The sequence below is a fragment of the Argopecten irradians genome, chromosome 3, assembly GCF_041381155.1.
Source record: "Argopecten irradians isolate NY chromosome 3, Ai_NY, whole genome shotgun sequence".
Classification (NCBI taxonomy): Eukaryota; Metazoa; Mollusca; class Bivalvia; order Pectinida; family Pectinidae; genus Argopecten; species Argopecten irradians.
In genome coordinates, this window is record NC_091136.1 from 733,462 (window position 1) to 983,787 (window position 250,326).

The 250,326-nt window shown below is 37.2% G+C and overlaps 3 protein-coding genes across 3 annotated transcripts; all 3 read right to left on the bottom strand.

Annotated features, from left to right (window-relative positions):
* Positions 1–19,268: 19,268 nt before the first annotated feature.
* LOC138317235 (uncharacterized) lies at positions 19,269–65,168 on the bottom strand. Its single transcript, XM_069258787.1, has 2 exons — positions 64,974–65,168; positions 19,269–20,892 (listed from the first exon to the last, which is right to left on the bottom strand). The coding sequence occupies exon 2, from the start codon at positions 20,802–20,804 to the stop codon at positions 19,857–19,859; it is 948 nt and encodes a 315-aa protein (XP_069114888.1). The 5' UTR covers positions 20,805–20,892; positions 64,974–65,168; the 3' UTR covers positions 19,269–19,856.
* A 55,185-nt stretch (positions 65,169–120,353) lies between these two features.
* LOC138317236 (uncharacterized) lies at positions 120,354–122,773 on the bottom strand. Its single transcript, XM_069258789.1, has 3 exons — positions 122,280–122,773; positions 121,361–121,853; positions 120,354–120,807 (listed from the first exon to the last, which is right to left on the bottom strand). Exons 1-3 carry the CDS (start codon positions 122,648–122,650, stop codon positions 120,607–120,609), a joined length of 1,065 nt encoding a protein of 354 aa, XP_069114890.1. The 5' UTR covers positions 122,651–122,773; the 3' UTR covers positions 120,354–120,606.
* An 8,592-nt stretch (positions 122,774–131,365) lies between these two features.
* On the bottom strand, positions 131,366–235,181 carry LOC138320189 (cell adhesion molecule DSCAML1-like). Its single transcript, XM_069263233.1, has 19 exons — positions 234,746–235,181; positions 208,321–208,684; positions 206,153–206,443; positions 205,052–205,372; positions 204,129–204,323; positions 191,177–191,452; positions 190,445–190,531; positions 189,990–190,166; positions 189,460–189,684; positions 188,772–188,894; positions 188,086–188,379; positions 185,045–185,329; positions 180,738–181,016; positions 142,068–142,193; positions 140,750–140,780; positions 139,882–140,024; positions 137,704–137,850; positions 136,576–136,608; positions 131,366–135,498 (listed from the first exon to the last, which is right to left on the bottom strand). The coding sequence occupies exons 2-19, from the start codon at positions 208,373–208,375 to the stop codon at positions 135,335–135,337; spliced, it is 3,252 nt and encodes a 1,083-aa protein (XP_069119334.1). The 5' UTR covers positions 208,376–208,684; positions 234,746–235,181; the 3' UTR covers positions 131,366–135,334.
* Positions 235,182–250,326: the final 15,145 nt, after the last annotated feature.

Genomic DNA, 250,326 nt, shown 5'->3' on the forward strand with positions numbered 1-250,326 from the left:
ATATATAAAACCAATTATCTTTTTTCCTTTATTAGACTCTGTATTATTAACTGTGAAGAAAGTGAGTTTTTATGTAAGGAAATGTTTGTGATTAAGATGAAAAACATAGTACTCGGCTTTGGAAACAAACGCTAATTTTTATGATGGGAAAAGGATAGAAAGGAAGTATAAGTCTGCTGTCGAAGGATGGTGGGAAAAGAACACTATTTTCTCATGGGTCGGAGGTATAACAATTAAAAACCCGTCTTAAAATTATGATTTTGATAGAAGAATCAAATGTCCTGATGTAAACAAAATAGATTATTACATATTTACATTTAAGTAAACAAGTGCTGTCTTGAAAAAGAAGTAATAGATAATAAATTATATATTACCAGTATGTGATCGAGATCGGGTTATCTCAGTCGAGGGCGTTAAGATTTTAGTAACATGATCCTAACCGAGGCTGGCACAGGACAACAAACGGAGTTCTCAAGTTCAAACATTTGTTTAGCAGGACATGTGACTGATGGACAAGCCATCATAATCAGTATTTATTTGAATGCCACCTATCCCATCCTTAGTCTAGGTGGTGAAATCCGCAAATGTTAGTCATAGCTAGATGTTCACTTGGGGCAGCAGATGGATCTTTCCATGAAAAAATTACACCCAGTATCAATCAATAAATTCATTCATATTTTGATTATTTATTTATAGCTATATGTTATGTAAAACAATTTACTTTTAACAAAACCAATGTTTTATATTTTCTTGATTATTTTTTTTTTTCAAAAAGAACAATTGACATCAACTGATTTTACATTGTAATATGACCGTATAGCGCCTATGGGCATCTTGTTAATGCTACCCTGTGTTACTTTAGTTCACATTGTCTGTATTTCAAAATCCATTAATTTTCAGTGTTAATATGATATTTTAATATGAAAACTATTAACAAAATGACCTATAATTATTTATTTTACGGAACAAAAGGACTCTATACTTGTATATGTTAGTTCCATTGTGCTGAATTATTTGTATCTATCATACTTGTATGATTTATTATTGTCTGATTAACAACGCGAATGTATGGTCGGTTGTGGGCACATCGGAAATGAGATACAGAGAATAATTCGATTGATCGATATTATCTTCTTTTTGATTGAAAAGATCGCTGTATTTCTTTTTCATTTACAATAAAATGGATGTCAATCCCTATCAATCAATCAATCAAAAAGTTTAACGGACTATTCCTCCGTAACCGGCGGTTCCATAAGCCCGTGTTGAGAAAGGAAAATAAAAGGGTCATAGTCTCGGATTGTAACCTGAAAACCTAATAAACAAACCAATAATCAAATAAGCTTATATTACATACGTATTCTGGTTTAACCAGCCATGGCAACTTAGTTCCCTGGACACGGGTGTATGAGCACTGACAACGTATACTAAGGCTCATTTACGTTGTAACTGTCAGTTGTTATCTATTGTATCGATTCTTGATTTAAGCTTATGTTTTATGCATTGTAAAATAGACGAAGGCCACGACTAACGAACAGACCACACGGCAGTATTTTGAAATATCCAGGACCATGCCTAATTTTTCACATCATAAAAAAATATACATCTTTACTAGACTAGTGTAATAAGTTTCGTCACAAGATTTCATAGTTCCTGATTTGGAATATAAGCACTGACTTCTTCCAAATTCATCATGAAGCCTAACCTCTCTAACTGGAACTTCCAGAGTGTGGAGTTTTACTCAACATGCTTGTATAATAAATGAAAACCTATACTAGTGATATGCCGATGTTAACGTATTTAATGGACGTGGCATGTGCCTTTCTTGACTATGCTCATGCCAATTCCACGTTTTTCACGTACATTTACACCATGATTTATTTCAAAAAAACCCCAGACAACACGCCTTATGCAATATACAAACAAGGATTTAGGACCACTGCGATGATAATATAACAAGGTTATTTATTACTAATGGAATTAAAAACTTTTCGTTCATTTTATCGAGTACAGTGTAATTATATTTGACCACAACCGCATGAAATAACGCGACAAAAGTTCCTATTACCCTGTCGTATTCACTGTCAAGAACAAAACATCAATAGTATGTAATGGTTGGCCAGCTACGTGTACACATACAGGCGAGTTCGATAATGCTCTGTTCTTATCATTTTGTAAATACAGTGACGACCCTAGCGACCCTGAAGCTTTGTGCGTGTATGTATATTGTCTCACTTTATCCGGGATAAACCAATACAATGATGTATACAGAGTACCTTTAATAGTTTCTGATTTTTATCATGAAAACATATTTTCAATAACGGACTCACTGAAAAGTTATTTATGTATGCTTTTAAACATAAATCTTCATATCTATTTCTGGACACACAAACTTAGTAACAATTGATTTCCATAACTGGTAACCTTAATCCTAACTACCATAATATCACATATCCAGAGACAGTTGTAAGTTAACATGTTTTTAAAACTATACACCAATACACTTTGTAAGGAAGTATGTTAATGAGAGTTACTCACCATGGTTCAGACATTTAAATACCTGATCCACGTATACCCGTCTGTGATTTCCAGCCAGCTATATACGTCCACTGTAAATATTTTAAATGGTAGAACACCTTATAGACAGTAGCGAGGATGCCATGAACCGTCACCAAAAACCACAACTCAAAATTACAAATCGGCATTGATAAGAGTACCCATGGCGTACATATGTAAACCAGAGATCGTTGTCCTGCTGTTTCTCATTTGGGCCCCTTAACATCAATGTGACAGTCAAAATGTAAAGTGCAAACGAATATATAAATTTATTTATAAAAGACGGCACAGCGTTAATGGCGGTGGACACTTTTTATTGTGTGCACACGTTTTTATATCTTTCCGCACCATGTATCTGATCAGTAATGGATTTAACAATACGGACCAATTCGTGGCAGGCATACACAAGTATTGGCGATTAGTGTCAACACACAATGTGAATATTCTAAATCCGTCACTGAGAAATGTAAATCGATCAATATACATTCTTTTGACTCTATAGAAATGTGTTTAATATATACATATAAAAATAGTCTTATAGTTTTGATAGTGGGGAATTTAAAACACAACAAGGTTAGGTATTATAAGTTATAATGGCTTTATAGAAAAGCATTATTTCATAATGTTATTTCTGTTTATTGTATGAAAGAGAAAGTAAAACATGGAATTTTTACACCAAATCATTTACACATTTTGCATTTGGATAAAAAAAAAATTAAAAAAAAAAAAAACAAAAAAAAAAATGCAAACTATAAAAAAGCTTCGGGGACAACAAAATGTGTGTTGTAGCCATAGTTGTTTGTTTGTTTGTTTGATTAATTAACGTCCTATTAACAGCTATGGTCATGTATGGATGGCCTCCCATGTATGCGATGTATTGCGTATATGTTGTGCGAGGTGCGTGTTTCGAGAGACTGCGGAATATTCACGTTGTCTTCTTGTATAATGGAACTGTTGCCCTTTTTATAGCGCTATATCACTGAAGCATACCGCCGAAGACACCACGCAAAACACAACCCACCCGGTCACACTATACGAACACAACTGGCGAACAAGTCGTCCCACTCCCTGTATGCTGAGCGCTAGGTAGGAGCAGTAGAAACTACCACTTTTATAGACTTTGGTGTGTCTCAGCCAGGGGACAGAACCCAGAGTCCTCCTCACAGGGGCGAACGCTCAAACCAAGTCCCCAAAAGTCAGATAGATAGGACTTTAAGATAGAAGGCTAAATCCCCGGAACGCCTACTTTTTAAAAACATATACCAACTGGTTATGATGTTATAACGATAAAGGTAGCTTAGCTGGTGTGAAATCTACCTGGATTTTTCACTTGGATATATACCATATTTTGCACGATGGGCAAAACGGTCGTCAAATGGATTTTAGTAATATTATCTAGAGGTATACAGATATTTATTTTATTTTCCAGAGACGAAAAAAATCACAAATGAAAACGAAACATTTCTATCACTGATAGGTTTGGTCACACATGTACAGCAGTGTATGTTTTTACTCCTCTCTATCAGTTTCAAATTAATTACTTATATTACGGTATCAAATAAATCTTAAATAACATGCAATGTATCAAACCTTTAAAGACAAACATTATACTGTTAGTACAGATAACCTATATCTACATTCTGTACCAAGTTTAATAAAAAGAATATATAGATTTTCAGGCATTTGTACAAATTTAGAGATGGTGTTCGTGTCCCCTGTCCTCTGATGCACAGAACAGTAGTTGTAACAAATCTCGAACATTAACGGACGGATTTTCCTCACAAATGCTTTCATTTTCATTTTTCCGCGAACATATCTCATACTTTGTCTTTTACCTAGGCTATGAGCTTGAGTTGATACCAAATCTATGAAGACAACCCGAACTTATATCATTATTATTTAAGGATGAAAGTCTCCCTTCTGGTGGTTCTAATCAAAGGATAAAGTTGAGTAGGGTATCGATATTTTTGGAATGGACAGTGAAATATCGATACCCCACTCAACATTTTATCCTTCGATAGAACTACCAGAAAGATACTTTAATCCTTACATTTACAGTCTGAACTATTAATTCTGTAGCTCAAAAAATGTACCTTTTTTTGTGTTTATGGCATTTATAAAAAGTAAATATGAATTATTCCGTTTGGCTCCGACAGGCATTTGAAACAGCCACTCGAAGTGGCGAAAATTACCCGCCAATTTATTAATGAACATACAAATAAAAAGAGTTCCCATCTGATGAAGCAATGTATCTGGGGTTTTCCCGCTGTGAAACTATAAATAGTTATATTTATCTGATGTTAAAAACTCCATAGTGCAAAACAGTTTGATTTTAATCTTTTGCTTCGTATGATTACACTCGCTTACACAATTCATGACGTGGCAGGACATCTAACGTAGTTGTGACGCGGCGTCCGATTCAAACCACCTGCGTCAAGGAGGTGTGACGAAAAGAGGGTTTCTTCATATTTGTGATGACACATTTGAGATCTACTTTGAACAGTTCACGTTTGAAATTACTTGAATGCACGGATGTTTAAATGGTTACATGTCATTATTTCCGGATTTGGAGGTTTTCAAATTCAAATGAATCGGACGTCGTTTCGAGGAACATGTATAAACACAGGTAGGCCCACTATAGTAGACGTTTACCGCTCTCAAAATGTTGGGTTTTTTCGTTTTTTTTTTTCAATTTTTGATGTCAACATTCATATGTCTTATATAGTTTAAATTACAATAAATAGTAAGTGTTTTCTATATAATATATCATATATAGGGCTTATTTTTACAAAATTTGTCTACATCATTTTATTAGATGATATTGTAAAATTTACTTGATTTTTGTTTTTGAACAAGTACACTCAAAAACAACAACATGGTTAAAGGAAAACACATATTATGTTATTCAATGTTTGCTATGTAAACTTGAAAAAAAAAACACTCGGGAGTTTGCGTGATAACATTCATAGGAACTTTAAGCAGGCAACAAAAAACAAAAAATTATGAAGACCCAAAGTTAGAATGCTATTTCATCCATACATAACCAGATATAATATACGTTAGTTAAAAGTTAATTAGAAAAAACATGAAGAGAACAACTTAATGACGATGCCTTATTAAATATGACAGAGTATTTTAATAGAAATTTCATTACTTTAATAATTATTCTATGACCTTCAATGAAATTCCATTTTTGATTTATAATAATTTGTTTCCTGTTTGAATAAGTTTGTAACCCATACATTTCTACATTTCTATAATAAAACAATGTGTGATTTCCAGTCGCTAATTGTAGGGATTTTTCTTCTTCAATTTACATAAGTATACATAATATTTTATCATAAGGAATAAAAAATTGATAACATCTTTGTATTTATTATCCCAAAATTCCTAGAAACATGATAATTGGGGTCCTTGAAAGTTTCTTAGTGATATTTCGTTCTTAAAAGGTATAGAAAAGATGACAAAAAATGATTGTACATGGCAACATTCCCAAAACAAATGTATTAACGTTTCTCTCTCCACTTCGCAAAATGTGCACCGTTCCGTTTCGCTTAATTTAACTTGCATTAATTTAGTATTTGTTATATACTATTCTGTGAAGAAGTTTTGAATTGGAAATTTTGCAAAATTGTGTCATCTGTAATATATCTTGGAATTAAGTAAAACTCTGACCTAGATTCTTTATGTTTCCAAGACCTAGGAATTGCATTCAAAATTCCATAAAATTCAATAAAATTAATATTCAAAGTATATTTCACACAAAAGTTATCGTATGATAAAAATTCATTATTCCCAACGAGGTCACCAATAAAGTATACACCATTTTCACACCATTGTTTATATAATATTATATTATTATCAATTTTTAGGTAATTTATGTAATCTCAAAATGTTAGCATAAATTTGCATTATTGCATTAAACACTTCAATAAATGTTAGAGATAGCTATTGCCAGTATCGTAAAGCTGTTGTACAACTGTAGGATTCTGCTTCATTGGTTTTTTGAAACACCCAAAGTTGAAACGTACATGAATTTTAGGCCTAATATCACCGATTCACAGTAGATAACGGAAGAGGACTTGTCAGTCCCCTGAATAAAATGCATTGACGTGCTTCTTATCCAACTCAAAGACTGGTGTCTGCAACGAAAATGTTACAGTGTTCACACTGTTTTCCAGCCGTTGTAAGTCGTGGACTTGTAAGGCCGATCTATATTTGGTTTCATTCTTGATCCTCTTCTTGTTGCGCAACGAGGTGATATTTTACATTATGTATATTTTAAAATTACTATTCACAATTAAAAGTTTTAAAAGGTTTAAAAGAAACAATTTCTGGTAAACAGCGAAACAATTTCACTAGCTTACATCTTTTAGAGTCCTGTTTGCTTCACTCAATAAGTTTTGCCACTGCAATTTATCAAGTATCAACCTAGACTGGATCGTTGCTTATTTAGGTAATTTATTTATAGCAATAGTAGTGATTGTGCAATATATCTTTATCTCTTCTTATCGTGAGTTATTGGGATGAAATCTGAGTTTCTTATTTAGTGACACAGTGACAATAAAATAGATCACTCATTATTTCAAACATGGTTTGTACAATAACTTAGTTAATAGCATTCAGGTGTGAATTTGATATGCAGATTTGTCCAATGGTCATTGAGTCTTGATTTGAAGGAGTTTAGACTTAAAGCTGACACGACTGTCTCAGGGAGACCGTTCCAATCATTTACCACTCTGCTTGAGAAACAGTTCCTCCTGCAGTTTATCCTGCTTCTGTATTTTTTCAGTTTACTTTGATGTCCTCTAGTACAGGTATTGTTCGTTACGAAGAATTTTGACTTATCTACGTGATATATTTCCTGTGGGATTCTGTAGACTTGAACCATATCGCTTATCTTTCGTAGGTACTGTAGTGATGGTAGGCCTAGTAGTTCTAAAAGTCGTTCGTGGTATGATTTATTTTGGATTGATTTCACTAATTTAGTAGCCCTTCGCAGTACATTTTCTAGTGAAATAATGACCTTTCTGTAAATAGGGTTCCAAATTGAACTTGCGTATTCTACATGCGGTCTGATTAGGACTTTATATATGTGTAAAAATGTGTCCTTATCCAGATGTTCAAATGTTCTTTTGACTAATCCGGTCATTTGATTTCATTTTAGTACTCTTTTTGCGATATGTTTGTTGAATTTTAAGTCCTTGTCGAAGGTTACTCTCCAGTCTTTTTCCTCAGTCACCTGTTGAATGTTGATTCCATTGCCTTCTAATGGCATTGTGTATCCATGTCCTCCATTGTTATGTCCAAGATGTAGAGATTAACATTTGTTGATGTTGAAAGACATTTGCCATTTTATAGACTACTCAATTACATTGTCCAGATCTTATGAATAATCTGAATTAATGATATATGTTCCTCAGTATTTGGGCATCCTATGATCTTAGCGTCATCTGCAAATAGTTTGGTTACAGCGTGGATATTTTGTGCAGGTCGTTAATGAATATGAGAAATAGAATAGGGCCAAACACACTGTCCTGCGGGATTCCAGATTTTACTTCTTTTCCATTCAGATTTTTTCTCCAAAAACCACTACTCTTTGTTCTCTTCCAATAGGAAAATCTTCTATCCGTTGTAATTTTTTGCCCTTAATCCCATAGTTTCTCAGTTTTAATAGGAGCCGCTTGTGTTGAACTGTGTCGATGGCCTTTATGAAATCTAAGGAGATAATATCCACTGGTTCTTTTTGTCCAGAGTGTAGGTTATATGTTCAATCACTTCTAAAAGTTGTAAAGTGGTCGATCTCCTTTTTCTGAATCCGAATTGCCGGTTTGATAGCAGTTTGTGTTTTTCTTAGTGTTCCATTACTTTATCTGGGATAATTTTTCCATACATTTCCCAATGATAGATGTTAGACTTACTGGCCTATAGTTTTCTGGGGATTTTCGATTGCCTTTCTTGTGTATTGCTGTAATGTTTGCTTTTTTCCATTGTGACGGTAATTTTCCTTCTTCCATAGATTTCCTAAAGAGTATTCCTAGAGGCATCAATATCTCATTTTTTATTTCTGATTACTTTGGGGTGTAATCCATCCAGCGATTTTGTGGTTTTGAATTCGTCTAGTTTCTTCATTATTGTAGGGTTTTTAAGTTGACATCTTGAATCTCGTCATCTGTAACTCTGTTTGTAAATAATGGTAAATTGCCAGCTTTCTCTTCAGTAAACACGCTACAGAAGAATCTGTTTAGTAGATTTGCTTTCTCTTTGTTGTAAACAATGGCGATTCCACTCTCGTTCACTAGATCTCCTAGGCCCGTTTTCACCTTAGTCTTTTCCTGAACATATTTTCAAAAACTTTTACTGTCTGTCTTTATATTTTCCGACACTTTTTTTTCAAACGTTCTTTTTGCTTCTCCACATATATTGGTTGCTAAATTCCTTCACTCTTGATATTTTACAAATTGTCGTCTGTTCTTGCAGGCTTATATTAAATTTTATTCCACAGTCTCTTTTTCTTTTTGATGGCATCCATTGATTCATTTGTAACCCAATAGATTTTTTCTTTCTTTTCCGAAAATACAAATACAAATAGGATAGTACATGTTGTAACGAACAACACAGCGTCGTCGACACACAACATGTAAACATTGGAATGTGCAAAACTGTACAACAATGCATATTCGAAGAGATACGGTAGTAAAAATAAACAATGTAACTGTTCTACATTTGTTTTTACACACGTACATGTGTTCAAACCTATTTTTGATACATAATCCTCGAACGTATGATCGGTACTGAAAACAATTAACAGTTACAGATGCGGACCATCATAAATTCATCCGTGCGGCTCCAAATGGCGTGTGACATACTCAATCTATCGAGAAATGAAGTTGAGTAGCCTTTGGTTAAAATCAACAGTGTTAATACTATACTATTCAATTCACCACTGACTGTAAATATTATACAATGTATATTTTTTAACTAGCAAATGCTCATAAACTACTATAATTCTATAGGTACACTTAGGTTAACTTCAGGTAAGTACATGTACTAAGAAACTTGGTTTTATTGCATGGGTAGCAATGCAATACAGCCTCAGGCGACATGAGTGTATTGCCCTAAACCAGTATTACACACGTAGGAATGAAAGAATATTTTATATCCACTCGGCATATCATCATATTGACGTGTTTCCCCACATACACAGTAGTTTGGTTTTTCCTTGTTTTTTTGCGAAGAAAAGGTTTTTTTTGTTCTGTTTGTCAACTGCCCCTAAGGCCACACCAGTTGATCAGTTGTTTGTCGGGAATCCCGCTCCTAAAATGCTTAAGTTGAAAAAAGGTTAAAAAAAATTGCAGCGCATCTTAAAAAAATCGGCAAATCCTAGATTAAACTATATCTGAATATACTTTTAACCTAATAGGAATAGCAGAAGTTGACCAAAGCTTCAACATGAGAATTAAAAACAGCTTATATTAAAATGGAAACTGGGAACAGGAAATTCCACAAAATAGAAGCTGTTGTATATACTAGACTTACAAATTCTACACCAGCATTTTCTGTTGCTCCAAGTGAAACACCGCCAAATGGAATTTACACAGAAATAATTAATTCCATGAAAAAGTTCAGATAATCATTGCTACCGGAATATGTCACAAACAATCGCTGATGCCCTGGAATAACTATCACTGCACTCTGGGAATTCATGCTGAAGCCATGACGAAAAATCTAACACAGGAAGTGATGAGCTGAAAAATACAAATTAAAAACCGACAGCAGAAACTCAGGATAACAATCAGCACTAGATAAACGGGTGGGAACGGTGGGTTTTTTGGCAAACGCATCTATGGGAGCAAATATTGTGCGGCTTCCCTGTACGTGAAATAGATTAAAAAGGATGTTATGCTTTAGAAGGACAGGGGGCGTAACTCGCATGTCTTCATCTGATAAATTGAACTAATTGAGAGACCATTAGTTCTTATTATCAAATAGAAGACAAACACAAAATTGATATTTACCAAGACTAAATTTTAATTGAAAATGTCCAATGAATAACAACCTACATGATAATACTTAGCCTTGAATGGGAATATTAAACTATATCTGAATATACTTTTAACCTAATAGGAATGGCAGAAGTTGGCCAAAGCTTCAACATGAGAATTAAAAACAGCTAATATTAAAATGGAAACTGGGAACAGGAATATAATAGACTTACAAATTCTATACCAGCATTTTCTGTTGCTCCAAGTGAAACACCGCAAATTGACAACATTAAATGTTGTCACCGCCAACAGAAATGCGTTACAGTCAGGACAATTCCAAGTAAAAATTGCCAAAATAAAAATAAATTTGCTGTGTAAAGCAATATAAAAAATTGCATATAAAATACTAAAATAACAAGATGCACCATACAAATAAGTGCCAAGCTATATCAAAAATGGCATATAAAATGCTAAAATAACAAGATGCACCATACAAATAAGTGCCAAAATAACAAATATGAGAAAGAGCAGATGTCAAGATGAGCCAATTGCTCTGCTGGAAGGGTAATCACATAATAGAATCACATTAAAGAGGACACCGCCCCAACCAAAATTTGGGCGTATTACGGCGACCACAAATAAAACCAGCAATATCAAACTCTTCCTCCAAAATATACAAATCAATGCAGCATAGCAAAACAAAATTAATCAATAAATTTTGTTATGAATTTTTTTTATTGTCCTGACTGCATGCACCAACTGAACGAAACATGCACCAAACAATTACCCACTATATTTGCTTAAAACTAAAGCAACCAAGCCCAAGTGCCTAATTCGCCAAAAGGATAAGAAACTCTTTCTGTGCTAGTTACAAATGCCGCTACTTGCTACAAAAACAGAACACTATCTAGCTGACTCAAGTGAACACTATCCGAAAACATAGCTAGGTTCTTATTAGATATTTCTGGATATCTTATGTAACAACCACCTCTCGCCTAACAATGCCAAACCCTATCTGGCTAATGATTCTCAATGGAATCAGTTTAACTATGGAATAACTTCACTCCGCCAATTAATGTGAGGTGAAATGGCTGACCACACCAGTCTAGTGGTAGGGAACATATCCTAAATATTCGTCAATAATCCTTATCATCCTATGACTTAACTCGCATGAATTAACTTGTGCTGCATCACTCCTCCACAAGGTATCACTGTAAAAAGCGAGTTGAAAAATAATACCGACTACAAACCACTAATAATATCTGTATTAACTTAACTAACAACTCGGGTGAGATTGGAAGACAGCGTTCAACTCTATCATTTAGTCTTGACATGAATTACCGACATCTGTTTGTTTTTGACCAGACTTATTACCTACTTCTCCAGAATTTCCATACACATAAGGGAGCCACAACTCCTGGTCCCCTGCTTCCATGGCAACGAATTGTGACGAGCCTTTTTAAGATGAAACTGTTCGTCATAAGATTTCCATGTCAGTCCCCCAGTTCTCCTGGCCCCTCACCTAACTGTATGCATATACTTTAACAACCCAGAAATATCCCCAGGATAGGCAGATGTATAGACAGAAATGAAAATAGTAAAATCATCCGTCCACATATCAATGTCATTTATCTTCACACTCTTTTTTTTTCTTTTATTACCAACTGCTCGTTAACAACAGAAAAATGTTTATCTTCAACAATTGAGGCAGGTTTTGACAAAAGCTGCCCAAGGCCAACAAATTCCTTATTCCCTCTCAAATTAATTACATTTTGATTATTACTGTACCAGGTCTGATATTTTCTAAAATTAGCACTTATGTTGAAATGAAAATTAAGCATATTGCTTTATTATATCTAATTGTGAAAAATGTTAAACTGTTGAATGTTAATTCAATGTAAGCTTAGTATTGTTTTTATAATTTTTTTCAATAACAGATATATCAAAAACGAATAAGGGTATAATATGATTGAAATACAGGCATTTTCATCAATGAAATTCGATCTTTCCTGCGAATCATGGATCGTCATGATTTAAGACTAGTATTCCTAAAGTAATTTCACATTCAATCGTAAGAAGATTTTATGTACTGACTAAGAAAAATCTTTGCAACCTATATAAATTATCTAAAATATTTTCCGTGCCATATTTATCAATAAATCGATAGACTTGTCGTTTTCATAACGCCATTTTACTACTTCTACTTCTACCATAAGTTCCAATATGGCGAATCAAAGTTTTGACCTAGAGCTAGTCTGGGTTGTTTTAATTATTATTATTTTGATTGAAATTTGATATGAAAAGGGGCTCAGTTGTATCATTAAACTTTGTTTTTTTTTTTATCATATTTTTGAATAATATTGCTTTTCATTTAGTTTGGTGCAAAATTGATATAACTATAATTCGTTCAATGTAAATATTTTAAAATGTATAAAAAAAGAAGGCCAAAAAATTAGCGTGGCAATTAGATCCCTTCGCTTCTGAAAACTTGAAAATGGATTTTTCATCAAAAACAGAAAAATTTCGCTCGCTTGCTCCCAATTTTTTTCCTCAGTTCACAAAGAACAACTGATTTATTTGGTGTGGTCTTACTGTTTTACTAAAGTAAATTGCTTGTTTTTCTTGTTATAAACTCAATGCCTAATCAACATCGATTAGACTGATGGGTCAGGGGAGATTACTCTTTCGACGTTGAAAATCCTTTATTTAGAAACTTTCAGAAATATTAAATTCCAGACATTGTGCGTTACATTTGCATTGTTCTTTCTCACTACGCGGATTCACACAGTTTGAAAACAAAATTTCTTTCATAACCCGATGAAGTTAAAAAATAGTGACATCAATGCTTAATTAAAAGTAGATCAATATAGAACATGATTAACTGTCTTTTATAGAAAAGCAACATTTGCTTCCATCCTCGCGCACAACAGCCTGTCCGCCATTTTGACGTCTTGGTCGAAGCGCAGCGTTATAATGGCGTCATGTAATGGTGACGTCACAATACATGCACGGTCAATTTCACGCCACTTCAATAGTGCCGCTTGCCCGAGCACTATTGCAAATAGTACCTATGTGTGTAGCCAATCAGAATCCGGTATTCTGTCACTTATTGTACTAATGCCTCATAATATTGTCGAGGGATGGAATAGTGCCCGAGCCGAAGGCGAGTGCACTTTCTTATCACGAGTCACTTGAACGCTTGCAAATAAAGAGCAATAGCACTGAGCTTCTGCCTGATGAAGATTATGTTCGTCGGATCATGAAAGCGTTTGAACCGCTAAATTATATAATGAGCTGACTTCAAAGCATCACATTCACGCTGATGGGATTTGTTTAGAACGAATATACGTACCCGGCCTACTATATCTTTCGGCCGGGTACGAACTGGTCCCTATGTGTCGTAGTGGAGCACTGTCTCCGAAAATCACTCGGGCATAGCTTTATATACTTTGTTTGTAGGTTTTCCAATTATTTTATTTGTAAACATGTATTTACATATCATTTTTGTCCAAAACAAACATAATTACCATTCTTAATATCTACCGTACAGCTCACAAGACGTCAAATTCACAATTTGTGGACTTGCCGTATAAATACCCTTCAGAAAGACCTTCATATGTATTATGTAAAAAAATAATGCCTCGATGAGAATTTGATATTTTATGTGGTTCAGTTTTATTGCCTAGTAGGTAAGCGATATCAAACAAGTACGATAAAAATGCAAACAAATGTTTTATAATGGTTTGCATAATTATTACTTTGCTCCATTAGCAGTAATAGGCACCAATTGTAGCTCTAAAGACGACACCATTTTCTGTCAAAAGTCTTTTGAGCTACAATATTGCATCTAGGATTTGTTATGTATGACACTAAATACAACTCCTATAGCTATATTATCAATACATTCTAAGTCATATCATTAATTTAGGTTATAGAACGTTCTAGAATAATACTATGTATAAACATACATGTTTGTAAACATTTTGATTATAAGTAGGGATCTAGAATGATCTATTGATCTATTTCCAGAAAGTTCTGTGTGTTTATTTGTTTACTGTTTTTAGTTAGATATTTCTAGAAGTAGAAGGTTCTTCAATATTCTTGAATTAGGGTTTAGCTATATATACTCCAGCTGTCCAAGGCTAATCAGAACTGTAATGAGACCTGTAATTAGACATATCAAGAATTGGACAGGCCATAATATGAATTTAAGGCAAAGCCTCATAAGTGCGCAACTACGTGTAAAAATGTGAATATAGTTAGGATAATAACCTCAGAACGACATTAAACTTGTAGTCCGATCATTGATTTTTATTAAATGCTATTTTCAACACTATTGATGGATGTTTTGTGTCAAACAATATATATTGATAGTCGTCATATACATTGTACACTACAAGTCAGAAAGAAATATTCCACTGGAATCTCTCGAAGGCGGAAAACTTAGCAACATGCCATGTATCAAAAATACGCGGGAATATGTGCCGTCATCTTTGGCACCAAGCTTCCTGACGTCACGGCTGACAGTGCGCTTGACAACACACAGATAGCTTATCATTTTGACAAGTGCATTTATTGTGTCGCTCGTTTCTTTGTATAGTTATCTAAAACTACTTACAGTAATTTCAAAGTGTATCCTGATGGCACGTTTTGTCTATAGAGAAAATTTCAAATCTCGTCGTGCTGATAACGAGAATTAAAACATGTCTGTCTGCATGGAGGCGCGTGACTTTTCCCACGGGACACGATTTCAAAGTCCAAGGGGTACTGGAATGCATTGGAATCTATATGCTCACACACGTGTTATGTATAGTATAGCTTCGCTCTACGCGGCCTTCGGCCGCGCAGAGAGCTGCGCTATTGTGACTTTATCTGAGGAGTGTTACAACGCATTGTATGGATTTATTCATATTGCCTGGAACTTTACAAATTATCGGTGAACATTCATTTTCCTCGTGGAGTTGTGAACATTGTTAATTAGGAACCTGGAAGGATTAAGGATTATACCATGACATTTACATACAGATACGTAACATTTTAAATTCTCGTATTACTCTTGTACCACCACCAATTATTTTAAATATTGTTAACCATCTCTGTATAATATTGTATATATGATTAAATTGTGAGAAAATAGCAGAAAATTCAAGCTGAAACAGAACTTAGAATTAAATAATTAGAACTTGCTTCTCAAGACGGTTCAAGCAATAAAACTTTTAGGGGTTTAAAAGGAAACAGAGGTTTTGATGTTAGTAGAATCATTAGGTTAGTTCCTCCTTTTCAAGAGAAAGAAGTTGACAAGTATTTTCTGCATTTTGAGAAAATAACTGACAGAATGAAATGGCCTGAAGATAAGCTTACAATGCTTCTTCAGAGTGTCTTGATTGGTAAAGCATTTCTTCTTTGTCTGTAGATGAGATTTCAAATTATCAAGTAGTCAAGAAAGCTGTTTTGAAAGCTTATGAGTTAGTTCCTGAGGCTTACCGCCAGAAATTTCGAAACTCGAAAAAGAGAGATGAACAAACTCATGTAGAATTTGCCAGCGAAAAAGAACAATTATTTAATAGATGGTGTGATTCTAAAGAAATTGATGAGGATTTCGGTAAATTGAGGCAATTGTTGTTGATAGAGGAGTTTAAACGTTGTGTTCACACAAACCTAAAAACTCACTTAGATGAGAGAAAAGTTGAAACACTTAGTGAAGCAGCTACAATGGCTGATGATTACGCTTTCACCCACAAAAGCTCATTTGTTAGAAACAGTTCTCAAGACAAAAACAGTACCACAGGTACTAGTAAATTTGGTCAGCCAAGGAACCCAACCTTTAGTAGCCCTTTTAACGACAAACCTAATTCAGGTGATAAGACAAAGTCTGATTCTAAAACAGATGATAGGGCAGGTGTGGGGTCTCCTTCTGGTCATGTTTGTAATTACTGCAAGAAATTAGGACATGTTATGTCTGAATGTTATTCTCTCCAGCGTAAGGAGCAAAGGCGTAAACAGTAAGTTCCTTCTGTGTTAGTTATGTCAAAGCCTAGTCAGAAACTTAGTGATGTTGTGGAAGATTCTAAAGTGTCTGTTGAGATTAAGAGCTCAGAGTTTGATAGTGTTTTGGAGAAGTACTCTCCCTTTATTTTTGAAGGTTTTGTTTCATTTACTAGTGATATCACCAACTTGAAACCTGTGAAGATTTTGAGAGATACTGGGGCATCTCATTTTTTTATATTAGATGGCGTACTGCCTTTGTCTGAGGAGACCTCTTGTGGTAGTAGTGTTTTGCTTCAAGGTGTAGAGTTCGGTTTTGTTAATGTGCCTCTCTATTGTGTTTATTTAAAGTCAGACTTGGTAACTGGGCCTGTCACCATTGGTGTTAGACCGGAACTTCCCATAAAGGGCGTGTCGCTCATTTTAGGCAATGACTTGGTTGGCTGGAGAAAAAGTTAGGGTGGATCCCTTAGTGTCCTGTATCCCTGATAAAACAGGTAGTGCTGAGACTATTCAACAGGAATTTCCTGGTATTTTCCCTTCTTGTGCTGTAACTCGTTCAATGAGTAAGAAGGTTTCAGATGTTGCAGTAGTTGAGGATCATTATAGGTGACACTTTCTTGGCTCATGATATAGAGGATGTCGGGGGCAAGTGTGATCTTTTGAGCAATCCTGTAGACTTTGATAGTGATAGAGTTGTTTCTAACAAGGGTACTTCTTTGGCTGACATGATGAGTAAATCATCTTTGTCTAGAGAGGAGCTTATAGCAGAACAAGAAAAAAAACCTTACTGTGTAATCGGGCTTTGAGTGAGGAAGAGGCTGAGAAAGTCCCAGTTTGTTACTTTCGTACGTCAGGTGTGTTGATGCGCAAGTGGCGCCCCCTGCTGTGTCTCTCGAAGAAGACTGGAAGGTTGTCATTCAAATAGTTGCCCCACCGAGGTATAGGCAAGATATACTGAGTTTGTCTCATGATGTACCTATGGCAGGGCATTTAGGTGTGACCAAGACTTATAACAGGATCTCAGATAACTTCTTTTGGCCTAAGCTGAAACGGGATGTGGCTGATTTTTGTAGGTCTTGTCATGCTTGTCAGGTGGTAGGGAAACCTAATCAGAAAATCCCTGTGGCACCTTAGCACCCCATTCCAGCATTTGAGGAACCATTTAGTAGAATCATTATAGACTGTGTAGGTCCTCTACCCAGAACAAAGTCTGGGAATGGGTATCTTTTAACTATTATGTGTGCTTCCACACGCTTTCTTGAAGCCATTCCACTCAGGAATATTAAGGCCCCTAACATAGTCAAGGCTTTGGTTAAATTCTTTACACTGGTTGGTCTTCCCAAAGCTGTTCATGTCTGGTCTTTTTCAACCAGTCATGTACCAGCTCCAGATCAAGCAGTATAAGTCTATTGCTTATCATCCAGAGTCTCGGGGTGCTTTAGAACGTTTTCATCAGACATTGAAGTATATGATGAGATCTTATTGTTTTGAAAACAAAAGATATTGGAACGAAGGTATACACGTTTGCTAGATATTTCAAGAAAGTTTCCTTTTCAAGAAAAAAATTCTTTCCTTCAAGGAAGGGAGTGTTATGTATGACACTAAATGCATGTAGTTATTAGATAAGGTAGATAACTCCTATAGCTGTATTATCAATACATCATAGGTTATATCATTAACTCAGGTTATAGAACTTTCTTAATATTATGTATAAACATATATGTTTGTAAACATGTTGATTATATGTAGAGATCTAGAATTATCTATTTTCAGAAAGTTCTGTGTGTTTATTTGTTTACTGTTTTTAGTTAGATATTTCTAGAAGTAGAAGGTTCTCCAATATTCTTGAATTAGGGTTTAGCTATATATACTCCAGCTGACCAAGGCTTTGGTTGGCTCAAAGATCCTTCTGAGGTCTCTTGTTTGACCTCGTTGACAAACAAAAAACAGAAATTTTACCCTCACCGGAAGTACAAATATCTCTGTCCGACGTGGTAGAATATGGTGTGTCTCAGCCAGGGGACAGAACCCAAAACCTACCTCACAGGGATGAACATCAAAATTGAGGTGGTGTCAAGGAAGAGGTTAAGAACAACAAGCAAATTCGATGAATTTATATCTCCCGCTTTCGTTATTCAAAGGGTCATAACTCCAACAAATAGGGTCCAATCAAAGTCCCGATCGTACTTGGTCAAGGCCCCGAGATATTTAACCATGTTACAAAGTTTAGAGAAAATCCGGTAACATTTGCGAGAGTTATTGAACAGAAACAGACGAAAATGCTGTTTTTCGATAAACAAATTTATTGGGCCATGACCCGCCAAATAGGGTTCGATGAAAGTGCCGAGCGAACTCGTCCAAGCCCTTGGCAATTATTGCACGGTAAACAAGCGTTACAGACCGACGGACAGAAATTTAGTCCTCTTTACGATCATGCAATAGGGGTACAAATGTAGCAGGTACAATTCTTACGCGCTAACTGCATGGTAAATTATTGTAAAACACACACGGAACACATTACATACGTTGGAGTCGACACGTTCGTCCCTAAATCCCACTTTAACAGGACATTAATCTAATCATACAAACAACTACTGTTCATTAGAACTCAAAAGGGTCAGGGAGTCAGGACAACAACATTAATGTCTAAACAATTTAACTTTATTCATTAATTTAGAAAACATAACTGATTTTTTATTGTATATGATTTAACAACATAAATAACAAATAATTCATATGAGTATTACAAGGGTGTAACAAAATATATTACCTATCGGACGGATAACATCTGCTGAAAAGATCGTTAAAATGTCATTATCTAAATGTAAAAATAGACTTATATTTGAAAAAAAAACATGTCATCGAAACATGTTTTCGATAAAAAGACCTCTGTAGATTTTCCCATCTGCTATCATAAAAATGCTACTGATAAGGGTTTCCATGTTATTCCGTCTTTGCATATTACAGAGTTAGATCCCTTGCGGGTAGGTAGGTATCGATTGTTACGTCATTATTTTGTGAGTGCAATTTACGTCGTTTTCTCCGAAATGTATGACGTTACGCTCGCAAACACGTGACGTCACAATCGATACCCACCCGCAAGGGTAGATAACTCTGTACTATGCAAATACAGAATATAGTATCCAGTGATAATATAGTTGGTCAGTGTTCATTTCACCTTTCATTTCTTTGTCTTTAACAGTTTTTTCTCTCTTTTCTTCTCGTATCTAATGAACAAAATCAAACCAAAGGAAGATAAGAGAGGTGAATTGACTGTTAGAATTCAGGCACGTGCCGAATGGGTTGTTAGAATAGACACGTGACGGTGTTCTATATGAGGTCCGTCGTGTTGTAATACACATACCGAGAAATTTGTCCAAAAGTTGTGTTCATTGACTTAATGTCTGTAGGTGAATGTGTGAGGGCGTGCAGTTCATGCCAGAGATGTATAGCGTAATTACTTCGCCAGTCGTAAATCTCATCATAAATAAGTCGGCGATCCGGGCCGCTGGGATAATTCAGGCTGCTTTCCTCCACGTGTATTAAATGCGGGAATTGATACTGTAAGTTGTATGGTATAATTGAGCTATGCTGGTCCCATTCACGCTCTGTAAAATTACGATATGTTTCCTGCCAAATGTTTAAAAATGCTGCGTTTTTCTTGGCTATAATAATTCCGTTATTAAGACGTCCAGGTGTCCCATGGTACTCCAAACCCATGCTAAACTCATATCTCCTTAATGGCGCGAAAGACTTTAACACAATGACGTCACTTTCCAGGAATATCCCGCCGTGTTCTTTCAAAACTTCAAGCCGTATAAGGTCTGATTTGTGTTCAGGGCGTTTTACTCTGTGGCCAAATATGGAAGTTGGCGGGTTTGATTTAATGACATGTATCTTGACGAGGTTTCTTAGTGACTTCCACCAAAGACCGACGGGTTCATAGTCACAATGAAGGTAGATTTTATCCGGACGAATAAAAATGGATGCTGACTTTATGCTCAAAAAGTGATGAAATTGTAGATATACACGTTCACCTATCCATATGAAGTGAACAATGTTGGGTACTACGTAATCGTCAGATTTTTCGAGCAATGACGTTTTACGCCCGGACGGTGACGTCACAAATTTGAACACGGGTACGGTTTTCTGTGCAGGAAGGTGATAATCATGATTCAGCACCTCAGCATCGTTTTTCCACGTCACCATATACGTCACTAAAAGGAATGTTAACAAAGCAACCACAATGAGGAGTTTTTTGATGGTTTTTCGTAACATGCCGGACAATATTTTCTCTTAATCCGTCAATAACTGTTGATTTCCTTTAGGCATATCATCTGTGTTAATGGTAATTGACAGACAAACTCTGAAAAATACATATAAAAAGTACTTCAATGGCATAACAAAACAATTAATTAAATGAGTCTTTAACTTTAAAATAGTATTGTTTCTAAACCACTCAACGTTTACAATGTCAAATTAGATTAAGCATTGATGTCACTATTTTTTAATTTCATCGGAGTATAATTAATTTTTCTTTGTTTTCATACCAAATCTGGCTTTCTGATTGGCCAATATTTTTTTTTGCATACCACTATGAAAAAAAATTCCGAGAATGGCGCGAAACCCCGACGTTAACGTGACGTCACAATAGAGACATTGACGTTGCGTATTGATTCGGAAAAAAGAATCCCTTGAAAAACCACTATAATGTTACATTAAAACATTTTATCAAATAGAGTATAAAATTAATTATAAGTATTGATGTCACTATTTTTTTAATTTTATCGGGTTATGAAAAATAAAATTGTAAATAATTATGTTTATTTGTTTTCATACTAAATCCGACTTTCTGATTGCCAGATTCTTTTACTTCATTTACTAATAATTAATTTTTCTTTGTTTTCATACCAAATATGGCTTTCTGATTGGCCAATATTTTTTTTTGCATACCACTATGAAAAAAAAATCCGAGAATGGCGCGAAACCCCGACGTTAACGTGACGTCACAATAGAGACATTGACGTTGCGTATTGATTCGGAAAAAAGAATCCCTTGAAAAACCACTATAATGTTACATTTAAACATACTTCATTTGAATCAAATAGAGTATAAAAAAGTTGTTTGCAAACTTTTGTGAGAATCCGCTACGCGGATTCACACAGTTTGCAAACAATTTTTTTTTTCATACCCCGATAAAATTAAAAAATAGTGACATCAATGCTTAATGAAGAAAAAATCCGAGAATGGCGCGAATACCCGACGTTATCATGACGTCACAATAGAGACGTCGACATTGTGTATTGATTTAGAAAAAAAAAATCCTTTGGAAAATCAATGGAGTCGTACGTTGAAGCGTATTTTACATTACAAGTAGTCTGAAAAATTAATTATAAGCATTGATGTAATTAGTTTTTAACTTCATCGGGTTATAAAATAAATTTTGTGAGAATCCGCTACGTGGATTCACACAATTCATTCATACCCTGATGAATTTAAGAAATAGTGACATCAATATACTTTTAAACGTGAAATATAAATTCAGGAAAAAACAACTACCATTTGACAATCGAGAAGCGTCCCTCCGTTATAGTTATGGCGTTATATTTACAGTCAGTGATGAATTGATAGTTTAAACCCTGTTGATTTCAACCAAAGGCTACTCAACTTTATTTCTCGATAAATGGAGTTTGTCACGTGCAGTTTGGAGTCACGTGGATAAATAAATATGATGGTCCGCATCAGAATCCAGGCGCGTAGCTGCCAGGTAAGCATATAAGCCTCTGAGAATTAGTTACAGATTATATAATCATGGACCCACCAGAGTGCCCTAAGACCATGTTTAGACGTTTTAGAGGTCTAAATTAAAAAACGATAAAAAGCATACTCTACATGGTACTATATACGAGAAGGGTGGAAAGCCTTAGACCTTTAGCGGCTATAAAAACACATTTCTAGTACATACTCGTAAAAACGGTTACTACCGTTGGATAGAGCGATAATTTTCCTTTCAAAATCATCCTATATATTTATACAAAGTGTCGTCATTAGTAAGTCTAACAAGTATTAGCTTCCCAAAAACGCTAAGTGGGCTACGCGAAAGCTTAAAGTTTTCTATCACTTTCGCTCTTTTTGTCATAGTGAAAACTGTTTAAGTGTTATACATATTTTTCTCCGTTTGTCTGAGCTTTAAACTTTCTAATTTTACCACTTTTTATAAAGTTGCAGTACTGGAAGTATTTTAAATTATAAAAGTAAAAAATCTTTTTAACGTGTACACGTGAAAAATAGGCTCGAAAGAGGCCGAATCATTCCGAACTCTTCCGAACATCGTCGCGACAATCTCGAAGTAACACGAGGGTTGTGAAACCAAGAGAAATGTCAACAATTTTTCGTAAACAAAACATGTGGTCGACCTCTGTAGCAGACTGGATCTACAAAGAAAATAATGCTCGCACATAACAATATTTGATAAACACAATATTGAATTACGGCAATGTGTGAATTAGATGTTTCAAATGCTCGCTCTGTGGACATATACCAGCACGATTTGTTCATATTACCCAGAAGGAAAACGTAAACAAACACATGTGCGCTTATGCTAGTTACTTGGATAACCACGTGCAGGACGTGTGGACGTCAGTCAGACGATTCGGAATTCCGACAAAACCCGAAGGTACTGAACATAGTGGTGATTGGAGGCGTTTTATTCAAAACCAGGAATATATGATCCCTAGATTTCGGCTCTCTTACAGGCTGACATATGGTTTTGGGGAGCTAAATCATCAAGATACATGTCCATGTTCCAAATATGAAACGACATATCGTTTCAGTGAAAATTACAAGAAATACAACTTTAACATTTAGACTGCCACAGGGCCGATTAGGGCCGATCTGACTTTTACGTTGACTGCCACAGGGCCGATCTGGGCTGGTCTGCTTTTTAACGAATTTTGACGTCACGTTTTGCATTGTTAACGACGTCATCAATGTATGTGTGCTGTCCCTGTACCGACAGGAGGCAAGCTGGAAATTGCATATGTAATGACACAGATTTAAAGTTACCTTACTCCGAAACCATTCAACTTATTTTCACGAAACTTTGTGTATATGTTAGGTTATTTTAGTGTCATATATAGTTGTACCTTTCACTTTCCGGAACCTTCTATTTTTGGTATTTTATCTGTTACTATGAAAACAAAATAGCAAATTACAGTTTATTGTAACTCCAAAACGGTTCAACGTTTATGCAAGAACATATTTATATACTGTGTATAGTCAGATTTCGCGGATACATGTAAAGTTTCACGATTTACTGTTTGGAACATATTTGTGGGGACTTATCTTTGCGAATCATCTATGTAACAACATCTGAAAGCGTCATTCATAAGACAGACTACAATATACATGTGAAACCATGATTTTGTTTAAAAAAAAATTCGAACTAAAATAAAGGTGGGGTTGCAAAATCTGCCCACGTGCCGATTTTTTTCAAATTTTGCAGTGTTCTGACATCATTTAAATTTCAGCCAATCAGGGGCCTCCGTTTTGTTACCATGGCAACCAATATTTTAAAAGTTGTTACCATTATGTTTAGCATCAAAAATTATGACTGTACACTGATTTTCACTTATATCGGACTCTGGAATCATAAACTGGAAATGTATAACTAGGTATACTAACAAAGAAGTGGTCCGTCGCTACATGCACTCACTATTTTGAAATCACTCAAAAACAGTTTTCCCGGATTTTAATTTTGAACCTAATTTACACATAGACAGAAAATGTCATTGGAGTATTTTTAAATGGGGGTAAAATTGTGGACAAAACCAGTAACAGGGTGAAATGAGATGACAAAGAGCAATGTTTCGTTTTCATTTTTTCCAAAAAGTGTTTTTTTTTTCGTACAAAATATTTTTTCAAACAAAATAATAAAAAATGAAGAATATTTAACAAAGGCTAACCTTTTTTGGCATGTTTGTGCAGTTAGTTTTAATGAAAATGACTACAAAGAATTCAGGCCCTTTGGGCCTTTTTAAAATCACAAAAGGAAAAAGAACTGTCATTTTAAAGGGACAACTAGTAATACTTTCAATATGCAAAGCTTCAAAATTGGGCTGTGGGCAGTTTCTATGGGATTTTTAACATTAGCTTGAACACCACCTTTTGCGAATTTGGATAGGTCCGCGAATTTAGCGAAATTAAAAACTCCGTGAATTATAAGCAACTACATGTATACATGATATTACACTAGTACTAAAGTTTTGCGTTTCGCCATTAAATATCTCCATAGATAATATTTATGTAACATCGGAAACTTATTCAAAACGATAAATTACAGATTACTTTCTTTTCTGATCTTTAGTTAAAGCTCCCTAATTGTTCGACTGATCTCCATGTTATAGCAATGACATCTTATATCGACATATATCTAATAGCATTACTAATTTGGCAACATCCATTTTGTTGGAAAGAAATACCTAGCGGAGTTATTTTAAGTAAAAACCCGTGTACATACCTAGCGGAGTTATTTTAAGTAAAAATACTGTAACCCATATTTCGATTTTAATGATTGAAGATGTGTTGCTACAGCACATTAAGAGTGTAATGAAAATGTTGATTACAAAACCTATTTAAAAAATGCATATATATATTGAAGCAATTAAGGAATATGCTTGATGATTGAGGTAGGGGGAGGGAGGGGGGTTACATGTGTAGGAGGAGTGACCTCGTCTACCCAGGTTCTATTTGGGGTTCCGTGAAGCAATTACAACGAACAACAGAAATACATTCGAATGATATTTATTATATACAAACATGTAGAAAGACGAATAATATATATACATGACACAAAGCCCCGCTCATACAGCGTATGGCAAACTACAACATTGCACGTGCACAATACACCACTCACAGGTCAGCTAATACATAGCTACTCCCGACAACGAACACACACTCTACACATATAGACAACAACGAGAGAGAGAGAGAGAGAGAAGAGTGAGTCTGCTCAGGCAGGAAAGCTTCTACAGACTGACGAAAGAGAAGGAGACACGCTCTTTTATAGTTTCCCGGTCCAATGAAAGGATAGTTTAGAAACAACCAATAGAAACAAAGGATAGAACTGAAAGTGAAAGTAGAATATATATAGATATGTGGCCCTTCCGGTAGCCACGTGCACATACACGACAATTCATTACAAAACAATAAGCATTCACAGATAATTAAAGTATTTAACATTCTATAATATCACTCGCTCATATATACACTCATACTTCACCATGGCCATGGTCAACATACAAAAATATCGAAACTTCCACACACTTCCCTTTCTTTTTAAGAAAAATCATAATTTTAATTAGTATTTTTCTTACAACAAATTATTCATTATCTACAACGAGGAATAATTCATAATACATATACACACCTTTCAATTCAAAACAGAAATCTTTGTTCTTAACATAATTCAAATGACACAGAATAAAAAATCTTCATCCAAAAATTACACAAGCAATAGAGCTTCAAAGAAAATAACAAAAACATTTATACACAACATTTCCCATATTCAGGCTATAGCCTTCACCACGGAACATACATTAACGACAGCATTAAAGCTTCCTTCGTTCTAAAACTATATATACATGTATATAAGGATTACATTATATCCTCTTCTCCTTCTTTAAATAAGGTTGAAACACTCCAATTTCATGAAAGCTGTAAAGTAAAACCTGAATTATCACAATACATCGATAAGGGACAACACACGACAAAGACATACACTATCACATTGACAATGTATTTGTGTGCTCAAAATATCACTTTTTCTGCACCAGTCTCATATCAGATAAGTCAGGCTGCTTTCGTATAAATTAACGCCTTCTATCTGAGGATTATAATTACTTTCAACTTCGACATAGTGACCCATACATCACTCAGTAATAACTTAATTACCCCCAAAATAGTTTAAATAAAAGCACAATGTCCTGGAAACATTTAATCAAAAATGCAGTTCCTATTTCCTTCGCTTTTGCCTTATGTATACATATCTTAACTGATCACCCGTTTGTTACACCATCTCTAACAACATCCCTTATCAACAATATTCTGGGTAGTAACACTCTGAATCAGTTTCCGGTATAGAAACAGTACCCTAAACTCCACGTGAGCACATTAACTAGCAGGTTCCGTATAAAGTAATACCCAGTGGTCACCAAACTTCAGACTCTTCACTAAATCACCAAACTTCATTTCTCTCACGCCATTAGAGAAAATCGATACACAAGGTATCGAGTTTGAGCCCCTGAAGTATCACCACAATAGTTTCACACACGAAACTACGGTCACCAAACTTTAAAAAGAAATCTGCTTTGTCAAACACCACTAACTTACTACCAGACGCTGTTGTTAGCTTAACTCACCAGTTCTTTTAACTCAGGCATATACCTTCTCTCCATATATAAAATTGACTGCATAAGTCAACTAACAGAACAAACAATCCTGAGTCCACTAAAAAAAACTAGCAACCAACCCATAAACACCATGACCAGCAAACAAACGACCTTTCACTCTATCAAGAGGAACTAAATTCAAACCCTGACAACACTTGATATAATGTCTCTGACTATTTTTACAAAGTTTTAGCTCCCTGTTTAAATGAACACTCATAAGACACATGACCAAACTCACCACATATATAACACTGTCGTTGAGAAAGTCTTTTACTATTCCTAGCCTTATGATTTCTATTCATAGAGTTCAATTTCCTGTTTAACTTCTGAAACTCTCCTAATATTAAAGAAGCTAAATCTGACCCTGATTCACCTTTTACTACGGTTCTGATAGTGTCATTAGAAATAGCCTGGACAAAACTTGAAACTTTCGGTTTTGAATTTAGCGGCTTTTTTACTGTTGGAATCTGCCCTATACGTCTCGAACTAAAAGATTCGAATTCCAAAGCAGCAGTAACCGACTCCTCTAACGTTTTAGCATGACAAAACTGTACATGCCTACCAAGTTCGTAACTGTTTAAACCATCTATAAATCTATCAACCATATCACCTTCTAGAACGTTCACAGGTTTGTTTGGGTAGGCCTTACGGGCAGCTGATCTTAAAGCTTCTCCATAGGCAACCAAACTCTCGCCTTCCTCCCTATGACGATTTCTGAAATCTGTCTTATATACAACTTCTCTACCTGGTGGATCAAATCTATTCGTTAATTTCACTTTTATTGTTTCAAAACAAGTCATTTCTAAGGGTTTTAACTCTGATAAAAGCTGTTGTGCTGATCCCCGTAAACACATAATTAATTGTTGGGCTTTTCTCTAAATCTGTCCACTTATTCCAATTAGATGTATGCTCAAAATGTACCAAGAAATCCTGAAAACTAGTCGTGCCATCGAAATTTTGAGGATCCTTTTCTTCCCTTTTTACAGCACTGAGACCTTTACTAGATTGAGGCCTAATCACAGAACTGGACAAACTACTACAACATGATGATATTGTTGACACTGAATTTGTAACATTCGTACTAGACATTCCCATAGAAGTCGAATACATGGGTGTAAACCCTGTAGTACTGACAGATAGTGACTGTGTTGGACAATGTGGCACACTGCATTGATAATCAAAATTCTGTTCCTCTCCTACCCGTAAAACATCCGTATTTTTTATTCCACAATACTGAGAACTAAGGCCACTAGTACAGGAAACAGGAACACTATTGGCCACTGAAGGTCTGACAATAGCTTGATATAAAACCTCACGCTCGGGAGAAACAACAGCTGAAAACACGTGGTCACTATTTCCATCGATATCGCTAACACTACGCTTAATCGGGACCTCGTATGACCTTTGACCTTTACTACCGACAGTGGACGAAATTGGAAAGTTAAACAAATGTCTACCTCGTCCTACACCATTACAAGCTGACATACGTTCTGTAGTCAAAACAATAAGCATTCACAGATAATTAAAGTATTTAACATTCTATAATATCACTCGCTCATATATACACTCATACTTCACCATGGCCATGGTCAACATACAAAAATATCGAAACTTCCACACATGTATTCGTTCATTTTTATTGTCGATCCATTCCGAATTCGAATTTTGAAACATTTTCGCGTTTTACGTGTTTAATTTCTGAATATAGGTTTTGTATTTTTTCCCTCGTTATTGAAGATAGATTCTTTGCATTTTTCTCTAGCCAAGTCAATATAGACCTATATTCATAACGTAACATGTACTCATATTGGGAAGTGCGTCATCCGTCGAACGTTGTTTAGTTCGCAAACTTTAACAATTCTAACCCATATTTATCACCAAATCTCACATTTCACATCAGCTTAACAAAATCTGTTTTAAATAATCTAAAGTTGGTTCCAACCAAGTGATGTTATTTGTAGGATCAGCCATGTCCGCTATGCAGAGCGACAACGCGACACACTCAGGCAACAAAATGGGACATATTACACAGGAAAAAGTGCATACACGTTTTACGTACGTTGTAAAACGCATGTAAAACGCATGTTGAGGACCGCGCATGTAAAACGGACGTACGAAACGTATGTTATACGTGTGTTAAACATGCGTAATACGCATGGTAAACGGACGTAACACGTAAACGTATGTAAAACGGACGTTTCAAAACATGTGTTATACATACGTTTCATCCTATTACAAAATCCAACTTTTTTTTATTTCTTTGTACATTTAAATGGTCTTTGAAGTTGCACCATATATTTGTCATTTTGAAAATTAAAGTTTAAATCCATTTTATTTGTATTTTCGGTTCCTGTCCAATGACTGATATTTTTTCATACATAGTATGTTGTATTTACAAACGAGTGACTACATATTGATAACTTTCATACTCTTGGGATGATTCTGTTTTTCCTACATCAATTTGTCCTTAACGTCACTTCATCACTTACATTTTTAATAAAGGCTAAAATCAAAAGTTGTGCCCAATGTTCAATTGTTTTCAAATTCTGGCTCAGTGATAATAATGTTATAATTTTTTTTCAAACATATCCAACGATTGGGAAAAAGGAAAGATCTATCAAGCGGAGCGGTCAGCAAAACCACAGGGATCTGAGAATTAGTTAACTGTTAACGTTATAATCTGACATCTGCTTCACACAGGCGTCTGCTTCTGGTTTTGAAAAAAAAATACAATAACCTACCCCTACTATATAGTAGGGAAGGCTATTATTTTTTTTAACCAGAAGCAGACGCCTATGTACTCCCGTAACATGAGAGTCGACTGGTCAGCCCTGGTCAGCCGTTTTTTTTTTATCGGACATTATTTCGCTACCCGACGTAATGTTCAAAAAGTGCCTCGTCGTGCTATACCTCTAATATTGTTGGAGTAACGCCTATGGTTAGAGCGATGTCATCGATGTAGCCTTGCACAAGTCCCCAAATACCTCAAATGACTTGAAGTAGAAGGTCAGTAATCTATTTTCTAGTTTACAAACTAAATACATCTATATGCATTATGTCCTTTGCATATGCATAATGTAGCTACACGTATAATCCTTAGCTATATGTATAATGACAATTTTAGGACATATACTCATGATCTTGTAGATAAAACAGCATCCTCGATACTCCAGGGTTTCCGATCACATACTATCTCTACACGTGTAGAGATCGTAAGAGATCGGAACCTCTGGAGTATCGAGGATGATCAAACAGCAGTTGTAGACCTACTACATTGTACATCATGAAGCGCTGGTCAGCTGATATTGATCATATGTATTCAGAGCATTAGTCTTCAAAACTGTTAAAAATAAAATCTAAAAAGACGGAATCCACATTAGCGGTTTTGCTCCTGTTCACAATCAGTAGATGTATATATAATTGTAGAATATGAGGTTCACTTTAAGTTGGTAGAAGACATATATAGATAACACAAAACCAAAACATAGAGGCTATTAAACATGTATTTGCATATGGGAATAACATTTTTGAGAAAAAAAATGCTACAGGTCTTCAATAACATTGATAAAACTAATGTTTTATATGTAATAAGTAGGGTTTTTTTAACAGACGTTCGCTTCTACATGTGATGGAAAACAAACGTGCGTAAAACATATGTTAAACATACGTTTAACGCATGTTTTGTTCAAAAGTACGTAAGTAAACTTTGATTTTCACCCGGTATCAAGCTTTCGGCAAACCGAACTAAGTTGTTATGGTTATGGTATGGCTAGACGGATGATTATGTAATAAGGTCGTACGAGTTATCTCCCTTCAGTGTTATATTATGTAATCCGGAATTTGGATGAACCGGAAGTGTTGTTTTTGTAAGTTAGTTGGACCGAGACCACAATTAACTCTGCTATATGTTTCATTGTAACGTTAAAATTCTTAATAAATTCCCAAAATTTCGTTGACAAGTTTCCATCTAACCTGGTCAAGGTCAATATCCGAGGAACAAATTCTGAAAGTTTCAACCTAGCATGACCGGCATTTTCTCAAGATATCTGTCATCAAGTGTCACCATGTGCCAATTATATACATCCGGGTCATGGGTTGGGGTCAAAACAGGACTTTTTACACAGGATCCTGGAGCAATAAAAACATAAGAAAATTCAGTATTTTACACTATAACAGTTAATTTGACATATACACTACACATCTACATTAAATTTGTTGGCAAATACCAAGTTCACAGGGCATGCTGCATGTTTTCATAAAATACATACATGTACATTTCTGAAGGGACTTCATTCTGAAACCGGAAGTATGTAATTGTGGTCTCAGTCCAGTTAAGTTAAGAGAGAGAATAAAAAGATGGAAGCTGGCGGCAACGTGTTTTGTGATCCTCTCAGCCAAGCGAGTAAAACCGAACAGTACACTAATTCCCTTCCCGCCGTTGCCCGCTACATGGTGGAGAATCCTAATTCCGAAGGAACATCAAGACGGTAAATACATATGGATTGTGGGTATGACTTTGAAGTGATTTTCCAATTTCGTTATATGCGATTTGTGTGGACCACGTGGTCGTGAGATCTATGACCGACCACGAACATTTCGAGGTTGACATTTATTTTTGCCAATTTTGTGTTAGGAACTACATTGAATTTAGACAGAATGGCATCACCATCTGACAATCTTCAAAACAATCACGATGAAATTTTTTCAGAAGATTATTTATTACGAAATGACAGCACAGACCAAATGGACATACCACGTGGTTTTTCGACCAGGTCTAATATATTAACACCGTCAGAAATTCTGCAGTGCTCCAAATTTCATGGTGATTCGGACGATTCTAGCAGGTTTTTAGATGAATTCCTTGCATACTGTGACCTACTTGAGATCAATGATGATAAACGTGTTTCAGCCTTCAGCCTTCTATTGAGGGGGTCTGCTAAAGGTTGGTTTGAAAACCTCCCCAGAACACAACAACATCCATGGTCAAGCCTTCTCGTGAAATTTAAACAGAGATTCGTTGATATGAGTGCGGAAAGCCCAAGGCTATTATTAGAGCCAGAGACTTTCAGTAAAATGTCCCTTCAACCCCAACAAACATTGGAGGACTTCTACTCCACACTTCTTCATAAAGGCAAGCTTTTAAAAAGAAGAGATGAAGAAATTTTACTGAGGCATTTGGATACAGGTCATCGAGTACACCTCAAAATGTTGTACCCAAGTATACATCATCGATGGTTCAGAGTACTGTCACAGCTAGTCACCCCTCACATCACTATGATTTCGCAGCACTCACAGATAAAGTGTGTCAACTCACATTGAGTGTCGAGAAGTTATGTTCACAATTTGGCCACGGTGCCACAGATTGTGTGTGTCATCAGTTACGGAGTGGACCACCCCAACATCATGAACATTTCAACCCACGGGATCGCGCACCTGGACCACCCCAACACCACCCGCAGGATCGCGCACCAGTAACCCAGGGTCCAGCTCAGCATCCGGGAAACTCGAGGGCCCCGAGGCCAGCAGTGTGACACCCTCAGGGCAAATGGTAAATCACGCATCGCGTTCTCGGACTAACAGTGTATCGTTGCAAAAGGAAAAACGTTCGCGAAGTCCATCCCATTTACCATGGAGAGAAAAACTGTATTTGTCAGGAAGTGATACAGATACTGACACAGAGACAGATGAGAGCCTCAGTGACTTTCCTACACATTGGAAGTGTACCACGAACACTAAATTTATGTATTACCCCATTGATTTTAAATCTATTAAGGTTGCTGCATTGTTAGATTCAGGGTCTAGTATTTCTGTAATGGGTATTGAATTTTTTGACTTGTTACCAGAAAAATGTAAGTTTGTTTTTCACTGTTCAGAGAAGTCTATTTTAGTAGCTGATGATAAATATGTCAAGGTCATTGGTACAGCCAAGGTGAAAAGTTACACACCAACAGGTAGACATACATTTTTTGTTCATTTATTATAACATACCTCTCACCCATTTATTGTCGGTACTGATTACATGATGTCTAAAGGTTTGGTACTAGATTTTAAGACAGGTGTATATAAGATGAAAGGTATGACAGGGAAGGTCAAGGTCAAATGTTTGTCCTCCTTCACCTTGCCTCCAAATGCAGAGATCAATATTGAGGGTAAAGTACCCTAACATGTGTTTACTGGAATACAGGGCATTTGTACAATTCATCGCAGGTTATTAAATGAAGGTTTACTGGTCGCTAAGTCAGTCATAACTGTTCCTCCCTCTCGTATAATACCTATCAAATTGTGTAACCCTACTAATGGTCCTATCCATGTATACAAGGGTACAGTTTTGGCTGATTTTGCGATGTTTGATGGTTCATGTGAAGTACTACCAATACCAAAAGCGTAGAATATGTGTGACCATGTTTACATAAGTACAGCCTGCGCTGATACATCTGATTTTTCAATGCAGCACGGCTCTACTAGCAGTGTTACCTCATGTCAAAGTACTAGAAGTACTGAAAGTTGTGTTAATATTTGTGCCAATGTAACAGAGGTATGTAATAATGCAGAATGTACTAGTAAACCAGATTGTACCACTCAGTGGAACACACTCAGAAGTAGTCAGTCAGAACAAAGGCATGAAAATCCTGCAGCCTCTGAAATTTTTTGTGAAAATTTTTATATAGGATCTTTTTTGTCAGTTGATCAGAAATGACAAGTTCAACAGTGTTTATATGAAAACAAAGAAGTTTTTGTTACACCAATTAATCCATCCTTAGGGTATACCACTTTAGTTGAACATGAAATTCACCTTAAGAAAGACTTTGTTGGTAAACAACAGAGGCCATACAGGCTTCCTCCAGATAAGAAAGAAGTACTGCGTATTCAATTACAAGAGTTGTTAAAACAAGGTGTTATATCGGCTGTATCTGAGAGTGAAAGTTTACCTATTTCTAGCCCTATTGTTCTTGTTGCCAAGAGAAAGTATCCAGGTGCGGAAGGAAAGAAAGGATCTAGAGAGAGTCATTTGCGTAGCTATAGGTTTTGTTGTGATTTCAGATATTTGAATTCACAAACTGAAAATCTTAAGTACAACATACCAGATTTACAAGAGCTTACAGAGTCGTTTAGTCAAAACAACCCTAACTTTATAACATCTATAGATATGAGCTCAGGGTTTTTCCAAATGGGTATATGAAAGAAATCATCTAAGTACACTGCCTTCAATACTTGTTTTGGGACCTATAAGTTCTTACATTTACCCATGGGTTTGAAGACTTCCCCTAATAGTTTTCAGCTTTTGATGGACAAAGTGTTACAGGGGTTGATTTTTAAATCAGTTTTGTGCTACCTTGATGATGTTCTTATTGTATCATCTACATTTGACCGACATCTAAGTGATATCCAGGAAGTACTTCAAAGGTTTCGTACCGCTGGGCTAAAGCTCGGCCCAAACAAGTGTAAATTTGCTGTGGAAAAGTGCGTGTTCTTAGATCATGAGATATCGAACGCGGGAATTCGACCTCCAGAGGATAGAATTGAGTGTATTTGCAACTACCTTCATCCTACTACAACGAAGGAAGTCAAACGTGCTATGGGCTGGTTGAACTGGTTCAAGAAGTTCATTCCTAACTATAGTTCTATTGCAGCACCTATCTATGTTCTTTTGAAGAAAAATGTGAAGTTTCAATGGACAAGTGAACATTATGAGGCATTTGAAACTCTGAAGAACTTGTTGATTAATTATCAGGCCCTCGCATTTCCACGCTTTGATATGCCTTTCCGTATCGCGGTGGCCACTTCTAGCAAAGGTATCGGCTTTATGCTTTATCAACTTTATGATGACGGAATTCCACATACCATTCGGTTAGGATCAAAGGGGCTGAACAAATATCAACAGTTCTATGGACCACCTAAGCTTGAACTTCTTGGTGTAGTGACAGCAGTCACAGAATGTGCTTCTTGAGTTCGTGGCACCCATTTTATAGTCGAATGTGATCACAAGGCACTTCACCCGATCTCTGTTAATCGTTTAAAGGGTGCTATTAGCAATGTGATTTTGAAATCCAATACAAACCAGCTAGTAGGATGGTCGTCCCCGACGCTCTGTCTCGCTGCCACCCTGCTCCTGGGATACCGACGCTAGAGGCTAGCCCTGATGAGGAAGATCCCCACTTCCCTTCCATTGAGGAACCAGTCCCTCCAATCACCTTACCATCTGGAGAGAACTTGAGTGACATATTTCACACACCTGTGACAGAGTTAAACAATATCTGTTTGGTTCAACCAACGCTCGACCCAGCTTTGGAATACGATGCAGATACAGAAGAGGAGAATGTTGTCGCAAAGCTACGGAAACCACGACGCACAAAACGTCCTATACCACCTGGTTCACCACTGCCATCTCTTCATACGAATCTTCGAAGTGTTAATGATGGTGTAGAACCCTCAGCTGAGAAGTCCTGTGTTACAAAATCTTTGGACATTTTACCTGAAACTGTGGATAGTGAACATTATTCAACTTGTCAGTCTGAAGCTAGTGATAGTGCTCTAGTTGATAAACAATACAAATCTACACCATTAAATTCAGAGTCCAAAAACATTTTTCAGTGTTTCACTGAGATTGACTCTGATATCAGTGATCCATTCCAAGAGACTACTGATATCGACTCTAGTGGCCAAGCTACTCGTATGGAAATGTTAACCGAAATAGATCATCCCAATGTTCAGGACACTGTCTCGGATAATGATGGTACAGTGGATTTCAATCTTCCTGATTTGAGTACTGATGAGCAGAGTGCTGATTTCATGTTGATGGATAGGATGCTGTTTCATTCACGTGTTGCGAAAAGCTAAACGGACTAAGAACATGAATATATATATCAATTAGCTTTGCCGCGTGAACTTATCCAGGATGTTCTTCAGCTGTATCATGATAGTGCTCTTGGAAGTCATGGAGGAATCCACGACACTCTTGATAAAGTCAAAGAACACTACTACTTCAATAAGCTGGCTGATATTGTCGCAGATTATGTACGCTCCTGTGTTCCATGTCAACAACGGAAATTGACTAAACTCAAAACAAAGTCTGGCATAACTGCCTACCCTACACCTAATGCCCTATTCTGTGTATGGCAAGTAGACAGTTTTGGACCATTACCTCTAACGCCTTCTGGGAAGACTTATGTATTAACAGCCATAGACATGTTCAGCAAGTTTGTGTATGTGGAGTCGATGCCTGGTGATGATGCTTACACCGTATCGAATGCACTATTTCATATGCTTTCTACATATGGCAGTTGTGCAACCCTCATTTCGGAAAGAGGAACTGAATTCTCATCAACGGTTACACAAGAACTATGTCGATTGTTTGATGTCAAACAAGAATTTACACCTAGCTTTGTGCATCACTGCTTAGGTGCATGTGAAAGAACTCATTTAACACTGTCTGCGAAGCTTACCCCGTATATGAACAATACACTGACTAATTGGTAGGATAAGATACATTGTGTAGCAGCAGCGATAAACATGTCGGTGAACAGTTCCACCGGCTACTCTCCATATGAAATCTTGTTTGGTATGAGGCCAAGTTTTCCATTGACTATCCACATCCCTCCCGCTGATTTGCATACCATCCAAAAGGACATGCATTCATATATGAAAAACCTTCAGCAACACCTTCAATCTTTCAGGACAGAGATGTTGGACAATGTTAAAAATGCTCAAGACCGTATGCTTCACTCTGCCAATTCGAGACCACTCCAACTAATTCTTGGTGACTACGTATTTCTTCAGAAGCATCCAACTGGCACAGGTCAAATGCTTCAAAATCTGTATACAGATGTCCGTGTCGTGCACGAGATAGTTTCACCACACCTTGTTCGACTTAAAGATCCGACTACATCCAAAGTCTTACCTGTTCCAATTCATGTTGATCGGCTGAAAATGGCTTACATTCGTCAACCGTCCCCATACTCTTTTTTCGCGTTGTAAGATCTACTAGAGCAGCCATGTCAGAGGCTGTTGGAGTACAAGTGGATCTCCGTATTCCAAACCAGGATAGTACTGATGATAGTCATCAGACTTCAGAAGAGTCTCCCTCTTCCGTAACAGACAACACACCTGAAATGCCAACTCCGACTCGTCCCGTGGGACGCAGACAAAAGCCTCTTCGTTTTCGTGACCAAGATCATGTCAATCCATTCAAAGACTCTCATCTTTCCATCTCCTCAGATTCAGAAGGATTGCATAAGATAAAGCGTGTGAATGCTCAGAGAAACTCTCTATTCGGTCCCGAATACCTCATTCAGATTGTGGGCGAGCCAGCTCAAAACGCTATATGGGTGAAAGAAACTGCCTTAAATATGAAAGCGCGTAAAGCTATCGAGCGGAGACCACCTCCAGTTGTCTAACTACAGAGGCATACCAATAGGAACATTTAAACTGTAAATAAGTTTGGTTACTGTATCTACTAGGTTAATTGATATGCCTGAAGACTTATTAATGTGTTCCTATACCCTGCTCAGTTTAATGTACCTTTTTTCGTATTGTTTATATTGTCCCAATTTTTTTTCTTGGTCTTACTTATCCACTCTGTACATGAATGTCCACTGGGACAAGATTGTGGTAGACAATCTTATTATTGATTATGATAATGATGTATCATGCTGATCATGATTACCTAAGTACCAGTATATCTCAATTTTCAATGGTGATTGTGATTTGTATCATTTTATACTTTAAAATGATTATGATATGTATCTGTCAATATCATATTATTATTTAGCAATATAATATCAAATTCTAATTCTGATTGTATGGATGGAACAATGATGTTTGCTACTTTAACATAGAGTATTCAGTATCATTCAATAATTATTAAATAGCTGATTTTCTAGCTCAGTTCCATTGAGAAGTTCATTTGTGTTGATATTTCCTATGATTTACTATCAACAGCTTGCATACACTGTATTTAGAATGGCATTTTTTATGAACTATTTGGTTCCATGTAATTTGCATTTGTGAAAACATTGATATTGGTGTTGTTCAGTATTTTGCCCGTAAATTTCTGTTCACGGTTCCTCTAAGTAGAGGTATATTTTTTTAACAAGTTTGTAAGTTTCACACTTTATGCAGGAGGATGGGAATGTATACCCAATGGTTTATACAATGTCAAAATTGAGGGCTATTGCAGGAATGCTATATGTATTAAACTGTAAAATTAATTCCCAATTTACTGAAACGATGCCATCAAAGATGTCGGTTTGAATTGTACAATTTTAACATTTTAAGTTGTGTCCAGAAATTACCATATTGTTGGGTGGGTGTGATAGATACGTAATGCTTGGTATGTTAGTAAGGGGAAGAAACTGTGTGTGATTCAGTGGTAATGAGAGTGGTTGTGACTTGCTTGTATACCTTTCTGGTATTTTATCATCTACTCTGTTGTTATCTAGAGTAAATGGTCTCTACTCGACGCATTCCTAATCTTAGCAAATTGTTAGTACATATTAAAATTCATATTGCTGACTATTATAATATAGTAAGTTTTATTTCATGAGATACTGATGTAGACTTACAGCTAATCGTGTGTGTCCTAGGTCTAAACTTATATATACTGTCAGTTGTCAGTGTCATGCGATAGCTGGCCAGGTCTGTACATAATAGTCTGGGTTATAGGTATAAGTTTCTCGTTGTTGTGTAATGTTATGTGGTGCCTGAACATGCTATATGTAATGCTAATTGTAAAACTGGTCAGTATTAATTGGTTCAGCGTGTTACTTATGTTATGCAGTAGCTATCCATGTATCAGATGTTTCAGGTGTTGGATATCATGGCCAAATACTGAACCCCATGTTCCCGTTGTTATGTATAAATAGAGCTGACCAGTTATTGTAGAAGAGAGGGAGAAACATAGAGCAGCACACACCTTGTGTGTGACCCCATTTTTGGCTCCTGATATAATGTACAATGTATATTGCATGTATGTTGTAAAATGCACCAAGAAAATAAAACGTCGACACAATATTGGTCTCCATCATCATTAAACCACAACAAAGACACCATGCTGGCCAATTACAGTAACAACGCCAGTATCACCAGAAACAACTCGGACATTTGTATACCAACAAGCATTTAAAATCATTTTATTATACTATGTATCTTAGGTAATGAAGGGAATTCAACATGTAATAGCATATTCCCTTTTGTATTTGCCTGTACATTAACATTTGGTAACCATAGGTTGTACACGTACTGTTTATTTCATCTTCACCCGTCTAGCAGTAACAGGTCTTGGTAGCCTGTTATTTAGGGGGGCCGGATTTTATGGTATGGCCAGGCGGATGATTATGTAATAAGGTCGTACGAGTTATCTCCCTTCAGTGTTATATTATGTAATCCGGAATTTGGATGAACCGGAAGATTTGTTTTTGTAAGTTAGTTAAGAGAGAGAATAAACGATGGAAGCTGGCGGCAACGTTTTTTGTGATCCTCTCAGCCAAGCGAGAAAAACCGAACAGTACACTAATTCCCTTCCCCCCGTTGCCCGCTACAAAGTACAATATCGACAAATACTTCGTTTATCGACTATACTATCCTGATTTTAACGTTAAAAGGTAAGATATCGTTAGACGGATAGTATATAGATCGCTATTCTTCATAATCTTAGTCACAAAAGAGTTTTCATGTGCAGTTCCGAATGCACACATTGACCCGAGGAGGTCCGAACGAATGGCGCATTCGATCACTGTTCGGAACGTCCTTAAAATAGCTCGGAAATTTCCGAACTGCTCCGATCTATTCCGATCTGTACTGGTATTGCCGATATTGAGCACGTGATACGGCTCGGGAGGTTCCGATCTATACGGGTATCGCCAATGTCGGTCACGTGATGCAACTCGGTTTTCCGATATTACCCGAAAGTTTGAAACATGGCGTTGACTGTGGCAGTTCTTTCAAAACGTGTGATATTTCATGTGACATTTACCGCTATGTCAATAGTATATTGGTGTTTTCATGGATCTGAACCATCATATATAAGCATTCATATTCACACATTGTATGTTTTATGGGAGTTTGTGATGGTGAAAATTACAAGAAGTGAAAATTTATGAATTAAATTGTATTTTGGTCGAACGCAACCTTTACTAGCTGCTCCTAAGGCGGTTAGAGTTATCTGCCCTTGGCACCGGTTTCTATCTAACATGGCTGGCTAGCAAGTTCTCGGCGAGGACTTTTTTAAATGTTAAAAAATCGGCAAACATCGGCGAATCATGGCTACATCAGGCGATTACAATTTGAGAGAACGATCCAACAAACTCTTAACGTTTATGCAAACGTGTGATAGAGACGATTCAGAAGGCGAAAAGGATGATGAAGTGACTTTGAATCGATTGACACCAAGCAATGAAACAGTGCGTGAAGAGCAGTGTTCGGGGAATTCTCAAGACGACAATTCTGAAGCAGAATTAGAAAATGAATTATCTACACTTCAGTCACAAGTTCGTAAAATGTCATTGCGACGAAAAATCGAGTCGTGTAGAAAAGAAAAACACAAAGAACAATTACGTAATGAAACGGAAATGGGGACAGCGTCAGTCAGACCACGTGGTGATGGCGTGTTCGGGAATGGAGTCGGGGGACCACCGCGTGGTGGTAGCATGGTCATGAATGGTGTCGGGGATCTACATGATGTCATTAGTCAACAACGACAGGAACCCCGTGCAGGTACGGATCTTAATAACTTTTTACTACAAACGCTCAATCCCCCCAAAACGAGCAAACTTCGCCTCGTACATCAATATCTTTGGCAAGACCCCTTACTGTTAGCAAACGAGGAGGACATTGTCACTTTCACAAGTACAGGTGTCAAAGTCAGTAAGAGATCAGAGAAAGACTACTATAAGATTAGCGTTGAACAGTGGGGCTATGGCAACAAGCAAGATACTACAGGAAATGATTGAACATAGAGAAATAGACACACAAGGTATTAATGACTTCATTCTCGAGTACACAAAAACTGTAAACCGTCTTTTCTGGTGTTGTTCAGTATTTTGCCCGTAAATTTCTGTTCACGGTTCCTCTAAGTAGAGGTATATTTTTTTAACAAGTTTGTAAGCTTCACACTTTATGCAGGAGGATGGGAATGTATACCCAATGGTTTATACAATGTCAAAATTGAGGGCTATTGCAAGGAATGCTATATGTATTAAACTGTAAAATTAATTCCCAATTTACTGAAACGATGCCATCAAAGATGTCGGTTTGAATTGTACAATTTTAACATTTTAAGTTGTGTCCAGAAATTACCATATTGTTGGGTGGTGTGATAGATACGTAATGCTTGGTATGTTAGTAAGGGGAAGAAACTGTGTGTGATTCAGTGGTAATGAGAGTGGTTGTGACTTGCTTGTATACCTTTCTGGTATTTATCATCTACTCTGTTGTTATCTAGAGTAAATGGTCTCTACTCTGACGCATTCTAATCTTAGCAAATTGTTAGTACATATTAAAATTCATATTGCTGACTATTATAATATAGTAAGTTTTATTTCATGAGATACTGATGTAGACTTACAGCTAATCGTGTGTGTCCTAGGTCTAAACTTATATATACTGTCAGTTGTCAGTGTCATGCGATAGCTGGCCAGGTCTGTACATAATAGTCTGGGTTATAGGTATAAGTTTCTCGTTGTTGTGTAATGTTATGTGGTGCCTGAACATGTTATATGTAATGCTAATTGTAAAACTCGGTCAGTATTAATTGGTTCAGCGTGTTACTTATGTTATGCAGTAGCTATCCATGTATCAGATGTTTCAGGTGTTGGATATCATGGCCAAATACTGAAACCCATGTTCCCGTTGTTATGTATAAATAAGAGCATGACTCAGTTTATTGTAAGAAGAGAGGGAGAAACAATAAGTCAGCACACACCTTGTGTGTGTACAACGCCATTTTTGGGCTCCTGATATATACTGTACAATGTATAGTTTGCATTTAATGTTGTAAAAGTGCACCAAGAAAATAAAACGTCGACAACAATACTTCGGTCCTCCATCATCATTGAACCACAATCAAAAGACACCATGCTGGGCCAATTACAGTAACAACGCCAGTATCACCAGAAACAACTCGGTCTCATTTGTATACCATCAAGCATTTAAAATCATTTTTATTATACTATGTATCTTAGGTAATGAAGGGAATTCAACATGTAATAGCCAATTCCCTTTTGTATTTGCCTGTACATTAACATTTGGTAACCATAGGTTGTACACGTACTGTTTATTTCATCTTCACCCGTCTAGCAGTAACAGGTCTTGGTAGCCTGTTATTTAGGGGGGCCGGATTTTATGGTATGGCCAGGCGGATGATTATGTAATAAGGTCGTACGAGTTATCTCCCTTCAGTGTTATATTATGTAATCCGGAATTTGGATGAACCGGAAGATTTGTTTTTGTAAGTTAGTTAAGAGAGAGAATAAACGATGGAAGCTGGCGGCAACGTTTTTTGTGATCCTCTCAGCCAAGCGAGAAAAAACCGAACAGTACACTAATTCCCTTCCCCCGTTGCCCGCTACAAAGTACAATATCGACAAATACTTCGTTTATCGACTATACTATCCTGATTTTAACGTTAAAAGGTAAGATATCGTTAGACGGATAGTATATAGATCGCTATTCTTCATAATCTTAGTCACACAAAGAGTTTTCATGTGCAGTTCCGAATGCACACATTGACCCGAGGAGGTCCGAACGAATGGCGCATTCGATCACTGTTCGGAACGTCCTTAAAATAGCTCGGAAATTTCCGAACTGCTCCGATCTATTCCGATCTGTACTGGTATTGCCGATATTGAGCACGTGATACGGCTCGGGAGGTTCCGATCTATACGGGTATCGCCAATGTCGGTCACGTGATGCAACTCGGTTTTCCGATAATACCCGAAAGTTTGAAACATGGCGTTGACTGTGGCAGTTCTTTCAAAACGTGTGATATTTCATGTAACATTTACCGCTATGTCAATAGTATATTGGTGTTTTCATGGATCTGAACCATCATATATAAGCATTCATATTCACACATTGTATGTTTTATGGGAGTTTGTGATGGTGAAAATTACAAGAAGTGAAAATTTATGAATTAAATTGTATTTTGGTCGAACGCAACCTTTACTAGCTGCTCCTAAGGCGGTTAGAGTTATCTGCCCTTGGCACCGGTTTCTATCTAACATGGCTGGCTAGCAAGTTCTCGGCGAGGACTTTTTTAAATGTTAAAAATCGGCAAACATCGGCGAATCATGGCTACATCAGGCGATTACAATTTGAGAGAACGATCCAACAAACTCTTAACGTTTATGCAAACGTGTGATAGAGACGATTCAGAAGGCGAAAAGGATGATGAAGTGACTTTGAATCGATTGACACCAAGCAATGAAACAGTGCGTGAAGAGCAGTGTTCGGGGAATTCTCAAGACGACAATTCTGAAGCAGAATTAGAAAATGAATTATCTACACTTCAGTCACAAGTTCGTAAAATGTCATTGCGACGAAAAATCGAGTCGTGTAGAAAAGAAAAACACAAAGAACAATTACGTAATGAAACGGAAATGGGGACAGCGTCAGTCAGACCACGTGGTGATGGCGTGTTCGGGAATGGAGTCGGGGGACCACCGCGTGGTGGTAGCATGGTCATGAATGGTGTCGGGGATCTACATGATGTCATTAGTCAACAACGACAGGAACCCCGTGCAGGTACGGATCTTAATAACTTTTTACTACAAACGCTCAATCCCCCCAAAACGAGCAAACTTCGGCCTCGTACATCAATATCTTTGGCAAGACCCCTTACTGTTAGCAAACGAGGAGGACATTGTTTATATTGTCCCAATTTTTTTTCTTGGTCTTACTTATCCACTCTGTACATGAATGTCCACTGGGACAAGATTGTGGTAGACAATCTTATTATTGATTATGATAATGATGTATCATGCTGATCATGATTACCTAAGTACCAGTATATCTCAATTTTCAATGGTGATTGTGATTTGTATCATTTTATACTTTAAAATGATTATGATATGTATCTGTCAATATCATATTATTATTTAGCAATATAATATCAAATTCTAATTCTGATTGTATGGATGGAACAATGATGTTTGCTACTTTAACATAGAGTATTCAGTATCATTCAATAATTATTAAATAGCTGATTTTCTAGCTCAGTTCCATTGAGAAGTTCATTTGTGTTGATATTTCCTATGATTTACTATCAACAGCTTGCATACACTGTATTTAGAATGGCATTTTTTATGAACTATTTGGTTCCATGTAATTTGCATTTGTGAAAACATTGATATTGGTGTTGTTCAGTATTTTGCCCGTAAATTTCTGTTCACGGTTCCTCTAAGTAGAGGTATATTTTTTTAACAAGTTTGTAAGCTTCACACTTTATGCAGGAGGATGGGAATGTATACCCAATGGTTTATACAATGTCAAAATTGAGGGCTATTGCAGGAATGCTATATGTATTAAACTGTAAAATTAATTCCCAATTTACTGAAACGATGCCATCAAAGATGTCGGTTTGAATTGTAAAATTTTAACATTTTAAGTTGTGTCCAGAAATTACCATATTGTTGGGTGGTGTGATAGATACGTAATGCTTGGTATGTTAGTAAGGGGAAGAAACTGTGTGTGATTCAGTGGTAATGAGAGTGGTTGTGACTTGCTTGTATACCTTTCTGGTATTTATCATCTACTCTGTTGTTATCTAGAGTAAATGGTCTCTACTCGACGCATTCCTAATCTTAGCAAATTGTTAGTACATATTAAAATTCATATTGCTGACTATTATAATATAGTAAGTTTTATTTCATGAGATACTGATGTAGACTTACAGCTAATCGTGTGTGTCCTAGGTCTAAACTTATATATACTGTCAGTTGTCAGTGTCATGCGATAGCTGGCCAGGTCTGTACATAATAGTCTGGGTTATAGGTATAAGTTTCTCGTTGTTGTGTAATGTTATGTGGTGCCTGAACATGCTATATGTAATGCTAATTGTAAAACTGGTCAGTATTAATTGGTTCAGCGTGTTACTTATGTTATGCAGTAGCTATCCATGTATCAGATGTTTCAGGTGTTGGATATCATGGCCAAATACTGAACCCCATGTTCCCGTTGTTATGTATAAATAGAGCTGACCAGTTATTGTAGAAGAGAGGGAGAAACATAGAGCAGCACACACCTTGTGTGTGACCCCATTTTTGGCTCCTGATATAATGTACAATGTATATTGCATGTATGTTGTAAAATGCACCAAGAAAATAAAACGTCGACACAATATTGGTCTCCATCATCATTAAACCACAACAAAGACACCATGCTGGCCAATTACAGTAACAACGCCAGTATCACCAGAAACAACTCGGACATTTGTATACCAACAAGCATTTAAAATCATTTTATTATACTATGTATCTTAGGTAATGAAGGGAATTCAACATGTAATAGCATATTCCCTTTTGTATTTGCCTGTACATTAACATTTGGTAACCATAGGTTGTACACGTACTGTTTATTTCATCTTCACCCGTCTAGCAGTAACAGGTCTTGGTAGCCTGTTATTTAGGGGGGCCGGATTTTATGGTATGGCCAGGCGGATGATTATGTAATAAGGTCGTACGAGTTATCTCCCTTCAGTGTTATATTATGTAATCCGGAATTTGGATGAACCGGAAGATTTGTTTTTGTAAGTTAGTTAAGAGAGAGAATAAACGATGGAAGCTGGCGGCAACGTTTTTTGTGATCCTCTCAGCCAAGCGAGAAAAACCGAACAGTACACTAATTCCCTTCCCCCCGTTGCCCCGCTACAAAGTACAATATCGACAAATACTTCGTTTATCGACTATACTATCCTGATTTTAACGTTAAAAGGTAAGATATCGTTAGACGGATAGTATATAGATCGCTATTCTTCATAATCTTAGTCACAAAAGAGTTTTCATGTGCAGTTCCGAATGCACACATTGACCCGAGGAGGTCCGAACGAATGGCGCATTCGATCACTGTTCGGAACGTCCTTAAAATAGCTCGGAAATTTCCGAACTGCTCCGATCTATTCCGATCTGTACTGGTATTGCCGATATTGAGCACGTGATACGGCTCGGGAGGTTCCGATCTATACGGGTATCGCCAATGTCGGTCACGTGATGCAACTCGGTTTTCCGATAATACCCGAAAGTTTGAAACATGGCGTTGACTGTGGCAGTTCTTTCAAAACGTGTGATATTTCATGTGACATTTACCGCTATGTCAATAGTATATTGGTGTTTTCATGGATCTGAACCATCATATATAAGCATTCATATTCACACATTGTATGTTTTATGGGAGTTTGTGATGGTGAAAATTACAAGAAGTGAAAATTTATGAATTAAATTGTATTTTGGTCGAACGCAACCTTTACTAGCTGCTCCTAAGGCGGTTAGAGTTATCTGCCCTTGGCACCGGTTTCTATCTAACATGGCTGGCTAGCAAGTTCTCGGCGAGGACTTTTTTAAATGTTAAAAAATCGGCAAACATCGGCGAATCATGGCTACATCAGGCGATTACAATTTGAGAGAACGATCCAACAAACTCTTAACGTTTATGCAAACTTGTGATAGAGACGATTCAGAAGGCGAAAAGGATGATGAAGTGACTTTGAATCGATTGACACCAAGCAATGAAACAGTGCGTGAAGAGCAGTGTTCGGGGAATTCTCAAGACGACAATTCTGAAGCAGAATTAGAAAATGAATTATCTACACTTCAGTCACAAGTTCGTAAAATGTCATTGCGACGAAAAATCGAGTCGTGTAGAAAAGAAAAACACAAAGAACAATTACGTAATGAAACGGAAATGGGGACAGCGTCAGTCAGACCACGTGGTGATGGCGTGTTCGGGAATGGAGTCGGGGGACCACCGCGTGGTGGTAGCATGGTCATGAATGGTGTCGGGGATCTACATGATGTCATTAGTCAACAACGACAGGAACCCCGTGCAGGTACGGATCTTAATAACTTTTTACTACAAACGCTCAATCCCCCCAAAACGAGCAAACTTCGCCTCGTACATCAATATCTTTGGCAAGACCCCTTACTGTTAGCAAACGAGGAGGACATTGTCACTTTCACAAGTACAGGTGTCAAAGTCAGTAAGAGATCAGAGAAAGACTACTATAAGATTAGCGTTGAACAGTGGGGCTATGGCAACAGCAAGATACTACAGGAAATGATTGAACATAGAGAAATAGACACACAAGGTATTAATGACTTCCTCGAGTACACAAAAACTGTAAACCGTCTTTTCTCCAAATATGTGCGAGGGAGTGTACTGCTTTTTGATCGTGAGTATCGAGAGGCCCAACATAAGGAGCAGTTTCATATGCGATATTTGTGATCCGCCATTTATAGCAGCCATTTGCATTTACTACAATAGGCTCCTGCGCTATTTGCTGGTCCGATTTTGCCAAACAAAATGTTGGAGTACCTTGCATATTCACAACTGAACACGATGGCATGATTATTTGGTTCCATCAATGCAATTCACACGAGTTTTCATGAATTCACATGAATTTTACGAACAGCTTCACAAATTACATATCAACAGTAAGACTGACAGTTAGCCAGGGTATATACCAACAATTAATGAAGTTAGTTTTGTTCAATTGTAGCACAGTAATGAGTTATAGGCTTGCAAAATATCACTGGTTAAAGCCTTTACATGAACCTTAAGATTTCATCATCGATGATTGGATAAAATCGGTTGGTGTCAACAGATCGATTTTCGATTATTAGCTCACCTGGTCCGAAGGACCGAGGTGAGCTTATGTGATACCGCAGCGTCCGGCGTCCGTCGTCCGTCAACAATCGACTTCTTCTCCATAATCGCTCGTCGGATTTCAACAAAATTTGACTGGTAGCATCCTTATGGGCTACTAACTGAAAACTGTACAAATAATGGGGCTGATCCCCCGGGGGCCTTAGGGGCGGGGCCAAAAGGGGTCAATTTGACTATTTCCATATAAACGACTTCTTCTCTGAAACCAAGAATGGGATAGCACCCACAATGCAATGGTAGCATCCTTACAGGGTGGGAATTCAAAATTGTACAAATGATGGGGCTGACCCCCCGGGGGCCTGAGGGGCGGGGTCAAATGGGGTCAATTTGGCTATTTCCATAAAAACGACTTCTTCTCTGAAACTAAGCAAGAGATAGCACTCATAATGCAATGGTAGTATCGTTATAGGGTGGGGATTCAAAATTGTACAAATGAAGGGGCTGACCCCCCGGGGGCCTGAGGAGCAGGGTCAAAAGGGGTCAATTTGGCTATTTCCATATAAACGACTTCTTCTCTGAAACCAAGCATGGGATAGCACCCATAATGCAATGGTAGAATCCTTATAGGGTGGGGATTCAAAATTGTACAAATGATGGGGCTGACCTCCCGGGGGCCTGAGGGGCGGGGTCAAAAGGGGCCAATTTGGCTATTTCCATATAAACGACTTCTTCTCTGAAACTAAGCATGGTATAGCACCCATAATGCAATGGTAGCATCCTTATAGGGTGGGGATTTAAAATTGTGCAAATGATAGGGCTGACCCACCCCCCACCCCCCCCGGGGGGGGGGCTGAGGGGCGGGGTCAAAAGGGGTCAATTTGGCTTTTTCCATATAAATGACTTCTTCTCTGCAACTAAGCGTGGTATAGCACCAATAATGCAATGGTAGCATCCTTATAGGGTGGGGATTCCAAATTGTGCAAATGATGGAACTGACCCCCCGGGGGCCTGAGGAGCGGGGTCAAAAGGGGCCAATTTGGCTATTTCCATATAAACAACTTCTTCTCTGAAACTAAGCATGGTATAGCACCCATAATACAATGGTAGCATCCTTTTAGTGTGGGGATTCAAAATTGTGCAAATGATAGGACTGACCCCCGGGGGCCTGAGGGGCGGGGTCAAAAGGGGTCAATTTGGCTATTTTCATATAAATGACTTTTTCTCTGCAACTTAACATGGGATTACGCTCATAATGCAATGGTTACATCGTTATAGGGTTTGGATTCAAATTTTTGCAAATAAAGGGGCTGACCCCCCGGGGGCCTGAAGGGTGGGGTCAAAAGGGGTTAATTTAGCTATTTCCATATAAACGACTTCTTCTCTGCAACTAAGAATGGAAGAGCACTTATAATGCAATGGTAGCATCCTTATAGGGTTGGGATTTGAAATTGTACAAATGATAGGGCTGACCAGCGGGGCCTTAGACGGCAATAGATGCGAGGTCAAAAAGGTCAATTAGGCTCCTACTTTCATATAAATTACTTTGTCTCTGAACCTATGTATTGGATAGCATATTTGTATGGTATCAATAGCATCATTGTATGGTTGTGATTCAAAATTAAACTTTGGGAGTCAATTTTGCTTATTTTTCTAATTGTCAGAGTCTTGTGATAATTACTAACAAAAAACCAGGTGAGCGATACAGGCTCTCTGGGCCTCTTGTTAATCGGTTACTCTTTTGTTACGTAATTTTCTTAGAAATGTTAGTTATTTTCAATGAAGTCATGAATTTTATTGATATCACTTATCAAAATTTCATACTTGAACATACCCTTAAAGTTACTAAATCATTAGATTTACATAGATTTATTAGGGTTTTTGACTTCCTACAAACGTTGTTATACCTGAAATTAGGAAGTTTTCAAAATTACAACATTCAATTTGAACTATTGGCAATGTTTATCAACGTTAAAATATCGCCAAACACAACAAGAAATTGTATCTGTCGGCATTGACTGTTTACAACGGAAAGCACCGAGTGCATATTTGAGTTCGAAATCGAGGTCGCTGAAAATCTCATCCGCCTATAGTGGATATAGATGTAATAACAACACTAAGAGGCAACTTATATATTTTATCGGTTACATTGGCCTGATTTAGCGTAATAGCCGATACATTTAGCACAGGTGTATACTTATACTTATATTAGAAACGAACACCTGTGCATTTACAGCGTATCTCAGTGGCGTGGAAGATGAAACGTAATTGAGGGTAGGGGGGAGGGCAATGTCCTCAATATTTGGACCCCCCTCCTCGCCCCTACCCACATGAGGAGATTAATTCACAACCATATATACTTTATAAACTTTTTTCATATAACGTTGTTGCTATCATCCCAGGATGGTAGCTATTAGAATCGGTCGCTTTGCCTGCCATGTTGTTGGGATTTCACATGGTTATGAATGATATGTTTACTTTGATTGGCAGGTCAAAACGATTTACGTGTGTTGATTGGTTACTTGTTGTTGTAGATTTAATGTGTGTAAGGTGTACTAGTGGGGAAATTATTGCAAACAAATTATCATTATATAAACCCAGAGAAGTCCGAGTGTTTTTTTTTTTTTTTTTTTTTTTTTTTTGTGTCGGGCATTATTCTCAGAAAATACACAAGGCGGCGCTACACGTACTGAATAGAATCTTTTCAGAAGCGCGTGGAGGATCTTATATAATCTAAGTAGTACTGTTACGTAGCTAGATGATCATGACCTACTTGTAAAAACTGTCAGTTAAAACAAAGTTAAGCTTTACTTAGTGGGATATATGTGGAACTGTGTGCGCTAAAGTAAAGTACAGTTTAAACGAAATGTTATGCATGTTTCAATGCGTATTTAAGTATTTCATTGTATATGTATATCATTGCAGTGTATATTAGACGGAAAACGTACTTGGTAGCATTAGGAAAAGGCCCACTACACCTTCTGAACAACTTTATTAAAATAGACAAGACGTTAAGTTTCATAACGCAGGTCGTATTATGTTTCCCGACGTCGTGTGAGTTGAATATTTCTGCGCCAGGCGGTTAAACTTCAACTTCGTAAGTGTTGTAATCTCATCTTTGGCCATCATTATCAATTTTACTATGTTATAATTGTTTTAAAGATACTTTTATTTTTTGTTTCGGGAAGGTAGCCTAGTGGCCCTTTCACGATTATCATGAAGTTGATTATCTTTTACATTGAATGTGAAAGCATTTAAAGTGAATAGTCAGGCAAAGAAAACCAGTCTCAATGCGTTCATTGGCCTTCCAAAAGTTCTCACATATTAATACGACGGTCAAGTTCTGCCTACGGTTCCCAGTTCTGACCATTGAAATAAAGAAAAGTTGAAAGTATTGAAAGAGAGGCTGCGTGGATATTAATACGACGGTCAAGTTCTGCCTACGGTTCCCAGTTCTGACCATTGAAATAAAGAAAAGTTGAAAGTATTGAAAGAGAGGCTGCGTGGAAATGTAACCAGGGACATAGTCAGCCAGGAGGACGTTTTAGGATTCCTGTACTTTAAATTAATTTCTACGTACGCAGACAGATTTTGACGAGAAAGTTTATTTTTCTATTCCATAAGAAATTATACTTGATACATTCACACCATTTTTACCGACTTTAGCCATCCTTGCCCGACTGTTCACTTTAATTATCATTCTTCAAAAATGAATTGTCATAAGAACTATGACAGCTAACTGTGAACAGAACAATTCGTCAAGCTTTCCTATTATTGCTTCCTAGTAAATAATGCTGTATGGTAGCCTTCTTAGCTTTTTGGGAAGCTAATACGTGTATATATTTATAGACAGTGGCGTCGATAAAAGGAAATTAATGAATACGCAAATTGCAATGCGAGCGCCAAAGGTGCGATATTTTGGTGTTTGGGGGCCGAGAGTCTCCTACGAGAAGAAATATTACGATTTAGAATGGCTAAGATGAGTTTAAAGATGCATTTTGATGAATTTTCGAGCGATGAATACGCGAGAATTTGGTGTTTGAGGGGGTCCGAGGGTCTCCCTCGGGTAAAAATATTACGATTTAGAATGGCTTTGATGAGTTTTACGATGTATATTAATGATTTTAAAGCGTTCTTAACATGACACTTTTTTTATTTAAAGTTACCTGCATTTAGAAATGATAATTGTAAATGCCATCATATCATTATGCAACTCTGCTCGATCTGAACATACCGGCATCACACCATCGGCACATTGTTGTTTAACTCAAAATAATAATGAATTAAGTGTCTTGCTGTGTCATATAAACAAATGAATCTTTTAAGATACATTTTTCAAAATAGTACGTAGAATCCCTTGATTGACATTTTTAGTCTAGTTCATGTGTATTGAATTTTTACTGTTAAACGTTTCAACATTATATGCATACATGAACGTTTAAGGAAATGCGCCACGCAGCGGAAAATTGCCTAAACTAAAGTACGAAAATGTCAAAAAGACATGTTTGTCCCCGTCCTGGGAAACGGGGAGGCAATTGCCACCCCCCTGACCTCCTGCAACCTCGACCCCCACCTTCCACACACACACCCCTGCTTCCTACGCCCCTGTATCTACATTGCCAAGTAAAACAGCATAGTTCTGTGAAGCTTTAGAGTATTTGATGGAAATATGACAAGAAGTGAGAGGTATTTTCACCCGTTAATTATGTATATATTATACATGAATACAGGTGTAAATGTACATTATTAAGCAAACATATACATAGGTCTACAATGTAAGGTATATTTTTGCTTTGAATACATAAAAGTACACATAAAATTTAGATATATAGTTAGGCTGATTGTTTTAAGTAAATCAGATGGAAAAAAAGTTATATAACTAGTGACATGTAGGGGAATGTCCATTAGACGGATAGAGACTATAACTAGGTATATATAGGAAATGTCCATTTGACGGATAGACACTATAACTAAGGATATATAGAGACTTTCCATTAGACGGATATATATTATAGCTAGGGCTATATAAGGAATGTCAATTAGACGGATAAAGACTATAACTAGAGATATATAGGGAATGCCCATTAGACGGATAGACATTATAACTAAGGATATACAATGTATACGGAATGTCAAATATTGATATAATGATAAAAGAAATACACGTACTTACTTAGTCCGCTAAACATGCCTATATTATTAGTTTTCCCCATTTTTTCCTTATTATAAAGTCTATATATTAGGCCATTTTTTAAAAGCCTAATACTATTGGTAGGTTTAGCGGAAAAGTACATAATACCATGACAAATGAAAATAAAATAATGATAGAAGCAAGTATAAAACCATATAATATAATGAAAACCCTTCTTTATGGCTACAAAAACCTGTACAGTATAGAATTATTTACACTTAGAAACTCTTCACAAAACTTTTGCATACGTTTCAACGTTTATTAGATTAACACAGTAATCAGGAACCTGTAGTCGATAAATTTGTGTTTTCAGTCGATAGCAGATATGTCCATTAGACAGATGAGATTTCCTTCGATCGGATGTTTGGAATGTTCACGCGTTGCGCATGCACATAGGGATTGTTTACACTCGCCGAAAGACAATAATATGAAATAGTGACTAGGTCGTTCCTATTTATTTTCAGTTTTTCTCGATTTTGAACAAAATTGTTATACAAACTTTGAAATATTGTTATTATCACAAAGTACACAACTTTTACAATTAATTTTAGTCCTATAATTCTTTTTATCTTTTATTACATGACTTTTTAGCGATTTAGTCCCTTTAACAGTCTTTCTATTTTATTTTTTTTTAAACCTTTTCATGTTTTCAGTTGCTTATGATGTTACCCAATAAAGAAATTATTGACAAAAAGAAAAAATATGATAATCTTCAAAGTCAATTTACAACGTTGACTTTTAAAATTCAATATGAGTGAAACAATATAAATGTAAGCCTATATGAAATAAAAAGCTTCACGATATTGATGGCCACCAGAATACGACTATTCTGCATAGACTAAGTATTCTGCATAAGTTGGTATCCTAATTTATTATCAAATTGACTCAAGTCAAGGTAACACTCTTGATTGATGAACCAATTAGGCCTATAATGTTTATTTTGTTATCATATTTGTTTTAACAACAGGTTTGGTAAGACGTCATTGCTAAAGAGAAAATGGCATAAACTCTGTACTCTCTAAGGGAAAATGAAAGTAGAATTCCCACTTCCTGTTTTGATACCGATTGTTGTAAACACGACTCATATATCAGATCCGGTCCAACTAAAGTCATTTATTCCAGGTCTCCTAGGCGCTTGTACATGGTATAACAACATGGGTATATCAATAAACCGTTTCACTGATCTTGATCATGAGGTCATACTAAATAACCAATAGGCTTAGGATAGCTATAATTAGCAAATACATAACACCCTTTCTCTTTTATAAAAGTTGAAATGTCTAGTAAAAATATTAACTATTATCAATTATTAATTACTTATTTTTAAACTTATGATAAGCACATTATCAAAGCACTCATTACTGTCCATGGAATAAAGTCTTTCATATTCATATTTTGTAATATACTTATAGTGCTGATATATTAAATTGCATATTAATTAATGCACACTTGTTGTTAGTTCTCGTGTAAGCACAGTTCATCACAATAATGTCCTGAGATAACTAAGTGAAGTTATCATATTGCTTGTTTTGTCTAGCTCAAACTATTTGTTCATTTTGAAACAAAATTAAACTTTAAACTTCACACCGGTTCATTATAGTAATAATTGTAACAAATTAACTCGCGAATAATATTTACAAAGTCAAGACTAGTCTTCGAAGCGACTGGGAATACGGACCACTCTTCCACTTCGGGTTACCAGGGGTACAGGTGGTGATGTAACGGATGGACTAGGTGGTGCCGGTGTCTCCTCAGGTGGTTCCATCGGACCCACATGTGGTTCCCCTTCCGGTTTCGCCTTAGAATCACTGTGATGTTCATCTGACACTGTGTCAGGCCCTTCTGGTAAGACCTCGGATTAGAATGTCTGTATTCGATTTTTCCAGCGATCCACTTCTTCTCATTTTGGATGAGAACTTTATCTCCTTCGTGGAGAGGTTTCAACTCGCGTCCCGCGTTTTTGTCATAATTGCTTTTTGCTTTTACTTGCCTCGTTTTCATTCGAAGCTTGAGTTCCTCCTTGTTCGTTGATGTTTGCTCTAACAACTTTGTTGTAGTCGGTATGTCTGTTTTTAATCTCCGACACAGGAACATTTGTGCCGGTGACACACCCAATCCATCAATGGGAGTGTTTCGGTAGTCAAGCAATGCACGAAATGGATCCTCTGCCTTACGAATCAAGTTTTTAACAGTTTGGACGGTCCTTTCGGCTTGACCGTTGGACTGTGGATATCGCGGACTCGAAGTAACATGTTCAAATCCGTACTCACTGCTAAACCGTTTGAACTCCTCCGATGCAAACTAAGGTCCATTGTCCGTTTTCACAATATCTGGTACTCCTTAACGAGACATTTGACCTTTTAGGTAGGAAATGGTGTTTCTACTACTCAGATTGTCTAGCTTGGAGAGTTCTGGCCACTTTGAGTAATTGTCGACGGAAACAAGATAGTGGTTACCCTTGTATTCGAATAGATCAGCTGATATCGCAGACCATGTTCTGTGTGGTAGCTCGGTCTCTACCAACGGCTCTTTCGGATTTTCTTGAGGGGTTTCCACACACACAGAACACCTCTGGACAGTGTTCTCAATACCCGTCGCCATACCTGGCCAGTACAGAATGTCTCTCGCTAAGGATTTGGACTTGACTATTCCTAGATCAGATTTGTGAATAATTTTCAGCATTTCTGGACGCATGGATTTTGGAATGATGAGTTTGTGGTTCTTGTACAACAAACCATCCACACACGATATTTCATCTCTGAAATTCCAGTAGGGTAGAATCTCCGTTACTACCTCAACTTTGGTTTCTGGCCAACCTTCTAACACAACATCCTGAAGTGTCTGTAACTCTCTGTCCTTTGCTGTCTCCTCTTGTAGTTTACGGTACATTACTGGAGATACAGGTAGATACGAGGTTAGCAAAGAGTTTATCGTCAAATCTGGAACGATGTCGTCTGAGCTTTCAGGTAAGAACGCTCTGCTAAGAGTGTCCGCAATGAACATCTCCTTACCGGGTTTGTATACAACGTTCAAGTCATACTTCTGCAATGTTAGCAATATTCGTTGCAGTCTAGGTGGCGCTGTCATCAACGGTTTACGGAATATCGACTGAAGCGGTTTATGGTCACTCTCTACGGTAACCTGGCGTCCGTATATGAATTGATGAAATCTCTGACATCCAAAGGCTATGGCTAAGGCCTCCTTCTCAATTTGAGCGTAATTCTGTTGTGCAGGGGTTAAGGCCCTTGATGAATAAGCAACAGGTTTTCCTTCCTGTATAATTGCTGCTCCTAAGCCCTTTGCGCTTGCGTCGACTGTTAACGTAGTTCCTTTTCAGGGTTGTAATAGCACAGAATTTGTGCTTGCGTTACTAGCTGTTTGAGTCGCTTGAAGCTATTTTCTTGAGCATCGTCCCAATACCACTCTGTGGTTTTCTGCAAAAGTTCTCTCAGTGGTGCACTAACCTCTGATAAGTTGGGCACAAACTTACCCAGGTATTGTACGAATCCTAGAAAAGTTTGTAGTTCTTTCTTGCATGTTGGTGCTGTCATTTCAATCACTGCGCGGACTTTAGACTCGTCAGGCTTAGCACCTTGGTCACTGAGCACATGACCTACATATGTCAGTTTACTTTTCCTAAACTCACACTTGTCAGGACTCAATCGGAGGTTATATTCCTTCACACGGTCCAGGACTCTCTGTAGTCTAGCGTCATGTTCCTCGAGGTTGGTTCCCCAAATAAGGATATCATCAACTATTGCCTCACATCCCTCGAGACCTGCGATCATTTCTGTGATAGCACGTTGGTACACTTCCGGTGCACTCTTAATACCGAAGGGAAGTCTCGTGAAGCTGTATCGGCCAAATGATGAGTTAAATGTACACAGTTTTGTACTTTCACTGTCTAGGCGTAATTGCCAAAACCCTGACGTCGCGTCAAGTTTTGTAAAGACTTTGTCGTTGGGTATCTCTGCGAGTACGTCTTCGATCGTTTTCATGGGGTAATGTTCCCGCTGAATCGCAACATTCAAGTCCCTAGGATCAATACATAAGCGTACTTTCCCGTTTGACTTAGCTACGGAAACTATAGAGTTCACCCATGGAGTCGGTTCATTTTGCTTTACCACTGTGCCTTCAGCCTCCATTCTGTCTAGTTCCGCTTTCACCTTTGCCTTTAGGGCTAACGGTATCTTCCTTGGAGGGTGTATAACTGGTTTTACACCAGGGTCCGTCTTGATAGTATGTACTCCTGGCATACATCCGATACCTTTGAAAAGAGATCCATAGTCCTTGACTATGTCGTCCGGAATGTTCTTGTAGGTTTGTTCTATGCGATACATTCTAGCCACCAAACCCATGTCCTCACAGGCCTTTGCTCCAAGAATTGGCTTTATGTTTGTACTGTCCACAACCTGGAAAACTGTGTTGTACTGGGTACCTTTGTACTTACAATCAAGAGTTACTACCCCTTTTGGTATCATCTTGTGTCCTGAGTAGGAACGTAACGGAACACTGGTAGACTTGAGGTCGGACAACTTGTTCAAATCTTTCACGCTCTGATAACTTAGGACATTGCAGGCTGCCCCAATATCTAATTGAAAGTTTATTTCACAATCCTCCACGTTTATCGTCTGAGTCCATTCTGTGACTTCTGTGTGGTCACGCTTGATCGAGCCTACATATAATTCATCTTCTGAACTATCTTCTGACTTCTGAACATTAATCATGTTGATTTTTTTCTTCTTTGATCTACATTTTTTCGCGAAGTGATCCTTTAATTAGCATTTTTTGCAGGTTTGGCCAATGGCTGGACAGACTTTGTGTTTCTTGCTATATCCACATCTACCACATTCATCATCATTGTCAGTGATAGTTTTTCTCGGCTTCACACTCACAGCAGATTTCTTCTTAAATTTAGATTTCGCAACCATGTTTACTTCTTCCAAATCAATCTTGGACATATCTCTGGCTTGAGCATGACTGAGTTCATAATTTCTAGCTGTGTCAAATGCCTTGGCTAGGGTCAAATCTGATCCAATATTTATCAGTTTTTCACGAACCTTGGGATTTTTAACTCCAAAGACAATGCGGTCCCTAACCATCTCGTCGCTGTTGTCATAGTTACAATCTTTCACGAGTACCTGAAGTTCAGTAACAAATTGTTCAAATGTTTCGCCTTCACTCTGTTGTTTACTATGAAATCGATAGCGATTGTAGATTACGTTGGATCTTGGTTTCACATAGGACTCGAAACGATCGTAGTAAGTTTTCAGAAGCTTACCTTCATCTGCGGTCAACGTCCATGTTGAGTAAATGTTTCTGCCCTTTTCACCGATCCAAAGCATGAAATAAGAACATTTCTCTACTTCATCTTTCTTTTTGAGCGGTCCTGAGAACATAAACTCCACGTGTTGTTTAAAACTTTTCCACGCGGTCACTAGATCGGTTTTACCCCAATACATCTGAGGTGTATGTCCGGCTAAAATATCCATCGTGACTTCTCGTCGTGTTTAAGGACTATTCACATAGGATTTATAGCTCGACGGCTGCCGATTGCTGCAGAGTTCGTCAAAATTCTGACACCATGTTGTAAACACGACTCATATATCAGATCCGGTCCAACTAAAGTCATTTATTCCAGGTCTCCTAGGCGCTTGTACATGGTATAACAACATGGGTATATCAATAAACCGTTTCACTGATCTTGATCATGAGGTCATACTAAATAACCACTAGGCTTAGGATAGCTATAATTAGCAAATACATAACACCGATCACCGATGTTAATATATCATAATCGATTAATCGAAATCGTTTGTCTTTTCGATTAGACATCGATTATAATCGATCATTGGGACAACACTTATATATTCTGTAACTAATTCTCAGATCCCTGTGATTGGGTTCAGCATTTTGAAATATTCAAATCTGATAACACAGAAAAACAATTTTAAACTCAGATCTCATACACGGACCAACCAACCAATCAATAAGTTAGGGCAGAAATTCAATAGAAGTTCAACCGAAAGTAAGTTAATTATCCAATTGAACTCTATCCAAAGGCTGTATGGTATCGAGAACTTTTTAATGTGTTCAACATTTTTTTCCTGTATAGTTTCTGTGACCTTAAACAAATCTCGGTGACAGGGGTCTAGGACATTTGTATATATACTGTGTTTACTTTGTTTATGTTTGTATGTGTTATCAACGTAATCTTTACAACCCCTCCATAAATTGGGGATTTTTTAGGGACTTCAATATAACATGGATATATAAGTTAGAACAATTTACACCTGTTTGAGATGGCTCTTTATCGGCGACTGGTTTCTTACACCACTATCAGAGGATCGCGAGCTTCGTACGGGTATTTGTTCTGGTACCAACAAATTGTGTAAACATTTCAATATAGAAACAAATATAAAATTCAGTTCTACTTGTAACAAGCATACCCAATGGCTCAACAAATTATCTTATCATCTAAGATCGTAAACAAAGACAGCAACGTTTGTGACGTCTCCTCTATGGTAAAACAACGAAAGGATTTTATAGGGGGGGGAAGTGAGTCCCTCCAGAAATTTGGAATTTCGCAGGATTGGATTATACAGATTGTCTAGGATAGATGTTATATAACAAATGTCTTGGATGGATGTTACATTACAAATGTCTTGGATGGATGTTATATAACAAATGTCTTGAATATATGTTATATTACAAATGTCTTGGATAGATGTTATATAACAAATGTCTTGGATAGATGTTATATAACAAATGTCTAGGATAGATGTTATATAACAAATGTCTTGGATAGATGTTATATAACAAATGTCTTGGATAGACGTTATATAACAAATGTCTTGGATAGATTACAACAATCAGAGTGTGAACTCATCATAGCCGCTTCGCTGTTTATTTACATTATACTTTGATTTTGTGTAACATCAAATGTCTTAAGAATTTAATTTTTGAATACATTTTTAACGAAGACTGAATTGATTGATATATTATTACTGAGGGTGTATAGTAGTGACATTTAGCTTGAAGCCGCGGCCCATCAAATGGATTTTAAACGTCTGTAAACTTTGGTAAGTGTTTAAAACATCGGTAATCAGTGTTTAAAACAGCTGAGTGATTTGGACGTGGTTATTAACTTGGCGATCGATCCATGACGCCATACAGATCATTTCAATTTCACGGTGAAATGACGATCGATCCATGACGATATCCATATACCGATCATGTCAATTTCACGGTGAACGATACACTGAGAATGGTAGTAGACATACATGTACCGAACCAAACTATGGGAATACAAACTATTTTTAATGTTGATTACCTACCACTGATAGCAGACGTGATCCCTCTACCAACAAAAATGGTAAATGTCAATAATTTATGAGAAAGAAACACTTTAAAATTAAAAGAAATAAACCAGAGACATAGCTAATTTAATTATCTATGTCTTTGTTTAAACGAAATCATAGTTTACACTGTTGCATGATTCTGTGACCATTCTGGTAGACTATTCATATCCTTCGTACTAACATCAGAGAAAATTTTCGATACATCCATTTTTCTGTCATACCTTTATTATGGAGAATTTTATGATATAAGTGCTACATTATGTATCTTTTGAACATTAGTTAACATTCTAATTCAGTATTATTTAATTTGATTTCCACAAACTTTCTTAACTTTATTTTCTTCTTGTGACATGATATTTTAAAGCTATATTTTGTACATGTAACTATTCACGTCTGTTTCAGTTAATTATTCTATATATAACATATGGTTAATTGTAATTTATTCATTGTGTTTTTATAGCTCATCTACCCTTTGAAGTTAATTATCCAAACTTGTCTTACTAGTACTATGACACTTACGACTCAGACAATAGATAAGCTAATTATCTCACCTGTCCGAGTACCGACCAGCCTTAATAGAGTCATATACATGCCAGGTGTCACCCATTGTATCAATTGTACTTTTAATTCCATGTCTCATATTTTGTCATCAGTTAGGATCTAGAGCTCGGTCTCTACGGGTCGATTTTCGGACACTCCGGAAATCGCCTTCCGACTCATAGAAAAGTGATTTAATAAATTCGTATTTGAACAACTAATCAACGTCTTTGGATTTTATACCAGGACAAGGAAAATATTACAACTACCGGAAATTCCGTTGTGATAAATTGGTGTGAGATATCCGGAGTAACTTGCCACATTTATTTGTGTAAGACGAGTTACGCACAAGATTCCTATAACCTCTACTGCCAAGTGACATTTCCCAAAGGATCATCAGAATCACACAGACTGGAAAGCAAACCAAGGCTGTGTTCGCCAAATTTTGGAACCCGCCAGAATTACGTTTTTCATGACAGTAACAATCAGGATGGCGAATGTCGCATGTTACAGATGCGGTGATAAATTCGTTCCCAATCATGTGTTGTGGTGTCCTGCGAATGGCTGTTACTGTTTCCGGTGTGGAAATATTGGCCATTTATCTCGAATGTGCTTAAGTCGGACTAGACATCGTACTGAAAACTTCAGTAATACAGGATCGTCTCCCTGGACCAGACAGCGTCCCAAACCTACTTTACTTCCTGTTCCTGCTCCGAACAAATCTTCGGACAGAGAGTCTAAGAGTATGACAGCGCCGATGAAAAAGACCAAATCCACTTCAAAACGGAGGCGAGATTCTGCACGACTCAGGACTTTCCGAGACAATAAGAAGGTACTATCTACATTGCCATTTACAAATGTGCCAAACGAAGAACTTAAAAATGTGATTAACTCAGACAACAACAAAATAATTCAGAATTCCTCTAGGGCTAAAATTCGAAAACTGAAATTGGATGTGAACTTTATTACTAGTGAATATGACCAGCAGATATACGAGAAACTTGTATCGCAACGTGAATTAACAAACATCAAACAAACATCTGAAACCAAAACTTTAAAACTCAAAACCCTGGAATATGAGCTAAATCAGGCAAGAGACACCATCGAAATCCTGAAATTGCAAAATGACAATCAATCGACTCAAATTCATAAGTTGAAAAACGAAATGACACGACTGAGAGACGGTGCATGGTCATGTACGTGTTCAGTTCCAACCTCGATACATATGCATAGCGTCCCAACAAATTCAGCCAACAGGAGATCTACGAATCGGAATTCCCACATGAACAATAACGGCCAAGAAACAAGGCATTGTACTAGAGCTCGTCAAAACGGACATCGAGGACGTCGGGGTGGCTATCCGCAGAATAGCGTACATGTACCTTCCCAATAAACACTTTGAGACGGGGACGTCTCATTTTCCTAAGCCGGAGGGATTTATTATGGAGAATTTTATGATATAAGTGCTACATTATGTATCTTTTGAACATTGGTTAACATTCTAATTCAGTATTATTTAATTTGATTTCCACAAACTTTCTTAACTTTATTTTCTTCTTGTGACATGATATTTTAAAGCTATATTTTGTACATGTAACTATTCACGTCTGTTTCAGTTAATTACTCTATATATAACATATGGTTAATTGTAATTTATTCATTGTGTTTTTATAGCTCATCTACCCTTTGAAGTTAATTATCCAAACTGGTCTTACTATAGCTAGTACTATGACACTTACGACTCAGACAACAGATAAGCTAATTATCTCACCTGTCCGAGTACCGACCAGCCTTAATAGAGTCATACATGCCAGGTGTCACCCATTGTATCAATTGTACTTTTAATTCCATGTCTCATATTTTGTCATCAGTTAGGATCTAGAGCTCGGTCTCTACGGGTCGATTTTCGGACACTCCGGAAATCGCCTTCCGACTCATAGAAAAGTGATTTAATAAATTCGTATTTGAACAACTAATCAACGTCTTTGGATTTTATACCGCGACAAGGAAAATATTACAACTACCGGAAATTCCGTTGTGATACCTACACAAAATACTGGCTGGTCTAGGGCAATACACTCATGTCGCCTGATGCTGTTTTGCATGGCTACCCATGCAATAAAACCTCGTGACGTCACAGCGTCAACAAAATTACTATTTTTGAGGTACAATTTCATCATTTTTTTGGAAACTAGGATGAATTAACTTTAAAAGATACAAACAACGGAATTTGGGTTGAAAATATCACGCAATTTTCATGTATGGAAAATTGACTTTGCAGTTGCGGGTTTTTTTTCGAATTGATTTCAAAACGGCAAAAATAGAAGTAAAATTGCAATAAAATGTCGAGGTATGAAAGAAAAATACTCTTTCATACATAGATACGAAGGATAGGGATAATTTTCCCTCGGGATCACAAAATGTTGTAAAACCCTCGGCAAGCCTCGGGTAGAATATCCCATCCTTCATATCCACATATGAAAGAGTAATCTCATAGTCTTTACCAGAAGAAGGTGTACTGCCTACACGTGCCATATGGTTATTAAGGTAAATGATACAATGGTAAGTAGATTTTTTCACCAAACTGTCGCCACTCTTTTACCTTTATACAATAACATGGACATAGGTTATATTAATACACGGAGCTGTCTTGATTCGCCACGTACATATACTGTCAAACGATGCTATGCATTATTTATATATTCTCTCAGTTTCACTACCGTACGTACAACTAGACTTTTATTAGATCGCATGCATTATTAAATCCCTTCCTGGTGCCAATCTACCTGGTGTGACATCATATGTAATGGTGATTGTTTTGATGATGGAAGGATCGGGGGTGGAGGCGAAATGGGGTGGTTAATACATGTAGGCGAAGAAGTTTAGACGAAGAAAATTCGGTAATGGGGGATTTGAAATCCCTTTTAGCAAGCCAAATTTTCATTTGACAGGCAGCTGTGTGATAATTACTTGACAAACATAAATGTGTAAATTGTACACGTGTAAGGGAACATTTGACACACTACACGTATATATAACACAACATGTGACACACTACACGTATATAACACAACATGTGACACACTACACGTATATATAACACAACATGTGACACACTACACGTATATATAACACAACAAGTGACACACTACACGTATATATAACACAACATGTGACACACTACACGTATATATAACACAACAAGTGACACACTACACGTATATAACACAACATGTGACACACTACACGTATATATAACACAACATGTGACACACTACACGTATATAACACAACATTTGACACACTACACGTATATATAACACAACATGTGACACACTACACGTATATAACACAACATGTGACACACTACACGTATATATAACACAACATGTGACACATTACACGTATATATAACACAACATGTGACACACTACACATATATATAACACAACTTGTGACACACTACACGTATATAACACAACATGTGACACACTACACGTATATATAACACAACATGTGACACACTACACGCATAAAACACAACATGTGACACTCTACACGTATATATAACACAACATGTGACACTCTACACGTATATATAACACAACATGTGACACTCTACACATATATATAACACAACATGATATCTCGCTACTTAATTAGATGATAGTTAATTAAATGATATGTCTTGAGTGGAGGTATGGAATGTCATTTTATTTGTATCTTATTACATACATGTAATTGACACTCGACCAAACTACATGTACATGTATATGGTGGGGTATAGTGCGAGAGCTTGATGATATCATCTGAATATGTACATTTCCGACTGTAAATATACATATATATATGGTATTCCTGACAGGAATTGAGTCTCAGTGTAAAGCTTCAAATTTATATACAAAATGAGATTTTTATATCTTGCATATACATATATATGTAGTTTGAAATTATATTGAAATAAAGTATATGATGCACATATAACTGTTTGTAATACCTACAGACCACGAGGTTATCAAACGTGATTTACCATATACATACACATGATTATACAAAGTTTATATATACTGTACTTTTAAAAATGCAAATAAATGTTACCTACCTCCATTTTCATCTCCCGTTATTACTAGAACTAACTTGCTCTTCTCAGCGAACGAAACATCTCCCTGACAACACAAACGTGTAGCTACACAATATAGTTACAAAATGTAATATTGTTTGCTATTTAAAGACCCGGGTAATAAATACCCGGACACCGGGCCTGTCGATAATTACTTCACACTTGTTAGCCTGCCATTGTGTAGGTGACGCTGTTGTAACGGCACACTTTAATTTTAAGCTTCGAATCCCAAACCTTGATCCACAAGTACCGTACATTCATATAGGTATGTAATATAAGTGTTAGCGTATATAGAATCTAATAAGGATTAAACTTTTATTTTTAAAAATGTTTTCAAAAAGAATGTAAGGTCACCAGTAAATTGTATAGCACTGAGAAAGTTTTCATTTATATTAATGAAACCTAACAGGGATAAGATTTCATTGTCCAGTCCGTGTAGGCTTTAGCTGCCGAGGTTTAAATACGGCCTGCTATTTGTTTACATTCGGCCTCATGCGGTGAGACTATTCAAAGAAAACCTTTAAGGCAGGCTTATAAACAAGCTTTGTGGAACAATTAACTTGGCGTTTTTATATTCACACGTTTCTTAACACAGACATTATCGTCCATAAATATTTTCTCATTTACGGAAGTTACCGAATTTTCACAAAGAAAACTATTAAAGTTATACTTCTATTGATACATTAATCTAAACTCCATAAAAAGATACACTAATTTGATCGTCAGCTCACAATGAAATGTCTTAATTGTTTCTTTTCTCTCTTTAAGAACATTGTATTTGTGTTTACAATTTATATCGTCTGCTTTGAAATGACCTTTCGTGGTTAACTTTGACAAGCGATTTATGATAACATAGCAGGAGAAATGTACCCACAGAAAAATCATCGATATTTGATCAATATGTAATTTTTAATTTTGATGTAAAACGAAAAAGATTACTCCTAACTAAACACCATAATAATGTCTATTTACAGATGTATATGTTCACGTGAGGTGCACACTTTTTACATTTGTATCGATAAGGAAGCCTATGTGCCCGTTCCTTTTATCTTTAGTTAAGATCAATATTTGTCTTATCTTTACTCGACAACTTATATAATTAAATCGACACTGTTGAAATGTAGGTTGAAGGAAAATCGATACAAACTTGTCTATTCAAGTCAGAACATTTGATAATTGCGACAATACAATTTATTTATAGACAATCCATTGTAAATAGCTCTATTGGTTATTATAAGTTATTTAGAGAGACACTTTTTAAAAGACAAGGTCAAACTTCGTGCGATAGTTTGAGTTTTAAATTACCTGAAATTTGTGTCCACGTTTCTGCTCTATGTATGTAATACAACACGACTTTACAGAGGTTATTACTTATCTATAATCAAAATACACTTCATTTTCAATCAAAATTGTAAAAATTGACTGCAATCAATTACCTACTATTTGTATATATCATAATCACTTATGAATTTCTATAGTAGCTGTTTAAATGCGTTCTAGCACGAGAGAAAACAGAGAGGAACTGACGGAATCTAACATTACATTCCTGTTCATTAAATTATGTTTTAAATTCAACAATTGATAGTCATCGCCTGTCAAATGTACCTATAGTTTCTGTGAAGAAATAAAGCACCGACTCAAGATCGAAGGGAGCTAACCTCCACTATCAACTTTTAACTGATCCACCGAGAGTGGTTACTATAGTTAAAATGTCAGATACCTTAAATGTTACGCCACATGGGCTCAGAAGTAACGGACTAGAGCCAGAATGTCAAATTCAACCACTCAGTCACAGTAACACACGTAACGAAATAAAGCCAGATTGTTAGACTTCAACCACTCAGTCACTGAAACACACGTAACGAACTAAAGCAAGAATTTTCAAGACACATCAACCACTCAGTCACTGTAACATACTAGTAACGAACTAAAGCCAGAAAGTTAGACACATCAACCACTCAGTCACTGTAACACACGTAACGGACAAAAACCAGAATGTCAGACACATCAACCACTAAATCACTGTGACACAAGTACTAGTAACGGACAAAAGCCAGAATGTCAAACGTAAAGAAATAAAGCCAGAATGTTAGACTTCAACCACTCAGTCACTGAAACACACGTAACGAACTAAAGCAAGAATTTTCAAGACACATCAACCACTCAGTCACTGTAACACACGTAACGGACAAAAACCAGAATGTCAGACACATCAACCACTAAGTCACTGTGACACAACACTAGTAACGAACTAAAGCCAGAATGTCAAACTTCAACCACTCAGTCACAGTAACATACAAGTAACGAAATAAAGCCAGAATGTTCGACTTCAACCACTCAGTCACTGTGACATACAAGTAACGGACTAAAGCCAGAATGTTAGACACATCAACCACTCAGTCACTGTAACACACACGTAACGGACTAAAGCCAGAATGTTAAACACATCAACCACTCAGTCACTGTAACACACGTAACGGACAAAAACCAGAATGTCAGACACATCAACCACTAAGTCACTGTGAAACACAAGCACTAGTAACGGACTAAAGCCAGAATGTCAAACTTCAACCACTCAGTCACAGTAACATACGTAACGAAATAAAGCCAGAATGTTAGACTTCAACCACTCAGTCACTGAAACACACGTAACGGACAAAAACCAGAATGTCAGACACATCAACCACTAAGTCACTGTGAAACACAAGCACTAGTAACGGACAAAAGCCAGAATGTCAAACGTAAAGAAATAAAGCCAGAATGTTAGACTTCAACCACTCAGTCACTGAAACACAAGTAACGGACTAAAGCCAGAATGTTAAGACACATCAACCACTCAGTCACTGTAACACACGTAACGGACAAAAACCAGAATGTCAGACACATCAACCACTAAGTCACTGTGACACACAAGTACTAGTAACGAACTAAAGCCAGAATGTCAAACTTCAACCACTCAGTCACAGTAACATACAAGTAACGAAATAAAGCCAGAATGTTCGACTTCAACCACTCAGTCACTGTGACATACAAGTAACGGACTAAAGCCAGAATGTCAGACACATCAACCACTCAGTCACTGTAACACACAAGTAACGGACTAAAGCCAGAATGTCAGACACATCAACCACTCAGTCACTGTAACACACAAGTAACGGACTAAAGCCAGAATGTCAGACACATCAACCACTCAGTCACTGTAACACACAAGTAACGGACTAAAGCCAGAATGTCAGACACATCAACCACTCAGTCACTGTAACACACAAGTAACGGACTAAAGCCAGAATGTTAGACACATCAACCACTCAGTCACTGTAACACACAAGTAACGGACTAAAGCCAGAATGTCAGACACATCAACCACTCAGTCACTGTAACACACAAGTAACGGACTAAAGCCAGAATGTTAGACACATCAACCACTCAGTCACTGTAACACACAAGTAACGGACTAAAGCCAGAATGTCAGACACATCAACCACTCAGTCACTGTAACACACAAGTAACGGACTAAAGCCAGAATGTTAGACACATCAAAGATCCTGTAAAAGTAAGGATAAAGCCAGAATGTTAGACTTCAACCACTCAGTCACTGAAACAACACGTAACGAACTAAAGCAAGAATTTTCAAGACACATCAACCACTCAGTCACTGTAACACACGTAAACGGACTAAAGCCAGAATGTCAGACACATCAACCACTGAGTCACTGTGACACACAAGTAACGGACTAAAGCCAGAATGTCAGACACATCAACCACTCAGTCACTGTAACACACAAGTAACGGACTAAAGCCAGAATGTCAGACACATCAACCACTCAGTCACTGTAACACACAAGTAACGGACTAAAGCCAGAATGTTAGACACATCAACCACTCAGTCACTGTAACACACAAGTAACGGACTAAAGCCAGAATGTCAGACACATCAACCACTCAGTCACTGTAACACACAAGTAACGGTCTAAACCCAGAATGTTAGACACATCAACCACTAAGTCACTGACTGAAAAAACACATCAACCACTCAGTCAGTAACACACAAGTAACGGACTAAAGCCAGAAGTAACGGACTAAAGCCAGAATGTCAAACTTCACATCAACCACTCAGTCACTGTGAACACACACGGACTAACAGTAACGGATACGTAACGAAATAAAGCCAAAATGTTAGACATCACCAAATGTTAGACTTCAACAAGTAACGGATACTAAAGCCAGAATGTCAGACACATCAACCACTGAGTCACTGTAACACACAAGTAACGGACTAAAGCCAGAATGTGAGACACATCAACCATTGAGTCCACTGTAACACACAAGTAACGGACTAAAGCCAGAATGTCAGACACATCAACCACTGAGTCACTGTGACACACAAGTAACGGACTAAAGCCAGAATGTCAGACACATCAACCACTGAGTCACTGTAACACACAAGTATAACGGACTAAAGCCAGAATGTCAGACACATCAACCACTCAGTCACTGTGACACACAAGTAACGGACTAAAGCCAGAATGTCAGACACATCAACCACTCAGTCACTGTGACACACAAGTAACGGACTAAAGCCAGAATGTCAGACACATCAACCACTCAGTCACTGTAACACACAAGTAACGGACTAAAGCCAGAATGTCAGACACATCAACCACTGAGTCACTGTAACACACAAGTAACGGACTAAAGCCAGAATGTCAGACACATCAACCATTGAGTCACTGTGACACACAAGTAACGGACTAAAGCCAGAATGTCAGACACATCAACCACTGAGTCACTGTACACACAAGTAACGGACTAAAGCCAGAATGTAGACACATCAACCACTGAGTCACTGTAACACACAAGTAACGGACTAAAGCCAGAATGTCAGACACATCAACCACTGAGTCACTGTAACACACAAGTAACGGACTAAAGCCAGAATGTCAGACACATCAACCACTGAGTCACTGTGACACACAAGTAACGGACTAAAGCCAGAATGTCAGACACATCAACCACTAAGTCACTGTAACACACAAGTAACGGACTAAAGCCAGAATGTCAGACACATCAACCACTGAGTCACTGAAACACAAGTAACGGACTAAAGCCAGAATGTTAGACACATCAACCACTAAGTCACTGTAACACACAAGTAACGGACTAAAGCCAGAATGTCAGACACATCAACCACTGAGTCACTGTAACACACAAGTAACGGACTAAAGCCAGAATGTTAGACACATCAACCACTTAGTCACTGTGTAACACACAAGTAACGGACTAAAGCCAGAATGTCAGACACATCAACCATTAGTCACTGTGACACACAAGTAACGGACTAAAGCCAGAATGTTAGACACATCAACCACTAAGTCACTGTAACACACAAGTAACGGACTAAAGCCAGAATGTCAGACACATCAACCACTCAGTCACTGTAATACACAAGTAACGGACTAAAGCCAGAATGTCAGACACATCAACCACTCAGTCACTGTAACACACAAGTAACGGACTAATGCCAGAATGTCAGACACATCAACCACTCAGTCACTGTAACACACAAGTAACGGACTAAAGCCAGAATGTCAGACACATCAACCACTCAGTCACTGTAACACACAAGTAACGGACTAAAGCCAGAATGTTAGACACATCAACCACTGAGTCACTGTAACACACAAGTAACGGACTAAAGCCAGAATGTCAGACACATCAACCACTCAGTCACTGTAACACACAAGTAACGGACTAAAGCCAGAATGTCAGACACATCAACCATTGAGTCACTGTAACACACAAGTAACGGACTAAAGCCAGAATGTCAGACACATCAACCACTGAGTCACTGTGACACACAAGTAACGGACTAAAGCCAGAATGTCAGACACATCAACCACTGAGTCACTGTGACACACAAGTAACGGACTAAAGCCAGAATGTCAGACACATCAACCACTGAGTCACTGTAACACACAAGTAACGGACTAAAGCCAGAATGTCAGACACATCAACCATTGAGTCACTGTGACACAGAAGTAACGGACTAAAGCCAGAATGTCAGACACATCAACCACTGAGTCACTGTAACACACAAGTAACGGACTAAAGCCAGAATGTCAGACACATCAACCACTGAGTCACTGTGACACACAAGTAACGGACTAAAGCCAGAATGTCAGACACATCAACCACTGAGTCACTGTGACACACAAGTAACGGACTAAAGCCAGAATGTCAGACACATCAACCACTGAGTCACTGTAACACACAAGTAACGGACTAAAGCCAGAATGTCAGACACATCAACCACTCAGTCACTGTAACACACAAGTAACGGACTAAAGCCAGAATGTTAGACACATCAACCACTAAGTCACTGTAACACACAAGTAACGGACTAAAGCCAGAATGTCAGACACATCAACCACTGAGTCACTGTGACACACAAGTAACGGACTAAAGCCAGAATGTCAGACACATCAACCACTGAGTCACTGTGACACACAAGTAACGGACTAAAGCCAGAATGTTAGACACATCAACCACTAAGTCACTGTAACACACAAGTAACGGACTAAAGCCAGAATGTCAGACACATCAACCACTGAGTCACTGTAACACACAAGTAACGGACTAAAGCCAGAATGTCAGACACATCAACCACTCAGTCACTGTGACACACAAGTAACGGACTAAAGCCAGAATGTCAGACACATCAACCACTGAGTCACTGTGACACACAAGTAACGGACTAAAGCCAGAATGTCAGACACATCAACCACTGAGTCACTGTGACACACAAGTAACGGACTAAAGCCAGAATGTTAGACACATCAACCACTAACTCACTGTAATACACAAGTAACGGACTAAAGCCAGAATGTCAGACACATCAACCACTGAGTCACTGTAACACAAGTAACGAACTAAAGCCAGAATGTCAGACACATCAACCACTAAGTCACTGTGACACACAAGTAACGGACTAAAGCCAGAATGTTAGACACATCAACCACTCAGTCACTGTAACACACAAGTAACGGACTAAAGCCAGAATGTCAGACACATCAACCACTGAGTCACTGTGACACAGAAGTAACGGACTAAAGCCAGAATGTCAGACACATCAACCACTGAGTCACTGTGACACACAAGTAACGGACTAAAGCCAGAATGTCAGACACATCAACCACTCAGTCACTGTGACACACAAGTAACGGACTAAAGCCAGAATGTCAGACACATCAACCACTCAGTCACTGTAACACACAAGTAACGGACTAAAGCCAGAATGTCAGACACATCAACCACTCAGTCACTGTGACACACAAGTAACGGACTAAAGCCAGAATGTCAGACACATCAACCACTCAGTCACTGTGACACACAAGTAACGGACTAAAGCCAGAATGTCAGACACATCAACCACTGAGTCACTGTGACACACAAGTAACGGACTAAAGCCAGAATGTCAGACACATCAACCACTCAGTCACTGTAACACACAAGTAACGGACTAAAGCCAGAATGTCAGACACATCAACCACTGAGTCACTGTGACACACAAGTAACGGACTAAAGCCAGAATGTCAGACACATCAACCACTGAGTCACTGTGACACACAAGTAACGGACTAAAGCCAGAATGTCAGACACATCAACCACTGAGTCACTGTAACACACAAGTAACGGACTAAAGCCAGAATGTCAGACACATCAACCACTGAGTCACTGTGACACACAAGTAACGGACTAAAGCCAGAATGTCAGACACATCAACCACTGAGTCACTGTAACACACAAGTAACGGACTAAAGCCAGAATGTCAGACACATCAACCACTCAGTCACTGTGACACACAAGTAACGGACTAAAGCCAGAATGTCAGACACATCAACCACTGAGTCACTGTAACACACAAGTAACGGACTAAAGCCAGAATGTCAGACACATCAACCACTGAGTCACTGTGACACACAAGTAACGGACTAGAGCCAGAATGTCAGACACATCAACCACTCAGTCACTGTGACACACAAGTAACGGACTTAAGCCAGAATGTCAGACACATCAACCACTGAGTCACTGTAACACACAAGTAACGGACTAAAGCCAGAATGTCAGACACATCAACCACTCAGTCACTGTGACACACAAGTAACGGACTAAAGCCAGAATGTTAGACACATCAACCACTAACTCACTGTAATACACAAGTAACGGACTAAAGCCAGAATGTCAGACACATCAACCACTGAGTCACTGTAACACACAAGTAACGGACTAAAGCCAGAATGTTAGACACATCAACCACTGAGTCACTGTGACACACAAGTAACGGACTAAAGCCAGAATGTCAGACACATCAACCACTGAGTCACTGTGACACACAAGTAACGGACTAAAGCCAGAATGTTAGACACATCAACCACTCAGTCACTGTAACACACAAGTAACGGACTAAAGCCAGAATGTCAGACACATCAACCACTCAGTCACTGTAACACACAAGTAACGGACTAAAGCCAGAATGTCAGACACATCAACCACTGAGTCACTGTAACACACAAGTAACGGACTAAAGCCAGAATGTCAGACACATCAACCACTGAGTCACTGTAACACACAAGTAACGGACTAAAGCCAGAATGTCAGACACATCAACCATTGAGTCACTGTGACACACAAGTAACGGACTAAAGCCAGAATGTCAGACACATCAACCACTAAGTCACTGTAACACAGAAGTAACGGACTAAAGCCAGAATGTCAGACACATCAACCACTCAGTCACTGTGACACACAAGTAACGGACTAAAGCCAGAATGTCAGACACATCAACCACTCAGTCACTGTGACACACAAGTAACGGACTAAAGCCAGAATGTCAGACACATCAACCACTCAGTCACTGTAACACAATGTAATAACACAAGTAACGGACTAAAGCCAGAATGTCAGACACATCAACCACTGAGTCACTGTAACACACAAGTAACGGACTAAAGCCAGAATGTCAGACACATCAACCACTCAGTCACTGTGACACACAAGTAACGGACTAAAGCCAGAATGTTAGACACATCAACCACTAAGTCACTGTAACACACAAGTAACGGACTAAAGCCAGAATGTCAGACACATCAACCACTGAGTCACTGTAACACAAGTAACGGACTAAAGCCAGAATGTTAGACAGATCAACCACTTAGTAACTGTGACACACAAGTAACGGACTAAAGCCAGAATGTTAGACAGATCAACCACTAAGTAACTGTGACACACAAGTAACGGACTAAAGCCAGAATGTCAGACACATCAACCACTGAGTCACTGTAACACACAAGTAACGGACTAAAGCCAGAATGTCAGACACATCAACCACTGAGTCACTGTAACACACAAGTAACGGACTAAAGCCAGAATGTCAGACACATCAACCACTGAGTCACTGTGACACACAAGTAACGGACTAAAGCCAGAATGTCAGACACATCAACCACTCAGTCACTGTAACACACAAGTAACGGACTAAAGCCAGAATGTGAGACACATCAACCATTGAGTCACTGTGACACACAAGTAACGGACTAGAGCCAGAATGTCAGACACATCAACCACTCAGTCACTGTGACACACAAGTAACGGACTAAAGCCAGAATGTCAGACACATCAACCACTCAGTCACTGTGACACACAAGTAACGGACTAAAGCCAGAATGTCAGACACATCAACCACTGAGTCACTGTAACACACAAGTAACGGACTAAAGCCAGAATGTCAGACACATCAACCACTGAGTCACTGTAACACACAAGTAACGGACTAAAGCCAGAATGTGAGACACGTCAACCATTGAGTCACTGTGACACAGAAGTAACGGACTAAAGCCAGAATGTCAGACACATCAACCACTTAGTCACTGTAACACACAAGTAACGGACTAGAGCCAGAATGTCAGACACATCAACCACTGAGTCACTGTAACACACAAGTAACGGACTAAAGCCAGAATGTCAGACACATCAACCACTGAGTCACTGTAACACACAAGTAACGGACTAAAGCCAGAATGTCAGACACATCAACCACTGAGTCACTGTAACACACAAGTAACGGACTAAAGCCAGAATGTCAGACACATCAACCACTGAGTCACTGTGACACACAAGTAACGGACTAAAGCCAGAATGTTAGACACATCAACCACTAAGTCACTGTAACACACAAGTAACGGACTAAAGCCAGAATGTCAGACACATCAACCACTGAGTCACTGTGACACACAAGTAACGGACTAAAGCCAGAATGTTAGACACATCAACCACTGAGTCACTGTGACACACAAGTAACGGACTAAAGCCAGAATGTCAGACACATCAACCACTGAGTCACTGTAACACACAAGTAACGGACTAAAGCCAGAATGTTAGACACATCAACCACTAAGTCACTGTAACACACAAGTAACGGACTAAAGCCAGAATGTGAGACACATCAACCATTGAGTCACTGTGACACAGAAGTAACGGACTAAAGCCAGAATGTCAGACACATCAACCACTGAGTCACTGTAACACACAAGTAACGGACTAAAGCCAGAATGTCAGACACATCAACCACTGAGTCACTGTAACACACAAGTAACGGACTAAAGCCAGAATGTCAGACACATCAACCATTGAGTCACTGTGACACACAAGTAACGGGCTAAAGCCAGAATGTCAGACACATCAACCATTCAGTCACTGTGACACAGAAGTAACGGACTAAAGCCAGAATGTCAGACACATCAACCACTGAGTCACTGTAACACACAAGTAACGGACTAAAGCCAGAATGTCAGACACATCAACCACTGAGTCACTGTAACACACAAGTAACGGACTAAAGCCAGAATGTCAGACACATCAACCACTGAGTCACTGTGACACACAAGTAACGGACTAAAGCCAGAATGTCAGACACATCAACCACTCAGTCACTGTAACACACAAGTAACGGACTAAAGCCAGAATGTCAGACACATCAACCACTGAGTCACTGTAACACACACGTAACGGACTAAAGCCAGAATGTCAGACACATCAACCACTCAGTCACTGTAACACACAAGTAACGGACTAAAGCCAGAATGTCAGACACATCAACCACTGAGTCACTGTAACACACAAGTAACGGACTAAAGCCAGAATGTCAGACACATCAACCACTGAGTCACTGTGACACACAAGTAACGGACTAAAGCCAGAATGTCAGACACATCAACCACTGAGTCACTGTAACACACAAGTAACGGACTAAAGCCAGAATGTCAGACACATCAACCACTGAGTCACTGTGACACACAAGTAACGGACTAAAGCCAGAATGTCAGACACATCAACCACTGAGTCACTGTAACACACAAGTAACGGACTAAAGCCAGAATGTCAGACACATCAACCACTGAGTCACTGTGACACACAAGTAACGGACTAAAGCCAGAATGTCAGACACATCAACCACTAAGTCACTGTGACACACAAGTAACGGACTAAAGCCAGAATGTCAGACACATCAACCACTGAGTCACTGTAACACACAAGTAACGGACTAAAGCCAGAATGTCAGACACATCAACCACTGAGTCACTGTAACACACAAGTAACGGACTAAAGCCAGAATGTTAGACACATCAACCACTAAGTCACTGTAACACACAAGTAACGGACTAAAGCCAGAATGTCAGACACATCAACCACTGAGTCACTGTGACACACAAGTAACGGACTAAAGCCAGAATGTCAGACACATCAACCACTGAGTCACTGTAACACACAAGTAACGGACTAAAGCCAGAATGTGAGACACATCAACCATTGAGTCACTGTGACACAGAAGTAACGGACTAAAGCCAGAATGTCAGACACATCAACCACTGAGTCACTGTAACACACAAGTAACGGACTAAAGCCAGAATGTCAGACACATCAACCATTGAGTCACTGTGACACAGAAGTAACGGACTAAAGCCAGAATGTCAGACACATCAACCACTGAGTCACTGTAACACACAAGTAACGGACTAAAGCCAGAATGTAGACACATCAACCACAGTCACTGTAACACACAAGTAACGGACTAAAGCCAGAATGTCAGACACATCAACCACTAGTCACTGTGACACACAAGTAACGGACTAAAGCCAGAATGTCAGACACATCAACCACTGAGTCACTGTAACACACAAGTAACGGACTAAAGCCAGAATGTCAGACACATCAACCACTGAGTCACTGTAACACACAAGTAACGGACTAAAGCCAGAATGTCAGACACATCAACCACTGAGTCACTGTGACACACAAGTAACGGACTAAAGCCAGAATGTCAGACACATCAACCACTCAGTCACTGTGACACACAAGTAACGGACTTAAGCCAGAATGTCAGACACATCAACCACTGAGTCACTGTAACACACAAGTAACGGACTAAAGCCAGAATGTCAGACACATCAACCACTCAGTCACTGTAACACACAAGTAACGGACTAAAGCCAGAATGTCAGACACATCAACCACTGAGTCACTGTAACACACAAGTAACGGACTAAAGCCAGAATGTCAGACACATCAACCACTGAGTCACTGTGACACACAAGTAACGGACTAAAGCCAGAATGTCAGACACATCAACCACTGAGTCACTGTAACACACAAGTAACGGACTAAAGCCAGAATGTGAGACACATCAACCATTGAGTCACTGTGACACACAAGTAACGGACTTGAGCCAGAATGTCACACACATCAACCACTGAGTCACTGTAACACACAAGTAACGGACTAAAGCCAGAATGTCAGACACATCAACCACTGAGTCACTGTGACACACAAGTAACGGACTAAAGCCAGAATGTTAGACACATCAACCACTAAGTCACTGTAACACACAAGTAACGGACTAAAGCCAGAATGTCAGACACATCAACCACTGAGTCACTGTGACACACAAGTAACGGACTAAAGCCAGAATGTCAGACACATCAACCACTAAGTCACTGTTACACACAAGTAACGGACTAAAGCCAGAATGTCAGACACATCAACCACTAAGTCACTGTGACACACAAGTAACGGACTTATGCCAGAATGTCAGACACATCAACCACTCAGTCACTGTAACACACAAGTAACGGACTAAAGCCAGAATGTCAGACACATCAACCACTGAGTCACTGTAACACACAAGTAACGGACTAAAGCCAGAATGTCAGACACATCAACCACTGAGTCACTGTGACACACAAGTAACGGACTAAAGCCAGAATGTCAGACACATCAACCACTGAGTCACTGTAACACACAAGTAACGGACTAAAGCCAGAATGTGAGACACATCAACCATTGAGTCACTGTGACACACAAGTAACGGACTAAAGCCAGAATGTCAGACACATCAACCACTTAGTCACTGTAACACACAAGTAACGGACTAAAGCCAGAATGTCAGACACATCAACCACTCAGTCACTGTGACACACAAGTAACGGACTAAAGCCAGAATGTCAGACACATCAACCACTCAGTCACTGTAACACACAAGTAACGGACTAAAGCCAGAATGTCAGACACATCAACCACTGAGTCACTGTAACACACAAGTAACGGACTAAAGCCAGAATGTCAGACACATCAACCACTGAGTCACTGTGACACACAAGTAACGGACTAAAGCCAGAATGTCAGACACATCAACCACTGAGTCACTGTAACACACAAGTAACGGACTAAAGCCAGAATGTCAGACACATCAACCACTGAGTCACTGTGACACACAAGTAACGGACTAAAGCCAGAATGTCAGACACATCAACCACTCAGTCACTGTAACACACAAGTAACGGACTAAAGCCAGAATGTAGACACATCAACCATTAGTCACTGTGACACAGAAGTAACGGACTAAAGCCAGAATGTCAGACACATCAACCACTCAGTCACTGTGACACACAAGTAACGGACTAAAGCCAGAATGTCAGACACATCAACCACTGAGTCACTGTAACACACAAGTAACGGACTAAAGCCAGAATGTCAGACACATCAACCACTGAGTCACTGTAACACACAAGTAACGGACTAAAGCCAGAATGTCAGACACATCAACCACTGAGTCACTGTAACACACAAGTAACGGACTAAAGCCAGAATGTCAGACACATCAACCACTCAGTCACTGTGACACACAAGTAACGGACTAAAGCCAGAATGTCAGACACATCAACCACTGAGTCACTGTAACACACAAGTAACGGACTAAAGCCAGAATGTCAGACACATCAACCACTCAGTCACTGTAACACACAAGTAACGGACTAAAGCCAGAATGTCAGACACATCAACCACTGAGTCACTGTGACACACAAGTAACGGACTAAAGCCAGAATGTCAGACACATCAACCACTGAGTCACTGTAACACACAAGTAACGGACTAAAGCCAGAATGTCAGACACATCAACCACTGAGTCACTGTGACACACAAGTAACGGACTAAAGCCAGAATGTCAGACACATCAACCACTCAGTCACTGTAACACACAAGTAACGGACTAAAGCCAGAATGTTAGACACATCAACCACTGAGTCACTGTAACACACAAGTAACGGACTAAAGCCAGAATGTCAGACACATCAACCACTGAGTCACTGTGACACACAAGTAACGGACTAAAGCCAGAATGTCAGACACATCAACCACTGAGTCACTGTAACACACAAGTAACGGACTAAAGCCAGAATGTCAGACACATCAACCACTGAGTCACTGTAACACACAAGTAACGGACTAAAGCCAGAATGTCAGACACATCAACCACTGAGTCACTGTAACACACAAGTAACGGACTAAAGCCAGAATGTGAGACACATCAACCATTGAGTCACTGTGACACAGAAGTAACGGACTAAAGCCAGAATGTCAGACACATCAACCACTGAGTCACTGTAACACACAAGTAACGGACTAAAGCCAGAATGTCAGACACATCAACCACTCAGTCACTGTGACACACAAGTACTACTAACGGACTAAAGCCAGAATGTTAGACACATCAACCACTAACTCACTGTAATACACAAGTAACGGACTAAAGCCAGAATGTCAGACACATCAACCACTCAGTCACTGTAACACACAAGTAACGGACTAAAGCCAGAATGTCAGACACATCAACCACTGAGTCACTGTAACACACAAGTAACGGACTAAAGCCAGAATGTTAGACACATCAACCACTGAGTCACTGTAACACACAAGTAACGGACTAAAGCCAGAATGTGAGACACATCAACCACTGAGTCACTGTAACACACAAGTAACGGACTAAAGCCAGAATGTCAGACACATCAACCACTTAGTCACTGTGACACACAAGTAACGGACTAAAGCCAGAATGTCAGACACATCAACCACTCAGTCACTGTAACACACAAGTAACGGACTAAAGCCAGAATGTCAGACACATCAACCATTGAGTCACTGTGACACACAAGTAACGGACTAAAGCCAGAATGTCAGACACATCAACCACTCAGTCACTGTGACACACAAGTAACGGACTAAAGCCAGAATGTCAGACACATCAACCACTGAGTCACTGTAACACAAAAGTAACGGACGGACTAAAGCCAGAATGTCAGACTCATCAACCACTGAATCACTGTAACACACAAGTAACGTCTAAACCCAGAATGTCAGACACATCAACCATTGAGTCACTGTAACACACAAGTAACGGACTAAAGCCAGAATGTCAGACACATCAACCACTGAGTCACTGTAACACACAAGTAACGGACTAAAGCCAGAATGTCAGACACATCAACCATTAGTCACTGTAACACACAAGTAACGGACTAAAGCCAGAATGTTAGACACATCAACCACTAAGTCACTGTAACACACAAGTAACGGACTAAAGCCAGAATGTCAGACACATCAACCACTGAGTCACTGTAACACACAAGTAACGGACTAAAGCCAGAATGTCAGACACATCAACCACTGAGTCACTGTAACACACAAGTAACGGACTAAAGCCAGAATGTCAGACACATCAACCACTCAGTCACTGTGACACACAAGTAACGGACTAAAGCCAGAATGTCAGACACATCAACCACTCAGTCACTGTAACACACAAGTAACGGACTAAAGCCAGAATGTCAGACACATCAACCACTGAGTCACTGTAACACACAAGTAACGGACTAAAGCCAGAATGTGAGACACATCAACCATTGAGTCACTGTGACACAGAAGTAACGGACTAAAGCCAGAATGTCAGACACATCAACCACTGAGTCACTGTAACACACAAGTAACGGACTAAAGCCAGAATGTCAGACACGTCAACCATTGAGTCACTGTGACACAGAAGTAACGGACTAAAGCCAGAATGTCAGACACATCAACCACTGAGTCACTGTAACACACAAGTAACGGACTAGAGCCAGAATGTCAGACACATCAACCATTCAGTCACTGTGACACACAAGTAACGGACTAAAGCCAGAATGTTAGACACATCAACCACTAAGTCACTGTAACACACAAGTAACGGACTAAAGCCAGAATGTCAGACACATCAACCACTCAGTCACTGTAACACACAAGTAACGGACTAAAGCCAGAATGTCAGACACATCAACCACTAGTCACTGTAACACACAAGTAACGGACTAAAGCCAGAATGTCAGACACATCAACCACTGAGTCACTGTAACACACAAGTAACGGACTAAAGCCAGAATGTCAGACACATCAACCACTGAGTCACTGTAACACACAAGTAACGGACTAAAGCCAGAATGTCAGACACATCAACCACTGAGTCACTGTAACACACAAGTAACGGACTAAAGCCAGAATGTCAGACACATCAACCACTGAGTCACTGTAACACACAAGTAACGGACTAAAGCCAGAATGTCAGACACATCAACCACTCAGTCACTGTGACACACAAGTAACGGACTAAAGCCAGAATGTCAGACACATCAACCACTGAGTCACTGTAACACACAAGTAACGGACTAAAGCCAGAATGTCAGACACATCAACCACTGAGTCACTGTGACACACAAGTAACGGACTAAAGCCAGAATGTTAGACACATCAACCACTAAGTCACTGTAACACACAAGTAACGGACTAAAGCCAGAATGTCAGACACATCAACCACTGAGTCACTGTAACACAAGTAACGGACTAAAGCCAGAATGTCAGACACACTAACTGAGTCACTGTAACACACAAGTAACGGACTAAAGCCAGAATGTCAGACACATCAACCACTCAGTCACTGTAACACACAAGTAACGGACTAAAGCCAGAATGTCAGACACATCAACCACTGAGTCACTGTGACACACAAGTAACGGACTAAAGCCAGAATGTCAGACACATCAACCACTCAGTCACTGTAACACACAAGTAACGGACTAAAGCCAGAATGTCAGACACATCAACCACTGAGTCACTGTGACAACACAAGTACTACTAACGGACTAAAGCCAGAATGTCAGACACATCAACCACTGAGTCACTGTAACACACAAGTAACGGACTAAAGCCAGAATGTCAGACACATCAACCACTAAGTCACTGTGACACACAAGTAACGGACTTAGCCAGAATGTCAGACACATCAACCACTCAGTCACTGTGACACACAAGTAACGGACTAAAGCCAGAATGTCAGACACATCAACCACTCAGTCACTGTGACACACAAGTAACGGACTTATGCCAGAATGTCAGACACATCAACCACTCAGTCACTGTAACACACAAGTAACGGACTAAAGCCAGAATGTCAGACACATCAACCACTGAGTCACTGTAACACACAAGTAACGGACTAAAGCCAGAATGTCAGACACATCAACCATTCAGTCACTGTGACACAGAAGTAACGGACTAAAGCCAGAATGTGAGACACGTCAACCATTGAGTCACTGTAACACACAAGTAACGGACTAAAGCCAGAATGTGAGACACGTCAACCATTGAGTCACTGTGACACAGAAGTAACGGACTAAAGCCAGAATGTCAGACACATCAACCACTGAGTCACTGTAACACACAAGTAACGGACTAGAGCCAGAATGTCAGACACATCAACCATTCAGTCACTGTGACACACAAGTACTACTAACGGACTAAAGCCAGAATGTTAGACACATCAACCACTAACTCACTGTAATACACAAGTAACGGACTAAAGCCAGAATGTCAGACACATCAACCACTCAGTCACTGTAACACACAAGTAACGGACTAAAGCCAGAATGTTAGACACATCAACCACTAAGTAACTGTGACACACAAGTAACGGACTAAAGCCAGAATGTTAGACACATCAACCACTAAGTCACTGTAACACACAAGTAACGGACTAAAGCCAGAATGTCAGACACATCAACCACTGAGTCACTGAACACACAAGTAACGGACTAAAGCCAGAATGTCAGACACATCAACCACTGAGTCACTGTGACACACAAGTAACGGACTAAAGCCAGAATGTCAGACACATCAACCACTGAGTCACTGTAACACACAAGTAACGGACTAAAGCCAGAATGTCAGACACATCAACCACTGAGTCACTGTAACACACAAGTAACGGACTAAAGCCAGAATGTGAGACACATCAACCATTGAGTCACTGTGACACAGAAGTAACGGACTAAAGCCAGAATGTCAGACACATCAACCACTGAGTCACTGTGACACACAAGTAACGGACTAAAGCCAGAATGTGAGACACATCAACCACTGAGTCACTGTGACACACAAGTAACGGACTAAAGCCAGAATGTCAGACACATCAACCACTCAGTCACTGTAACACACAAGTAACGGACTAAAGCCAGAATGTCAGACACATCAACCACTGAGTCACTGTGACACACAAGTAACGGACTAAAGCCAGAATGTCAGACACATCAACCACTCAGTCACTGTGACACACAAGTAACGGACTAAAGCCAGAATGTCAGACACATCAACCACTCAGTCACTGTGACACACAAGTAACGGACTAAAGCCAGAATGTCAGACACATCAACCACTGAGTCACTGTGACACACAAGTAACGGACTAAAGCCAGAATGTCAGACACATCAACCATTGAGTCACTGTAACACACAAGTAACGGACTAAAGCCAGAATGTCAGACACATCAACCACTGAGTCACTGTGACACACAAGTAACGGACTAAAGCCAGAATGTCAGACACATCAACCATTGAGTCACTGTGAACACACAAGTAACGGACTAAAGCCAGAATGTTAGACACATCAACCACTAACTCACTGTAATACACAAGTAACGGACTAAAGCCAGAATGTCAGACACATCAACCACTCAGTCACTGTAACACACAAGTAACGGACTAAAGCCAGAATGTCAGACACATCAACCACTCAGTCACTGTAACACACAAGTAACGGACTAAAGCCAGAATGTCAGACACATCAACCACTGAGTCACTGTGACACACAAGTAACGGACTAAAGCCAGAATGTCAGACACATCAACCACTGAGTCACTGTAACACACAAGTAACGGACTAAAGCCAGAATGTCAGACACATCAACCACTCAGTCACTGTAACACACAAGTAACGGACTAAAGCCAGAATGTTAGACACATCAACCACTGAGTCACTGTAACACACAAGTAACGGACTAAAGCCAGAATGTCAGACACATCAACCACTGAGTCACTGTAACACACAAGTAACGGACTAAAGCCAGAATGTCAGACACATCAACCACTGAGTCACTGTAACACACAAGTAACGGACTAAAGCCAGAATGTCAGACACATCAACCACTAAGTCACTGTGACACACAAGTAACGGACTTATGCCAGAATGTCAGACACATCAACCACTCAGTCACTGTAACACACAAGTAACGGACTAAAGCCAGAATGTGAGACACATCAACCATTGAGTCACTGTGACACAGAAGTAACGGACTAAAGCCAGAATGTCAGACACATCAACCACTGAGTCACTGTGACACACAAGTAACGGACTAAAGCCAGAATGTTAGACACATCAACCACTAACTCACTGTGACACACAAGTAACGGACTAAAGCCAGAATGTCAGACACATCAACCACTGAGTCACTGTAACACACAAGTAACGGACTAAAGCCAGAATGTCAGACACATCAACCACTGAGTCACTGTAACACACAAGTAACGGACTAAAGCCAGAATGTCAGACACATCAACCACTGAGTCACTGTAACACACAAGTAACGGACTAAAGCCAGAATGTCAGACACATCAACCACTGAGTCACTGTAACACACAAGTAACGGACTAAAGCCAGAATGTCAGACACATCAACCACTCAGTCACTGTAACACACAAGTAACGGACTAAAGCCAGAATGTCAGACACATCAACCACTGAGTCACTGTGACACACAAGTAACGGACTAAAGCCAGAATGTCAGACACATCAACCACTCAGTCACTGTAACACACAAGTAACGGACTAAAGCCAGAATGTCAGACACATCAACCATTGAGTCACTGTAACACACAAGTAACGGACTAAAGCCAGAATGTCAGACACATCAACCACTGAGTCACTGTGACACACAAGTAACGGACTAAAGCCAGAATGTCAGACACATCAACCACTGAGTCACTGTAACACACAAGTAACGGACTAAAGCCAGAATGTCAGACACATCAACCACTGAGTCACTGTAACACACAAGTAACGGACTAAAGCCAGAATGTCAGACACATCAACCACTGAGTCACTGTAACACACAAGTAACGGACTAAAGCCAGAATGTTAGACACATCAACCACTGAGTCACTGTAACACACAAGTAACGGACTAAAGCCAGAATGTCAGACACATCAACCACTGAGTCACTGTGACACACAAGTAACGGACTAAAGCCAGAATGTCAGACACATCAACCACTTAGTCACTGTGACACACAAGTAACGGACTAAAGCCAGAATGTCAGACACATCAACCACTGAGTCACTGTAACACACAAGTAACGGACTAAAGCCAGAATGTCAGACACATCAACCACTGAGTCACTGTGACACACAAGTAACGGACTAAAGCCAGAATGTCAGACACATCAACCACTAAGTCACTGTAACACACAAGTAACGGACTAAAGCCAGAATGTTAGACACATCAACCACTCAGTCACTGTAACACACAAGTAACGGACTAAAGCCAGAATGTTAGACACATCAACCACTGAGTCACTGTAACACACAAGTAACGGACTAAAGCCAGAATGTCAGACACATCAACCACTGAGTCACTGTGACACACAAGTAACGGACTAAAGCCAGAATGTCAGACACATCAACCACTTAGTCACTGTGACACACAAGTAACGGACTAAAGCCAGAATGTCAGACACATCAACCACTGAGTCACTGTGACACACAAAGTAACGTCTAAAGCCGAAATGTCAGACACATCAACCACTGAGTCACTGTAACACACAAGTAACGGACTAAAGCCAGAATGTCAGACACATCAACCACTGAGTCACTGTAACACACAAGTAACGGACTAGAGCCAGAATGTCAGACACATCAACCATTCAGTCACTGTGACACACAAGTACTACTAACGGACTAAAGCCAGAATGTTAGACACATCAACCACTAAGTCACTGTAATACACAAGTAACGGACTAAAGCCAGAATGTCAGACACATCAACCACTGAGTCACTGTAACACACAAGTAACGGACTAAAGCCAGAATGTCAGACACATCAACCACTGAGTCACTGTGACACACAAGTAACGGACTAAAGCCAGAATGTTAGACACATCAACTACTGAGTCACTGTAACACACACAAGTAACGGACTAAAGCCAGAATGTCAGACACATCAACCACTGAGTCACTGTAACACACAAGTAACGGACTAAAGCCAGAATGTCAGACACATCAACCACTGAGTCACTGTAACACACAAGTAACGGACTAAAGCCAGAATGTCAGACACATCAACCACTGAGTCACTGTAACACACAAGTAACGGACTAAAGCCAGAATGTCAGACACATCAACCACTGAGTCACTGTAACACACAAGTAACGGACTAAAGCCAGAATGTCAGACACATCAACCACTGAGTCACTGTAACACACAAGTAACGGACTAAAGCCAGAATGTTAGACACATCAACCACTGAGTCACTGTAACACACAAGTAACGGACTAAAGCCAGAATGTCAGACACATCAACCACTGAGTCACTGTAACACACAAGTAACGGACTAAAGCCAGAATGTCAGACACATCAACCACTCAGTCACTGTAACACACAAGTAACGGACTAAAGCCAGAATGTTAGACACATCAACCACTAGTCACTGTAACACACAAGTAACGGACTAAAGCCAGAATGTCAGACACATCAACCACTAACTCACTGTAATACACAAGTAACGGACTAAAGCCAGAATGTCAGACACATCAACCACTCAGTCACTGTAACACACAAGTAACGGACTAAAGCCAGAATGTCAGACACATCAACCATTGAGTCACTGTGACACAGAAGTAACGGACTAAAGCCAGAATGTCAGACACATCAACCACTGAGTCACTGTGACACACAAGTAACGGACTAAAGCCAGAATGTCAGACACATCAACCACTCAGTCACTGTAACACACAAGTAACGGACTAAAGCCAGAATGTCAGACACATCAACCACTGAGTCACTGTAACACACAAGTAACGGACTAAAGCCAGAATGTCAGACACATCAACCACTAAGTCACTGTGACACACAAGTAACGGACTAAAGCCAGAATGTTAGACACATCAACCACTAACTCACTGTAATACACAAGTAACGGACTAAAGCCAGAATGTCAGACACATCAACCACTGAGTCACTGTAACACACAAGTAACGGACTAAAGCCAGAATGTCAGACACATCAACCACTGAGTCACTGTAACACACAAGTAACGGACTAAAGCCAGAATGTCAGACACATCAACCACTGAGTCACTGTAACACACAAGTAACGGACTAAAGCCAGAATGTCAGACACATCAACCACTGAGTCACTGTAACACACAAGTAACGGACACTGTAGACACATCAACATTGAGATATCAACACAGAAGTAACGGACTAATGCCAGAATGTTAGACACATCAACCACTCAGTCACTGTAACACACAAGTAACGGACTAAAGCCAGAATGTTAGACACATCAACCACTGAGTCACTGTAACACACAAGTAACGGACTAAAGCCAGAATGTCAGACACATCAACCACTGAGTCACTGTGACACACAAGTAACGGACTAAAGCCAGAATGTCAGACACATCAACCACTGAGTCACTGTAAACACACAAGTAACGGACTAAAAGCCAGAATGTCAGACACATCAACCACTGAGTCACTGTAACACACAAGTAACGGACTAAAGCCAGAATGTTAGACACATCAACCACTGAGTCACTGTGACACACAAGTAACGGACTAAAGCCAGAATGTTAGACACATCAACCACTGAGTCACTGTAACACACAAGTAACGGACTAAAGCCAGAATGTCAGACACATCAACCACTGAGTCACTGTAACACACAAGTAACGGACTAAAGCCAGAATGTCAGACACATCAAACCACTCAGTCACTGTAACACACAAGTAATGTCTAAACCCGAAATGTCAGACACATCAACCACTGAGTCACTGTGACACACAAGTAACGGACTAAAGCCAGAATGTCAGACACATCAACCACTGAGTCACTGTAACACACAAGTAACGGACTAAAGCCAGAATGTCAGACACATCAACCACTGAGTCACTGTGACACACAAGTAACGGACTAAAGCCAGAATGTCAGACACATCAACCACTATCATCACTGTAACAATGTACACACAAGTACACAAAGTACGGACTAAAGCCAGAATGTCAGACACATCAACCACTTGAGTCACTGTAACACACAAGTAACGGACTAAAGCCAGAATGTCAGACACATCAACCACTGAGTCACTGTAACACACAAGTAACGGACTAAAGCCAGAATGTCAGACACATCAACCACTGAGTCACTGTAACACACAAGTAACGGACTAAAGCCAGAATGTCAGACACATCAACCACTGAGTCACTGTAACACACAAGTAACGGACTAAAGCCAGAATGTCAGACACATCAACCACTGAGTCACTGTAACACACAAGTAACGGACTAAAGCCAGAATGTAGACACATCAACCACTGAGTCACTGTAACACACAAGTAACGGACTAAAGCCAGAATGTCAGACACATCAACCACTGAGTCACTGTAACACACAAGTAACGGACTAAAGCCAGAATGTCAGACACATCAACCACTAAGTCACTGTAACACACAAGTAACGGACTAAAGCCAGAATGTTAGACACATCAACCACTGAGTCACTGTAACACACAAGTAACGGACTAAAGCCAGAATGTCAGACACATCAACCACTGAGTCACTGTAACACACAAGTAACGGACTAAAGCCAGAATGTCAGACACATCAACCACTGAGTCACTGTAACACACAAGTAACGGACTAAAGCCAGAATGTAGACACATCAACCACTGAGTCACTGTAACACACAAGTAACGGACTAAAGCCAGAATGTCAGACACATCAACCATTGAGTCACTGTGACACACAAGTAACGGACTAAAGCCAGAATGTCAGACACATCAACCACTAAGTCACTGTGACACACAAGTAACGGACTAAAGCCAGAATGTCAGACACATCAACCACTCAGTCACTGTGACACACAAGTACTACTAACGGACTAAAGCCAGAATGTTAGACACATCAACCACTAAGTCACTGTAACACACAAGTAACGGACTAAAGCCAGAATGTCAGACACATCAACCACTAAGTCACTGTAACACACAAGTAACGGACTAATGCCAGAATGTTAGACACATCAACTACTCAGTCACTGTAACACACACGTAACGGACTAAAGCCAGAATGTCAGACACATCAACCACTGAGTCACTGTAACACACAAGTAACGGACTAAAGCCAGAATGTCAGACACATCAACCACTGAGTCACTGTAACACACAAGTAACGGACTAAAGCCAGAATGTCAGACACATCAACCACTGAGTCACTGTAACACACAAGTAACGGACTAAAGCCAGAATGTCAGACACATCAACCACTCAGTCACTGTGACACACAAGTAACGGACTAAAGCCAGAATGTCAGACACATCAACCACTCAGTCACTGTAACACACAAGTAACGGACTAAAGCCAGAATGTCAGACACATCAACCACTGAGTCACTGTGACACACAAGTAACGGACTAAAGCCAGAATGTCAGACACATCAACCACTCAGTCACTGTGACACACAAGTAACGGACTAGAGCCAGAATGTCAGACACATCAACCACTCAGTCACTGTAACACACAAGTAACGGACTAAAGCCAGAATGTCAGACACATCAACCACTGAGTCACTGTAACACACACAAGTAAACGGACTTAAGCCAGAATGTCAGACACATCAACCACTGAGTCACTGTAACACACAAGTAACGGACTAAAGCCAGAATGTCAGACACATCAACCACTGAGTCACTGTAACACACAAGTAACGGACTAAAGCCAGAATGTCAGACACATCAACCACTGAGTCACTGTAACACACAAGTAACGGACTAAAGCCAGAATGTCAGACACATCAACCATTGAGTCACTGTGACACAGAAGTAACGGACTAAAGCCAGAATGTCAGACACATCAACCACTGAGTCACTGTAACACACAAGTAACGGACTAAAGCCAGAATGTCAGACACATCAACCACTGAGTCACTGTGACACACAAGTAACGGACTAAAGCCAGAATGTCAGACACATCAACCACTGAGTCACTGTGACACACAAGTAACGGACTAAAGCCAGAATGTCAGACACATCAACCACTGAGTCACTGTAACACACAAGTAACGGACTAAAGCCAGAATGTTAGACAGATCAACCATTGAGTCACTGTAACACACACGTACCGGACTAAAGCCAGAATGTCAGACACATCAACCACTGAGTCACTGTAACACACAAGTAACGGACTAAAGCCAGAATGTCAGACACATCAACCACTGAGTCACTGTAACACACAAGTAACGGACTAAAGCCAGAATGTCAGACACATCAACCACTGAGTCACTGTGACACACAAGTAACGGACTAAAGCCAGAATGTCAGACACATCAACCACTGAGTCACTGTAACACACAAGTAACGGACTAAAGCCAGAATGTCAGACACATCAACCACTGAGTCACTGTGACACACAAGTAACGGACTAAAGCCAGAATGTCAGACACATCAACCACTGAGTCACTGTAACACACAAGTAACGGACTAAAGCCAGAATGTGAGACACATCAACCATTGAGTCACTGTGACACACAAGTAACGGACTAAAGCCAGAATGTCAGACACATCAACCACTCAGTCACTGTGACACACAAGTAACGGACTAAAGCCAGAATGTCAGACACATCAACCACTCAGTCACTGTGACACACAAGTAACGGACTAAAGCCAGAATGTCAGACACATCAACCACTCAGTCACTGTGACACACAAGTAACGGACTAAAGCCAGAATGTCAGACACATCAACCACTGAGTCACTGTAACACACAAGTAACGGACTAAAGCCAGAATGTCAGACACATCAACCATTGAGTCACTGTAACACACAAGTAACGGACTAAAGCCAGAATGTCAGACACATCAACCACTGAGTCACTGTAACACACAAGTAACGGACTAAAGCCAGAATGTGAGACACATCAACCATTGAGTCACTGTGACACAGAAGTAACGGACTAAAGCCAGAATGTCAGACACATCAACCACTGAGTCACTGTAACACACAAGTAACGGACTAGAGCCAGAATGTCAGACACATCAACCATTCAGTCACTGTGACACACAAGTACTACTAACGGACTAAAGCCAGAATGTTAGACACATCAACCACTAACTCACTGTAATACACAAGTAACGGACTAAAGCCAGAATGTCAGACACATCAACCACTCAGTCACTGTAACACACAAGTAACGGACTAAAGCCAGAATGTTAGACACATCAACCACTGAGTCACTGTGACACACAAGTAACGGACTAAAGCCAGAATGTCAGACACATCAACCACTGAGTCACTGTAACACACAAGTAACGGACTAAAGCCAGAATGTCAGACACATCAACCACTGAGTCACTGTAACACACAAGTAACGGACTAAAGCCAGAATGTCAGACACATCAACCACTGAGTCACTGTAACACACAAGTAACGGACTAAAGCCAGAATGTCAGACACATCAACCACTCAGTCACTGTGACACACAAGTAACGGACTAAAGCCAGAATGTCAGACACATCAACCACTGAGTCACTGTAACACACAAGTAACGGACTAAAGCCAGAATGTCAGACACATCAACCACTGAGTCACTGTAACACACAAGTAACGGACTAAAGCCAGAATGTCAGACACATCAACCACTGAGTCACTGTGACACACAAGTAACGGACTAAAGCCAGAATGTCAGACACATCAACCACTGAGTCACTGTAACACACAAGTAACGGACTAAAGCCAGAATGTCAGACACATCAACCACTGAGTCACTGTGACACACAAGTAACGGACTAAAGCCAGAATGTGAGACACATCAACCACTGAGTCACTGTGACACACAAGTAACGGACTAAAGCCAGAATGTCAGACACATCAACCACTGAGTCACTGTAACACACAAGTAACGGACTAAAGCCAGAATGTCAGACACATCAACCACTGAGTCACTGTGACACACAAGTAACGGACTAAAGCCAGAATGTCAGACACATCAACCACTGAGTCACTGTGACACACAAGTAACGGACTAAAGCCAGAATGTCAGACACGTCAACCATTGAGTCACTGTGACACAGAAGTAACGGACTAAAGCCAGAATGTCAGACACATCAACCACTGAGTCACTGTAACACACAAGTAACGGACTAGAGCCAGAATGTCAGACACATCAACCATTCAGTCACTGTGACACACAAGTACTACTAACGGACTAAAGCCAGAATGTTAGACACATCAACCACTAACTCACTGTAATACACAAGTAACGGACTAAAGCCAGAATGTCAGACACATCAACCACTCAGTCACTGTAACACACAAGTAACGGACTAATGCCAGAATGTTAGACACATCAACTACTCAGTCACTGTAACACACACGTAACGGACTAAAGCCAGAATGTTAGACACATCAACCACTGAGTCACTGTAACACACAAGTAACGGACTAAAGCCAGAATGTCAGACACATCAACCACTGAGTCACTGTGACACACAAGTAACGGACTAAAGCCAGAATGTTAGACACATCAACCACTAAGTCACTGTAACACACAAGTAACGGACTAAAGCCAGAATGTCAGACACATCAACCACTGAGTCACTGTAACACACAAGTAACGGACTAAAGCCAGAATGTCAGACACATCAACCACTGAGTCACTGTTAACACACAAGTAACGGACTAAAGCCAGAATGTCAGACACATCAACCACTGAGTCACTGTAACACACAAGTAACGGACTAAAGCCAGAATGTGAGACACATCAACCACTGAGTCACTGTAACACACAAGTAACGGACTAAAGCCAGAATGTCAGACACATCAACCACTGAGTCACTGTAACACACAAGTAACGGACTAAAGCCAGAATGTCAGACACATCAACCACTGAGTCACTGTGACACACAAGTAACGGACTAAAGCCAGAATGTCAGACACATCAACCACTGAGTCACTGTGACACACAAGTAACGGACTAAAGCCAGAATGTCAGACACATCAACCACTGAGTCACTGTAACACACAAGTAACGGACTAAAGCCAGAATGTCAGACACATCAACCACTCAGTCACTGTAACACACAAGTAACGGACTAAAGCCAGAATGTTAGACACATCAACCACTGAGTCACTGTAACACACAAGTAACGGACTAAAGCCAGAATGTCAGACACATCAACCACTGAATCACTGTAACACACAAGTAACGTCTAAAGCCAGAATGTCAGACACATCAACCATTGAGTCACTGTAACACACAAGTAACGGACTAAAGCCAGAATGTGAGACACATCAACCACTCAGTCACTGTAACACACAAGTAACGGACTAAAGCCAGAATGTCAGACACATCAACCACTGAGTCACTGTGACACACAAGTAACGGACTAAAGCCAGAATGTCAGACACATCAACCACTCAGTCACTGTAACACACAAGTAACGGACTAAAGCCAGAATGTCAGACACATCAACCACTGAGTCACTGTAACACACAAGTAACGGACTAAAGCCAGAATGTCAGACACATCAACCACTGAGTCACTGTAACACACAAGTAACGGACTAAAGCCAGAATGTTAGACACATCAACCACTGAGTCACTGTGACACACAAGTAACGGACTAAAGCCAGAATGTCAGACACATCAACCACTGAGTCACTGTAACACACAAGTAACGGACTAAAGCCAGAATGTCAGACACATCAACCACTGAGTCACTGTAACACACAAGTAACGGACTAAAGCCAGAATGTCAGACACATCAACCACTGAGTCACTGTGACACACAAGTAACGGACTAAAGCCAGAATGTCAGACACATCAACCACTGAGTCACTGTAACACACAAGTAACGGACTAAAGCCAGAATGTCAGACACATCAACCACTGAGTCACTGTAACACACAAGTAACGGACTAAAGCCAGAATGTCAGACACATCAACCACTAAGTCACTGTAACACACAAGTAACGGACTAAAGCCAGAATGTCAGACACATCAACCACTCAGTCACTGTAACACACAAGTAACGGACTAAAGCCAGAATGTTAGACACATCAACCACTGAGTCACTGTAACACACAAGTAACGGACTAAAGCCAGAATGTCAGACACATCAACCACTGAGTCACTGTAACACACAAGTAACGGACTAAAGCCAGAATGTTAGACACATCAACCACTGAGTCACTGTAACACACAAGTAACGGACTAAAGCCAGAATGTCAGACACATCAACCACTGAGTCACTGTAACACACAAGTAACGGACTAAAGCCAGAATGTCAGACACATCAACCACTGAGTCACTGTAACACACAAGTAACGGACTAAAGCCAGAATGTTAGACACATCAACCACTGAGTCACTGTAACACACAAGTAACGGACTAAAGCCAGAATGTCAGACACATCAACCACTGAGTCACTGTAACACACAAGTAACGGACTAAAGCCAGAATGTCAGACACATCAACCATTGAGTCACTGTGACACACAAGTAACGGACTAAAGCCAGAATGTCAGACACATCAACCACTGAGTCACTGTAACACACAAGTAACGGACTAAAGCCAGAATGTCAGACACATCAACCACTGAGTCACTGTAACACACAAGTAACGGACTAAAGCCAGAATGTTAGACACATCAACCACTGAGTCACTGTAACACACAAGTAACGGACTAAAGCCAGAATGTTAGACACATCAACCACTGAGTCACTGTAACACACAAGTAACGGACTAAAGCCAGAATGTCAGACACATCAACCACTGAGTCACTGTAACACACAAGTAACGGACTAAAGCCAGAATGTCAGACACATCAACCACTGAGTCACTGTAACACACAAGTAACGGACTAAAGCCAGAATGTTAGACACATCAACCACTGAGTCACTGTAACACACAAGTAACGGACTAAAGCCAGAATGTCAGACACATCAACCACTGAGTCACTGTGACACACAAGTAACGGACTAAAGCCAGAATGTCAGACACATCAACCACTGAGTCACTGTAACACACAAGTAACGGACTAAAGCCAGAATGTCAGACACATCAACCACTGAGTCACTGTAACACACAAGTAACGGACTAAAGCCAGAATGTCAGACACATCAACCACTCAGTCACTGTGACACACAAGTAACGGACTAAAGCCAGAATGTCAGACACATCAACCACTGAGTCACTGTAACACAAAAGTAACGGACGGACTAAAGCCAGAATGTCAGACACATCAACCACTGAATCACTGTAACACACAAGTAACGGACTAAAGCCAGAATGTCAGACACATCAACCACTCAGTCACTGTAACACACAAGTAACGGACTAAAGCCAGAATGTCAGACACATCAACCACTAAGTCACTGTAACACACAAGTAACGGACTAAAGCCAGAATGTCAGACACATCAACCACTGAGTCACTGTAACACACAAGTAACGGACTAAAGCCAGAATGTCAGACACATCAACCACTCAGTCACTGTAACACACAAGTAACGGACTAATGCCAGAATGTCAGACACATCAACCACTCAGTCACTGTAACACACAAGTAACGGACTAAAGCCAGAATGTCAGACACATCAACCACTGAGTCACTGTGACACACAAGTAACGGACTAAAGCCAGAATGTCAGACACATCAACCACTGAGTCACTGTAACACACAAGTAACGGACTAAAGCCAGAATGTCAGACACATCAACCACTGAGTCACTGTGACACACAAGTAACGGACTAAAGCCAGAATGTCAGACACATCAACCACTGAGTCACTGTAACACACAAGTAACGGACTAAGCCAGAATGTCAGACACATCAACCATTGAGTCACTCTAACACACAAGTAACGGACTAAAGCCAGAATGTCAGACACATCAACCACTGAGTCACTGTAACACACAAGTAACGGACTAAAGCCAGAATGTCAGACACATCAACCACTGAGTCACTGTAACACACAAGTAACGGACTAAAGCCAGAATGTTAGACACATCAACCACTGAGTCACTGTAACACACAAGTAACGGACTAAAGCCAGAATGTCAGACACATCAACCACTGAGTCACTGTAACACACAAGTAACGGACTAAAGCCAGAATGTCAGACACATCAACCACTGAGTCACTGTAACACACAAGTAACGGACTAAAGCCAGAATGTTAGACACATCAACCACTGAGTCACTGTAACACACAAGTAACGGACTAAAGCCAGAATGTCAGACACATCAACCACTGAGTCACTGTAACACACAAGTAACGGACTAAAGCCAGAATGTCAGACACATCAACCACTGAGTCACTGTAACACACAAGTAACGGACTAAAGCCAGAATGTCAGACACATCAACCACTGAGTCACTGTAACACACAAGTAACGGACTAAAGCCAGAATGTCAGACACATCAACCACTGAATCACTGTAACACACAAGTAACGTCTAAACCCAGAATGTCAGACACATCAACCACTCAGTCACTGTGACACACAAGTAACGGACTAAAGCCAGAATGTCAGACACATCAACCACTGAGTCACTGTGACACACAAGTAACGGACTAAAGCCAGAATGTCAGACACATCAACCACTGAGTCACTGTAACACACAAGTAACGGACTAAAGCCAGAATGTAGACACATCAACCACTAGTCACTGTACACACAAGTAACGGACTAAAGCCAGAATGTCAGACACATCAACCACTCAGTCACTGTGACACACAAGTAACGGACTAAAGCCAGAATGTCAGACACATCAACCACTGAGTCACTGTAACACACAAGTAACGGACTAAAGCCAGAATGTCAGACACATCAACCACTGAGTCACTGTAACACACAAGTAACGGACTAAAGCCAGAATGTCAGACACATCAACCAATGAGTCACTGTGACACAGAAGTAACGGACTAAAGCCAGAATGTCAGACACATCAACCACTGAGTCACTGTAACACACAAGTAACGGACTAAAGCCAGAATGTGAGACACGTCAACCACTGAGTCACTGTAACTCACAAGTAACGGACTAAAGCCAGAATGTCAGACACATCAACCACTGAGTCACTGTGACACACATGTAACGGACTAAAGCCAGAATGTCAGACACATCAACCACTGAGTCACTGTAACACACAAGTAACGGACTAAAGCCAGAATGTCAGACACATCAACCACTGAGTCACTGTGACACACAAGTAACGGACTAAAGCCAGAATGTTAGACACATCAACCACTGAGTCACTGTAACACACAAGTAACGGACTAAAGCCAGAATGTCAGACACATCAACCACTGAGTCACTGTAACACACAAGTAACGGACTAAAGCCAGAATGTCAGACACATCAACCACTGAGTCACTGTGACACACAAGTAACGGACTAAAGCCAGAATGTCAGACACATCAACCACTAAGTCACTGTAACACACAAGTAACGGACTAAAGCCAGAATGTCAGACACGTCAACCATTGAGTCACTGTAACACACAAGTAACGGACTAAAGCCAGAATGTCAGACACATCAACCACTGAGTCACTGTAACACACAAGTAACGGACTAAAGCCAGAATGTCAGACACATCAACCACTCAGTCACTGTAACACACAAGTAACGGACTAAAGCCAGAATGTCAGACACATCAACCACTGAGTCACTGTAACACACAAGTAACGGACTTAAGCCAGAATGTCAGACACATCAACCATTGAGTCACTGTAACACACAAGTAACGGACTAAAGCCAGAATGTCAGACACATCAACCACTCAGTCACTGTGACACACAAGTAACGGACTAAAGCCAGAATGTCAGACACATCAACCACTGAGTCACTGTAACACACAAGTAACGGACTAAAGCCAGAATGTCAGACACATCAACCATTGAGTCACTGTAACACACAAGTAACGGACTAAAGCCAGAATGTCAGACACATCAACCACTCAGTCACTGTAACACACAAGTAACGGACTAAAGCCAGAATGTCAGACACATCAACCACTGAGTCACTGTAACACACAAGTAACGGACTAAAGCCAGAATGTCAGACACATCAACCACTGAGTCACTGTAACACACAAGTAACGGACTAAAGCCAGAATGTCAGACACATCAACCACTGAGTCACTGTAACACACAAGTAACGGACTAAAGCCAGAATGTTAGACACACATCAACCACTGAGTCACTGTAACACACAAGTAACGGACTAAAGCCAGAATGTCAGACACATCAACCACTCAGTCACTGTAACACACAAGTAACGGACTAAAGCCAGAATGTTAGACACATCAACCACTGAGTCACTGTAACACACAAGTAACGGACTAAAGCCAGAATGTCAGACACATCAACCACTGAGTCACTGTAACACACAAGTAACGGACTAAAGCCAGAATGTTAGACACATCAACCACTGAGTCACTGTGACACACAAGTAACGGACTAAAGCCAGAATGTTAGACACATCAACCACTGAGTCACTGTAACACACAAGTAACGGACTAAAGCCAGAATGTCAGACACATCAACCACTGAGTCACTGTAACACACAAGTAACGGACTAAAGCCAGAATGTCAGACACATCAACCACTGAGTCACTGTAACACACAAGTAACGGACTAAAGCCAGAATGTCAGACACATCAACCATTGAGTCACTCTAACACACAAGTAACGGACTAAAGCCAGAATGTCAGACACATCAACCACTTAGTCACTGTGACACACAAGTAACGGACTAAAGCCAGAATGTCAGACACATCAACCACTGAGTCACTGTAACACACAAGTAACGGACTAAAGCCAGAATGTCAGACACATCAACCACTGAGTCACTGTGACACACAAGTAACGGACTAAAGCCAGAATGTCAGACACATCAACCACTGAGTCACTGTAACACACAAGTAACGGACTAAAGCCAGAATGTCAGACACATCAACCACTAACTCACTGTAACACACAAGTAACGGACTAAAGCCAGAATGTCAGACACATCAACCACTGAGTCACTGTGACACACGAAGTAACGGACTAAAGCCAGAATGTCAGACACATCAACCACTGAGTCACTGTAACACACAAGTAACGGACTAAAGCCAGAATGTGAGACACATCAACCATTGAGTCACTGTGACACAGAAGTAACGGACTAAAGCCAGAATGTTAGACACATCAACCACTGAGTCACTGTAACACACAAGTAACGGACTAAAGCCAGAATGTCAGACACATCAACCACTCAGTCACTGTAACACACAAGTAACGGACTAAAGCCAGAATGTCAGACACATCAACCACTGAGTCACTGTAACACACAAGTAACGGACTAGAGCCAGAATGTCAGACACATCAACCATTCAGTCACTGTGATACACAAGTACTACTAACGGACTAAAGCCAGAATGTCAGACACATCAACCACTGAGTCACTGTAACACACAAGTAACGTCTTAAGCCAGAATGTCAGACACATCAACCATTGAGTCACTGTGACACACAAGTAACGGACTAAAGCCAGAATGTCAGACACATCAACCACTCAGTCACTGTAACACACAAGTAACGGACTAAAGCCAGAATGTCAGACACATCAACCACTGAGTCACTGTAACACACAAGTAACGGACTAAAGCCAGAATGTCAGACACATCAACCACTGAGTCACTGTAACACACAAGTAACGGACTAGAGCCAGAATGTCAGACACATCAACCATTCAGTCACTGTGACACACAAGTAACGGACTAAAGCCAGAATGTCAGACACATCAACCACTAAGTCACTGTGACACACAAGTAACGGATAAAGCCAGAATGTCAGACACATCAACCACTGAGTCACTGTAACACACAAGTAACGGACTAAAGCCAGAATGTCAGACACATCAACCACTGAGTCACTGTAACACACAAGTAACGGACTAAAGCCAGAATGTCAGACACATCAACCACTCAGTCACTGTAACACACAAGTAACGGACTAAAGCCAGAATGTCAGACACATCAACCACTCAGTCACTGTAACACACAAGTAACGGACTAAAGCCAGAATGTCAGACACATCAACCACTCAGTCACTGTAACACACAAGTAACGGACTAAAGCCAGAATGTTAGACACATCAACCACTGAGTCACTGTAACACACAAGTAACGGACTAAAGCCAGAATGTCAGACACATCAACCACTGAGTCACTGTAACACACAAGTAACGGACTAAAGCCAGAATGTCAGACACATCAACCATTGAGTCACTGTGACACACAAGTAACGGACTAAAGCCAGAATGTCAGACACATCAACCACTGAGTCACTGTAACACACAAGTAACGGACTAAAGCCAGAATGTCAGACACATCAACCACTCAGTCACTGTGACACACAAGTAACGGACTAAAGCCAGAATGTCAGACACATCAACCACTGAGTCACTGTAACACACAAGTAACGGACTAAAGCCAGAATGTCAGACACATCAACCACTGAGTCACTGTGACACACAAGTAACGGACTAAAGCCAGAATGTCAGACACATCAACCACTGAGTCACTGTGACACACAAGTAACGGACTAAAGCCAGAATGTCAGACACATCAACCATTGAGTCACTGTGACACACAAGTACTACTAACGGACTAAAGCCAGAATGTCAGACACATCAACCACTTAGTCACTGTGACACACAAGTAACGGACTAAAGCCAGAATGTTAGACACATCAACCACTAAGTCACTGTAACACACAAGTAACGGACTAAAGCCAGAATGTCAGACACATCAACCACTGAGTCACTGTGACACACAAGTAACGGACTAAAGCCAGAATGTCAGACACATCAACCACTCAGTCACTGTAACACACAAGTAACGGACTAAAGCCAGAATGTCAGACACATCAACCACTGAGTCACTGTAACACACAAGTAACGGACTAAAGCCAGAATGTTAGACACATCAACCACTGAGTCACTGTGACACACAAGTAACGGACTAAAGCCAGAATGTTAGACACATCAACTACTCAGTCACTGTAACACACACGTAACGGACTAAAGCCAGAATGTCAGACACATCAACCACTCAGTCACTGTGACACACAAGTAACGGACTAAAGCCAGAATGTCAGACACATCAACCACTGAGTCACTGTAACACACAAGTAACGGACTAAAGCCAGAATGTCAGACACATCAACCACTGAGTCACTGTGACACACAAGTAACGGACTAAAGCCAGAATGTCAGACACATCAACCACTGAGTCACTGTAACACACAAGTAACGGACTAAAGCCAGAATGTCAGACACATCAACCACTGAGTCACTGTAACACACAAGTAACGGACTAAAGCCAGAATGTCAGACACATCAACCACTGAGTCACTGTAACACACAAGTAACGGACTAAAGCCAGAATGTCAGACACATCAACCACTGAGTCACTGTAACACACAAGTAACGGACTAAAGCCAGAATGTCAGACACATCAACCATTGAGTCACTGTGACACAGAAGTAACGGACTAAAGCCAGAATGTCAGACACATCAACCACTGAGTCACTGTAACACACAAGTAACGGACTAAAGCCAGAATGTCAGACACATCAACCACTGAGTCACTGTAACACACAAGTAACGGACTAAAGCCAGAATGTCAGACACATCAACCACTGAGTCACTGTAACACACAAGTAACGGACTAAAGCCAGAATGTCAGACACATCAACCACTGAGTCACTGTAACACACAAGTAACGGACTAAAGCCAGAATGTTAGACACATCAACCACTGAGTCACTGTAACACACAAGTAACGGACTAAAGCCAGAATGTCAGACACATCAACCACTGAGTCACTGTAACACACAAGTAACGGACTAAAGCCAGAATGTCAGACACATCAACCACTGAGTCACTGTAACACACAAGTAACGGACTAAAGCCAGAATGTTAGACACATCAACCATTGAGTCACTGTGACACAGAAGTAACGGACTAAAGCCAGAATGTCAGACACATCAACCACTGAGTCACTGTAACACACAAAGTAACGGACTAGAGCCAGAATGTCAGACACATCAACCACTGAATCACTGTAACACACAAGTAACGGACTAAAGCCAGAATGTCAGACACATCAACCACTGAGTCACTGTGACACACAAGTAACGGACTAAAGCCAGAATGTCAGACACATCAACCACTGAGTCACTGTAACACACAAGTAACGGACTAAAGCCAGAATGTCAGACACATCAACCACTCAGTCACTGTAACACACAAGTAACGGACTAAAGCCAGAATGTCAGACACATCAACCACTGAGTCACTGTAACACACAAGTAACGGACTAAAGCCAGAATGTCAGACACATCAACCACTGAGTCACTGTAACACACAAGTAACGGACTAAAGCCAGAATGTTAGACACATCAACCACTAAGTCACTGTAACACACAAGTAACGGACTAAAGCCAGAATGTCAGACACATCAACCACTGAGTCACTGTAACACACAAGTAACGGACTAAAGCCAGAATGTCAGACACATCAACCACTGAGTCACTGTAACACACAAGTAACGGACTAAAGCCAGAATGTGAGACACGTCAACCATTGAGTCACTGTGACACAGAAGTAACGGACTAAAGCCAGAATGTCAGACACATCAACCACTGAGTCACTGTAACACACAAGTAACGGACTAGAGCCAGAATGTCAGACACTTCTACCATTGAGTCACTGTGACACAGAAGTAACGGACCAACCACTGAGTCACTGTAACACACAAGTAACGTACTAGAGCCAGAATGTCAGACACATCAACCATTCAGTCACTGTGACACACAAGTAATACAAACAATTACGGGCCTTTAGGTATCGCTTTTCACAACAACACGACTGCAACAAAGATAAGCAAGCTGCAGCTTTCATCCTACATAATCCAGATACAAAGAAGGTCCAGTCTGTTTCAAATTCAAATCAAAGCAGACCATTTTTTTTCTTTTCTGTCTTTGAAACAATTTCATGACTTGAACCAATTGATTGATATGTTGTTGGATACCATTGTTATGCTGCATTGGTATTGTTGCCGAGGACCCATTATTACACCTGTACTTACCGACGGACTGGAAATAATGGACATGTCGATTTTTGCCATATTTATACAGTAGTTTTGGTTAACGCAACACTTTGTTATACATTAGCAAATTATTCTCAAATCAAATGCAAAACAGATGCATTCGCTACAAATTATTTTAATTCGTGATGTCAACGTGATAGGTACGCTATATATTCGTTTTACACACTGTCCCAGTTCGCTATAAAGCCGCAAAACCCTGTCAGTTGCGGATATAAACGAATAACAGCGGATGTACAGCGCATATAATAAGCATGTATTGTGTATAATTTGCGTTCGAATAGCGTATCTTATGCGAATAATTTCCGCAATCAAAATTTTATGCAGTTCAAAAATCCTGGGAACGGAAAAACACGCCATTGCGGATAATTGCGGACGTGTGCGGATGTTGGGCGACAGATACAAGTACGATTTACGAATATTGCGTATGTTCAGCTAATATCAGCCAATTTTGTGCGCAATGCGTTCGCAAATTTTCCCCAACGCCAGTGGGACCGGGCCTTAGTTTTGCCGCTGGCGCAGTGATAATCAACCGACGCGCGGTAATTAGGACGACGGCGGGAAACATAAAACGACCCGCGTTATGAAAATTAGCATTAAATTTATTTAAATCAAATTGTTAAGAAGGTGATAGTAAGTGTAGTATTAATGGTAATAACTTTTGTGACTATAAAAGAGCAAATTTTGTTTAACATTCCCATTTCAAAAATTAAAAGCCGTTTCGGAAAGGTAGTGGGCCTTTAAATGCCTTATGCCACAGCCGAACACACGGATTTGAGAATTAGTTACAGTTTAAATCATTATTACTATATTCAGACGTTTTAGGGGTCTAGATAAAATAAAATCGGTAAAAATCAATTTCTACTCTAGTACACGTCAAATTTCTAGCACGTCTTCACAAAATCGGGTACTACCGTTGAAAAGAGCAATACTTTTCCTGTTACAATGATCTTACACAACTATACAAAGTGCCGTCACTAAACCGCTAGCAGCCCATTTCAACAAAAAAAGGTCTTCTATCGAGCAATCGGTACCACTTTCTCAGACTATGGGTACTCTGGTCGGTCCATATTGATATAAATTGTGATTAATTCTCAGAAGGCCGAAGATGACAAGTACATGTACAATGTACGTATAAGATATATCAAAAGTGCTTTATTAGACGGCGTGACGTTACGGGAAGTTTAGAACTGGGGCTATTGTAAGCAAACCTGACATTTATTAAAAACTTTAATTAATCCTTTATAAGATATCTTATATCGTATATAAGATATCTCATTTAAGTTATCTATGTAAGATATCTTATATATTATATAAGATATCTTATATAAAAACGAGATTTCAACAAAGGCCCAGAAATGAAGTCTCCCTACCTTGAAGTCTACATATAGATAGAGAATGCATGGCTAGTATCTTACAATACAAGGTTTGTTTTGGTGCGAGACTTACGATCTTTACTCTCCTGAACAATCTCATAGTAAAACTGGAGGCAACAGAACAGAACAGATAATTTAGACCTTTGATGTACATCAAAAGAGCCGTATAACGGTACACTGTGGTTGGCTTAATTTGTGGCTTTGAAGTTAGGCGTCGCTCTCTCAGTAGTATTCAAAGGAAATTTTTGCTGGCCTGTGATTGGTTCAATTTTTTTCTCTCTGAGCTGCCTTCAGTTATACTTTGATATAGTTCAGGGGTGTGGAGATCGTAAGTATTGGGTATCGCAGTTTACCCAATAGGATTCACATCCCACCGAATAATGTTTTATGACAACCTGATGGCAAACCTTTCATCTTGTCTATCGATGAATTTTATTATATTATTCAGTTAAAGTATAGGGTTAACAACAATACAGTGAATGTTAAATGATATCTCCGAGAGTTTTTTCTGTCGTAATTTGTAAACAGAAATAATAACTTTCGTTGTCGCAGAAAACGGTAAAAGGGTACTCGTCAGGACCGATTTTCCGGAATTAAAAAAATCGCATACGGATTTCTTTAAAACCCAAATTATGGAAAAAGTTATAAAATAGAAACATAGACCAGATGCAATATCAAAGCATATAAACTGATATGATTTGGTGTTTTTTGCGGTTGGTTTTTAAAAAATAGTCAAAAATGATGCATCTTAGCACTAAAGATGAAATAGGAATACAAACTTCAAGATGGCCATATTGTGAACATTTGATAGAGGACACCATGTTGTTATATGATATTTGAACACTATATTGGCGTGGATTTATCATATGCAAATATTGCCAAGGGTTTTCATTTCTTTTATGCTTATTAGGTCACCTGACCATAGATCATGGTGACCTATTGCGGATAGTCTTTTGTCCGTCGTCGTACGTCGTGCGTCGTGCGACGTCCGTTAACATTTCCTTGTAAACGCGATAACTTGAGTAAATATAGACCGAGCTTAATGACACTTTGCATGTAAGACTAACATTAGAAAGATCTCGAATGAGTTCGAAAATCAGCGTTATTCGACAGTAATTTACGGAGCTATTGCCCTTTGCACTAATAATTATTATTGGACCTTGTGAACACGATGATGCACTCAGCTTCATGAAACGATAAGATTTCGGACGAGTTCGGAAATCGGCGTTATTGCCCTTTTCACTAATAATCACTGGACCTTGTGAAAATGATAACTTTTGAAAATATGCACCGAGCTTAATGACACTTTGCATATACTTTATATGTAGACTAACAATGGAAATATCTAAAAACAAGTTTGAAAACCAATTTGACTCGACTGTAATTAACGGAGTTATTGCCCTTTGCCCTAATAATTATGATTGGACCTTGTGAAAATGATATCTTTTGTAAGTATGCACCCAGCAGAAATATTTAAACTTTGTATGTACACTGTGAACTTTTAAGTGTTAAGTTACACCAAAAAGGTGGCACCACAGCTGCCTCCTTTTTTGGTGCAACGTTGCACCAAATTTTTAGGTTACACCATTGGTGTAAAGCTACACCACTGGTGTTAAGTTACACCAAAAAAGGAGGCAGCTGTGGTGCCACCTTTTTTGGTGTAACCTTAATCCTAAAAATTTGGTGTTACGTTACACCAAAAAAGGAGGCAGCTGTGATGCCACCTTTTTTGGTGTAAACTTAATCCAGGATAAGTGTAACCTTCATCCAAACTTGGTGTAACCTTTTTCCTAAATCGGTGTAACCTTCATCCAAAAAAGGTGTAACCTCATCTAGGAACGGTGTAACCTCATCCCAAATTGGTGTAACATCATCCCAAATTGGTGTAAACTTCATCCAAAATTGGTGTAACCTTCATGCAGGATAGGTGTAACTTTCATCCCAAATTGGTGTAACCTTCATCCAGTATCGGTGTAACATTCATCCAGGATCGGTGTAAACTTCATCCAATATCGGTGTAACCTCCTTCCCAAATTGGTGTAACCTTCATCCAAGATCGATGTAACGTTCATCCTAAATCGGCCTAACCTTCCTCCAAGATCGGTGTAACATTCTTCCCCAATTGGTGTAACCTTCATCCAAGATCGGTGTAACGTTCATCCCAAATCGGCCTAACCTTCCTCCAAGATCGGTGTAACATTCTTCCCCAATTGGTGTAACCTTCATCCAAGATCGGTGTAACCGTCTTCACAAATTGGTGGTTCCTGTACACGTTTGTTTCTAGCACCATCTACATCCTGAAAAAAATACAAAACAAACCACAAAGCAACTTGTTGTTTTTAAAATTTACCACTTAGTATTTTAATGTAACAAATTTAAGGGACTTACTTTATATAATTATATATTTTAAAATTAAAGAGTCTATAAATTTCTATTCAGTGTATACGTATAACTATGAAACAATAATGAGTTTGTATAGTATACAGTTAACGGTTTTCATATTTGTACATTTAATTGCTGTATATGTATTAAACATCAAAACCTAAATCACTGTCTTTGTCAGTGACCATAATACACTACGCAAGCGATTCTACTTACTATATTTTATTAGTAATTTTACGTTTTTTAAAACTCCTCTCCAAAAATCTATTGCAACCATAAAAACTTCAAAGTTGACAACATAAAAACTACTTATCTAACGCTTATTTTGAAATAATGTACATGTTCTTCCGTTGCAATATTTGTGAGTTGTGAACGATTACATCAAAACAACGTTTGATGACGCCGCCATTTCCTTCTTTGTCAATATAGTAAAATGGCGTCATAAAAATTACATGTCTACACTTAAGATCGATTTATCGATAAATATGGCACGGAATATATTTTAGATAATATATATAGGATGCAAAAAATGTCCTTAGTCTGTAAATAAAATCTTGTTACGATTGAATGTAAAATAACAATTAAAAATACATGTATGTAAAATTACTAATAATATATAGAAAAAAAATCACTTGCGTACTTTATTAAATTATTATGGCCGCTGACTGTACGTTGTACGTAACATGTACATTAATATTGTACGTGAAGAGATAAATTGTACATGTAGATACCTTTAAAAAAGGGTTCTAATTACTTACACAACACAAGTACAGCCACCAGACTTGATAAAGCCTTTAGTTCCCATAAGTGTCTGTCGTGTCTCAGGTATACACTTGGCTTAATATGACCGTGCTGCTGGTGATACTGATGTGGTTGTGTTGGAAAAGTTTATATGCGTTGTCATCTTTATAATGTCTGATCCGGTCTTGACCCCAACCACAATCACTACTGAGATCTGAGATAGATCAAAGATCAAAGATATATCCAAACCCGATATCGGGTAGCTGCGACTTGCAACTTGATATTGTAAAAAAAATCCGGCATCACCAACCATCGCCTTCCTATTTCGAGATGTTTCTTCGTAATTGTCTGTCTCGAGAGAGGATAAATTTATTTGGTCGGCAACTTCGGCTAATTTCAAAAGTGCCCCTTTAGTTTTGTTAGATGTTGTTATTCCCCTCTCTGTCAAATGATGTAATGTAACACTTCAAGCGATGATTTGGTGTGAAGTAACACCATTGTGAGGTAATGTAACACTTCAAACGAAGATCTGATGTAAAGTAACACCGCTGAGGTGTAAGGTTACACTTTTAAGTGAGAATTTGGTGTAAAGTGACACCACTGTGGTGTAAGGTAACACTTCAAACAAAGATCTGGTGTAAAGTAACACCGCTGTGGTGTAAGGTTGCCTTTCAAGTTAGGATTTGGTGTAAAGTAACACCACTGTGGTGTAAGGTAACACTTCAAACAAAGATCTGGTGTAAAGAAACACCGCTGTGGTGTAAGGTTACCCTTTCAAACGAAGATCTGGTGTAAAGTAACACCGCTGTGGTGTAAGGTTACCCTTTCAAATTAGGTTTTGGTGTAAAGTAATACCACTGTGGTGTAAGGTTACACTTTCAAGTTAGGATCTGGTGTAAAGTTACACCACTATGGTGTAAGGTAACACTTCAAACGGAGATCTGGTGTAAAGTAACACCGCTGTGGTGTAAGGTTACCCTTTCAAGTGAAAAGTTTGTGTAAAGTAACACCTACGGGGTGTAACGTTACACTTTCAAGTTAGAATTTCGTGTAAAGTTACACCATTTTGGTGTAACGTTGCACACTTACACCAACTTTGGATTGAAGTTACACCTAATTTGGGTAAACAATACACTTTTCATTGTTTGGATTAACTTTACACCAGGAACGGTGTTATCGGTTTTTTACACCGATATTGGTGTTAAGTTACACGTTAAAAACACCATAAATGGATTAAGTTAACACTAAAAGTTTACAGTGTAGACTAATATTTTGGAAAGATCTCGGACGACTTCAAAAATCAGCTTGATTCGACTCGTACTTAATTACGGAGTTATTGCACTTTCCAATAATAATCTTTGAACCTTGAGAACATGATAATGTGAGTTGATATGCATCAAGCTTAATGAAACTTTTTATGTAGACCTATTAAATATAGTAGCAGTGTAAAGTAAGACCGAATGGTCATGGGTGAGATTTTTATTAAGCAGAAAGCCCCTGTTTTATTATATGCATAAAAAAATTAAAAATTGTATATGTCCTAAAATCGGTGAATTCAATCTAGAGAATTATATGCAGGCTTCACATTTGCTTAAAGAAATTCCAAAAAATGGGTTCGAGATTAATGGTTTAGAGGGTATCCGAATGTGCGTCTAAGATGGAAAAACTCAATACTGTAGCAGCAGAAATTGATAGCCGGGGTACGAGGTAAGATTGCTCAAAAGTTAAATGATATACCTATGTCGAAATAGGCTCAGTTCCGCTATCATGGCAGTGATGCTTGGTTTTAAACTGTGTTCAAGAAAAAAAATTCTCCTAGAGGGGGTGTAATTTTGGGTTGAAAATCCCAATTTTTTGCATTTAAAAAAACCCCACAAATTTGGTTACCATGGTTTTTACAGGCTCACAAAACCACAAAAAGCAGATCTGTCCAAAAATGAACTCTGCATGACAATTGCAAATGTTGTGTAGATTAAAAATATATATACTTTTATATAGATGTTATTTAAGGTTAAAAAGCTGTGTGTACATAATTAAAGCCTGCACTTTATTTTGCTGAATGTTTCAAATCTACTGTACACTGCCACCTATATGTTTCTAGTTCGTGACCATTTAGGGTCTTGTTCATAAATTTTTTAGGGGCAATAACATGATTTTTACATACAGAAACAATGTCGTCTATAGTTAAATGAAAGTAAAGATGTTTTACAATATATGCACATAAGAAAGGCAGAAAACTTTTAAGTTTTATGTTTCAACAATTGTGTAAAAGTCGTTTTTGGTGCTTATATTTTTATCAAATTCCCCTGTAAGTACAAAATGTAAGTGGTACTGTGTCAAACATCGACACTATATTTGAGTTGTCAGTATTTTGACAAAAATATCAAACGGCCTAGTCATGATTTATGTCAACGATGAAATTGAATGAAAATCGGTTTTTAATACAGTACCTTTGCATATCATATTTAGCACGCTTTATCATCTATTTGTAGATATATTTTCAATTTTTTATTATATCAATTACTGTGAACGTCCCCGGTCATTATTTCAACCAGGGCGCTATAACAGCATAGACCTCAACAAACATCCTTGATTTTTATATTGGATATGTATTTTCTTTGAAATGTTATTGTAATAACGCTTACGTTACACGATGTGCCGTATGTACATCACTGGAGGGAACGATTTCTGCATGATTGTTCACGTATCATGTAAATTTTTGCCATTTCGATGATAATCAGTGTTATGTCGCCCAAATTAATATATTTTTAGTCATCATGTTTCATCCATCGTCGTACGCTGTCCGCCGTCTGCCGTGCGTAAACTTTGCCAACAATGATATGTTAAACAACGAAACAAACTACAAAACCTTAGTTAAATTCTAACAAGTTCCATACGAATATATTTTATGTCTATTCCAGGTTGACGAAGAGGTGATTCTATTAATGAGTGACGAAGAACTCACCAAATATTTACCAAGATATGAGGACAGAATCGCTTTGTTGGCCTTCCTGAAGGCATCAACTGAGAACACAGATGATAGGAAGAGAACACTGGCAGAGAGAGTTTTTGAAGAGATGGATATCTGCCCTAAACGTACAAAAAGCAAAAACACGCCATCAAGTTCTGAGCACCAAATGAGAGCATGGAAGCAGCAAGGAAATAAACACGCAAAGAAAAAGCAAAGGAGAGTTGAAGTGGGGTGGATGAATTTCGATACATTCCATCAAACATACAAACAAGTTAAAGCCCCCAAAGGGGGAGGTGTGCGTCATTATTCGTACGACGGATCAACCAATGTCTCCAAGATATTAACAGATGCACAAGACATCTTTTTTGATGGAAGTGGAGCCTCTCCACTAGGACAGAGGAATGGCTTTTCATTCGAAATCATTGATTGTAACCACAAAACTATTGAAAACAAGTTGATAGTAGCAGAACTATATGAGGCCACGAAGGTTAAAATTCTTAGAGTTTATATGGCTACAAAGAAAAAGGATCAGACACATGTTCCTAATCCAGAAGTAAGTCCATGTATATTAAAGAACTATGTATCGTTTGGACCCATTTTGACCCCAAATCTATCGATTTAAGATAGGAAGGTTTACTAGTAATCTGTTTTTGATCAAATTAAAATCGATTGCATGTTATTTCTATGTATATTCCAGGACTCAAGTGATTTTGTAGCCGCCGATATAGAATCACCGACAATTGCCTTCAGAAGGGTAAGACACAACTTTGTTTGGTACAAGATTATTAATGAATGTAGTATCTTACATGGATCTTAACCCAAATGTTGAAGTTAAAATGATTGATAAAATCATACAGTCGGGATGAGATAACCCTGCCGAATTGGACTCCATTTCGATTATCTTTCTGCAATACGTGGTGACAAAATGATAGAAGATTCTGATTGCTTTCCTTTTTCACAAGCCGTTGGTGTGAGCTGTCTTACACTATAGAGACAGAGATATCTGGAATTCCGGTGAGGATGAGACAGGGCAAGACAGCCTGCGCCCGTAGAACATATTTGCGTGATAAAACGTCATATGCAAATTTAACATGTGCAGTCCAATTGGACAATCAATATCACATTTAAATTCGAGCTCGTGCTTCACGCGCTTGCTGAACTTTTACCTTATGATCATCGTTATCGGAATTCCAGTTACGTTAACATATTTTCGTTGATTTCTTTTCCGGTAAAAATACTTATTCAACAGGTTTTCATTCAATGTTAGTTGGACCAGGACTCTACTCCTTTCCGAGTTACTAAAAGTTCAAAACTGCAATGGCTGCAATTCAGAGTTAACCAACATATCCTTACAACAGACTCGTATATATTTTAAATTGGTTTATCTGAAAATCCACAATGTTTTTTTGTAAGACTCGCAGCAAAAATGTTTGTCAACAGCAAACTATTATTTCTAATCAGTTCTTTGACCTTTTATCAATCAGTAAAAATAACACCAACAAAAAAAACAATGTTAACATTGTATAAGCTCCGGTTATGACGTCATCAAGATGGCCGCCATCTCGAATTTCACTAACAATTGATAAATAGTCATAGCATTAACATTTTTCAACCGAAGTAGACAAATGAGGTATCAAAATGATCATAATAGAACATCAAATTCATATCGGGACCATGTAATCTAATATATGTAGTGATTTCTACGCAGGAAATGAAAAAAATAGGATTTTAAGCTCAAAAATGATAATTTTTTAGCAAATTTTTCATATTTGGCTTTACGCAGCTATAATTGTTTCCCAACAAGAAACTATTATTCGTAAACAGTTATTTGACCTCTAATCACTCAGTAAAACAATAAAATATATAGAGATACAAAAAAGAATTATTGTTATACCACCATTAAGTTTACAAAACATCACTGGGTGCGTATACTGGGTATATGCTATTTTTCTAACTCCAAACCGCTGACACTACACAGTTTCCTGGTGTATTACAAGTTCCTTAAGTAAGTTTGACTATTGACGATTTATAAGTAGGAAACATGAATGTAAAGTTGACAGAATATCTAGCCTCGGGTAGGACAAGTCACCGTTTCGTTTATTTCCTATGCATATTATTAGCAAAATGTCAGATAGTTACCACAATGTCAAATATTTCTTTCACTGGTTCTCAATTATAACCATTATCATTGTGCGTGCTTTCCCACCTCACTGCACTATCCTCTGACGTGACTCGGCATGTCTGGTAGCTGGTACATGCAGTCCAAATCAGAGTAATCGAGATATCAGTATCCAATTCGTCGAAAGCCAGAACGTCGTCTTCGATGTCGATGAGATGATGTGACACTACATTACCAGTGGTGTTCTAGCCTGTCATCTTTCATGGCCCATCCATGGCCAGAGTTTATATCAGGAACAACAGGTTCAGGGATGTGGGATCTCCTTCAGATTCTAACATATATCGTATATGCTGTTTCAGACTTCTCAGGAAATTACACCAGATCCAGATTCTTCGAATGGTGGAATGATTCAAGCACCATTCATCAACCTTGTGGACACTCGTGCGACTATAGATGGCACAGGTGATATCCTCGAGGTCTTTAATGAGGTCATAAATGTTAAATGTTTTTCATTGGTCAGACTTTCCCATGTCCCTTGAAGGTACTGGTTGTGTCGCATCTGGTGAATGCGTGGATACACCATTGAAAACTCTCCAGAAAAAGTTTTCTACAGTGCTCTCCAGACTTGGCAAAGAGAGGAACTTCACTGTAGACCTCATTTATGACCTCAAATAATTCACCTGTGTCATCTATGGTCACTGAGGGTTCACAAGAATGAGGAATTGTGCTTCATACGAATTAAGGAGATGCAACTCAACCCTTCGCAGAATGTGGCTCTGGTACGGTGTCTTTTCCATCCTACCGGAGAGGTCTGGAACATCATATACGATATGTGAATCACTAGGTTGAAAACAGGATGAGCTCCAACATCCGCGAACCCGATGTTCTTGATGGTTGATGGACGGTTGAGAAGTTAGAACCACGATGGTAAACCGGTAATGTAATGTCACATCAGCTCATCAGCTCATCGACACTCTGGCGAGAAAGCACGCACAAAGATAATGCTTATCATTAAGAACTATTGACAGAAATATGTGATACTGCAGTAACCATCTGACATTCCCTTACGTTACACACAGAAAAATAAAGTTAACAGTGGATGCGCTATTTCTAAAAGAAACAAATTTCGGAAAGTGTCGTGGTATTAAGTTGGCGTTGTGCAGTAAAAATTCATTTTGAGACGCTACTAGTCTACAAACTTTCGAACACGAAAATGGATTTTGTTAGGAAATTGTCAAGTCCCACTTAGATATTAAGCCACCTTAAAATTCAAATGTGTTAAGATATGGATCGTCAATTGCCAATGTTATCTTCAGGAAGTTCTAAGACATCCGGAAACTGTAGTGTCAGCGGTTTGGAAAAAACAGCAATCATGTACCCTGTATACGCACCCGGTGATGTTTTGTAAACCAAATGATGGTATAACAATAATTCTCTTTTGAATTTCTATATATTTTTGTTGTTGTTGTTTTTACTAATTGATAAGAGGTCAAATAACTGATTACGAATAATAGTTTCTTGTTGGGAAACAATTATAGCTGCTTAAAGCCAAATATGAAAAATTTGCTAAAAAAATTATCATTTTTGAGCTTAAAATCCTATTTTTTCATTTCCTGCGTAGAAATCACTACATATATTGGATTATATGGTCCCGATATGAATTTGATGTTCTATTATGATCATTTTGATACCTCATTTGTCTACATTGAGATAGAAACAATAACACATTTATTTGGGAATTCAGCAAATACAACTATTTTTGGGACACTTGATGCATTACTAATTCCTTTTGCCTTAAATAATAGGCCGGGATCTAGGGGGGGTCTACTTGCACCCCCCCCCACAACTTAACGAACCAAGGTTTTTCTGAAGCCTTATGACCCACTGATAACGAAATCGAGAGGTAACATTGTATAAACTGGGATGAACTTCCGGTTATGACGTCATCAAGATGGCCGCCATCTCGTATTTCACTAAAGATTGAAAAATAGTCATAACATTGACATTTTTCAACCGAAGAAGACAAATGAGGCATCAAAATGACCACAATAGAACAACAAATACATATCAGGACCATATATTCCAATATATGTAGTTATTTCTACGCAGGAAATGAAAAAAATCGGATTTTAAGCTCAAAAATGGTAATTTTTTAGCAAATTTTTCATATTTGGCTTGACGCAGCAAAAATGTTTGTCAACAGCAAACTATTATTTCTAATCAGTTCTTTGACCTTTTATCAATCAGTAAAAATAACACCAACAAAAAAACAATGTTAACATTGTATAAGCTCCGGTTATGACGTCATCAAGATGGCCGCCATCTCGAATTTCACTAACAATTGATAAATAGTCATAGCATTAACATTTTTCAACCGAAGTAGACAAATGAGGTATCAAAATGATCATAATAGAACATCAAATTCATATCGGGACCATGTAATCTAATATATGTAGTGATTTCTACGCAGGAAATGAAAAAATAGGATTTTAAGCTCAAAAATGATAATTTTTTAGCAAATTTTTCATATTTGGCTTTACGCAGCTATAATTGTTTCCCAACAAGAAACTATTATTCGTAAACAGTTATTTGACCTCTAATCACTCAGTAAAACAATAAAATATATAGAGATACAAAAAAGAATTATTGTTATACCACCATTAAGTTTACAAAACATCACTGGGTGCGTATACTGGGTATATGCTATTTTTCTAACTCCAAACCGCTGACACTACAGTTTCCTGGTGTATTACAAGTTCCTTAAGTAAGTTTGACTATTGACGATTTATAAGTAGGAAACATGAATGTAAAGTTGACAGAATATCTAGCCTCGGGTAGGACAAGTCACCGTTTCGTTTATTTCCTATGCATATTATTAGCAAAATGTCAGATAGTTACCACAATGTCAAATATTTCTTTCACTGGTTCTCAATTATAACCATTATCATTGTGCGTGCTTTCCCACCTCACTGCACTATCCTCTGACGTGACTCGGCATGTCTGGTAGCTGGTACATGCAGTCCAAATCAGAGTAATCGAGATATCAGTATCCAATTCGTCGAAAGCCAGAACGTCGTCTTCGATGTCGATGAGATGATGTGACACTACATTACCAGTGGTGTTCTAGCCTGTCATCTTTCATGGCCCATCCATGGCCAGAGTTTATATCAGGAACAACAGGTTCAGGGATGTGGGATCTCCTTCAGATTCTAACATATATCGTATATGCTGTTTCAGACTTCTCAGGAAATTACACCAGATCCAGATTCTTCGAATGGTGGAATGATTCAAGCACCATTCATCAACCTTGTGGACACTCGTGCGACTATAGATGGCACAGGTGATATCCTCGAGGTCTTTAATGAGGTCATAAATGTTAAATGTTTTTCATTGGTCAGACTTTCCCATGTCCCTTGAAGGTACTGGTTGTGTCGCATCTGGTGAATGCGTGGATACACCATTGAAAACTCTCCAGAAAAAGTTTTCTACAGTGCTCTCCAGACTTGGCAAAGAGAGGAACTTCACTGTAGACCTCATTTATGACCTCAAATAATTCACCTGTGTCATCTATGGTCACTGAGGGTTCACAAGAATGAGGAATTGTGCTTCATACGAATTAAGGAGATGCAACTCAACCCTTCGCAGAATGTGGCTCTGGTACGGTGTCTTTTCCATCCTACCGGAGAGGTCTGGAACATCATATACGATATGTGAATCACTAGGTTGAAAACAGGATGAGCTCCAACATCCGCGAACCCGATGTTCTTGATGGTTGATGGACGGTTGAGAAGTTAGAACCACGATGGTAAACCGGTAATGTAATGTCACATCAGCTCATCAGCTCATCGACACTCTGGCGAGAAAGCACGCACAAAGATAATGCTTATCATTAAGAACTATTGACAGAAATATGTGATACTGCAGTAACCATCTGACATTTCCTTACGTTACACACAGAAAAATAAAGTTAACAGTGGATGCGCTATTTCTAAAAGAAACAAATTTCGGAAAGTGTCGTGGTATTAAGTTGGCGTTTTGTGCAGTAAAAATTCATTTTGAGACGCTACTAGTCTACAAACTTTCGAACACGAAAATGGATTTTGTTAGGAAATTGTCAAGTCCCACTTAGATATTAAGCCACCTTAAAATTCAAATGTGTTAAGATATGGATCGTCAATTGCCAATGTTATCTTCAGGAAGTTCTAAGACATCCGGAAACTGTAGTGTCAGCGGTTTGGAAAAAACAGCAATCATGTACCCTGTATACGCACCCGGTGATGTTTTGTAAACCAAATGATGGTATAACAATAATTCTCTTTTGAATTTCTATATATTTTTGTTGTTGTTGTTTTTACTAATTGATAAGAGGTCAAATAACTGATTACGAATAATAGTTTCTTGTTGGGAAACAATTATAGCTGCTTAAAGCCAAATATGAAAAATTTGCTAAAAAATTATCATTTTTGAGCTTAAAATCCTATTTTTTCATTTCCTGCGTAGAAATCACTACATATATTGGATTATATGGTCCCGATATGAATTTGATGTTCTATTATGATCATTTTGATACCTCATTTGTCTACTTCGGTTGAAAAATGTTAATGCTATGACTATTTATCAATTGTTAGTGAAATTCGAGATGGCGGCCATCTTGATGACGTCATAACCGGAGTTTATACAATGTTAACATTGGTTTTTTGTTGGTGTTGTTTTTACTGATTGATAAGAGGTCAAATAACTGATTAGAAATAATAGTTTGCTGTTGACAAACATTTTTGCTGCGTCAAGCCAAATATGACAAATTTGCTAAAAAATACCATTTTTGAGCTTAAAATCCGATTTTTTCATTTCCTGCGTAGAAATAACTACATATATTGGATTATATGGTCCTGATATGTATTTGTTGTTCTATTGTGGTCATTTTGATGCCTCATTTGTCTTCTTCGGTTAAAAAATGTCAATGTTATGACTATTTTTTCAATCTTTAGTGAAATACGAGATGGCGGCCATCTTGATGACGTCATAACCGGGAGTTCATCCCAGTTTATACAATGTTACCTCTCGATTTCGTTATCAGTGGGTCATAAGGCTTCAGAAAAACCTTGGTTCGTTAAGTTGTGGGGGGGGGGGGGGTGCACGTAGACCCCCCCTAGATCCCGGCCTATAAAGAAACTATCCTCTTCGGTGTAACAAACAATAAATACATGTATTATATAATTGATAATCTGATTTTACGTATCATGAAATAGTACATTTATAGATCCAAGTGTCTTCAACAAAACCTGTCTGTAGTCTCATTAAAATCTATAAAGAAGAAAACTATGACATTCAGAAATATATTAGTATTGGTAAAGGTGATAAATAATTTAACCGAGATAGCATAACTGCAACCTCCAGCTATAAAATCCATAATATTAATCTCTCTTGATTAAGATGAGGGCAATGATGAGTGTAATGATTATGACTATGGTGATGATGATGATGATTAGATCCCAAGAAATTTTGCATCTATAATGAAATAATCATTCGTTAGGAAAGGGTAAGTGTTACATATTTTCAACTTTAATTTTTTTTATTCATGCATTTCCCATTCTATCTTTCGTTCCCCGCCCCTCATAAGAGCAGAAAGATATTGTATATTCGGTCATATTTGGTCAGCAGATTAATCACACCACACAATAATATAATTTTACCAAAAGTTAAAAGAAACTGAAAACATATTTCTGAAGATCATAATGGATTTGAAATAACCTGCGGCTGATAACAACGACCCTTATGTTACAAAATAAGAACGTTTGGAAATTTTAGCGATAACATTGAGCTTCTGTCAAATAAAGATTTACGTTCATCAGAATAATAAAAGCGTTTGACCCGCCTTATGTGCTTACTGCTACATTTGTAAGCATATTTTTTTACCCACAATTCTCATATGAATCCTCTTTGGTCCCTAAAACCTTAGCTGTCAGTGTGCAGTCCAAAATATTATATATAGGGGTGTCCTTATATTTTAACAGATGTATTTCACACGTAAATGCATAGCTTACTATTTTCAGCTAAAATGAACTTGATATAACTAAACTGTCGTCGCACAGTCGATTCAGGTGCAAACGTGAATTGAAAAAGTGATAATTTCACCTCTTTATAAAGTATAAGCAATACACTTTCTCTAAATAACTTTTTAATAATTAAAGATGCTCCACCGCCTACAGAGCATAAATAATACCCATCGATTGAACACTAACTTATGTTTAATCGTGTGTATATTTGTCTAATTAACACAAAATTACCCTACCTATAAATAATTTATTTTGCATATGGTACTTCATTCCATATAGTGCATGTTGCTGTGGAAATTTTTTCGGGACGCAATAAATTATTTGTAATATTTTTATCTTTAAGTATAATTAGAAGCTCAAAAGTAACTTTTGTAACTGAAGAAATTAATAATTTGTCTGCTCTTGTTTTGATAGAGGAAAATTCCGTTTGTCAGCGGTGGAGCATCTTTAAAAGTCGTTATAAAGTAATTATAAAAGTATCTTTTTGACATTTTTTCTATATGTCAACTTCAACGAGACTGAAACATTTAGAATCATGAACTTCTTTCATATATGTTATACATGTAATCAAGTGCTATTTATGTCCAGCAATGTATTTCAAACTTGTACAATTATTGTAAACGCTTGTTAGAAGTCCAACAAATATATTTACTATGTATAAACACTGTCGACGGCCTAAGTGACCAGATTTCGTATTTTCTCGCGAAGATGAAAGTACATTTCTAAAGCATCCCTCGGTTTTGTAGGATATACCAAACCATCTTCCTGCATTTGGATGCAACATAGTTCAAAGACGTTTTCATCACATGGTATATTTTTTTCTGAACTCGCACAAATTCCGACACATTTGGATCTGTCTTTGTTCCACGTTCTTCAGGAAGGACCTACAGCTGTACAGATAAGGCGCATTCATCATGACATTTGGTCTGCCAGCAGGAAGTCCCCTTCCACTTGTCCGAATTTGATGGCTATTCCACGTTTGGAATGTAGCATCCAATTCATCCTACGGAATGAATGTGACAAAAACAGTATACACAATAACCAGGTACATTTATCATCCAATATAAACGTTGTTACAATCAAAGGTACACCAATGTATGGTAATGACGTCCACTGTTCATGACACTACGCTAAAGCATATATATACATGAAAAGAAAACACTACTATAAAACAGTTTTTTCCTCCCTAGCGCTTTCTCGGCTCATGCCGATCTTCAGGGGTTTGAATTCTTTTAAAACAAACATGAACAGTGGACGTCATTACCATACATTGGTGTACCTTTAATTGAAACAACATTTATATTGGATGATATTTATATATATTTTATTTATTCGCAATAAATAAATTTACATGCTAAAGAACATTCATCATACATGTTTGTCGGGGAAGAGGGTTGAATGGCTATTCAAAGAAAATCAATATGGACTTATTAACAAAAACGCCCAGGAAATAGGAGCCATGCCACTTTTTTAAACGTAAATGCGTAGACATTTTGTAAGGCAGACAATTTTGAATAAAAATTCATTTTTAATAAACCTAACTTCATATATCATACCTGAATGATTGCCATGAAACAAAACTGCATCAAGTTCTTGTCAAGGAAGTCACCATTGTATGATCCAGTGTCTTGTAATTTATGAAAGAGACATATCCAGTATTCCATACATTGTTTACGTAAATGTCCCCAGAAGCATTCAATCCTTTGATTGGAATGACTGGATCCTGTAATGAACTCAGACTTTTCTCCGTGGGTTGCTTGGACGGATTCCAAAATTTCTCTGACTCTAACATTTTCTGTACCAGCATCAGTTCTCACTAATTGTGACATTCCACAATACTCTTCCATGGCTTCCACAAAATATCCTCCTATTACTCGTGGATCATTGTTAGTGTGGTATACGTTTAACAAAATCAATTTCCTTGAAAAACCGTCAATACAGCCACTAATAGCGAATCCAAATTGTTTAATTTTATCGTATCCATCAATGTGCCATGTAAAATGCGGTCCTGCTGCGAAGTAAGTACGTCTGTAAAGCCGTCTACGTCTCCTGTTATAACACAATTAAGCCATGATCATGTCCCCTTCACAACAACCTTTTTTTATTATCTCTAATATTGTATTGTTCATAAGGAAAATATTATAATAATGTCTGAACTATAGGTCCGGTAATTATTAATTCTTACTTTATGATGAATATAATATTTCACTCGTGCCTACGTATTACATGATATTTATACATTCAATACATTTACAATTTAGTCACAGGACTTTTCACGGGTAATATGGTTGGATATGTCCCAAGTGAAATACATCAGATATAAATCTGGGGCGCTGTTTTGGCTAAAAATGCATTGTCACGTCATGGATTGACGTCAGCAAAACACCTCGAGCTATCCGATAGATATGACTGTTTACCTCACGAAACAACAGTTCAATTTATTAATCATTATCTGAAACACACGAACCAACCTACCTGAACACACAGCCTGCCGGGTCCATAATCTGTAACACTTTTCGCACATCCTCCTTCCGAACTTTTAAACCGTTGTTTAGTAGTTTTTGATGCATCCATCGATAACCGTGTAGTTTACCAGATGATTGCAATTCCGAACGAATGAAATCTGTGACAACAACACTACTCGAATAGGGTCCCCTTCTCTTTAGGTTTAATTCGGATAAAAAGCGCCTCAAATGTCTTTCTGATATCGAAAACCCCATACCATCAAAGAGCGCCACGATTTCGTTTTGTTTCAAGCCCATTTCGAAAATGAGCTTGAGGATGAATTGGAAGTTCATGATGCCTTTATGCGAGCTTACACACACGTTGTAACGAAGCCATACCATTTGTCAGTAATTTTTCATTCCCACGCAATAATATTTCGTTCCCACGCAATAATTATTTCGTTCGAACGCAATAATTATTTCGTTCGAACGCAATAATATTTCGTTCGAACGCAATAAAATTTCATTCGAACGCAATAATATTTCGTTCGAACGCAATAATATTTCGTTCGAACGCAATAATATTTCGTTCGCACGCAATAATATTTCGTTCGAACACAATAATATTTCGTTCGCACGCAATAGTATTTCGTTCCCACGCAATAATATTTCGTTCCCACGCAATAATATTTCGTTCCCACGCAATAATATTTCGTTCGAACGCAATAATATTTCGTTCCCACGCAATAATATTTCGTTCCCACGCAATATTATTTCGTTCCCACGCAATAATATTTCGTTCCCACGCAATAATATTTCGTTCCCACGCAATAATATTTCGTTCCCACGCAATAATATTTCGTTCCCACGCAATAATTTTATTTATTTCATGTCCGCTCCCAGCCACCGTAGATACATGCTTATGCATTCCATCCATTCAACCTGGAGGGCAGGGTTCTAATAGAAATTTCGGGGGCATCATTTCCCCTCCTTCTGATAGCGCCCCTGTGACCGAGACACTCCGGAGCTCTTGTCGTTTCTGTTGGTGGATATTCCTCTGGTTTTCCCACTCAGAACCAATCTCCTGCCTCGGTCCCGGAAGATCCATTCAAGAGCGTGGAAGAAGCTATCTCAGGAGGCCTCGCTCAGTCAGGCTTTTCTTAAGACGTGTCAGCTCGCATCGCCCGATCAATAAGTCTTCCTCACCTGCCGTCTAACAGTCATGGAAGATCGTCTGTGATTGGTATATCAACAGGACCATTGATCAGGTAAAGGCCTCTGTCCAGCTGATTGCGGATTCCCTTCTCTATTTGTTTAGGGAACGCAAACTTGCCTCTAGTACTATTGCAGGCTATCGCATGCCTATTTCCAGTGTACTGTATTCTCATGGTAGATCAGAGTTAGGGTCTTCCAACTCTTTGTCTGCCTTGATTAGGTGGTTCAGTCTGGACAGGCCTAGGGTACGGCAGTTAGCTCCACAGTGGAGTCTAGCACTTGTGTTACTAAAAGGGGCTCCTCAGGCCGTAGGAGTGATATCTATCTATTCACTTTTCGTGCTTTTCGTGGGTCAGATATAGCTCTAGATCTGTTACCCTACTCACTGATACTGCTTTTTTGGTAAAGATTCACAATCTCTATTGAGTCGAAGGAGAATGATCGTCTGCTTTGTCCCAGTCGGGCGCTTAGGTTTTCCCTTGATATAACAAGGGGGCGATGGTACTACAGGGTCAGTAGGATTTCTCCTCCCAGTACATCTCCAGATGGATATGTCAGGTGATCAGGATTGCTTATGAGCAGTCTAATTATCAATCTGGGGGCGAAATGCAAGGATATGGCCCATAAGGTTAGAGCCCTTCTTTTGACTCTCCATAATGGGTCCTGGTTCCAGGACATCATGTCTGCTGCCTTTTGGCGTGGTCAGACTACTTTTACTGACTTTTACCCACGGTCCCTGTCCTCTCATTCTAATGGACTGTTTCCTAGGATCCCGTTGTGTCGGCCCAGTCTGTGACTGTTCCTCCTCAGCAGATATTATATATATTTGTAGTTTTTAACTTATGCGAGCAGGCATCACAATGATACACCTTTTTCATGGGGAGAAATATCCAAAATTGAAGGAGAATAATTCGAACCCAGTTGTTTTCACTAAAAATAAATAAATAATTACGGTTATTGGGAGCTGGATAAACATGTGAACTAGCCTTTGGATGTTTACTGGATCCGGGATTTTTTTTTAATTATTGGGGAGGGGGTTGGAGGTCATCTCGCTTCTTTTGCTAAAATCCATAAATCTATCCTTTTATAATGCACATATGTTTAGACAAGAGTCAGTTCAATTCAGAATAACTGTTACAATGTGTGTTGACAGAATATTTGGAGTTTTAATTTATTGATTTTGTTTTTCAATTTTAATTCTTTTCTTCTGCATTTTCTTTTCGGTGTGTGGGAGGGGTTCCCTCTCTTTTTCCCCACCTCACTCATGCGATATATCTTTTTATAGTACACATGTGTTTACACAAGGGTTAGTGCAATTCGAAATGACTGTTACAAGGTGTTTTGTCCATCAATTGATTTACTTGTTGTGATTATGACATTTATCGATTTTTAGGGGGAAAATGCTGAAAATTTCTGTAATTTATAGACGTATATATCAGAGTAACGAAGTACCGTTTGAGTAAAATGAAAACATTATATTTAGTTTAGAAAAAGACCAATGCTTCTGTCCAATGACGGATTACCCAAATACTCCCGTCGTAATAATCACTAACCACACAAGTCATAGACTTTTTAAAACGTCTTTAATTTGTGACAAAGTAGCTTAATACCAATGCCATCTTTCACAAATCAAATATTCACGAATCAACGGTCTTTGGAATCTAAAAACTAAACGACTATTCATTGTATAAAATATATGGATAAATCCATATCAATTGTGAATCTCTTTTACTATGTCACATAAAATCATCATAATTATCTTTCTTTCCTGTTTTATGCGAATATACATGCCTAACCATAACAAAATATTAATAACATCGAATTTTATACATATGATTGTGAAGACACATTGAGGAAAATGGTTCAAACGCTAGTTGACTGCATAGCAAATGATGAGTTGTACGATTAAGTAGTAAACTTGTACAAATACAGCTGATTTAAGACACTTGTTATAGACATTGCATCATAGAATCAATGTGATAGGAATTTTGTCACATTGAGATGGTGGCTGCTATAGACATTGCATCATAGAATTAATGTAATGGGAATTTCGTCACATTGAGATGGTGGCTCTAGGACAGAATCGTTCTCTGTTTCGAATTCATCTTGACTGTAGACTGAATCTTCCAATATTTGAGATTTGTTTTTACCCAAACTCCTTGAATTGGTTGAATTATCAGGATTCACCGTGGTTGCTACTTTTTCATTGGTTATGTGTTTATCTATATTACTAACCATGGCTTTTTCGTCGTTTTCGAAACCCTCGTTTATTACAGAGAGTCTTTTCTCTAATTCTTTATGTTCCCCCTTGATGCTGTTCATTGTCAGAGTTGTATCAGGTGGTGTGGCTACAACGTTATCCCCACTAGGAACCATAACTCCTTGTGGCCGATCAAAAGTGTCAGAATTTCTTTTTATCACGCTGTCTATATACTTTGCATCCTTCACAGAATTCAAGTTTTGTATTTGGATGGTTTCACCTTGGTCGTGTGTATCCTCTGACTGACTGCTTTCTTTCCTTAAATCATCTCCAACCATTGCCAGAGAACCTAATGCATGCTTGTCTACAGCTGCATCAATCCTGGTTTCTTTATCTCCCTCAGATGAAGATGTACATTCCACAGGAAACTGTCCATTTCTTTTATCATCCTTTCCATTCGAGCTCTCTAATCCATACTCGAAGTCTAGATTTGTTTTATCACTGTTACAAGTTGTTGGGTTTAACACCAGTGTATTTCTATCTCGTCGAGGTGGTGGTGGCTTTGGACCTTTGGCCGCTCCCTTATTACCAGTCTCCTCCTCAGGGGATCTTGCACTTGCTGGGAGATTTTCGCCGATGTAGAACTTTGCTTTAGGTTTGGAATCGTTTGATACATTACAAACAAGTAATTGTTGGTCATGAATGTCGACTTTGACAACAATAGGTTTCCCAAGATTTGTTGTTCGGTCGAGAGTATGTCTTCTCGCCTCGCTAGGTGTCAGTCGGGTATTTTGCCTCCAGTTCGTTTTGAATAGTTGGTTTTTGAACATGTTATTCTGGAACTGTAGCGTTTCGTACCCGCCCGGTCTGATAGATACTGGGAGACTTTGGGATTTATTACGGTCTCGATTTCGTTTGTCTATCCCAGGCATTTTAACGTATCTTTCAAATTTTATATCAGACATGATATCATAATAGATTGGTTCTATCTTGTCTGAATTGTCAAGTTTGTGGTCCTGCAAAGTATCAGATCGCTCTGTATCCGAGACACCTTTCTCTTCCATCAGTTCCAGAGCATGGACACCATGCTGTGTGCTGCATGTCGTTTCTTCAAGGTTTGATTTTATACGTTTATCTGATATATGTTCACTGGTTTCTTCATGAATTGAGTTCGAATGCCCACCATCTTTAGATTCAATATCTCCCTCAGTGGTCGACCTCAACGAATCACTCTTTGATTTAATAATTTGAGACGTATCGCCGATTCCATTCTGTTTGGTGTAAAGTGTAGGTTCCATGCTGTGTGATTGCGTGTTGGTATTTTTATCCAGAATCTCTTCATATGTGTTACCATCCTTCAAATTATTCACATTTCTCTGTGTATGACTTTCGTTGCTCTCCTCACAATTGGCATTATCTGAAGCCAGTACATTGATTGATATTTCGTCATTATTCCGTTTTTTGTTAACTTCCTCACGTATTGGATCTTCGTCCTGGTCAGATTCCAAGTTGCTACCAATATCTTTGTTCGATGTTAGAAGATCCCAAGGATAAATTAGGTTACCAGGTAACTGCGGTATGTCGGCAGAGTAGTCTCCCTTTATGCTCGGAATTTTTGCGTAGTATTCAGTATCAGACGATGAATCTGAGTTACTTTCACTATCACTCGAATCGACATCCGCACTTTCTCCCATGTCGAAATTCTCCAAGCGGTAGTCACTATAAACTTGGTTTATATTTCTAGGGAGAGTTATCTCCCTTCCCGTTAGGAAATGTCCTTGATTTTTCCACTGTTCGTGATCGAGTGTGTTTCCCGGATCGGTGGATGACGATCCTGGATCAAAGACATTCCGAGTTGTTCCAAACTTTGGGAGCGGCTTCCTGTTAGAAAGTTTAGGCGGCTGAAGAGACTGAAATCTGTTTGTAAATGTTGGCTTTCCGGTTAATAAGTTCCTTTGGTGTTTACGGAAAGTAAAGTTATCTTCGATTATTTTTCTATGGAGAAATGGAATCGCGATGCATCCAGCGTGGTGACCTTGAACTTTTAAATGCACGTAAAGGTCACTGTTGCAGCATGGCAAACCACACGTGTGACCAGGAGGGTCGTGTGCAAATTGAGAATGTTCAGAATAGTACGAAGTATTGGTCAGTCGACGATTTCCTTGTTTCTGCAAAATACAAGAATAAGACGGCGAGAATTTATTTTATTTGAGATTCTAATAGTTGACCAATATTAGGAAATGCAAGAAACAAGCATTTTATCAGACACAAAGTAAACAAGTTAAATGTCAGTCGGAATCCATACAAATAATAAGATTACAGCATTTGAACTGTTAAAATGAAAATGAAATAAAAAAAACCTTCACATTTTCAAATTATCCCAAATAGTAAACATTAATTCAGGGGGGGGGGGGGGGGGGGGGGGGGGGGGCTTAAGACATAGGAAGGCAATTTTATAATTACTCTAAAGTGTTGATGGTGTAAAACATACATTTCTATTTTAATTCACAGAATTTGTAAAGTCAGGTTAATATCGAACTGTCACAAAACACACAAGGACTTAGTGTAGATCTGTAGTGGTAATTATATGCAATATGCGAAACCTAGACTCCCAAAACATCTAAGAATATCAATGCACATTTTATTGTAATGGGAAATGATCTCGGAGTTTAACAAAAAATAAATAATACAAAGGCATGGAAAGAATAAAGAGTGCAGTGAAGTCGATATACCCTGTACATAATTATCATAATTTCCCTTGAAACCTTTCATATAACAATAACATACTCATGAAGACGATATACCGATCGGCTGTGGACAATATCATAAACAACCAATTGCATGATGAAAGCATGAACTAAGGAGAAAAGATAAGCAAAAGATGCGGGAAGACAACACCAATGATTTGAGGAACATTAAAGGCGCCAACATCCAGTTCTATACGAAATCATGTAAACCCAATGTTCATATGAAAACTCGATAACATGATGTATATAAATTCTAGCTAATTACCAATTACTGACATTTGGCCATAGTTCTTCGCCTGTGCGCTGCTGCATCTCGCCTTGAAAGGGTGATCACATATATAAATACACTGACAACAGGTAGGCGACCTTAAGTGGTTATGTAAGAATTTTATAATATATTTTTGTGTTTTTAATTAAATAGGGACCATATCTAGCTTAGTTTTGACGTTTTTAGACGAAAATCGAGACGAAGCAACACATCAATTGGCGACATTATTATAGTCCGAACCATTGAGTGTTGTCGACAAATGGAACAACACTGCCTCCTGACATCCACTGAGTGTTGCCGACAAATAGTACAACACTGTCGCTTGACCACCACTGAGTGTTGTCGACAAATGGTACAACACTGTCTCCTGACATCCACTGAGTGTTGTCGACAAATAGTACAACACTTTCTCCTGACCACCACTGAGTGTTGTCGACAAATGGTACAACACTGTCTCCTGACCACCACTGAGTGTTGCCGACAAATGGTACAACACTGTCTCCTCGTTTGTATAACGAATCGCTATGAAGGTATGTCGATGGCGTTTTACCCTGAAATTAATTTAATGCAAAACGTACAAACAATAAGACGGGAAGTGCAATAGTAAAATAGTGTATGGTTCTTAAATTTCGAGGTGGAATCGCGATTTCCGATATTAAGGATTGCAGTGAAAATTGTTCGCACATTTGTCAATTTCTTGCAACACCAAGTCCTACACTTCCTTGTCATCTGTTTGTAGTAGCGGGTATCTAAGTTTGTAGAATACGACTTGACATATAGCGACAGTTAACACACTGGATAAAAACAAGTACACAGTATTTTTTTTTTACTTCTTTCCCATTTTCCATTACAATTGAATTCGCTGCGTTATTTGTCTTGACACGCCTTCGTCGTAAAGACTGTAACAATCAAATTGGAATGCGACTGTTATAAAGAGATGAAAGGAGAGTTATCTCTTTTGGCAGTTGTACGGCCACTCAGTGATAAGCAAAATATTTTGCATGAAGATATATTAAGGTCAGCAACATATTGCATACTATTCAGAATATCCCATTTTTTCTGAGCACATGGTAATTTCAGAGGTAAAAGGGTGAAAAATAACATTTTCATTGTTTAAGTTCTAATTAATTCAATACTATAATAGAGATAATATTTTTGCAGGTTTTGCCTGTAAATACTGGGTTTGTGAAGTTCAGTTAAGAAAACTAATGAAAAATTAAAAAGTAGGTCATAGTGACCTAGTTTAGCACTAAAAACTGTTTTTGATGATTTGATAGTTTGAAATTGATGTTTAGTACTGCATAAGGATCTTGACATGACATGCTTAAGATGATTACATCCTAGGGTCAGATTGGTTAGGTCACTCGCATAAATTAGGTCATATTCAATGAACGGTATTATCTGTCCCTAAGGATATACTGTTTTCCATGTTTAAAGCAGGGACAGCAGGCAGCATTCTAACATTCTACCTCAGTAAATGTGTTGCTTGAAATCAAGCTCATAAAACAAGCCAGAACATGAGAAAACAGTATATACTTAGTTGACAGATGATACCATTCATGGAATATGACCTAATCCATCCTAAGCAGGTCATGTAAAGATCCTTATGCAGTACTAAACATCAATTTTCAAGCTATAAAATCTTTGAAAAATCCTAATTTTCAGCAGAAATATTAGTTTTTTCATGCTTAAATAGAATACATGAAAATATGAGAAAATATTGTCCTCTCAAATTTCCAAGAGCACAGAAAAAATCGAATATTTTGAATAGCATACAATATGCATTTGACCCTAATGTATCTTCATGCAAAATATTTTGCTTAACACTGAGTGGCCTTACAATGGCGAAAGTGATACCCCTCCATTGTAATAATAACTAAAAAAATCAATAACTGCGATCGTGGAAGCGGTGTCAACTAAGTCATGTAAAAAACGTCAATGGTGGCTTCATAATTTTAAGATCCAGTCTTATTATTTTATAAAAATTTGAAATTAGAAAAGACCAAACATTTGTAGCCATTAAACATTTTGTATATGTCAAGTTTTGTTCTAAATTGGAATCTAACATTAGATGGATCATTTATGTTTGTAAATTCCTACTTTATAAAGATGTAGGCAACACTGTCTAGTTTTGTTTCATTTTTACTCTACACATTGTCTACTTTATAAAGATGTAGGCAACACTGTCTAGTTTTGTTTCATTTTTACTCTACACATTGTCTACTTTATAAAGATGTAGGCAACACTGTCTTGTTTTGTTTCATTTTTACTCTACACATTGTCTACTTTATAAAGATGTAGGCAACACTGTCTAGTTTTGTTTCATTTTACTCTACACATTGTCTACTTTATAAAGATGTAGGCAACACTGTCTAGTTTTGTTTCATTTTTACTCTACACATTGTCTACTTTATAAAGATGTAGGCAACACTGTCTTGTTTTGTTTCATTTTTACTCTACACATTGTCGTGGCATGATGCCTATGGTCATGTAAGGAGCCCGTATGTGTTTTGAATGCAAGTGGTTTGAGAGACATGTTTATTCTAGATCTTGTGATAGCGTAAATACTGTTCTAATGCTACCTCAATAATGCCTACAGCTATATACACGAAACAACAGGTCACAAGACTTCCAAAACAGAGCGAACAGCTAAACAAAACTAAGCATAAACAACAGAAACACAAGAGTAACTTATTTATGATGTTTTTATTATGTCATTTTTCATTCATTCTTTGTTATAAAAATGTTCAATTAGGCATCCTACAATGTACATTCGCTATGAATACAGTTTAAATAATCCTACATACATGTTGTTTATATTAATGTTAAATGGGGCAAAAATAAATTGTGACTTTTGTCTCTCTCTCAGTTCATCTTCCATTCATCTCATAGTCGCATCACAACATGCTCCTTCTTTTGTCTTTCAATCTCTTTCTCTTTCATTCTTTATTTTCATTCTATCTTTTAAACTTATAAATCCATTCTTTTCCAACTTCTTTTTCACTCGCCTTTCATATTTTCTTATTTGTCATTCTATATTAATTGTCCTCCTCTCACCCTTTCTCCCTCACTATATCTTTTGATTAACTTTTCTGTCTTACTTTTTATTAAATATGAATTTATAACATGAATGGTTTTGATATAAAAAGCATCCTCTTGGTTTACATATCAATCCAGCTACATCAAGGTAAAGGTTCAGGCAAAACCAAACCCAATACACTGTATATTACGTTGCAATCTCCCCAGATATCATAATATCCTTTGAATTTCGTTTTCTGTTTTCCAATTAGCAGTTGTAAATATTTGCTAAATAGCAAAAATACAAACGTTTTATTATAAATACATGTTTATACCAGTATCTGAAACTTTTCCTTCATATATATATATACCTCAAGACCAAGGATACAGACTGATAACATCAAAGCTAATCGTGATTAAAAATTATTGTTTTACAATGTGCTTATCGGGTTTTGTTTTTTATTGAAAAAAATATTCAAGAATAAAATAAAACTTATTATATATATCTATCATTATATAACCACCATTTAACTTGTTCATGTAATAAAATAACACAGAAGGGAGTTACTGAAATATTGTAGTTGCTAGCCCTGAAGACTGATAATTGATAAATCAAGTATGTAAATCACCATTTCATGAAAAATTTGGTTGGAGAAATGACATGATAAAGAATGGAGACCCAGATTGACTAAAAATTCCTGTTATAATTTGGCAGTGATAGGTTTAAAAACTCAACACATGAAATAGATGTTAACAAACGAAATTGTATTTTTCTTTCACTGTTTACTAAATATATCATCAAAAATTCTCACTTAAGTAGCCAAATATACAATTCAGTTTTGGGTTTCAAAATTGTTTTGATGATTTTAATGATGGTTGGAACAACTCTGGATAAGACTATTTCATGGGATTCCGTTTGTAATATGCAAAGATGGAATAGGAACAGAGTTAGCTCCCTTGCGGGTAGGTATCGATTGTTACGTCATTATTTTGTGAGCCCAATTCACGTTGTTTTCTCCGAAAAGAATGACGTTACGCTCTTAAACATATGACGTCATGATCAATACCTACTCGGAAGGGCAGATGGCTCTGTAATATGCAAATACAGAATATAGCAGTGCATTTTGCAATGGACGGTTTAAGATATTGCATTTTATATAACTAGATTGAAGAATGATATGTGCATATATATTGCATAATTATGAAATATATCAGAAATATAAAAAGAGTTGTCTCCCTTCAATTCTGTGTATGACTTCATTTGATTAGCGAATGGGTAGTTGTCACCCCTAACATGATAACTGGTATTGACGTATTACAACACTACACAGTGTATGGTCGATATGTAATGGTTACATATTTACATCTTTACACAATTTACATTTTTTTGTACAAAAATATTCATTCAATTTTCAAAATTCAAGGAGTTTTATCTTTTATATTTTGTAGCTGATATGTTCTATCATCAGAGCCGCCTTCAGTCATACCTTCTTCCCAAATGTTTCAACAATTAAGGATATATATCTCAATCAAATGCCAAGCTATACATTGATAATCTTTTTTCGTGAATTGAAAAAATAAGTTTTACATTTTAAAGGGAAAAAGGGGTCAGAAGCCAAGAAAAAAATCCTTGAAATTTGATTTCTCAATCACGATGGCTTTTGAAGCCAAACTTTCTTACATGTCTTAGACAGTACATTTGGTAGCACACAGGAAACAATGTATGTTTATGACTGTGAGGTACAAAGATAATATGAGACACATACACACTGTAATCATTTTATATAATTATCTTTAAACTGGATCAATAGTCTGTCTTCAAGCTGAAAGTAATATTGGAGTTGTCTGCCCCTGTGTTTTGATTGTTATGTTGTTAACAATCAATACATAGTACATTGCAGAGTATTCTGTATTACTTACAGAACAAAGACAGAAATCAAAGTAATACCCAAATAAATTACACAGTGAATATACTCTAGGTAAAAGTTCCAATAGCAATGACCAAATTCCATCAAAATAAAATGTAGTATCTTATCACACCAAAATTTCTGTTTCATCCATGTTTCAATGTTTTGATAATTGATAATCCTGAGTTATTGCAAAGTTTTTTTTTTCTTTTTCTCTCCTTTCAAAGCAATTTTGGAGTTGTCTGCCCCTGTGTTTATATATTTCTACACCTTGGCCACTCTGTGAGACAAAACATACTGGGGGGGTAGTTCAACTCCGATAAAAAATAAAAACATTTACATTCGTTGAAATTCTTGTCTTAGATCAATTTTGTTCTCCCAAATACTGAACTATTTACATCCTGGAAATCATAGGTTTCAACTTTGAAATGATCAATACAAATTTTAATAAAACAATTGGTGGGTAGATAACACAAATATTAATAAAAATAAACAAATTTAATTAACTATTTAAAAATTGAAACTTGCAGTTCAACAAATTTTGTTTGAACTTTAAACCAGAAACAACATGAACAACTGAGCACCAATCATGAAATTCTTTGACTTCTCTGCTGAACTTTAGTAACAGTTCCGCAGCAAAGACAACATCATGGATGACAAAAATGGCAGTAAATTCAATTCTATTGGATTTCAGAACTTGCGATATTGCAAACTAATTTTGGTATTATTTTAATGAAAGCAATGCTATTGGTTCGAAAAAGTTTTAGTAAAACAATAATTAATCATTGAAGATAAGGATTTTCTTAATGTTCTAATTTCATACAAATGAAAAGTTAATAATGCAAAGCTAATAAATGGTCATAAGTTATTGCAATAGATGTCATGACATCTGCGTAAAGAAGTTGTGTGTCATGATATGCGTATACAAACATTTGCGTATACACAAACAGTGATACTGATCGTCATCAGTTAAGTCCTTTCCATGGCTTACTTTCTCCTGAGCACACGGAATTTCGAGATCATATAATCATGCATGATTATCATATGAATGTTATCCCCCTTCAAAATTAATTTCTCTTAGAAATAAAAACATCTTAATCCCATAAATGTCTCCATGTTGTGATTCACAATAAAAATGGCAAAGCACACAACATCTCCACTTTAAAAACATCAGCCAAACACTTCACAACTCATGGGCAAAGTTCATTTGTTAACAAAATTTCGAAGTTGGCTTTGTGCTGGCCATCAATGTAATTAGTCTATGCCAGGTGGCAAGAAGTGTTTCGCACAACACAAATGTTTTGGTAACCAGCTTGGAATTTTGGTAAGATGTATTAAAGAAGCGTGGGTGTTTTTGGTACCCACCAATCAGAATGAAGGGTGTTTTTGGTATCCACCTATCAGAATGAAGAACACATATGGTACCAACAGAAACATCAATAGACAACACTGGGAATACCCATGCGTGGAGATATCACTTTTGGAAGCACAAAATGTCACAGAGGTCATAATAGTTGTGTAATGACATTATTTAAACTGCTTCAGAATAAGGCAGTCCCTTTGACATTCTGTTGAAAATGAGACAGCCTCTTTGTCATTTTGGTGAAAAAGAGGTAGCCTCTTTTTCAGACTGCACAATTTGAAACAGCTTGTCTGTTCTGATCACTATGACAACAAGTAACCTCACATGTACTTCACGACACTATAAATAGCATGAGCACCTCCGGAATATCATACAACAACCTCGTATATAACCTTTTTTGGTTTTGATGAGTCTGGCGTGGAGTACCCACTTTCCATACCACTTCCAAAACTGCCTCCTTCCTTGTGATCCTCGGGGTGGAGGTCGATGTATTGCTGTTGGTCCTTCCTCGGTGTTCCAGGATATGAAGAATCTGCAAAAATGATAAATAGATTTGTCAAGTTTTCACATTGTTATCCAACATTTATTCCATCTATCATGAATTTGGATACATTACAACCATGTCTCAAGGATAAAATTAAAACAGATTAGTACCAAGAGAATAAAATTGGATACATTAGAATGTTAGGGTCCCTTATGTATATCTGGTTATTAAAGTATCTCTTATACACTACCTTTTAATTTTCATAAATTTGAAAAATAAAGCAGGCAATTTCAAACAGTTATGCATATACATAATAGTCCCCTAGCTTCCTCTACACAAAGAAAGGAAACCCAAAGCACACAAAAACATTTTGTCAATAAGCAGACTTGTTTGACAAAGACCTTAACACTTCTATACAATATTGATAATATCCTTGTATTTCATATCTCAAATATAACAAGTTAAATGTACAAAAGAACATATTAAAGAAATTTGTAAAAAATAACTTAATTCCAATGAAACTCTATGATTTTATTTTATTTTATTTCATGGCAAAAATTAACATATTCGCAAAAGGATCACTATTAGATATATCAAATTCATTAAAATCAATGCACATTTTCTATCAACTGTCAACTTCAATATGCAAATTAGAGCATTCAATGAAAATTTGCAAGAATTCTAAATGAAATATTTACATTTTCACAACAGCTATCTTTTAAACAAGCAAACAGCAGGTGGGACGCTAATTAACATAACAAGATAGATATTTGTGTACAGAATTAATTGTCCATTTAATCTGTCATTGACGATATCAAGGACTTTAAGAGGACATGATCAAACTAGAATTCTTCAAATCTAGACTCTTCATAGTTCAGATATAAATCAATAGATTTAATCTTGATCCTAAACTAGATTTATTGATCTTTCAAAGTAGCACCAATTTTAAACACTTCAAAATAAAATCTAATACTGCTATTCTGTTTTAAAAAAAATAGGACATTGTTTAAACTGAATGGAAGGCGATCAAAGGAACTGTTGTGGCGCAAAACTAAGGAAAATTATTTGCTTTAATGAGGTCAAGAAAGTTCTGATATGGCAAAGGATGATATCCTGAATACCAACCTGTATGTTTGTTAAAAGCCTCACTATTCATATCTGTAAACAAGAAAGGAAACCATAAATTATAAATGACAACAGCAGACAAGACAAATTGATTTAAATAAGGATCTGTACTGATTCCATATACAAATTTTCTATTCCTTATTACTTAAAACATTTGATTTACTGGAAGATTATTATCTAGAAATGATAAATACGGTAACTACCCCCTTAAAATTAAATTCTATATGAATATTTAATTGCCTGAAGCAATATTAGCAAGCAGATGTGTATTATTTATAAATATATCTGAACAATGAAATTGTCAAATCAAAGTTAGGTGATTAACAAACATTAAGCCCAAGCCCAGAAAACATTAGTTAAATTATTAAAACTTCACAAAACCAAACAAACTTGAACAGAACAATATGATTGGTTCATAATGATATAAATATACTTTATTCCACCAATCAGAATGCTGTATGCTTATATTCTATATGTAAACAATCATAAAGATGTCTTTGAGATATGATTAAATAATGGCGATTGCATTGTATAACTAAATTTAAATTATAAAAAATAAATATACTAAAGTGTACAACATAAAGAGAAACAACAAGTACTAAATACATAATATCTTACTATACTAAACAACAATAACCAATAATAATTCAAAATAAATAAATAAATGGAACAAATAAATGAATGAATGAATTTATAATTGGATATTTGCATGAAGATGAAATGACCAATTCAAGTTGCAAATATAAAGTGTATGTGCTCATATGAGTTTATTGGTGAGAAAAAAAATCATGCAAAATAATCTAAGGTTATTTCCCGTGATAAGAGTTTTGTAATTATGTAGCAATATCTTTCATGTCAAATGTTGAGTTGAAAATAAATGAAAAGATTCACATGAATTCATAGTGATAATTTTACAGTTGAATATGAAAAGAACTATCAATATATGTATGTCACCAAGAATATAATTCACATAAATATACAGCATATTATTTCAAAGAAATTATCCCAGTAATTTCTAATAAATAGTAAGGAAATAGTAATATCCAATGAATGAGAAAGATTCTATAATATTGGTAAAGGTGTGAAAAGGATATTCTATATTTGTGGTAATTATGGTAATTAACTTACTGTCGTTTCGTCTGTTCATTTCGTTTTCGTACAAACGTTTCTCTAACTGAGAATCATAAGAGGTATCTAGTGGGATATTTCCGTTTGGGGGCTGGCCGTTATGGGGGTTAGCATGAGAAGGATAGTTCATATGGTTCTGTCCAGAATCTGAAAACAAGGTGAATCAACACATCAATGGTGACAAATATTTCTCTGGTAATAAGCTTCACACCTAGGGAAGGGTTAGAGTGACTTCTCTGTTCGTAAGTTGGATCAGTTAATGTTGAAATTTCTAGGAGTGAAATCAGAACAAGAAAACTAACCTGCAATAGACATATTGGGGAAATTATTAGGCTTATTACCAGATAAATAAAACTTTTTTTTATTTTCTGTTCTTTAAAGCTATTTTTATTCATAAGTCAACATAACCTATATTACTTTGTCTTTAACATCTGTTTCAGCACAAATGGACTAGGCACAAGTTATTACAACGATGTTGTTTCCTATAAAATAATCTATTAACGAAATGTATCTCTGAAATGACATATCTTTTGAGTAATCATTAATTAGTTCTATAAAGTAAGGTTGTAAATCTAATAGAAAGATGAATTATTTTTCTTGGATTACTGTGCAGTGTATCTTAATGACGGAAGTCAAGTTGGCAAAAGGAGGTAATTTATGCAAAGGGAGGTAATTTAAGCAAAGGAGGGCAATCTTCAGGGAAATATAATGCTTTAAATAAAGGAAGGTAACCAACCACCAAGCAAAGAATGATATATATTGGTTTAATGTTTGATGCTTTAAAAAAAGCCAAAAGAGATGATAATGGCATGTGAAGATTACTTAAAGAAATAAAATCTACTATGGCGTCATGCATGTGAAGATTACACAAAGAAATAACATTTACTATTTGCACAAAATGCAGCGATCTATAAATCCTGTAAAACGTTGATCACAAGTTTTCCATATAGAATGACGAGTCCCTTCTGTTGATCTGTCATGTTGCAAAGTGATCATCACACGACAGCACAAATTTCACAAATTCAGCATTTTTTTTACATAGTTTTCTAATAGGCTCGTGTGACATGAAGCCTAAGTACGGTATATTAGAATTAAAGTGAAAACAATGGCAGCACACCATTACTGGATCAAGGTTCTATAGCATTGACAGTTCTGACAGCACAACAGATTATACTAATGAAAAAGCAACTTGATAATTTATTCTTTGATGGTTTGGCACATAGAGTTTGTTAACTTACTGAATCGAATAATTCGAAAACGTCAATGAAAAAAAAATCTTTAAAAGGACTTAAAAATCTCATTTTACATTTTCATTATTTAGTTATACATTTTTCTTCAAATTTAGTTAGTTTTGAAAACTTTTACCAATAACATGACAAACCAGGAATAATTATCAAAACAGTTATAATATAAATACAACAGAGGATAGGATAGAATGCAAGTTTCTAATGATAGTCAAACCAAACTGGGTGTAAAACAGACTTCTATCACTCTAATTGGAGATGGTGGCTTAAAATCAAATCAATCTTACGCCAATAATCCTGTCATGCTGAGGTCACATAACACATTTTCTTTTTAATATAATTTGAACAAATACATTTTGATGTTTTAAATTTCAATCCAGGTCCAGATTTGTGACGTTGTCACAAAGATGACCAATTTGTCACAAAGATGACCAATTTTATACAATTTTCTGTGATAATATGTCACAAAGATGGCGAATCTTATAAAATTTCTGTGATAAAAAGTCTGTCTCTAACAAAACCAGTGTATATATAGCAGGAGACAGCAACTTCTCTTGGTTATATTAAAGGACTGAGTATGTTAGGATTTTGTTTTGAATTTCCTAATTAGGATATCAAGATTATTGGTAATTTCTGAAAAATCCATGTTGACAATGCAAAGATAAAAAACCTAAGATAACAATGTTTGTGCAGGTGAAGAAAATGTTTTGATTATTATATAATATGCATGTATATATCTACAAATGTATTGGTGAATTTAATGAGAATAAGAATAGCTATTATATATATTTTTCCAGGATTTTTTTCTGCAGTTGTAGCAGTCCCTAAATTGTTAACCTGTCATTGAGAGTGAATTTCTAAGGGCGAAAAGTGTGATTGTGTTTGGAAACCGGGTTGCTGTGACCTAGTTTTAGTAGAGAAAACCACTACTCACACATATTAGTACTACCACTCATGCCACGCGAGCCGTCCAATTCAAAGGGCTCGTAAAACTCAGTTGTGTCCATACCTGGATTGTCGAAGCCTCTTTTTGGTTTTGCAGGGATATTAACGCCGTTTACCGGCTGTGTCTGTCTGCTGAAAAACAAAATGCAAATGAAAAAGTGAGGAATAAGCAACAGAAGGGAGTTTAACATTGAGATCAAGGCAGAAACGTAAAGGTCAACTACATCAAAGTTCTATAATGGTAACGTGCTAAACTTCTACATTTAACACAACTAACTGTTTTGCAAGTATTCTGACTTGGGGGGAAAATCCATACAAAACAAAACAGACATGCATTCTCTATGGTGTAAATGTGCAGTTTATATAGAACACAATTTAGTGGCACATCCTCCTCCAAAGTTAGAATTTTCCTTCCTTAAGTTCACGCAACTTTCCTAATTTATTTATCCATTTTTTGATCTGATGTAGAACATACAGGCTGCCTTATGCGACTTTCCTAGGGACCATTGCAAAAAATTAACATAAGACATGAAGGGAGTCACTTAAGACAGTCCAAGTTCATTTGCAACGTTACTCTTAGAAAATCTGTCTTCAATTGTATACATGTATTTACAATCAAATACATCGGAGAGAAATGAGAATACTTTTTCTTTCAGTTCCACCCCCCACTCAAATGAAAATAAAAAAAGCAAAAACCAAATAAATTTATAGTTTTAAAGTTGGTGTAGAAGAAGCGTCGTTGGAGAAGAACCGACATGTATTACAAGTGTTTATACAGTATGGAGACTGTTAAGGACTAGGGACCCATTCCATCATATCAGGGATACATTAAACAAACTCGATCTATAGCTACTTACTTGGCATTTTGATTTTCATAATCTTTGGCAGCTGTAAAAGAAGCAAAACATGAGAGTTTGTTTTATAAGTACAGGATGATGTCCTATATGTCCTTGTGGTCATATAATGAGATAAGGCCAGATGGACAAAACAACAATATACCCCCTCCAGTTCATATCCGGAGCAGCAAAACAAAGAAAGATGTGTTAGTTGCAGAGAAGGTAGTTAACTCCAAAACCCACAGGTTTTTGTGGAATACTGGGCAATCATCAATAACGATTGTTGAATTATCAATCATTTCCATATTTTTTTCTTTATATTTTTTTTTTTCACTGACAAAATAGTATTTTCTGGACTATTGTCACATCTATCCCCGACTAGTCCTAAAAGGATGAGAGTCATTTGTACGGTACAGTCTAATTAGGAACTCGAAGGTTTGTAACCAAGACCAAAAACAACTAATATAATACTGTCACCTCGTCCTGCATGATAGAGGTGATACAGCATTAATAATAAAACACCCTGCACATCATCAAACAACCACAGAGAAATCATCAAAATCATCAAATCAACCGCAGAGGAATCATCAAAAATTCATAGACTTTTGGTCAGGAAAAATAAAATATTAGCTTCCGAGAGTATTTCAGTAAAACATGTATCATTCGTTGCCACATGCTGTCAATTTGAGCAGCCAACTACACCTTCACTTCAATTCCACCCAAGGCAGTAATTCAGTGCAATCTATGAGAGGGTATCATAGTCACACAAAGGCTCATTTATTAAAGTGAAAGTATAATTACAAAAAAATACCATGTGTGCACGTTTAATTCAAGTTTAATTCCGACAATGTGTTCTTCAATTAGGAAGTCCCTTGGAATCCTCCAAAATCATTCTGATTATAATGAGTCCTGATTTTAACACTATCATCTACTGGATAAAATATCTTTATATTGATAATTTTGAAATGAAATTTCTTGGTTACAAGATTGAATATCAGAAAATATAAATTTTAAAAATGAATTTAAACAATATAATCTAAACAAACTATGACAAGAATTTAAAAGATGAATTTTGATACTGTATTTAATTACATAATACTGTATAGTTGCTAATAATTGTGGGGTTTTAATTTCGCTAAATTTGCGGGTCCATTCAAAATCGTATATGGTTTCTCGCATTACAGATATAGCCTGTCATAAGAATGGGACTTTAAAAGGCTGGAAAGATAATTCCAAAAATAAACTCAGCGAATAATTCCAAAACAAAATCGCAAAATTTTACATCTGCAAAATTTAACAATTATACAGTAGAACTATTAAGGACGATTTGGGTACTTACCATTGTTTTGTCGCCGCCGACAGATAAAATATACAAGAACACAGAGAAGCGCAATGAGAACAGCAGCACAAACAGCTCCTATAGCAATGACTCCCGTCGCTGATAGGTCCGGATTACTGGGCTGACCTGGAACAACAAAGGGGATGAAACTTTTATATAGACAAATCGATGCAAAAATTTCAAACATGGTTATAATTTTTCACATATATATATCAACTGTGTTAATCCGGTTTTTAGCTGTTCACCTACCTGCCATTACACGAATTAATTCATCTGCTAAAACTCACACAGAGCACATGGCTATACAACACAACTGAACATTGACAACTGTATCGCTATGGTGGCCAAGATGCATTTCCCATGGTAACCAGGAATTTCTTTCTACACTTTATATGCCCTATGATGGAACCAATTAATTCCAGAAACATGTAGAATGTACAGCCCTTTCCTCTTCTTGTTGCCAACATGAAATAAATCATCTGAAGCTTGTACAAGTTATTATGTAGCAGTAGGAAGGAAAGCCCTTCAAAACATTCTGTCCATGTCTGGTATTACGGTAAACATCCTAAATCATGAAGGTGAAAATGTCGGATAACATTCACAATGTTAATTATTAAATATTTAATACTCTGTCCAAATACAACTGTGAAAAGAATTATTTTGTGCAAGTATTTCATGGAAAAAAAGGTGTATATAATTCCGATTGAATAGAAATATTTGACAAATAATAAAGGTCTCAAGTTGTGACACACAATTTCATCAATTAGAAACAAAATCAACATTGAAGAAAATTCATAGTTTAAGTTATGCATTTAAATAGAACACTGATTCATGCAGTGTGTTTTAATAATTCACCTTCTAAAATTACTGTAATATTTCTTTTTAATATATTACTTTCAATTCATAAGAAGCTTTACCGCAAATGTGTTATCAGTAATGTAATTTCTTAATGGGAAATATTATGTGGCTTGAAACAAAACAGAAAAAAAAGATTTCCTCACAGGCTATATTCTATACTTAGGTTCAGATGGTGTTTATGGAAACTTGACATTTTCTGATGATGCATGTCATACATTGTAAGCGTACAGGTTTCATCAGATCCTCTTTCCCTGATTGAGTATTAGTAAAAACTTTATATTCCAACAGGTATAAACCATGAACAATTCAACTGACTATATCACAGGAAACAAGAAAAACAAGAAAGATATTAATTAATTAAAATAAATGCTTTTCATTTCCTTCATGTTGGTGCCACAGGAAAGATTTTGATAAAGCCACCAGAGTGACTCAAACTTTGATGGAACCTAAAGCAGTTCGTAACCATGACAACACATTCCCTCCATCTTTACCTTGACTTTCCCAGGTCATTTGACCATTGTCCATTTTTCTGGACATTGTATATGTATGGTCCATTACAAACCAGATTACTAGAAAGTTCCTTATGGTGACAATACTAGAGCCCTTTCTTCCCCGGGGAAATCTAATTATGCTCCCATATAAATCACAATAATGGCGCCTGGTATGGACAATAAGGCCAGTCCAAATCACCTTGATGGGGCCTCCAGTAGGGCATGACTGGGGCATATGGACAGGAAGGGCTGGCCTGATACCCTAAAGGGGCCCCTACTAGGGTGACTAATGTTGGGACTTACAGGATATGTCAAGTCCTAATGGAACAACATATTGTCTGTCAACATATAAGCTTCTTTGTAGTTAAACATGTAGGTAAACATTACACAACAGGTACCTAAAGGACTATCAATTTACTATCAATTGTACCATACCATTTCTCGATCTAATTCTACCCAAAGTCAAGAGGGAGCGCTAGCTATGATGATAAAATCGCATTTTAACGTATCCTTTTTGGTAAGATAAAATTATATCAGAGTAATGTCAGCATATATCAACAGAAATTTTGTTATCTTTGAAAACATTTTGTAAACTAAGATCAGATTGTCAAAGAAGACAACACATCAACTATATATATGTCAATCTCAGAGATTAAATGAATGCCGTTTTATTGCCTACAAAAACCTGTCGATTTCTAATCAGATTTTGTGAACCCACTTACCCTTGTCACTGAAGCAAGGGGAGTCATTCAGATAACCATCACTAAAGAACAAAGAACGCGGTGTGTTGACAAACCACAAACACTACAATATTGACAGAGCAGAAAGTATAGATGGTGATACATTTTACACGGGGCCCAACATTAAACACTTTATACAGGGTGGAGTCAAAAAGATAACATGCTCCTGCCTACAATGTATATAGAAAATAAATCAAATTTGTTACAAAAAAACGATATAAATAGGGCATTGTCAGAAACCTTATGAAATACATAAAGCGACTGTAGAATATGCTCTTTCAGAGAACTTTTTAATCTAGATGAATTCATCTACTAATTTGTCAAAAGCGTACATGCTGTATTGTTGGAAATGCATGCAAAGGGAAATCTGTTTTAGGAGAAGCAGGTACAGTACAGTGGCTATTCCCTGTGGGTTAACACACATAATTATAATCATAAAGTAACATCACACAACAAGAAACAGCTGCCAAAAAGCAGTAATTGCCACTCATAATAGATCATCTAGTGGTATATTAGATAGCTTACCTTGTCCTGCTAAAGACTGTTTGGTCTGATAAGACATGGTAGCTATAGTCCTAGTAGTTAAAAGTGAGTTAGAAAGGCACAAAGTTATGGAGGCTGGCTACCATAGCAGTGTGTATGTGTGGAAAGCATTATCCTCTAGCCACCTAAATGAAGTATTCAACCTTACTACTGACCCAAATATGGGGCTCACCACAGGGAAATGAGGGACAGGAAATGTTTATCCAGGAAATGTTTCTTAAATAACGTTCTAAATATAAACATTAGTATTTCTTTTTATGTATTTTTTCATAACATATTGTATATGTTTTATTACTTTGCTGGTGTAATATATGAACTTAAATTAATTTGCATCTATTTAGAATTATCAAAAAAACATTATCGATAAAAAATCAATATTTATGGATTGTCACAATAAAACGATATCTTATTGACTACCAGGTATGATTCATTACGTTTTATATTTAGATATCTAAGCTATATATAAATACCATTTGACCTTGTAATCATTGTTTTTGGTTTGTCCAATTGTCTCCCTTGAATAGAACTCTGTACGCAGTTTATATATCAATTATAAATCATTTGATTGACCCTGATCAGGGAGGCATTGTCTCCGTGACGATAACAGGCATGCCCATACACAGGTTTTCCTGTTTTAGGGCAGAGAGCCTTATCACAAACATCAAACGTAGTATGCAGAAATTGGAATCGTTTCAGATGACAGAAGCTTTTGAAAATACCTTTCAAAGATAACGATCATATTTCCACAAATATCACTGAGCGAGGCTATGAGTCATCTGAGTCATTGGAAAATTAAATTTAAACGATCTTTGATTACCCTGAAATAGTCAGTGATCAAAGGCCCTATACAATGTATATCATTGTGGTTGATAAGACTATACACAGGCCCTATACAATGTATATCATTGGTCGCTGAGATTATACACAGCAACATCACCAATAAATAATAATAATAGAATCAATTATTTATTATCATAATACGGTTTAGAAAATATCAAATATTAAATTATTATATTTAGATTGAGACTACATCAAATGATTTTATTCCCATTTACATAATTTAAATACATGCTAACTATATAAATTTACTGAAACATAAATAAATATTAAAGGAAACTTGACTGTAGACACTATATATTATAAATTATATAGTCAGTAACTGTTATATTTATCGCATTGAGGACCATTGATTTGTTACATTAGGTCTTTGCTTCCTATTTGTAATGTGTTTTATCAAGAATCTCAAATCAAACTTGAACCATGCTGGCGAAGGATACAAACAATCGCCGCTTTTAAAATAATTGGCCTAGGCCTACATATTTTTTATGTATTTCTTTCTGGAATCTGCAAACTACTGAATGAACCTGCAGAATAATACTGAATAATTCATAAATCAGAAATAATTTCAACATTCCTAGTGTACAGTTGGCCTACCACAATACGACACCAGACTGGCTGTATATTGAAAGTGTCACAAACAAAAGTGACAAAAACATTCATCCAACATTTAAAGCGCAATCTCCTTGATCATCTCTGCATTCTGGCTGAGATAATCACTTACAAGCTGTTGATTGTAGTGTGAAGATCGATTGATCTATAGGTTTGAACCCCTCGATTTATTTATAATCACAATTTCATTTAATTTGAAGAAACAAAACGATTTAAGTTAATTTTACACAAAAAATAACAAGAAATATATATTGTTACCGAAATGAAATGGTATATTTAGTTGACGAAAATGTGTTTGATTTTTGAATCGAGGGCGAGAGCCGCCATATTGGATGATGATAAAATTTACTGACCCCCTATAAAGTGTTAAGGGGTCACCACGTGACAGCTCTCCACCAATCATTTGGGCACATTTCTGTCTGAGGTGGATTAACACATTAATTTTTCAGTCTAATCAGAAGACCAAATGATCACACTCAGCTTTGGTAGCTCCTGTGAGTGGCCCCTTTAGGAATCACTTTCCATTCCCTGTATAGCCCCCTATCTGGTTTCCTCCCCACCAGACTAGGGATGTTATATTAGTGCCCCAGGAATCTAGAGGGGAAGTGTAATTACTCAGATACATATGTTTACAGTGGCAGACATATTGTTTACTTGTGTGGACCATGTGGTATACTAGAGGTTACGACCTTGTAGAGGTCACAACCCTCTAACACTACTAGGGCATTGTTTATAGACATAACATTCCTTGAGTTTAGTCTGTCAGTTATTAATACTTCCAGTAGGTTAGGTCCTAATGCTATTACTGCCAGTTCGTCCTAATATGCTTTCCTTACACCAGTTAGTACTGCCAGTACGTCCTAATATGCTTTCCTTACACCAGTTAGTACTGCCAGTATGTCCTTATATGCTTTCCTTACACCAGTTAGTACTGCCAGTACGTCCTAATATGCTTTCCTTACACCAGTTAGTACTGCCAGTATGTCCTAATATGCTTTCCTTACACCAGTTAGTACTGCCAGTATGTCCTTATATGCTTTCCTTACACCAGTTAGTACTGCCAGTACGTCCTAATATGCTTTCCTTACACCAGCTAGTACTGCCAGTATGTCCTAATATGCTCTCCTTACACCAGTTAGTACTGCCAGTACGTCCTAATATGCTTTCCTTACACCAGTTAGTACTGCCAGTACATCCTAATATGCTTTCCTTACACAGTTAGTACTGCCAGTATATGTCCTTATATGCTTTCCTTACACCAGTAAGTTCTGCCAGTACGTCCTAATATGCTTTCCTTACACCAGTTAGTAATCAGACAACACTTGTATTGTCAGTATGAATCAATCTCCAATAATGAAAAGGACCCCATAGATTTTCAGGTCAAATAGTAGGTACTACCCAAGATAATCGATAGTTGAGTAAATAATTGTGTGTAATATTAAAATCCTATTGACTACTGATATTTGTTCGATAATTGTAGTGTTGACGGTGGAGTCTTTTTTTCTGTATATATGTGCATTAAAATCGTTTCAGCTGCCCCTTTTCCCCCTGTAAGTTCTGCTGGCGATATTATATTTTTGACATTAGAACTTTAAATTGTAGGTCCATGGGACTTTATCCAAATGGCTTTCCCATGAGAAATCTTCACCTTGAGTGTTAAAAGTACAATGTGACGATCAAAATGTTATGTGTGCAGCGTACAGAAAGTTTTTCTGTTATTATCAATGCCAGTCTTCAATCACAGAAGACTGTTAGCTTAGTGAGATCACAGATCTTAAGCCTTAAAATAGAAGATGGATGGCCTGGTCGATTGTTGGGATAAAACACTAATCGTTAGGGCAAACCTTACAAACATCTACTGGTACACAAAACATCAACTGGTACATGAAACATCTACTGGTACACAAAACATACCGTTAGGGCAAACCTTAAAAACATCTACTGGTCCACAAAACATACCCACCCAGTGACATCATATAACATCAGCTGGAACTATCATCCTAATGCTTCACTACCTTTTTGTAAAATCAGACAATAAGATGGCCATCTCTAGTACCTTTGTATGAAATCAGACAATAAGATGGCCATCTCTGGAACATTAAGGACTAGATGTGCCCGATCAATCTGTTTTCCTATAACTCATCAGTAATGATGATTAAGCCCATATTGCTGTTTTCCATCAATTATTTTTTTCTGACTTTGCCAATTTTATGATTGGTTATATATCATATCAGGTTACTTGTACAGTTTCTGATTAAAGAGTCTCCTCTTTCTGTCGTTTTTTTATCATTTGTTCGATGTTTATCCTCTTTCCTATTGACAAACACCAGTATTGTATTTTACAGGTACTCTCTGTGCCCAGGATTTAAGGTATAAAATCGGATCACTGAGTCATATCCTATCCTGATGGATGGTAGATTAATGTTAGGTCAAAGGTCAAAGGTAGTTGACACAAACGATATTAGAAAAGGACTGAGAAAAATGGAGAAATAACACCCATATATTTCTGTCCTCAATAAAATGCTGAAATGGTCAAAAGCTACAATTGGGTCGTGTATGATTCTAACTTTAAATTTCTGTAATAACTTTTGATAAAATCAAATTTAGTGAAATTGTAAACCTCAAACAGACATGAAATGAAAATATGACAGATTGAGTTTCCCCATCAAAGATCATACTTAAAAGATTATCTCTAAATCTCCGGAGAAGACAAAATAACGAGGCTTACTGAATATATAGACACACTGATGACTTTGTTCTGTTTTCGATATTTAAAGTAGGTACCGGGTAACCAATTAGAGATTTAATTTACTTTTGAACTAGAACCATTCCAAAAACTGCAGGCAGACAGGCTAGCCAAGTACAGATTATAATAATTTGCTTTTCAGGTCCAATTGTCGTCATTTTCCTGTCAAATAAAAAATTTAAAGGTCAATGATATGGTTGTCGTCTAAAGTCAACATTGGGATTGAACAGGCGGGGAAAACTTCCGGTGTTTAAATCATGACACTGTTTAAATTCTACACAGGAAGATATCTTTAATTTCTAATGCTCTTTCTATAGAAGAGGTTTCACAGCATTAATGTCATTGAAATAGTAACATATTTATGTACAACTAATTGCTGTCAAGATTCAATTTAGTAATTGAAATAAAACAAAGTTTACTTAAGGCATGCATCAACATATTTTTGTTGCTGCTGATGACACATCTGTAATTTTAGATGGCTCTGAAAAATCTTTAGATCAAACGCTAAAATCTCTAAACTTTTTTGCGGGTATATCATGATTAACAAGAGGCCCAGAGGGCCTGTATCGCTCACCTGGTTTGTAATGCCAAGTAATGTTCTAAAAACAGGTTCATTGTTTCTTTTCTGAAGGAATTCAAATATTTACCTCTAATTCACCTACTGGGCCCTACCCATCCTACCCCCGGGGGGTCAGAGCCAACATTTATAGAAGTTCTGTTCCCCTTCCCCCATGGATGTTTGTGGCCAAATTTGGTCACAATCCATGCAGAACTCTAGGACAAGTAGCGATTTATAGGATTTACCTCTATTTCCCCTATTGGGCCCCGCCCCTCCTGCCCCCAGGGGGTCAGAGCCAAACTTTATACAAGTTCTGTTCCCCTTCCCCCAAGGATGTTTGTGGCCAAATTTGATTACAATCCATGCAGAACTATAGGACAAGTAGCGATTTATAGGATTTACCTCTATTTCCCCTACTGGGCCCCGCCCCTCCTGCCCCCGGGGGGGTCAGAGCCTCACTTTATACAAGTTCTGTTCCCTTTCCCCCAAGGATGTTTGTGGCCAAATTTGGTTACAATCCATGCAGAACTCTAGGACAAGTAGCGATTTATAGGATTTACCTCTATTTCCCCTATTGGGCCCCGCCCCTCCTGCCCCCGGGGGGTCAGAGCCAAAATTTATACAAGTTCTGTTCCCCTTCCCCCAAGGATGTTTGTGGCCAAATTTGGTTACAATCCATGCAGAACTCTAGGACAAGTAGCGATTTATAGGATTTACCTCTATTTACCCTATTGGGCCCTGCCCCTCCTGCCCCCGGGGGTCAGAGCCAAACTTTATACAAGTTCTGTTCCCCTTCCCCCAAGGATGTTTGTGGCCAAATTTGGTTACAATCCATGCAGAACTCTAGGACAAGTAGCGATTTATAGGATTTACCTCTATTTCCCCTATTGGGCCCTGCCCCTCCTGCCCCCGGGGGGTCAGAGCCAAACTTTATACAAGTTCTGTTCCCCTTCCCCCAAGGATGTTTGTGGCCAAATTTGGTTACAATCCATGCAGAACTCTAGGACAAGTAGCGATTTATAGGATTTACCTCTATTTCCCCTATTGGGCCCCGCCCCTCATGCCCCCGGGGGTCAGAGCCTAACTTTATACAAGTTCTGTTCCCCTTTCCCCAAGGATGTTTGTGGCCAAATTTGGTTACAATCCATGCAGAACTCTAGGACAAGTAGCGATTTATAGGATTTACCTCTATTTCCCCTATTGGGCCCCGCCCCTCCTGCCCCCGGGGGGTCAGAGCCAAACTTTATACAAGTTCTGTTCCCCTTCTCCCAAAGATGTTTGTGGCCAAATTTGGTCACAATCCATGCAGAATTCTAGGACAAGTAGCGATTTATAGGATTTACCTCTATTTCCCCTATTGGGCCCCGCCCCTCCTGCCCCCGGGGGGTCAGAGCCTAACTTTATACAAGTTCTGTTCCCCTTCCCCCAAGGATGTTTGTGGCCAAATTTGGTTACAATCCATGCAGAACTCTAGGACAAGTAGCGATTTATAGGATTTACCTCTATTTCCCCTATTGGGCCCCGCCCCTCCTGCCCCCGGGGGTCAGAGCCAAACTTTATACAAGTTCTGTTCCCCTTCTCCCAAAGATGTTTGTGGCCAAATTTTGGTCACAATCCATGCAGAACTCTAGGACAAGTAGCGGTTTATAGGATTTACCTCTATTTCCCCTATTGGGCCCCCGCCCCTCCTGCCCCCGGGGGGTCAGAGCCAAACTTTATACAAGTTCTGTTCCCCTTCCCCCAAGGATGTTTGTGGCCAAATTTGGTTACAATCCATGCAGAACTCTAGGACAAGTAGCGATTTATAGGATTTACCTCTATTTACCCTATTGGGCCCCCGCCCCTCATGCCCCCGGGGGTCAGAGCCTAACTTTGTACAAGTTCTTTCCCCTACCCCAAGGATGTTTGTGGCCAAATTTGGTTTCAATCCATGCAGAACTCTAGGACAAGTAGCGATTTATAGGATTTACCTCTATTTCCCCTATTGGGCCCCGCCCCTCCTGCCCTCGGGGGGTCAGAGCCAAACTTTATACAAGTTCTGTTCCCCTTCTCCCAAAGATGTTTGTGGCCAAATTTTGGTCACAATCCATGCAGAACTCTAGGACAAGTAGCGGTTTATAGGATTTACCTCTATTTCCCCTATTGGGCCCCCGCCCCTCCTGCCCCCGGGGGGTCAGAGCCAAACTTTATACAAGTTCTGTTCCCCTTCCCCCAAGGATGTTTGTGGCCAAATTTGGTTACAATCCATGCAGAACTCTAGGACAAGTAGCGATTTATAGGATTTACCTCTACCGGCCCTTCGGGCCAGGTGAGCTAAAAATGAATTACTCCAAGACCCAGGTAGTATGGATTGGCAGTATGAAATATAGTAATAACAATTTCAATAATAATTTTAATTTAAAATGGGGGTCAACACGCTTCAACCTATTAGGCATTGAATACGATGTAGATTTGAGTCAAATAATTAAGTTAAATTTTGACAAGAAACTTGTAAAACTCAAATCATTGATTTCAGCCTGGAAAAAAAATCCTTACACCAATAGGTAAAATAGTTGTTATTAAGTCTTTACTTATATCACAGTTTAACCATTTATTTATCTCACTTCCCAATCCAGACGATCGATATATAAATGTAATCAACAATATTTGTTACAACTTTTTGTGGAATAGTAAACCTGATCAAGTGAAAAGGGACATAATCATCAAAAGTTATGATGAAGGGGGTCTAAAAATGATACCTCTGAAGTCATTTATAACGGCTCTTAAAGCAACTTGGATACGAAGAATCTATACTAAGGCTGGAAATTGGGACATCATTTTAGAAACTTTATTAGACAAACATAAATTGGCAAATACAGGAATTGAACTTTTAAAACAACAAGAGATCCCAGAGGGATCTTGGCGCCCACCAAAGTATGATCTACGTCTGACAATGGAAAGAGGGATCTTTTCTCTGCTTTTCAAACTTTTTCAAACATACAACATATATGAAATATGAAACAGATCACTTCATTACTATTTTAGAAATAGCAGAAACAAACTTCAACTATCAAAATCCAAGATGGCTACCTGTCGGCCATCTTGTTGAGCGATCGGTCCTAAAATACAATATGCACAGCTAAGGTCCTAGGGGAACATACATATAAAATTTGAGAGAGATCGCTTCAGTACTTTCTGAGAAATAGCGGTAACAAACTTTAATTATCAAAATCCAAGATGGCTGCCTGATGTTTTTTATTATTATTTTGCAGTTTGCTTGGTTGATTTTCTTTGTATTTTTAAGAATCAGAGGACTTTCTATTCTGGATAATATGGAAAAAGCTGAAAGATTTCTACGGCTCTGCTGCACAAAGGCAACAATGCCTCCTTTTAAAATTAATTTTAAGCCTTTGTAACAACATAAAGATTGATCTTCCTAATTTTGGCTCCGGTGTAGATTCATGGTAACATATAATTAACACAAATCAATGATTCAACTTAATTAGTAATTACAAGTAATTAAGAAACATTAACATCATTAGCTCATCAGTGTGTCAGAGTAATTCATTCACTCATTCACATGGACCCTTGAAGCCTGAAGTTGTAGCAGTGCCTCCTAGCAGGACTCCATGGATGATAGCGGGATTCCACTATGATTTCTCCCAGTCCATGTTCATTAAGCAGATTGCATTTTCTACCTGATCATTCTAATCAGTGGTTGAATAGAACCTGTGATCAATCAATCTTGATCACAAATATAAAAGCCATATCAAATCACTATAAATCGCTCCACCAGGACCTTCATTAATGGTAAAGTTCAGCTGTATAGTACCGTAGAGGAACGATCTAGTACAGGATTGAGCTAATGAATTAGTCTTTGATATATTTCATTCTGAAACCATTATATATAATAAAGTGATGAAGGTCCTACTAGAACATTCCTATAGAGAATACTTCACTTTCTCCATTCAATTATGATTATCATTGATAACTACATATGCCACACACCATCTTGTTTTTATATTTGGCTTCAGAAAACACAAACTTGTATCAGGACAAACTCAAAGCAGTGCAGACATTTAATCATGTGAATTATACACCTTAGATATTGACCATTAGGTAAATATCATATGCTTATATGTAATTACACTCTTAGTGAACTGTTAGTACTTTGTACAACTCTGAAAATCATTGAAACTGATTCGGTGACGGCAGACAATCCTAAGATATACTGTATTTAAACACAAAATGTATACACTTAATTTCAGTCGATCATTATCGACAAATTATATGTCCTTGTAAACCTATGATTCTTGTTAGGCCAGGTAAATCAGATACACTAAGTATAGGCCATATACTGAGATACACAAATTTCAGTATACAGATCAACACTCACGATTCTATTGATTTCCATGTCATGATTTTCCTACCTTGATCGCCCCCAGATAAGCCCATATAACATGTACACCAGTATATATAGGGGAGTGACCGCTATATGAGATATATGCTGTTTCATCAAAGCTAGGTATATTATTGACTCCATTTCATCAAAGTGTTACTAGCCACAAGTGCTTTTATAACATTAAATTAATTCTATGATTTGATTTTATATGATCATGTTGACTCGTTTTGCTTAGCATGATTAAATATCATACCAACAGTTATACATGTACAATAAATAGTCATTTTAAGTCATTTTAAGATTTGACAAACTCAATTTTCTTTTACATTTAATCGAATATATCTGAATTTGGTAATTTTGAGCATAAATGTGTGTTTGGAAGCTGAATAATATATATACTGTACCCTGTTTTGAATTCCTGAATCATGACATTTTTATCGTTTGGTAAGGATGAATTTAAACAAATGGCTGTCTGTATTTTTTAATTTTATTACCACCAATAAATTAAAAACTGCCATAAATAGCCCCAAATGTATTCCATTCAAAGTACTTCCTGGCAGTTGATACCCAATCAAGAGAGAAGATGGCACTTTTCCTTTACCTCAAGTGTTCTTGACCTTTGTGGTGACTTGTGTGAAGTTTGTTTGTAGAACTTTGGGCAAACAAAAAATTGGTCTCATTTCAGAGACATAAAATAATCAAAGTTTGAGAGGGGATAACAAATTGAACAGAAGTTGTCCAAGTTAAAATCTTCTAACATTAATCAGTGGAGATAAACCTAAACAGTATCAGGTGAGATAACCCTTAAATGTATCAGGGGAGATAACACTTTTAAATGTATCAGGGGAGATAACACTATTAAATGTATCAGGGGAGAAAACACTAATATATGTATCAGGGGAGATGACACTAAAATGTATCAGGGGAAATAACCCTATAATGTATCAGGGGAGATAACCCTAAAATTTATCAGGGGAGATAACACTGACATGAATCAGGAGAGATAAATAATAAAAAAAAAATATTTGTTTAGTTGCCATGTCTTCATAAAATTTGTTCCATTTTTCTTCTATCAAATTCAGTAATTATAAATTGCTTGAAATTGTTTCTTCCAGTTTTCATAAATCCTTGGATTTCTGTTTCTACCCATATTGCACCATCTCTGATCCCCATAATTACATATACTCAGCATGGAAACAGTGTAAACCTATACCTCAGTATTGGGTTTGGGGGAATGTCAAAGTCTTGCTGCTTGAACTTTAGATTTATTATACTGCTGAATATTTGCCAGTGGTATTATTTTCTGATCCTGGCCCAGGATATTAACACAGGACCAAGCCAGAAAAATGCCCAATCTCTGTTGTTTCTAAATATGAAATTAATATGCTCCCATTAATGTAATAGTTCTGTAATTCATTGGTCTCCTCTCTTCAAACTCCAATAATTCCAGTGGCTGACGGAATCAACAACTTAAAAACCATAGAGACTGTGAAGGAGAAGAATACAGTTCACTAACAAAATATGAGCAAAAATATGGATTCATCAATCATTAAGATTGATAATCAGCCTTACGTATCTCAAAACATCAACGTTCTAGCTCCATGTTATGTGGAAATTAAACATTGCACAAAGGCATTTATTTCAAAAGGTAATTCCTGAGGAAATAAGTACCTGTGGGGTATGTAAACTCTCTAGTCGTTTAATGTAAAAGATCATTCTACACTAAGGATGTGCTGGTCACTGTTGACCAGAGGTCAATATTTGGATGGTGTTTTGTGACCAGATCCTGTCAGCAAACATTGCTGTCACTCTGATCCTATCACCTGGATGTTTGTTTATAATTTCCTTCCTTACCAATATAAGAATGTCTTGGGTTACCTACATACTATGATGGTCATAGCTATACATGGTATTATCTCATTAAAATTTCCTTGACCAATCTATAAACCTACTGATACAAACGCTGTCCATAAATAAGCCCATTAAGATCAATTATTGTATCTACAATAAACTCTTATGTCACAACGCCAAATATCTACGAAAACCCAAAAAACTGCACTTGTTCTACTCAGGTAACAAGCCATCGTCGGTGAGACGGTGACCCACAGTCGATTGCACTACACTACGCTACACTTTTCAACCATGGGATAGCTCGATCTCAGAACACCGCTTTAATGACGTCACTCTATAAATAGAAATAAATCAACATCCGGTAACTTTTTTAAAATGAGAACTCTTCAGGTTTGGAGGGAGAATATTAATGGATATTAACGTTGTTTATGTACAGCTTCTGTGAAGCACATGTTACCTACAATCTCATTGGCTAAAAAATTGACACAAAAATCTGTCGGGGCCAATCAGATGGCATTTGACGAAAGCTGTGCTCTGAGATCGAGCTGTCCCACGGGTGATAAGTGTATTGCCATCAACCATGGGTCACCAACGATGGAAACAAACAGACTTGAAGGCATATTATAGTGGTTAACCCGCTCGCCTTTCACCTAGTCGGCTGGGGTTTGATCCCTGGTACGGACGTGAAAAGGTTAGGGGTCACCTGCCCGATCACGAGGGTTTTCTCTGGGCAATCCGGTTTCCTCCCACACCAAGACCCCTCGCACGCTTACATCTGGGCCATCAACAGTGATTTACATAAGTTGTATAACTTGTTTCTAAATCGATGTAAAATAAATATACTCAATATTAAGGGCATATTATCATGGGAACTAAAACCTAGACAGATGCTCACCTAACCTTGATTATGTCATCAGAAAAGACATTTCCTCAACCTGATATTCAGTAAACTTGTGGCAGGTCTTTTATTACCACTGGGTGAATTAAGTTATACTAACATAGAATGCCAACACACAGATGTTTTGTTTACGAAAAGTAAATATTTCATATTTGTACAAAACAAGGTTTTGTTTGTATAACTAATTCTCTATTATATAACTTGAGAATGTTAATGTGGAAAGACATATGTGTTGACATTTCATTAGAGTGATGCAGCAGGGTGTGTGATTGAGGCAAATAAAAAGGGAGTGGGGGAGGGGGGAGAGAGAGAGAGGGGTGACGGGGGAGGGAGAGAGGGGTAGAGGGGAGGTTTGTAGCATCTCCACCACTCTGTATGCCAAGATGGTTTTTTTTGTATTAAGTATATGTATAGGAAAGACATCCTTTAGGATGTACATTTGAGGTCCAAACACTTCACTCACATTTCATCAAAATATTTTTGGCAGACAAAGATTAAATGAATGTTGTAGAGAAATGGTAATGTTGCCATATAATTCAATTTTGCTTGTTACGAGCATTTTCATTGGCTTAAAAATTTACTTTATCAGCCCATAAAGGAAAAATGGCGTCGCCGTTTATAACGTTGCTTCTGATGCTTCTGATTGGCTGAGAGGACGGTGTAATGATTTCATAGACAAAAGAGTCCAATAATGAATTTTGAATATTGAAGAGATTGTCTTTAGTAAATTGAATTATAAGGACTAATTTGAATATATTTTTTATGTTATGGAGATATAACACAAAAATCTGAGTGTACTCTCATCATAAACCGCTTCGCGGTTTATTTAGAGTACACTCAAATATGTGTGTTATATCTCCATAACATAAAAAATCTATTCAAGTTAATCCTTAATTGTATATAAACTTTGGGCTGAAATGAGACATCCGGTTCCTCTAAGTCAGTTGTATACTCAACTTGAACATGTAATTCTACAAAAATAACTACCCTAGAGGCTGAAGTACCTGTATCTTAATAGAAACTTGAACAAGATTTATTTTTACTCTTTGATATCCATGCAAGCTCTGTATATCAATTTAGATTTTTTTTCTTTCTATGTCAAGGGAAAAAACATGCAGAGCTCTAAAATTCCAGATCATTCTGTTCTACAAATAAAATTCGTGGAATATATACATAACATCTCCTAGCACTCATCAAAAGTATTTATAATTACCAAGAACAAGTCATTATTTTGTAAATAAGCCCGAAACAGTCATCTTTTCTCTCATTTACTGATGGTCTTATCAGACACACTCATAAAGCCAAAGATTTAACACTAATAGGCTGGGAGCAGATCTCTCTTCAGATAGGTTATCTAGCTAACGGGATCAGTAGGTAATGAAAGAATTATCTCCCCTGTTGTTATTATCTAACTTTGATGGTAGGCCAGACTGACAATAAGTATCACAGATTTATCCTTATATCTATGTTCGGAAGATTTTAGGGAGTTGGAGGCTTAGCCTAGGAAAGCTTTGCAGGAAAACTGTGTACATCAAAATCACACAATCTGGTAAATTTGATTAACTACATTGATGAGAAGGTAAATTAATTATCTCCCTTTAATGACTGATCCACTTGATGTCCAGATCCCAGTGACTACTAGTCAACTCTATATATGATTGAATAAGATATGTAACTATGGTCAAATAGGGATTTTTTCCAATGCAAACATTAATGTAGTTCTCCTGATGCCAAAACATGTTTTTTGATGATTTAAGCCTGTATAATGGTTTTGAGTCTTATTGCTGATTCAATTATTCACAGGAAAAATGTTTAAGAAGGATGCAATGTACTAATTTATTGATAAAATCTGTTATCTAATTTTTGGGATTTCTTTAGTTGACCTTTTGAATCCAATTTATTTATAATTCTGTTTCCTTGATATCCAGCTGATTTGAGTAAATTTGTGCTCAAGATAATCTATTTAAATGATTAATCAAATGAGAAGCCCTGCCTAGCCTTCAAATCAACTGACTGCATAAAAAAGTCCATAGAAAATTGACCCTGGAATTAGCATGACAAGAGATTCCAGACTATATATGCAAAGGGATGAAAAAATGGACAGAAATTTAAAATTGACCCTCAAATTACCATGACAACAGACTGGAAATTGAACTGGAAGAATGTCCAAGAAGATTGGACATCTGACTGACCCTTTATTATCCCTGCACATCACAGAAGTTGGACAAGGGGACAAAATTAGATCTGACTGCACTTGTAGTGAACTTGGATTGTCCAACCACGATAGGTGAAGCAGAACATCTTGATTTTGCGACCTTAGGATTTTTTACGGATGAGTGACTTGCTATAAGATGTTGTTGTGTTGGGTATGAGTCACAAGTAAAGTCGTTGAGTGTGTACGAGGACGAGATTTCCTTCGGTTTAGATCGGCCCCTGACAGGTGTCCCCTGCGGCTATTTTCACCGAGTGTTTCACTAGTGTAGTGGGCTGGACATGTGATTAAATTTCATGAAATTGTGAATTGGTCGAGGAGTGCAATTCTTGTTTTTGCTTTGTTCGCAATCTGATCAAATTATACAAATTTTGTAAATCGGAGAATTGCCCTGTTAAGAGAAATACAAGCTTCACATAAATGTGTAATTACTGCCCCGGAATTACAGGTGACATGGCAGTTTGTGGTTCTTTGGGCTGAGTATACAGAAAGACAAACAGGAAGTTATACTTTTATCATTATAATATATATAAATCCACAGGAAATGACCATTTACACATTGTATACTTTATGTAATGAACCAAATCCGGTCAAGAAAATCACTGAGCCTTATAGATATTGAATAACCAAAGAAAATAATGAAATTTTTTTTTTAATTATTTTGTCACAAAGGCAATTAGAAAACTATAAACATAACAAACTTATTGAATGGAGAAAAGAATTATTTCTTAATTCTTTTAACACTTTTCATATCAAATATCTCCCTTTATTCATGGTTAAACAAATATAATTTGGTATGGAACTTACATAGACAATGATTATCCACAATTATATCCAGTATGTGGGCTGAGAGTTAGGATTTTGACCGTAGGTTTTGTCTCGTCCTGAAGGCATATCTCTGGTAAGTCAGTATGTACGTGTGTATATATATATCATTACACATGGAATTCATTTCTCAGTGAATCTGTCCAGGTATTTATGGCATGTGGGATATTATAAATCCTTATAAACCCAAATTCGACACAAAAGAACTGATCTTAAAATATATGTATGTATACAAGCTATTTTCTTTTAAATGAGAACTTCTGTAAAGGCTATTGGAGCCTTTCTGAAAATCTTTAAAAAGAAATTTAACCCATATAACTTCATTGAGTCTCTGGCTACCACCATAAAAACTCATTCAAACGAATAGGTTTAAATGATAATGCTGCCAAAACATTATCTAAGGGGAGATAATCTTGTATCAAAAACTTCTGGTGTTCCTTCTGCTGTTTTCTGGTGATATAACTAAAAGACTTTAAAACATTAATCTCCACTGCCAGTCCTGTAACTACTTTGTCAGGCTAAACTTTAAACCCATCATCAAACCTCTAGGATTAATTTAACGTCTTATGATTATCAATAAACCAAAAGCCTATAACAGGCAATAAAGTATTGTGTCACGTTATGTGTATACTAATCTAATGGGCATTTATATAATAATAATGTGTGACATAACATGTAATCTAACAGGTGGGATTATCTAACGGAGGATAAGTCAGACAATAGGATTTAACCAGCTCCTTACATGTAAATCCTACAGACAAGAGTGCTGCTACTCTGTTTATGTATAGCACCTGAGACTTATACAGGTGACATCTGACACCTGGATCTATGTAACTCCAGAAGAAACATTTCTGGTCATGCATATATGAAAACAATTTAATTTTTCAGGAATTGCTTCAGAGAAACAACTGAATACAAGGACAAAGACCAGGGGTTCCAGAAGAACAACAGTCTTAATTACTACTTCATTGAAGATGCAGTAAACTAAAAACAAGAATCACATTGAACAGTCTTGGTGAGTATAAACAGTATGATATGAACAGATATCACCTATACCATTGATACTGTTGTCTATGCATTATTATATATCTATAAATGTTTGAATAACATGCAATACATGATTTTGTCTGTCATGATATAATCTGCCCTATATGACAGCTGGTTCACAAATGATTCCTTCAACATGAATTAATAATAGACTCTCTTATGTCACACTTTGGACTAATTATATTTCTCTGTAAAGAAATACATGAAAGAATTCTCCTTTATCTATAATTCATAGGGCAGTTCCTCTTACAACTATCTGATGCCAAGGGGGATAATGCGACCAGAGAATTACCTCCCTTTATATTCATATGTTGTTTCCTTTATGATACTATCAGGCTAATTAGTAATGAATACGAATTGTCTTTATATTATTTTTAACCCTGAAGAATTAATAAAACATAATTCCAAAAGGGTGTATACATGTTTAGGAAAAAAAGTCTTAATTCGTATGACATTAAATTGCCACAATTATGACATTAACATAAATATGATATTAAGCAACATGTACTAAGTGTAATATTTACCATCAGACATTTTGCTGAAACTATTTGGTCTTAATTCTCTCTTCAAACTCCAACTGTTACACTTATTTTTTGTGTTGTACGTGTTATATGTGACTGCAGCTTAGTTAATCCACATGTTTTTGCACAAAATTATTCACAAAAATTCCTGCTAATCCACATATGTCTTTTGTGTTTATAAATGAATCATGCAATGTAGAATAACTCCCAGCTAAAAATAATTTCTGAATGGCTCCAACACTTTCCACAATTTATTCCCCTCCACTTGCAGGTGAATATTGATCAAGTTTTCTCTCCGATATAAAAATCACACATCGTTCCTCGGAGCTGGTTGACATTTTAGGTATTTACCTGTACATGACTGGAAACATCTACCTGGATTTTACCTGTACCTGCAATCCACTAATCATAATACAGGTATACAAAATCTCAGGTGATATACAATATTACCAGTATATACAAACTTCCTATTGCTGAATATAGTCTTTATCACGCGGTATAAAAATCCATAAAAACGTTTCTCTATACAGTCAAGATATTCAATGACCAGGCACTTCCTTTGTCAGGCCTCCCCCAGGTGACTGGTTCTCCCTGGTGTGTTGTAGTGTTGGCTGGTGTCTGTTCCTTGTCTACTGTACAGACCGAATCCTCCTGGAACCCCCCCTAACACAGCCTAGCTAGGAAACAGATTTCCCCCTCCACTTTAGCTATGTACAGTACTGTTGTACACAATTCTACTATGGCTGCCAGGCTTGGCCTAGTTTACACAAGACACCACACCATCCAATCACAACAACAGGTATATACAGGTAATACCTGCCTACCCCCATACAGCCAGCACATGAACTCACCCAGCAATCAACACTAACAATCGGCTGTGTCTAATTGTGCCAGAAGGGATGTTTTGCATGAGCAGTTATGGAAAGTTATTGTAGTTATTTTAGACTTGGATAAGAAGCATTGTGTAGGTATGTAAAGGTTATATGCAGTAAATAGGCATTACAATGGAGAATGCCAAGGAAATATTGGAGAGTCATGTTTGTACCTTAGTACAGATTGTATACATAGACAATGCTATCAGCAGGTATTGTTAATTTCACCAATCCACACTCAATCATTTTCTCAGGTATAATTATACAGGCAGGGGCTCCCAAAGGTGATCCCAAACTATTTATTTAATAACATATTTTATATTTTTTTATGGAGGTGTGTATACACCTTCCATTATAAGATTACTGTGGATCTTGAACATAATTACTGGAACACTATACCTTGGTAATCCTATCGGCAATCTCCATAACTACCGGATATAACTTTTACACTGTGTATTGTAACATTGTGCATAACACAGAGGTCAAGAACTGTCAGGGATTGCCTGTTCTCGCATGCTTCACATTTGCTACACATACTTAATTGGATTTAGTTTATCTAGTTTTATGTATCAACAGGATCATCAATTTATTATTTCCCAATATTAATGTTACCCACGTTTGAGTACATGCGATTGATCTCTGATGAAGTACATGTACGTACACTATATATATGTACATGTATAAGGTAATAATTATCGATTGATTAGAATAACTAAAACTATCTGTAAACTTAATGGAAATAAATAACAAATAACACTCACAATGATGTAAATATCTTGAATAAAAATGGATTTGATCATGTTTCTGTTTGTTGTTTACTCTGCCATTACGTAAGCCTACTTTTGTGTAAACAAACATGGCGGCCGTACGAATCCACGCTTACTCTTGTTCGTATGTCAGTAAGCCGGTTAAAATACAGTCTTCACTATGAATAGGATTGTACTGTATCACTATTTTGATATAGGTTGTGTATCAAACATATTGTTGTGTAATAGTTTAATGTATTATCAAGATTAGCATCGTTACCTAAATTTGACTTTGTTTAGAGTGAAGGCGTATCGCATTATGCATTACCGTAGCCTTATTTTTGCAAACTTCGGGATATGATCTCGTGGTGTTTGCCACCGCAGAGATCGATTAAAAGATGTTTTATACGATAGTGGGATGCTTATAATTATGAAATTGGTTTTATGTTCTATATTACATGTTATTTACGAGTATAACTTGATTGCTGATTATTTCATTGAAATCACGACGACAGGATTCCGGAAAATACACCTTTTTACAGATAACTGTGTAACACGTGTGCAAGTTAGCAGTCATTCAGAAGACCATTTTCTTGGTATCTGCGAACATTTCTTGTCCAAACATAATATTTTAATAATTTATTAAACCTTTTATTTGATATTTGATAATTTTTGATGTTTTAATATAATTTATATTATATTTATATTTTATGTGATAGTAAACAACCATGCTTCAGTTGGCCGATTTTCGGTGAACTAAACAATTGTACGATTGAACATGTATCTGGTACGTAATTATTTTCATCTTTGTTATATTTTTATTACATATTATATATTTTTAATACTTTTACGACGATTTTTTTCGATGTAATATATCTTTACTAAACAGGCAAGTGAAACTTACGGTTTTCACGTATGGATCATGACGTAATAATGCAAAACATCGTCAGATTTGAATTTTCGTTCACAGATAAGTCTCACTGGTGTATAGGTAGCGATCCCGAATTTAAGGGTTAAAAGTAGCAACTTATACTCCTGAAAATACGGTATCATTATTTGACTACTGACTTATAACAGTGCTAGATCTAGTATTGTACAGTGGACCCTCGATAATCCGGACACCTTCGTTCCCAGCCTAAACCGTCCGGATTACGAGTTTTCCGGACTGCCGAATTCCGTGTTCTTAGTCAATTAAATTGTCACGTACAATTTAAATTGTTAAATTGTTAAATTGTTACTCCCCTTGACCTTGAAATCGATGATAGGCTTTTATGTAATCTACGTGTATCATAATTTATACTTCGTTTGTTATGTTTTATAGGTATTTTTTTATATCATTACATTAAGAATATTGAATAAACGTATTTCTTTTTCAAAATACGAAACCTTAAGCCATTGTTAATTGTGTACTATGTATGCATATAGCTACGTATTCCACTCTTGATCTGTCGTACGGCAAATTGCCTAACAAAGGATCAATATAATCTACGTTCTATGATAACAAATAGTTGTGAACATTTTACTAACTCACGTAATTGTTATTTTGTATTATGTGTGTTTTTAATGACCATTCCTACAAGTCTTTGCTTTCTGACTTACAGACGTGTGTAACAACCACGCGCCCGTTCACGTCTAACTTCATCCACAATATCACACACGTGTAAATGCCATGTGCCGTAGCCTTTATATCTTATACCACAGATGATGAATTCGAATAGATTCACATACATTTAAAATTCTTATTAATTTTGTGAGTATTATCTCACTTTATTGTATCCGATACTCATAGCGATATATTCTGCATGCGAAACAAGTAAGGTATCTACAGCATACGTACCCGTACCCAAGCTCAAACTGCATGTTTAAAAGCGTGTTGCTAAACATATATTGCGTATCTTAATAACAACACTGAAGTTTGATCTCCTATAGAAAACCAATGAACCGTTACATGACTGCATGTACCCGTGTGAAAGGTGTTCAGGTAAACGCCCGTGACTATGACCTGGCAGCCGTCGTTATGACAACACACTCAGTGTCAAGTGATTGTGTGTAATGTACACATGACTGTAGCTGGCCTTGGATTTTCTCGGCACATGGCGACAACATATTGTCCGGATTATTGCGGGAATTTATTAACGAAAATGACATTCCGTTCCCAAAATGGAGTTCCGGATTCGGAATACGAATTTCCGGACTAGTGAGTATAAATAATGTTACGGAAATCCGTTCCCTGACATTTCCGTTCGGATTGTGAGTTTTCCGGACTACCGGCGTCCGGATTATCGCGGGTCCACTGTATTTGCTTATAAAATTTGAATCTGATTGTAAATAATAAACTTGATTATTAACAAAATCAATCCGATTCACTTCATCAGTACCCTAAATGTGTTTTTTATATCGCCGGTATTCATTCTACTTGACGCATGCGCGGCAGCAGTTTTTGCAACCATGACTGAGGAAAAACTGCAATATTTTTTCCAAAATTAAATATCTACAATTATGTTGTAACAGTTATAGTCAAAGTTTACATCACGGTAGCTTACATTACGGTCACTGTTCTATCAGGTTGTTTATATTTCTTAGCTGAAGTGCGAGATGAAGTAAACATAATCCTAACTTCCGCAGTATGTATCCTTGCGATTACAAAACCAAATCATATATATGACTTAATGTGATTATTGTAAATAAATATCATAGCTTCCATAGGCCTTAAAGAACGAATTTTGAGAGGAAATGGTCACGTTCTTTTGACAGTGTACCTAGTCAAGCCAAGGATTTGTAACTACCGTGTCCTTGGTCAAGCAGATACATGTTTTATTGATAAAAATTTTCATTACAATGAATGATAATAATACAGAAATGGTCAACTTACACTTAATCAGTGATTTATATTTCTTATCAAGAAAAATCGAGTGTTCTGCAAGAAAAACATCTCCGTGAAACGCATGCAGTATTGTAAGGGAGGTAACTCGAAGTACAAGTACAATAAATCTATGTAAAACAGAATAGATATATGTATTTATCTTTTGGACATAAATAAAATAAAATAAAATATGGAATAAAATGAAATATAAAACACAATGTAGGCTTACATCAATTCTACTAGATGAAAGATATTTTAACGATAGTCAGTAAAAGTAGTTTCTAAAAAATGAAATGAGAAAAAGTAGTTTATTTTATTAATTTATCCCGTTTACATCTGAGAAATCATGATTTAATATTAAGATTGATATATTAAGTCATTGTTTAATATTTTTCAAAATATTACTGGAGAAGTGCAACTATTTAAAAAAATCATGAAGAGAAAGATATACCTTGCATGTGGATACTAATACAGTGATTATTATTATCATTATTACATGTATATATATTTACCAATTATATGACTTTGTGTTGATTTTGATATTTAACAATAATGAATAAACTTTACCTAAAGGTCACATGAATCAAATAGCCAAATACTTTCAACTGACTTCATGTCATTAGTGCAGATGATCTTATACATTATTAGAACTGTAAAATTCATTACAAAGAATGGGGCTTTAAAGTATGTCCAAAAATTGAATCAATTGCATTGACCTTTATTCAAAGTCACGGGGTTCAAAATAAGCTATTTGTAACAACTTCCTGTCAATATTATAGCTAAGAGGACTGATATTAAACCTGTGTTATGTTTGTATTTTAAGTGCATCCAAATTTGTCCTTATATGTGACCTGGTATGAATTTTAGAAAAAAAAAACCTAGTACATGTATTTTTATATTTATGACCTTTTATACAGTATATTGACCATTGTCCTTTGGATCTTATACTTAGATGATAGCATTAATAGATCAAAAATACCAGGTAGCAAGTGACCAATGCGTTCGATTGAACCCTTGTATTTTTTTTTAATCTTTGTAATGTATATATAAAAATAACAAAGGTATATAAACATCCAAGGAGTTTAATGAAAGACTTAAAAGGGCATGGTTATAAGGACAGATGGTAGAAAAGGTCAGTATGATGAAGTATTTCAAGTATAAAACAACCGACGGGAAAGCTTAGTTCAGCATTAGTAAAAGGCCAACTGTTGCTGATGGATATTTTGTTATGAAATTTATTTCAAATATTACGTCTAGAAAATATACAGTATGACAGTTAACTTAAGACACCTGATGTAATGTTTGCATAATTTGCAGCATTTAACACTTCCTTTGGGATAAGATCATTGGAGAATACCGGTATGTGCATGGACTTTGAGGAAGCTGTTTTATGCTTTATCTTAATTAACAAAATACCATATAGTTTTGAAATTGGGACAATTGCATGTCTTTTTCATGATTTTGAATAACACCTCCTTCAGTACTTACAGTACTTTGATTATATATTTTTCCCCATTTTCATATTTTATTTTTGTAATGACCAACTTGTATAGATCTGAATTATAAAGCAGGACTGTAAAGAAATATTATTGAGGCCCCAACAGGAGCACATTTCATATTGTGTGCAATAGTTATATATAAACTACATTAAAATACTAATATTATTGTTAAAAATTTACTCAAAATATACAATATAAAAATTTCATCCAGTCAAAAAAGATATATTATTAATAATTAAAAAAATAACCTTTTCAATAAGAATCGGATCGAAAAAAAACCACCAAAAACATTATAGCAAAATTGTCATGCTGTACCAGTGTTCGTATATAGTAAGTCCGGGGTTGTTGGGTCAAACATGGCTGGCCACACACTACTCTCGTCCTGTTTCAATGCCAATTATTCAAAAATTATTTTTTAGGAAGTTGTGCAGAGTTGAAATGGAATTGAAAAAAAAATATAAATATTTTCCCATTTGTATTGTTCATATTTTTTTAAGCAAACCATTCGGAGAAGACAGCTAGGTGATGTTTGTATAAAACCAGTCATTTAATCAGATTTTAGGAAAAAAGTAAATAAAGATTTTGCCATCTCATCAAATTGTTTGAAATCTGTACAGCTGGGAGCAGGCTGACATAGCCGTTTCACACTGTTCTGTTAACCTTACATTTGATTAATCTATGTTTCTACAAACACCCTCCACACATTGTCCAGCCCAGGGAAGAGCCATTCTCAATGAAAACTACAAATATATAAAAGCAGAGACGAAAGATAAATATTGGTATACAGCTAGCTAGTTAAACCAGTCTTGCTTGTTCGCTAGTTTCTTATATAAGTAGGTGCTTTTCTCACAGTCTACATATACACACTCTAGCTAAGATTGGGCAATGTGTGAGGGATGGACTGGCCTATTTTTGTGACCCAATATCAATATTGACTTCCAGTCATCGACCAGTGTAGGGGAGAACATGACGAATTCCAATCCATAGTGTAAGTAGAGCCATGATAATACAACCATGAACACAGTATACATGTACTGAATGATCCAGTGCTGATTATACAATACACTCTTAATTAACACAATTTTTAACAATAAAATCCCATAATATAAATGAACATTTTCATTTAACAAGCAAATTTCAGTAGACATCTCAAAACGTATGTATAGTGATTATATACTTTAATGTCATTAAAAAAACCAACAGTATTGCAATTGCATGATCGTACTTTTTGACCCCCCCCCCCCCTTATCAAAGAGTAAGAAATATGAAAATTAATAGAACAAGAGATCCCAGAGGGATCTTGGCGCCCACCAAAGAATGATCTATGTCTGACAATGGAAAGAGGGACCTTTTCTCTGCTTTTCTAACTTTTGCAAACATACTACATATAAAAATTTGAGATAGATCCCTTCAGTACTTTCTAAGAAATAGCAGTAACAAACTTCAAATTTCAAAATCCAAGATGGCTCCTTGGCGGCCATCTTGTTGATCGATCGGTCCCAAATCGAAATATGCACAACTAGGGCCCTAGGGGAACCTATATATGAAATTTGAGAAAGATCCTTTCAGCACTTTCTGAGAAATAGCGATAACAATGTTTAACTTTCAAAATCCAAGATGGCTCCTTGGCCGCCATCTTGTTGATCGATCGGTCCAAAATCAAAATATGCACAACTAGGACCCTAGGGGAACCTACCCCGGTATGTATCAAATTTGAGACAGATTCATTCAATACTTTCAGAGAAATAGCGATAACAAACTTTAAGTATCAAATTCCAAGATGGCAGCCTTGCGGCCATTTTGTTGACCGATCGATCCAAAAACGCATTATGCACAACTAGAGCTCTAGGGGAACCTACATATGAAGTTTGAGAAAGATCCCTTCAGTACTTTCTGAGAAATAGTGATAACAATCTTTAACTATCAAAATCCAAGATGGCTGCCTGGCGGCCATTTTATTGACCGATCGGTCAAAAATTCAATATGCACAACAAGGGCCCTAGGGGAAGCTATATATGAAATTTGAGAAAGATCCCTTCAGCACTTTCTGAGAAATAGCGATAACAAACTTTAAGTAACAAAATCCAAGATGGCTGCCTGGCGGCCATCTTGTTAACTAATTGGTCCAATAACGCATTATGCACAACTAGAGCCCTAGGGGAACCTACATATGAAATTTGAGAAAGATCCCTTCAGTTCTTTCTGAGAAATAGCGATAACAATCTTTAACTATCAAAATCCAAGATGGCTGCCTGGCGGCCATTTTGTTGACCGATTGGTCCAAAAACGCATTATGCACAACTAGAGCCCTAGGGGAACCTACATATGAAATTTGAGAAAGATCCCTTCAGTACTTTCTGGGAAATAGCGATAACAAACTTTAAGTAACAAAATCCAAGACAGCTGCCTGGCGGCCATTTTGTTGACCGATTGGTCCAATCACGCATTATGCACAACAAGAGCCCTAGGGGAACCTACATATGAAATTTGAGAAAGATCCTTTCAGTACTTTCTGAGAAATAGCGATAACAATCTTTAACTATCAAAATCCAAGATGGCTGCCTGGCGGCCATCTTGTTGACCGATTGGTCCCAAAATGCAATATGCACAAATAGAGCCCTAGGGAAACCTGCATATGAAATTTGAGAAAGATCCCTTCAGTACTTTCTGAGAAATAGCGATAACAAGAATTGTTAACGGACAGACGGACGGACGGACGGAAGGACGGACCACGGACCACGGACAAAAAGCGATTTGAATAGCCCACCATCTGATGATGGTGGGCTAAAAATGTGGGACAGATTGTCCTGATCTATTTGTAGCTATATATATCTGCTCATTTTTTATTATTTTACTTTAGACTTAATTGTCACTCCATTTTCACTATACACAACCAGTTTTCTCCTTTTTTTTTTTACTGCTGGTCGATCCTACTGTAAAGACTGGCTGATCCTAAAATTATTGGTCCTGACTGAATGTTACTGGTCCTGACTGAATGTAACTGGTCCTGACTGAATTATCTTACTGTCCTTACTGAATGTAACTGGTCCTGACTGAATGTTACTGGTCCTGGTCCTGACTGAATGTAACTGGTCCTGACTGAATGTTACTGGTCCTGACTGAATGTAACTGGTCCTGACTGAATGTTACTGGTCCTGGTCCTGACTGAATGTTACTGGTCCTGACTGAATGTAACTGGTCCTGACTGAATGTTACTGGTCCTGACTGAATGTAACTGGTCCTGACTGAATGTTACTGGTCCTGGTCCTGACTGAATGTAACTGGTCCTGACTGAATTATCTTACTGTCCTTACAAAGTTACAATTCCTTCTTCACCCTTATATATATTTTTTATATAATTACAAAAATATACTAGCAAAGTAATAGTTTCACTAACAAAATATATCTGCATATAATCCTGTATCTGGATCAAAAGCTGTAGGTCAAAGGACCAGCTACAAACAAAAATTGTCTGCTCTACTATACAGTTGTTGGTCACAGGCAGATGGACAGGCGCTAATTTCGAATGCTGTACACAACATTTCTGAGAAAAAAATATTTCCATTATTTCTTATTTGATTCATGGAAGTGAATGCACATGAGGTTATCAGGTTGTCCACCTGACACAGTTTGGTCTGAACAGATTTACACCTGTCTGCCTGACTGTATGTCTATCACTGTAAGGCCGTAACTGACCGGGAGATCAATCTTGACCAATTAATTGTTACCCAGTGATGTATATATAACTTCACATCTGGCCAGAGTACCTGGAGGGCAGTTGGACTAAACTGTAACTGGTATGTAATGTTTTTTTCTGATCTGATACAGTACATGATTGGTCAGTATAAATATTCAGACACAATAAATTCACCTACAATATTCTAGAGGGCGTGGTTCTAGATCATAGACTGATCAACCCTTTAAAATCAGTAGTTCAGTTGTATTTCCCCCTAATATCTTTTTGCTCATTAAATTACCTTCTCCCTGGGCAGCTTTTGATATCATGTTTATGAGTTTAATGCTGTTCATATCAACAATACGATTTTTGTCATAATAATTCATGACATAAGAATTAGCAACATGTTCCAAACTTCTAATGCGGAGATAAGTCTATATATAGATAGCAATAAAAAGAAGGAATTCAACCAATAAAACTGTCATCATAATTCAGAAAGGAAAAATAAGCCACCAAAGAGACAAGTCTGCATGAATTGGCGACCTTAGAAAAAAGGCAAAGACCAGGTGTTTTTAGAGAGTAAGCACTGCTACAGTGATAACACACCATCAGATATATTATATCGATCGGATATCTACAGTGATAACACACCATCAGATACATTATATCGATCTGATACACCAATTTTAGATGATTGGCGTTGTATCTATGTTAACAAGGTACATCATTGTAACTATCTTCTAAACTGACTAATACAACCTTTTGTGTCCTTCATAATATACATAATCTAGAATCGACACCTCGTAACCATGGATACAGTGTCAACTTCCATCAAAATGGGAAAATAAAGCTATTACAATGATTTCTGGTTGAGTGAACAATTGACACAGCACAAGGTGATGAAAGGAAGCCATTAGTACTCACATAAAGTCTGAAATAATTTTGAACCATTTCTCATAAAATATGTAACCATGTTTTCTCAGGCTTAATGCACAGAAACCTACCTGCCTCACCTAACATTGTGAATAGGTCATTCCTATAACACCTTAGGGGAGATTCTATGGACAACATACAGGTAAAGAAAATCCATCTTATATCGTTTCTGTAACAGAATCACTCATGTAAAAAAAAGTGATAAAATTGAGATTTTCTATATTGTATATCTGTAGCTACAGGCAAGAAGGTAACCTGCCTTCATGTTCCACAGTATTCCCAGATTTAGTGTCACTTTTCAAAGTTTGGTTAGCTTAGTTTATAGTTTGTAAACAGATTATGACTATAGAAAAGTTGTTTTTTTCTGAATCATTTAAATTTGCATTACTTAATGTTTGCAAATCTTACATGATAACTTAACTCTAATTGTTCCTTCTTTAGAATTGTACATTTATAGAAATATGAAATTGTGATTTGAAGCGGACATGTTGACGATTTGTAGATCTACCTGTAGTATTGACTAGTATTGACACAGGTGTGTATCAATTATCTTGATGAAATACACCACTTATCTCCACAGATGATAAGCACCTTAGTAACAAAACCAGTTATATAACATGTGGATAATGTAGATGTTGGAGCCTTGTTTGATTCAATCCATTGTCACCAAGTGCCAGACTTAATCATAGATTTTACTTAAAAAACAAATTTGTTTAGATGAAAATTCAGAACATGACACAGCTGTAAAACGACCAGAAAAAATGAGGCTTGGTGGGAAAATATGGAAAGGTAAGACTATAGACTGGTAGGAAAAAGTACTGTAGGATATTTGTAGGTAAGACTAGACTGGCAGGAAAAAGTACTGTAGAATATTTGTAGGTAAGACTAGACTGGCAGGAAAAAGTACTGTAGGATATTTGTAGGTAAGACTAGACTGGCAGAAAAAGTACTCTAAGGATAAGGTTAAGACTATAGACTGGCAGGAAAAAGTACTGTAGGATATTTGTAGGTAAGACTAGACTGGCAGGAAAAAGTACTGTAGGATATTTGTAGGTAAGACTAGACTGGCAGGAAAAAGTACTGTAGGATCTTTGTAGGTAAGACTAGACTGTCAGGAAAAAGTACTGTAGGATATTTGTAGGTAAGACTGCAGAAAAAGACTGTAGGCAGGAAAAAGTACTGTAGGATATTTGTAGGTAAGACTAGACTGGCAGGAAAAAGTACTGTAGGATATTTGTAAGTAAGTCTAGACTGGCAGGAAAAAGTACTGTAGGATATTTGTAGGTAAGACTAGACTGTCAGGAAAAAGTACTGTAGGATATTTGTAGGTAAGACTAGACTGGCAGGAAAAAGTACTGTAGGATATTTGTAGGTAAGACTAGACTGGCAGGAAAAAGTACTGTAGGATATTTGTAAGTAAGTCTAGACTGGCAGGAAAAAGTACTGTAGGATATTTGTAAGTAAGTCTAGACTGTCAGGAAAAAGTACTGTAGGATATTTGTAGGTAAGACTAGACTGGCAGGAAAAAGTACTGTAGGATATTTGTAGGTAAGACTAGACTGGCAGGAAAAAGTACTGTAGGATATTTGTAAGTAAGTCTAGACTGTCAGGAAAAAGTACTGTAGGATATTTGTAAGTAAGTCTAGACTGGCAGGAAAAAGTACTGTAGGATATTTGTAAGTAAGTCTAGACTGGCAGGAAAAAGTACTGTAGGATATTTGTAAGTAAGTCTAGACTGGCAGGAAAAAGTACTGTAGGATATTTGTAGGTAAGACTAGACTGGCAGGAAAAAGTACTGTAGGATATTTGTAGGTAAGTCTAGACTGGCAGGAAAAAGTACTGTAGGATTTTTGTAAGTAAGTCTAGACTGGCAGGAAAAAGTACTGTAGGATATTTGTAGGTAAGACTAGACTGTCAGAAAAAAGTACTGTAGGATATTTGTAGGTAAGACTAGACTGGCAGGAAAAAGTACTGTAGGATTTTGTAGTAAGTCTGACGCAGAAAAGTACTGTAGGATATTTGTAAGTCTAGACTGGCAGGAAAAAGTACTGTAGGATATTTGTAAGTAAGTCTAGACTGGCAGGAAAAAGTACTGTAGGATATTTGTAGGTAAGTCTAGACTGGCAGGAAAAAGTACTGTAGGATATTTGTAGGTAAGACTAGACTGGCAGGAAAAAGTACTGTAGGATATTTGTAGGTAAGACTAGACTGGCAGGAAAAAGTACTGTAGGATATTTGTAGGTAAGACTAGACTGGCAGGAAAAAGTACTGTAGGATATTTGTATAGACTGACTCAGGAAAAAGTACTGTAGGATTTTGTAGTAAGCTAGACTGGCAGGAAAAAGTACTGTAGGATATTTGTAGTAAGACTAGACTGCAGGAAAAAGTACTGTAGGATATTTGTAGGTAAGACTAGACTGGCAGGAAAAAGTACTGTAGAGGATATTGTGTATTGTAAGACTAGACTGGCAGGAAAAAGTACTGTAGGATATTTGTAGGTAAGACTAGACTGGCAGGAAAAAGTACTGTAGGATATTTGTAGGTAAGACTAGACTGGCAGGAAAAAGTACTGTAGGATATTTGTAGGTAAGACTAGACTGGCAGGAAAAAGTACTGTAGGATATTTGTAGGTAAGACTAGACTGGCAGGAAAAAGTACTGTAGGATATTTGTAGGTAAGACTAGACTGGCAGAAAAAGTACTGTAGGATATTTGTAGTAAGTCTAGACTGCAGGAAAAAGTACTGTAGGATATTTGTAGGTAAGACTAGACTGGCAGGAAAAAGTACTGTAGGATATTTGTAGGTAAGACTAGACTGGCAGGAAAAAGTACTGTAGGATATTTGTAGGTAAGTCTAGACTGGCAGGAAAAAGTACTGTAGGATATTTGTAGGTAAGACTAGACTGGCAGGAAAAAGTACTGTAGGATATTTGTAGTAAGTCTAGACTGGCAGGAAAAAGTACTGTAGGATATTTGTAAGTAAGACTAGACTGGCAGGAAAAAGTACTGTAGGATATTTGTAGGTAAGACTAGACTGGCAGGAAAAAGTACTGTAGGATATTTGTAAGTAAGTCTAGACTGTCAGGAAAAAGTACTGTAGGATATTTGTAGGTAAGACTAGACTGGCAGGAAAAAGTACTGTAGGATATTTGTAGGTAAGTCTAGACTGGCAGGAAAAAGTACTGTAGGATTTTTGTAAGTAAGTCTAGACTGGCAGGAAAAAGTACTGTAGGATATTTGTAGGTAAGTCTAGACTGTCAGAAAAAAGTACTGTAGGATATTTGTAGGTAAGTCTAGACTGGCAGGAAAAAGTACTGTAGGATATTTGTAGGTAAGACTAGACTGGCAGGAAAAAGTACTGTAGGATATTTGTAAGTAAGTCTAGACTGGCAGGAAAAAGTACTGTAGGATATTTGTAAGTAAGTCTAGACTGTCAGGAAAAAGTACTGTAGGATATTTGTAGGTAAGACTAGACTGGCAGGAAAAGTAAGATATTTGTAGTAAGACTATGCAGAAAAAGTACTGTAGGTAAGTAAGTCTAGACTGGCAGAGAAAAACTGTAGGAGTACTGTAGGATATTTGTAGGTAAGACTAGACTGGCAGGAAAAAGTACTGTAGGATATTTGTAGGTAAGACTAGACTGGCAGGATAAAGTACTGTAGGATATTTGTAGGTAAGACTAGACTGGCAGGAAAAAGTACTGTAGGATATTTGTAGGTAAGACTAGACTGGCAGGATAAAGTACTGTAGGATATTTGTAGGTAAGACTAGACTGGCAGGAAAAAGTACTGTAGGATATTTGTAAGTAAGTCTAGACTGGCAGGATAAAGTACTGTAGGATATTTGTAAGTAAGTCTAGACTGGCAGGAAAAAGTACTGTAGGATATTTGTAAGTAAGACTAGACTGTCAGGAAAAAGTACTGTAGGATATTTGTAAGTAAGTCTAGACTGTCAGGAAAAAGTACTGTAGGATATTTGTAAGTAAGTCTAGACTGGCAGGAAAAAGTACTGTAGGATATTTGTAGGTAAGTCTAGACTGGCAGGAAAAAGTACTGTAGGATTTTTGTAAGTAAGTCTAGACTGGCAGGAAAAAGTACTGTAGGATATTTGTAAGTAAGTCTAGACTGTCAGAAAAAAGTACTGTAGGATATTTGTAGGTAAGACTAGACTGGCAGGAAAAAGTACTGTAGGATATTTGTAGGTAAGACTAGACTGGCAGGAAAAAGTACTGTAGGATATTTGTAGGTAAGACTAGACTGGCAGGAAAAAGTACTGTAGGATTTTTGTAAGTAAGTCTAGACTGGCAGGAAAAAGTACTGTAGGATATTTGTAGGTAAGACTAGACTGGCAGGAAAAAGTACTGTAGGATATTTGTAGGTAAGACTAGACTGGCAGGAAAAAGTACTGTAGGATATTTGTAGGTAAGACTAGACTGGCAGGAAAAAGTACTGTAGGATATTTGTAGGTAAGACTAGACTGGCAGGAAAAGTACTGTAGGATATTTGTAGGTAAGACTAGACTGGCAGGAAAAAGTACTGTAGGATATTTGTAGTAAGACTAGACTGGCAGGAAAAAGTACTGTAGGATATTTGTAGGTAAGACTAGACTGGCAGGAAAAGTACTGTAGGATATTTGTAGGTAAGACTAGACTGGCAGGAAAAAGTACTGTAGGATATTTGTAGGTAAGACTAGACTGGCAGGAAAAAAGATGTAGGATATTTGTTAGTAAGTCTAGACTGTCAGGAAAAAGTACTGTAGGATATTTGTAAGTAAGTCTAGACTGGCAGGAAAAAGTACTGTAGGATATTTGTAGGTAAGTCTAGACTGGCAGGAAAAAGTACTGTAGGATTTTTGTAAGTAAGTCTAGACTGGCAGGAAAAAAGTACTGTAGGATATTTGTAGGTAAGACTAGACTGGCAGGAAAAAGTACTGTAGGATATTTGTAGGTAAGACTAGACTGGCAGGAAAAAGTACTGTAGGATATTTGTAGGTAAGTCTAGACTGGCAGGAAAAAGTACTGTAGGATATTTGTAGGTAAGTCTAGACTGGCAGGAAAAAGTACTGTAGGATATTTGTAAGTAAGTCTAGACTGGCAGGAAAAAGTACTGTAGGATATTTGTAGGTAAGACTAGACTGGCAGGAAAAAGTACTGTAGGATATTTGTAAGTAAGTCTAGACTGGCAGGAAAAAGTACTGTAGGATTTTGTAAGTAAGACTAGACTGGCAGGAAAAAGTACTGTAGGATATTTGTAAGTAAGTCTAGACTGTCAGGAAAAAGTACTGTAGGATATTTGTAGGTAAGACTAGACTGGCAGGAAAAAGTACTGTAGGATATTTGTAGGTAAGACTAGACTGGCAGGAAAAAGTACTGTAGGATATTTGTAGGTAAGACTAGACTGGCAGGAAAAAGTACTGTAGGATATTTGTAGGTAAGACTAGACTGGCAGGAAAAAGTACTGTAGGATATTTGTAAGTAAGTCTAGACTGGCAGGAAAAAGTACTGTAGGATATTTGTAAGTAAGTCTAGACTGTCAGGAAAAAGTACTGTAGGATATTTGTAGGTAAGACTAGACTGGCAGGAAAAAGTACTGTAGGATATTTGTAGGTAAGTAAGTCTAGACTGTCAGGAAAAAGTACTGTAGGATATTTGTAGGTAAGACTAGACTGGCAGGAAAAAGTACTGTAGGATATTTGTAAGTAAGTCTAGACTGTCAGGAAAAAGTACTGTAGGATATTTGTAAGTAAGACTAGACTGGCAGGAAAAAGTACTGTAGGATATTTGTAAGTAAGACTAGACTGGCAGGAAAAAGTACTGTAGGATATTTGTAGGTAAGACTAGACTGGCAGGAAAAAGTACTGTAGGATATTTGTAAGTAAGTCTAGACTGGCAGGAAAAAGTACTGTAGGATATTTGTAGGTAAGACTAGACTGGCAGGAAAAAGTACTGTAGGATATTTGTAGGTAAGACTAGACTGGCAGGAAAAAGTACTGTAGGATATTTGTAAGTAAGACTAGACTGGCAGGAAAAAGTACTGTAGGATATTTGTAAGTAAGTCTAGACTGTCAGGAAAAAGTACTGTAGGATATTTGTAAGTAAGTCTAGACTGGCAGGAAAAAGTACTGTAGGATATTTGTAAGTAAGTCTAGACTGGCAGGAAAAAGTACTGTAGGATATTTGTAAGTAAGACTAGACTGTCAGGAAAAAGTACTGTAGGATATTTGTAAGTAAGACTAGACTGGCAGGAAAAAGTACTGTAGGATATTTGTAGGTAAGACTAGACTGGCAGGAAAAAGTACTGTAGGATATTTGTAAGTAAGTCTAGACTGGCAGGAAAAAGTACTGTAGGATATTTGTAGGTAAGACTAGACTGGCAGGAAAAAGTACTGTAGGATATTTGTAAGTAAGACTAACTAGACTGGCAGGAAAAAGTACTGTAGGATATTTGTAGGTAAGACTAGACTGGCAGAAAAAGTACTATAGGATCTTTGTAGGTAAGACTATAGACTGGCAGGATAAAGTACTGTAGGATATTTGTAGGTAAGACTAGACTGGCAGGAAAAAGTACTGTAGGATATTTGTAGGTAAGACTAGACTGGCAGGATAAAGTACTGTAGGATATTTGTAGGTAAGACTAGACTGGCAGGATAAAGTACTGTAGGATATTTGTAGGTAAGACTGACTGCAGGAAAAAGTACTGTAGGATATTTGTAAGTAAGACTAGACTGGCAGGATAAAGTACTGTAGGATATTTGTAGGTAAGACTAGACTGTCAGGAAAAAGTACTGTAGGATCTTTGTAGGTAAGACTAGACTGGCAGGAAAAAGTACTGTAGGATATTTGTAGGTAAGACTAGACTGGCAGGATAAAGTACTGTAGGATCTTTGTAGGTAAGACTAGACTGGCAGGAAAAAGTACTGTAGGATATTTGTAAGTAAGTCTAGACTGGCAGGATAAAGTACTGTAGGATATTTGTAGTTAAAACTAGACAGGCAGGATAAAGTACTGTAGGATATTTGTAGGTAAAAATAAACTGGCAGGATAAAGTACTGTAGGATATTTGTAGTGTTTGAAAAAGCTTCTGGTTTATTCTATATATCAAACACAGTAATACATGCACTAATTTTCCACCCCCCCCCCTCCCCAAAAAAAAAAGAGTAATAATTGAGTGTCATAATACAATAGTGAGAAGAAATCTAATTTAGTATGTAGCCATGTATAACCAGACTGAACCATTCATACACAGGGATTATAGGCAAAATCTTAAGCCTTCTGGCCATAACCTTCATAAAGCTATAACTCGGATGACTAACTGGCTGACATTTTTATGTAAATCACTTCCTTGGTGAGAAAACTCTGTTAAGTTATTTGACCTGAATTTCTGAATACAAGTAATATAACAGCCATGATTGACATAGATTTATATGAGAATTATGTAAATTGTATGTCGCCTGTTGACAAAAATGGCAAAAGAATTGCGGTCCAGGTATACAGAAGTAAAACCTTTAGTTATAAAAAGAATTTGATGACTGAACTACTGTTAGATTGCTTTTACAAGTAAGGAATATAGTCTATGGAAACATTTTGCCATCTAAAAATTTTATCCCAGTGAATCTATAGCAAATTAAAGTATTATTCTGAACAACAGTAGTTTGCAATGAGCAAATAACAAAAACTAAAGGTAAGCATTGTGTGATGAAACATCAAACTCAGAAAGACTGCCATTGGAGGCCAGAAACCTCTGAATTTCTTATAACATTATAGAGTATCCGTTCAGTGCTGATCTGTAAAGTCAGCTGCTGTAGCGATGTATTGTCATGTGTATCCCACACTCACAACAGCTTGGTAATATCAACTGCGTTACATGTGTTTTTCTACCTTGCTAAGTTGTTATACAATATTACATATGTTGAGTTTCCTGTAGATGCCTAGCAACCATTTAATACGAGTGTATTGGCAGAACACAACAGCTGCTTGTTAAAACAGCAGAGGTTTAGATCACAGGAATTTCTTTCAGGAAAATATTTGCTGCAAAAATTATTTTGGTTATTATTATTATTGTTTTTGTTGTTTTTTTTTTTTGCATAGTAAAGCAACCCTTTCTGCAAGATTACAAAAGTTATGTCCCTTCCAAAACTATATATTTCTTAGTCTAAGTATGTAAGAGTTGCTTCCCTTCAAACACAAAAACTACACTCTATTTCAAGTCCTAGGTTTATTTTTTTCCTACATATATTCTAAGTATTAAAGAGTAATCCCCCATTGATTCAAGTTAGAAAGAACACCTTGTTTGATTGTTACTTCAACTTTTTGTTTCAAAGCAAAAACATTTGTGAGTAAAATTGAAAACCGAGTTAAAATGTAACTCAACAAAAACACTTCAGCAATTACACAAAACTACAAACCAGACGAGGCCTCTGTGCAGTGACGCCCTACAATACCCAGTGGATAAGCTTAAAGAAGAGATAAAAAATTGGTCTTTTTATTTATTTAAATGCTATCTTGAATAAGTGATTTGTGAAAAAGAAATCAACTGCAAAGATATAAAGTAATCAAATTTGATGACATCAGACCAATACAACTATGGTAGACATTTACCTTTGGCCAAAAATAAATATATGTCTGTTTAGGGTTACATAAGCAAAAAATATAGGGTCGGCAGGTCAGGATTTTTTTTTTTTTTAGTGTCTTTCACTCTTAAATAATGGCTGGAACCAGAGTCTAAGATCGAAATTGTGACTTTTATTTTTTTTTTCGTAGAAAAGAGAGGAAAAAAATTAGGGGTGGAAAAAAAAAAATTAGGCTTGGGGGTAAAAAATTAGGGTCGGTCGGGTAACCCTAAACAGACATATTTTTTTTTTTGGCCTTATGATGAATCTTCAAAAATCAACTTGGTCACAATGTACACAGTTGTCCTGTAAAAAACCCAAACCCATAAAATATTTTTAAAAACGAAAACTTACGGATTTCAGCCGACACATGAGCACCACACACCTCCTGTCGGGTTCTCAGACACAGGGAAATGTTTAGCTTATTTACACCGTCTTCTAGCACTGAATAGGACTTCTGGGAAGCGTCAAAACAGTCCACACTATTTAGAATTACAGTAGACCACGTTGTACCTCCATTACGACTGACTTTGATACGAACACAATACGTAACATTTATATCAATATCCAATGTTAATTTTTTATCTTCTAGTTTAAATACTGGCACAGTCTTTATCGCCGGGAATGTTAAATCTGCAACACACAGGAAACGGTATGTTAGATCATGGTACAATACTTATCACCAATTGTTACAATATACTGGGTAGTCCATGGTACAATACTTATCACCAATTGTTACAATATACTGGGTAGTCCATGGTACAATACTTATCACCAATTGTTACAATATACTGGGTAGTCCATGGTACAATACTTATCACCAATTGTTACAATATACTGGGTAGTCCATGGTACAATACACTTATCAGCAATTGTTACAATATACTGGGTAGTCCATGGTACAATACTTATCACCAATTGTTACAATATACTGGGTAGTCCATGGTACAATACTTATCACCAATTGTTACAATATACTGGGTAGTCCATGGTACAATACTTATCACCAATTGTTACAATATACTGGGTAGTCCATGGTACAATACTTATCACCAATTGTTACAATATACTGGGTAGTCCATGGTACAATACTTATCACCAATTGTTACAATATACTGGGTAGTCCATGGTACAATACTTATCACCAATTTGTTACAATATACTGGGTAGTCCATGGTACAATACTTATCACCAATTGTTACAATATACTGGGTAGTCCATGGTACACAATACTTATCTGGGGTAGTCCAATTGTTACCAATATACTGGGCAGTTCATGGTACAATACTTATCACCAATTGTTACAATATACTGGGTAGTCCATGGTACAATACTTATCACCAATTGTTACAATAATACTGGGTAGTCCATGGTACAATACTTATCACCAATTGTTACAATATACTGGGTAGTCCATGGTACAATACTTATCACACCAATTGTTACAATATACTGGGTAGTCCATGGTACAATACTTATCACCAATTGTTACAATATACTGGGTAGTCCATGGTACAATACTTATCACCAATTGTTTACAATATATACTGGGTAGTCCATGGTACAATACTTATCATGCAATTGTTACAATATATGGGTGTCCATGGTACAATACTTATCACCAATTGTTACAATATACTGGGTAGTCCATGGTACAATACTTATCAGCAATTGTTACAATATTACTGGGTAGTCCATGGTACAATACTTATCACCAATTGTTACAATATACGGGGTAGTCCATGGTACAATACTTATCACCCAATTGTTACAATATACTGGGTAGTCCATGGTACAATTACTTAATCACCATTGTTACAATATACGGGGTAGTCCATGGTTACAATACTTATCACCAATTGTTACAATTATACTGGGTGTCCATGGTACATTAACTTACTCACCAATTGATCAACAATATACTGGGTAGTCCTCCATGGTACAATACTTGATCACCAATTGTTTACAATATACTGGGTAGTCCATGGTTACAACGTAATTATCACCAATGTTACAATATACCTGGGTAGTCCTATGGTAACAATACTTATCACTCAATTGTTACAATATACTGGGTAGTCCATGGTACAATATCTTATCAGCAATTGTTTACAATTATACTGGGTAGTCCATGGTACAATTACTTATCACCAATTGTTACAATATACTGGGTAGTCCATGGTACAATACTTATCACCAATTGTTTACAATATACTGGGTAGTCACATGGTTACAATACTTATCACCAATTGTTACAATATTACTGGGTTCGTCCTTGGTACAATACTTATCACCAATTGTTACAATATACTGGGGAGATCACATGGTACCCAATACTCATCACAATGTTATTACAATAATACATGTACATACTTTTATCACCAATGTGTTACAATATACTGGGTAGTCCATGGTACAATACTTATCATAGCAATTGTTACAATATACTGGGTAGTACCATGGTTCAATACTTATCACCAATTGTTACAAATATACTGGGTTGTCCATGGTACAATACTTATCAACCAATTGTTACAATATACTGGGTAGATCCATGGTACAATACTTATCACCCAATTGTTGACAATATACTGGGTAGTCCATGGTACAATACTTATCACCAATTGTTACAATATACTGGGTAGTCCATGGTACAATACTTATCACCAATTGTTACAATATTACTGGGTAGTTCCATGGGTACAATACTTATCACCAATTGTTAACATATACTGGGTCGTCCATGGTACAATACTTATCACCAATTGTTACAATATACTGGGTAGTCCATGGTACAATACTTATCACCAATTGTTACAATATACTGGGTAGTCCATGGTACAAATTTTATCACCAATTGTTACAATATACTGGGTAGTCCATGGTACAATACTTATCACCAATGTTACAATATACTGGGTAGTCCATGGTACAATACTTATCACCAAATTGTTACAATATACTTGGTAGTCCATGGTACAATACTTATCACCAATTGTTACAATATTACTGGGTAGTCCATTGGTAAAATACTTATCACACAATTGTTATACAATATACCTGGGGAGTTCATGGTACAATACTTATCACAATTTGGTACAATATACTGGGGTAGTCCATGGTACAATACTTATCACCAATTGTTACAATATACTGGGTAGTCCATGGTACAATACTTATCACCAATTGTTACAATATACTGGGTAGTCCATGGTACAATACTTATCACCAATTGTTACAATATACTGGTAGTCCATGGTACAATACTTATCACCAATTGTTACAATATACTGGTAGTCCATGGTACAATACTTATCACCAATTGTTACAATATACTGGGTAGTCCATGGTACAATACTTATCACCAATTGTTACAATATACTGGGTAGTCCATGGTACAATACTTATCACCAATTGTTACAATATACTGGGTAGTCCATGGTACAATACTTATCACCAATTGTTACAATATACTGGGTAGTCCATGGTACAATACTTATCACCAATTGTTACAATATACTGGGTAGTCCATGGTACAATACTTATCACCAATTGTTACAATATACTGGGTAGTCCATGGTACAATACTTATCACCAATTGTTACAATATACTGGGTAGTCCATGGTACAATACTTATCACCAATTGTTACAATATACTGGGTAGTCCATGGTACAATACTTATCACCAATTGTTACAATATACTGGGTAGTCCATGGTACAATACTTATCACCAATTGTTACAATATACTGGGTAGTCCATGGTACAATACTTATCACCAATTGTTACAATATACTGGGTAGTCCATGGTACAATACTTATCACCAATTGTTACAATATACTGGGTAGTCCATGGTACAATACTTATCACCAATTGTTACAATATACTGGGTAGTCCATGGTACAATACTTATCACCAATTGTTACAATATACTGGGTAGTCCATGGTACAATACTTATCACCAATTGTTACAATATACTGGGTAGTCCATGGTACAATACTTATCACCAATTGTTACAATATACTGGGTAGTCCATGGTACAATACTTATCACCAATTGTTACAATATACTGGGTAAGTCCATGGTACAATACTTATCACCAATTGTTACAATAGTCCATGGTAGTACAATTTACTTATCACCAATTGTTAACCAATGGATACATTTACTTATCACAATAGTAGTTCATGGTACAATAACTTATCACCAATTGTTACAATATACTGGGTAGTCCATGGTACAATACTTATCACCAATTGTTACAATATACTGGGTAGTCCATGGTACAATACTACAATATACTATAATAATAATAGACTTTATATAGAGTCGATAACACTTGGAGTCAGAGACTCGTCTTCCAAGTGGTCAACATAAAAATATACAATATTTACTACTGGGTAGTCCATGGTACATTCTGACATGTAAGATGTAAATTTCCCCAAACTCTATAATAGAGGAAATCAGGATTGAACAGAACAGGCATGACTAAGCATTATAACACACTCTTTTATTGAAGTTTTAAAGAAAAGAAATTTACCCATTGATGAGATTTTAAGATAGCGACTTCAATCTGAGAAAGTTAAAGTAGAGGATAATCCTAAGATAAAAAGTTCTGATCCTGACAAGAGAATTCAAAACACTTGATATTTAACTTACCATGAGTTGTAACTTTTATAGATTCTGAGTGGTTCCCTTGGCCGAGTTTATTCACGCCGTAAACTTTAAAGTCATATGTTGTCTCTGGCATGAGCCCAGTGACGTTATACTCGTCCACTGTCGCCACATCGACATCGTTAGCACCATGTGATGAGTGTGGTAAGCTTGTATAGCGGATATAAAACGTCTGAGATTCTCCGCCATTAAATCCTGGGGTCCATCGGAGGTACACCGACTCCCAAGTCTTAGAGGTTACAGCAAGACCAGTAGGGGCCTCGGGTTTATCTGTACGGAGCAATAAAGAGGAAATCTTCATTCACAAGTAACATTAAACAACAAACGACTGGAATACATTCTTATTCTAATATCAATCAAATTTGAATAATTGGCTGCATTTTAAATTCAGAGACCTTACAATAATTATTGGGTGTTACAAATAAAAATGTTCTACTCTATAACTAATTCTTACATCATTCATTTATAATACAGTGGAACTTCCCTAAACCGACCATGGTCGGTGCATAGAATTTCAGTCGGTTGAGAGGGTTCGGTTTGGAGAAGTGAACCGAATATCGATCATTACGATCCAGATTTTATTGATCAGAAGTTGGTTTCTACACTACACTGTACTGCCTAGTGTTTGTTATAACTTACCGATATTAATTGTTAATGTAAATGTTATCACCAAAGAGAACAAGAGGCCCAGAGGGCCTGTATCGCTCACCTGGTTTGTAATGCCAAGTAATGTTCTGAATAACAGGTTCATTGTTTCTTTTCTGAAGGAATTTGAATAATTACCTCTATTTCTCTTATTGGGCCCCACCCCTCCTGCCCCCAGGGGGGTCAGAGCTTAAATTTATACAAGTTCTGTTCCCCTTCCCCCAAGGATGTTTGTGGCTAAATTTGGTTACATTCCATGCAGAACTCTAAGACAAGTAGCGATTTAAAGGATTTACCTCTATATCCCCTATTGGGCCCCACCCCTAATGCCCCTGGGGGATTAGAGCCAAAATTTATACAAGTTCTGTTCCCCTTCCCCCAAGGATGTTTGTTGCCAAATTTGGTTACATTACATGCAGAACTTTAGGACAAGTAGCGATTTAAAGGATTTACCTCTATTTCCCCTATTGGGCCCCACCCCTCCTGCCCCCGGATGGTCAGAGCCAAAATTTATACAAGTTCTGTTCCCCTTCCCCCAAGGATGTTTGTGGCAAAATTTGGTTACATTCCATGCAGAACTCTAGGACAAGTAGCGATTTAAAGGATTTACCTCTATTTCCCCTATTGGGCCCCGCCCCTCCTGCCCCCGGGGGATCAGAGCCAAAATTTATACAAGTTCTGTTCCCCTTCCCCCAAGAATGTTTGTGGCTAAATTTGGTTACAACCCATTCAGAACTCTAGGACAAGTAGCGATTTAGAGGATTTACCTCAAATTCCCCTGTTGGGCTCCGCCCCTCCTGCCCCCGGGGGATCAGAGCCAAAATTTATACAAGTTCTGTTCCCCTTCCCCCAAGAATGTTTGTGGCCAAATTTGGTTACAATCCATTCAGAACTCTAGGACAAGTAGCGATTTATAGGGTTACCTCAAATTCTCCTGTTGGGGCCCCGCCCCTCCTGCCCCCGGGGGTCAGAGCCAAAATTTATACAAGTTCTGTTCCCCTTTCCCCAAGGATATTTTTGGCAAAATTTGGTTACATTCCATGCAGAACTCTAGGACAAGTAGCGATTTAAAGGATTTACCTCTATTTCCCCTATTGGGTGCCCACCCCTCCTGCCCCGGGGGATCAGAGCCAAAATTTACACAAGTTCTGTTCCCCTTCCCCCAAGAATGTTTGTGGCCAAATTTGGTTACAATCCATTCAGAACTCTAGGACAAGTAGCGATTTATAGGGTTACCTCAAATTCTCCTGTTGGGCCCCGCCCCTCCTGCCCCCGGGGGTCAGAGCCAAAATTTATTTTTCTGTTCTCCTTCCCCCAAGGATGTTTGTGGCCAAATTTGGTTACAATCCATGTAGAACTCTTTGACTAGTAGCGATTTGAAGGAAATGTTGACAGACAGACGATGGACGGACGGACGCCGCGCCATGACATAAGCATATCGGCCCTTCAGGCCAGGTGAGCTAAAAATCATACCATTAAAAGGAATGGATTACAACAATCTTAACTTTGTTACCGCTTATAAACGTAGTTAGTTGCGTGAATAATCTTGAGGATGTTCTCGTCTGAACTATGGCCGATCGCTTCCGGTTACGTCAAGAATCAAATAAATATGGTCTAATTACAAGATGATCAGTCGATGCGGCCATTATATGACAAAACAACACATGGCTTTGGCTTTTTCATACAGATAATTTACGTTATCCGGCAACTACATATTAAGTAAACAAATCACCTGTGTGAGACTCTTAAAATTGAATACGAAACTTTCTGTTTATTACTAACTTATAATTAGCTCTGCTTGTTCTCCTACAGTGAACAAACCACCAGTGCACATGGTAGACCTTCGTTACATATGTAAAAAATAGACATGATTAAATGACTACACCACCATCTCTGGTATACTTACTGCGTACATATACCTATAGCCTTCACACCTGTATACATGCCCCAGGACTTGGCATGCCACAACTATTGGTGTCACTCAGGTAAGGCCGGTTTTCAGAAGTGTGTTTTTTAGTTACATTTGGCTATTCCGATCTCAAAATTGGTCTGGTATTCGGAATTGGGAGGAATTGGTTTTGGGAAGTTTTATTTACTATTAATAAAGAGGAATTCATTCTGTACATGACATCCATGTTTGGTTTCTAGAGGTGATCGGTTTCGAGAAGGTTTGGTTTCCGGAAGTTACACTACATCAAAGAGATGACAATGAATTTTAAACCAAAATCAGTTCCATTAAATCAAATTAGATTACTATATGAGAGTTACATTTGACTAGTTTATACAAAGATACACTTGTTAAATAACAGCTGCTTTCATTTAACCCCAGATTTTGTTACTTGACACAGTTACCTCCCTCTAATCACATCATCATAACTTACTTTTGACAGCCAGAGTTATAACTTTGACAGCCGTTCCTAAGTTACTTAAAACTCGACACTGATAATCCCCGAAATCAACATTCTGGACATCAGCAATTCGTAGAATGTTTGTTGCCTTGAACACATTGATATTGACCGTCGGTTCCTGGGTGTACCTCCCGCCTAATGGTAAGAGTGACTTCCCTTTGTACCACTGGAATTGTGGGATAGGATAGGCCTGGACCATACAGGAAAGTCTTGCCGTGGCATTCGCCGTGGCAGCTACCTTCTCATCTTCATCAGTCTGTGGTGGAACTGTATCAGAAATGAAAAGATAAAATATCTGAAACTATCTTAAGATCTAACCTGCACAATCAATTCCGGGATTTAAAATTATGCTCCATCTTATTAACAGCAATTCATTTTCGAGGATTTTTCTCGCAGTGAAATATGTGTCATATAGGTTTACAGTATAGATCTGAAAAGAAATAATAAAGAAGTAGATATAAATTACTGTCACTGCAAAAGTCTATAGTATTACCAACTGGTATCTAACCTTACTCAGATCTTTATTGCATAAAAAATTATTTTAAGGTTCCTAGTGTAAGGATTTGTAAGTAATTCATATTTCCTGCCCAAGTTAGATAAAGTCATTACTGTTTCTATATCCCCGTACTAATGGTACGGCTTTCTCTCTAGGTACTTACAGAAGATGAGGAGTTCTGTAGTGTGACTCTGCTGTGATCCTGTCGCGTTAGACACAGCCAAACACGTGTAGTTTCCAATGTCCTGGAGGAGGAGGGTTCCGCGCGTGGACGAACGACCAGAACCTACAAAAATAAAATCAACTTCAATTAAAGACTAATACAGTATCTGTCTGATTGTTAAATTCATTACTATTGAAGTGCCAGGGACATTTTAGAGAAAATTCTGTCTGTAGTTTCTATTGTTTAACTGGATACTGTTTTATTGAGTTGAATTTGATATTCTAAGATGTGGTGTTGGGTATTAGTTGTATAGTCATAATTGATGATCAGTTAAGGACAACCCACTAATTATCAATTTTATAATCGGATACCATTTACAGAAAACTCTCCTATATTATATATTTAATTAACCTTTTAATTTCCCTGAAAATCATTTAGAAAGATGAACCAACAGCATGAATTTAAATAATATTTTTTCTTTAATTCAAATTTGAATTATTGTGTATCTATCATGTCCAAGGCATTTTGAAATGTTGTTTTGCACATATCTATTAGATAATAAAGGTTCAGAACAGTATAGAATAAGCAGAAGTTATCTCCTATTTTAAAACTGGTAATCAATTAAAATTGAGAATTGATCCAAAATGATAGATGCTGAAAGACGGTATCTCTGGTGAGGCATGTTTACCTTGAAATGAGAGACGACTAGTGACCACATATTGATGTGTACTCTCCATATTAACAGAGGGCGATACAGCGTAAAATTCATCGTTTGGATCAATCCGGACGCCATCTTTGAACCAGATGACATTAGGCTGAGGTCGACCTTGGACTACACACTGTAAGGTGAAGCCAGTGTTGTTATGGTAGATTGTCTCCCTTGAACTAGGCACCACTTTAAAGGAAACTGGTTCTGGAAACAGATCATATCATTATGTTAACACATATAAATTTCAATCTTTGTTTAATTGACGCCATTAAGTGTATCACATGATAAAGGAATTTAATACCTATCCTAGACTTAAACCAAAAATCATCAAAAATATTTAATAATTAAACTGATGTTTAGATAAACTGGTGTAAACATGAAGGGATAAAATAGACAGAAATTAAATGAAGAAGATGTAAAACTGTTTTAATGAAAGAAGAGATGGATAGAGCCAACGCTGTCAATATCTTAGGTTATTCGTGGATTCTGCACTCCTCTTCGTGACTTACCATAGATATCCACTTGTATGGTACTGCGGCCGCCTGACCCGATGAGATTGGTCGCGGCGCAGGAGTAGTTGCCTATGTAACTAAGGGAGACCTGAGGAATGATGAGGTCTGCTTTGTTCTGGGCGAGGAGAGAATCTGTTTCTACACGCCTCCACTCAAACACTGGAGATGGGTAACCTGTGATTTATAGACATTTATTAAACAGTTTTCTTAAACATGAAACACTACCAGTTTGAAGCAGTGATACTCTGATCATGTTATACATGAAAACACAATATATTGTATCAAAATTAATGATTTTCCTTTTAGAATGGAATTAATAAAATTTAAAATGTATTCCAGTTTTGTTCTTGATGACTTTCTGCATATAATACAGTTATTTCAGTAACAGAATAAAATGACCACACACAGGCCTGTATGAGCATACAGTCTATGTCTAGAATTATGTCCCTTACCTGGCTTGTTGACAGAACATGTGAGGGAGAGTTGTTCTCCCACCTTAACAGGACTGTATGGGGAAATGAAGGCATCACCAGGTTTATCTGTAAAAACAGTGTTAAAATTAGAACTAACACACACATTGCAGCTAACAGATGTGATTCTTCCAAAACCTACCATTACTATTTTACTAACCAAATTCAACCCAATAAGCGCCCATGTCCCATAAGCGCCCCTCCCCATTTTTGAGGTCTCCAGTTCAATTGCTCAGGCATAAATAAAGACCAAAACTACACAAATCTGTATAGATTTGCAATAAGTTCTGTTTATTAGCACTTTTTTTTCCCCAAATTTTTTTCAATTTGTTTAAATGCCCTGGGCGTTTATTGGGTTGAATATGGTAAGTCTATGGCAGATAATATCAACTCTAAATGGTCTGGTAGTAAAGTTTGTCTACAACACTACACTCGAACGGGAATGTTTATTTCAAATGAATACAAATTATGACAACATAATCTTAACGGCTACATTCAAATCTGATGGTAATTGTTTTACAAATTATATTTATTGCTAAAAAATTTAAAATGCCAAAAGTGTCCTGTAGACTCAAGAATATATCTACAAGTAACTTGATTGATTGATGTTGTTTAACATGCTTGTTTTGGTTAAAACCAAGCCTAGGACACTCTACAAGTAACTTATTTATCAAAGCCAAATAAAAACACCTAACCAATCACAGTCACTCTTACATTGCACAAATAGGTAGGAGTATCCACGAGTCTCTTCGTCTCGGGCGATTTGATTGGACAACTGTAGACGATTCCTGGCGATACACGAGTAGTTGCCCATCTGACCGACACTGATGTTGGTGAGGTTAAGATCTGGTCCACTTGACCCCATACTACTGTCGACCTTGAGCCACTGAATGGAGGTGACCGGTGGGTTGGCATCCACGCTGCACCTCATGCTGATGTCGTCGGATTTCCTGGCAGTGTACACTGGTGGTACGGTGATAATGGGTGCATCTGTCAACACAATATGAATAACAATAAAACAACTTCTAATGGTAAGCTTTTTGGAAGACTTTCTTCTCTTGTGAATTTGTTATGTTGTTGAGAATGACTAGAACAGTGTAGCTCTAACACTATTGTTGAGAATGACTAGAACAGTGTATCTCTAACACTATTGTTGAGAATGACTAGAACAGTGTATCTCTAACACTATTGTTGAGAATGACTAGAACAGTGTATCTCTAACACTATTGTTGAGAATGACTAGAACAGTGTAGCTCTAACACTATTGTTGAGAATGACTAGAACAGTGTAGCTCTAACACTATTGTTGAGAATGACTAGAACAGTGTACTCTAACACTATTGTTGAGAATGACTAGAACAGTGTAGCTCTAACACTATTGTTGAGAATGACTAGAACAGTGTAGCTCTAACACTATTGTTGAGAATGACTAGAACAGTGTAGCTCTAACACTATTGTTGAGAATGACTAGAACAGTGTAGCTCTAAACACTATTGTTGAGAATGACTAGAACAGTGTAGCTCTAACACTATTGTTGAGAATGACTAGAACAGTGTAGCTCTAACACTATTGTTGAGAATGACTAGAACAGTGTAGCTCTAACACTATTGTTGAGAATGACTAGAACAGTGTAGCTCTAACACTATTGTTGAGAATGACTAGAACAGTGTAGCTCTAACACTATTGTTGAGAATGACTAGAACAGTGTAGTCTAAACACTATTGTTGAGAATGACTAGAACAGTGTAGCTCTAACACTATTGTTGAGAATGACTAGAACAGTGTAGCTCTAACACTATTGTTGAGAATGACTAGAACAGTGTAGCTCTAACACTATTGTTGAGAATGACTAGAACAGTGTAGCTCTAACACTATTGTTTGAGAATGACTAGAACAGTGTAGCTCTACACTATTGTTGAGAATGACTAGAACAGTGTATCTCTAACACTATTGTTGAGAATGACTAGAACAGTGTAGCTCTAACACTATTGTTGAGAATGACTAGAACAGTGTAGCTCTAACACTATTGTTGAGAATGACTAGAACAGTGTAGCTCTAACACTATTGTTGAGAATGACTAGAACAGTGTAGCTCTAACACTATTGTTGAGAATGACTAGAACAGTGTAGCTCTAACACTATTGTTGAGAATGACTAGAACAGTGTAGCTCTAACACTATTGTTGAGAATGACTAAGAACAGTGTAGCTCTAACACTAGCTTACACTATTGTTGAGAATGACTAGAACAGTGTAGCTCTAACACTATTGTTGAGAATGACTAGAACAGTGTATCTCTAACACTATTGTTGAGAATGACTAGAACAGTGTAGCTCTAACACTATTGTTGAGAATGACTAGAACAGTGTATCTCTAACACTATTGTTGAGAATGACTAGAACAGTGTATCTCTAACACTATTGTTGAGAATGACTAGAACAGTGTAGCTCTAACACTATTGTTGAGAATGACTAGAACAGTGTAGCTCTAACACTATTGTTGAGAATGACTAGAACAGTGTATCTCTAACACTATTGTTGAGAATGACTAGAACAGTGTATCTCTAACACTATTGTTGAGAATGACTAGAACAGTGTATCTCTAACACTATTGTTGAGAATGACTAGAACAGTGTATCTCTAACACTATTGTTGAGAATGACTAGAACAGTGTATCTCTAACACTATTGTTGAGAATGACTAGAACAGTGTAGCTCTAACACTATTGTTGAGAATGACTAGAACAGTGTATCTCTAACACTATTGTTGAGAATGACTAGAACAGTGTATAGCTCTAACACTATTGTTGAGAATGACTAGAACAGTGTATCTCTAACACTATTGTTGAGAATGACTAGAACAGTGTATCTCTAACACTATTGTTGAGAATGACTAGAACAGTGTATCTCTAACACTATTGTTGAGAATGACTAGAACAGTGTATCTCTAACACTATTGTTGAGAATGACTAGAACAGTGTATCTCTAACACTATTGTTGAGAATGACTAGAACAGTGTATCTCTAACACTATTGTTGAGAATGACTAGAACAGTGTATCTCTAACACTATTGTTGAGAATGACTAGAACAGTGTATCTCTAACACTATTGTTGAGAATGACTAGAACAGTGTAGCTCTAACACTATTGTTGAGATGAATGACTATTGTTGAGAAACAGAACAGTGTATCTCTAACACTATTGTTGAGAATGACTAGAACAGTGTATCTCTAACACTATTGTTGAGAATGACTAGAACAGTGTATCTCTAACACTATTGTTGAGAATGACTAGAACAGTGTATCTCTAACACTATTGTTGAGAATGACTAGAACAGTGTATCTCTAACACTATTGTTGAGAATGACTAGAACAGTGTATCTCTAACACTATTGTTGAGAATGACTAGAACAGTGTATCTCTAACACTATTGTTGAGAATGACTAGAACAGTGTAGCTCTAACACTATTGTTGAGAATGACTAGAACAGTGTATCTCTAACACTATTGTTGAGAATGACTAGAACAGTGTATCTCTAACACTATTGTTGAGAATGACTAGAACAGTGTATCTCTAACACTATTGTTGAGAATGACTAGAACAGTGTATCTCTAACACTATTGTTGAGAATGACTAGAACAGTGTAGCTCTAACACTATTGTTGAGAATGACTAGAACAGTGTATCTCTAACACTATTGTTGAGAATGACTAGAACAGTGTATCTCTAACACTATTGTTGAGAATGACTAGAACAGTGTATCTCTAACACTATTGTTGAGAATGACTAGAACAGTGTATCTCTAACACTATTGTTGAGAATGACTAGAACAGTGTATCTCTAACACTATTGTTGAGAATGACTAGAACAGTGTATCTCTAACACTATTGTTGAGAATGACTAGAACAGTGTATCTCTAACACTATTGTTGAGAATGACTAGAACAGTGTATCTCTAACACTATTGTTGAGAATGACTAGAACAGTGTAGCTCTAACACTATTGTTGAGAATGACTAGAACAGTGTATCTCTAACACTATTGTTGAGAATGACTAGAACAGTGTATCTCTAACACTATTGTTGAGAATGACTAGAACAGTGTATCTCTAACACTATTGTTGAGAATGACTAGAACAGTGTATCTCTAACACTATTGTTGAGAATGACTAGAACAGTGTAGCTCTAACACTATTGTTGAGAATGACTAGAACAGTGTAGCTCTAACACTATTGTTGAGAATGACTAGAACAGTGTAGCTCTAACACTATTGTTGAGAATGACTAGAACAGTGTATCTCTAACACTATTGTTGAGAATGACTAGAACATTGTGTACTAGAACAGTGTACTCACACTATTGTTGAGAATGACTAGAACAGTGTATAGCTCTAACACTATTGTTGAGAATGACTAGAACAGTGTATCTAACACTATTGTTGAAATGACTAGAACAGTGTATCTCTAACACTATTGTTGAGAATGACTAGAACAGTGTAGCTCTAACACTATTGTTGAGAATGACTAGAACAGTGTATCTCTAACACTATTGTTGAGAATGACTAGAACAGTGTGTATCTCTAACACTATTGTTGAGAATGACTAGAACAGTGTATCTCTAACACTATTGTTGAGAATGACTAGAACAGTGTATCTCTAACACTATTGTTGAGAATGACTAGAACAGTGTATCTCTAACACTATTGTTGAGAATGACTAGAACAGTGTAGCTCTAACACTATTGTTGAGAATGACTAGAACAGTGTATCTCTAACACTATTGTTGAGAATGACTAGAACAGTGTATCTCTAACACTATTGTTGAGAATGACTAGAACAGTGTAGCTCTAACACTATTGTTGAGAATGACTAGAACAGTGTAGCTCTAACACTATTGTTGAGAATGACTAGAACAGTGTAGCTCTAACACTATTGTTGAGAATGACTAGAACAGTGTAGCTCTAACACTATTGTTGAGAACTAGACTAGAACAGTGTAGCTCTAACACTATTGTTGAGAATGACTAGAACAGTGTATCTCTAACACTATTGTTGAGAATGACTAGAACAGTGTATCTCTAACACTATTGTTGAGAATGACTAGAACAGTGTATCTCTAACACTATTGTTGAGAATGACTAGAACAGTGTAGCTCTAACACTATTGTTGAGAATGACTAGAACAGTGTAGCTCTAACACTATTGTTGAGAATGACTAGAACAGTGTATCTCTAACACTATTGTTGAGAATGACTAGAACAGTGTATCTCTAACACTATTGTTGAGAATGACTAGAACAGTGTAGCTCTAACACTATTGTTGAGAATGACTAGAACAGTGTATCTCTAACACTATTGTTGAGAATGACTAGAACAGTGTATCTCTAACACTATTGTTGAGAATGACTAGAACAGTGTATCTCTAACACTATTGTTGAGAATGACTAGAACAGTGTATCTCTAACACTATTGTTGAGAATGACTAGAACAGTGTAGCTCTAACACTATTGTTGAGAATGACTAGAACAGTGTATCTCTAACACTATTGTTGAGAATGACTAGAACAGTGTATCTCTAACACTATTGTTGAGAATGACTAGAACAGTGATCTCTAACACTATTGTTGAGAATGACTAGAACAGTGTATCTCTAACACTATTGTTGAGAATGACTAGAACAGTGTATCTCTAACACTATTGTTGAGAATGACTAGAACAGTGTAGCTCTAACACTATTGTTGAGAATGACTAGAACAGTGTATCTCTAACACTATTGTTGAGAATGACTAGAACAGTGTATCTCTAACACTATTGTTGAGAATGACTAGAACAGTGTATCTCTAACACTATTGTTGAGAATGACTAGAACAGTGTATCTCTAACACTATTGTTGAGAATGACTAGAACAGTGTATCTCTAACACTATTGTTGAGAATGACTAGAACAGTGTAGCTCTAACACTATTGTTGAGAATGACTAGAACAGTGTATCTCTAACACTATTGTTGAGAATGACTAGAACAGTGTAGCTCTAACACTATTGTTGAGAATGACTAGAACAGTGTATCTCTAACACTATTGTTGAGAATGACTAGAACAGTGTATCTCTAACACTATTGTTGAGAATGACTAGAACAGTGTAGCTCTAACACTATTGTTGAGAATGACTAGAACAGTGTATCTCTAACACTATTGTTGAGAATGACTAGAACAGTGTATCTCTAACACTATTGTTGAGAATGACTAGAACAGTGTATCTCTAACACTATTGTTGAGAATGACTAGAACAGTGTATCTCTAACACTATTGTTGAGAATGACTAGAACAGTGTAGCTCTAACACTATTGTTGAGAATGACTAGAACAGTGTAGCTCTAACACTATTGTTGAGAATGACTAGAACAGTGTATCTCTAACACTATTGTTGAGAATGACTAGAACAGTGTATCTCTAACACTATTGTTGAGAATGACTAGAACAGTGTATCTCTAACACTATTGTTGAGAATGACTAGAACAGTGTATCTCTAACACTATTGTTGAGAATGACTAGAACAGTGTATCTCTAACACTATTGTTGAGAATGACTAGAACAGTGTATCTCTAACACTATTGTTGAGAATGACTAGAACAGTGTATCTCTAACACTATTGTTACTCCTGTACGTCACCAGATAGATGACTAGAACAGTGCCTAACACTATTGTTGAGAATGACAGAAATCTCTACCTAATGCTACTCTAACAGTGTAGGTACGTCACCAGATAGATAGAAAGCCACGGCAGAATCTTACCTACTCCTGTACGTCACCAGATAGATAGAAAGCCAGGCAGAATCTTACCTACTCCTGTACGTCACCAGATAGATAGAAAGCCACGGCAGAATCTTACCTACTCCTGTACGTCACCAGATAGATAGAAAGCCAAGGCAGAATCTTACCTACTCCTGTACGTCACCAGATAAATAGAAAGCCACGGCAGAATCTTACCTACTCCTGTACGTCACCAGATAGATAGAAAAGCCACGGCAGAATCTTACCTACTCCTGTACGTCACCAGATAGATAGAAAGCCACGGCAGAATCTTACCTACTCCTGTACGTCACCAGATAGATAGAAAGCCACGGCAGAATCTTACCTACTCCTGTACGTCACCAGATAGATAGAAAGCCACGGCAGAATCTTACCTACTCCTGTACGTCACCAGATAGATAGAAAGCCACGGCAGAATCTTACCTACTCCTGTACGTCACCAGATAGATAGAAAGCCACGGCAGAATCTTACCTACTCCTGTACGTCACCAGATAGATAGAAAGCCACGGCAGAATCTTACCACTCCTGTACGTCACCAGATAGATAGAAAGCCAGGCAGAATCTTACCTACTCCTGTACGTCACCAGATAGATAGAAAGCCACGGCAGAATCTTACCTACTCCTGTACGTCACCAGATAGATAGAAAGCCACGGCAGAATCTTACCTACTCCTGTACGTCACCAGATAGATAGAAAGCCACGGCAGAATCTTACCTACTCCTGTACGTCACCAGATAGATAGAAAGCCACGGCAGAATCTTACCTACTCCTGTACGTCACCAGATAGATAGAAAGCCACGGCAGAATCTTACCTACTCCTGTACGTCACCAGATAGATAGAAAGCCACAGCAGAATCTTACCTACTCCTGTACGTCACCAGATAGATAGAAAGCCACGGCAGAATCTTACCTACTCCTGTACGTCACCAGATAGATAGAAAGCCACGGCAGAATCTTACCTACTCCTGTACGTCACCAGATAGATAGAAAGCCACGGCAGAATCTTACCTACTCCTGTACGTCACCAGATAGATAGAAAGCCACGGCAGAATCTTACCTACTCCTGTACGTCACCAGATAGATAGAAAGCCACGGCAGAATCTTACCTACTCCTGTACGTCACCAGATAGATAGAAAGCCACGGCAGAATCTTACCTACTCCTGTACGTCACCAGATAGATAGAAAGCCACGGCAGAATCTTACCTACTCCTGTACGTCACCAGATAGATAGAAAGCCATGGCAGAATCTTACCTACTCCTGTACGTCACCAGATAGATAGAAAGCCACGGCAGAATCTTACCTACTCCTGTACGTCACCAGATAGATAGAAAGCCACGGCAGAATCTTACCTACTCCTGTACGTCACCAGATAGATAGAAAGCCACGGCAGAATCTTACCTACTCCTGTACGTCACCAGATAGATAGAAAGCACAGGCAGAATCTTACCTACTCCTGTACGTCACCAGATAGATAGAAAGCCACGGCAGAATCTTACCTACTCCTGTACGTCACCAGATAGATAGAAAGCCACGGCAGAATCTTACCTACTCCTGTACGTCACCAGATAGATAGAAAGCCACGGCAGAATCTTACCTACTCCTGTACGTCACCAGATAGATAGAAAGCCACGGCAGAATCTTACCTACTCCTGTACGTCACCAGATAGATAGAAAGCCACGGCAGAATCTTACCTACTCCTGTACGTCACCAGATAGATAGAAAGCCACGGCAGAATCTTACCTACTCCTGTACGTCACCAGATAGATAGAAAGCCACGGCAGAATCTTACCTACTCCTGTACGTCACCAGATAGATAGAAAGCCACGGCAGAATCTTACCTACTCCTGTACGTCACCAGATAGATAGAAAGCCACGGCAGAATCTTACCTACTCCTGTACGTCACCAGATAGATAGAAAGCCACGGCAGAATCTTACCTACTCCTGTACGTCACCAGATAGATAGAAAGCCACGGCAGAATCTTACCTACTCCTGTACGTCACCAGATAGATAGAAAGCCACGGCAGAATCTTACCTACTCCTGTATGTCACCAGATAGATAGAAAGCCACGGCAGAATCTTACCTACTCCTGTACGTCACCAGATAGATAAAAAGCTACGGCAGAATCTTACCTACTCCTGTACGTCACCAGATAGATAGAAAGCCAGGACAGAATCTTACCTACTCCTGTACGTCACCAGATAGATAGAAAGCCACGGCAGAATCTTACCTACTCCTGTACGTCACCAGATAGATAGAAAGCCACGGCAGAATCTTACCTACTCCTGTACGTCACCAGATAGATAGAAAGCCACGGCAGAATCTTACCTACTCCTGTACGTCACCAGATAGATAGAAAGCCACGGCAGAATCTTACCTACTCCTGTACGTCACCAGATAGATAGAAAGCCACGGCAGAATCTTACCTACTCCTGTACGTCACCAGATAGATAGAAAGCCACGGCAGAATCTTACCTACTCCTGTACGTCACCAGATAGATAGAAAGCCACGGCAGAATCTTACCTACTCCTGTACGTCACCAGAGATAGATAGAAAGCCACGGCAGAATCTTACCTACTCCTGTACGTCACCAGATAGATAGAAAGCCACGGCAGAATCTTACCTACTCCTGTACGTCACCAGATAGATAGAAAGCCACGGCAGAATCTTACCTACTCCTGTACGTCACCAGATAGATAGAAAGCCACGGCAGAATCTTACCTACTCCTGTACGTCACCAGATAGATAGAAAGCCACGGCAGAATCTTACCTACTCCTGTACGTCACCAGATAGATAGAAAGCCACGGCAGAATCTTACCTACTCCTGTACGTCACCAGATAGATAGAAAGCCACGGCAGAATCTTACCTACTCCTGTACGTCACCAGATAGATAGAAAGCCACGGCAGAATCTTACCTACTCCTGTACGTCACCAGATAGATAGAAAGCCACGGCAGAATCTTACCTACTCCTGTACGTCACCAGATAGATAGAAAGCCACGGCAGAATCTTACCTACTCCTGTACGTCACCAGATAGATAGAAAGCCACGGCAGAATCTTACCTACTCCTGTACGTCACCAGATAGATAGAAAGCCACGGCAGAATCTTACCTACTCCTGTACGTCACCAGATAGATAGAAAGCCACGGCAGAATCTTACCTACTCCTGTACGTCACCAGATAGATAGAAAGCCACGGCAGAATCTTACCTACTCCTGTACGTCACCAGATAGATAGAAAGCCACGGCAGAATCTTACCTACTCCTGTACGTCACCAGATAGATAGAAAGCCACGGCAGAATCTTACCTACTCCTGTACGTCACCAGATAGATAGAAAGCCACGGCAGAATCTTACCTACTCCTGTACGTCACCAGATAGATAGAAAGCCACGGCAGAATCTTACCTACTCCTGTACGTCACCAGATAGATAAAAAGCCACGGCAGAATCTTACTACTCCTGTACGTCACCAGATAGATAGAAAGCCACGGCAGAATCTTACCTACTCCTGTACGTCACCAGATAGATAGAAAGCCACGGCAGAATCTTACCTACTCCTGTACGTCACCAGATAGATAGAAAGCCACGGCAGAATCTTACCTACTCCTGTACGTCACCAGATAGATAGAAAGCCACGGCAGAATCTTACCTACTCCTGTACGTCACCATAGTAAAAGCCACCAGATCTACTCTCCTGTACGCACCAGATAGATAGAAAGCCACGGCAGAATCTTACCTACTCCTGTACGTCACCAGATAGATAGAAAGCCACGGCAGAATCTTACCTACTCCTGTACGTCACCAGATAGATAGAAAGCCACGGCAGAATCTTACCTACTCCTGTACGTCACCAGATAGATAGAAAGCCACGGCAGAATCTTACCTACTCCTGTACGTCACCAGATAGATAGAAAGCCACGGCAGAATCTTACCTACTCCTGTACGTCACCAGATAGATAGAAAGCCACGGCAGAATCTTACCTACTCCTGTACGTCACCAGATAGATAGAAAGCCACGGCAGAATCTTACCTACTCCTGTACGTCACCAGATAGATAGAAAGCCACGGCAGAATCTTACCTACTCCTGTACGTCACCAGATAGATAGAAAACCAAGGCAGAATCTTACCTACTCCTGTACGTCACCAGATAGATAGAAAAGCCACGGCAGAATCTTACCTACTCCTGTACGTCACCAGATAGATAAAAAGCTACGGCAGAATCTTACCTACTCCTGTACGTCACCAGATAGATAAAAAGCCACGGCAGAATCTTACCTACTCCTGTACGTCACCAGATAGATAGAAAGCCACGGCAGAATCTTACCTACTCCTGTACGTCACCAGATAGATAGAAAGCCACGGCAGAATCTTACCTACTCCTGTACGTCACCAGATAGATAGAAAGCCACGGCAGAATCTTACCTACTCCTGTACGTCACCAGATAGATAGAAAGCCACGGCAGAATCTTACCTACTCCTGTACGTCACCAGATAGATAGAAAGCCACGGCAGAATCTTACCTACTCCTGTACGTCACCAGATAGATAGAAAGCCACGGCAGAATCTTACCTACTCCTGTACGTCACCAGATAGATAGAAAGCCACGGCAGAATCTTACCTACTCCTGTACGTCACCAGATAGATAGAAAGCCACGGCAGAATCTTACCTACTCCTGTACGTCACCAGATAGATAGAAAGCCACGGCAGAATCTTACCTACTCCTGTACGTCACCAGATAGATAGAAAGCCACGGCAGAATCTTACCTACTCCTGTACGTCACCAGATAGATAGAAAGCCACGGCAGAATCTTACCTACTCCTGTACGTCACCAGATAGATAAAAAGCCATGCAGAATCTTACCTACTCCTGTACGTCACCAGATAGATAGAAAGCCACGGCAGAATCTTACCTACTCCTGTACGTCACCAGATAGATAGAAAGCCACGGCAGAATCTTAGCTACTCCTGTACATCACCAGATAGATAGAAAACCATGGCAGAATCTTAACTACCTGTACGTCACCAGATAGATAGAAAGCCAGGACAGAATCTTACCTACTCCTGTACGTCACCAGATAGATAGAAAGCCACGGCAGAATCTTACCTACTCCTGTACGTCACCAGATAGATAGAAAGCCACGGCAGAATCTTACCTACTCCTGTACGTCACCAGATAGATAAAAGCCACGGCAGAATCTTACCTACTCCTGTACGTCACCAGATAGATAAAAAGCCACGGCAGAATCTTACCTACTCCTGTACGTCACCAGATAGATAGAAAGCCACGGCAGAATCTTACCTACTCCTGTACGTCACCAGATAGATAAAAAGCCACGGCAGAATCTTACCTACTCCTGTACGTCACCAGATAGATAGAAAGCCACGGCAGAATCTTACCTACTCCTGTACGTCACCAGATAGATAAAAAGCCACGGCAGAATCTTACCTACTCCTGTACGTCACCAGATAGATAGAAAGCCACGGCAGAATCTTACCTACTCCTGTACGTCACCAGGCTCGATTTCTCACCAATAGAGACAAGTCAAAATCTTAATTTTCTCCTAGTATGACGCAGACTTATGTTGATAAAATTGACTTAATCAAATTTACTAATTTGTTCTGTACGTCACCAGATAGATAAAAAGCCATGGCAGAATCTTACCTACTCCTGTACGTCACCAGATAGATAGAAAGCCACGGCAAAATCTTACCTACTCCTGTACGTCACCAGATAGATAGAAAGCCACAGCAGAATCTTAGCTACTCCTGTACGTCACCAGATAGATAGAAAGCCACGGCAGAATCTTACCTACCTGTACGTCACCAGATAGATAAAAAGCCACGGCAGAATCTTACCTACTCCTGTACGTCACCAGATTGATAAAAAGCCATGGCAGAATCTTACCTACTCCTGTATGTCACCAGATAGATAGAAAGCCACGGCAGAATCTTACCTACCTGTACGTCACCAGATAGATAGAAAGCCACGGCAGAATCTTACCTACTCCTGTACGTCACCAGATAGATAGAAAGCCACGGCAGAATCTTACCTACTCCTGTACGTCACCAGATAGATAGAAAGCCACGGCAGAATCTTACCTACTCCTGTACGTCACCAGATAGATAGAAAGCCACAGCAGAATCTTAGCTACTCCTGTGTGTCACCAGATAAATAGAAAGCCACGGCAGAATCTTACCTACTCCTGTACGTCACCAGATAGATAGAAAGCCAAGGCAGAATCTTACCTACTCCTGTACGTCACCAGATAGATAGAAAGCCATGACAGAATCTTACCTACTCCTGTACGTCACCAGATAGATAGAAAGCCACGGCAGAATCTTACCTACTCCTGTACGTCACCAGATAGATAGAAAGCCATGACAGAATCTTACCTACTCCTGTACGTCACCAGATAGATAGAAAGCCACGGCAGAATCTTACCTACTCCTGTACGTCACCAGATAGATAGAAAGCCATGACAGAATCTTACCTACTCCTGTACGTCACCAGATAGATAGAAAGCCACGGCAGAATCTTACCTACTCCTGTACGTCACCAGATAGATAGAAAGCCAAGGCAGAATCTTACCTACTCCTGTACGTCACCAGGCTCCGATTTCTCGAAACAAAAGTACAGACTTAAGTCAAAACTTAAGTTTTTCTCCTTATGTAACTTATGTTGATAAAATTGACTTAAGTCAAATTTTGACTTAAGTTTGTTTCGAGAAATCGGGGCCAGATAGATAGAAAGCCACGGCAGAATCTTACCTACTCCTGTACGTCACCAGATAGATAGAAAGCCACGGCAGAATCTTACCTACTCCTGTACGTCACCAGATAGATAGAAAGCCAAGGCAGAATCTTACCTACTCCTGTACGTCACCAGATAGATAGAAAGCCATGACAGAATCTTACCTACTCCTGTACGTAATACTGAAGAACCTTTACGCCATACAATGGAGGTCGCAGGTGGATTGGCATCGACAAGACATTCCATGTTAAATGATGATCCAAGAAGGATATTAAATGGTGGGTAAGCAGGTGGAAATGATACAATGGGGGCATCTGTCAACAAATTGGTGTAAACAATATAAAACAGTATCGCACATCATCTACTATATGTTTCAGTTCTATTGAGATTGAACATTTGTAATGTAAAACAATATCATACATCATCTACTATATGTTTCAGTTCTATTGAACATTTAAAATCAGGTGGTTTTGTTAAGAATATAAAATCTTTTGATACGATTACAGTCTGGTAATTTAACTTTTTTTTGGTTGTTGTTTTAATTACCAACTTATGTATTTTTTAACATCTCAGTTTAAGAGTTACTTCCCTTTTACCACATTTTAGAACATTGGGAAGATTACCTCCCTTAGACCATGGCCCAGAAAGTACTATAGTGATCGAAGGTTTGTTCAATCACATGTTCAGTGGATAAAATAAAAATTTGTATGGGCCCTTAATGTCTTAGATCTCCTATATACAGATTTTCACTTACAAAATCCAAAAGCAAATATGTGAAGAGACATATATAAAGTTTGTTCTGAGGAATTATTCAGCAGGATTAGACAACAGATGATATAACGTTAGTAGTAATAGTTTATTTTGGTCTTTAGAACTGGAAAATGTCATTCAGGGTAAGCACTCTATCCAGCGAACTTAGAATTGCAGTAGATTTTTCAGGTCTCACATAATCAAAAGTAGAACAATAAATTTTTTATACTTACACGATACTGAAAATGTATGAGTAGTGGAAAGTGTATTACAATAAAGTTTTTATACTTACACCATACTGAAAATGTATGAGTAGTAGAAAGAGTATTATCTGCATTTAAAGTGTTGAAAACTTCACACATATATTCTGCTCCATTGTCTCTCTGCCGTAGAGCTATCACAATTTGACTAGAAGATTGAACTTTGGCCTGAATGTTCTCAGATAAAATAGCACTAGACGGAACATCCTCTGTGATTCCGTCAATTTTTCTTGTCCACCGAAATGTTGGGGTGGGATTAGCACCGGATGAGGAACAGGTCAATGAAACATAGTCGCCTTCCCTGAGGGAGGGTCGCGTATCATTGAGGACTAAACTGGGGGCTCCTGGAGGAACTGTAAACACAGATCATATTATCATATTATTGTGTATCATGTTTTCCTTTTGTTTCAAATCATAAAATGTCAAATGTCATTTCAATACCATTTGGAAATTATTTCAAAATTCATGAAATAAAATGGAACTTATTCACATACCATATGTGATAGCCAATAACGTTTGTGCAGGACTAGTATCTCCAGTGGTGATGGAACGTAACTATTTGTAATCTTCCGAAATGATGTTAGCGCGGGATATCATGTTTTGACGTCATTCCATCACCAATAGAAACAATAGTCCCACACAAAGTTAACAGGAATCACGTGGTACATGAATGATTTCCATTACTAAAATATCTTCAGCATCATACAGGATCTGTAGATTAATATGATGGAAAGATATATATATACCGGTAGTACATCACTGTAGATATTTTTTTAGAAATGAAAGCTGACATATTCATGATACCACTGAGACAAAGTATAATGTACAGATGACTTTTGACTCTTTAACCTTGACCGATGATTATCAGATTGTGTCCAGAGACAGCGAATACAAACTTTCACATTTCTAAGTCTATCTTCCAAAATTAATTAATAAAAGATAGGGAATACATTACAAGTTTTCCCCATTTGAAATTATCTCCCCTTGTTAAACTAACATGATGGTACAAAGAAAATGTTGTTGTTAAACTCAATTTCCCTCATGAAAATTTTGTCATTTTGGTAAATATAAAAATATGTTATGATGCAATGATAAAAGAATATTTATATATGAAATATTGAAGTAAGCCTTACCTAATACATTAAGATATGCGTTTCCATTTGAAAAATTCTGTACTGTACAAACAAACATCCCATCATCTGCCGTTGTCACATTTAAAATTTTAAGGTTGAACTCCCCCTCTATTCGGTAACGTGATTGATACTGTGGATTAATAATTTGTGAATTAACAGAAATTGTCCCTTGCTTATTCCACGTGACAAGTTTTTCTCCGCGATCGTTGACCTCGCACATGATGGTGACTGCTCGGTGGACCCGGACCGACACATCCGTAGGCTCGGTCTTCCATGATGTACAAAACACACCTGTTAAAAACAAATTAAAAAAATTTAAAATTACAATTTAGTTTTTCTTTATTTTTTCATATTATCCTGATTTAGCCTGAATGGAGTTGTTCCAGACAAATAGTGTGTGTAACCAAAGAGGAACGTCTGTTGAACTTGTTAATTCTACGATATTGTGAACTAAATTTTATCAAATATTTAATGGCAATAAATACTTGTTGACATGGGTATCGCATGAAGGATGTAATCAGAATATCCCATCAGATCAATTAAGCCATTTCCACATCAATTAAACCATTTGGTCAGGTTTTTTAAACAATATTTCCTTTAAATCTATATATATAAACAAAGATTTCATTCATTTAATCTAAATAAAATAGTTGGTATAGTGACAGAAATGTAAAGATGATTCAGAAATATAAAGTTGTGTGAATATAAATATTATAGAGTAAAGTTTCCCTCCCTTGATAGATATTGAGGCATCTATAACAGGACATTAGCACAGTCAAAGATTTCCACCCTTACATAATAATCTCAAACATTATACACAGGTCGATAATCTGAAGCATGAACCAAAATGTCCAAGAAATTAAACTGGAGGTAAAACTTATTGTTAAGATTTTGTTGTTTTTGAAGTATTTTTGTTGTTGTTGAGAATTTATATTTATTCTGACAGATAGGTTCGATTCTGAGCAATATAATGTGTGCTATAGACAAGCTAACAGGACAATTATCATTGTCCAACCTGTACAGGATATACAGAGGACACTATCTTACAACTGTGGGACACTCCTGATAACCTATCAGTTATAGAACCAGTCAAGTGTTAGGCAGGGATCCCTTCTCTGTCCTATTCACATTTCTAGTTGGGCACAAACAAATTCATATTCAGTTTGGTAATTCATACACATTGTTTCTTTATGAAATTAGAAAGAAAACAAAAAACAATTCATTCACTGATTTTCAATTACTGGTACAAGGCTAAGACATAGAAACTGACTAAGACTTAGGGTAAGTGACTCACCTGGGACTAACACCAGACTAAGACTTAGGATAAGTGACTCACCTGGGACTAACACCAGACTAATACTTAGGATAAGTGACTCACCTGGGACTAACACCAGATTAAGACTTAGGGTAAGTGACTCACCTGGGACTAACACCAGACTAAGACTAGGGTAAGTGACTCATCTGGGACTAACACCAGAGTAAGACTAGGGTAAATGACTCACCTGGGACTAACACCAGACTAAGACTAGGGTAAATGACTCACCTGGGACTAACACCAGATTAAGACTTAGGATAAGTGACTCACCTGGGACTAACACCAGACTAAGACTAGGGTAAATGACTCACCTGGGACTAACACCAGACTAAGACTAGGGTAAGTGACTCATCTGGGACTAACACCAGAGTAAGACTAAGGGTAAGTGACTCATCTGGGACTAACACCAGACTAAGACTAGGGTAAATGACTCACCTGGGACTAACACCAGACTAAGACTTAGCGTAAGTGACTCACCTGGGACTAACACCAGACTAAGACTTAGCGTAAGTGACTCACCTGGGACTAACACCAGACTAAGACTCAGGGTAAGTGACTCATCTGAGACTAACACCAGACTAAGACTTAGGGCAAATGACTCACCTGGGACTAACACCAGATTAAGACTTAGGATAAGTGACTCACCTGGGACTAACACCAGATTAAGACTTAGGATAAGTGACTCACCTGGGACTAACACCAGACTAAGACTTAGGATAAGTGACTCACCTGGGACTAACACCAGACTAAGACTAGGGTAAGTGACTCACCTGGGACTAACACCAGACTAAGACTTAGGATAAGTGACTCACCTGGGACTAACACCAGACTAAGACTAGGGTAAGTGACTCACCTGGGACTAACACCAGACTAAGACTTAGGGTAAGTAGGTGGACTCCACATAACATCTCCTTGCCTCTCACAAATTCCGTGGAGAAATAAGCGGCTTCATGTAACACAGCTGATCCAACGTAATAAATCCACGCTATCAATGTGATGTATGCTCATTGGGAAATTTCACCATAACTACATTTATATCCACAGTGATGGTTAAAATCCACGACTGAATCACATTATTCCACGACTGAATCACATTATTCCACAAGCACCGGTCTGGTATCACAATACCTTTGTTTTACTTCAGGTTAAATCCACAATGGATATAAAACACTTCCTCAGTTATAAATCCAACAGTAGGCAGAGCTTCTCAGTCCGAACTGGAAAAAAAAAGAAAAAAAGAAAAATCATTTTAAAATTCAATCAACAAATTTATATCATTTCTTCTCTACATGACTAAACCTGCATCAGTACTATACAACATTATATTTGTAACTTTTTTCTATTTTCAAATTAAGAAATATCTGCGAAAGAAAATTTCAAATGAATAAGAACCTTTATCAATGAAATCTACAAATTGGCCGAGAATTTTAACCTCGCTTAAAATCTATGCTTGTTCAAGATCGAAGGGCCATAAGGAATCTATAGAAAAAACTCCAGGTACATTGACAGTTTATTTAGTATTTAATACTTGAATGATTTTTCTGGTTTGTGATATTATCGATGTGTTTTATTTATAAACAGAACATTGTAGGTGTATGGTTTGTTGTTACATGTGAGTAATTTTAACTAACTCACCCCCAAACACACTTTACATCAGGCCATAAAGGATTTCAGGTGCAAACACCATTCATCATTATCAACACATTAATGATTTAAAATTTTATATAAAGAAAAGGATTTTCATTTATTTTGAATAAAATCAATAAAAAAAACATGTCATTAGTAACATCCCTTGCACTCATTATAATCATAGTGAAAATCTTCTTTTTCTTATCTTTTAAAATTTTCAAATATTGATTTTTGTACATATCCCTTTTATAATAGATTATTGCATTTGTTTACATTTATTTTTTGTACTGTACCAGAAGAGGAGTAAATGTAGCGGCCAGACTGGGGTTTGAACCCGAGACCTCCGAACACTAGCCGAATGCTCTACTGCTGAGCCACCCGGTTACCGACGATCGACCCAGTCCGATCCCGCCACAGTACATATATAAGAAAAGTGTAATTTCATATTCCTCCATTACATCTCAATGCAATGATAACCTAGTAAGTATGCTGTCTTGTGTTTTAATTTCTTTGCATTTTTTTTTTTTGTCATTTAACATATATCTTACATCTTCTCACAGGAAATAAAGGATGATGATGATGAGTTAATGTGTATTTTTGAGATCAATTTTTGCGGACATTTACACAACTGTCCCCGCCCACCTGTGTGTATTGATGTGTGTGTCCTTCAGTCCCTTACACAGTCGGAACTTAATTTACCTGTCGTAATTACAATCTTATTAACTACAAGTAAATGAACCTTGGAGAAAACTCAATTAATAATTTGGAATTCAGTCAGTCAACATACCTGATTTTTCTGTTTGATTTTCGCTATATTTAAATCAATGCCATAAAAACATCCAATACTTGATAATGGCCAGAAAATTATTGATTTCAATTAGATATTGAAACAGATGAAATGGAGAAAATCAAAATTCATTATTTAATGTTTAAATGACTGGAATGGAGTATTATAGAAGTTGATAAGTTTTATAATAGAAAATAAACATCATACTGAAATGATAGGGGGAGATTGGATAAACCGAGTTTCAGAAAGACAATTAGCATGAAATTACAGGTCACTGCTTTATGTATTTTTAATACATAATTATCCAGGGTAAATATGAATTTTCAATATTCTTTAAAGTAGCAAAAAAGCATGAAGTGGATTCACATGTGAGTCACAATGTTGTCAATCACAATTATTCAGAGAATCGTGTACAGTACTGGCAATACATACATTTGGATCAGGAACAAGTGCCTGTTGAAGACACAATGGTATCAATCCTCATCCTATAGATCTGGATTCCATCAGGACTGTATTAAATAATTTTACAATTATCTACACTTAAAGTCTCTATAAGTAAAACTATCATACCAAAATATATTTTGATATCATTATCAAATCTAACTGGGTATAACTACTGTTAGACAGATATACAAGATCAATATCATCTGTGAATCAAAACAACAGCTGTTAAATGGAATACTCAACCATGCAAACAAATCAATATATTGTTTCTTCTCTTTGATATTACATAAATAATGTACATCAATTATATTTAAGCCTGATTAGAGACCATAATCCCCAAAGGTACAGACTGTGTTGTAAGTGAAAGGGATGCTACTAAATAGCAACAATCCTAAATTAATTTTTAATAAGAACTTTTAATTAATTTATAACTTAACTTATTTCAACTAGTGATATAGCATTAAAAGCATTTAACTCACACAATGGTATTATATAAATTCACTAAGCTTTTTAAATTTTATACAGAAATTTGTCAATTATTGGTAGCAAATTATACATGTACATAGTTTTATTTCTGAGTGACAAATATTGTGTTTGGTATCATAGAGGCACTTACAACATTCTGGCTCCATGTCTGAGTGTAACAATCTAGTTAATGTCCTCCAGTTTTATTCTGATTGTAAGTTTTATAAATTATGTACATATATAACTCAGATTTCAGTATAGTCGTGAGATAGTCATTTCCTGATACTAATAGTTCTCTAATAGTTCTCTCTATCAAGGATATTATATTGTTCTTGTGTATTGAGGGCCGGTGCATTATATATACACCCTGACAATCTCTTTCATTTACATATTTCGGATCTAGTTTTCAGAAAGATGATATTCATATGCATGTCCTGTTTTTTTTTTTTTTTATTGTTTTTTTAAGTTAATCGAAGGTAGATGATTCATGACAATTATATGAGTGAGTTAGCAATATATGGTTCTCATGTTATTTTCTTGCTTCTACCCTGGCCTGATACTTGGCATTAATTTCTTTATCCATGTATGTGTTGTGTACCTGTACACAGGTACATTGAGAACAATACATATCTATATAACGATGAGGTACAGATGCTGGAGATCACAGTTACCATATATAGTAACAGATGATGCAAACCACAACAACATGGTCTTATTGACAGGTAAGCCGGCCCACCCAGTGGCAGGTATTAGGACCTAATGTGTATTTGTTAAGGCTGCGTGAATATCAAGCAGAAAGATAATGTTCTAAATAATCGGCCATGAACTTAACAATTTTATATTCAAACAATGATGTCATTTTTTAAGCAATAAAAATATTGTTGTTATCAATTTGCAATATGAATCAACATGTACAGTATGCAGCAGAGAATAAAAGGAAATTTAAAAGCTTGATCATGACATCAACAACACATGTAATATAAACGTCATACATTTGTTTTGATCACTAAATAATTTATCCTATTTTACTTCATAAGTCATTGAAAAAGCCTATGTTATATTTTTTCTTATCTAGAGATAATGAATTAAATATTCCAATGGTTCAATCTCAACAAGCTGAAATTTCTCGCAATGATCATATATACTGTGACAATTTTGATGAGATAATGTGAATACTTTAACAAAATTTAGTCATGATATGAATGACACACACAACACCCATATGTATATTACTTACATGTGTAATGTATATTACTTACATATGTGCCATGTATTACTTACATATGTGCCATGTATTACTTACATGTGTTATGTATATTACTTACATGTGTAATTTTTCATCAATCGATGACCAAACATCTCTCAACCAGCTACGCGATCAGACTTCTACTGGTAACATGACATGGTCCAATCAAATAAAAGATAACAGTAAGGTTCAGTCAATGAGATAAGCTCTATACTGCAGCAACGCTGAGGTCTATATGATATGTTAAATTGAAATACAAATTTACTTCCTTGACAGGAGTTTTAGGGAATACACTTTCTACCCAGATTAATTACTTTAAAACAGATCATAACCTTTGCAGTTAAATTTCAATCATCTCCGTGTAAAATTAACAACATGAACTATAAAGTCAGTACAAGATATCAATGTCTCATGGTCATTTCTAGATAGCAAGTTTGTAGAGTGTATCATAAAAACAAAAAATGAAATCTTCCTTAATTAAGTAACTAGAAAGATGATACTGATAAATTGACTATTGAGGTAATTATTTTAATTGCTGTCATTCAAAAGAATTACTCAATAAATACCGTTTTCAAAGTCCTTTCAAATCAAAATGATCTATCAATTAATTCTAGAGAGCAAAATCAACTGTCTATGAATAAGATATCTTTAATCAAATTTTCATGACATTCAATTTCTTTAAATTTAAAGAGCAAACCATAATTACATTTTGATAAATGTTCTTTTTTTGGAGGGATATATTATATGTATATATAGTCTAACTAAAATCAGTTAGGAAATGTATGAGCACACTTTCTTTTTCAATATCCATGTGACAATAATCAAAATTTGTCTAAGTGATCTGTTTAACTTGTTTTTAGGAAATGATAATATTGCTAAACATTTATCATAACTCCAGTAAATGTATGATCATAATGCTATACTGACTGTATTTGTATGTAATACTGACTGTATTTGTATGTTATACTGACTGTATTTGTATGTATATATAAAAATACTGACTGTAATTGTATGTAATACTGACAGTATTTGTATGTTATACTGACTGTATTTGTATGTATATATAAAAATACTGACTGTAATTGTATGTAATACTGATTGTATTTGTATGTAATACTGACTGTATTTGTATGTAATACTGACAGTATTTGTATGTAATACTGACTGTCTTTGTATGTAATACTGATTGTAATTGTATGTAATACTGACAGTATTTGTATGTAATACTGATTGTATTTGTATGTAATACTGACTGTATTTGTATGTATATATAAAAATACTGACTGTAATTGTATGTAATACTGACTGTAATTGTATGTAATACTAATTGTATTTGTATGTAATACCGACAGTATTTGTATGTTATACTGACTGTATTTGTATGTATATATAAAAATACTGACTGTAATTGTATGTAATACTGATTGTATTTGTATGTAATACTGACTGTATTTGTATGTAATACTGACAGTATTTGTATGTTATACTGACTGTATTTGTATGTATATATAAAAATACTGACTGTAATTGTATGTAATACTGATTGTATTTGTATGTAATACTGACTGTATTTGTATGTAATACTGACAGTATTTGTATGTAATACTGACTGTCTTTGTATGTATATATAAAAATACTGACTGTATTTGTATGTAATACTGATTGTTTTTGTATGTTTCTATTTCAGTTCTTGCTCTCGATGACAGTAACTGCCCTTACATTGACCTCTGAATTTTTTCCAAGGTCACATGTATTTGGGGTTGAGAGCGATATATTTTGTCACAGTTCAGTGATCTGTGATTGGTAAAAAATGCAGGAAAAATTTCTGATATAGAGTAGAAATATGTGGTCATGTTTTAGGTAGGTGTCAGGTACATACATCACCTGTTCAGATGCACTAATTGCTCATAATATCATGGGGCCTCACAAGGGGAAATTGTCATAAATCAGAATGAGGTGAGGCCTTCTATGGGGAGATGATCATGAAGCAGTAATATCAATATCACAATTGGTCTAAGATTGTCCATTAGCATATATACACAAAAACAAAATTTCAGGCAGATTTTCATCATATCATATAAAGGGGGCTTTTAGGGGAAACATAATGATGAAATCTATTGATAAAATGACCCCTCAAGGGTCAGACCTTTGACCTGACCTAATTATACCACACTTCCTGGTTGAGATGACTATTATATCAATATTCATTTGGAAATAATCATTTACTAACCTGTACTAGATTTATCATTTGTTATGACTTAAAGGGAAGTATATAGACTGTGGACATTATTTCACACACAGGAATGAGATTAAGAGCCGAGTGATTTAAATTGCATGATCTTTACAAAATTGTGCAATTACTGATCTACATGGAAAAAAAAAACTACTAGTGCAGGAAAAGTACAACATAAAAAGAAGACAATAATTAATTGATTTTGGAAATAACGGTGATTAAGATAACAAAAGGGTTTATGGAATCTGCCTATAGAATTCTATACAAAGTTTGACTCCGCATGCGACAGCAAAAAAGTATTCAAGCATTTAACTTTTATTTAAACCTATAGGACGAGATGATTTTTTCAATTACCATTTTTGTAATGAAATATGACAAAAGCACCAGATAACGAGCGTTAATTATCTCTGTGGGATCATAAAACAGCTCAATGAGACCCCTCGGCATGACTATACCATTTACCTGGACGTGCCAAGTAAAACTTGACATAAAAATCATAATATCATGATATAATATAGGCTGACTACATGTAGTTTATCAGTGAAATAAAAACTCTCTTACAATAAATTATTAACTGTAAAATACTACAAACTATTGGCCATGCATGATGATGTACATAAGAATATTTATTCTACCATTGTCTCTTGGCTATCATGTTTCATAAATTTTAAGTTCTTAAATATTTTGCATGGTTTTTAATTGTAGCAAAACACATTAATTGCCAAAATGATTATAATTTCTTTTTTTGCCTCAAATGTTTTTGTAGCCATCAATTGTTATTTATAAATCTACAGCAAATCTATTCTTCACTTGACACTTTTTTTGTGAGAAAGTTAAGGCCCCAGGTTTAAGAAAATTGAATAAGACCAAAACAAAAAAATATGTCTGTTTAGAGTTAGTGTCTTTCACTCTAAAGTAATGGCCAGAAACGGAAGTCTGAGATCGAAATCGTGACTTTTGATTTTTTTTCATAGGAAAGTGGAAAAAAAATTAGGGTCGGGGGTAAAGTCGGTCGGGTAGATCAATTAAATTTTAAATTTGATACAACCAAAGATACCATTTATATAAACGTTGAAGGACAATGCAAGTCTAAAATGGCAACATCATATATTTGCTAGACAGCAAAGATATTAAATTTTTTACCCTGCTGAGCACCATCATTCTCAATCTGATCCATTTTCCCCCTGATCTATATCCCTGACAGTACACAGCTCACCTTTCTACAGGCAGATAAAATCCTTCAGCCAGAACTAAATAAATCCATTCACATCAACACTCCTTTACCTTTCGTTTACGTTTAAGGTCAAATCTTTAAACAAAACAGTAATATTTGACATACATCATGATCAGCAGCTATAAGATTAATTGTCTTCAGTTTTTCAGTAAAATCCTTTCTAACAAATCACAGATGATTATTCGCCTGAACACCTTTTTTGTGTGTTGTCACATTGCTGGTTTGGTGCCTTTCCACCAATGATCTAGACTGCCACTTTTTTGTCTGCATGCACAACACCAGGTGCTAGAGGCAAAGACTACGGACAAGTAATAAAACTAACGGTTCAACCATCGATGACTCCTAGATGACAAATTCTGACAGATTGATTAAGACCTCTCAATCGTCCCTTTTCACGGTTCATTGAACGTGAGTAAGGACCTAGGGTTGTGGATCATCGCAGAGAGGTTAAAGTTCATCATCTACAGTATCATTGGGCATCCAATCAAAAGACACAGATTCTTGCTAACGTCAATACATAAAAAGATCTTAAAGTTTACTTTTTGTATAGATATCCTGAGGATTAAAATGTCCATGTTTAAATTTCTCAATTTCACGAGTGTTTTGGGTGACTGAATTTGAGTTAAAATGGTTAAGAATATTCTTAGATAGATACCAGACAATATTGGTATTACGACCTAACACTGTTTACCTTTAACGAGTTTCTGTAGATATCTGCCGATTGGCAGGTAAATCTGGCCATTAATCGGGCCACACAAAGGGACTAGATGGTCAAGCCAGTAATCCAGGTGTATAGGGATTGAGTGTCCCTAGGCAGTGGACGGTGGTCACACTAATTGTACAGAGATCTTTATCTCTTTTCACACTGTCGATCTACAATAGGTGTAGACACTGCCAAGTATTACATCCCTAAACCTCTGACTAACAGTAGAAACAGACAGCTCCTTATACAGGAAGTAGATTAGGACTTCTGATGTCCCTAATAACGTAGCACTATACACACAACGACAATCTGCATAAAGCACATATTGGTCAAGTCTGACATGACCCATTGGTCACGTCTGACCGATGGTGAAAACAGACAGGCGTCAATGGTAGGAAGCATTGGACTTCACAGTCAGTCAGAAGTAAAACAAAAAATATTGACTAAACCTGACATTAGACTTATGTCAAACTATACTTTTGTCAAACTGGACATGTCCTCAACAGGAAGTCTCGTATCATCTTGATTTTGTTGTGGCAGAAATCTTGTATGAAGAAATGAAATAATAATGACAGCAATGTTCAAGAAGGATTTGTCACAAAAAGCTTATAACACCACAATATGTGACAAAATTACAGAACTTTTAATGTCACATAATATCAGCCTTATGTAATAAACTCGCACCATCCAAACCCTTATAAGAAATAAAGGCAGTGAAAACACAGCAAGGGATCTCAAATGTTCTTCAACAAACTGTCAAGGCACAGCTGGACATCTTCATACCACTCGTAATTTACAATGGTCACTTAGACTGGACACTGTGTTTCACACCGACAATGCTGAAACAGCTATTCCTACACAATGGTCAATAAAAACGATTTTACATAGAACAGTCTAACATTGGACAAACATTGTCATAGAGTTAGAACCACATACTGGTCAATATCACACAAGATTGCTATAAACTTACGTCATCCTCTCGCCTAGTGAAAGGAAAACCTCCATACTCATACCTGTAATAGTTCTTTATGTAAATCCAGGTGTGAAGTTCAGTTTTAGATGTACAAACAAGGTAGAATTTAATGCTTTTGAGACTTCTTGTAATTTTCTAACCATATATACCTTTTATTCAGAAGAGCTTCAATTAAGAGTTTCCAGGTGAAACTTAACATTGATAAAAAAAGTGTAACGATAAAATCATAAACTGAATTTTAGATGACTATAGAGCAACAGAATTTGAGTTATAAGCCAGAGGTCTGGGGTTAAGTCCTACCAGTGGCAGCAGTGATCTAAATGCTCTCGGTTATACCAGCTGCTAAATATTTGTGTTGTTATTTAAAATAAAAAGCCAAGTTTTGGGTAGAAAATTCTTCACCTTGCCCAACTTTTGAACTTGTGTCTTCATTGAACTTGTAGCCAAGAAGTGGAATGGTCATGGTATGACACCATTGGCCAACTGCTGCCCTCTCATCCTACCTAGGATCTGACAGAATGACACCTGGTAGTAAGTAATGGGTTTACCGCCTACATCACTCCGCCTATTGCCAGGTATCACCAACTTTAATATAGTCAGTGTTCTGTCAGGTACATCTGTGTATCTTTCTGATCATCCTCAACACCCAGATGTTTCCTAACTGGACATCAGTGGTCAGTCCAATTGGTCAATATATGCCTGACTGACTGAACAAATATTTATTTTACATCTAGGCCTAGGTGAGTGTACCTATTCTTAAACACGTTTCAGAAAGCATTATCCCACATTTAAAGAGATTACAAACAAAGTTTTCAATAGATTGGACAATTACTGAGGAAAAGAGATTTCAATCCAGCCATATACAACCATGTGGATGGACAATGTTGGTGTTTTTGTAGGGTTTAACACTTGGTTAGAGTGGAGTGTAAATATCAACAAATACCTAAATACAAATCCTTGTCTATACAAAAACATATAGAGCCTATTGTCAGAGAAATACTCTAAGTAGATACTTACGTTGGGCTTTTAGAAAGATTTTCAATTATAGCACTTTGTATTTGTAAAGGACTTCAGGTTAAGATTCTGATAAAGAACCCAGCAAATTTTTTTATGGAACTTCTCTCTCAGAACTGTTAGAGCTAGATGTTCCTAGTCTGAGTCCTGGTCGGACCCTTCCAATACCCCCAGGAACTTTTATGCAAGACTATTATTATCATCGATTAATATTGCAAATGCTGATTATCTGTAAAGTGAACAATTATAAGGTGAGAAGAAATTTTCTCTCAATTAGCAAAGCCATCACACCAGTTTGATCTGTTATTTGTTGGATGTTGTCAATGTTGGTTGGCCTATATGAACATCTACTGAGGAGTGTATGGTGAGATTGTCACAGCTAACAGTTACAAACATATAAAACTGTCATATGGTCTGTGATCTTAGGCCTCTGGTCTGATCTTACAGCATTGTAAGGACCAATATCCACCTAAACCACACACACAGACCATATAGCATCTACAGAAAACAGTTTAGCATTTAAGGCTCATGTGTTAAGGTGCTCCTTATATCACCAACTCCTTGTGAAAAACTTATAATATAACAATATAAGTTCTTTTTGAAACATCTATACATGTTCATGAGACAAAAATCTAGATTACTACAAGATCACCGGATAATCAGTCGATATAGTCTATACCCAGGTCAATCAACTGAGGTCAATCAACCAGACATTTACCACACAGCAGATATTGTTTAGGATTTACAGTCGACACACAGAATATTGTATATATATAAATAACTTTTCATCAGTGTCCGACAGCCGACGCACAGAATACTGTTTATAAATAACTTTACATCAGTCTCCGACAGCCGACACACAGAATACTGTTGATAAATAACTTTACATCAATCTCCGACAGCCGACGCACAGAATACTGTCTATATATAACTTTACATCAGTCTCCGACAGCCGACACACAGAAAATTGTCTATAAATAACTTTACATCAGTCTCCGACAGCCGACACACAGAATACTGTCTATAAATAACTTTACATCAGTCTCCGACAGCCGACACACAGAATACTGTCTATAAATAACTTTACATCAGTCTCCGACAGCCGACACACAGAATACTGTCTATAAATAACTTTACATCAGTCTCCGACAGCCGACACACAGAATACTGTTTATAAATAACTTTACATCAGTCTCCGACAGCCGACACACAGAATACTGTTTATAAATAACTTTACATCAGTCTCCGACAGCCGACACACACAGAATACTGTTTATAAATAACTTTACATCAGTCTCCGACAGCCGACACACAGAATACTGTTTATAAATAACTTTACATCAGTCTCCGACAGCCGACACACAGAATACTGTTTATAAATAACTTTACATCAGTCTCCGACAGCCGACACACAGAATACTGTTTATAAATAACTTTACATCAGTCTCCGACAGCCGACACACAGAAAACTGTTTATAAATAACTTTACATCAGTCTCCAACAGCCGACACACAGAATACTGTTTATAAATAACTTAACATCAGTCTCCGACAGCCGACACACAGAATACTGTTTATAAATAACTTTACATCAGTCTCCGACAGCCGACACACAGAATACTGTTTATAAATAACTTTACATCAGTCTCATCAACCTTAGTGTTATTTATATAACAAAGATTGGAGTTTGTCTTTAATCAAATGGCAGACAGAAATGAAACCTCTGTTTTCCTCTTTTGGACCGAAAAATGTTTACTCAATATTATCCATAATTTCAATAAGAATCAATCAAGAAAGTTCTTTCTCTCTTTATTTTGAAACAACATTAAAGAAGAAATCAACACATTCTGTATGTAAATTCACACAAGAACTTTTTTGAGTGGTTCCCATGAGCTTTAAAAAAACAGCAATGAATATTGTGTAAAGATATTGGTTATGTTGATCTCCTAAGGAAGTGTATGAGAACCTAGCTGGACAGTAAGTATAGTGCTAATTATCACAGGAATGTTGAAACTTCAATAAAACTGAAGGTGATATGAGATTAAAATGTGATCTTGGACTGACATTGTCATCACTTGAATCTAAAATTATGTGAAGACAATAATATGGACGTTACCTTATTTCACATTCAGGATTCCAGTGTAACTTGAACCGAGAACGTGTCATTATACTGCACCTTACACTGATGACAGGCCAGGAAAGCTAGTAGATCGTGTATGGACATAAAGTGGATTATTCATTCTTGTAGAAGCACATTTCATTTTTGCAGAAGCACTTTGAGTTGTTAGATAGGTCTAGCTGACAGCTTGTGTTATATAATTTGTCCTGCATTTCAAATAAGGAAATTTTAAATTTGCACATAATTTAAATGTAAATAACCCAGGTTGTAATTTTATTCCCGACGGGTTCTGACAGCCAGGAGATTTAGGACCGAAATAAAGCCCTTGCTGGTGTAGTGACAATGTTGTCCCAATCTAACAACAGACAGATAATATGGCTCTACAATAATTCTACTTAAACCAAATCTTACATACAAATGAACAAATGATCCCCCCCCCCCCAAATAATTAATTATCACAGGAATGTTGAAACTTCAATAAAATCTGAAGGTGATATGAGATTAAAATGTGACCTTGGGCTGACATTTTACTGTGATTAATTTCCCCCGAGACATTTCAATGATCTTTAATGTGAAATTTTCCAATAAACATCTAGAAAATCTACTAAGTTGTATCTCTCCAATTTCTCGAAACAAAAGTGCAGACTTAAGTCAGAACTTAAGTTTTTCTCATTTATGTAACTTATGTAAAATGTGTTGACTTAAGTCAGTTATTGACTTAAAGTGTACACGGAATGGTTTGGTATATAAGGCTTGATAAATGCGTCTTTGGATAAAATTTCGAATGGAGAAAGTACAAGTTTCCTAGCCATTACGGTATTAGAGATAATGCGACTATTCTCTAGAACACACCTGAAGCCCCAAGCCATTGACGCCGATTCGGGACCCCTGACCTGTGACGTCACGAGGACAACGGGACCTATTCTACTCGCGGCGATTTTTGGTGTCTGCCATCTAATATAAACAATCTGTTTGTAAATATCAATTTTGAAGACACAAATACCTGTGTTCATGTCCGATACCTATTTGATATTATCCTTCATCATAGACATGAGTTTGAAAAACGCTTGAAAACAGGGATTTATACCATGGATACATGTATATTGATGTACCCGTCTTAAATAAATAAACACCTCTACGCAATTACTGCATAATTATACACAATAAAATGTACATAATAATCCACGTACGTTGTATATCTGCGGTGGTTGGAACCACATATATGTGAATATTGTATCAAGGATTCTTGATTATGTTATTGAAAGCCCGACTCGGGTCTTTGAATGTCTACTGGTCAAACCCGCTTAACAAATTTCTGACTTTTTTTTATAAAACCTGCCCATACGATTAAGTTATGATTCCAAACAGAATTTTTTTGCATATATGTAAATGTATCTACTAATTGCGTTCTATCTGAAATCGATCTATTTGTTTTTTGACAAAATACATTCAGCTTACATATAATACAGTACACTCGACGACTTGCTGATATTTCGCTCAAGTTCATTCATTAGTGTCTTTAATTGAAAAATAAATCATGCATGGGTCAGACGAAAACAATGAGACTGAAGATGTCTATGTAACAAGTCTAATCCAAGTAGCAGATATAAAGTACAGAACAAAAACAGAATTGTCATTCCGTATAGCCAATGTCGTGCTGCGTTAATCTCTATACCTGTATACTGCAGTAACTAAACTGCGCGGTCAACCGAGACTAATGAGGGGCTAACCAGATTACGTAAGAAAAGTGTTTAGTGACCTGTCACGCTTTGTTGATTAGCTCGCGTCAGGTGTCAAAAGTAAGATCACAGGTAAGTTAGCGATGGACCATCATTTGATAGTTGTATCATGTAAATTTGTTTACACTTAAAAATCCCTAGTTTACAGTAAAATATACCGTTCCAACATAACATATAACAAGTGTATCAATTACTAGATGTACAGTATATATTTCAGAAAGACTCATTATACATTTGTCTTGTATATATGTTCTGGTTACACGTAAATGTATTTTTATAACAAAAACTACAAAATTATTTACAAATGGCATGTCGAGAAAGAACAATGCAAATATAATGCTCAATGTCAGAATTTTGATATTTCTGATAGTTGCTAGATTTCGGATATCCATTTTTTAGCTCGCCTATTCGAAGAATAGGGGGAGCTAATGTTGTCATCCCGGCGTCGGCGTCGGCGTCAGCGTTGGCGTCCCATTTCACGTTAAAGTTTTTGAGCAAGTTTCTATTTTGTCTATTGTTTAAGCTTAAGTCATCATAAATGTTTATGATTTTATTTTCCTAATGTGTATGGATGCTGAACGTGATAATACAACCAATTTGGGACCCTTTAGGTTTTTTTTGAGTCTGTTAATTTGTCATATTTCCATGTTTAAACAGTAAATACTTGAACATCAACTTCTTCTGAATAGGCGAGCTTTGCTGTTCTCCAACAGCTCTTGTTTTAATCCCCTCTCAATTTATGTCTATGATATTTACGTGTATTGAACTATGAAATACATTTAAAACATTTTCTTTTCGTTATGTTGGTTCTTGAAATCAGAAACATATATACATATATATTTCTGTTGCCAAAATCCATAGGCCTAGAGAGAATTTTTATTTATACAGAAACATATTCAAATGAATAATTATATAACCATCATTTTTCTAAATCGTCTCTTTTTAGATCACATTATGAAAATGGAATATTCCCGAGGTTTGATAATTTAGAAAGTTGTTAAAACAGAGATAAGATCTCTAGTTAATGTACCAGAAACATAAATAACGTATACATGTTTCCGCTAATCTACATATGTATTTATATAATATTTATATAAATTTCAGTTGTAATATTTCCTATTATATATATAATTAATTCATAACTGTATACTGTATATATATTTGTAAAATTCTCCTAACCCCATTTCAGGAATACATGTCCCCCTTTGTTCTATAACCCCACTACCAAACACCTCACTGCCGTTGTCCTCGTGACGTCACATCCGGTTATTCCCCACCAAATCAGTGTGAGCGGCCGATTCCCTGATTAGCAGTCAATATACAGGTAAAAATCGAGCACTTCGGAGGGCTCTATCTCGGTACTAAAGAAGCCAATTTTGATGCGGTTTTCAAAATTCTTTTTAGGAGATCAAACAGAATAACATATCTAAATATTATTTTTCGTTCCGTGAACAATTTAAGTTTGTTTCAAGAAATCCTACTAGTAGTAGTGAAGGAACAGTAGTCTTAGTTGTGATTTGGGAAAAAATTAATTGTTTGCACCTCATGAAACACATTATTTCCACATAAACAGAACAACACCATCATGAAGTATTCGTCAACAGCTCCAGACATTCGGAAATCTGGACGCACAGTAGAATATGCACACAATCAATCACTGCTGTTCAGTCATGACTACTGGTTGGGTTCCAGTAGATATGATTTTTGTGCTTTTGATTTTCCCTGTTGTCAAGGAAATAGAAAAGCGTTTGAAGTATTATGACCCTTCCTAGTGTCTAATACACTGTACGTTTGCAATGAATAAAATTAGAATTTGCGAAAATTCAATATTCACATAAAAATTTCAAAATATTTGTGGGAGTTGCCGAGGAACGTCAACCTGGAATGTCACCTAAAACATCATATTCTTTTTCGTCTTTGATATGGCAACTTCGGTCAAAGAAAGGACGAGAATCTCAACCTCAAAGTGGAAAATGAAGGTCGTTTAAAATTTTCATGATGGCGGTTTTATAATGATAAGGTGTCATGTTACTCAATTGGTTTGTAATTTCACCTGCGGAGCTCCAGCTTGTAGCCAGAGTGAGATAAATAAAACCTATTTCCTAGTGTTATTTAAATCAGGTCCAACACCGAAACAGTTAAGAGCATTTACCTTATATATCTCAGATGTGGCCATCATTTAGGACTCGCTGACAAGTCTGTGTATTTTATAAGGATCATTGGATATCAAAACTTTTTCCATATACACAAAGCGTGTACAATGGACTACGAAGGAAAGCGAAGGAAAGTGTAGACATAATGATAGTTTACGAGCTGGGAATTATTAATCACAGTCAATTTAATGAAAAACGTTATCTTTTTGTGATACTAAAATCTATTATGACGGCTTGAACATTAAATTTGACTGTAAACACAAGACTGGTTAATGATAGATCTTTGATAAAATTCTCATATAAAGCCACAGAATAATCTAATAACAATCAAAATGTTTCTGAGTGGAGAGGTTTAAACTGCAGCATCACCGATTTCACAGTTATATATGTTTCCTCCAGCTGGGTTTAAACCTATAATGGAACTTTACTTCAAAAATGGAAGTTTTTATCACTAGTTTAGCTTGAATTTAACATTAGAGTTACAGTTGTTATGTTAGGACTGAGCCCTTTCACCAAAAGCCTATCTAAACTGATCTGCCTAACATACATATCTATCCATGTTGCAGACCCTGTCTGCCAATAAGTTCCTTCTTTAGTTTAAAAAATTGTTCATTAACCAAATTCCTACCTTTTTATATGATGACCTTGTATCATATGTAATGCTCTGCATATCAATATTTTTCAACTTTTAACATCAGATTAATCTCATCACCTGCTAGCTAGGCAGTAATGTGTAACTAAATAAACTCCAAGTCTCTTGCCTTCATCTTAAAAAATCCCTCTCATCCATGATGATACTTGGATATAAGGGAGAAGATTTTCACAAACGATAAAGTAAATGTTGTTCAAAATGAATTCCTCCTCAAAATCTTATACTACGGGACTTTAACAGTATGTCATTTTTCTCCCATCCCCCACTGAATTCATAAACCATTTATACAGCATATATGCATAAATGATTTTTGATGAATGTAACATTGAACAAACATATAAGACAGATGTAATCTCTTTAACAATAAAGAATTAGTCTTTGTTTGAAAGTTGTATTAAAATGGGCAAAAGTATTCTAAAGTTTCCTATACCGGTCCGTATATAGTCCATAGCATGGAAGTCACGTTTCGTACCATATAATGTCACGACAGTTAATTTCTATTAAATTGATAGCTTTCCTTCAATCACTGACTGTCACAGGATTCTGAATCATACTTTTATTTTCAGAATTGGACATTATATCTAATCTACAAACAGATGTCACCTACCAAAACTCCACAGTTGTTTCGGACATGCACACTTGTAAAATTGCAAAAAAAATACTTTCAGCCTCTTGTTTAAGTCATTTCACATGAAAATATACCCGTGACAGCCTGTAGAAATAAACTATACATTTCTTTATGAAATTTATCTCCATTTTCTATAGCATATGATATAGATCGTGGTAATCAGGGTCCAGAGAGGAAGGGTCGTGACTGGTGTATGAATCAAGAAGATTTGGCTATCATATTTCAGTAAATATTCTCATTGTTAGAAAAATAATGCAGTATATGTTTTCAGGAATGAATCCAATATGTTATTTAGAAGCTACATGATCTCCACGTAGGTCAAACATTCTGCTTCCAGTGTAAACATTGAAAGGTATTTTGAACTCGCTCCGTATAAAGAGTGGACAATGACGCCTTTGTGAGCGGTGAAATGGATCCAATCTATGAACCGTAACAGATGTAAAATTCACGTGAACCTCCCCTGGTGATGAATTCACTAGGGGAATCCCGTCATGTAGACGAAAGCTTATTTACCCGCATGATATATACACTTTCACATTACATCCAATTACCTTTTGAATGATCATTTTTATTAAGTAGCTTTTTCAAACATTTCTGTTATTTACTCTACAAAACCCTGTATACGGCTATGATGATACCTCTTACCTCTGCTGCCAGTCTGATATTTTATTTCAAAGATGCCAAATTAAATAAATCTAAGTACTTTCAAACAAAAATTTATGAAAGGCCTTTATTTTCATGAATGCTCTGATGTACTTTTATCAACAGGTATAAAATCCTTCAATTTATTATATAAATTATTTAAATCACTAAGGTATCCATATTTTAGAGAAAAACAAATCATTAGTATAAAGACTTGCTTTCACTTGATGGCTTCTCTAAATTCCATTTCCCTACGTACAGGCGAAATGAAAAGAGAGAGCGAGAGAAAGTAAGATTGAAGAAAAAATTCATGTACCCTAAAGATGTACAATCACTTTGATCTATAATTTTATACCAAAATTTGAAATATCCTTTTTAAATTGCCCAAGTTCATTTTGAGATTTTAAGATATATCACAGAGTAAAATTGGACTCCATGTGTTTAGTGGCAAAATATGATACGGTTTATGTCTCACCAAATCTTGTACTCTACATATGCATACTGGGTGCAGTTTTGAGGTTTAACAGCCAATAAAACCATAATCATTCCTCATGAAACCCGATCAGTTTCAAAACCTACTGAATGAATGGATATGCGAAAATAAGTAATCTAGGGTCAAATATGGGAGACATTTTTATGGTGTCATATTTTTTTCTCTCGTTTCAATATGAGTTACGCAAGTTTTTGGTGGTTAAACAAAAAGGTAAATTTTCACTGCGCTTTTGTGGAACTCTTCAATGATCACTGACTGAGGTAAAAAATTTTCTTCCATTTCTCTAGATCAATTGGACGACAAATCTAATTTTGATTTAGTACTGTAATCATTTTCTCTTTAGAATAACACTTTTTCTTAATTGTGTTTTTTTTCATTGTCTCGATCGTATTTAGATGTCTAAGCAAGCTGCAGCTGTCAGCAAAGGAGTGTGTCTCAGGAATAAATTTCCACCCAGTGTTATCAAAATAAATGTTGGAAGAGGAATTTTACAGGATAACATGTTGTCTGTTTCATCCCACAAAAGAAAATTATTGATAGAAGACTTTTTGCAGTTCTTACCATTTTTTAAAACTCAATTGATAAGTCTAAATTCACAATTCCTATTTACAGCCAAGGTCATTTACGGAAGTGCCAGCTAGGTTTAGATGGTGAAAATCCAAAGCATGCAGAGAAAAACCACCAACCAGCGGCCAGTTCCTGGCAACTGCGCTCCACTTGGGATTCCAGACTAATGACCCAGTTCTAGAGGTCAAGGGTTTGAGGTAATCATGTTGACATCTTAACCACTTGGCTGTCCCTCTAATACAAGCTGAAACATATCGACCTAGAAATTTTACGTTCTACATCTCTTAAGATGATTATCTTCAATTCCATTTTAAAACGATGATTATATGCATTCTGTATAATTCAGAGCACATATATTTACATATCTATAGTCTTCGTTTTTATGGGGTGATAGAAGTTTGAAATATAACCCAACACATTTAAAATTTCACAGCCAGAGTATTGGGTTGCATGTCATGCATCTTAATGTACATTAGGATAAAACTTATCTCAACTCTCAACAGCTTACCACCTGACACCGTCTATATTATACCAAAAAACAGGATTTTTTGAAAATTTACCTTTTATTTTATTTTTCAAATTCTATTACACCTAAAATATATCACTTCAAGGAAAGATGTACTGTTGTATCCTTTATAATATTGGCCAAAAATCTGACACTCAAAACCTTGTGTTACCCAATAAAAAAAATTTCTACTTCACCAGAATGGTACATTACAGTCCAGCACAAAGTTTGATCGTCCAGTAAATATGAAATCCAATCCCTATTTATGGCCATATAGTTATCATTAGAAGTAAATGGTACTAAATATAATGAAACAGATCATATTCTCCACGTTAACATGCTCAATTGATATACGACAATAGATATAAATCAAACTGCTATTTATAAAAGTGTGTATCAGTCATTTTTTTCACTATTGGTAAATTTCAAGCGCAATCAAACTTGTTTTCAGATCTTTTTCATAATAACTAAATAAAAAATTTGAATTCTAAAATGCTCCATCATTTAACCTCATAAATATCTATCAATAAATAAACTGCTTGATTGAAAAATGATTTACGAGAGAAAATGATTGATGAGACCTTGTAGAAAGTCTGAAAAAGTGATCATTAAATTCAATGAAAGTATAATGAATTACAGTTTGTAAAACTGAACAGCAATTTACATAGAAGTTGTTCAGTTATGATTTATAGCCACATGTACGTTGTATATGAAATCCGAGAGGGATGGGACAGCATGGAAGGGACATGCATACCATATATGCCGTAATTAGCATCCAGGGTGCTTAATAATGTAACAAAGGAGGACACTTATTAGTGAACCGAAATGTATACGTTGTGGACGAAAAATGTCACCCATATTTCTGTACTCACAACACATTAATCTGTTACAGTAAACATGGACAATCTTGTTAATGGTTTGCTTTGTTTTAGTTTCAGTCCTATAAACAACCAGGGTCATGCATGTATATTTGATGGTGATCTTGTAATGGCTACGGCCTAATTTCAGGATATCTATCCATCGCCATACCAGTAACAGTGATGAAGTGTAGGATAAGTAACACTTCCTTTGAATTAGACCAGTTTCCTTGTAATCTCAAGATATGTGTCAAGACCAATCATTAACCACATTTAACACAGTTTTTTATCCTGTCAAATCAAAAGGCATAATACTTATAGGGGTAATACGACCTACCATAACTTCTCAATCATTATTGTTAGGTGTAGATAGGCTGAAATGTAGTGAAGTAATCGTGCAGTTGTGTACAGGGACCAACCAGTACATTGGAATTATAGCAACTGTACAGGTTCATGGTCATGGAAACTCACTTAGCAACAGGTTCATGGTCATAGAAACTCACTTAGTAACAGGTTCATGGTCATGGAGCCTCACTTAGCAACAGGTTCATGGTCATGGAAACTCGCTAAGCAACAGGTTCATGGTCATGGAAACTCGCTAAGCAACAGGTTCATGGTCATGGAAACTCACTTAGCAACAGGTTCATGGTCATGGAAACTCACTTAGCAATAGGTTCATGGTCATGGAAACTCATTTAGCAATAGGTTCATAGTCATGGAAACTCACTTAGCAATAGGTTCATGGTCATGGAAACTCACTTAGCAACATGTTCATTGTCATGGAAACTCACTAAGCAATAGGTTCATGGTCATGGAAACTAACGTAGCAACAGGTTCATAGTCATGGAAACTCCCTTAGCAACAGGTTCATGGTCATGGAAACTCACTTAGCAACAGGTTCATAGTCATGGAAACTCACTTAGCAACAGGTTCATAGTCATGGAAACTCCCTTAGCAACAGGTTCATGGTCATGGAAACTCACTTAGCAACAGGTTCATAGTCATGGAAACTCACTTAGCAATAGGTTCATGGTCATGGAAACTCAGTAAGCAAAAAGTTCATGGTCATGGAAACTCATTTAGCAAAAGGTTCATGGTCATGGAAACTCATTTAGCAACAGGTTCATGGTCGTGGAAACTCATTAAGCAACCATGAAACATGTTCATGGAAGTTGATCAGCAAAACCAAACAAGCAAGAACATCTTTTTTTGAGAGACTGGTGTCAAGTTGAACAAACAGGTTGTCAAAAAGGGGCATCTTTGTTTGATAGATTAAACTAAATGATAGAATGATAGGAAGAGACTGTAGGGATGAAGGTAGGGGTTATGGTGGAGAACTTTGTGTCTTCAGCAGCATGCTTCAGTGATAGAGGGGGAAGGGAGGATTGTAGGAGTGGAGAAGGAATGAAATGGGTGGGGGTAGGAAAGGAGGGGAAAGGTGATGACATGTGTAGGGCCAATGAGGATAATTATATCTCTATTATACTGTTGTTATACCACATTAGTGAAGTGTGTGGTAATGATGGTTTGTTTATATAATCAGCAGGAGAATAACCAGCAGCAGCATGACAACATACCAATAATAGTCTGTAACCTAAACCTGTATGTAACATAAACAATGATGTGTAAGGGCCTGGCATCTGTAACAGGGTGCATGGTTACATTGGGTAGGTCTAACCGACAGGACAGGGTGCATGGTTACATTGGGTAGGTCTAACCGACAGGACAGGGTGCATGGTTACATTGGGTAGGTAGGACAGGGTGCATGGTTACATTGGGTAGGTCTAACCGACAGGACAGGGTGCATGGTTACATTGGGTAGGTCTAACCGACAGGACAGGGTGCATGGTTACATTGGGTAGGTCTAACCGACAGGACAGGGTGCATGGTTACATTGGGTAGGTCTAACCGGCAGGACAGGGTGCATGGTTACATTGGGTAGGTCTAACCGACAGGACAAGGTGCATGGTTACATTGGTTAGGTCTAACCGACAGGACAGGTACATGGTTACATTGGGTAGGACAGGGTGCATGGTTACATTGGGTAGGTCTAACTGACAGGACAAGGTGCATGGTTACATTGGGTAGGTCTAACTGACAAGACAAGGTGCATGGTTAAATTGGGTAGGTCTAACCGACAGGACAAGGTACATGGTTACATTGGGTAGGGCAGGGTGCATGGTTACATTTGGTAGGTCTAACCGACAGGACAGGGTGCATGGTTACATTGGGTAGGACAGGGTGCATGGTTACATTGGGTAGGTCTAACTGACAGGACAAGGTGCATGGTTACATTGGGTAGGTCTAACTGACAGGACAAGGTGCATGGTTAAATTGGGTAGGTCTAACCGACAGGACAAGGTACATGGTTACATTGGGTAGGACAGGGTGCATGGTTAAATTTGGTAGGTCTAACCGACAGGACAGGGTGCATGGTTACATTGGGTAGGTCTAACCGACAGGACAAGGTGCATAGTTACATTGGGTAGGACAGGGTGCATGGTTACATTGGGTAGGTCTAACCGACAGGACAGGGTGCATGATTGCATTGGGTAGGTCTAACCGACATGACAAGGTGCATGGTTACATTGGGTAGGACTAACCGACAGGACAGGGAAATCAGAATATAATCTCCTGTTCCCTCAGACATAATTATAAGTAACCTGATGAGCAGTGAAACAGGTGGGCTACCATTTTTTAGCATTAAGTAAATTCATTATGAGCTTGATATGATTGTTGATTGCTAACAGACTTTAAACAGCTGTCTGCACGGGAGGTCAGGGATAGTGAAAAGAGGGGAGGAGGCTGGGGAGGGGGATGATGGTGGGGAGGGGGTGAGGAGGTATAAAATGTCTAGATGAATGGAAACCTAACACTTAAATAATCAGCTGTTTTAACAATATCATTGTCACTCTTCACTGTATGGTGTCTAACCTGGTCTATATTTTACCTATCTACTATATCTGACCATGTACATATACATGTGGTGTGCATTGTTTTAGCTAGAACAGTATTGAAATTCCTCTTCAATTAGAACCCTCCCAACCAGGTGGTCAGTCATACACTGACCATGCAGTGATGAGTGGGTCAGTCATCTGGTGGCTGCATCATATGTCAGAGACAGCTTGTTAACTAGCAAAAAATGCTTTAATTCCAATTTTATATCTGAGCATCACCATTGTGAATCGGTTTCCTTCTTTTGTTATCCTTGTCTTTACAGATTTATAGATTCCAAAAGAAACAAACTCTCCTTTCAAATCTGTCTTTCTGTTATATATAAGGAAGAACTTTATAAAATCTTTATCTACCTAACCTTAACCACTTTACACAGTTTTAACATTTATAAAATAATATATAAAATATAGTTTTCTATGAACTCTGGGTTAGACCATATGTCATTAAAGATAAATGGGTTCCATCCCCAGTCATTGTGATATCTCTATCCCCTAGCGTAGGTCAGATGCAGATTTCTAAAACAACAAAATCTTAAGCTTGAGGAAATAAATACGGGATAGCTGTATCTACAAAAAAAACAAAGAGGCACACATAGCTGTACAAAATATGGAATTTCATCATGCTGGACCAGGTCTTATGCACAATGTATGAATCTATACACTAGTAGCTCTGTCATTGGATATATCAAAGCTCACTGCATGTGCAGATTGACCCCTTATTCTAAAACTAGATTGTCTCCCCCTAGTTGCAATATAACAGTCAGTAACAGACAATTATATATATATTGATAATTTATTGATAATTTATTTCTTAATCAAGATCATTCTGGCAAGGACTTTTCAAGCTTATTGAGAGCTCAAACACAAATTCAAACTATGTTTAGTCCAAAATATATTTTGAACAATTAAATGTCTAAGCTATTGTTGTTTTGTTTTTTCGAGTCTTGTACCTGACGTTACATTATTTGATTTTTATATGATAACTTTGAAGAGGACTTTTAACAACCCGAGAATTTAGTAAAACCCAATTAGGTCAGGTGGAGATAATTGACCCAATATATCTAAATTAGGAAAACCGATTGAAGATAACTTATTTTTGAGATTCTGTGGCATATGGTTCAACTGATAAATAAATAAAGTAAGATACAAACTGAAGTCAGCTGACGCAAAATAACAGACACCAGCTGTCATTACCAATTCATTATCTAAGCTTCCGCAATTTAGCAATTTTGTCAACAAAATTTTTTGCAATTATACGGTCATGGTTTCATTCTGATATTGTTCCAGAACTGTTTACGATGCATATAGACATATTTTATAGACTGTAACCAAGCATGACAACGTTCAGTAATATCCAATGTATTAGGGCTACAATGTTTCTGTATTCACTTTGAACTGCGTGTACACTTTCATAAATATTTATTCAAAATTACTAAAACTGAACGAAATCCTGTATTAAATGTGCAAGTTTACAACAAAAAATAAATATTTCAAACCGAAATCTACACACAGAAAAACGTCATTTGAAAATTTTTCTTTTATATTTGAATCCGTGAATGTAATAGGGCACTTTATGAGACTCAAAGGAGCTAGCATGAAGCTCTTTTATGTGTGTGAAGGGTACGTTTGGGCCCTTGAGTAATATTACTACTTTAGCCGAGAGCTCATATCTTAGATTACAATTTAACCACACAATTTTCTACCCCTTTAACAGGAATAGGGAGTGTAAAGTAAACCTCAGTTCACTTAGCCAGCTATAAACTTCCCAGGATTATCAACACTAAACGTTTGTATAACACACATGTACACTAATAAAAGGGAAAAAATTAAAGAAAATTATCGCAAACAAGTTTTAGGTTATATATATGATCAAAACATCAAGGAAAGAAATGAGTAAATTAACAAAGCTAGTCTTAAATTATTTCTCAATTAAATTTAACTCTAGGGGGACTAAAATGACAGTTATATACCTTAATTGGAACTATAGCTTCTTCAAAGACCTGGAGAATATAATTATAGGTCTAAAAACATGTATATTTTTCACAAATGATTGTATATATCTTAACAAGTTTGGATCATTGATTTTCAGAAAATTGGTTTTAAAACCAGATAATTAGGAAAGTTCTGAATGTTTCATGTTTTAAAGATCATCCAAATTGTACATGTAGTATATGCAAACTTAAGGCTCTCAGGTAGAAATTATAATGTAGAAACTAGAAATGGGATTTTTCATTAAATGAAGGAAAATGTTAAGTTAATGTAATATTACTGTCAAACTCAAATACATTGTATGTATAAATCGATCATCATATATTTTTTATTTTGAAATGGCTATTTATATACCCAAAGCTTTTAATCTAAATGAATTATTTCAATTTTCACCTATAGCTATTCCAAAACCCTGTGAAAGTTAACGAAATGCTATATATGTACTGCAGAAATGTACATGGTTGATTTAGAAAGGAAAGTAATAATATCTAATATGTCAATTAACCTTCATTAGGCAAAAATTCAAAGGAAGGATTGTTTTGATCAGGTAGATTATGACAGTTAATTGTCACATTCCCTCTAAGTGTTTTATTTTGTACATAGTGGTCGATGTACGTATGACAGACATTTTCACCTTTACCCTGGTCAGAACAAAACAATAAAACTCTCAAACTTAAAACTAATTCATCAAATTTGTCACCAGATAATTAATACATGGAATATATTTCGAATAATTTAACATCCTCTCTAAAACATAAAATCCCTATATGTATAAACTATAGCTATATATCTCCCATGCATTAATTTGCATTTAAGATTAAACAGGCTGAATAGCATATTGAACAATTCTAATAATTCAGGCCAGTTACGGTAACGTTTTATATTGTAGACATTGTGGACTGCACGTTAACAATTATACTCTTTCTTGAAAATTGTTCTGCTTATATATTTATCTTAAAGTTGTACGTCACTCTATCATGTTTAAACTCCATAGAATCATTTATTTGTTAATATTATATAATATCAAAACCTTTTATTTTAAAAGTGCTTACATATATTCACCATCCTGTCACTATCTTAATACTTAACAGTTAAAATATATTATTTTCAATTAATTAACCTACACTTTAATTGTTGAAGGTTCATACATTTTGGAACACATAGACATTACAATTATTTCTGTGACATTATTTTTTTTTTTTACAAATCCATAGAATTTCTTTAGTCTATTAAATAAAAAAAAAATTACCAACCTGCTTCAGTTGTGATGCTTTTTCTGTAAAATCCTGTGTCGAAATCACACAATTATTAAAAATATTTCATCCATGTAAAACTGACCATTAAAAATGATAAAATATTCATCTAACTAACCACTGAAATGGTCAGTCTTGTCTGCAAATGGACACTATTTGACACTTGAGGGTAAATAATTCCCAGGAAAATACACAGCACTTATCCACCCATGCTTAAAGACAATTGTGGCAGGGTGCTTAAATCCTTCCGAAACTTGATGATTAAATAAACACGATCGCTGGTATCAACAGATGTGTCGGTTCTTATCCAGATAAGTGGTCTGTATATCTATGTCACCGTACACCTTTACCTGTAGTAGTTTCTCGTTAGCTGTGTTACCTGTGTCACATGTTAGCTGTGTGACAGTTCTACTACAACTACTACTGCTGGAGTTTACCTGGACTGGGGAAAGCCAGGTCTGTGAGTGGGAGAGTCTATTGTAGCTCCCCCTTACAGGTATCACTTCCTACTGATAAATACTATACCTGTATAGGAGACTGGGAGAGTTGATTAAAGATATTAGGGGTCAGAGCTAAGTTAGATAAGTGTGGTGTATCATATACAAATACATTATCATGCCTTTGGTGAGGAATATACAGTGAAATGGGGTATTAGCTGTAGATATATAGACATATACCCTATACCTTTATACCTGTATACCTATCAATCAATCCCAGGTGAGGTACAGGTAAGTTACAGGTAATCATGCAGAGCAGGTCAGTGATGCAGATGCCAGCTAGGCTAGTGGTCACCACATAAAACATATCTGACCATGCAAATTGGTCATCTGTTGATGTTTGCAAATATAAAGCTATATTTGATCTGCACCTATTGGTGTAATATATCAACACAATATAGCGACAATTCTACACTTCCAGGAATGATTTAATTTTTTACCAGTAATAAACATTGTTTCTCCATGGTGGTTACTCTATGGACAAGTTTGGTTTTGTCTGGCATATACTCCCTGTCCACAGAGAGGATAAGAATATGGAATAATATATATATATATCTTCAGCTCACAGCCACATCATCTGAACCTGCATCTATTCACACGACTATATATGGCTGGTAAATGGTCAGGGAAGAATAGTCCATGATGACCACACGTTAACGACCTTGTTATACCTGTTTACAGGTGTGCCCTGTAATTACATGTGAGACCTGGCATGGTTATGACGCGCTGCTTTCCTGTGACAAATTCGCACAATTCTACTTGTAAATAAGTAATTGATTTCAGAATCTTAATTAAAGGTACTGTATAGTGTAACATTGTATAATTCAGTCATAAAGGCAATATGAGTTCTCAATGAAAACGGTTACTACTAATTAATTACAGTCTCTATACAACATGATGGTAAAGGAGTTATTTTACACTGGAGTCTTTGGGTTTTTTTTTTGTTGTTGCTAAAATTGAAAATTTTGTGATCTGATGCAGATACTGAGAGAGATCCTTGTAGTTATAAAACTGAGTTAAAACTGTCCAATGATTGTTTTAGTATAGTGATTTTTTACCTATACGTACGTATTATCTATATCGTGAACCATCTATAGATTATATATATATATATATATATATATATATATAATGCTCACACATATGGTCAGTCACTAACTATAGAATTACTAGTATGAAGAAATACAATGAGATATGCAGTGCAATACATAAATATCTCTGCTTCAACATGATTACATTCCTGAAAATCCTGCATATCTAAAACTAAAGTCAGACTTCTCCACTGACACTGTTTTATCAGGTTCAAACCAGCAAGTCTTCATCCTGATAAGCTCCTATCAATTTGTGTAGTCTATATAGTTTACTTGAAACTGTAGATTCTGTTCATGTTCTACACAAAAGGCATAAAACTGAAAAGTTGTAGAGATTCCTATACCTACGTTAAAGATTATGAACTGTACATCGAAAGACTAGGCTCAAAGATCAAGAAGCAATTTTATAATATATAGATGGAAGGTTTTGCCTAAAGAATAAAAAAGAAAGTTTTCGTATTAATCTATATCCCTGATTGGCTAATGACATTATCTGTAAGCTAAAGGTTAGCAAAGTAGAGGGCAGGTTTATTTCAAGACAAAATTAATGGTCTAGCTAACTAATTTTATTAGAAATGTCTGTGTGCCATAAATACCAAAATGGGACGGAATACATCTCCACCATTTAATTAGTGGATGACCATTTTATAAGTTAACAAGGACATAGTCATTCAGATCCCCCGCCAATGGAGATATCAAAGCTAAAGTAAGTTTGATTGTGGAGACTTATGTGTATGAAAAAAAAACCAGGAAAAAAGAAGTTGGGCTAAAGAAAGATGGAGTGTAATTCAAGTAGAGCGGGGCTGCAATTGTTGAGAATCAGGTATACAGCCTTGACATTTATATTAGACTATATACACAAAGATGGGTGGAGTTTTGCAAAGTAACATTTACCATGATATTTTCAGCAATGTTTCCATGGTAACGGAAAAAGTGCAAAAAATGAAAATCTAAAAATAGCAAAAGGTACTACTAGACCATAAAAAGAATGTGTCTATGAAGTTTTGTGGAAATATCTCTGCTGGTTTTAGAGTTATGCTCCGGAAATGAACCTGCAACAAAAATACATTTGTATGATATTTTCAGCAATGTTTCTATGGTTACAGAAAAAAGCACAAAAAGTGATAACCTAAAAATAGCAAAAGGCACTACTAGACCATAAGAACAGTGTGTCTATGAAGTTTCATGGAAATATCTCTGCTGGTTTTAGAGTTGTGCTCCGGAAACGATTCTTACACAAAAATCTGCCATTTTCAGCAATGTTTCCATGGTTACAGAAAAAAGTACAAAAAGTGAAAACCTTAAAATAGCAAAAGGCACTACTAGACCATAAAAAGAATGTGCCTATGGAGTTCCGTGCATATATCTCAACCGGTTTTCCAGTTATGCTGCGGAAACGAACCTGGTACAAAAATATGATATTTTCAGCAATGTTTCCATGGTTACGGAAAAAGTGCAAAAAATGAAAACCTAAAAATAGCAAAAGGCAATACTAGACCATAAGAACAATGTGTGTATGAAGTTTCATGGAAATATCTCTGCTGGTTTTAGAGTTGTGCTTCGGAAACGATTCTTACACAAAAATCTGCCATTTTCAGCAATGTTTCAATGGTTACAGAAAAAAGTACAAAAAATGAAAACCTTAAAATAGCCAAAAGGCACTACTAGACCATAAGACCAATATGTCTATGATATTCTTCAACCATGTTTGACCATGGTTAACCATGGTTGACCATGGTTTTCACTTCCGACAACATGAGTCACATGACTTCTATATGTTTCCCCGCCAAAACAGTCACCATCCAAAATGGCTGCTGTGTCTGTTGGAGTGTGGAAGGGGAAACATCTCTCTTCTTAAAATGGAAGTTTTGGCCAATAAGTGAATGGATTATCTTATTCCTGAATGTCTGTAAGTACAGATGAACAATTTTAGTAAGTTTTGATTTGTCTGCAATTCTTTATAGGGCTGAAACGATTAGTAATTTTTGTATTCGATTATTCGGTCACATGTAATCGTTTCAAATAAGAAAAGATTTATTGACAAAACAAACATATTTTATCCCAAATTAGCTCTGAATTCCGTTCCTGTGTTGTCTTCCGTAACATCGTGGACCCGCTGTTTTGAATTGACCTTCACACGTACGACTAATCAACCAAATCTGGCCGCCACGGAGCGACATGACCAAATTTCCGTCAATGAACTTTTTTTATTTCCGTGATCAAAAAAATAAAATATATCAACAAACTTTATTCAATTAGAATATGAACAAAAACTTTCTTTTTATATGATAAACACATGCAATAGTAAAAATTTAAATGTTCAAGATTACAGCTCCTTCCGCTCCCGAGCGTCCCGGCGGCGATTAGGCCTCCGTTGACGTAACAACATGGAGTCGATCGCTAGTGAAAATTGGCGAACAGCGTGTTGCAAGCTTTCTCATGACATCCACTTTTTCATTGATTAATGACTTTAACATCCACAGAGACGTAATTTAACAAGTATTTTCTCACATCATTTATGTTTTGTTGAGTTCCAAAAACATGTACATAAAGAGACGAAATCTCCAGTCGGAATGGCTTACTCAGAAATCCATGATCTGTCAACGTGTTTAGTCAGCTTACAATGCACTGGCTATGCATGTTACGATTAACGATTAATAACAATCTTTAATCGATTATCAGCCAATAAGCTTCATTAATCTAATCGCCTCCGTGATTATTCGACTAATCGTTTTCAGCCCTAATTCTTTATCAACATGGAAATCGTTGCACAATGATATTGTGTTCACTTATATGCATATAGAATTTTTTATAGGTTTTGTGTGATTTGTCAATTGTTATTTGTGTTATATTGTGCCATATAAACACTATCATGTTTTGTAACTATAGTTTATTTCAGACAAATACTAATTTACTTGGAATGTATAATGAAATCAATTGCTGCATATCCCTGATAACAGATTTTCTTAGCACTTATCTGTGGTAGTATAAAAATATAATGAACACAGTAAACTGGTGGTGATTCCAAGTTAAACTCTTCTGTTGTTATACATGAATACATGGATTATACCTATTGCCATCACAATTTGTTTCAGCAAACATTGAATTGAGTAATAATATCATGATTCCAATGGAATTTCCATTGGATTGATACAAAATTTGATAGATATTTACCACTTGAATTCTATTGGAAATATCACTTAACGAGTGAAAATTCTGGCAAATTTTACCTCTGTTCCACTGGATATACCACTGAAATTCCAAGGAAATTCCACGTAAATCCAATGAAGTTTTCTGTAGGGTAACCATGGCCTGAACATGTTTTGACAACAATGAGACCCTGTTTTGACAATGACTTGACCATGGTTTGACCAATGAATTGACCATGGTTAATCATGGTTCAACCATGGTCAACCATGGTAAACCATGTGTTTTGACCATAGTCAATAACCATGACCATGGTTGAACATGACCAACCATGGTGTATGGGCCATGGTTGGCCATGGTTTTACTAGGTTTAACCATGGTATTTGGGAAGATATTCCGCCTGGGCCTTCAACCATGGTTCCTTACCATGCTTAACCATGGTTTGACCATGGTTTATAAACCATGGTTTGACCATGGTTTACATAAAACCATGGTTCCAACATCAACCATGCTTAACCATGCTTGACCATGGTTGGCCATTTAACGTAGAAGTCAAAACTATGGTTAACCATGGATAACCATGGTTCCTGGGCAATGGTTAACCATGGTTTAACCATGGTCAACCATGGTTTACATAGCTTCAATTGACAGGGGTAATATCTCTTCTGGTTTTAGAGTTATGCTCCAGAAACGAACCTGGTACAAAAATATGATATTTTCAGCAATGTTTCCATGGTTACGGAAAAAAATGGAAAAAATGAAAACCTAAAAATAGCAAAAGGCACTACTAGACCATATGACCAATGTGTGTATGAAGTTTCGTGGAAATATCTCTACTGGACGGACAGAAACCCATTTGTATATCCCCCGCAAACTTCGTTGGGCGGGGGATAATTAATATTTCATCAAATTTCAATATGCAATACCTAATTGTGATATATTAAAACCATTTACATTTCACAGTTGATTTAAGTTTTAGGAAACAAAACACTTAAAGTGAACAGTCGGGCAAGGATGGCTAAAGTCGGTTAAAAATGGTGTGAATGTATCCAGTATAATTTCTTATGAAGTAGAAAAATAAAATCTCTCGCCAAAATCTGTCTGCGTACGAAGAAATTAATTTAAAGTATAGTAATCCTAAAATGTACTCCCGGCTGACTATGTCTGTGGTTACATTCCATGCAGCCTCGCTTTCAATGCTTTCAACTTTCCTTTACAGATCGGTCCATTAAAATTATCGAAATGTCTCGCTGTCTCCGCGTCGGCTTATCTCTCAAGGGGGACAATCGCGGTGACATGTCACCATGAATCGTCACCGAGAATCTTCAAAGCGGCGTCTCCGCGACCCATCGTGATCACGGTGATCCGCCATGTCACCATGATCCGCGGCGATCGTTTCATCGCGGATCTTCAAAGCGGGCGGTCCTCCGCGGATCGCGGTAGCACAGTCCCTGAGTGTCACGGTGTCAGTGTTACGCTGGCAAAGATTACCTGAGAGAGATATGTGTTCCGTCGGCAGACGGTGAAACGTTGAGTCATATCGAAAATATAGAAACAATTCATTATAGAATACGATATGAAATATAAATAATTGATAATCTTTTTCATATTTTAATGTGATCGTAAGATACGTTTTCAATCAGAAATTTCCAATGTTTTTAAAGCTTTTGTTTTTCTCTAACACAAGTGACCGATAACTTGGACACGCTTGTTCATTGGTGGGCAATTTTGCTACTGGATGTTTATATATTTATTGCCGTGCATTATTTAAGAAATAATTGTGTCAATATATTTCCGTGATATGATGTTCGTTTTATTTTAATGCAATCGGAAATTTCGATCATAACAAAATCAACTCGTTTTGATACATAGTAGATTTTTTCAGCTATGAACATAATCATTACCTAATTACTGACATGGCCTGGAATTATCTGTGAACGATTATTTTCAAACAATGTATGCGTGTAATATTTTTTTAACAACACATTCTCGCTGGCAAGTCGTATGTAATGTTGCCGTGTAACCAGTTTTTGACGGATTAATCTCGGAATATGAAAGATCGATTTGGAGGCGTTTTCTCACAATATACAGTCTCAAAACTATTAAAATCACAATGCAGGTACACATATTAACTTTCAGTAACATTGCTACCAAGAAATGGGACCGTATTTTATTTATAAATACGTCGAGACTATACCCTTGGTCACACGGGCGATAATCCAGGACCTGACACTTATCGTAGAAGAAGAAGAACGTAAATTAATTGCCTTATTTGAATTAGCTTAAGAACAGGCCATTATCTTAGTAATACAACAATGCTAAATATCGACAATGAATAACGGATACACATTATTAAATAATTCTGCAATGTGTTATTTTTTGGCCTACCGTAGCAACAGAGTTTGTAGGCTTTCAAAATCACGCTTTTACTAGTGCTCCTTTTCGTAGCACCTGGCGTTCGCATGACAAAACATCATTTCATTCTTATGATAGGCAATAACGCGGTCGATAAAACTTCCATCCTTTATGTCTGCGCACCATTTTTGTACCTCAAAATGTTACGACTGCTAGGGTATATAAACACACCATAACAGTTCTGTAACAACAATTCATAGCTTGGGCTTCAGTAATGGCTGCCATTTGCTTACAAAGGGAGTTAATTACCGGAAGTAGGTCAAAGGGACGCTACTATACACACACACACACACACTGTACTCGGTACTCGAAAAGTCGATCTCAGCGACCGGTCGTTATACAACTTTGACGGGGCTAAAACGACCGGTCGTTAGCCACATTAGACAGGTGGTCGTTATGCAGAGTGCCATTATATAGTAAAAACGCACGGGGAGTCTAAAAACCGGTCGTTATAGACAGGCGGTCGTTATATACAGGCGGTCGTTAGAGCAGGTTTGACTGTATTAATCCAGCAAAACTTGCGAATATTTATTTAGCAGAACCTGTAACGGTAAATAACTTCTGTCACTAAAAAGATTCCCGTCTTCTGGCATATTTTGTAACGACATTGAGAATGAAACCAACTTCATTTTAAGCGAACCGTTAACTTTACAGCGAGAAAAATTCTTTTAAAATTTGGAACGACTTTTGTCTTCTAAATGATCTACAATTTTTTACAGGATTTAGGCCTCTTTATTAAAAACTCTGAGGAAAGCGGCCTTGATAATTGTTTAACTTGTTGTTTAAATATATACTGTGTGTTCTGTAATGTTTTTCACTGCCCTTTTGTAAGAATGGTTAAGGGTTAACCTAATCCTAACCCTAACCCTAGAAAAAATAAATAAAGCTGCTTTTATGTCCCACACTGATCGGTGACACTCAGTGGAAAACATTTTTTTTTATGATTGGCTGACCAAAGCAAATCCTCTGTCGATAGAAAGCGTTGCTGTGTAACATGAATATATGTTTTTCAAAATCTTTGTTTTATTAATCAATGTATTCAAGAGTCATAAAAACGTATTCATATACGTATAAAAAGACAATCGTAACAAGTATTAGCTTGTCTCATGAAATACATACATGTTTAGAGTATTTAAGGTGAATAATCGACTTTCTACATTTGTATGTTACCGTACTGCATAGCTGTCCTAATTCGAATACAGCGTTGATAAAATAACTACCGCATTGTTTACATTTAAAGTTTTTTTTTTACTTAGCGATGGGTTTAATTTTCAATGTGGCTTATCTGTATGATCTTGAATTTTATAAGAAACCGAGGATAAGAGATATGAAGCTTCAGATAAATGTGTTTATAGATGTAAAATTGTAGTATTTAGCCGCTAATGCTTCATATAGTTAGCGATGCATATGCCGTAAATCTCTAAATATTTATTTATAAATATTTCAGGCAAAATGGATATATAATATTCAGGATTGTAAGATTTTCATGATATTAAGGTGTGGGGAAATTAAGTTACGTAATATTTTTGGTATAATAGATATGCATGTTGATAATGTGATTTTGAAAAGAAAATGTAATAAAAATTCAGAAGAGTACAAATGTTCTTGCTGTGACTTTATCGCACAGGGTGTTTCCACTGGTAAATCGTTTTTTCTAAAAGAGACTATAACATACCTGTAATTAGACCCTATTGTTCTCTATTCGTCCTTATTAAAATAGGATATAGCTCGTCCATTTACCTGTACAACATCGATCACCATGGGGGGGATGTGTTAATTACACGCGTCACCTAACACCCCTTCCTCCTCCCGACAGAAATAATAAAATGTATTAATTATCAAAACTACAAAACTTAATGTGATTTTCACTTATTTTATTATTATTATCAGAATGCATATAACATATATGTATATATGTTTCTGTTAATTATTATTTCTGCGAAAGCAATTCAAATCATTAATTAAAGAAACTGTCTTACAGAACATTAATGTCCAAAGCAATTTTTTAGAAAAAATCCACGACAATTGAAAGATTACTCACGAAAATAGCTAGAAAAAACAGATAATAAAAATATAAAAACGATATTACAGACACGCTGGGTAATATTGATTTCTCGTTATGTTGAAATTATCAACGTACGAAGAACGCAACTCGGGAGATTTGTAAATAAATTCGTGAAGTTTAAAAATCATTAACATGACGAGTTTGAACACGGAAAGAGGTGAGATTTGGCATCTACATGTAAATATTTTTTTTAAACGCAATTATTTATATATTAGTACTTGTATTATATATGAAAATGGAAAAGGGAATAAAAAGATGTAAAACGTTTTGCATTTCTTCAGATACAAGAATGTCCGTAATGTACGAGTAACCTACATCTACAATGTAGAACACGTGTTCAGAATTCGAACTGAGCAGGTACGTTATATTGTAAGCCATCACACGTACTGTACGCGTGTCAAATCAGACACGGATATACGTTTTTGTTCATATCAATAAAAAAACCTGGACAATTAACTTCTCACACGTGTTCGTTGTTTATTTGTACCTTGAATCTCTTCAATTCCCAGCGTGACGCGCAGGGGTATTTTACCTGTACAGGTATATAGGTGTCACGACTGGTGTTACCTTGTGTCGACCCCCTGTAGCTTGCCACGGGAGGAGTTCACCTGTAATTAACACCTTCTTGGGATGGGAGATTAACTCTATATACCCAACTTACCTGTGCCCCGTACAATGTGACAGTACATTTCACGTACTGTCGTATTTCAAAGTTTTGATGTTTACAATATGCTTTCTTATATATTACGTTGGAACGAATTAGCTTATCACACTTATAAATTGTATGAATAATTATTTGTTTGTAACTGTAAATTGCAGAGTTGCTTGATGTGATATGTGATCAAATAACTTTGTTTCTTACACCGGTTACAAATATAACGTAGAAAAATTGTCGCAATGCAATTTTACAGTAATCTTCAGTGTACATCTGCATCACTATCTTCATCGTTGTTTGTCATCAATGATTTTGCATAATTGAACTTAATTTGAATATAGATAACTGGAAAGGGGAATATTTTCATTCTTTTATATCTTGACTATATGCATGAACTATATAATGAGAGAACTGCAAATGGCGAAACACGAATTCAAATGTTTAATCTTTATTACAGTAGCGTGTACTGTGTCGTACATTTATGTTACATGTAGTACTACAATTTTTTAAATGTACAAGTGCGATCCTAAAAACGATGCCTAGCCAATTGTAAAAGCAATGAAACTTTTATGTTTACACATAAACTGTATATCTATAATTATAAAATGCACACCCTAGTAATACAATCGTATAATCCTATATGAAAAATATTCCGAGAATAACGTTTATATCCATGTATAGCGGAAGAGCCTTTCGACAAACATAAAAATAAACAAACGTAAACTAGTTATTGATAGCGGGAAAACACCTATAAAATGTTACTTATTACAATTGTTGAGTTATGAAATATCGAAAATAGAAATCTAAGCATATAGATGGAAGTTTTTGATGGTACTAAATAATGCATTTAAAAATGTTTTGTGTGAAAAATCGTTTATTTCGTCATTTCGACACCATGATACTATTTAAAGTACCGGTATACGCCTGATCGCTTCACTAAAATTATGACATTGTGACGATAATATTATCAATAAAGTGTTGCTGTAACAATTTGTTTGTTATTTCTTAAAATATCGGATAAATATGACCCTTGCAATAATACAATTCTCTCTTAATACATACGGTTGTACACGTAATTTGTAAACGTACACATGTACGTGTAAAGTGGAAACTTCATATCGAGTTCAGTCGTTTTTTACTTCATTGTGTTATTATCAGTAAAGAGATGTTGTAATAATTTGTTATTCTTAAAATATCGGGTGAATGAGACACTTTAGAATAATACCATTCTTTCTTAATACATACAGTTGCACATGTAATTCATTTTTGTAAACGTACATTTTGTACCTGTAAAGTGGAAACTTCGTATTGAGTGCTGTCGTCTTTGACCTCATCGTGTCCATATAGTTTTCATAGGCAAATGTTTATATGGTATACAGAAATTTTAATCCTAAACATACTCCCGTTTTTTTATACTTTCGTTTGTATTTCAGAACGTCAAGATCCGTAATTTATTTACCGTCAAGCCATTTCCGTGATTATAACAATGGTATTTCCGGTCTATGCTTGCCGATCGTTTAGCGTTTTGCGTTAACGTAAATCGTTATTGCGTAAGTTCGTTTGTTAAATCGTTATCGTTAATCGTTAGCGTTAATCGTTAGCAATCGTTAGCGTTAGCTAACGGACGGATTTTTTTAGTTACGTTTGCGTTAGGCTGGGAACGTTAAACGGTTCATTTTTCAAGTACTGTAACTATCTATGCAGAAATGTCAGCAAAAACTTGGAAGACAGCATTGGAAAGGGAATAATCCAATCTCCATTTTGGTGTATGACATTTAGGATCGGTCGGTAAATAAAGAAGAAATCGTGAATTAAAAACTTTTTACTTTTACGATTGCGCTTCTCAATTTTATAATATTATTATTTTAAAATGAATCTTTCCGTCCTTTTGTATGGGCGCTGCTTAAGCATTCCGTGTAAAATGGAATATTTCATACTATTGATTTTGATTGATACATAACTCTATTTACCAATACGTATACGTATTAGTATACCATATATAGATACCATATATGAACTAATACCACTTGTGATGTGTTTATGTACACTGTAACATTTTAACACCCCTTAAATCTGCCATCGCGGTGACCTATAGAGTCACGTACCTGTAGGTATACTTTACAGTGGTTGCATGTAGTGAGTAAAATACAGTATGTTGCATAAGTCTCTATACTTAATAATTACATTTGGATTTGATAATATCGATACAGAAATGTCAGCAAAAAAAAAGACAGCATTGGAAAAGGGAATATTATCCAATCTCAATTTTGGTGTATGATTTTTATAAAGATTTATTATATAAAAAGAAGTAAAATCGTGAAATTAAAAACTTTTTGGATATCCTTTATGCGCTTCTCAATTTTATATTTATAATTTAAAATGTAAATCTTGATATCATTCGTCCTTTTGTAAATAATGTGCTGCTTAAGTGATTCAGAATTATCACTTATAAAAATGGATATTTCATAGTTATTTATTTTGATTGATACATAACAATACATATTTACCATATACGTATCGTATAGATACCAAATATATGTATATATCACAAATTATGAGTGTTTGTGTGAAATATACACTTATACACATAATCTAAAAAGTATTGATTATTGAATATTTTTTAGATCATTTATGTAATGTATCAATCTTGATCCCTCATAATTCTGAACAACATTTGATACTACATTGAAGGATTTTAGAAATTCGTTGAATAATTTAAGCAATCATTCTTTATACTTCTTGTCGATTGATACCCCTATTTTTTTGATAAAGATACCAGAGTGAATTAGGAAATCCTAAGAAGTGTCTAAATGGTGATAAAGGAGTCGAATACAGCTAAAATGGAACTATATCATTTACTGAAATGAGTGCATGATGGCCTTTTTATATCCCCAATGCCTTAATAATAACCAACCCATAGTTTAATGACGATCTCAAAATTTCCACTTTTACATAAATGACTTTGATTACTTTCAATTAAATTACATTGTCATATTTAATGAAACGGTACTAATTATTTTTTCGAATTTGAACCTCTGAGGTAAATCATGTATGGTACATAACATTCTAAGCAATGATACTAAAATCGATACAGCATCAGCAAATGCTGTAATGAAGTATACCAATAATTTCATTTATTAAATATATATAATGAACTATGAAAAATCATGTTAAAAGATGTTCGAATGAAATAAATTTTGCCAACATTTAAGATGTTTTATATAGTCTTGAAAACCTTATTGATTTATAATTATTTACTACATTATTATTTTTACAATTGTAATGCGATGAAAAATTAATTATATAGTACAAAATGCATAATAGATGGAAATTTTGTATCTATTAAAAAATTAAATCAAAATTTTTGAATAATCGTTTTTGCCCCCCATTTTATTTTTCGAATTTGAAGTTCTAGAAGAAACATGATACTATTTAAAGTATTTTCTGGTATACGCGTACTGTTGCACATTTAAAAGACGCTCCATAAAATATTTTGATTGATTTTAATATTAAACAATAAAGTGTGTTGTTTAAAATAGTATTTATTATTTAATTTAAAAAATCGGAAAAATATTTGACCCTTTTTAATTTTACAATTCTCTGTATAATACATACATATCATTATTCGTAATAATTAAAAACGTACAATTACATTAACAATGAAACTAAAATTAAAGTTTGTCTTTATTTTCAGTTTTTACTTGTTATTTGTTATTAAGTAAATGAAAAAGTTGTATTCCCGCTTGTAATTTTTAATTTTTATTCTTAAAAATATCGTTTATACTTTCGAAAATTGTTGTATATTCAGTTGCACATGAACGTAAACAAGACCGTAACTTCGTTTATTTACCGTCAACCTCTGCAAATCGTGTCCAGTTTTTCCGTGACCCCTTAAAATATAACAATGGTATTCAGAACGTCAAGTCCTATTTCTTACCGTCAAGCCATTTCCGATCGTTCTATGCTTGCGTTTTAGCGTTTTGCGTAAATCGTTATTGCGTTAATCGTTGATCGTTAATCGTTAGCAATCGTAAGCGTTAGCTAACGGACGGATTTTTTGAGTTACGTTTGCGTTAGGCTGGGGAACGTTAAACGGTTCAGGTACTGTAACTATCTATGCAGAAATGTCAGCAAAACATTGGAAGACACAGCATTGGAAAGGGAATAATCCAATCTCCATTTTGGTGTATGACATTTAGGATCGGTCGGTAAATAAAGAAGAAATCGTGAATTAAAAATTTTTACTTTAACGATTGCGCTTCTCAATTTATTAGTTATTATTTTAAATGAATCTTCCGGTCCTTTTGTTATGGGCGCTGCTTAAGCATTCCGTAGTAAAATGGAATATTTCATAACTATTGATTTTGATTGATACAAACTTCTAGTTACCATTATACGTATCGTATAGATTATAGATTACATATATCACCCATGGGATGTGTTAATTACAGTGGGTCCTAACACCCCTTCCTCCTTCCGCGGTGAGTGAGGGTGAGTTTATATGTACCTGTATACAGTGTACTTCACAGCTTGGTTGATTGTGTGGAGAGTTAGAGCCATATAGTGAGTTAAATACGGTAAGTTGATAACTATCGATTCAGAAATGTAGCAAAAATTGGAAGACAGATTTGGAAAGGGAATTATCCAATCTCAATTTTGGTGTATGATATTTAGGAAAGATCGGGGAAATAAAGAAGATATCTTGAAATAAATCAAACATACTTTTTTTACCCTTGACGGAGATGCGCTTCTCTCCACTATTTTTTTAATATGGTTATATTATTTTTAAAAAAAATTGAATCTTTTCCGGGTCCATTTTGTTTTAGGGTTTTTGCTTGGGCTTAAAGCAAATTTTCCGTTTATAAAATATGGAATTATTTTTCATTTTTAGTAATTGGATTTTGGGACTTGACTACATAAAAACTATAATTTTATACCCCATATTTACGTTAGCGTATAGATCACCCATTATATGTTAACCACACAAATTAACCGCCCAGGTGTTTTGTGTGAAAGGCGCATATTTCACCACCTCTAAAAAACAACCAATATAACAAAAAAAGTAAACTATTTTTTTTTTCTTCGATTTTGGGTTTCTTATATTTAAGGAAAATTGAAAAAAAATCTAAATAATTCTGAACAAAAAAATTGTCTAGAAAAAAAAAGACATGCCATAGTTTCGTGTTTTACTTTACTAATTCCCAAACCCCCTATTTTTTGATGGGGGGAACAACATTTTCAGTCTATATAGAGGGGGGGGGGGGGACCGGTCTTATTTAAGACCTTCGTGTCTAATTTGGTGGACCGAGTCGATATATTGCAGCGGTGGATCTTAATTTTCAGTTGGCGGGTCTAATTTTTTTGATGACCCAAGACCTAATTTTAAATAAGTGGTTGGTCTAAAGTTTCAGTGAAAACGGAACGGAGTCTAATTTTTAACGCGACTGGGTACAAATTGTGATGGCTCAGTCTAATATTACAGGCAATTATCTAATTTTAACGAACCGGGGTCGAATTTTGATGACACCTCAGGGTCTCTAATTTTTATAGTGGTGGCACTAATTTTCCAGCGACCCGGGGGGGGGGGGGACTAATGTTTGGGTGTGGGGGGACATCAGTTTTTTTCCAAATATCATAGAGACGGGCCTTGGGGTCAAATATTGAAGGTTCAAAGGTATTCAAATGACATGTCCTTATTTTGTGTTTTAAAA

Excerpts from the sequence above, each read along its gene's own strand:
- LOC138317235 (XM_069258787.1), bottom strand. The coding sequence starts at position 20,804 with ATGTTACGAAAAACCATCAAAAAACTCCTCATTGTGGTTGCTTTGTTA.
- LOC138317236 (XM_069258789.1), bottom strand. The coding sequence starts at position 122,650 with ATGGTATGGCTTCGTTACAACGTGTGTGTAAGCTCGCATAAAGGCATC. Across the intron at positions 121,854-122,279 it reads CCGGCAGGCTGTGTGTTCAG|GAGACGTAGACGGCTTTACA; the intron begins GTAGGTTGGTTC and ends GTGTTATAACAG. Across the intron at positions 120,808-121,360 it reads GTTTCATGGCAATCATTCAG|GATGAATTGGATGCTACATT; the intron begins GTATGATATATG and ends TTCATTCCGTAG.
- LOC138320189 (XM_069263233.1), bottom strand. The coding sequence starts at position 208,375 with ATGTTATGTGGAGTCCACCTACTTACCCTAAGTCTTAGTCTGGTGTTA. Across the intron at positions 181,017-185,044 it reads TATAAAAGTTACAACTCATG|ATTTAACATTCCCGGCGATA; the intron begins GTAAGTTAAATA and ends TGTGTGTTGCAG. Across the intron at positions 136,609-137,703 it reads AATGAACAGACGAAACGACA|ATATGAATAGTGAGGCTTTT; the intron begins GTAAGTTAATTA and ends TCTTGTTTACAG.